Raw genomic sequence first — 288,358 nt, 5'->3', positions numbered from 1 at the left:
TCAATAGCAAGGCTATACAGGGTGATGCAACACCAAACAAATTCTAACAATATGGATTTTTGTACCGGTGGCACGCAAAAAACTGATCCAAGGTGTCGATTTTCAGCAAATTTATAAAAGTGTCAATATCTCGAAAATTATCGAGTTTTTACTAAGGTCATATTGTGATATTCTGGCCTCTTATGAGCTGACCTATCAGCCCTGTAAGGGATGACGTTGACTTTTGGGACATCCTGTATATTTGTGCAATAATGGATTAAATAAATAAAATTGTCTTGTATATGGCGATATTTTTTTCTTGAAAGCAGAAAGTGCGTTATACGAGTACCTATGTAGACATAGTAGGTATGTATCGTCACCGTTATAAAGGGTGATTCACTAAGCTTAACAAACATGGCGCCTCCGCTAAACACACCTTATCAATCGTCCCCCGAACAGCTCAGCTGGTCTCACGCCTTATTAGGTTAAGCCAATGATGTATTTCACCCAAATACGGTAGATGGTAGCGTTATATTAAGTAGAACAGTATATTAAGTAGTATACAATTTTCCAACATATTCAAGACATATTTGTACATTTCATATTTGTACAGTTGCGCACAAAAGTGAGAAAGGGCAACATTACATAAATTATACATAGGTACGAAAGTATACTATCAGACAACCAAAAAGCGGAGGAAGAGTTTTTTTTTTCTATTATGGTAGTTAGCGGTCTGGAGCGCAATAGGCTACTTTATACCCGGATTGCGAAGCAACATAGATTGTGAATCAAAAAAAAAATTACCAATTGCGTGTGTGTTTTATGCCTAACGGGTACTAAAAATCTGGGTAATACATAATATTCATGAAGTTTCATCACATATCCGGTCTTCGTAGCAGCCTGTAGCAGCCTACTACGAACCGGCTACGAATACATGCTACGCCCACGCGCTACGCATCACCACCTACGCGAATGCTACGAACTACGAAGTTTTTGCTACGAATTTACTAGTCGAGTCGTCCCTACACGTGTATCAAGATGTGGTAAGTAAATAAATTAAACTTTATAAATTAATTATTGGATCAGCTATTTGATAGATCAAAGTAAGTAGCATAAACTGAATTATTATATTTCATACATAAAACCGTTCCATACTTTCCGCACAAGAAAAGCCATTGGCACTATTGGCAGGTTCATTTAAATTAGTCAACGTACAATAAACCTGATATCATAAATTATAAGCCATACACATGGAAGTAATAAGTACTTTAAGTACTTTAAGTACTTTAAGTACTTTAAGTACTTATTACTGTTGCGCACTAATGCAGCTCTGCCTACCCAGAAAACGAGGAAATTTGTGAAAACCTGAATATTTTTGTTACGGTAAACTGTAACTGTAATCATTTCAGCTTCCATATTTACACAACCTCGTACTTTATTAGCCCTCATTACATTTTAATGTATATTTATTTTCCAGGCGGTAAAAATAACTTATCTACCTCCATAAAGTTGATATATCGGTGGTAAAGGCTCGGTCGCATGGGCCCAGCCTTCATTCAATTTGAGGGCTCGTGAAAAATTGCTTGTCCGGCTGACCACGTCGGTATAATACGACCACTTTAAGTAGCCATGTCCAAAAATTGGTCACGTCTGGCGTTAGCTGAGGGCGCCGTAAACGGTAAATGAGTTAGGTAGATATGTAATTTGATGGGGTTGCCTTAGTTTCTGCGACGCTGTCGTGGAGTGATATTTTGTCGCACGATTTATGTGACAGTTTATACCACTCGTAAACTTGATACTAGAGAAAGAGGCTACTGCGGAAGTTGAATAACTGTAAACAATATTCACTGAAGGAAAGAAAGCGGGTCATTGTAGCTGCTCTTTTAAAAATGTTAATTAAATGGGAAAAATATGATACAGTTTACTTGTTTTCCTATTTTACTGTGTTTGGTTATTATAATTTTAAATAGTTATGAAGTTAGTGTGACAAAAATAAGCATTCTTTTTTTGTCAAATAACTTAAATAGTATTCTAATGTTTTATTTATTCAACAACTTCTTATCCTATTTTTTATACTTTATCACACTACCACCTTACTATGGCTATAACCTACATACACCACTATATCTCTTCTGCATTCAATAGCCGACTGAATACAACATTTACGAATGAATTTCACGAGTGGTTCTTCGCAAAATTAATCGTCCGGAAAAATGATAACCCCTGTGAGGGCGAACCTATTGAATGGAAAACAAATTCCAACAACATTGTCGCTCCTACTTCAATACGGTGGTATGATGACTTTCTTTTCGCTTTATGTTTATTTCGTAATATATTAAAACTACTTTTTATAAATATAATGTCAGAAACAGTTCCTTTATAAGCAAATATACTTTGTTCGAACGATGTACAAGAATCTAATTTATAATCTACAGTGATCTTGGTAAGACAATCTACAAAACATGTACGTACACTTTTGTAAACCGGTCGCAGTTTAAAGTGCCTTTAGACTTTTAGGCGAGTTTACATTGTTTTTTAGATTTTTTGGATTCTAAGCTCGTGAGACTCGCGACACGACACCATTCGTGCCTCGAGTGCGAGTTTTTTCACCTATCGAGAAGTGAAATCAAAACACAAATTTGTATGGCGTGGCGCGGGAGACACGCCACCTAGCGGTAAGTAGCTGTACTAGCTCCACTCCATACAAATTTGCTTTTTCGATATCACTTCTCGATAGGTGAAAAAACTCGCACTCTAGCTGCCGATCTCAGCGTACACGCCGAAGTATGTCGAGTCCCGTTTTTTGAAGCGCGTAATGACGTTCGCGTGTGCTTAAACGACCGTTTACGCGCCGAAATATACGCTTGTTTGAAACCAATCTTAGGGCCTGTTTCGCAATGGCTGGATAATAGCTAACTGTGAGATAAGGCATGCTGTCACTCATCACATCACATCATGTCGCTTTATTAGGCCTGGGTCTCCTATTTACGCCGTAGGTCGCGTCCAGCGTCACGCCGTAGGTCGCGTCACGATGCTCACTATAGAAATGTACTGATGCGGTCTCCCTCACACGCCGACGTTGGCGAGTAGACGCCGTAGGTAGGCCGTAGGACGTTGATCGAAACGTTTACGCCAAAGTCGGACGCCGCATATATAGCATAAAATAGGAGACCCAGGCCTTAGCTAATGATAGTGAAAGTGTAAAATTAGACACTTACACACAAGGCTATATTATACTTTTAAAAAACTTGTATTCAAAGGTTTTCTAAACTAAGTAGCAATAGCAATCCGTACTTCTTACCTTCGTACCGCCTTCGGTAGAATCCTTTGAACGCATTTACTACGGCAGCCAGTAAAGCGTGAAATATCTAGCCAATGCCATTTTGCAGTCTTCTCGACTTCTTAGAAACCGAACGATTCCTATTGCTGTAAGCTTATAAAGTGTAGGTTTTATATTTCTTAGAAAAATATTATTTCACGCCACTCACTCATCTTCCTTTGACACGCATATAGGTTTAACATACCCTGGTGGTTTCCGAGTAGGCAACTTTTTATTTATTAATTAAGTATATTTATGTACTTTTATAATTATTTTTTATGCAATTTTAATACTGTCATACGCATTAAGATACTATTATTCATATAAATTATGGATCCATTACTTTATGATAAAAAACAATCATAATTAACCACGTATTTAAACGTTGTATTAACCAACTTAAGCATTAACAAACTTAATAATTCCGACAAATGCTTCCAATCAGTGCAAATTCAGTGATGCGAACATTGCAGTTTAACATCAGCTTGATCAACTACAAATAATGTATAATTTTATATCTATATACAATTATACATGCAAACGCAGCATGTGACGCCCTCCTGCCAGCTGGATCGACGAACTTAACCGGGTAGCCCCTAGTGGCTGGATGAGGAAGGCCGAGGACCGAGTATGTATGCGCTCCTTGGGAGAGGCCAATGTCAAGCAGTGGATGATTATTGGCTGATGATGACAATGATGATATACAGGTGTTGTAAAAGAGGTAGGTATAGTAAGCTGAAAATGAAGCACAAGATGTCCTGAACAAATGAACAACTTTGGTTCAACTTTTGCTATATTATTTATAATATTATTTATTATTATTTATATTATTTATTATTATTTATTAATATTATTTATTATTATTTTTTAATTGTGTACTGTGTGTTTTATTTGTTTAGAATATAGATACTAACATAGGCTAAGTACATTGTAACTAATATACCTAGACCTTTAGTTGTCTGTTGAATAAAATAAATTAAATTATATCAATAATTCATTGTTTTTTTATCACTGTATCATTGAAATGGAAACTGGTAACATAATACATACACTCGTGAGCAAAGTGGACGCACTTGTGTGAATTTATATACAAAGAATACTGAATGCGATGCGCCGCGTGCGATGCCGAAAGGTGGACGCTTACCTTAAGTAAGTACGTACTATCTATTTTATTGAAAGAAAGAAAGAAAGAAACATTAATTTGACACAATAAAACAGAAACAGGAAAGATAAAGAATACTACATTAAAATAATCATTGAATATTACAATAAGTACAAACAAATAAGGTTGCTGTCCACAGCGTCAAAAAGGCACCAGCTCAGCATGTGCTGTGGCCAGAGAGGCCACAGCGCTGGTTTTCATAGCTGGCCCTTGTCCTGTCCTGATGTCCTGTGTGCCTCCCACCCACTCACTACAGCAGGTGGGCGGTCGCGGCAATAACAAGTTGGACCTTCGTTTAAATACAGTTTATTAGTCCCTACCTTAAACTTTAGTAATTAATGAATTCCTTTCTTAGGAACATTCTGTACTGTAGGTACTTTATAAATATTTACATACAATGGCAGCGCAGGTAGAGAAATAATTAAATAACTTCAATTTCAAATACTGAAATATGCCAAAAAACAATCGTTACTGAAGTTCAGAGCTCGTCACAAATATTAATCCCATAAAAATGTTATACTTAGTCGTTTTTTTAGATAACTCCACTTCCCTTCCTTCTTTGAATTGTAATAATTTTAATTAATTTGTTACAATATCTACAGAGAGTTATACCCTGATTACACCTATCGAAAGTGGAAAGTGGCGAGACAATATCCTCAGACGGGCACTAACTTACTATACCTACTAGCAATTAAACGAGTGCTTGCTCGCTACTCTACTCGGTAGGTGAACTTGTAATCAGCGCTTCGGCTCACAATCGGGGTCATATTCAGTGTTCTTCACTCCTTCTTTTACACTATCACGAATCCATGGCCCGCCTCTTTCTTGTTGCATAATTTACGTTTCACCCAAAGGTGTAGCCTATAAAGATTACAGTTCGCGATAAAACCACATACGTAGTGTGCTATTCACGTTATTTATGTCTTGCTTGAAAGGTCCCTCCAAGAGATACAAAACTGTATCTTATAAATGGGTAAACGTTCTTTTACCACCACTAGAGCGTGTCTATATAGGATTTGTCACCAAAACGCTGAGTAAAACATTAACATACATAATCGTATTCCCGTTATAACGTGAATAAGTTTAAACAAAAAAAACTAAGAATATCATAGTTTTATACTTTACTCATTACATTAAATTATGTACCTCTTAGGTATATAATATTATATCTGTTTTTAAATAACTCGTAGACGAGACAAAGCTACGTTTTACAAACTCTAACTATTCCAACTGCTCTCGGAGAACTGACGATAAAAGAACAGGTTTAAAATAAACGAAAGAATTAATTTAAGTCGTTTGACAAAAGATTGCGAATAAAACATTGCACATTTCTGTTGTCACCGAGTGCCTTTGAGAACGAATGCGTTTTTTGTGCAAAGTTTACTTTGTGTTGCGTTCTGCGAACACTTTAAGTTTCCGTGTTTTTTATTTGTTTTCATAAGTGTTCCTAACTCTGAAGCAGCAAAGATTTAACAAGCCATTTTTATTTCTGTATTCCAAAAGTATTTTTTTACACTATTGCTATGACAAAAAATAGTTATGGTAGTGTCGTAATGATGAGCAAAACATTCAGTGTTAGTCACTGAAAAAAATTTGCAGGTTCGCCATCCTCCATTTATTTACGATTACAATATCAGTCATAACTGACGCATAAATCAGCAGACGTGTAAATACGTACTACTCGTAACATCATCTCTTTGCCGGTGAAGAGTTAACAATATTAATGAATCAAGAACGAACGTAGTCTGCCTAAAACAGTCAGTTCATGTATGTAACCAGAACAGCAGCGAAATAATAAGCGTACACTAACTACGGAATGCATGAATTCTCCAACCAGCAATTCTAATACTCATTCTCTGCATAATACCCATAATTCGGCGCTCCGAAACGGCCATCCTAGCATGTACACATGCCATTTTCCTACCCATCCGTGTATTCATGTGGAGATTAAACTAATAAGAGAAGAACTAACAATATACGGAGAAAATTAGTGGTTACTTTCCTGTATCATTGTATTGTAGCACCACGTGCGGCCAAGAATATCACACTTTATGGCGGTTAGTCGCTGAATTTGCTCAGTTTAATAATAACATTGCTTTGTATGAAGGTAAAAGGAAAGTCTAATTACTACATAGATCATCAGTCTAGAACTAGCTCTAGCTTTGACAAATACTTCACATTCAAATTGTATTGTATTTGACACTTACTATGAAATGAGATATGGATCAATTTAGTTCGCTCTCACCGGAACAGATAAGTTTGTCGCACTGTACTCCGTTTTGACTTCGCCATACCGCTTCGGTAGTACATAGACAAACCTAGAGGCTAGAATATTTTTGTATTTTGCAAGCCAACACAGCTGATATTTTTTCCTATATTTATCTGGGTTTATATGAACACTATCGCTGGCAACAATTCCCCACAACTAGATGAATTTCGTATGCGACTGCGCTTTAATCCCGAGTAGGCTTAAAGGGGATTTGTTTCTATTTTGTTAGTCGGATTTTGGTCTTCTCCGTTGTTGTACCCGGTGTTACTTGTTTTTTTTTGTTTTAATTTTACGTTAATTCTGTATTCAATTAGTTAGATCCATATTTAAAAACCCCTAATACTACTTATTCAAAATCTTAATAAGTAAGGTTTATTAGAATCTCACCTTTTGTATATAATAATTGTAAGAATATAATTAACCATTCTATGTATTTTTAATTAATTTTCACCCTATGTATAATATTTTAATGTGTATTATGTCTATATTATGGTTCCCGTGAGAATTGAGAGTTGACTTTACTTAGTTTACAGTACATCATTGAGTATAATGTTCTGATATAAGTATGTATTATGGATGTAGTTAAGAGAAACATAAAGGTTAATAGAATCGCTTTTATTACGGTGGGTCACTCAGTGGCTAGCCCAAACTGCGACCACAACATTTATATTGCATTTAAAACAATTATATCATAAATATTTCACGCAACTAACATCACGACATAGACCATAAATAATACTAATATTCATTAATACGGAACTATTAGTTCCCATTAGCGAAACACCTCGTACCGACAGCAAATAATAATAATAAACATTTTTATTTTCAGACATTTAGGTCCATAGCGTATTAGTAACAATTTTTCTTAGTCTAGCAAAACAAATAAAGAGCTATTTTACCTTTAACATTATTATAACAAAGTCCCTTCAAGGTATGCTCAGTCTGGCATACAATTCTAGGTAGTCTTTTTAAATATACATATTTTCATTCAAAGTTTTGAATTATTCCTTATAACCTCTTTTGTTGACGGTACATATGTTGAAAAGGAGGGGAGCATAATGGCTGTATAGAACACCTGGCTGTAGGGTGAATATATTAGGGGTTGAACAAAAGTTAAGGAGGCAAGAAGATACTAAGTTGTTAGGGTATCAATAAGGTTTGATGGTTATCGGACAAATTATTCGGATGTTAGGGGCTTTTATGAACCTTCGTTACAGGTATATATTGTACTACCTCTTTTTATTTCCGATTCTGGTTTCTGAATATTCTTATTTTCAGCATTTCGGTGACAAACATATCGACGGTGGAAAGGCAAAATGTATTATCCGCCACTTTTGGCGAATATGACTTATATATACCGTTGGAATCGCCTGATTTTTCTCTTTCGAATGGTGCGGGTCTCGTTTCGATCTGAGCACTTTTTGGCGCTTAAGACAACGGTGATTTTGGAAATCTTAATACTTTTTTCTTGTATTAAGAGCCACTTTTTTAGTCATTTGTATGTTCAAACATACTTGATCAAAACTAAAGTTATATAAAACATTGTACCCTCACTAAAACAGTAAAACATTGTGACTTAATTCATTTTGAACTAATGTGAATTTGTATCATTAGTTACTTAAGCGACCTACCTGATTGCGTAATTGATATAAAACAAAATGCCTTCTGGTCAAAAATAACATAAAATCACTTAATACATTTTACAATTTTGTAATTTGAAGCCATACTGGCACTTAAACCATTTTACCAGTCAGCCTTACTCGCGGCGTTTGGCGGTTAATACAACTTTACCTAAATCTGTTTAGTGGTACAATTGGCACTTAAGCAGCTTTTTGCGATTTGTAGATAATTGATATAAGTGATATAAAACAATTCAAAAGAATCGCAATGAAGCGGTCTATGGTGTTTAAGCTGTTATATCCAGAAGGATATTGTGTGAAAACGCCAATAATATAAATAGGACCGGTTGGAAAGGTGTCGCTTCAGCACCCCGCCGGGACGTTCATTGGGAGAGGACGTGCGTCTATGCGACAGTTGGCGCCGCGTGCGCAGCGTAATTACGTAGGTACAAACTCAGATTCGTTCGCCAGTATAAAACTGTAAATATTTTTTGATTATATCACCGATAACTACATTAAATTATGATATCTATTATATTACTCTTTACACAGGTTCTAAATAATAGTGTTGCTATAATTAATATTTATTGAGTTATAAATATGCACTTGGATCCTTTCGCCTAAATTGCTGTTTCTATGCAAGTAGGGAATTTTAACGTTTCTCTAAAAGGATCCAACCAAATATTTATTTTTTATAAAATATTTTTTCTATGACAATATGGTTCTTAATGTAAAATATTTGTATTGTATTAACATGACATTACTTTTTATACAAAATAATAATTATATATCATAAATAAACTTATTCATAAATAATTTATATCGAAATCTAGTCAGAAACAGGATTTCTTATCTATATAAAAATCTAACCGAAAATGTGTTCCCAAGCGCAAATCTCTGGATCAACTTAACCGATTTTGATAATTGTTAGGTAATTATACGAAATAGAAGACCAGTGACCACGAGTACCACGACCTGTTTGTATCCCATAATTTTCAGATTAAAGTATTTCAACGAAAAGCAAACCTTATAGGAAAAAGTTGGACATGAATTAAATTAACTTTTCTCTAACTTCACTTCATCATCCTCCATCGCTGAAGAGTGCAATATCTGGTATATTCCATCTATCCTGCTTTTTATGCCACCGTAGGAAATCCATCGTTCCCTGGTACTTTGCCACTCTTCAGCGATCGTATGGTCCGTATCAATTCGTCTTATTAGGGGGTTGGATATTTAAATTTCTGTCAAGATGCAGGATAGTCATAAATCTCATCACGAACCATTACGTCCCCACTCCTGGGGCACGGGTCTCCTTCCAATGAAGGAATGGTTTAGGCCTAGTCTACCACGTTGGCCTAGCGCGGGTTATTGGGCCCCAACACAAGCAATCTTGTGCTGAGAGAGTTTTCGGGTAAGTGGGCTACCCAACTGTCAGACGTTTTCAAGCCACCCGAAGGCCTCTGACTAGCCTGTAAGACCTGCCGATTTTATTAATCATAATGATTACGATTATGCATCAAGATACAAGATGCTCCTGGTATATTTGCTTAAGTATATTTGTAATATTTTAGTTAGTGTGTAGTATATTAAATAATCTACATTCCTTTTTAACATGTACACTGCACCCAATCTTAATCTCTGTTTCCCTCTATCCAAAGGTTGTCTGGCAGAGATCGCTTTTAGTGATAAGACCGCCTTTTGTACCCTAATTAAGTTACATTTTGTTAATTTTATTATTCTGTTTTGGTGTACAAATAAAGTGTATTCTATCTATCTATCTATTTGCATCTGCATCCAACTCCCCAGATGGTGGTTAGGATCATTAAAAACTTCGGCAATGTGGCCATACCATCTTGAAAGTCAATCTTTCATAGTAACAAGGAGATATCCTGGGTTTTGTTGCAATGTTCTTCAAGATGCTTTGTATAGATCCTTCATGTTTCCTATGGCAGCCGATGAGACCATCGCTGGATATAGGGTTACCCCTAGCAGCGTTTGTCCTTTTATAAATTTCGTTTGATATTAAGTTCACAAAGAAAATACTCGTACGCAAGTGCTTCTTTAGAATGGTCGTCTAGTTCGACGTTAAGTCTTCCTTGATGGTTGATCATATCCCATGTTTCTTTAGACATCCATTCATTCTTTAAGTGTTCCTTGTGCCTTATTATTTCTTCGCAAATTTTTAACAACACGTCTTTGATGCCAGTTGTTGCCGATCTGGATACTAAGTTTTCTTCTAACTTGTGGGTCCTGCAGCTTATTTACACGACACCTTTGGCAGATCTTGTGGCCTGCTCCTAAACTCCCGCTATCTTCAAGCACATTTTTCCATCGACTAAGTGGTGATCACTATTGACATCAGCAACCCTCTTATTCCTAACATCCAGAAGTGTCTCCATTTTCGACTAATCTCGGTCGATTTGGTTCTCGGTCCGGCTGTCGGGTGAGACCCAACTCACATTGTGATAGTCCTTTGGGGTTACCACCACTAAAACTTAGCCATTAACAATCCTAAAGCATCGTCGCTTGCTTATCAAATCTAGCGTATCTTGTATGAATCTGACAGATAGTTTAAAGCGAGCGACGCTGCTTATGGATTGATAATTGCTTATGTGTCTTGCCCACACTAACATACGGTGCCGATACATGGACGCTGACCAAGGAAACTGTGCACCGAATCAGAGTTGCACAGAGAGCTATGGAGCGATCCATGTTAAGAATTTCGCTTACAGACCGTATTCCCAGCGTGGTAAATCACCAAAAGACAAAAGTCTTCGACGTCGGTATGCAGGTCACGGAACTGAAATGGGAGTCGGCAGGAAACTTGGCTCGAAGGCAGGACGGAAGGTGGACAAAGGCGGTGACAGAATGGTGGCATAGAGACGGACGAAGAAAAGTCGGTTGGATTATGATTATTAATTAATGAATAAGTAAACCTGCTGATCACTTGGATCTCAATCTCAAAGTGATTTCGCGGTGAACAATATGTTAATAAAGTTTATAATAAAATAATGCTTCGAGAAAAGGTACGGCCATGCCGCTTCTTTGCTCGACTTGGTGAGATATTATGAATTTTTTGTTTTCAATCTAGCTGGCCCGCAGGTACCGCTTCTTACCCTACCCTACCCTATCCTATCCTACCCTACCCTACCCTACCCTACCCTACCCTTCTTACCTTTTATACCTTCCCTGGACTTCCACAAATGTTTCTAGACCAAAATCAGTTCAACCGTTCTCGAGTTCTGAGGTCCAATTATAAGTTCATTTATTCTTTAAGTCATTCATCTAAGATATAAATTGCCTTAGTCTGGCGGTTAATTCATTCTTATGGAATGTTTAAAGTAACATAAATTATTATAAAACATTATGCTGGTGTGATGGTTAAATCTCCTTGGTGTTTAAATTGTTTTTACTTGTATTTAATTAAAATGTTAATGTCGTTTAAGCCAATTTTACCTGACTGAGATTTCAGATGCCTATGTCTTATGTCCCTTATTTCAGTAAATAGAATATGTACATTCATTTTATATACAGAATAACATAGAAAACTATTTCAATTTAACGTATTTTAATTTTCAAAGCCATAGCTAGAATAATTACAGAGATATGATTTTTTATCGAAAATTTCAAACTTTAAATCGCTCTGGTGAACATTTTATGTCATGGCGCTTAAACCATTTTGCCTTTCCACCGTCGATTATGTAAACTTCCGTTTGTAGTGAGAGGATTACCAAGATTTGTAGAATTTACAAAATAATTCAGCAAAGCCATACAAATAATAACATTTTAATTGCTCCTTTGCCCTTAGAAAGTCTGAGGCAAAACTCGCTAAATTGCATGATAAAGTACTTGGTAATTACCGTCACCGAGGGGCCAGGAGGGTTACTCTATACTGACGAAAAACGAACGAACGAGATCTATCATCCAATTTGCACGCTTCATACAACGTGATAGAGTCGTGACTCGTGCAGCAGCGTTCCGAAGCTTAGTTTTTCGTGATATAGAGTGACCCCCCTCTCCTCGGGCGCAGTCAACTCCCATACGGAATCAATCGCTGTCACAGTAAACTGATAAAAACTCTTTTTTTTCGGATAAAATTAGCGCGAGCCGGCGCCACCTGCGATCATTTCACAACAAATTGGTCATTTGTCACATTCGTATTTTATCAGTTTAAAAAACAAAGTTTTAATAACTTTTCCGACGTCTGCTGTGCAGGTATTATTTCGGATTGACTGTTTTGATTGGGTGATGGTTTCATTGTTAACACTATCAACAGTATTTTCATTGTAATTATCTCTGTTTGATGACTAAATTCAATTTAGCCACTGATGAAATTGGACATGGGTGAAATAACTAAAACGTTTTACGGTGGATAGATAGACATTTCTCACAGAAGTCGATACAGCGATCTAGAAGGTGTCTTAACACATATTTTTCCTATCGAGTTTCTACTCACAACTGGTTAATGATAAAGTTACACTTATGTAAGGCATTGTGCAATGGACTGTAAAGAAACCTGACCCCCCTCTCAGTAGCAAAGTCACTCTTCCTATGAGGGTTCAGGTGCCTTGGCAGGCTACTGTACATAATCTAAATCAATCAAACATCCTTCAGCCCTCTTTTAAGTGGCCGATTTCTTCCCCACATCGGCTAACATTCACATCACGTCACACATTTGTAACTGAGAGCGACTGAACTGATCCACTGACTCGGACTCGGAGTCAATCAATCTAGATCTTAGATAGGGTCATCAGTTCATCAGTGATAGTGCCACGCGTGCTGAACGCTCCATGCAGAGTGCCAAGTGTTAATTAATGGTTTTTAACAGCTTTGTAATGGCTCTTTTCTGGAAATAGATAATGGGTTGTTTTGATCGGGGTGGAATATGATGTGATGTTTGTACGTTCAATTTATTTTTCACTTTAAATAGGTAAATGTTTGCACATAAATAATACACAGCCAATACTTACGGTTTTTCACTATTGTCGACTTATACAACTAATAGGTACACTACCAATAAACTTAACTTAAACTTAATGTTAGAAATCTTTCTGTGTAAACTGTGTATGTGTTGTGTTAAGTAAATAAATAACTTATCTATCTATCTATATAATAATGTGTCCTTAGCTACTGTATATTTTATCATTTCAAATCATTTCTCCTTAAGTTTATTTTAAAAAGCGTAAAAAATACGAAAAAACCGGTTCAATTTTTCCGAGAAACACAATATGATTATGACAAACAAATAAAGTTTTATTCTTTAACATAAAGAAACAAATGAAGACTTATAGCCTCACTCGAGATAAGGAAGTTGCAAGCATAACATTAAATGTACGACTATTTATCGTTTTCCTCAGGAAACATATTTCAGGAAATAGGTATTATGCTTGAAGGTGTGAAGAGGGCGGTAGACCACTACATAATATATTGTGACGATGGCAAATGCACTATGCAGTAAAATTATTGCATATACTTTTGTTGTGTGCGGATAGGATTATTAAGCTTAAAGACCTGAGTGTTTATGGAGCAATTATTATATACTTATTCTTACGTTTTAGTATTTTAAAACATACATAATAAAATATTTTGAAGTTTGGCAACTAGCAAATTATCGCTTGAAGGACAAGCGATACTTTTGGTGTTATTTTATTTATAAACCAAGATTGACATCTGAGTAGACATGGACGGTATTAAAAAAGGCAACAAGCTAAAAGGGGGACAGAAAGAGCCCCCCCTTATCCGAACGGAGAGTAATTTGTAAAAATTGACGTTCATCAGAAAATTTTATATTTGTACGATGAATAAAAAAATTTGAGTTTGAGTTTTTGAGTTTGGGGTGACTCAGGGTTTTTGCAAAACCCTAAATTGCAACTTTTATAAATTAACCTAGGTGCACTTTTAAATCGCTCAGCAATATTACATCGTACGCACAAGCAACACTCTTCAATATACTAGAGAAAACACCTCGCCCTTCCGTCAGCTACTTCATTAGCCAACACAAACACTCGCTAGTCGCATCGCTAGCTCGTGTTCTAAAAAAAACACCTCAAACAAACGCCGCCGCAAAATTGTTGTGAAATTCTTCAGCGCTGCATCTCGCTACGGTGAAGCGCTGCAAGAATGCAAAAGTTCAATAAAAAACGAACACTATGCAAATTGGGTCTGAAATGAGAATGGGAAACCTTGGTTAACTTTACACCCTGTAAAATGACTGTATTAGAAAAATTCAAAAGAAGTTAAATATGATGGTGCTTTTGAAGTGAATATAAATTTTATGCGTAAGGATTTACGATTATACTTAGTATGAATTGATTATTTAGGATGCTTTAAGCTAGAATATTACCTACCTTTGTGATGATAATATTTCATTTGCGGGTAATAATCTGTAATTTATCATGTCGTTAAACGTGTTCTGAATTTTATAAAGTGAAAATTTATCATAAACCATTCTGAACATTTTATCTACTTTAGACTGTAATAAAACAAAAACAGACAGAAGCACTACTATACCCACTCCTTAAAACTAAATTCAAAAACATAACGTTGTATAAGCGGTTTGTTTTAGAATTCTAAATGCATTTCTCAGGTAGACCTAAATTCTCTTAGAGCGGGCAGGTTTAAAACTAGTCCTTGGAGCGTGACAAGTGTGTGCACTTGCCTTCAACACAATGCCGACTTCCACGTTGAAATGACGTGAGGTTCACGCGAGCGGACGCCATACCGTGAGGTTTTAATGCGATCCTGATTTTATATGCATACATGTGTATGTGGGTACAATGTATTATGTGCGTGCCTTTACGGTAACCTATGTTTTAGTATCAAGAAACATACAACTTTCTTAACGAGAAGGTCAGGACCGTCATTGAGTACATTTCAGTCAAAGTCTGAGGGCAGAAAAGTGTAGATTTCACTTTTGTCATCAGAAAATAATATGTTATATTCCTCTATATATCTATGTGCACGATCGAATGCTCCAATGCGCACGACCAAAAATACAAGACTAAACTAGTGAACAGTTCTGTCACTTTTTACAGACAAGAGCAATTCGGACTTTAGATAAAAACAAGTACATAGAATATTACACTTTTATCAACGCACTCTAAAACCTAGATTTCACAATTTTTACTATGGTAGAGATCCGGTTACTTAAGTTATTCAAATACTTACATAATACTTTAAATTCCTCATGGAAATGAGCTAGCTGGACAGTGAAAAGTATGCGAGTTCCAACTCTCTGCTTATACGTGATCACGCAAACTTACTAATTATTTAGTTAATGCTTCACCGTCGGTCCGTATTCTTTCACTGCAAGAAGCGCCACAACACTCTATCCTAGGCATTCATCATCCAGCCACTACCCCCTACTTATCTTAGAACATCGGCCTAGCGGGCCACAGACAGAATTATCACTAAAGTTACCTAAAAATTGTAAAGTGCCAACATAAATTTCATTTTATTTTCCATAGAAAGCACCTTCTTGTTAATGTCCTAAACCTTACACAGTTAAATGAGTGCAATATTTTATTCTTTGTGTGATGATGAGAGCGATAATGAATCTTTTACTTTAAGACAATGGTCAATAAAAGTGGGTCCGTTGCATTTTGTGCCGGGACAAAACCCAAGTCACCGATTCGTCTTAATGTTTCAATTAGGGCTGAGAGGGTGCAAATTGCCCAATAAAAGGAACAGTTTCTTAGTGACGAGAGAAAATTGGTCTCTGTAAGATATGTTTTAGTACGACATAAGCTCTCAAAACCGAGGGTATATGACCTACAAACAGTATGACTAAAATCCCATGGGAAAATCTTTTCAATAATAATAATACAGGGTGATTCTTTCGTAGGTGCACATCCGGATGTATGTATCCTTGGGATTTATCCTCCTGACCCCGAGAGGTATAAATGTATACATTGTTAATAAATTTTTAAAAAATAAAAAAAAAATACTACTGAACTGTTTTGTCGCTTTGTCAAAGAACAAATTGTTTTAGGGATAGGTACTTTATAAAACTTTAAAGGAATAACAGGGATACTCCATAAAACTTTTAATATAGGTATTTTTAAACTATATATTATATTTTTTTTCAATGTCCTACTCATAGCACGCCAGGTGTCAGGAGGATAACGAAAAAAATTATGCTTCCCCATACTTACAAAAATTGGTTATTTACGTGACACTGTGTATGGGGAGTAGATATTTTTTTTCGAGAATATCCCAAGGTTATTACAACAAAAGTTGTTCAGAATGAAGAGCTCTGTAACATACTTCCGGATATGCACCTACGAAAGAATCACCCTGTATTATTATTATTGTAAAGATTTTCCCATGGGATTTTAGTCATACTGTATAATATACAGGTATTATGTACTGTACAATGATAGAAAAACAAAAAAAGACTGTTCCAGCTTCGTTTCATTCGCTTTACTTACTTTATAATACCATTTAGTAAAACATTACGCTCGATACAGTGATGATCGTATCAATTGTTTTATTAAACAACGCGCACTCGCTGAGTAAATAACAATATTGCTCTCTTTTGAAATTTGAACCAATGAACCGCAAACAATGTTTTAATTTAAACACTTCAAATTAATTGGTTGCGATGCAAAAAAAAACACATGGGTTTTAACTTGAATAATAAAATATAAGAATTAAAGGAATTCAGAGAAGTATATCGCCCAAATTATTAAACATTTTGTACAACAATTTTGTATAAATTCAGGTATTTCTTATTATAATCGCAGTTTACGAAAAATTTAAGTCAGATTTACTTTATAAACTTTTCTTTAGCTTTTGGCATCCACGGTGTGGGAGCAATTAAAAATTCTCGGCATTAATCTCCTGGCAGAGAATCAAACCTGGGACTTTCAGCCTCTCTCATGCCGCGTTGTAGAAAGGAACTTTAGCTAATGTCAGCATTCAATATATGTCTGTCTCTTTCTGTCCATATACTGCCAAAGCAAGGCAGCAATACATTATCATAAATTCCCTTTCTGTTACTCAGCGTCGAGTCGCTATGAACTATATACTCTAGTAAACTACTCGTACAATGGACTACAATCACTAAATGCACACAAAGCAAAAAAAAATAACCGTCAGTAAAAGTAAATCAACAAAAACAATTCCCACGCAATATCGACTCCACACACTCGTGTGAACGCACCCTGCGCTCATATTTGCCAAGATATATGTGTGGAATACAAACAAAGGAAGGTATGGCTGCGGCATATTTATTTAGAGTCATGCATCAAAACATATGTCGTAACGGTCTCATTTGTATCTGCCTTGCTCCCGCACTCGGTCGGTTCGACTTGCTGTTTCTGTTTTTGTGCCACCACGTTTCGAGATAAATCGTTTAAGTTATGTTTATTTCGGTATTTGGTCAAATTGCTTTTACTTGGCAAACACGTACAGCTAAATCAAAGCGTAGCCGCGTAGCGCGTAGCACTGCCGTAGTAATTTCGTAGCAAGCTCGTAGCAAATTTAAGTTTGCTTTATTTTATACTGGCGATTTTCGCTGTCAAATGTCAATATTAACAATATCGATAAAGTTATTTATTGATATTACACATATTGGTACGCGTGATGGCGGGATTTAATAAGTAATTGTAGTAATTATTAATCATTATTTTATTTGCATAGTGCTGGTGTAGTTGCATTTTAGTATAGTTTAAAAAAATAATGTTTTTCTGTTTTTGATATAAATATTTTACTCGTAGCAGCACAATAGTATTTCGATAATTTCGCATTTTTTTAAGTACTACTAACTGTTTAGAATGACGTGTTACATCACCTCCTGCTAGCATGACGTTGACTAAAGACACCCTGTATATATTGTTATAATAAGTATAGCAAATATGTGAGAGAAAACATCCGTTAATAATATTATGCCTTATAGCTGTTTGAAATTACTCTCATAGCAGTTTCGGAAGCAATAACAAATATTTCATACAAAAAATATTAATAAAATCTTCACATATATATCGATTTAACTTATTACTCTATAAGGTGGTGTATTTTGACGATGTGACTGTAAAATAGATAGAATAGACATCAATCTTCCTTTATTTACTCAATTAATTGAAATATTATAACTTTACATATTGGAGCTAGTAAATAAAATAATCTTAATGTGTATATGACTTTCCACTTCCCAGCGCCTTCAAAGTCTAATGAAAAAAAAACACTGCACAGTTCAGAGCAAGTTTTGGAATATTTTGTGTGTAGCTGGTTTTTGTGACCACTCATCGGATAGTTCAGTCGGTGGTTCGCATCACTGACTTCTCTCTGCGGAACGTCCCCGGCTACTGGACTTTTGTTTAGAAAGTCAACACTTAGATTAACAATATACAAACACGATGGAGTGTCAAATATAAAAAAAATAAAGCAAAAAACTATCCGCATCTCAGGTCCGCATTTGGTTTTCTGTCAAACTGTTTTATGTTCAACCTAATGAAAACCATCGTACCAATGAATAAAGTCACAAATGTTCTAGCATTTCAAAAAGGCTTCAATTAGCTCAGTATGGTACTCCACTACTGATACTTCATCTCGTTAGTATATTGTTAATCTAAGAGTTAACATGAATATACTCTAGAATACTCTAGATATTTTTTATTTTATTTTATTGAACAATATGGTACACAAAACAGCAATTAATCGTAACATGAGAAGAGGTATTCATATATATAATTAAGAACTAGATTAACTACCTAGGTATGTATACACATCATGAAAATCTTAAGCTAACACAAGTTTATAAGTATACAGCAGCAATGCTTATACAAAATTAAATAATAGTAAATCTATATTATACAAGTAATTATTCAAGTTTTAAGCTTCGAACTAGCGTTTTAAATTTATATACTCTTGGATCGAAGACATCAACATCACAATCTTTAGAGCAGGCAAACTCATTATACAGACGGCACATTCTTACAATTGACTATATTGCCCCAGCTCTTTCGGCACAGAGCCACACAGCAAAAAAAAGGTTGCTAGTTTCACCATAGCATGTGACTATAGCTCAATTTGACCATTAGAAATATTTATAGTGATTCCTAATTTCCTTATGACTGGCCAACTGTTGGTTGCAAAAGTTTGTTTCTGTCATGTAGCAATTTCTCGCATACAAAGTGGTGATGTGATATCGGAAATGGCGATGATGAAACTTTGACCGAAAATGTATAGAAATAGATAAGAAAAACTACCAAATCTATAGACAATATCTAGTGTTTAAATAGAACGTGCCCAGTGCCACTGATTCTATCCTACTTACTATATAATAATATACCTATTTTATGTATATATTGAATACATAGAAGTCTCTTGTTACATGAGATGCTGCAAGGACGATTGATCCACTCCGTCTACGTGACCAGCCAAATCCCTTGTGTACCCATTTGCACGGGATCATGTCATGAGCATTAGATACGAAGTAGCCAAGTGGCGCTTGATATAATATACACTCACGGGCAATAAAAAAGTTCAATTGAGGAAATCACTCCTAAACTTAATGACGCCTTCTGCAATATTTAAGTACATTTAACGGCGCATCAGAATATTACCAACTAAAAACATAAATAAACATACACTCACGCCTTGTACTAATGTACTCCCTTGCGGGGTAGGCAGAGGTGCATTGCTGCACCCACTTTTCGCCAGAGCGTTATGTTAGTCCCAATGTAATAGGGGGCGGGCCTATTGCCATTTTAGGGGCACATCCAAGACCCGAGAACAAATATCTGTGTTTAAACAAATATCTGCCCCAGCCGGGAATCGAACCCGGGACCATCGGCTCAGTAGCCAGGGTCACTAACCACTACGCCATTCGGTCGTCTTATACATACATACATAAATATTTTGTTTTTATTTCATTTTAAATGTTTAAAAACATTAGGTCCATTTGGTGTTTGCATTTTGTAAGTGGAACTGTTTCTTTGCACGTGAGTGCATAACGTAATAAATAATGACCAATGATTTCAAAAGGAAGGATACGCCCTTCAGAACATTTTACTCAAACCTTCTTCATACAAGCAAAATAACTGCCATCTGTCATAATTTGTTGGAATGGAACTATGTCAGAGCCGAGCTACTTATCCTGACGACGCAACCTTGTACGTGCGTTCATATTTTACCGTCACCGGACAGTAGGTACATAATTATATGAGTGAGTTGCATGCGGACGTCCGTACAAGTTTACATCGTGCGGCCATTGTAGACTTTGGTAGTAAAATAATTATCGCTTTAAAATGTGTTTATTTATTAATTTAAGGATGATACGATATTCCATATTCCTTTTTGACCTTCGTATCATAGTTTTTGTAGCCTTTCACAACAAAAATAGGCATATTATCACAAGAAACAAAGACTATCTCTCCGTCACAGACAACTGTCGACTGAGGACCGTTGGCCCTAAAATGAATATTTTAGGGCCAACGCGCGGGTGCCATTTTCTTGAGTGGATTGGCCTGTCCTTACGCAGTAATATATATGTCAATGATAATGACATTTTATTTAACACGGCGACCTATTGTTTTGAAATGCAGTGCGGTTGCCACCACCAAACATTAGAAATTAAAAATTCTGCGAGCCAGCGTCGGTCGTTAGTCAAATCTGACGTTACTTGTATGGACCTGACAGATGTTTGTCAATTGCCAAAATTTCGGTGGTGGTACGGTAGCAGATCTAAGAAAGAGGCCAAGTACGAGTCGGACTATGTTTCTAATGTGTGGAAGTGGCTCATTATGTATGCTCCATTGTCCTTTCGTTGACGAGAAGTTTATTGATAAAAAACCCACCTAATCACCCTGTAATTTAGAATCTGGGAATTTTGGTCAATAAAATTTTGGGAATAATGGCGCAATCAGAATTAATTTTGATCAAAAGCAACTATTCAGGCTGTAGGAATGGCAAGAGATTTTTTGGGGATTAATTTCAACAAAATTAATCTAATTATGAGGGCTCGCAGCCTAGGGGCAGGCCCAGGAGTGGTCGGGTCTCTACAATTATATCTTCTTAGTTTGAAAAGCCAAGGTTAGGTACTAGGTAGATGTATTTCTAACCTTATTAAAACATTCTTTTGTTATTTTCTTGTAGTTATTTCATTATTTCGGTACTTACATAAATAGTTATTTTATTTATTTATTTATTTATTTATTTTATTCAGGAAACAAACAGTCACTTACTAATAATTTAACAAACATTTTTGTAAATAGACCTGGAGTTCCATAAAAAGATACACTAATATTACATTAATTCACACTAGGTACATAGCTACGTTTACACTTAAAGAATAATAATAAAGTTTAATTTAGTTTAAGGTTAACAATAAATTTAGTAAATATAGGTAGCTATATTATAATAATATATATTATGTTTAACGAAACTTATCACATTTTTTTAAATCTTTCTAAAACTTTTTTTTTGTATTGGCTTAAGGATAAATCAAAAATGTCAACATCAGTGAGGTGCTTGTTGTAACTATCTGCAGTTCGTCTAAAAAAAGTATTTTTTGCATAATTAGTGCTGCAACAGCTTGAAAAAAAGATAAATTTTGTACGAGAAGCGATTCGTGGTACTTTAAATTCTACTTTGTTTAGTAATGGAATTGAATCTACATGGTTGTTTATTAATTTATATAAGAAAATTGAATCTAAGTAAGATCGTCTGATTTCGAGGGAAATTATATTGTGTCGCTCAGCTGAGATTTTGTAGTCTTGAAACCAGTTACCTAATCGGTAGTCTAATGATTTTAAAAATTTGTTTTGTATTTTTTCTAATCTGTCAATGTGAATCCTGTACTGAGGATTCCATACCACGCTAGCAAACTCCAAAATGCTTCTGACGTATGAGTTATACAGCCTTATAAGTGTAGAAGCACGATTGAACGGTTTTGATACTCTAAGAATAAATCCAAGACTCCTATATGCTCTTAGAACAATGTTGTCAATGTGAATATTAAAATGCAATTTAGAGTTATAAAATATATGTCTAAAGTGATTTCATTGTGTGGATCAATGAGGAAAATTTTACTTCGATGTGGGTGTACATCGAAGTAAAATTAAAAAATATATACGAGTATAACCGTTTTTCAAAGAACAAATTGTTCTCTGACAGAGAGTGACAAAACAGTTCAATAGCTAAAACGTCCTCTAACTTTTCTATGAATAAGGGGGCGAGAATTGCACTTCTCACTCAGAGCACACTGTCTAAAGCAAAGTCAGTAACGTCTCCCACTCCCTCCCGCATAAAATATATAGAAAAGGCGGTTTCGAAATAAGTTGAATTCTTTTTCAATATTGTATCGTCAAAAGACTCCGTTAGAAAGTGGCTTTTAACTGATTTCCGTAATACAGGATTGTTCGTATGTACCGAATTTCTGTGACAGCTACGATCATTGAATTTCCATAAATATAAGAGAGCATTCATGTCTCATGTCAATTTGAGATCTTTCCCATGAAAGTGACGTTAATTTGACAGTACCGTGTTGTTATTATTTTATCAATTCCGGGAGGCTCGAAAACATATTAACAAATAAGGTACAGTGCCACAAACTTATCTGTTCCGGTGACAGCTCACGTAAATGTGTAATATTTATTAATTCTATAAGATTTTAAGTTTGCCAGTAGTGGTAATTCGCTTTTGTGGTTTCAATAAACCCATTTAATCTATATCAATATATAATTCATTAGTAAATAATGAGATATGGATCAATTTAGTTCGCTCTCACCGGAACAGATAAGTTTGTCGCACTATAAGTTATCTGTATGGGCCATTTGGAATTGACACCAGCAGCATGCAGTAATCGTGCGATATTTTCTGTTGAACGTCAAAAACTTACATAACCACTGGAAGGGTCTGGATATAATTATATTATCAAGGTATATATTTACCCTCTAATGCATAGACCGGATTTTTAATTTACAACAAGGTTAAAGTGTTTCGACTCTTCATATCAGTCAAAAACATGAAATTCGTATACTTATCACATCGTCAATTTCAAATCTATTTTAAAGTGTCTTTATGCCATGCTCAGAAATTTGGTAGTTAATCCTGTTTGTGTTAATTCTCTGGGATAACTTAATTCTCTGGGAAGTTATCTCAGAAACTTAACACAAACAGCTGATCAAAAAAATAAGCAACAGTTTATTTATTTTAATGTGTTTAAACATTTTATTAGTTAATTTTAAATCTACAATCAAATAAAAAAACTTTAACGATCGGTCCATACAAGATTGGGTTCAAAAAGACTGCCAACGATGAAAGGGGAATCCTTAAATAACATTCTCAGTCCAATTCATTCCGAATGGCGGTGAATCGGTAAATCTCAATTTAAGTTTGTCAGACTTGGAGCCTGACTGTCACACGGGGAACTAAGTTACAGCACAGTGTACGGAACTACTACTGTAGTAATTTTTAGTTAAATTTAACTATAGTACTAGCTTTGGCTAAATACATTATTATAAAGTTAATATTTTCTATAATTATATCTACAAATCAAGCTGTACTTCGTTTTAAAAAAATACTAAAATATAAACAGATATCAGTGTTAGTTAGATTAAAGGGTATGTGAACTTGAATTATTTCATAATTATGCAGCAGACACTGACCTTACGAAAACCATAATATATAGTAATGGTACTTATAATCAAAACCATGATAATAGTACTTACATAAAATATGATAGCTATGTCATCCAATTTTCTACTTTAACTTAGCGCAATATAGTCTACCTATACTAGGCTTAGGCTTTGGACCCCTTTGTATCACGCGCTGGCTGCGGTTTCAGCTGGGAAAATGAAACAAAATGAGTTACAACCACAGGTTCGGAGCTTTATTTACTTACATACACAGAAAGAATAACCATGATCAATGACCTGTTATTGTATACTATTCATTGAGATAATATGATAAGGTTATCCTCATATGAAACTTCATATAATGGTGTGTAAAATTCAGCGTATAATCATCATAAAAAATGAAATATGATATTTTCAGATAACCCTACGATAAGTAGACACTTTAAGAGGAAGCCTCAGAATCAAAAAAGTTCACAAAACTGTATTCACGAAATTGTTGAAGATAAAGTAAATTTTCCTTCAAACTATATCCGGGCATTTTTAAATTGGGAACCTTTATACGGTTTTTCTGGCTTCCACACATTTTGCACGCGTGTTTTAGCGTGCCTAATTGTAGTGCATAAATTGGCGAGTTAGCAATTTCTAATATAGCGTAGGTTTGCGCTTTGTTAACACTAGCTTTTGTTCTGCACACTAATAATTACACCGTCAAGTTAGAAAACTATTTTCGCTATTCAATTTCCATATAGTGTTTATCCTTTGAAATTGAAGTACAGTTTGCAGTATGAAAATTGGTTTGCTTTTCGTGCATACCTACACACGTAGGTACTTGGATACCCGCTTGGCAAAATATTGCTTTAGTAACTAGCTACCTTGCCAGACTTCAATTTCTATATGAATTTAACAGAACTGCTTCATTTTCATTGTTTTTTTTTAGTTTTCAGTTATATTTCTCAGACTCAGACTCAGTCTTAAGATCACTATTACCAATATATTAAACGGTAAAATTTCTATTTAAATCAAATTTTAAATACATTTTGTCCTTGCTGATAGACGTTTGACAGCCTTTAAGTAGTATCAATAATTATCATACAACAATTACAAATTTTTAAACTTCTACTCCTCTTTTCCGACGGGAGTTAAACATTAAACCGAGACTGTTCTTCGCTTTCCTTTACACACTAACAACAAACAAACGGAACTCTCTTAGAATAAAAATGCAATCGAGGGATGTTATAAAAGGTTGCACGATCTCCGTGGGGGCGTCTTCCGCTAAACCCGGTCAAGTGCTATTGTACTGTACGCTTCAAACACTCAATGGGTTTACTTGTATTTAAAATAGACACTATAGGCTTGTTTTAGTAGAATTATGTTCATACGGTTACGTAAAATGTACTTGTGTGAAAGAAAAAGGTTTAAAATAAGTAGTTGAAAGCAGTTATTATACAGACCGGTTTGGTCAAGTCCGCGTTGTTATAATATAACGGTCAGCTTCATAAGTAAATAATTCACTTTTGTACTTTTCCATGTAAAACCGTAAATTTCTGAATGATCAATGATAAGCGGTATGGTGATTTATCACTGTTGCGGCTACTGAAGCTGGCAACATCGGTGCAAGAGGAGGAGTGCGGGGAGCGGCGACACTACGTATAAATGCGTCATCTTCGGTTGTCCGGACCCTCTTACCCTCTTACCTTTCGGACGCACGATCTTTTCATACATACATATTTGTCATACAACCATTGTAAACCAGACATTAAATTATTCATACCATAAAATACAGTCCACTCATTTATTAGCTTAGGGCTTATCCTATCATCATCATAGTCAGGACCCTAGGCCCCATCAGTTTGGTCCTTTCGCCGTCTTTACGAAGAATCGACGCACGCGCACGCAGTGGACTTCGGACCCCCAGTTCGCCGGCATTTTGGAGGACACGTGGAGGACTAAGGACACTGACAAAAGGAGTGAGTCGTTCCAATTTCCTATCTTTCCTTATCTCATCTTGCTTTCCAAATCCTGCATAATTCCAGTGATTTAATTTAGCGCTAATCGGATCGGGCATTGCGATCTCTTTATAGTGTGATTTACTTCATTCATAAATAGCTATAGCTACTTCTATTACGCATTTCAGCTGTTTCAGAGGCAATAAACTCATAAACTTCACCCATTCATAAAATCGTGCGTTGCTTATCAGTAGCCGCATTCTTTCTATTGTCCGCCGGCTGACCTTGGCCGTCAATGTGCTTCGCATAACCTTAACTATACATTAGTCGTATTTTAGCTACATTCATTGAAGTACGTATTTATCGCCTTGCTTAATTAAAACTTATAACATAATATAATCTAATAATGGCTAATAACAGTGACAAAATTGATAATAGTGAATTAAAGCTTCTAATTAAAAAACGTGGTTCGTGTAAGGCCCAACTCACGCAGTTTGAAACCTTTTTGAGTCGCTTAGATGGTTGTGATGGGCTAAGTGAGCTTCTAAAAACGGAGTTAGGGATACGTATGAAGAAAATCGAGTTGCTACAAAGTGATTTTGATAAATTACAGTGTGAAATCGAGTTGCTGTCGGACAACGTGGACGAGGCTTATGCGGACCGCGATCAGTTCGAGTCCAAGTTGTTCCGCCTGCTGTCCGTGGCTCACGGGCTGCTCGCGGCGGCGGCGCGCTACCCGGCGGCCGGGGGTCCCGGGGGAGACGGGACGAGCGACGCTGCCGAGGAATGCCGTGGAGGAGGTTTCGTCAGGCTGCCCAAAATTGACCTTCCTCACTTCGATGGCGATTATCAGCACTGGCTTTCATTCAGAGATACGTATATTTCACTTATACACGACAACACCAGCATTAATAACGTAAATAAATTTCATTATTTACGTGCTGCACTTACAGGCAGCGCGTCTTTGATCATTCAAAGCTTGGATCTAACCTCTGAAAATTATTCTATTGCTTGGCAATTACTTTCTGATAGGTACGACAATCCGAGATTGCTTATCAACAATCACATTAGTGCCTTATTTTCTGTGGACCCCATTCAAAGGGAGTCTAGCTCAGCATTACGTAACATTGTTGACGTAACTAACAAAAACTTACGTGCCCTCGCGTCTTTAGGCGAACCAACCGATCATTGGGACAGTTTAATTGTTTTTCTTATGTCCAAAAAGCTAGACTCGTCCTCTTACAGACAATGGGAAGAACATAGAAACAATCTTGATTCTTCGCCCACATTACAGCAATTTATTAAATTCTTAATTAACAGAGCGGATCTCTTAGAAACCTTAACTGATACATTTAAATATAAACAAAATAACAAACCTAATAATAACAATGAAGCATTCAAAACAAAAAACTTTTTAGTGTCCACTGATAACACTAGAGCCTATTCATGCCCAATGTGCTCACAATCTCACGGCTTATTTAATTGCCCATCATTCAAAGCTTTGGACATTGATTCACGCATTAAAAAAGCAAAAGAAAGTCGTGTTTGCATGAATTGTTTACGATTAGGTCATGTAGAAAACGCTTGTACGTTGACACATTGTAAGTACTGTAAGTACAGACACAACACATTGTTACATAAAGACGTAAACAAAAACACATACACCAACAAATCTGCTTCAGTACCTACAACCAGTGGTTTAGCGAACAATGTAGCCCTTTCGTCGGACATTTCACCAAGTACATTAAATAACCATGGCTCTGTACTGCTTTCCACAGCGCTCGTGAAGGTGGCAGACAAGCACGGGAGCCTGCACACAGCGCGGCTGCTCCTCGATAACGGCAGCACTTCTAATTTCGTCACCCAGTCCCTCTGCGAGAAACTTGATCTGAAGAGGTATAACGCGAGCTCCACAGTGTCAGGTATAAATAATCATGCGCTCCGCCTCAATGTCGTCGCTCGCGCACTTATCACTTTGTTTCACTTGTGTTTGTAATTCTTTCGTTTTTTGGTTGTTTATTTAATGTTATTGTGCGTCACTATTAAAGAGGCCTCCACTGAAACACCAGCGCAGTGTCCTTGGCTGTGGCCAAGGGCGCTGCAATAGCTGAGTGGACGCCTTTTTGGCGGACAGCAAATTTATACGTAAGTTCTGTATTATTGTGTATATAATTAGGTATGATTGCTGTCATTGTCAAATAAAGTTTTATCTTTCTTTCTTTCTTTCTTTCTTTCTTTCATGCGACCTCCACTACAGAGTCTTGTGACCTTGCTATACAGTCTTACACCGGTGATTATAGGACTAACGTGCGCTGTCATGTGTTGCCCCACATTACTAAATGTCTGCCCTCGTCTTATATAGATACAACAAACATACCTATACCTACCGGAATACTACTGGCTGATCCTTCCTTCAATGAGCCTGCGGCCATAGATATTCTCGTAGGTGCTGAATTCTTTTGGGACGTATTAGGTAAAAAAACCATAGACTTAGGTAAACGTCAACCTAAGTTACATCATTCTAAATTAGGCTGGCTCTTATCCGGGTGTGTTTATAATAATAATATTCCCCATAGCCAATCTTATCTTTGCCATTTCACCGACACATCACGCACTGAACCCAGTCTTACGCGTTTTTGGGAACTTGATTCAGTGTCTTCTAAACATTGCTTATCTTTTGAAAAAAACAAATGCGAGGAACATTTTAAAAATAACACTTGTCGTGACGTTGATGGTAGGTTTATTGTTACCATGCCGCTGAAGGAATCTCCTGAAGTCTTAGGCAATTCTTACACAATAGCCAAGCGTCGTCTCTTATCTTTAGAACGCAAATTAGACAAAGACCATAATCTTAAACATAGATACCATGAATTTATGCGTGAATATCTTGACTTAGGACACATGACTGAGAATAATAATACTTATGTACCTAATGAAACTAATTATTTCCTTCCGCATCACGGAGTCATTCGCGAGTCATTCGCGAGTTTGTCTTCTAACCTCGAAAAACAAGGTGGCTCCCATCAAACCCACCACCATCCCTCGACTCGAGCTTTGCGGAGCCCTGTTAGGCACAAGACTCTGTAAAAAGGTACTTGATTCACTCACCGTCAAGATCGATCAGTGCTATTATTGGTCGGACTCGACAATAGTACTGGGCTGGCTTAACACAGCCACTTCTCGTCTTGAGCGCTTCGTTCGCAACCGAGTCAACGAAATACAGGAGAGTACTGCCGGAGACACGTGGAGCTACGTTCCCTCTAAACAGAATCCTGCGGATCTTGTTTCTCGCGGGGTGAAGGCTGACTTAATCAGTGCATCGGCGTTATGGTGGAGCGGGCCCACTTTCTTACATAATTCTAACTCAGAATTTCCCTCAACCCCTAACTTAAAAAACATAAATCAGCTTCCAGACCTAGTATTACATACAAGTATAGTGGAAACTAACGAAATAAATACATTAATTAATAAAATTTCTAATTACAGTAAATTAATAAGAATATTTGCATATGTACAGCGGTTCATTTATAATTGTAAAAATAGTAATAAAAAATATGGTAACTTATCTTTTTCAGAATTAAAATCATCAAAAATCGCCTTGCTACAAATCGCTCAACAAGAAATGTTCACCGACGAATATCATATTCTCAAATCGGGAAATACTTTAAACAAGAAAAATAGATTGATTTCCCTTTTCCCTTTTTATGATACAGATAATAATCTGATCAGAGTTGGAGGTCGTCTTCACAACAGTTGTTACAGTTATAATGTAAAGCACCCTATACTCTTGTGTAGTAAACACCCTTTAACCAAACTTATATTTGAGTTTCATCATATAACCTTGTTACATGCAGGTCCTCTTTTGATGCTTTCATGCATAAGGCAAAATTACTGGCCACTCTCGGGACGTAACCTTGCTAAACGAATAGTTCGCACTTGTGTACGTTGTTTTAGAGTGAAACCTAAAACAATACAGCCAGTTATGGGTAATCTGCCAAGCCATAGAACTAAATTAGAGTTTCCCTTTTTAAATACTGGGGTGGATTACGCTGGGCCAGTGCTTATAGCCGATCGTAGCGGAAGAGGTGCAAGACTGACGAAATCTTACCTATGCATTTTTATTTGTCTTGCAGTGAAGGCGGTGCACATCGAGCTCGTCTCGTCTCTCACGAAGGAGGCATACCTGGCTGCGTTAAATCGCTTCATGGCTCGCCGGGGAAGGCCCCAGACCATTTATTCGGACCACGGTTCCAACTTTATTGGTGGTTTTAACGAGCTCTCAGATCTTTTTAGAAACTCACTTAGCGACATTCCAACCATTCTATCACATGACGAAATTGATTTTAAATTTTTAATTATCTTGCTATGAAAACAATAATTGTAAGAATGATATGTAATTAAATCATAGGCAATGTTAACTTAAAATGTTAATTGTGGTTATTTAAATTGTTATTTCTATTCTCATGCAATGTAATGTTAAATTATAATGTTAATGCAAGGCAATGTTAATTTATAATGTTAATTGTGGATACTTAAATTGTTATTTATATTCTCATGCATGCTGTGTTATTTTGTGCTACACCCAAAGCGGTAAAATTACATTGATACTTTTATTATTGTACCTAAGACTAACAATATACATGTAATTTAAGGCAATAAAGAACTGAACTGAACTGAACTGAAATTTATTCCTCCATATAGCCCCCATTTCGGCGGAATTTGGGAGGCGGCTGTCAAATCTGTCAAACACCACTTGCGGCGTGTTCTTGCCCTAGCTCATCTCACTTATGAAGAAATGATCACTTGCCTGAATCAGATAGAGGCCATTTTAAATTCACGTCCCTTAACACCTCTATCTTCTGATCCTTCCGATCTTTCATTTCTTTCCCCCTCCCACTTCCTCATTGGACGACCGCTCACGTCGGTTCCTTATCCTCAGGTGTCGGACTGCAACGTGCATCGCCTGGACCGCTTCCAACGCATCGAATTCCTGCGGCAGCACTTCTGGAAGCGATACTGCGCAGAGTACGTGACCTTGCTCCAGCAGAAGACGAAGTGGCTCACGTCGACGGGACACCTACAAGTCGGATCCCTTGTCTTGGTCAAGGACAAGACGCAACCCCCCTTGATGTGGCTCATGGGACGGATCGTCCAGCTACATCCCGGCAAAGACGGAGTCAGCAGAGTGGCAGACATAGAGACCAAACGAGGCATAATTCAACGGGCCTACAACAATATCTGTCCTCTACCTTTGGACTGTTGAATACCTCAACGGCGGGGAGCTTGTTGCGGCTACTGAAGCTGGCAACATCGGTGCAAGAGGAGGAGTGCGGGGAGCGGCGACACTACGTATAAATGCGTCATCTTCGGTTGTCCGGACCCTCTTACCCTCTTACCTTTCGGACGCACGATCTTTTCATACATACATATTTGTCATACAACCATTGTAAACCAGACATTAAATTATTCATACCATAAAATACAGTCCACTCATTTATTAGCTTAGGGCTTATCCTATCATCATCATAGTCAGGACCCTAGGCCCCATCAATCACCAAGAATTTAAGCGTGATTGCGAAGCAAAATCTTAGACAGACTCAGATTCTCTCAAAGACTCTGGACTTGGAACCTGAAATATGGCCATAGTCACACCTGCAATAATGTAAAACATTATTAGTACGGTCAAGTCCGCGTTGTTCTATGACCTCCGGCTTCATAAGTTTATAGATAAGTAGTTCACTTTTGTACTTTTTCTAACAAAATAACAATGTTCAGCGGTTCGTTATTTTGTCAAAAGACAACACTCCCAAGTGTACTTTTTAATATCGTTTTGTCGAAATCGCCGAAACGCTACAATTTTGTGCATTTTAACATATAATCATAATAAATGTTTTGTATTCAGATGCTCAGCTACATTATAACATATCCTTTGGTGATTTATCACCAATAATTTAAGCACTATTGAGTTAAGGATGTCTAGAAATAGAAAGTATAAAGTAACCTGCTACCTAGCATAAATACTCTCATGATTTAGAATTCTGTCACAGTTTATTAGTTCCAAGAATTTCAGAAAGCTATTTTTATTTAAATCCGTTCCTTTTACTATTTAATTAGATAAGTTACAAATAAAATCAATACCCATCTCAAGAAAGTTATTTTTAAACGTAACTAAACAACCAATTAGCTGCAGTTTCTAAAATATACGAGAACTTAGAATGTCCAGACACAGTTTGGATATCATTCAAACAGGAGTCAATTTTTTAATCTCTGCATAAGCACAACTTAATTAGGTACACCGTAAACTTAGAAGACCCTTCGTTTATGTATAGGAGGTTAAACGGTGTTTACTCAACGGAACGTCTGTGCAATGCCAACATCGAAATCTCGACCGAGGGATAACGTAACATAACTTCTTATAGTTCCCAACGTGATCTGTTTTGCATAATAGGGGCCCAACGGTGGTCCAAAACTGATCTCTTCTATGTAAATCGAAAGGATTCCGGCATCAACCCCAGAATAGGCCAGCGAGGTATCCGATGATTGATATGAACTATAAGACGTGGGTGGACAGGAAAAATTGAATTTCAATAAGATTAATTTAGTTCGTTTTTTGTATGCAAAACTATTGTGAGGGTAGGTTTAGGGTTGTGGGAGCAGGGGTGGTTTTATAACACGTCATATTTTTGTATAACACGTCATATTACAGAAAAAAAAACTTTAACTATTTAATAAATCACCTTTCAATGTATCATCGCTATAACTAATCCACCTGTTTACATAGCCTAAGCATAACCAGCACGTACCTCTGTAATATTTATCTGACATGTGATGTTATCAGTTATAAAAATACAGGTAATATTTATCTTGCTCAGTAAATATTCCCTGCTAAGTAACGTCATTATACGTCCACGACCTTTCACATCAACATCATTACGAGGATAATCTCGGCGGCTTTTAGGTCACCGCGGGATTTAGTTCCCATTTCAAAGCTACTTTATTATAAGACAAATTTCTGTGTTTCTTTTATAGCTCACAAGAGACTTGCTACCTATCTTCTTTCTGCTATTCGTCGGGATATAATTCTATTTGTTTCAGTCGAAAACTTTGAAGCGTTATTAACTTACTGCTCCTATTCAGTTATACATTTCGCGACAGACTTACATATATTTATCGTCGTATGTACATTATATTTTAGGAACATGGTACATACACGTAGCGGTTCGTCGTGAATTTATTAACAAATAACCAGCTCAAACAGTCTTTAATTAAATGATAATAAATCTAATATTTCTTGGGCTCCCGACGACGGCGTCGGTTGACATAATTTGAAGGGTTGAGATATTTGAAATTAATTTCGTATCCGCTGATACTACGGTGAAGTTAGGTAATTAAAGCTGGTATATAGGGTGGGAGATTACCTATGGCTGCATTATGGTACTGCCACACGGAAACTCTGTGGAACTGCGTTTGATCCCTATTAATATGGTGGTAAAGCTTTTAGTTGATTGGTCGTTGCCAGAGTGTAGTTCGTAAACTGATGTTGAATAATTTCACTCTGAGAAAATAGAAACAAGTTTGAGTTCGTCGATTTCCGATATAGTTATTAGGTTCACAGCTTATTTGTATAAAGTAGATTATGTCATCATAGCAAGTAATTAGTAACTTTGTGTAATATACGGAGTTTTCCACAACAACCCTATATAGTTTTAATATAAATGTATTTTATATTTTTATATGTGAGAAAAACAAAGACGACCGAATGGCGTAGTGGTTAGTGACCTTGACTACTGAGGCGAAGGTCCTGGGTTCGATTCCCGACTGGGGCAGATATTTGTTTAAACACAGATATTTATTCTCGGGTCTTGAATGTGCCCGTAAAATGGCAATAGGCCCGCCCCCTATTACATTGGGACTAACGTAACACTCTGGCGAAAAGTGGGTGCAGCAATGCACCTCTGCCTACCCCGCAAGGGAGTACATTAGTACAAGGCGTGAGTGTGTGTGTGTGAGAAAAACAAAATCATTTGTCACATACCTAAATCATATTTTAATGTTTGAACAATGTGAAACCTAACATGAAAATCGTTTCAAGATAACACCTAATGGTGAGAAAAATACTATGTAAGTACATTGAAAAACGCCGAAACGTTATATTATTATGCGAGGAAATATAAATTTCTTATAAAATCTTTTTCATGTTGAAAATTTATGTCAGTAGGCACTCATAAAATTTTGGTTCGGGCAAACAAATTAAATTTAGGTTTTCCGCGTATTAAGTTCGTGATAATTTTTTATGAAACTTTATTTCACTTATACCAACAGTTTTAATTTAATTTTACAGTCTTCGGACTCTGTTGCCACCTAGCTCCGCTTAGGGATTAATTTTTTAATCCCGTTCCTTCAAGATGAGGCTTAAAGCCAGCTACAAAAATATTATATCTCATTTTGCTCGTAAGAGATTAGCAAGGTGCTTCACACTCTGTAATAAAAGTTTTATTCGAATTGTTAAGTTGACAAAACTAAATTGAGTTTCGACGTTTAATTAGCAGTGCTATATTTACTTTATGAAATAAGTTTAAATTGACTTCCAAGGGTCCTTGAATAACATTAGTTTGTGAGAGTTAATATTTTAGACGATTGATAAGTTTTGTTGTAGATTTTCAATTTAATTAGATGACGCATACAAATTTACCACATCAAAGATAGTACTTTATGATACGGGTGAGAAAGTTAGTCTTTACAGTCCAGTTAAATATTCTCAGGTTTTACTACTTGCAGTGTAGTACACTCAAGGCAACACTAACGGAGGGTTACGAGACGTAGTACCACAAGACGTTTTTTACATTTGTTATAATAAATAAAAAGCATTTTTTTGGTATCGTTTGTTTGTAATATTTCTGCCTTTTTTATTAATGGTGTGGGTTAATTTAAAATATATTTTCTATTTTAAATAAAAAGTACCTACAGGCAAAAAATATTTTTTTCGGAAATATGCATAAGTATTGAAAAAATATTTATGTGGTACAAATTATTGGTGTCATAACATTTTCTACACATTTTTCCAATCAAAACCACATACATTCGGTTATGCTCAAAGATGTTCCACTGAGCACCAGTAAGTAGTAAGTACACCTATCATCACTTGACATAACAAAGTATCGCCGGGCCGCTGAAAACTGTTGTAAAGCTATAGGACCGCTGTGAAATTTATGCCGCGTCACAAGAATCGCTTGAATATTCATAACACAGCGTTGGTAATACGGCGAGCGGCGTTCTCGTGTGTTATTCAAGCTACAAATATAATATTGATGCTGCATTAAGCAGTGGGGGATGCAAGCTGAAATTTTAATGAGGAGTATCGAAAGAGATCTATTGCCGGGAGGTTTGATTTGCGACGGGAGAACGTTGTGGTTGCTTGCATCATTAAAACATATATTTTTTTAATTGCAAACGTTATATACTAGTGTAAGCGTAACTAAAGTCGGCAAATGTTTTTTTTTATTTGATTTATTTATGCGCAATATGAACTTTCATGGCTCGTAAGAAGTGAGTGTTATGCCTTCAAGGAATCGGCCGGTACCTTAGCTGACCAAGCGTATAGGGCCTTATGGGTTTGACTACAAGCAGACTATAGCAATAAGAACGATAATTTTCTCTTTTTCTTTTCTAATAGCAAAAATTATAATTTCCGGTTTTTCTTTACCTACCTAGGATTCAAAGCTTTGTGGAGCACGAAACCCTACTGACGTTTTTTTATTATATACGTCCGGCGCACCTTGGGTAGTCGGCGACTGCCGAAGTTTCGGCGACCTCGCTGTATAAAACGTGCCGATTGCTCGTTTTTCGTAAGTATAGAGTAACCCTCATGACGCTAATTTGACTGGCCAATCTTTTCGCCTGTAATGAACCATAATGAGTGTTACTGACACAGACTTTTCTATAGTCAGATAAATATTAGGTATCTGAAGTATTATGTTGGTGCTGTCACTGCGTCCAATACGCACATTCAGGCGCGACACCATCAGAATAATTCCTGAGATAACTTTGATCTGACCACTGAAAAATCAGCCCTAATAAGAAGACACTAATATGATGGTCATAGCTAGAGTAAAAGTAGGTACTTTTGAATTAGAAATGTTGAAAGCGTCTTAAAAATTATCTTTTTAACTTAGCAACTTGTATAACCGTCATGCATGGCACGTAATTTCCTTCAAACTTGCCGACCGCGTTACTAATGCCTCGATGAACCCAACAGAAGTATGCCAACGCGGGAAAACGATCTCTATAAAGTTATCTTTAAGGTGTCAAATAATTCGGCACAATCAATGCCTTTTCAGTGAGAAGTAAAAACTGAAAAGCTTTCACAGCGTTTTTAATTTAAACTTTACAGAAACGTTACACTTGGACATTGGACACTCGACTTGTGCTTATTGTGACGATGAGCTGTGGTAAAGCTCATGTGTTCTATCTCACTTCATTTATTTCAAATTAAACTTTATGATTGGCTACACTATTTTTGTTAAAGTTTTAATTTTTTTGTTACTAAGCGCGGCAAAACAAATAAAACTTAGTAACAAGAACTTACAGCAATTTTGTCAGATATATGTATATGTCGCAGTATATACTTACACATTTATGGTGCTAAAAATTAAAAATGAAGTATAAATTACTGCAACAGCTCATGTAGAGCAGCAATGGTAGGAACGCTCGACTCAATGCAAACTCAAATGAACAATCACCCTATAAATGAACGTTTACACGATATTAAACAGCACATTCACACTTACTGAACCGAACAACTGCGGCGTACCGCGGCAGATACATTACAGTCCGAACAAGACAAAATGAAACGACACGACTCAAATGCGAAACAAAGGACCCACACCACCGCACGTATTGTAAACACCACCAGTAAATGCACTCACTTACAAATAAAACATTTAATTAAAAATATTAACATAATATTTACGTTTTTAGTTGGTAATATTTTGATATAATTACCTACATACTTACTAGTAATGCAGAAATCAAATCAAATCGGCATCATTAAGCTAGCCCTTTCCATTCAGGAATAATTCACATAATTGATGTCACTGGAACTTTTTCATTGCTCGTGAGTAAAATGCCTACTCTCTTAACTACTCAACTTTCGTAGAAATGGTAAATAGATAATTTTGAAAGCAAAGCATAGTCGTATAATATTTCAGAACGCAATTGACAGTGATGTTAGGTCATTTAATTATTTTAATTATTTTATAATAACTATTGTAGGAAGATATTTTGCTGCTTCGATAAGATTATATTTTTCCCTGTAACTGTAGTGTAAGCAGAAGCTGCAGAACCATTCACCGAGCCTAGAGCGGTCAGCATACGACGCGGGCTGTGTAATGTACAATCTAATCAGGGTATGAAATCATTGTTCAGCTGTTTTAAAAAGTGTTATAGCCCGAAGGAAATGTTACAAAAACAACGCAACACGACACAATATAAAATAATGCTTGTTTTTCTTTCCGCAGCTGTGAAAATGAGTAGGAATGCTAACGAAACATTGCAGAAAAACACAGCCGTTCTTTGCTGATTCAGGACTGAATTGAAAAGGGAGGGACTGTTCTAATCCGTTTTTTGTGTGTAAAAAAACTCGTAGTCGCATTATTCCTTTCTTTAGGGCAATAGATCTTGTGTTGCTGTCTGTGCACAGCTTTATTACTCGGTCCGAGGGACATTTTTCAACCGCTTAACACCCCGGCGCTTCGCAAAACTTAAGCAAATTTATTCGCGCTTAGACAACGCCGGCTCCGGCCGCCCTGTTTGATCGCCGAACGTATTTAAGGAGAATGTCAATATTATCGGGGATTTCCTTGCGCTTAAAAGAAAACACCCCGTTTTTGTTAAAGATTCTGTCAGTGATGTGTCTCTAGTAGACTAAACGAAAGCGTATTTTCTGCTACTTTTCTGTAAAGATAGACATTTTTAGCCCCTAACGAACTTCGTAAATGAAAAAAGGCTTTTAGAAATCTGGGAAATCTCGAGATGATTTATGCAAATTCTTGTTTTGTGAAGAATCAGACAAAATATTTCATGAGCAGACAGCTTCATAAATATTCGGCTTTCCCATTACAAAAGGTTGGGTTGGAGGTAATTTTGATGTTAGAACGCAAAATGAATATAACAGCAAAATTTACTTTAGCCAAAGAATCCGTTGAAGGCCCAAGTTTGAGGCGCATAAATTCCGGGCCTCAGTGAGACGTGCGAAGTGTAAACGCGCCGCGCCATACATCACAAAGATTTCAAACCTTCAGGTAAGTAAGCCAACTCCTCCGGTTATTTAAATTAAAATTACTAACTTCGGTCGCGCCGCGAAAACGACGATGTTTATTTTCACAACTTTTCCCACAGATTTTGCCTAAAGGGGCTATTAGACGCAAAGGCGAGTCTTTAAATTTAATTCTCTTGATGTTTGCCGTAGTATAATTTTATTAGGGAAGACTGTTTCGCGCCGCTGTTCAAGATGACAAATATACGGCGCGGTAGCAGCGGCTGACGAAACGAAAATGGCGGAATACCGCGGAGTTGCCGCCGCTTGTTGTTTCAATTTTAGGAAGCCATTTTCCTCGGTTTAGGGATGATTTTAGACATTCTGCCTGGATGTACCTACCTATATACAAAAAAACGCGACTTCAGATAATGAATTTAATATTCTGCCATTTTGTTAACACGTATACTACGTAATGGTAGTAATTATGATTATCTATTAATGTTTTACTCACAGATCTTACAACTCATACATTTCATTTTCAATATCGGGCCCCTCTATCATATCACGCGCGGCACATCGGCGCGGACCATTAAAGGCTACTCAAGATTTGGTCGAAAAGTAATTCTGGCTCATGTGAAAATGAAATCCCGCATATAATATTGTAGGGGATCCAATAACAGCCGCGGGGAACATCTGCGCGAATAGAATATGATTATATTTCAAACACGCCGAGGAAAAGTCGTCCTAAAACGATTATTACATGAGAACACACTCTCGATAATCCCGCTTACCATATACGGGTGCTAATCTCTCGAATACGCTGACAGCCACTTTAGCATTTCTAAACGACCTTTAAAAAGTTTTAGCACTAAACTGTTTGGTAACCTGGGAATTAATAATTTTAGCTATTGGTAAAACAAAGGTCAATTTACACATTGATGTAGATTATTTTTTTATGTACATTCAAACCAAAAGTATTGTAGGTATATAACCTATGATAAGATTGATAAGTATACACAGGGCATTTATTTATTTATTTATTCTTCATTGCACAATATAAAAAAGTAATTATGTACAATTAGGTGGACTTAATGCTAAAAGCATTTTCTACCAGTCAACCTACAGGAGGTACAGGGAGTAAATTGTATGGGAGTGCAAAAAAAAAAAAGAACTTATTTAAGACAATTTCAGCGAAGAAAACTAAATATGTACTACTTAAATATAATATCCTACAACAATTTATACTTATACAATATACTAATAGATAATATATAAACCTATACCTATAAAATAAAATATATACAATACATAAATACCTAATATAAATATATATATACTATAATATTATTATTATATAAACACACAACAACTGCCATCTGCCATCCTGTATTAATAAAAAAACCATTAGTTACACAAGTTTAATTATGACACTTCACTGTCGTTTTCCACGAGTCTGCTAATTAGGGGAGACCGAACTATGCGTAATCATGTTGTCCCTATTGGAGCCGGAAGATTGATTAAATGTAAACAGTCAATTATTAATTAAGAGCACACTTTGCATATATATGTTTGCGCATGGCTAGGGTCGCTCGTTTATTAGTTACTAAATCAATTTACCAAGTTTTTTATCGGCCGTTTAGGTTGAAGTTTCGATACGAAAGCCATTTCGAACACGTATAAACCCAACATTGATATTTGACTCGCATACCCTTCAGCGGACCTTATTGTATAACTTTTTACATTATTCGAATTTTATTGCTGTGTGTTGAAAATTCCACTAGAAACTCTTTTTTGTGCTTATTAAAAATTCCGTTTGGATGTAGAGATTTGTTGCGAATTGGACAGTTTTAATTAGAGTAAACGAGGGAAGGCCGCCTGACCGGAAAGCGACTTAATCTTTTTAAGGGTTGTTAAAAAGATTAATCGGAGGGATGGAAGCGGCATTGAGGGGTATTTAGTAGTCTCCGGAGTTGTATAAGGGGATGTCTTCATTCGAATCGGCTGGAAAGTTAACAGGTTCGCGCGATTAGCTCGCCATTGGCCGGCTTAATGGATATTGGATGCGGAAACTCCTTTATGAGTTTATGACTGTTCTTTCCTTAAGAGTCTTTTTACTTTTACGGAAGCTCTAAAGAGTTCCGTCCGATTTTTATGCACTTATTTACGAGTTTACTCAATCTTGAAGTCAAGTTTAATTTAAGTATGCATTTATTATAATTTTATTGCCGTTGCCTGTCTCTGTCTCATTATTAAGCGTTCTTTGAAAACTGTGTGTGCATATTATGGATGTCGCAATATAACATGCATAAATCACAACGCTCAAACACCACGTCCACTGCTTTATTATTGACACATGACGAATTCCCAATACTTTTACTTTTACGGAAGCTCTAAAGAGTTCCGTCCGATTTTTATGCACTTATTTACGAGTTTACTCAATCTTGAAGTCAAGTTTCAATTAAGTATGCATTTATTATAATTTTATTGCCGTTGCCTGTCTCTGTCTCATCATTAAGCGTTCTTTGAAAACTGTGTGTGCATATTCTGGATGTCGCAATAAATGCATAAATCACAACGCTCAAACACCACGTCCACTGCTTTATTATTTACACATGACGAATTCCCAATCCAAAACCGGCGCAAGCTATAAAAGTTCCTTACTACTTATTTCGCAGAGGGATTTCTCTATCTGCAATCATATAAATATAACCAATGCATATCACAAGCACGTTCGCAAAACTGACAGAATAAGATACATTTGTAGTATTCTTCACGAGTGAAAGACACGAAATACAAAACTTACACTCATCAAGTCTTGATACACGTATACTGCAGGGCAGTACATTTGGGGCATCTTTGGACACAAAGCCCGGGGTCAGTTAAAGGCCATATTAACGTGGCGTCCGTTGTTGTATCACCCTCTGAGGGATACTGCTTGCCTAGCTACTCGCTACAACACAAAATGCAATACTTGACAGGAAAATTACAACACTATTTTACTGTTACTATTTTCTATTTTCTGATAGAAATATAATAAAAACCCGTAGATTATTATACAATTTATTTCAAATTTTATGCAACTGTACTGTAGCAGAAAAACTGCTTTGCAAGTGATATTTATATGCTGTTTGTCATCATAAGCCTATGAATTAATTAAGGAACTACGAATACTAAAACTCTCTATATACAGCAAGTACATGATTGACAGCCAACGATAGGCATGATCTAGTTTTACCTGCATAAGCAAGTGTCCTCAATTATTCGCACGCACTGTAATGTTGTATCACCGAAATGAATGTCGCCTGTGGGGCCGAGGGGCCATAAATCCTTAAATATTAAAACTGGGACACTGACCGTAGTCGCTTCACGTGAAATAATAAAGAAGACAATTCGCTTGGTCAGTGAAAATGCTATTTAATTATAATTTATGGTGCAACTATGGGAATTAGCATAAACGCGTCTATTATATTATAATCAATCCATGTTGTTTAACGTCGAGTAGGTCTATTAGGGGTAAGCCCTTATATTGAACCTTATTACTAAAACCTTATATTGTACTGTTTATAATGTATAAATATGTCCCCGTTCATGTTATCTTTGTTCAGTAATATTTGTAATCAAAGTACTATACTGGCTTATAAGTTGTCATTTATTCCACGTATTGGCGAAGAGTAGGTATTACTTATTATCGCATACTTAATTAACACAGGAAAAATTTGTCTTGTCTTGTTTGGGAATTCAATTTTAATAACTTTATAATTAATCTAAAATTATTCCTCTCACACGCTGCACAATTTAATATCTCAAATTCTCAACTCAACAAAGACTAATTATATTCGGTACAAAAATCTGTCACATTTCCAGTAAGTACCTACTAAGATATTCTTATATCATTTATCTTTAACGTTATTAAAAAATAAAGTTTCCGACATTCACCGCGATTCTACCAACAATTAACAAGTTTAAATTTAAAATTAAACATATCGGTTATTCTTTAGCAATTATTTGCATATTTAAATGAGTAAACTATCAAGTTTACACCTTTACCCATTTCATCGTGCCGTGTGTATTTTACTTTTTCGCATAAACGAGGAGAGAAATTGATTAATGAACTAAATAAATAACCGGTTACATAATGAACCACTCTCAGAAGCAATAATATGAGAATATGAGAGGCAGACTACGGTAGCGTTCACCTCGCTACATGCAGACATTAGTCATGTTCATGTTGGATTGATGACGTGTTGAGAGAGCGAAGCAGCCAGCTTTACTAATAATATCTATAATATTATCTCGTACAACATACAGATTCCGTCTTTTGTATGAATGACGTTGGAGAACCTTAGAAAACAATAACAATAGTCAACTCGAAATACCTAATGTTTAACGATAATATACCACATTGATTCAAAACGGATTCTCTTAGTGTTTTTAGCTCGCAATTATATTTGATTAATTATAATTTGTTGTAGAAATTAAAATTTACATTCAAAGTACAGCGGATTCTTGGGAAAACTGTCGATGGTGATAAAAGCGTAAATTTTGAAAACAATAAAGCTACTAACACTATATGAAATTGAACAAAACACATAATCTAGTTAGGTACTACACCGAGACAAGTAACCTTATTCAATCGGAAAACACTTTGAACTAGTAGCAGTTGTATAAAAGAGCCTACCCAGTCTACCCACTAATCTGTACCTTAATGGGATTAATGTTTATTATTAGCTCGGTGATTAAGCTTTACAACATTTTAATACAAAGGTTAAGTCCATTAGAAGGTTCATTTAACCTTACATTGGATATAAACCCAATCTATTTCCGGGGTAAGACTGGTGAACTTCGTTTTCTGTTAATGATTTTACGTACACCTACGTCCAAAATCTTCTGTTTAAATTGAATTAAATCTGTGACTGTCTCCTTGTATTCGTTTACAATCATTAAGTTTACTGTGGTGGGACGCAATCGTAGCGTACATTTTATCCCTGCGCTTAAACAATATTGGTAGCGACTCTCAAGGCACAAATTAAGATTATAGTTATATCAAAACGTAAATAAATTTTAAAGCCGTTGATCATGAAATCTAATTCCGAACAAACAATTTTATATAGATCTACAATACATGGTGCCATCTTTAACACGAATTTTAGTTAATATTATTGGTCGTTAGAACTTCCCACATAGTTCAGTTTCTACCAAATACTTACTCACCATTACCCGTTATGAGGGCATGCCCTTTGTTCATTTTCGCACGAGTAAACAGTACCTTTGTGTTTGCTGTCTGCGAGTGCATGTGTGGGTATTATAAACTTCAATCCTCCATATTGTTATTATCATCGGTATCCGAACCACAATCGGGACCCGATAACTGAACTATAAAAACATACTGTAATTAATGTTGGGAAACAATGCAGCTACCACTCGCTCGCTGCACCGAATGTATTCTGCAGCAAAACATAGAATCTAAAGTAATACTTACTTTAGAACTTTCCGAACAACCCACATAAACATTAGAATCTGAAGTTGTGTTTATGTATAACTGTATTATTTTTCAGAAAGTTTGATTAATAGGTGATACTTTAAAATTTCACTCCACCTTAATAAGTAAGTACCCGTGGGAATTCTGTGATAATATAATAACCTATGTGTAAATACAAGGTCCTAATTCCATCCAAATACGTTCAGCCGTTTTCCCCTGAAACAATAACAAATCGCGTTTAAGTATAATTTTAGTAGAATAAAATTTATGCGCACAAAATATTCGGTCAAACAAGTATATGCCTCTCAAGCTGGCAAGTGACGAAATAAAAATAAGAGAGAAAAATTCTAACAAACCACAATCACAGAAAGAAGATAAACAAGGATTGCGTCGCTTCAAATTGAATGAAACCCTATTCAAGCCTCCGACTCTCACGTGAAGAAGGAACTTAACTGGATGTCCTTGCCAGCTCCTTTATTTACACAAACATGTGGAAACTACAACACATCTAGATGTAAGAAGTTGGCCGAAAGTTCAATTGTTTTTTGATTGAATTATATTCTGTTTTGTTATAAAAAAATTACCTTGCTTAATGGGTGCTTAAGTTAAAATTTGACACATTTATAAGGTGTTTGACAGCCATCTGACAGCGTTTAGAATGTATTTACGTTATAATGGTAAGGCTCTTGCAGTCTTGCCACAAAAACATAACTGCTTGTGGCAACATTTTTACGATGATGTGAAGTAAAAAATATACATCTTACTTTTGAATTAGCGGTTATTTCTTGTATGGGTTATGATTAGTGTTTTGTGATGCTCTAAAAAGAAGAAAACAACTGACGAAAGTTATGACAATCGCAAAATATACGGTACATCAGTGCAGGGCCAAATTTTATTTTGCTTTATTTGCCACAGCTGTCCACGTCCATAGATGAACTGCCTGCCTTGCCTACACTAGGTTGGTACTTCTGTGTACTGAGGCATAAAAACGAACTGTTAAATTGTTTACCCGACCGCTTATGTATCGACGAACACTCGTCTAAATAATAGAGACAGTAAGATTAGAGCACATCTTCACATCTCGGCTCGCTACTATTCATTACGACAGCGGCTATCCATCAGTGCTAAGCGACCGACGGCGGTGGCGGCCACTACAGGGGTTTGCTCCAGCTTCAGCAGAAACGAACGAGAGCTGTCATGTCAGTCCCCGCTGCATGAATCCGTTATCGACGTTGGTAAACTGAAAATCAGCGCTGAGGCGCCAATTCGATTTACTTGTCATTGGTCGATTTTCAAGTCTGTTGAGTTTTTGTTTAAACCACAGAAGCCAATAAATTGGTTTCAACGTACCTATAAGCCGTATGCGTTATTTTGCAGTATAAACGACGATGTATATAGTATGCGCCACTCACTAATACACTCATACAAAACGTTCCAGCTCCAGTGTCATTTGGCACGGCAATGGAAAGTGGAACTTTTTCATTGCTTGTGAGTGTATATATTCGTTAAGACGCATTCTGTAAAAAACTTTCTGTACACATCCTTGGTTCACTAGACTTTGTGTGAACTAAGTCTAGACTAACCTAGAGTGACCCTCAGAATAATGGCGCTGCATTTAGTGCTCCCTACTTGCGTGCACGAGATAACGTGAAAACTATTACAGCCGATGACATGATGGATACTTGTATTAGTGGAGTGTGCCGGAGCAAAAACTGGCCTTTGATACGGATAGAGCGATGTATCTTGCTTCGAGTAATGTTGAGAAACAACCGGTTGTGGCGATTAATAGCGAGTGAGGATGTTCAAAATAATTTACTAAGTTTTGTGTTGTTAGTTAAGTTGATTAAATACCATTGTGGCTAAAATTAAATAATAACCGCCACAAGAAGTGATGGTTGAATTATTCATCTGTATATTCTGTTATTACTCTATGAGAAGTTTTTATTGTTTCAGAGTAGGTACGTGAAATCTTTTCACAAAAAATTATCTGCATAAACTTATTATATGTAAGATAAGGTAGTTTCGACCATCTAATCTTCCTAGAACTGTCTGTAAACTCAGTCCTAGTTATTAAGCTTCTCTGGAAACTGCCTTTAGAATGTCGTCTTCTATTTCTACTAGTATGTGTACAGTTCCATGTGCCGCCGATCCATTTCAAGGATTTCATATTTCCTGAGAGTAGGTGATCCTACTGACCCGGAAATTTTTCACGTTTTATGAACGAAGAGGGATTTGAGAATTTACGCTAGTGTCATAAGGAATATTACGGCGAAGAAATCATTTGGTGAAATTTCTGCAATGTAAACACTCTGTAACAGAATTTTGGAACGGTTTTTTATAGTTTGGTGTCAATTTTGATAATCCATTATGTCGGGATGTTCAGTGAGCATAGGTGTGTGAAGTTAGCAGCCTAAAGTTAGCAGCCTTTGAATACCCGACCAAATTAAGATGGTCACTTCAGTCATTGCATACTTTATCAATTAAAACACGTAAAAAAGCCCCAAAAACATTGGAATAATAATGCTAGGTATTTATATAAACACTAAAATATGTTCTAAAATAAATAAATTCTAAAAAATACGACGTTTACTTACTGACGCTCTTGTTGGTTACTGGATATTTTGTATGGGGGCACCAAGATGCTATAGACCTGCCCGCATCTCACCTGGTTTATTATGTGTGTTGTGTCATTAGAAAACACTGACAGAAGTTTCATCAACATTGAAACGGGATAGCAGGTGTCCAGGAGCCACTTTCTGTCGGATTTTGGGTGAAAAATTTACAATATTTCACGAATATTCAAGTTTGCAGGTGGAGCCTAAACAGGTACAGCTGCAAGTGATAGTTCATATGAAAGGTATTATTAATACCTAGAAATGGTTTTCAGCAATTTCAGATTAAATGACTTTTGGTGACTCTTCAAGGTGAAAATCAAAAAATAAAACTTAGCAGCCCAAGATTAACATTTTGTATGGCGGCACCAAGATGCTATAGACCTGCCCGCATCTCACCTGGTTAATTATGTGTGTTGTGTCATTAGAAAACACTGACAGAAGTTTCATCAACATTGAAACGGTATAGCAGGTGTCCAGGAGCCACTTTCTGACAGATTTTGGGTGAAAAATTGACAATATTTCACGAATATTCAAGTTTGCAGGTGGAACCTGAAGAGATTCAGCTGGAAATGATAGTTCATATAAAAGGTATTATTAATACCTAGAAACGATTTACAGAAATTTCAGATTAAATGACTTTTGGTGAATATTCAAGGTGAAAACCAAAAAATAAAACTTAGCAGCCCAAGATTAACATTTTGTATGGGGGCACCAAGATGCTATAGACCTGCCCGCATCTCACCTGGTTTATTATGTGTGTTGTGTCATTAGAAAACACTGACAGAAGTTTCATCAACATTGAAACGGTATAGCAGGTGTCCAGGAGCCACTTTCTGACGGATTTTGGGTGAAAAATTTACAATATTTCACGAATATTCAAGTTTGCAGGTGGAACCTGAAGAGATTCAGCTGCAAATGATAGTTCATTTGAAAGGTATTATTAATACCTAGAAATGGTTTTCAGCAATTTCATATTAAATGACTTTTGGTGAATATTCAAGGTGAAAACCAAAAAATAAAACTTAGCAGCCCAAGATTAACATTTTGTATTATTAAAACCGTTTCTAGGTATTAATAATACCTTTCATATGAACTATCATTTTCAGCTGAATCTCTTCAGGTTCCACCTGCAAACTTGAATATTCGTGAAATATTGTCAATTTTTCACCCAAAATCTGTCAGAAAGTGGCTCCTGGACACCTGCTATACCGTTTCAATGTTGATGAAACTTCTGTCAATGTTTTCTAATGACACAACCCATATAATAAACCAGGTGAGATGCGGGCAGGTCTATAGCATCTTGGTGCCGCCATACAAAATGTTAATCTTGGGCTGCTAAGTTTTATTTTTTGATTTTCACCTTGAAGAGTCACCAAAAGTAATTTAATCTGAAATTGCTGAAAACCGTTTCTAGGTATTAATAATACCTTTCATATGAACTATCATTTGCAGCTGAATCTCTTCAGGTTCCACCTGCAAACTTGAATATTCGTGAAATATTGGCAATTTTTCACCCAAAATCTGTCAGAAAGTGGCTCCTGGACACCTGCTATACCGTTTCAATGTTGATGAAACTTCTGTCAGTGTTTTCTAATGACACAACACACATAATAAACCAGGTGAGATGCGGGCAGGTCTATAGCATCTTGGTGCCCCCATACAAAATGTTAATCTTGGGCTGCTAAGTTTTATTTTTTGGTTTTCACCTTGAATATTCACCAAAAGTCATTTAATCTGAAATTGCTGAAAACCGTTTCTAGGTATTAATAATACCTTTCATATAAACTATCATTTGCAGCTGAATCTCTTCAGGTTCCACCTGCAAACTTGAATATTCGTTAAATATTGTAAATTTTTCACCCAAAATCCGTCAGAAAGTGGCTCCTGGACACCTGCTATACCGTTTCAATGTTGATAAAACTTCTGTCAGTGTTTTATAATGACACAACACATATAATTAACCAGGTGTGATGCGGGCAGGTCTATAGCATCTTGGTGCCCCCATACAAAATGTTAATCTTGGGCTGCTAAGTTTTATTTTTTAACCGACTTCAAAAAAAGGAGGAGGTTCTCAATTCGTCGGGATCTTTTTTTTTTTTTTTTCTTTTTTTTTATGTTTGTTCACCGATTACTCCTCCGTTTATGGATCGATTTTGAAAATTCTTTTTTTGTTGTAGTGCATTGAGCTCTTAGGTGGTCCCATTTTTTTTTCAGAATTTTAGTTCACCCCCAAGGGTGGGTAAAGGGGTAAAAACAGGGTATGAATTTCCATTTTGGGCACATATTAAGCGATTCTAATGAAATTAAGAACGTAAATATAGTTCTTATAACAAAAAAATATGATGGTGACCTTGAGCTGATCTGATGATGGAAACGGAAGGCAGTCAAGGGAACTCCTCAACGGTATATAGCAACTACCTCGTGTTTAGGCTTGAATGATTCGTATTGATTAGTAGGACTTTTTGGAATCATTTGCATCTTACTTTTGATTAAAAATTATTGCAAATAAACTAAAAACTATAAAATAAAATAATAATTAAAAAAATTAAAAAACCGACTTCAAAAAACCACTAAAATGTAAGAAATAATTTAAGGTTTACACAAATTATATGTGACAGTACAAATATACCTAAGCAGGAACTGTTCTTTTTTGAAGTTGGTGCCATATTTCTTCAGATTACTTTGTCACCGCACCAACATCAAAAAAGAACAGTTCCTGCTTAGGTATATTTGTACTGTCACATATAATTTGTGTAAACCTTAAATTATTTCTTACATTTTAGTGGTTTTTTGAAGTCGGTTTTTTAATTTTTTGGTTTTCACCTTGAATATTCACCAAAAGTCATTTAATCTGAAATTGCTGAAAACCGTTTCTAGGTATTAATAATACCTTTCATATGAACTATCATTTGCAGCTGAATCTCTTCAGGTACCACCTGCAAACTTGAATATTCGTGAAATATTGTAAATTTTTCACCCAAAATCCGTCAGAAAGTGGCTCCTGGACACCTGCTATACCGTTTCAATGATGATGAAACTTCTGTCAGTAATTTCTAATGACGCAACACACATAATAAACCAGGTGAGATGCGGGCAGGTCTATAGCATCTTGGTGCCCCCATACAAAATGTTAATCTTGGGCTGCTAAGTTTTATTTTTTGGTTTTCACCTTGAATATTCACCAAAAGTCATTTAATCTGAAATTGCTGAAAACTATTTCTAGGTATTAATAATACCTTTCATATGAACTATCATTTGCAGCTGAATCTCTTCAGGTTCCACCTGCAAACTTGAATATTCGTTAAATATTGTCAATTTTTCACCCAAAATCCATCAGAAAGTGGCTCCTGGACACCTGCTATACCGTTTCAATGTTGATGAAACTTCTGTCAGTGTTTTATAATGACACAACACACATAATAAACCAGGTGAGATGCGGGCAGGTCTATAGCATCTTGATGCCCCCATACAAAATGTTAATCTTGGGCTGCTAAGTTTTATTTTTTGGTTTTCACCTTGAATATTCACCAAAAGTCATTTAATCTGAAATTGCTGAAAACCATTTCTAGGTATCAATAATACCTTTCATGTGAACTATCATTTCCAGCTGAATCTCTTCAGGTTCCACCTGCAAACTTGAATATTCGTGAAATATTGTCAATTTTTCACCCAAAATCTGTCAGAAAGTGGCTCCTGGACACCTGCTATACCGTTTCAATGTTGATGAAACTTCTGTCAGTGTTTTCTAATGACACAACACACATAATAAACCAGGTGAGATGCGGGCAGGTCTATAGCATCTTGGTGCCCCCATACAAAATGTTAATCTTGGGCTGCTAAGTTTTATTTTTTGGTTTTCACCTTGAATATTCACCAAAAGTCATTTAATCTGAAATTGCTGAAAACCGTTTCTAGGTATTAATAATACCTTTCATATGAACTATCATTTGCAGCTGAATCTCTTCAGGTTCCACCTGCAAACTTGAATATTCGTTAAATATTGTAAATTTTTCACCCAAAATCCGTCAGAAAGTGGCTCCTGGACACCTGCTATACCGTTTCAATGTTGATGAAACTTCTGTCAGTGTTTTATAATGACACAACACATATAATAAACTAGGTGAGATGCGGGCAGGTCTATAGCATCTTGGTGCCCCCATACAAAATGTTAATCTTGGGCTGCTAAGTTTTATTTTTTGGTTTTCACCTTGAATATTCACCAAAAGTCATTTAATCTGAAATTGCTGGAAACCATTTCTAGGTATTAATAATACCTTTCATATGAACTATCATTTGCAGCTAAATCTCTTCAGGTTCCACCTGCAAACTTGAATATTCGTTAAATATTGTCAATTTTTCACCCAAAATCCGTCAGAAAGTGGCTCCTGGACACCTGCTATACCGTTTCAATGTTGATAAAACTTCTGTCAGTGTTTTCTAATGACACAACACATATAATAAACCAGGTGAGATGCGGGCAGGTCTATAGCATCTTGGTGCCCCCATACAAAATGTTAATCTTGGGCTGCTAAGTTTTATTTTTTGGTTTTCACCTTGAATATTCACCAAAAGTCATTTAATCTGAAATTGCTGAAAACTATTTCTAGGTATTAATAATACCTTTCATATGAACTATCATATGCAGCTGAATCTCTTCAGGTTCCACCTGCAAACTTGAATATTCGTTAAATATTGTCAATTTTTCACCCAAAATCCGTCAGAAAGTGGCTCCTGGACACCTGCTATACCGTTTCAATGTTGATGAAACTTCTGTCAGTGTTTCATAATGACACAACACACATAATAAACCAGGTGAGATGCGGGCAGGTCTATAGCATCTTGGTGCCCCCATACAAAATGTTAATCTTGGGCTGCTAAGTTTTATTTTTTGGTTTTCACCTTGAATATTCACCAAAAGTCATTTAATCTGAAATTGCTGAAAACCGTTTCTAGGTATTAATAATACCTTTCATATAAACTATCATTTGCAGCTGAATCTCTTCAGGTTCCACCTGCAAACTTGAATATTCGTTAAATATTGTAAATTTTTCACCCAAAATCCGTCAGAAAGTGGCTCCTGGACACCTGCTATACCGTTTCAATGTTGATGAAACTTCTGTCAGTGTTTTATAATGACACAACACATATAATAAACCAGGTGAGTTGCGGGCAGGTCTATAGCATCTTGGTGCCCCCATACAAAATGTTAATCTTGGGCTGCTAAGTTTTATTTTTTGGTTTTCACCTTGAATATTCACCAAAAGTCATTTAATCTGAAATTGCTGGAAACCATTTCTAGGTATTAATAATACCTTTCATATGAACTATCATTTGCAGCTAAATCTCTTCAGGTTCCACCTGCAAACTTGAATATTCGTTAAATATTGTCAATTTTTCACCCAAAATCCGTCAGAAAGTGGCTCCTGGACACCTGCTATACCGTTTCAATGTTGATGAAACTTCTGTCAGTGTTTTATAATGACACAACACACATAATAAACCAGGTGAGATGCGGGCAGGTCTATAGCATCTTGGTGCCCCCATACAAAATGTTAATCTTGGGCTGCTAAGTTTTATTTTTTGGTTTTCACCTTGAATATTCACCAAAAGTCATTTAATCTGAAATTGCTGAAAACCGTTTCTAGGTATTAATAATACCTTTCATATAAACTATCATTTGCAGCTGAATCTCTTCAGGTTCCACCTGCAAACTTGAATATTCGTTAAATATTGTCAATTTTTCACCCAAAATCCGTCAGAAAGTGGCTCCTGGACACCTGCTATACCGTTTCAATGTTGATGAAACTTCTGTCAGTGTTTTATAATGACACAACACACATAATAAACCAGGTGAGATGCGGGCAGGTCTATAGCATCTTGGTGCCCCCATACAAAATGTTAATCTTGGGCTGCTAAGTTTTATTTTTTGGTTTTCACCTTGAATATTCACCAAAAGTCATTTAATCTGAAATTGCTGAAAACCGTTTCTAGGTATTAATAATACCTTTCATATAAACTATCATTTGCAGCTGAATCTCTTCAGGTTCCACCTGCAAACTTGAATATTCGTTAAATATTGTAAATTTTTCACCCAAAATCCGTCAGAAAGTGGCTCCTGGACACCTGCTATACCGTTTCAATGTTGATAAAACTTCTGTCAGTGTTTTATAATGACACATCACATATAATTAACCAGGTGTGATGCGGGCAGGTCTATAGCATCTTGGTGCCCCCATACAAAATGTTAATCTTGGGCTGCTAAGTTTTATTTTTTGGTTTTCACCTTGAATATTCACCAAAAGTCATTTAATCTGAAATTGCTGAAAATCATTTCTAGGTATTTATAATACCTTTCATATGAACTATCATTTGCAGCTGCATCTCTTCAGATTCCACCTGCAAACTTGAATATTCGATAAATATTGTCAATTTTTCACCCAAAATCCATCAGAAAGTGGCTCCTGGACACCTGCTATACCGTTTCAATGTTGATGAAACTTCTGTCAGTGTTTTCTAATGACACAACACACATAATAAACCAGGTGAGATGCGGGCAGGTCTATAGCATCTTGGCGCCCCCATACAAAATATCCATTAACCAACAAGGGCGTCAGTAAGTAAACGTCGTATTTTTTAGAATTTATTTATTTTAGAACATATTTTAGTGTTTATATAAATACCTAGCATTATTATTCCAATGTTTTTGGGGCTTTTTACGTGTTTTAATGGATAAAGTATGCAATGACTGAAGTGACCATCTTAATTTGGTCGGGTATTCAAAGGCTGCTAACTTTAGGCTGCTAACTTCACGCAGGTAGTGAGCATCAGTCCAATTCCTAAATATGTATAATATGCAGTGAATTAAATCTATTTTTCAACTCCGCATACATAGTAAAAGCTAAAAAAGATTTAAGAATTTCTGCACATAATATTCACATACTCGTTTTAGGAGTCAAAGCCCTCGCTCTCAGACCCAAGTGTTTTATATCTTGTTTATGAGCTTCGAACTGTATACATACGACTGTTTGTGTGAATTTAAATCCTTCTTTATTACTCTTTTTATTGTCTCTGGTAAAATACTGAACACCATTTGTAATAGTCTAAGAAGTCGAATTCTTCTTACGTGTCGATAGGATTAAAAACGTAGAACACATCCTAAAAGTGTATTTCAATAAAAAATGTGTTGGTATATAAAACATTAAACAGGCAATTAAGAACTGTGACTACGACCATTCTGAAGATACCGCCTTGCAGTTACTTTTAATTCCATGTATAATGTCAATTTCTTTATCGAAATTAAATTAACTTCCCCTCCAGGATCCTCCCAAGTTTAGTTCATGATTGGGAAAACACCTACTTTTTCTGGCTCACTTGAAGTCAGAGTCACATTTCGTCGAGTTACGGGTGTGTTGGTGGGCGCCGGCTCTTCAGAGTCGTTCGGCGAGCAATATACGACCGCGGTATCTGGTATTGGCAATTTGCGTATTGCCATTTGAAGTATTTCCTGTATTTTCGGCTATTTTCACATAAAATATTATACAGAATTCACAGAAACAGACGCCGGTATCGACAGCTTCACCTTTACACGCAGTGGCGGATTTACCTATAGGCCAAAAAGGCCAGTGCCTAGGGCGGCAGATTTAGAGGGGCGGCAAATTTAGCATTTTTTATTTTACAGATTTTTTAAATATAAATTTACGTGTACACAATCTACATATAAATAAACGCACTGTCATATAATCAGTATGTACCTATATTCTTTGAATTTAGTGGCAACTGTGGCTGCTGAATCATGCTCAGAAGGGCTAGTACGGGGCGCATTTAAGTCGTGACAAAAGTTCTACGTCGTCGCGCTCGCTCTTGAGGCTGCGCGATGTGAGTGAGCGCGATGCATAACTTATGTCACGTCAACTAGCCAAGATTGACGCTTTTTCATGCTGCCACAGGAATTTTTTGTAAACTCGACACAACGCTGGCTTAAATAAATGAGTGAAATCGGGAAAGGCAAAACCCGGAATAGAGTGAATTTGAGACGATGGTCAGCCAGAAAAGAAGCATGTAATAGTTAAAGAGATTCTTGGCATGCATATTCTTTGAAATCAATCAAATATTATATTACTAAAAAGCCTGTAACGCGACAAGAAGCGGCGGGAATACTTTCGAATTTGGAGAAACTGGAAACGGCTGCAATGGTTATATGTGTATAATGTGGAATTTTGTCATATATATGTACTAAGTACATCAGTGATATTTTTGGACCAAACAGTCACTTGAGTCTACCAAGAATTCGCAGTTTGAAGCTTAATATTTCGCAAACCAGTCACTGAATAAAAAAATGGTTTGAGAAGACCTTTGATATTTTTGAAAGACCTGTACAATACCTTACACCAACGAAAAAAATCATCCCCATTTTACATGTATGGAAGGTAACAATCATTAATTTATTTTACCAGTTTGTCGATGCCGTACATTTGTACAAGGTGGATCAAAAGAAGTCATCCTATCTTGATTGGCTCAAATTTTTTTCTAAATGAAAAACTTCGATTCTTTTTTTTATTAACTATGTTCATTTGAACATTTAAAATTGTATTGGTAAAGTCTAGAAGATGATATTGGCCAAATGGGCGCCGTCACAATTGATTGCCCTACGGGCTCCTTTTATGGCATTTCTCATCAATTCAGCGACACTTCGGGCGAGAGATTCTCGCACTCGTGACGAATGTTGTCCTTAAGGGCTTCCAGAGACACGGGCTTATTCACATTAACACGGGTCTTTAAAAAAACACCCACAAAAACTGTCTGAAACGGTTAAATCGGGCGATATTGCGGGGAAAAATGACATATAAAACGAAAAAAAAGGCGACCCGAAAACTGAATATACAAAATTATTTGGCGTTCTTGGGAAGTGTGGCTTCCATGGCTTGTCAACTTGTATTCTGCATTTGTCTAGTCCACCAATATCAAAACAAATTTGAAATTGGTGGCCATTTGTACAAATGAGAGCAATTTCCAATAGGGTGATTACTTTTGGCCCACCTTGTATATCTTTGCGAAATGTCAGCTTTGATATTTTTACCCGTTTCTGAGAAAAAGACAGCCGGACAACAAAGTGATACCTATAAGGGTTTCTTTTTTCATTTTGAGGTACGGAACCTTAAATAAAATTTGATGAAACATTTGAAGTTGGTGACAGATAGACATAGAAATATCCACATCATTAAGTTCACAATCATACTAATAACGGGATTAAACTAACAAATTGAATTTCAGAAGTCAGTAGGGGCGGCAAAAATTGAATGGCCTACGGGCGGCAAATTTGTAAATCCGCCACTGTTTACACGTTAAAAGTGTAGTACTTATATGGAAAAGTTTCGTAAAAACACCTGTAATATGAGCGCAAACAAAACTCGAGCCACGAAGATTAAAGAGTCATCCATTAAGCGGGTTTCATTTAAGCTTACAAGAAAAAAACCAGCATAAAATCTGGCTTATTTTCAAACAGGCTGGCACACTCGCGCTCTGAATAACATTTTCAAAATAAAATCCTCCTTGAGTGCAGTTAAGTGCCCTGCAGCTATCAAGATTCAAGGCACGCGAGCGGCGTATTGCAAAATACTTGAAAGTGCACCACATTCTTTAAAACAAATGCTTTCACAGATATCGATCCTCAGGCCGCTTTTAATTACTTTGCAGCAATGAGATCGTTTACTTTCAGGCCAATTACTACTGTACAAATAAGTTAGTAAGAAAGAAACGTAGGTACCTACCTATATTAGGAATTATAAAACGTTTCTAATCATGATCAAAATGTAGCAACCCAAACTCCAACATTTTACTATAAAATATAACTTACAAACAAACTAAAAGCAAACATGACCAATCAAAAGCGCATGACAAATGACAACTAGCAAACAAGCTAACAATGCGAAAACAGTTACAAAATGTGCAAACCTACAATACAGTGACCACTGACCAGTGCCATGGTACCGTATAATACAGTGACCAGTAATATGAATAGAAATAACAGTCGGCCGGGCTGGCAAAACGAGGGGCGGCGCCGCACGGTTCGTTAAAGTGGTCGAACGTGACATCAAAAATGTCGGGCCGTTCCCTTCCACTGCACGGTTTGGACACTCCACTGAAACAGAGGCAGTACTACTTAGGTGAAACTGTAGTGAATGGTGTGAATGGTGTGTGCGATGGCCTGCTTGCAGCTAGCTTAACTGTTTTGAAGCTGTTTTATTTAAGTATACAAGGAGCAAATATTCCTAAAATGTTCATCAGGCATGTGTCTTGCGTCATACCTACCTACCTATCTTCACGAAAATTCAGTCTGCTGTCAAAAAAAGTGACTTCTACAACCCCAGCTATTTGTAAGTAAAATAAAATAAATAATATTCTTAGGGGTAGATAAAACATAACTAGTCAGTAGTCATTGCAAATAACACATTGCGCTGTACCTTATTAACTGAGTGACAAACACAACTTCAGGGTTGACCGCACACTGATATCTCGCAGCCAGCGTCGTTCGCGTCTATCGTAAAATTGGGAGTAATAATATTGAAATATCTGAGTCGAGAGTGAGCGGCGGATGTGTCACAGCGCAGCGCCCGAGTGTCCAGCGACATGCCACGACGCGAGGGAGCCAAGTGGCTTTTGTCCCGAAGAATTTTCGTCCAAATGTATTTCTAGCTCAGGAAATAAACTGCGAAGGAAACACGGAGCTCCTTGAAATCTCTCTAAGGTTTTATATGTTTTACTTATGCCACGGGATGTCGTATTTGCGGTTATTTTTGTGTCGCAACGAAATATTTCAAGACTTCTGTATTCCATTTTATTTGGTTTAAAAAGTCCCAACAATGTTATCGGACTGTGTGAATTCAATTGTCTTTTGAAACTTAATTTAAATTAATTTATGCAACAAAAGGTCGGATCGTTGTTGAGGGCTCAGCCCTTGTATACCTACAGCCTACATCGACCCCAAACAAAAACTATTTGATTAACGTTCCACACGAAGCCACAGTAGATTAATTTCAAGCGGTTGTCTCAGTCAATGCTTAATTAAAACTTTAACAAACACTCCGGCAATTCCCAAAACTCACCAAGATATTTAAATCTATACTTAATAATTTATTCATAATTGTAAGTAAAAAGTATCGAAACGCTATCAAAAAGAATTAGTCTCAAAATTTATTGATTTTTTACTATTAGGTGATTTTTTAAGCCAAAACAGGAGGAGTACCCTTTGACTGCCTTCCGTTTCTATCATCAGATCAGCTCCAGGTCACCATCATATTTTTTTCATTACAATCGGTTAATAGGTGGGCAAAATGTAAATTCATATGTACTATATTTATATATTCATGTCATGATGAGCCGGATTTTGCATAAATTAATAATTTTCAAAAATCTGAGCTTATCTAATTCTGAAATACCTAAATAATATTTTAACAATAACTCTCACTTTCTCATTTGCATAAATCCTCCAAAGCTTTGTGCAATGGCAATTCAACCAATCATAGGGCTGCATATATACTTATATAGGTAAGTGGGTACATTCTCAGTATCTTAACTGAAAGAAAGTAGCTGAAATAAAACACCATAATTATTTTGGCTTTTCAAAGCAAACTGTTTTATTTATGAATACTTTAATATGTAGGTATGGTTTCATGGGAAGTGTAATTATTACTAATTAAATATAAAATTGCCATCTTAAATTTATAAATTTTAATAGTAGGTATATTTAGAGTCTTTTTAGTTTAATTTTGTTATAAGTAGAAACCATTTAATCAAGGTCATAATATAAATTTGTTATTGTTCATTTTGTAACCCGTGCTGGTAGTGGGGCGGAGTACCCAGTAATACAACACAGGGGCTTTGGCTATTTTATTGTACTGTAATGTTTTTAAACAATAAACTATTTTCATTTTCATGATTATGACACTAATAAATGTTGCAAAAAAAGTAAGTTCTATCTATGTTATTTTTTTTTAAATATAAGAAAATGTATTCATACAATCTCTTTTATTACAGTAAAGTGTAGCCATTCGTATGATCCCGCTTGTTCCGCGAGTACAAACTGAAAATAACACACATAAAACTTAAAACCGCCTCTTTACTTTGAAACAAATTATATTCTTGCCTCGTACGTACTTTTTATTTGTGTTCACATTCCGCGCTGGGCTCGAGGTGATCTTTTCACGGAGAGCACATTTTGTTTTTACTGAAAACGTTATGAAAAAATAAGGTTCAAAAGTGGTGGCGCCTAATTCTGCAATCTGTATTACCAGGGGCCGTAACACCGGTGTTATTCGGCGAAGGCTTTAGTCATCAGTACTGTTTTGTGTTCATGCAAATTTTCATATTCGCAGCAGTAAATGTTATTAAGCTGACGTGTCTCCGCTTATAACAAATGTTTTCAAGGGGAACGTGCTATGCCTCCCGTATATTGGCAATTTATGTGTTGCAAACAGTAAATGTTGAGCCACTTTATTGTGTGCCGATCTCGGGTTATGGCTTCCTTATGTGCTGCTTTATCTTCTTTGGTGTTGTGTTTATGAATATTTTTTCAATATTAAGCTGTTAGGTAGGTATACTTGTAATTTGTTTAGCGTTTCGCTTCGTAAAAAAAAGAATCCGTACTAATATTTAAGTACAATTTATAAATATGGACACGAAACCTTTCTTTCGCGAGTCCGATCTGCACTTTCAAGTTTTTTTTAACTTTTATTCATTAATAGGATATAATAAAAATCGGAGATACTGCTCAAATAATTATTTAGCTACATCATCATTCATCCATTATACTTCAAACTTTGTGGATAGTACAGTTTTATTCTCTTTTGCACAGTAGGTAGTACCAAATACGTGACGTGATCATTTTTGTCTCAATCAGAAGGGTTAGCACGGACGTGACAAAAGTTTTACATCGCGCTCACTCACATCGCGCAGACTCAAGAGCGAGCGCGACGGAGAACTTTTGTCACGTCTTAATAACGCCCCGTGCTACAGGGGCAGCTCAGTATTACTCACTCGTATATCCCATTCACAGAATATCAGAAACTTGTCCGTTTTGTAGCGGAGATTCAGCGTTGAATCTACAAAGTTGGCACCCCAAGGCCTAGAGGCTAACTCTAGCATACGAAAAACATAATTTCGGATCGGTGATGCACTGCGACTATTTTATCTGTTGCCATTAAACGGAACGATTGCAACTAGCTATCGTTTGTTCGTTTTGTGTAAAGCTGGAGTAGTCCTCCTGCTACGTAGTTTGCCTCTGCGATCCTTGATTTCGCTCAACTTTTATATTCCAAATATGCAGCCTTTGATGGAGTAAACCAATCATGGCTGTAAATTGAGTTTGGACATTATTCTCGGAAATCAAAAACCATACTCGTACGTATGTGATTGAGGACAAAGGGATTAATAGTTTCCGGTTGTAGCCCGAAAAAGGGGGGGTATCTGAGAGCCTAGCGGAAGTTTGTTTGAACCGTTTGAGCAGTGAAAATTGATGCGAATTTGTATAGTGCGGAGGTATATTTTTGATGCATGGCATGCCGTATATTTTTCAGCCTCAACCAGAAGTCTACTGGGTGGCATTATTTTAACAGTTTTTACTTGATGATGTGAGATGTGAACTAATATTAATAATTTATTTATTTAAATTGACAACTTAGGCCTAATGTGTTAGTAACAATGTTCTTATTCTATGTTAGTATCCTAATTCTACACACATTTACAGGTACAACTTATAATATTAACAATTTATAGAAATTACAACTACAACCAGGGTATTGGTAAATGACTATCTGTGTTCGACCAATACCCCAGCCAGATGGCACATGATGGGCGAGTCGTACCTCCCACCTATTGTCCTCAGAATGGAGTTGGAGCTGGCCCGCACCCTGCAGAGCAATGAGGCCGCCCTCTTTCGCATAATGGCATAAAAGTCATCAGTGCGCGCCTCCGCGAACATGCCCGACGCACTGCAGAAACGGGGCAGCCCCACCAGCATCCTGAAGCCATTATTATATTGGACTCGCAGGGCGCTCATCATCTTCTGCGTGACACTGGTCCACAGGCTGCTCGTGTAGAATACTTGGCAGTATGCTTTAAAAAGCGAAATTTTGACTTCCTTGCCACAACGAGCAAACCTGCGAGCCAGCATGTTGCATCTGATGGCCAGCGCCCTGCGTTCCCTTTCAACGTCAGCATGGTCCTTGAGGTCGTCAGTCACAAGGTGTCCGAGGTACTTGAACTCATGTACCCGCTTCAACTGTGCACCATTGAGGGTAATAGCGGACACACTATCAAGGCAGGTGCTGACGGCTCCAAACACCATGCACTCGCTCTTCTTGGCATTGTATACCAGGCCGTGAGACAGAGCATACGATTCACACGCACGGAGAAGTTCCCTCAGCGCTCTGACTGTAGGGCTCAGCAGCACCATATCATCAGCATAGCTGATATTGTTAATACTAACATCGTCAATGCGACAACCGATCCTCTTGCTGCTGAGCCCCACAATCAGATCATTTATGTACAGATTGAAGAGCATGGGAGAGGTGATCCCCCCTGATGACTAATGATTGCTATTTTTTACCAATGGTTGAGTTAACTACGAACCAAACAATCGGCACTTATACTCTGTAAATCAATAAAAGTTAAAAAAACGGTTTGATTATCTTTTTTGATAAAAAAAAAGTACTCTTCTTACCTGTATCGTATCAGGCACCAATTCGGGTGGCCTCAAATGAAGATTTGTGACCCTCATCTAGAGGAAAAATGTGTGCAATTAATTCTTATTTCTCAAATGTAGTAGTCTCTACTCGTTGACATGTTTGCTACATTTCGTTTATTTCGGAAAGAAAATGTTAGCCGTATTCATGACATTATTATGAGAAAATGTTCATAATTATAGGTATAATAATTATAGGGGAAAATACAGGAAGAAGTAAATCTATGTCCGCAGATCATAATAATAATATTTATAAAATGTAAACAGTGATTGTTTGTGAATAAATGTGTAAAGTCTGGACAAATTCTGATATACCTAAGTAGAGACCTACGTACCTAAGCAAGTACTTACCATAAAAGTGTTTTTTTTTAAATAAAGTATTATTATTATTTACTTTAGAAATCTTTTACAAAGGTAGTAATATTTGCGATAAATGATAGTACAATACTTAATCAAACACAAAAATAAAACAAAAAAACTTAACATTTATCGGTTAGGTACACTGACCTAACGACGACGCGACGTGAATTACACTGATAAAATGTCACCCTTTTTAAGTATATATGAATAACTTACTTAAAGCTCAGCTTATTTAATTAGATCGATATAAAATTGTTAAGTGCTGAGTTTATTGACGCTAATGTACCAGGAGTAGAAGACTATTTTATTCACTTAAAACTTTTAACGAGAAAAGTCGACAAAAGTTAAAATGTAAACTTTTTGGCCTAAAACTCTAGCACCGGTCGAAAATTCGGTCAATTTTAAATTTACTTTACCAAGTAAAGTTCGTAGCTAATATTACTTAGGTACATATTTCGAAGAAATGCGTAATCAATAACAGTGTCACACAAAAAAAAGTTGCTATTGAGAACTTCAAAGGATAGAATTAAGATTTTTTATTATACACCCTTGAATCCAAGAACTAATTCTACTCACAGGCAATAAAAATCATTGGAAAATCACCATATTACTCCTATACGGAAAAACTAACTTAAATACGCCTTCTGCAACATTTAAGTACATTTTACGGCACATTTATCGGTTAGGTTATATTAGCAACTAAAAACGTAAACATTTTGTTCAAATATCCCATGAAATGTAAACAAAAAGGATATTTGGTGTCTGCATTTTGCAAGTGGAACTATTTCTTTGCCCGTGAGTGTATCCTAACTAATATTATAAATGCGAAAGTAACTGTGTCTGTCTGTCTGTCTGTCTGTCTGTTACTCTTTCACACCAAAACTACTGAACGGATTTGAATGAAATTTGGTATACATACGGTCCAGACCCTAGGAAAGAACATAGGCTACTTTTTATCCCGGAATTCTCACGGGAAAACTTTTTAAGGCGAAGCGAAGCGCGCGGGAACAGCTAGTTAATTATATTTTTATTGCATACTAGCTGTTCCCGCGAGCTTCGCTTCGCCTTAAAAAGTTTTCCCGTGGGAATTCCGGGATAAAAAGTAGCCTATGTTCTTTCTCAGGGTCTAGCTAGACCATATATATACCAAATTTCATGCAAATCCGTTCAGTAGTTTTGGCGTGAAAGAGTAACAGACAGACAGACAGACAGACAGACAGACACAGTTACTTTCGCATTTATAATATTAGTTAGGATGTGCTTTAGTGCTGCTTATGAGCAGCGAACTTAATGCCACATGCTAATCTTGTGTGTAATGGAGAACATGATAGGTGCCTGGAGAGTAATGCGTTATCTGTCAATTAAGTTTGATCCATTCGCAGCGAGACACCCTGTATATGCTATGCAGAATGTAACGCGCGCAACAAATGCTTCACAATTAAGTTAGAGTGTAGCTCGCAGCTGGTATCCGGGATAACGGCCGGATGCCCGGGAACGGAAATTGTATGTAATCGAGAACCCATTCAATCTCTGTTCCTACTGAGAACTATCACCCTGTATGTTTGAGTCCAGTTTAGGATTCAACCACTGTGCTCTTTATAGCCAGCCTGTTATTCCTGTTACAATAATTATGTTAGTCACTCTAATGTGTGTAAACAATTAAGCATACTTTTCAAATTTAAAATATTCTACATTCGTCACCAATAAAAAGTTACTCTAACAAAATCTTCCCAATTTATAAAACTTTTTAATTTTTTAATTAAATTAAATATTTACGTTTTTTGGTAATATTTTGATGCGCTGTTTTATGTAGGTACGTTAATACTGCAGACGGCGTAATTAAGCTAGCTTTTTCCGTTTAGGCTCTGGTGTTATTGTCACTGTCACTTTTTCATTGCTCGTGAGTGTAGTAGCGTAGGACTAGCCACTATCTTCGTCAGAGATAGATGCCAAAATTAAATGGTAGGTAAGTACATTGACCTCCCTTCAATTCATTAACTGATGTTCTCGTAATTCCACCCCGTATCCTAACTTATTATTATAAATGCGAAAGTAATTGTGTCTGTCTGTTACTCTTTCACGCCAAAACTACTGAACGGATTTGAATGAAATTTGGTATACAGATAGTCTAGACCCTGAGAAAGAACATAGGCTACTTTTTATCCCGGAATTCGAACGGGAAAACTTTTTATCCCGAAGCGAAGCTCACGGGAACAGCTAGTAATTTATAAACTGCACGTAAACACAGGTAAGCACCTAAAGGTTTAGTTCGCCGATGAAAGGAAGATAAGATTTATATTTCCTGGCTGACTGACGCGGTCTGTTATTACCACGTAACGTTTCGCATTAAGCGTTAATTTATTAAAGCGGCATAAAGTTCACGTTTTATGATCTCACTTACCGCTCGGTTTTAAATAAAATAGTTAACCGATGAACGTACTATAAACTACTTTCAACTGTCTTACCATTTAATAGGTAATTAGACGAAAGTAGGTAAGTAGTTACAATAATTATTAATGTGAAAGATAGGAAGAAAATTACTCCGCTATCAATCAAATTATTGACTAATAGAGACAAGACTTTATTTTTATGTTTAGTGGGAGTAAACTACCACATAAGGTAGAGTGGATGGTGGACTTTTATCAGTGAAAGCACCGTTAAAAAACTGTCAAAGAACTGCATTGCGATTCTGTAAAATCAGACTTCACTTCATTCTCCCTTCACCTTTCACTTCACGTTCGAACAGTTATGACATTATATGTCATCTCATACATTATTTGTCAAAATCTCGAAATTCGATGTGTCTATGGAAATTACAGAATGCCAATTTGAAAACTCACTCCGGATTCAGAATCGAGTTTTGACAATTAGCTTTATAGAATCGCAATGCTGTCCGCATTGTCTTTCGCACTACGATACCTATCACTTTTTCCACAACGCCCAAGGTTAACTGGAAGAGAAAGCTTTTAGCATTAAGTTCGCCTATGTACAAATTAATTAATGTGCAATAAATAATTGAATAATAATAAAGAACCCGACATAATCAATATTCACGAAAATACCGCCGTTATATACTTTATGATTGAGTAGCTGAATTTGGTCTAATAATGAAAGTGGTACTCGTACATTAACCTTGCGCTGGGGAGATCACTGATAAAATTCCACCCTGTATACACATTTCATTAAAACTTTAAATTTGAATTAAAATCATATTACCAGACCATTCTACTTCTTCTATATAACTATTCGGCGTGTTCCCATTCGACCTCTTATAGCTTTGCCCTAAACGGCAGGTTAGCTGCTGATTTCAGTTTTTATTGGGTCAGAGGTCATTAAAGCCGGTCGAACACGGAATGGGCGGGCGGCTCAAAACCTCATACTGCAAGTAATGCACTGGCTAAGTTGAATTTGGAAGCGAATTGAATAGTTTTTTAACGACTTCGGAGTTGTTTTGAATGTGCGGACTCATAATGAGTTTGTTTAACTTTTTGGGGTGTTAACCTCTGCTTCGTCAGTGCAGGTATGCGCTAGGCATGCGAATTGTTCGCACCCCTGGGTAAGTGTTAAAGTTATAAGGAATTAGCTGTTCCCGCGCGCTTCGCTTCGCCTTAAAAAGTTTTCCCGCGGGAATTCCGGGATAAAAAGTAGTCTATGTTCTTTCTCAGGGTCTAGACCATATGTATAAAAAAATTCATTCAAATCCGTTTAGTAGTTTTGGCGTGAAAGAGTAACAGACAGACAGATAGACAGACAGACACAGTTACTTTCGCATTTATAATATTAGTTAGGATTAGGATTATTTTCCCCGGCCGTTTTAGAACTGTAGCGGGGTAAAATACCTGAAGTAAGAAAAAAGGCGTTAGATTCAACTTTATAATCCTGATATTCTATAAATGATAGTATAACATTTTGGATTGATTAACTTAGCTGTTTTCACAAAATTTATGAGTGGTAATTTTTATGAAGATAAGTATTTAGAACTTGAAGTGTTTATAAAAGGCAGATTCAGTAGAAAGCGTAGCCTCTTCACTAAGAGCGATCTTTTCATGGCAGCCTTAATTAATGATGGGTAGAAATAAATCTTCAAATCAATCATAAAATCCTTCTAAATACAATTTGGGGCAAATAATCCTGACCTTACCGCTTTTAGCGATACATAATTAGATATTGTATTGTAAACACAATTTGTGTTTTAGTTATTAGTCTGAATGTTACCTTAAGTAACAATATAGTTATACTGCTGTAACTTATACTACTTATAGCACTACAGTTTACTCTCAGATAACACTGTCACTCAGAGAGGCTTCAGTTTGCCTTACAACACTTCAGAGATATTTTAATAATAAAAAGTAGATAATATTAAAAGGAAAAAAGAAACCTGTGAATAAAAAATAAAAGTAGCGTGAAACATGTAATTGTCAAATGTAAAATGTAACTAGACAACGGGCGAGATTTAACTTTCAACAAAGTTGGGAGCCAGCGGGCCGCATAATTACTTTCGCATTTCAATGAAAAAGTGGCTTACTGCCATTTTTCACCTAAAACAGATTTCAATTTGAATTCCAGTCAGAAATGTCGACTGCTAGCCCGGAATGAGTTATTGCTTTGGTTTTCTTGTGGATACTTCGTATATTAGTTGCACGTACCTTTACTACTACTTCAATACCCTTCTATTCTATTATTTGTGTTGGTGTTTGATTCTGCATGTAGAACTGAAGAATGGTTAGGTAAGTCACCCTCAATTTCTATTTCATACATTGTCAGGGGGCTTTAAATAAATATAAAACGCTACAATATCTGCCTGACACATAAAATGGAGGGAAAATTAAAGTTATTATAGATTATAAATTGAAATAAACAATTTGTATTGTAAAATAACCTGATTTCACAGTTTACCATCCTTTTAAGTAGCATTATTTCTCAGGCTCAGGCCTATAATAAAGTGTTTTCTAATTTAAAATTAATCTTCGCCTTTTAATATTTCAGAAACTTAATTAACGTAAAATATGTTATTACCTTATTACTGACACTTCAATTTCCTTTCACTCTTTGAAATATAAATTATTTTATATTGTTTCTGAGAGCTTCCTTATTTACGGCAACTGTTGGGTCTTATAAAATTACTGTAGCTTATTCCCGCGAGCATCTTTTTACTTTAAATTATTTTATAAGCCTTTTCTGTATTATTTCTAGGATAAAAAGTATTCTTGATCCATATCAAAAATTATACCATCACTGCATTTGCTACACGGGTTCTTTCCCGACGTCATTAAACTTGTTTAATGCGCGTTCCACCTAACAGCGCCGTATTTATGGTGAATGACGATAAGTTATGTTTATCTACGTGGATAACGAAACCTTGTAGCGGCAGCACGACAAGATAAAAAAATACTTAACACACTTTGACATTTATCTGCAAAACATGAAAGAGCTGTTTCAAATCGTTGAAATACTTCATCACAGTTAAAGAGTGAGATGTTTGACTGTAATCTACGAAAGTAATCTAAGTTCGTGATAGTTTGAACACTTTGAACAAGACAAAGGCTGAGGCCAAGAATTTCATCTGACAGGTGTCAGCGTTGGGTCAGACAACTTAATTTTGTGTGATATCTGTAATTATTAGTACCTACTGTCTGTAATAGACGATTACATTCTGTGATAATATACAGGATGTTCATTGGAAAGGGCAATGTTTCACGGTAGATAAAACATTTTTATGTATCGGCAACAAAAGTTGTATGTAGGTTTCATTACTTACAAAATAATTGAACATATTCATCACTTCTATAATTCAGGTAAGTAATCGAAATAGATAATACAAGTTCGCAGAAATATAAGTTCGGTATATATATATCATGCATTGTCCTATTTCAGTTGGATATACCCGAGTCCGCGTTGTTCTATGGATGTCACTAATCAAATTTACCCTACCAATCTGAACAATAAGTCACACCACCTCTTAGCATTTAAGCAGGTGCATGATCCATGCCACAATGACTGGTGACATCTCATCTCTTAAATGGTGTTAAGTAATGAACGCGGGTCAAACTGATTAACCGGTCGTGGCAGATGTCTAATCTGGCTCAATTAGCCCAGGCCTTTGTACTGCGGAGGTTGGGAGCAAACAGTCGTTGTTGGCGATAGTGACAGGCTCCCTTTGAAAAGTTCACCCGAACGAGGCGGCTATTTACTGGAGTTTCGCGATAGATTTACTATGGTCATTGTGAGAGCCAACGGGCTAGTTTTAGATCGCGTTAAGGTTAAATTGACATGCAATAGAAGTAAGCGCGATCGGTGGAAAGTTAAGAAAAATATTTAGTTATGGAAAATCGAAATAAGCCAGACAACCAATGCTGCTTTAAACCTTTTTTTTAATTAGTTATTATTAATTTAGTTATTATTTTGGTCTGCCCTTTGCCCCACTGGGGGGTCATAGGACGCCAAGAAGAAGAATATTTTTTTTTGTAGATTTCCTACAACGTTGTTTTATTCACGATTTTGAAAATTCAAAGCCGTTCGATTACATAAGATTTCGTCCTGTATATCGACAAAAAATTATAGCATTTATATATTGTAACCAAATAGGTAAATTATCTCGATCCCAACGCTCCTTCCCATTCACCTTTGTGCGTGAGGAAATTCTTTACACCTCCTCCGGAGTGAATTTTAATTGGAAAAGTTCGACAATTAGCTGTTTTACACTGTAAGTTGTGTATTTCACGAAGACCTCCGAATAATGCGCGAGCTTGGAGCCAAGTGTTCGGTCAGCAGTGGTGCACTGACGTGAGGAAAATGCAATTCAACTAAAATATTATTTCATAAACCCTTCTTCGAGACGCTTTCGCATTCAAGAGATAATTTTGTACTAATAGCTACGTAATTATGTGGCTACACTGTTCTATACCATCAGGACTGGTGTTGGGTGCTATAATATGTTTGTGTTGTGTGATCAGTTTCGGATTTACAATAAATTTTCAAGGTATAGGCTGTGAAGCTTTTTCCGCGCTTGCCCCTACAATTATAAAATTGTCATGTTCTAGATTATTTGATTTCGCACTGCACTCATTTGTTGCATCTATCTATCTGTAAAACATCAGAAAACCAAAATACAGAAAACCGTCATCCAAAAATCAGTAACAAAAAACCGGCCAAGTGCGAGTCGGGCTCGCGCACAAAGGGTTCCGTTTACAGTTAAATCAACCTATCTCAAAAACTATAAGAGATACTTTAATCAAACCAAAAATCGTTGAAAGAGTTAATTAGCATGCATCACCTCTATTTTTTTTAGAATTTTATACCCCGTAGTTATAAAAATAGAGGGGGGGGACATACTTTTTACGACTTTGAGAGCTGATATCTCAAAAACCGTTCACTTTAAGAAAAATGTTTTTTAGAAAACTTTATATCATTTTAAAAGACCTTTCCATTGATACCCCACACGGGTATGTACATCGAAAAAAAAAATTCATCCCTCAGTTACATGTATGGGGGGCCCCACCCCCAATTCTTTTTTTTACTATTTAGTGTCATATTTTTGTAGCGGTTCATACAACACATATTCCCATCAAATTTCATCACTGTAGTACTTATAGTTTCCGAGTAAATCGGCTGTGACAGACGGACAGACGGACAGACGGACAGACGGACATGACGAAACTATAAGGGTTCCGTTTTTGCCATTTTGGCTACGGAACCCTAAAAAAACGGTTATCAGCTGCTCCAAAAATCTGCCGCCTAGCCTACTCAGCCTGCTGGTAAATCCACCACTGTGTGTGATACATATCTCCAACATACCAGCTCAGATTGGAGAATATGGCAATAATTATTATTATTATTATTATTTAATTCTTTATTGCACAAATATATAATAAATGCACAAAAGGTGGGCTTAATGCTAAGAGCATTTTCTACCAGCCGACCTACAGGAGGTACAGGAAAACTGGTACAAAGATGTGCAAAAAAAATAAAATAATGAATGAACTAAAAACGTCACTTAATAATTATTTAATTATATATAATAAAAATACATAATAATACTTATATAAATTTATATAAAGGATACATAGGTATAGAATGAAAATAATATAATATATAATAATACATAATAATAATATAATATCCAGACAGGTACACGAAAATGCTATCTATTTAAGTTGCTCAGATAATGGGCGCGGGTTAATCGCTTGAAGATATTGCGAGAAGGGGCTTTTCTAATGTTCTCGGGAAGATTATTCCATAGGCGAACGAAAGAGGGGAGTGCTAAAAGATTATTATGGGAGGAACGGAGATGACGTGTGTGAGTGTCAGAAAGAAAATCGAACATGGATTTAAGGTAGGGAGGAGTATTTAATAATAATCTCCAGACTTGGAATATATGTGTACATATATCTACTGAAGCCATTTTGACGATAAACTAATCAAATAGGTACACCTGTCAAAATACGTCGATTTAGCACTTTGTGGCTTGATGTCCAGATATTTATATTATAGTATTCATGGCAAGAAAGCTTTTCTGAAGACAGAGAAAAGACGCTGGCATAACATTACACACATGCCATAAGGAAGACACATAACATATTAAATAACAATTCAATCAGCGTTACTCACGGGGTAGGTGTTCACGACGAAATACCTAGGCTAAGAACAATAGAATAAGTCTAGTTTAGGAATAACATGTATCATAGAATAGTCTCGTAATCATAGTTTGTAAGTTGTAAATACTTTGATATTATTGGTTGAGTTAGGTATCTCACCTAGTCAGCTATCGGTTGCGTGACTAATTCTGAGTACTTAAGTAGGGCTATTTTGGTACCCAAATTGTCATTCAGGAAACAGAAGAGGAACAATAAAGAACAACTGGAAAACCTGAAGGAGACTTTCAAATACAGTCCACCCCTAACATTGGACCTTCGAGGAGCCGGATCAGAAGAAAGAAAATTGGCAGACCTACTGAACAGTGGTCTATCGAAGAGCCGAAAAGGGAATAAAGAAGAACGACCATGCCGGTTACTAGAAGCCACAGTAGCCGGAAGGAAGAGTCCAGTACCGCCGAATCAAGCACGGTCTGCACAAGCAACACCGCGACGACGACTACGACTACGGGAAGCGGTGCGACTGAGACATCCGCCACGACCACGTCGGCAGCGAACGCAAGCGCTACCGGATCAGAGCGCCCTGCGACGCCGCCACCTCAGGAAACGAGCGTGGTCACTGTGGTGCGTCAAGTCACATCGCAGCCAGCTACCTTACGGCCCCGGTCACATCACTCCAAAGCCTCCCGCAAGAGATTTCTCGCGGAATTGGAGGCTAAGGAGCGGTTGGCCGAGGCGCAACAGAAGGAAGCACAAGCCGCCGCCGAACTAGCGAAGGTGAAGCTCATGCGGATACAAGCGGAGGACTCGTCCGACGAGGAAGACGAAGACATCGTCGACAAGAGCGAGCGCATCGAGCAGTGGGTGCAGGAGCAATCCTCTAAGCCCCCGCCCCCTGCTCTCGCTCTCACAGCGGGCCATGCAAGAGGCTCGTCCCCCGTGAGGGGCCAGACACAGGCCCCTCCCACCCCGTGGATACCTACGGAACCGCCACGGGTCGTCGAGGCGCCGCAGCATGAAGAGCGCGCGCCTCCCGAGCGCCAACAAGAAAAGTCGTCGAGTGAAGACGTCACGCAGCTCGCCGCACTATTCAAGAGTGTGCTGAGCGGTGGCGGCTACAGAGAGCCGCCACGGTACATTCAAGATCTACCTACGTTCAACGGAAACAGCAGCGAGTGGCTACCGTTTCGTGCGGCCTACCATGAAACCGAGAAGTACTTCACGAAGATAGAAAACGTCGCCCGCCTGAGAAAAAGCCTGCGTGGGGCCGCCCTCGACGCCGTCAGCTGTCTACTTATCAGCGATCCGAACCCTGTCGTCATTATACAGGGCTTGGAACGACGGTTCGGGCGGCCAGAAGCACTCATACTCAACGAGCTCGACAAAGTGAAGAAACTACCGAAGCTAGCTGAGAGCCCACGTGACCTGTGCATCTTCGCAAGCAAGCTGGCCAACATCGTAGCTACGATCGAAGCACTGAAGAAACCGCACTTCCTCTACAACCCGGAGATCGAGCGCACTGCAATAGAGAAGCTCACACCGATTCTTCGTGACAAATGGTACGAGTACAACTTCACGCAACATGGAGAAGAAGCGAACTTGAAGAAGCTGTCCTCCTACCTGAACCACGAAGCGGACAAGTGCGGCCCATACGCCGCGCTCGAGCAGATCGACTACAGCGCACCTAAACCTGTGAGTGCGAGGGAGAAAGCTGCGAAGAAGACGACGGAACGTACCTACGCCGCCGAGAACACGCACAAGCAAGAAGAGGACGGCTGCCCTATGTGCAAACAGGCTCACAAGTTACCTGAATGCACTAGGTTCACCGAGAAGACGACTGACGAGCGCTGGGAAATAGCGAAACAGAACAAGCTGTGCTTCCGCTGCCTACGTAGCACACATCGCCGCTTCTCATGTAAAGCGAAGCCCTGCGGTGACTCCGGCTGCAAACTGAGTCACCACAAGCTCCTGCATCATGAAGCCGCGAAGAAAGAAGAGAAAAATGAAGAGGTTACCGCGTCCGCGACGGAGAAGCCGACTGTCGCAGCGAACAATAGCGAACGTCGCCGCGCTTACCTGAAAATAGCGCCCGTGGTACTTACTGGCCTTCACTCCAGCATAGATACCTACGCACTATTCGACGAGGGAAGCACCATCACGATGATCGACGCGGACGTGGCCAACTCTCTCGGCCTCGACGGCCCCACTGATCCGATGTGGGTGCAAGGAGTCAGCGGCAAAGAAGTTCGACACTCGAAGAGCAAGAAAGTCGACTTCACCATACGGGGCAAGCACGCACAAGAAGAGTTCAAGCTTGAAGACGCACGCACAGTCGAGAAGCTCGACTTCATCACTCAGACGGTGAAGAAAGAAGAAGTCGACGACTGCAGCCACCTGAGTGACATTCAAGAGGAACTTGCCTACGAGGGGGCATCGCCGAAAATACTCATCGGCCAGGACAACTGGGACTTAATTGTCTCGAGGGAAGTCCGAGAAGGCCGCCGTGACCAGCCTGTTGCATCTCGCACACAGCTCGGCTGGGTACTGCACGGCTGCCGCACCACACAGAGCAAACCTGTGAACTTCTGCGGGTACGTCACGAGCGTAGAAGAATCAATAGAGAAAATGATGAAACACTGCTTCGAACTGGAGTCCCTGAGCATCGAAGCGAGAAAACCGACGACAGATCCAGAAGAGCAAGCCACGAGAAAACTGGAAGAGGAAAGTCGCCGGCTGCCCGATGGTCGCTTCGAAACTCGGTTGTTATGGAAACGAGAAAATGAGAAAATACCTAACAACCGTCAAGACGCACTGAAACGACTCTGCAGCCTCGAACGCAAGCTCGACCGTGACCCAGAACTCAAGAACAAATATGAAGAGTGCATGGAGAATATGCTGAAGTCCGGATACGCCGAGCCCGCCACCACGCTCCTGACGCAAGACAGATCGTGGTACTGCAACCCCGAGAAGAAGAAGATAAGACTGATGCACGACGCCGAAGTGAAGTCACATGGACGCAGCCTGAACGACATGCTGCTGACCGGCCCCGACCTGCTTCAGTCGCTTCCTGGGGTGGTCATGCGTTTCAGGCAGCATCCCTACGCTGTCAGCGCAGACATCAAGGTGATTTTCATGCAGATACGCATCAAGGAGTGCGACCGAGACGCGCTGCGCTTCCTCTGGCACGGCGACCGGCGGGAGGGTACACCAGACGAGTACCGCATGACGTCCGGCATCTTCGGCGCATCATCGTCACCGTGCACGGCACTCTGCATCAAGAACAGAAACGCCAGAGACTTCGCCGACACGCACCCCGAAGTCGTCCGAGCAATTGAGAAGAAGCACTTCATGGACGACTACCTGCAAAGTTTCACGTCAGTGGAGGAGGCCCAGCATGTCACGAAGACAGTCGACGAGATATATCGACGAGCGGGCTTCGAACTACGCGGATGGGCATCGAACGAGCGACGAGTACTACGCGATCTCATCACTGACGCCGAGACAACTACGAACGACATCGGCGGGAGCGAAATAAAGAAGACACTCGGCCTCATGTGGCACGTACATGAAGACAATGTCGGCTTTCGTCTTAACACTCATAAGACGCCGGCTGAGGAGCTACGAGTGAACCGTCCGCCGTCGAAACCGCCGCCCGCGGCTGCCTACTGGAGAAACGAGCAGACGGCAGCGTGAAGGTCACACTGGCCATGGCGAAGAGCAGAGTCGCACCATTCAAGCCTACGTCAATACCACGGCTAGGACTACAGGCTGCGGTACTCGAAACTCGCATCTCGAACACACCTCGATCGGAACACGATTATGAAGACATCACGAGAAGAGTGTTCTGGAGCAACTCACAGACGGTGCTGGCGTGGATACGAGCTGAGCCACGCATACTCAAGACCTTCTTCGCTCACAGGTTCGCTGAAATCGAAGAATCTACGAAGAAAAACGAGTGGGGATGGGTACCTACAGTCGAAAATGTCACCGATGACGCAACTCGAGCCACGCCGCACGACTTCGACCGGCCCGAGTTCCTGCGGCATTCTGAAGAACACTGGCCCACGGAACCAGTACCCAAGACCGGCGAGGAAAAGGAGATCTGCGTCGTGTCGCTCGGACACACGTGGAAGAATGCACTACAGCAGGATAGCACGACAGCACTGGAGGCAAGCTCAACAGGGGGCAGAGGTGGATGCAGGAGTACCTACCGCTACTCCAACACCGGCGGGAGCCACACAGCACCGGCAGCCAACCGAAGATCGGCGACCTGGTCATCGTGTGCGACTCCAACAACCCGCGCAACACCTGGCCCCGAGGACGAGTCACAGCTGTCTACAAGGAAGGAAGGACAACATCGTGCGAGTCGTCGACATCACTACGAGCAACGGGCTCGTGCTGCGTCGACCAACGAAGAGGATCGTCGTGCTGCCAGTAGAATCGCAAGATAGCGACGGCGGGAGAATGTTCACGACGAAATACCTAGGCTAAGAACAATAGAATAAGTCTAGTTTAGGAATAACATGTATCATAGAATAGTCTCGTAATCATAGTTTGTAAGTTGTAAATACTTTGATATTATTGGTTGAGTTAGGTATCTCACCTAGTCAGCTATCGGTTGCGTGACTAATTCTGAGTACTTAAGTAGGGCTATTTTGGTACCCAAATTGTCATTCAGGAAACAGAAGAGGAACAATAAAGAACAACTGGAAAACCTGAAGGAGACTTTCAAATACAGTCTACCCCTAACAGTAGGTATGTGTATTAACTTTTTAATTTTAAAAAAAACCTTATAATAGTGACGTGCAATGACTACACTCGGCTCCTCCAGTTCGGTATCCGTTTAATCAGATACCTAAATTGGAATTGTTTAATTCTTATCGCCTGCATCTTTTTGTCGTAAATCTTTTCGTGTAGTAAACTCGCTCGCATTAATGAACGGCCGTCATGCTACCGCTTGAGATTTATTTATTGCTGCTGGTTAACTCAAATTTATAATGCGGAATGGTAAAAGATAAAGATAAGATAAGATAAGATAAGATAACTGACACAACTACAGCCTGTTGATCCTATAAATTCAGACTTCTCACTTCGATCTTCACTCTCGCTTCACTTATCACTTCACGTTCGAACAGTAATGTGGTAATGACATTTAGTTTTTAGTAAGTAATCTTCTGATGCGCTGTTATGTTATTTCATTTGGTGTCATTAAGCTCTAGCCTTTTCCGTTTAGAAGTAATTTACTACTATACTGTACTATGTCACAGTTAAACGCGTGAATAGCGATACTACTGTTACTTCTATGCATAGAACGACGCGAGTGTTCTATGCCGAACAAAGATAGAAAACGGAACAAAACCAAAGCTCACTTCCAGCGCGCTCAACCATTGCGCCACAAGATTTATCTTGACAGTTCCCAATTTTGTTATTCAAGAGCATTATACATATTTAAGTAACAACACCGAAATGTCAGTCAAATGGCCGCATCTCCTCAAGATATGTTTCTTAGAACCGTCTTCAACATGTGAAGTCACTTAGGCTTTCCCCTCGAGGGATTTTCGCGATATACGTGAATTTGGCGCGACAAAATGAGGGAGTGTTTGTCAATGCAAATGCTCTTTGTCACTACCCGTTTCGGCGTTTAGAAATACGCCGCTGGTGTTAACGCGAAATCGAAGGAGTGAAACGAAGTTAACGAACTTGTAGTGTTCTGGGTGCCTAGTGTAGGTTTTTCTGAAACGATCGTGCAGTGAAAATCGACGCAAATTCGTATGGCGTGGTCCAGATTTTAATAATATTTAGTCTATCCTAGTTCAACAAAAAGTTTTTTTTTTATTTTTTTTTATTAGGCTATTTAAAAAGAATGACGAGTTAATTCACCTCTTTATATTTAGCAAAACCTAGTAGGTACCAATAGTTTATAAATGAATTTGATAAGAAAAAATATCTTGTCTAAACTGAACTACTAGAGTATTAACCGCTTTAGTTCGGAAATCAGACACACTTCACACACTCGGATCTCCTTGTTCCAAGCTGCCAAGGATAAAAACGCTGCTTTCATGTAAGTGAAGGTGGTAACCTTGTTGTCATAATAAATCATTGATATCGTTTAGCTGTTAAATAGACTTTACTAAAGTACCAATTAAAGGAATAATGCTAAACTCGTGTTTAATGATAATCAAACGTGATAAATTGAACACGTAATTTAAATAGACCCGGCGGTTAGAATACGTCTTTATAACTTCTACGAGTATAGTTAAATTGATATTCTACTGCCGCTTCTTATACCTTCTTAACACGCAACACTATTTCATTGGTATTTAGTCACTTTGTTTATAAGTAGGTGTTAATTTGTCTGATCATTATTTATAATCAGTGGCTTATAAATATTATTTATTTAAACACTTTATTGTACACAGAAACATAAATACATAACAATGGAAAAACACAGTAAAAGCATACAATGGAATCGCTTATCGAAGAATAGTACTGAAAGGATCCAACTTCACGGGAAAATAATTTTGTATGTAGGAAGCTGATAAATTAACACATTAGAAACTTTTTATTCGGGAAATCGCACAGGAAAATCTATACAGGGCATCACAGGGTGTTGCAAAAGTGGCAGACGAAGCTGAAAGGGAGTGACTCAGGGAGTCATTCTGATCAACTTTAGTTCTTATCACTTTGGAAATTCGTAAAAAAAACTACTTATAGGTAAACTTTCGGATTAGTATACCAATTTTGCAACATTCTCTATACATTCTAACATTTTCTCTCTATGTAGTCAGTCAGCGCGGCGACTGTTGTTGTTGTTGTTGTAAACTTTAAAGTTATATTATAATATCCTATTAAGTAAAGTAATTAATATTAATAATCATAATAATATTTTCCACTTAAGATGAAGGTTGATGAAGGCGAGACAATTTCGTGGAATCATTACTAGATGAGATTCTGTGAAAAGATGTTCCTAATTGGCCAAAATATGCGCGCCTACCTAGAATATATTTTGATATGTCTGTGTATTTTTCATTCCTATAGTAAATATTAGTATACGTACTAGGTATACTGTATGTATAACTAATTAGATATTTGATTGGACGCTGAGAGTCCGAAAGAGATGTATTATCATTTTTTCTCTAGGTTTTATTTATCTAACACTTTTTTGTATCAGGGTTTAATGACTTCCAATAATTGTTTACAGGTTTCACTAGTATACGGCCCGGTTCAAGTCGAGGTTAATTCGAAATTAAATCAATGTAGCGTGAAATGACAATAACTTTTTGTGGTATTCCACCTCTGGGATTCGGTTTGAATTAAAATTTAAATCTGGCTCATCGATAAACAAACAGGGCTTAATAAACAAATCCCATTTCCAATCTTTTCTACAATATTTCAGTGATTGGAAAATCCGATTTGATTGCAGTCTATGTGATCAGTTCATCACTCAGGTTTATTCAATACAATTTAAAAGCTCCTATGTTTTGGGTGTAACTCTGTGTTTTTAGATGTAGGTCTGTAATATATGTTCGTTAGTGCCTTAAGACAAATATTTCATAAAGTTTCGAGGTAAGTACATTTTCCTTTTTACGAGTACGTCATCAAACAGTTATTTATCGAATCCCAGGACCGTTTAAATAACTAGAATATATAAAACAGAGTACTATTTGCACGTGTCTAGGCTTGAATGCCACCTGCTCCTGTAAACTACACAGTGTATTTTTTCATAATCATCATCATCATTATCAGCCCGTATCTGCCCACTGCTGGGTATAAGCCTTTTTTTCTAAATGATATACATTAATAGGTAGGTATATATGTATATGACACGTTCAGCTTCAATCAGAACCCACTGACTACTACATACCTATACAATAAATATTAAAAAAATCACATGATTTTGTCTTCTCTCCCTTCACACTTTCATCTTACTCACTGCCGTGCCCCCAGATAAATAGCTATGCAGTCACTGTAAATAGTCGCTAATTTAATGTAACTGTAGGTTTACATATACTTTTGCTTATAAATGTAAATATTCCACTACTAAAACACAACATTACGAACCTCTGACAACTATTACCCCGGGCCCGAGGGCAAATATCTGTGTTTGTGAACTAAAGTTTATGCTGCTCCGGACTGTTAGAGTGTTTAGTCTTTTAATTTATACACATAAATGTGCACAACATTTTCGACACATGAGGACGACACGTGGATATAACACCCCTATTACATCCATGCGTTGCAGGGGGTAACGGGCAAAGATCAATAATGCAGAGATATCCTTCCTTTCAACACTTAACTTCTGCTTCTTTTACATACTATCCCATTATGTTTTGGCACAGAGAGAGAATCTATACTGAAAGAGATACCTAATTGTTTGAAAATATATTTTTTCTTAACTCTCTCTCTCAGCCTTCCGTAGTCCACTGTTGGACATAGGCCTCTCCTAACGATCGCCACCCCAAACGGTCACCCGCCATCTGCATCCAGCGGCTTCCCGCTACCTTCCGCAGATCATCAGACCAACGGGTTGGGGGGCGACCGACACGCCGTTTGCCGACACGGGGTCTCCACTCCAGAACCTTTCTACTCCAGCGGTCGTCGGCTCTGCGGGCTACGTGGCCAGCCCATTGCCACTTCAGCGTGCTAATCCTTTTGGCTATGTCGGTAACTTTAGTTCTCCTGCGGATTTCTTCATTACGAATCCTATCTCGCAGGGACACGCCTAACATAGCCCTTTCCATAGCACGCTGAGCAACTCTGAGCTTGTGGATAAGCCCTTTGGTGAAGCACCACGTCTCGGCTCCGTAAGTCATCACTGGCAACACGCACTGATTGAAAACTTTTGTTTTCAGACACTGAGGTATGTTTTCAGTGAAGATGTGTCGTAATTTCCCGAACGCTGCCCATCCGAGTTGGATTCTACGAGCTACCTCTTTATCGAAGTTGGATTTACCTAATCGGATCACTTGTCCTAGGTAGGGATACTGATCAACAACTTCGATGGTGACACCTCCTACAGTTACGGGCGATGATGAAACATGTTCGTTCGACATGACCTTTGTCTTGTCCATGTTCATTTTCAGCCCAACTTGTTTAGAGGCATCATTGAGGTCTGTGAGCATTTCGCCTAACTCCTCCAGCGTTTCCGCCATAATAACTATGTCATCAGCAAATCGTAGATGAGAGATATATTCGCCATTGACGTTAATGCCCAGTCTTTTCCACTCTACAAGCTTAAAAACATCTTCCAGTGCACAGGTGAACAGTTTCGGAGAAATAACATCTCCCTGTCTCACGCCCCTTTGCAACTGGATCGGTTTTGTGCTATGTTCGTGTAATCGAACTGACATTGTGGCAGCATTGTACATACATCTCAACACCTCGATATAGCGATAGTCTATATGGCACCGCTGAAGGGATTGAAGCATCGCCCAGAGCTCAATAGAATCAAAGGCTTTCTCATAGTCCACAAACGCTAGACATAAAGGTAAATTATACTCCTCGGTCTTCTGTATAACCTGCCGAAGCGTGTGTATGTGATCTATGGTACTATAGCCTTTTCGGAACCCGGCTTGTTCGGGTGGCTGGAAGTCGTCGAGTCTTTGCTCGAGACGATTCGTAATAACTCTCGAAAACAGCTTGTACACATGGCTCAGAAGTGCAATGGGTCTATAATTCTTCAATAGGGCTTTGTTGCCTTTCTTGTAGAACAAAGTCACTACACTTCTGCTCCATGCCTCCGGGCTTGTGCCTTCGAGTATGACGGAATTAAACAGCCTCCGAAGTGCTATTAAAATCGGTCTACCGCCGGCTTTCAGAAGTTCTGTCGTTATTCCATCATCTCCCGGAGCTTTGTTGTTTTTTAGCTGTTTGAGAGCTATACTAATCTCGTCTAGACTGACGTCCGGAATATCTTCGGTATAGTGTCGGGTGAGTGGCGCTCGGCTGTCGTGAGCACCGCTGGTAATAGGGTTTTGTGTTGTGGTGTATAACTGTCCGTAGAATCTCTCAATTTCTCCCAGAATTTCGGGCACTGATGAAACGGTGTTGCCAGTGTCGGTCTTCAGTTGGGTCAACAGAGTCTGCCGAACAGATCGATCTCTAGCAAAGACTTTGGAGCCCTTGTTTTGCTCTATTGCGTCTTGAATGCGCTTGCAATTGTAGCGTCTCATATCGCAACGTCTTGCTTTGGCGATCTGTCTGTTTAGACGTCTGTATTCGACCATATCAACTGAAGACTGCAACCTCATTTCTCTCCGTTCTCTTATGAGACTCAGAGTCCCATCTGAGAGTTTTTGAGGTCCTCGGTTGGTTCGGGACGAAAAATATTTCGATCCTACCTCTCGGACAGTTTCCACAAACCTATTATTTAAATCGTCAACTGTAACGCAATTCTCTAAACATATCAGGCGGTCGCAAAGCTCAGACTGAAAGCTTTCGGGATCCTGGATTTGAGCAGGAGTAGGACGGAGCGTGGACTTCATTAGACGGGAGCGTTCTATTTTGCAGTTTATATTCAAAGTGCCTCTTACGAGTCGGTGATCGCTGCCGGTCTTAACCCTACTGATCACTGAGACATCATTGAATATGTGCTTCTTATCCGTCAATATGAAGTCGATCTCGTTTTTAGTCTTCCCATCGGGGCTAATCCACGTCCACTTCCTTTGTGGCTTCTTCTTGTAGAAGGAGTTCATCATATAGAGGCCCTCCTTCTCCAAGAAGTCAGCCAGCATTTGCCCACGATGGTTCCTGACTCCAAATCCATGTGACCCCACTTTCGTCTCGCCGCCTTCTTGTTTTCCGAGTTTCGCGTTAAAGTCTCCCATCACCACCGTGAAATGAGTAGTGAACTTACGCAGGGCAGACGATACGTCTTCATACGCAAGTTCGACCTCATCATCGGTGTGCTTAGATGTGGGTGCGTAAACCTGTATGACCTTCATTGAGTATCGTTTAGATATTCTCAGGATGAGGTACGCAACCCGTGTCGACACACTTCCGATTTCAACGATGTTGTTGACGAGGGACTTGTTGACGATGAACCCGACACCCCCTTGGGACAGTTGGTCGCCCTCCCGGTGGTACAGCAAGTTTCCGGACTGGAGAATTTCCGTATCCTCTCCCTCTCGTCGGACTTCGGATAACCCTATAATGTCCCATTTTAACTTGCTGATTTCCTCTTCCAGCTCCTCTATCTTCACGTCTTCCCTCAGTGTCCGTGCGTTATATGTTGCCAGGTGCAAGGGTCGGTTGGGCTGGTAGCCGACTCTCTGCCGGAGATTCTTCGCACCCCCTGCCCCGCCGTTACCGTGACCGCTACCGGAGTCCGGGATAGCGGGGCTGCCGGGGACTGGGGGCCGGGGCTTTGTTTTTTCCATCATTAGGAGGTGTATTTGCCATAATCACCGCGCTTGGCAGGCGTGTTGGTGATTCTCCTTTTTTACGGCGGGAGATCGCCGCCTCTGCTAGGAGAGGAGGTCGGGTCGATTTACCGCCGCCCGACATTCGGCGTTGTCACTCGTTAGCACCACCCAGGGGGCACGTGTAGGGTAACTAGGGTTTGTACCTACGGACGTGAGCGACAAGCCCCCCTTTTTCTTAACTATCCATTGTTAATTTTGTATAACGGCTGTAAATATTCGTTACCTAGTTGTGTTTCAACTGGTCCTAAATAAAAAAAAAATATGCTTTTGTATCAATAATTATTAGTTAACTACTTTTTATCCCAGACTCGCACGGGACAGGCGATGCAAATTTCACGAGAAAAGCTAACCTGTATTTTGTTAACACCAAGAATGCTGGTTTTATACTGGTGTACACATATATTCGGCCATATGCCGCCATATGTCGCGACCAACTTTCCAAATATTGGACCAGCTCTAATGCCCCTTTCTTAATATCCACCGCACAGTTTGTGGCAAGAAACTGCGAAGTTAACGCATCAGTTACGTTCTATACTCGTGTTATATCTCTGTTTAAGCTTGTTACATTTGGCCTGTGTAATATAAAGTTTGTTGCACGGGTTACTTGATATAGCTGCGGTTGTTCTTCATTAGGTAATACAGATTCAGTCTAGAGTTTTAATGAAAAGCAATATCTTATTTCTTAGATACTAGAATGAAGTTTGAGTTCGCATTTTCTATCAACGTCATGTAACTTTCTGCTCACATAGATTATACGTAAACCCGTTTTCGTAGAACTTACAAAGATACAATATAACGAAAAGATTCGATTCCTTGTAAAATACCCAAAAAGTCAAGTTCCTGTTTATCATGTTAATGCTTTACAGTCCTCTTGTACACTGAAAGATTTTGCTATGAATACGGATTGGAGGGGGAAGTAACAAAACTCTAAAAGACAATTTATACACGTTATAATAACTTTGATCTTAACCATCTGTAAGTCATCATTCTAAATAGTATCGTAATAACTATGTATATAACTATTTATTTTTATTTATTATTAAGTATGTACCTACCAGATGTAATCTCATCAGATCTAAAGTATATCCCTAATTAGCAAGATAGCATCTAACTTTTGTAATTTATATATGCTTCTAATAGGCACTTTTAAATTAGATAAATAATCAACGACGGGTCCTGGTCCTCATAGCACAGGGAATCCTAGTTTGAGGACCAAGGTTTCAACAATTTGTATGTGTCTTTGTTGGTTTTCAAATAAACGAATTTTTATTTATTTTATTTATTTATTATGTCTCATTAGTTAAAAATCATTATTTGCCACTCTTTTAGTAATTTCCTGTAAAACTGCGTACAGACCGGCCAAACGAACGCCAACGAACGGGTTTCGTTGACCTTCGTTGCTGCAATTTGCCTTGTAATACGTATGAAAAATATCCATCGTTGGGCGTTCGTTGGGCCGGTCTGTACGCAGCTTAAGGGACATTCTTATCTTTCCTTGTCTTTCTCCTCTATCAGGTATAATGCTCCGGAAGAAGGGTGAAGTCCAACTTCTTCTCGTGCACGAAGTCGATGCAGGTCCAGTGTCCGCGCGGCATGCTGAAACTCCTGGTCACCTCCTGAAAGTAATCGCACGTAGATTAGGCCGACCACACATTAAATTTACTTATTTTTTAACGTATTTTCTTTTGAGGCAAGAAACTTCTAAATTACCGATGACGTGGTGACGAGACAAGCGTAGCGTGCGATGCTCTCCGGTCCGTTTAGTACCTAGCTTGACATGTAGCTGGTAGTAGAGTTCCTTGTTTATTGTCTAGCAATAAACTATAACTGGATAATACACTCTCATATAGCAATGAAAAAGTTCCAGTCGCGTATTGCTCGTGAGTATCCACTGCTATTTATCATGTGAATCATAATAGGTAATTATTTTAACAACTAACCTGTATAAGCGCCATATCAGGGCACTCTCCTTGCACATTGGTCATCAGCACCACCCCGACATCACACATGAGGAGGAACAGGAACTGCACTCTCTTGCAGCGGTCACTAGACGTGTGCAGCACTTGAAGGCGAAGGTCCACCGTGGGGGTGTGGGCTGACTCCGGAGTACCTGATGGATGATATTTGGTATGGTTCAGTAGAAATCGTATATCTACGACAAAATTACGACCATCTGCGCATGGTAAGAGACCATTCGAGCGTTCTTTCGGAATAGACGAATAGCGGTCGAGCGGCATAGCGCGCGCACCAATGGCGTCCCGCAGATTTGACACACTCTCCCCGCCCCTCGCCCCGCACGCATCCTACATCGTACAAGAGGAGGAACAGGAACTGCACTCGCTGGCAGCGGTCACTGGACGTGTGCAGCACTTGCTTGCCTGACTCGGGGTTGCTTGGTGGAATACATATTAATAGACCTAACAATAGTAAATTAAAGTAGTTTGGTTCACTAGAATTCGTATGTCTACACCAAAATGGCGGCCATCTGCCATCTGCGCATGGTAAGAGACGATTCGAGCGTTCTTGTGGAATAGACGAATAGCGGTCGAGCGGCATAGCGCGCGCCAATGGCGCCCCGCAGATTTGACACACTCTCCCCGCCCCTCGCCCCGCACGCATCCTACATCGTACAAGAGGAGGAACAGGAACTGCACTCGCTGGCAGCGGTCACTGGACGTGTGCAGCACTTGCTTGCCTGACTCGGGGTTGCTTGGTGGAATACATATTAATAGACCTAACAATAGTAAATTAAAGTAGTTTGGTTCACTAGAATTCGTATGTCTACACCAAAAACCGACTTCAAAAAACCACTAAAACGTAAGAAATAATTTAAGGTTTAGACCAATCCTAGGTCACAGTATAAATATACCTAAGCAGGTACTGTTCTTTTTTGATGTTGGTGCAGTGACAAAGTAGTTAATCTGAAGAAATATGGCACCAACTTCAAAAAAGAACAGTACCTGCTTAGGTATATTTATACTGTGACCTAGGATTGGTCTAAACCTTAAATTATTTCTTACGTTTTAGTGGTTTTTTGAAGTCGGTTTTTAATTTTTTTAAAATTATTATTTTATTTTGTTATTTTTAGTTTATTTGCAATAATTATCAATCAAAAGTAAGATGCAAATGATACCAATATGTCCTACTCGTTAATACGAATCATTCGAGCCCAAACACGAGGTAGTTGCTATATACCGTTGAGGAGTTCCCTTGACTGCCTTCCGTTTCCATCATCAGATCAGCTCAAGGTCACCATCATATCTTTTTGTTATAATAACAATATTTACGTTATAAATTTCATAAGAATCGGTTGATAAGTGCCCAAAATGGAAATTTATACCCCTGTTTTTACCCCTTTACCCACCCTTGGGGGTGGAATAAAATTCTGAAAAAAAAATGGGACCACCCCTGAGCTCAACCCAATACATCAAAAAAAGAATTTTCAAAATCGGTCCATAAATGGCTGAGTAATCGATGAACATACATAAAAAAAAAAAAAAAACATACATACAGACGAATTGAGAACCTCCTCCTTTTTCGAAGTCGGTTAAAAATGGCGGCCATCTGCCATCTGCGCATGGTAAGAGACGATTCGAGCGTTCTTGTGGAATAGACGAATAGCGGTCGAGCGGCATAGCGCGCGCACCAATGGCGTCCCGCAGATTTGACACACTCTCCCCGCCCCTCGCCCCGCACGCATCCTACATCGTACAAGAGGAGGAACAGGAACTGCACTCGCTGGCAGCGGTCACTGGACGTGTGCAGCACTTGCTTGCCTGACTCGGGGTTGCTTGGTGGAATACATATTAATAGACCTAACAATAGTAAATTAAAGTAGTTTGGTTCACTAGAATTCGTATGTCTACACCAAAATGGCGGCCATCTGCCATCTGCGCATGGTAAGAGACGATTCGAGCGTTCTTGTGGAATAGACGAATAGCGGTCGAGCGGCATAGCGCGCGCACCAATGGCGTCCCGCAGATTTGACACACTCTCCCCGCCCCTCGCCCCGCACGCATCCTACATCGTACAAGAGGAGGAACAGGAACCGCGCTCGCTGGCAGCGGTCACTGGACGTGTGCAGCACTTGCAGACGCAGTTCCACCGTGGGGGTGTGGGCTGACTCGGGGGTACCTGATGGTATATATTTGGTATGTATTTTAAGTAATTTAATCCTTACTATATATTAATATTATAAATGCGAAAGTAACTGTGTCTGTCTGTCTGTTATTTTTTCACGCCTAAACTACTGAACGGATTTGAATGAAATTTGGTATACATACGGTCTAGACCCTGGAAAAAATCATAGGCTACTTTTTATCCCGGAATTCCCACGGGAAAACTTTTTAAGGCGAAGCGAAGCGCGTGGGAACAGTTATTTCAGTATAAATCATGGATTTACACCAAAATGGCGGCCATCTACGTAATAAGCATATCTTAAGGAACGTTTTGAGTTTCGTTTCACGACTCACAATAGAAATCTGCGTTCCAATGAAAACCTGCGAATAAATATTCCGTCCCATACAACCAGTTTTTACTCAAACTCTTTTACTGTCCAAGCCATCCATCTTTGGAACGCTCTCCCCTTGAACATAAGGCAAGCCCCATCACCTGCATATTTCAAACGCATGGTAAAAAACCATTATCTTCAAGAATAAATATAGTTATTATTTTATTAATCTATGTTAAATTCTATTTATCTAAGTAATATATTTTTTGTTGTATTAAGCGTACTTTGAGCTGATATAGGTATATTGTATATTTATCCATACTATATATGTATATAATATATATATATAATATATTTATTTATTTATGTATTTATTGTATGTATTTATATGAGTATTTAATTAATAATAGTTAGTAAGTATCAATGTTATTTGAATATGTATTTTTCTTTTTAAAATATTATTTGTAAATACACCTTGTAAATGCCCTTTTCTATGTTTAGTTCTTTTCTTACAACGGTTGTCTGGAAGAGATCGCTTTTAGCGATAAGACCGCCATTTGTGCATCTCTGTTATTTAAGTTAGATTTAAGTTTTTTTTATGGTGTGCAAATAAAGATTATTGTATTGTATTGTATTGTATAAGCGACGCCGACGATTCGAGCGTTCTTGTGGAATAGACGAAAAACGGTCGCGTGGTTTTGCTGTACCAGATGAAATGTAGGTACTTATTGAATTTGTAGGACAAGCATTTCTCACGTGCGTAGCGTGGGAAGCAGACTTCCTCCTGGCCGATGCTGCATCCAAGGAAGACGACATAGTGTAGTGCACCTCGGAAGAATCCATAGGCAAGCACCGTACCATTACAGAAAGCTGATAATGCTAAGTAACTGAAAAATTATAATTATGTACTTCTAAGATAATTACTTAGCTTGAAGATCATACTGAGAAACTGAAAGATAATAATTATGTAAGGCAGTAAGGTGCAGATAAACCTGACCCCCCTCAGAAGCATTGTTACTATGAGAGGGGGGTCAGGTTTCTCTGCCCCTGACCGTACATTTAAGATAACCACTTACCATCGACAGGTTGAAACTTGTATCGCGGGACTGCGTCAAATTGCCCGCGCCGCTTCTCCGGGTTAGTGTAGAGAATCATCTCGTTGGTGTTGTATTTGTCTTTGAAGATCATGTGCAGCTCCGCCACGTTCCAGTCCATCGGCGGAGACTCGAGCTGGTCGTGCATCTCGAAGTATGTGTCTTGTAACACCTGCGAAGTGCGAATTGGTGCGAATAAGACACCGTTCGAGTAGTGGCGAGTAAGCGTGAATTTTTTATGGCGCGGTAGAATCGCCACCTAATACAGCTTTTCGTTGATTCTCACTACTCCAAAAGTTAAGAAAAACCTACACTAGGCCTTCTGGAGGCAGCAGTTGTGAAGTAATTGAAAAAGTAACACGGTTATGTACTTACTTAGCTACTTTAACATTTTGGTAACTTGTGTAATTACCTTCTTAACACATCGTATTTTTTAAAATGACATAAAAATACAGTTTGTAAGGCAGATGCAAATTGTATAGCTACTTATGAAGCTGTGTAATATGAGTGGAGTAACATAATAAACAGTTTGCAGTAGTATACACCCACAAAAAAATATATGCAAATAACCCACCTGTGCCGAAGGTACTATAAACTTAACGTTAAAACACTTGTACTGCATGATGTCTCCCCAATAGTAAACTCCAGTCCAGATAATGTCCTTCACGAACTGTCTATCATAGAACAACGCATTCGACAACTGCAAACAGACATGCCTAAGCCGAGCCGATATTTCTGCCTCAAGAGTAGAGTTGAACAGACCCTCATACTCCACAACTTTTGAAGTTCCGAAAACGATAAAATTACACGTAATAAAAATATAAATCAGTCTACCCAGTGAAATCATTGCTGTACTTGTGAATTTAATGGTGATGAAGTGGATTGTTATATTAACTCGTTGTAGGGGCCGGAAGCAAATCTTTTGAAACCATTTAGGTACATCAACTCCATTAATGTGATGATCTTTTTATTTAATTGGCAGGTACGTGATATGTGTAACTAATGGTATGAAAATAGTTTCATTTCTAAAACAAATTTAATATCCAATAAAAATGTGTTTATGTGGATTCCACTTATGTTGAGGATGATGTTGATAGAGTTAGACTGAAAAGCAATTATAATTGATCAAACGCGGTTACTCGGGGAATCCCTGTGCCTCGCTTAGATCTACTAATAACAATCTCATCACAACACACAGGTATGCGACTTGATGAGAACTGGCGCAGATGTAACTAGCAAGAGAGCTACAGGTAACAACCACGATTGAGGCAATAATTTAACTTTAATGCAAAACTTGTTATTTTCACATCCAAAATATTCATGTGTATCATTCATTCCATATCTGATACTGAGAAACGTACCTAGGTACTTACTGATTTGGTGAGGCTATTCACATGATATTGCAACTTTGCAAGTAAATGTATATGTAACTATTAATAGATACCTATTCTCGTACACCAACAGGATATGTATGGAGGCTATATATGGCTATATTGTAATATCCTGCTTTATAAACAAAAGTACCTTCAATCTACCTACTCATTCGGAACCAAAATTTCAGGAAAAGCAATGACAATAATATAATTATTATCATTATGGTGTTCAAATTATCATGTTACATTATTGTTTGTTAAAGTTTCCGGTGAACTTGTGAATGCGCTCTGCATTGTATACTCGGATTTTGTATCAAAGCAATAAAATATTTGAATGGGAATGAGACTGTGTGAAATTAAACAATGTTTTTATCATGTTTGTATTGGTGAAATCAACCACATGCCACTCTGTATCGCAACACGTAGTTAACACTAAATTTAAAGTATTTATGATTTTCTCTACCATTAGAAAGAAATGTCTACCATCTCCTTTCTTTATTTTAAATGCTACTTGACTCTCAAGAGTCTCTAGAGGTTTACGCCTAAGATCGAACTTCAGTGAAAACACTATCATGAAAAGTCAATATCGTTATTTGAACAAGTTGAAGCTAACTGGAGCTTGAAACTAAGCGAGTCTGTTATAAACTAGTGACTTTAATTTTTATGAAATAGCATTATATGGTTGAGCAAAGAGCAATCCAATTATTGAGAAGGCGCTGGCCGGAAGGGGGTGTTGGGGCGACAGCTATGATACTTCCGGCTAGATGGGTATCCAAATGTGTTACATTGATGCCTATTATTACTACGTGCATAACTGTTTTAGACCATGCTCATCATTGCAAGAGTTATAGGTACATATGTTATAAGTATATATATATGAAGTAAAGTAAAAAATTACAAAATCAAATGCAGATAAGTACATCAACCCACCAACAGATTTTTTGGGCGTTGTCCACAATACATGCATATATAGCATATTTTTATTGTACAATATGATCCGATTCATCTTTTCAGCAAACAAAAGGAAACAAATAGAACAAAATTGAATTTCCCCTATCTCGCAAAATACAGTAGTTTGTCCGACATCTTATTTACACAAAAAACTAATTCCCGCAGACCAATTCTGGACGAGAATTGCAATCACATGTTATATTGAACTGATGTCGTTCGAATCAACTCTGCATCGGTTGCCTAGAATCGCATTAATGGGTCTACTACGAGGATTTTTGTATCTTTTTGCTCTCGGATATGAAAAAAAAAATCTTTAAGCATATTGTTTATTACAACATTATCCAAAGGTATTCTTTGATAACCAGATGTGCCAGGAAAGCACTATTGTAGTAGCACTATTAGTTTTTAATGGAAAATGTAACCAGTATCAGCCAAAACACTAGGCTTGTTTGAATGGGTATTTGACAAATGCGATGCGTAAGGCGTAAGGTATTTAACGGTTCTTAACGTCTGTTTAACAGTTGTCTAGTTTGTGTTCACGGTAGCCCCTCCGCGCGGTCGATAAACACTATCGCGCTCCACCGAGCGGTTCGATGGTTGGCAACCATAATTATGTTAACTTGAACGAATCGCAACTTACAACGTCTTCTACCTACATGTATCCTTGTACATTTTAATTTAGTGTGCATTTAAAACAGGCAATGTTTAATTTTAAGAGACCATTAAACCAGTTAGTATTAATGGCAATTTTAGTGTTCTTCTTCTTCTTAGCGTGACCGTGACAAATAATAGAGCTGTTGTTGAATCACCTTTAGAGAAAAATTATAAGCAACCTGCACAGAAATTTAGAATCTAGATGTGCAGATTTCTTTACGATGTTTTCCTTCAACGTAATGTAAAACCTATGGTATATATTGTACTTAAATTCCAAAGAACTCATTGGCACATGTGAGCGCCGGGATTCGAGCCCGCATCTATTTCGTGAGAAGCGGGCGCTTACCCGTCTGAGCTACCACCGCTCTAATACGCGACTCTAATAAAGCTAAACAGGAGCGTTCGTTGGTTTACCAGTTTACAAGGTAGCTGGTGCCGTCAATAATCTGGCAGTTATATAGGAACCCAATTACAAAACCCGCGTAGTGGCACATTAGCGTAACCCACTCTACAGAGTGTTGTAAAAAGCAGAAAGGGGGTGAAAAAGTATCCTTATCCATAGAAACTTTGTTGGTCACGTGACTTTTTACTATAGAGAAAGAAGTTGTTCAGAAAGACCCCCTTTCGGCTTAGTATAATAACCTTTTTACAAAACCCTGTATAACACCGCATTAAAGAGGTTTTCGAACCTACCTACCTATGTTATCTTTACAAACGAAAAACGGCACAGATTTTAAAATTTGCTCTCTAAAACGCAACCTTATCGCGTTAGATTAGGGGAAAAAGCACCAAACTGCGGTGGGGTACCTATGGATGTTTATGTGTTAATTGGTAGTCACCAACATGCTACCCGAAGTATTGCACAGTAAACCTGCGGAGAGTAACGTACTCCGTAAGCGTAAGTTGAACTATGTTTAGATTTCTGTATAACTTATCAGTTATTTTACTGTATCGCATCAACTTTACCAATATGTGAATTGAGAATCTTTCGAAACCACGGGGGGATATATTCTTAGCAGTAGTCAACTAGTCAGGTAGACAGAAGCCAATAGAGGACCTCCAGTTTCACACTCAGGGGCTTGCTTGTGTAAGTTCACACTTAGTTTACAAAACATATTATTATGTGTACTACTACAACGAGACAGAACATAATCATCATGCATCCCCTGAAGGTACGACGACGCTTGGAAAAGCAATATATTTGAACTTAGGTACATAATACGTTGCAACTTGCGACGATAGTAATAAAATATAATTATTTGTTAAGTTATTTTTTACGTTGGCGGTATTTATTATCTACAAACCCGAACTCTACAGTTTCAGTGCCCATGTTCGGTTGAGTAGCGTGTAGCAATTTCACGCGAAGTTCGTCCGATCGCGGCGGCCGACTCGACTACGCTACGACTACGCTACGCTCGCCTGTAATTACGTTCGCAAACATAGCGTCAATTGCGCGAACTTCACACTCTAACTACGTAATAACCTAATGAGGACGGCTTGCATGCTCTTTGCGTGGAAGAAATGCTCTAGAAATATAGTTACCAACGTTAACGTTAGGCCTACTAACAGGTAAAATTGAGATATTCATTAAATACCTATCCCTGATAAACGGTACGTTCGGTAAGTGGGTCGAAAATATAATATAGTGAAACCAGTCAAATGGTACCTTAAGGGACCAACAATTTTGCCCCACTAGCAGAGGTGGAGGATGGAGTGGTAAAGTGACGAGACAGAGTACAGAGTAAAACTAATGATATACCAATTTTGAATCGGGCAGGGTTGATGGCCCACACTATCCGGTCCTTGTTTCAGACGAGTGGTGAATAAATGTTTAGTGGTGTGGTAGTTATTTTCGTTTCAGACGTGGCCGTAGACTAAACGCTGGTTTATACGGACATTTTGAGAAAGCTTCTCAATTATTGACGTTGGAAAACTCGTTTCCCGGAAAGCTACAAAATACTTGTCTAGGTCTATTTATGTAGTCTGGACGTGCCACGTTACGGGCAAGCTGCAACAGATTGCAAGTTGTTATTTACAACAAGTTCATAAAATTTGTTCAACCACAAAGAAGAGATCAAAGAGCTGAAAATAAAATCAACGGAATATTTCATATTATCATAATGTCGCGCTGTGGCACGGGTATGTATCTGCTCTAAAGGATGCTTACAATCACAAGTGCACGTGAGTTTAAGGTAGGTACCTAAAGCTCGAAAGCTCTTCTACCTTTACCGAACAATCGTTTTTTAGTTTTTAAATCGAATATAAGTTTGAATTACATCTTACAAACGTAAGAATATTACAAAGAGAAACCAGGTTACCGGCAGCAGTGCCCGGTGTGAGTCACGAACTCACTTTCGTTTTAGAAACGCTGTCATAAAATGTGTTGGCAGCTTCTCGATAGACTCATTATTTTCATGACTTTATAGATGGACTGTAGAAAAGTAAGGAATACCTGCAGATTTCTTCTTACAAGGCTACAAGGTTACGATCTCTACATTGTAAAAGCGTAATATTTTCCTTGGAGATGAGTAGGTACTATACAAAATGCCATCGTCATCTAATTACCTTCGTTGCTGTTCTTTGAAATCTGTCGGTCCATTGCAGGATCAATTAGCTACAGCCATTATCCACCGTCTCGTGAGAGTACTGAAAGCAATGGCGCTTGATTGAAAACCTGTTTGTTTATAAGCATATACATAACAGGTAAATTACAGGTAGTTAATTTACTTTAGTACATTTTTCTGCGCAATGCTATAATTAATGTAAATTAAATAGATCTTAGTATGGCGGTTGTAATTGCAATCGTCACATATTGTTTACAATCATAGACCAGCTTGGTACCTAACTTGGTTCTAAATTATTTATTATATTATGTTTGAAAGGGGTATTATTGGCAAGTTTTCTTCTAATACATATTTTACATCTTCGCTGCTCTATTATTTCTTCGCTATGTCCTAGTCTTGTCTAGTGTTATAAAGGTTAACAAACTCAAAACACATTTGTCATAATAAATTTGATGGAAAATATGCATTAGCTGATCTGTTTTACATATGTGTAACGCCACCGTCTCTTCAGCCACAATCTCGCTTTGCTGACAGAAACTGGCATTTAATGTGGGCAGGATAAAGTTCAAAGTCAAACGGTTAAATGGAATTAAAGTGATGCAATGGAGTTGGTACGGTCGGCCAGTATGTGACTTAATCATACACAGCTATATCTGAATGCAGTCACGTGGCAACTTCAGTTTAATTTCGGCGTGAATAGGGAATATGCAAGTGGTTCAAATAAAGGTCAAATATTATTTATAATAAACTTTGTTGTTTCATAACTACGACTCCATCATTATTTTTGATTATAATTTATATTTGAGCAAGTAAATGAAGTTGAAAAGTACAAAAAAACTTCGGTAAATTCTAACTTCCGAGAAACGTCACCCATTTTCTTAGGGCGGATGTGACGTCATAATTCTTTAGATATCAATCTCAGAATAATAACTTCTTTGCGTTTGCGTATAGTTAAATAAATGTCAAGTGTAAACAAAGAAATGTTAATGTCACCGAGTATTTGTGATGCTCGTTGTGATCAGATACGATGGATCACATAATAATTCTTTCAATACGAGTAGATCCTAGCCTCCTATAACCTCTCCACTTCTTGTTTGATATGCTTGTATGTTTGCAAAGTTTAGGACTTTTTATATTTTTTGTTGGTAGTGTATGGGCTGCCACTAGTTGTTCTATTGTAATGAGGCGTAAACAGCCATTCGCTAGTCAACGAGCCACTCAAATATGCTCCATATTGCAACACAATTAAATTAAATTTGTATTGTAAGTATTATGACATGAACATGACACAAGTTGCTCTTTCTACTTTTAGGTTATAATGGCAGTCGTTAGTATATTTCAAAAGTTGTTATTTTTTTCTAAATTAAGTTATGGAAGAATTCTCCTAATCAGAAGAACTGGACACATTAAATTTATTACGCAGTATGAACGAGTAAACTGTGGCCAGCTGCGGAAAAGGACAGCAAAGACTATTGAAAAGTCGAGAGCCGTGTGCCCAAATATTAGCGAATATGCATTTTTATACTCTTATTTGATAGTTTACATAAGGGGGTTTAGACCTTTGAGATATGCACAATGGTTCCATTCAAGAGAGCCAGGTGCAGGTTCTTACTACTTAAGTAGATTTAAATTAGATTCTCAGACAACGGGAGAGCATCATAGCGTTGATATAAAGATTGATTCAGTTCACTGCTCTCTCGGCTCAAAACTATTAAAGGACAAGACATTTAAGAATGAATTTAAATTAGTACATCAGAATATTCAGAGTCTTTCTTCTAAATTGTTAGAAATAGAACTATTTTCGGAAAAATTTAACATTGATTGTTTATGTATCACAGAACATTGGTTAGACGAGAATAAAATGATGTTCCAATTGAAAAATTACAAACTTATAAGCTGTTTTAACAGAAAGTGCAACGAGCATGGCGGGTCACTTATATTTCTTAAAGAAAATTGTAAATGTAAAGAATGAAAGGACATAGTTGCTCTTTCTGTTAAACACCATATAGAAATTTCATGTGCAGAGCTAAACAAGTATATAATAGTATGTACCTACAGGCCACCTACTGGTGATTTCATTACCTTTGAGACTGTCATGGAGGATGTTCTAAGGTTAGCTTCCAATAGTAAAAAGGAAGTAATAGTGTGTGGTGACTTTAATGTTGACCTATTAGGTGACTCTCCTAATAGGTCGAAATTACTGTTACTTTTTAAATCATTTAATCTTTTTAATGTCTTTCTGGAACCAACTAGAATTACATCCACGTCGGCCACTTGTCTAGATAACATATTCTGTAACTGTGAGTTTAAAGACAGTAGTGTGATAAATTGTCTGAGGTCAGACCACAGTGGGCAGACCATTACCTTAGTAAACACTGACAAGACAAATAAAACTAAGGTGAGATGCAGACCGATTACTACAAAGAAAATTGACAATTACTTGAAGAAACTAGACGAAAAACTTCCGAATGTTAAATTAGATTGCAATTCTAATGAGATGTATAGTAACTTGTTTAAGATAATAGCTGATGAGTTTGAGAGTAATTTTGAAACGAAGGAAGTTTTGATAGACAATAAAATTAAATTTTGTGACTGGGCTACAGATGGTATTCGCAAAAGCAGGGCGACATTATATGATCTGTATGAGATGAAAACATTCATACTCCGCCCTGACTTTCAATCTTATGTGAAGAAATATAGCAAAATGTACAAATGTGTCTGTCACTGTGCGAAGACAATTTTTATTAATAACAAGATTAAAGACTCGGCTAACAAATCTAAGGCCATTTGGAATATTATTAATAACGAAACGGGGAAGAATCGAACACGCGAGACTAATTTATCTTTAAAGGTAGGCAATGACATAATAACATCAAATGACGAGGTGGCGAGAGTCTTTGAAGAGTTTTTTACGAACATTCCTTTAGAAACTACTTGCAACCTAGATTCTTCAGCTACATTAGCTGAAACCCTGATGAAGGAGAACGCACCTTCAACCGATAAGGAATTTAAATTCAGATATATTAATACATTAACTATTATAAAAACATTTAAGTCCTTAAATATGAAGAAAACTGAAGACTTGTGGGGAATGTCAGTTAAATTTGTTCTTTCTATTATTAATAAAATCGCCCCAATTTTGGCTAACATTTTTAATAAATGTATCGCTGAAGGTGTGTTCCCAGATCTTATGAAATTGAGTAAAATTATACCTCTGTTCAAGAGTGGGGATATGGAGGACCCTGCAAATTTCAGACCTGTCTCGGTTCTTCCAGTTTTGAGTAAAATATTTGAGAGGGTCATACTCAATCAGATGCTTTTGCATTTCAATGAAGCTCGATTGTTTCATAGCCAGCAGTATGGTTTTACAAAAGGCAAATCAACAACCGATGCCGGTACTGCGTTAATTAAGCACATATTTGACGCCTGGGAAGACCATCACGATGCTATTGGAGTCTTCTGTGATCTGTCGAAGGCGGTTGATTGTGTAGACCATCAGACTTTAATTTCGAAACTGAGATACTATGGAATAGGAGGAAAGGCTTTAGATTTGATAGCTTCATATTTAGACAAGAGGCAACAAAGGGTCGATATTAACAATACTAAATCACAGGGGGCTCATGTAAAGATAGGCGTCCCTCAAGGATCTATTCTAGGACCATTTTTATTCCTCATTTATATTAATGACTTGCCTTTTATGGTTGAAAAATTGACTAATATAGTTTTATTTGCTGACGATACTTCTTTGCTTTTTAAAGTTAAAAGAAGTGAAAATAATTTTTATGAAATTAATTCTATTCTATCTGACATACACGATTGGTTTACCGTAAATAATCTTTTATTGAATTCTAAGAAAACGAAATGTATTAAATTTACACTGCCGAATGTTAGACAATGCGATACTAACATTATTCTAGATGGGAATAAATTGGACCTAGTTAATGATACTGTCTTTCTTGGTATGACTATAGATTCAAAGTTGCAGTGGGGACCTCACATTGCCAAATTGGCTGGAAGGTTGAGCTCCGCAGCTTTTGCTGTACGGAAAATTAGACAACTGACCGACGTTGAAACCGCCAGATTAGTTTACTTTAGTTATTTCCACAGCTTATTGTCGTATGGCATTTTGCTTTGGGGTAGAGCCGCTGATATTGAAACTATATTTGTATTACAGAAAAGAGCCATCCGCTCTATATACAAACTTGGTTCCAGGGATTCATTGAGAGAACTATTTAAAGAAATTAACATCCTTACAGTTCCATGTCAGTTCATTTTTGCCAATTTAATGTATGTACGAAAGAATATTTCCACTTTTGATACAATTGGCAGTAATCATGACATTAATACTAGGAACAAGCATAAGCTGGCTTTTCCAGCGATGCGTCTGGCGAAAGTTAATAAATCGTTTTTAGGGTACTGTATTAGATTTTATAATAAGCTTCCAACAGAAGTTGCTCAGATGCCAGAGAATAAGTTTAAGTGTTACATTAAAGAGAAACTCAGTAAAAAAGCTTATTATAAAATTGATGATTACTTAGAGGACGTTAATGCATGGCTGTGATAAGTAGTTAGCTCTGCTCATATTATTATAATAATTATTATTAAGCTTATATGTATTGTATACCAACTAGTTTTAAGTATTTTTTTGAAAAGATGGCTCAGGAGTTTCTTGCCTCCGTTCTTCTTCTTAGACAGAAAGAGCCCCCCCTTATCCGAACGGAGAGTAATTTGTAAAAATTGACGTTCATCAGAAAATTTTATATTTGTACGATGAATAAAAAATTTTGACTTTGACTTTGACTTTGACTTTGACTTTACACCCCCACAGATAATAGAATAGAATGACCCACTAACCCTAGTCTCTCTTACTGAGAACCAAAGTTACAGTAAGTACTTACATACAATACAAATATTACTTTATATTGATATTGCCATAATAGCGTAATATTGTGTACAAAGGTCCTCTGGTTTGCGCGCTCCCATTTCAAAAGAGCTACTAGCAGCTATTTACGAGCTCCCATTACAAAACAGCCACTGGTCACACTTTATTACCATTACAAAACAGCCACTGATCACACTTTATACACTTCCTTTTTCGTTCGTTACCATGACAACATTGGTTTGTTGTTAATACAAAAGTACTCTGTGATTACTTGATTAGGTAAAAAATCTATGCCGACTGACGGGACTCATTATTCTGAGCCGTGAAGTTAAACGATTATGACGTCACGACAGCCCGCCATCCTGACGGGAATTTCAAAGTGGTCGTGATGGTTGTAATTTTTTAACTTTCTTTAAAATACCTTAAATTACTTATTTTGGCGTTGAATTTTTTTTTTACTATAATAAAGTGATGTAAAACTATCCAATAAAAGTATAAAAAAAAATTACGCATATTCCCTATTCCGAATGACGATGTGCTACGGATTTCGTTCCATTTTCGAAAAGTTCGTCCGTAGAGGTCATCTCTTCGCGCAGTAATGGATTCAGGGCGTTAAAAAACTTGGAAAAGATAAGTAGCGATACGTAAAGGATCATGCAGTGAATATTAGGCGAAACGACCTCATTCGAAGTGTACAGCCAGCGAGGTGTACAAGATTCATCGTAGGCCCATTGCTGAATTTCAAAAATTAGTAAGTATCATACTTCAGTTTAATGTCATGAAGATCATAATATAGCCGCTAGACCGTCGACTTCGTTTAATTCAATATTGTAACATTGGATTATAATGTATTACACCGAAGTACCCAGTACTTACCAACCACTCTAACTGGAATTTTAACAAAGGTTGACCGCACTCAATAAATTTATTTAGCTTTATATTGGCCTTCAAGTCATTAATAAATGATGTCTGAAAATACTCAACTTGAAAATCCTAATTTTATTAATCTAAACAATCTAAAGTTACTGTTTCCATTGTACTACCGATAATTTTATTACAAAACGTAATTGAATCCGCCCATTTTCTTATTACATTAATTTAGTACACAAAGTGATAGAGCAATTACTTTTACAGCGTAATAAAACTTTTCATAACTCTGTTAACGGCTAAAGTATAAAATATTTTAATTCATTGATATTTCATCAACCATCGAAGAGTTTATTATCACCGCCGTTTACTTGGAACTTGTACTATATTACTTTAATGGTATTTGAACGGTTAAGTTGTAATAAAATTTTAGAAGCATCATCGCTTTCAACACTTCCTGTTTTATAGCAGGCATACCTTCACATTGGAGGAGAAAAACGTTCCGTAGACATGAATTTTATACAGTCATGTTTTTTAAAATTTTGGTTTTCATTCATGAAAATTAATTATGAAATTTACTTATAATCGTTTTATAGCGACGTGTGATGTATTATATCTAATACTGTAAGTATAATTTTATGAATGTACCTAGGTACATACAAGTAGGCAATGTAGGATCATCAAACAAGTAAGTATTAGGTATGTGAGTATTATTTTCGAATTCTACTTAATAATATGTGGTCTCTAAAACTTATCAAATTTTTTATTTTATTTAAAACTCAAAGATACCTCTCTACATTTATCAAGCTAAGCTAATTTGGTGCAAATCACAAGGTAAGTAGCTTTGCTATCCGAAATATTTTAGGCATACCACCAAAAAATTTGCCCGCGAAACTTAGTTAGGTACCTACACTATTAATAAAGAAACCTAGAAAATTTACAATCAAATGACGACTGACACAAACGAAGAATAAAACAGTGTTGTGAAAAGCCACAACAGACGCCAGTGAGGTTTCCCATGATAGATCAGATGTTTGCTAGCAACATCTATTGTTCAAAGTCTTTGTGCTTCGTTCTCCACAAAGGAATTTAAACAAAAAGTTTTTAAATCAGAGCTGTTTAATTATTGCTGCCCTCAGTGTTGGCTGGTGGCACTTTTCTTTTTAATTCAGCTATTTGATGCTTATCGGTTCGCTTTGCAGGCGCGGATCCAGACCTCAAAATTGGTGATGGGCAAGTCTAAACTAACCGAAAATCGGCCAAGTGCGAGTTGAATTAAGGAAAAATTCTGACTGGCCACGGACGGAAAGTTATAATCCGAGGGGTGTTATAAGATTTAGGTGTTTGTGTATCAGTGTGTGTCTATCTGTCTGTGGTAGCATAGCTCTGAACCGGCTGAACAGATTTTTGTTCGGAAAAGCGCATGTGTCTACGAATTTTATAAAAATGTTTTTAGTTTCCCTGAGGAACATTATACATTGGGACTAACATAACACTCTGGCGAAAAGTGGGTGCAGCAATGCACCTCTGCCTACCCCGCAAGGGAGTACATAGTAGAAGGCGTGAGTGCGTGCGTGTTTTGTTTTCCCTGAGGATATTTTATTCTGAAATTTGTGTCCTTGAAAACTTGTACTCCAATGGTACCCGAAAAACGGTTAGATGTTGGCTCTTGTTTCAGTAAGGCCTGGGTCTCCTATTTTATGCTATATGCGGCGTCCGACTTTGGCGTAAACGACTTTGACGCCGTGGGTAGGCCGTAGGACGTTGATCGAAACGTTTACGTCAAAGTCGGACGCCGCATATAGCATAAAATAGGAGACCCAGGCCTAAGAATTAAGTGCACCTTTTAAGAATCGTTTTACAGGTAAAAATTATAACGCAACTAACTTTCCTACAATTTGAGTCAAAAATTAGCTAGTTAGGTCTAGTTAGGGCTGATTTCACAATAGTCAGATAATTGTTATCTGTGACCCGAGCATAGGATTCGATACTATTTTCGAATCTACACGAAGGGTCACTTTTACCAAACGCTAAACGTATTTAAATCAAATTTTAAATACATTTTGTACTAACTGACAGACGTATGACAGGCTACTAAATTTTAGTTTAGCGTTTAGTGAAATTCCACCTAACATATGGAAAAAACAAATGTCACTTTTGGAACTAACTTTGCCCATTGACAAAAGAATAAAGAGAGGACATGCCATATCAACGAAAAAAATGCGCTTACCTAAACTTTGGTGTCAATTAAAATGGCGGCTTTTTTCTTGAAAAATGTAAACAAACAAATTGTTTGACAGCTGAAGTACCTTGTGTTTGGATGTCAATCTTGGTCAATCAACATGGCGACCGATCGCAATGTTGTAATTTTAGGTAAAGACAAAACTACTGTTGTCCTTTTTTACGTACGATAACACCAATAAGTTAAAAAGAGACGACGATATATTTTTAAGTACCGATTTTTATGCCAAGTCCTCTTTATTCTTTTGTCAATGACTTTGCCTTACATTTTGACAGTGACAGTTGACGATACGCAACGTTAACGGAGGTTCGAAACTTGTGCTCGCGACTCTGAAGAATAAAATTATAGCTGTCACTGTCTTATTCAAATATTGAGACATATAACACTTACCTGACTATTGAAAAATTACGTTGCGGAGATAAGGCCAGTCAAAGTTGTTTTTTTTTCGTAAAAAGTGTATATGTATAATTTATTCAATTTATCATAATTAAATTTTGCAGGCAAAAAAACGTAATAGGAAACCATGGTGGAAGAATTTATTGTTTTTTTTATTATACACAGACTGTTATTCATATTAAATGAATTGCCTGACAATCTCAATAACATTAGTCCGTTCGGAATATAGGTCTTGAAAAAAAAAAACTATGATTTCCTCTACCACTTAAAAAAAAGTCGACCCATATGCCAAACAACCTGTATAAATGACCTGAAACACACCCTTGACATATTTTGAAGAAAAATTCGCTCATTTCGAACTATTTTCCGTAAATACTAAGCCAATTTTTGGCTTAAATTATCCCTATTTAGATTGTAACGCTCGATAACAATCATGACCTGTGAATGCTTCCTAGTTCATAAACCAAGAAAACTAAAACAAGAGGCAGAATATTGCATGTTTTCGAGTACCATGGGAACAAGGTTTTCACGGTTGCAAGTTTCAGAATAAACTAACTGCTCTCAGGCGACATAACAACAACTTATGCAGGGTGTTGCAAAAAGGGTCGGTATACTAAGCCGAAACCTACATGTGCAGCATGGCATGGTATATGTAAGCCCGAAACTGAAATCAGTATATAAAAATTCGCGAAAAAAAACATTTGCCATAGAAACTTTGTTCTCACGTGACTTTTTACTAATGGTGGCGCAGGTATCTACTCAATGAGAACTAGGTTGGAGATCCGTTTTACAAGAAATATATTGACTTTATCAGATTTTCAAAATCTAAGAAATATTTGTTATGTTGATCGAATGGCTTGCAGTCTCAGAATGGCGGCGCGTAGTCTGCGTCTGCGCCTGCGAGGGTGCGGGGCGCGGGGGGGCGCCGTCACTCGTCTAGTGATGGGGCGCACACGTAGTGTTGTGCTTCAACAAGCTGGGCCCCTTGGAGCTGGAGTATCCTGGTCCAACGTCATGGGTAGAGGGCAGAGCCGGTTGTAAGCCCGTCTCAAGGTCCCCGAAGTGGAGAGGACGTCTGCCACGCGGTTGATGCCGTCGGTGCCAGGGTAGACGGCTGTGATGCGACCGAGCAGCCATCTGTTGGGTGGGAGCCGGTCATCTTTGATGAGGACCATCTGCCCAAGCTGTAGTTGACCTCGATTGGTGTGCCACTTGCTGCGAATCTGTAATGCTGAAATATACTCCTTATAATAGCGATTCCAGAAGTGTGCTTTCAATGCTTGGACTCGTTTGTATCGAGAGAGTGTGTTGATTGGAGCGTTGTCGACCTGAGGTGCAGGTAGCATTGTGAGCGTTCGTCCAATCAGAAAATGTGCAGGAGTGAGAGCTACTAGATCAGATGGATCAGATGAAATAGGGGTTATGGGTCTGGAATTAAGAATTGCCTCTATTTGAACCAAGACAGTGTACATTTCTTCATAATCTAGGTGAGTCATTGATAAAACTCGTTTTAGGTGATGTTTGACTGACTTCACTGACGCTTCTGCTAACCCATTCTGAGACTGCAAGCCATTCGATCAACATAACAAATATTTCTTTGATTTTGAAAATCTGATAAAGTCAATATATTTCTTGTAAAACGGATCTCCAACCTAGTTCTCATTGAGTAGATACCTGCGCCAACGGTGATTCTTTTAATGGTATTGTAACAATGAAATTGCCATCTGGGTGGCGTGTGGTTGTTTGTGTAAATATTTCTTCACACTCACTCTCACCTTTAGTTCGGGATTGTTGAGTGGTGGAAACTGATTCAAATTCAAAGAATTTATCGAGTTTTTCCTCAAGCTCAATGTTATTTAGAAAATGACAGTGGACTGTATTATAGGATTGCATTTTGTTGTGTTTAGAATAAGGAACTTGTATAGATCCTGAAACTATCCACCCTAGTGTTGTTTCAACTAAGGTTGGTTTATTTTTGCCTAGATTGATGCGGTTGTTAGATAGGACCGCCCAAAACAAATCCGCGCCTAACAGCATATGCACTTCCGCAGGAACTGAGAACGTCGGATCTGCTAGTTTGATATGCGAAGGAATATTGAGAGCCTCGCAATTTATTCTTGTAGTAGGTATCAACTGGGTGATTTGTGGAACAACGAAACAATTGACGTTTGTTGTATAACCACTATTGGTGAGTGACGATATAGTCACGTCACATCTTTGTGTTATTTTTGAAGACTGTTTATTTAGCCCTTGTACTGAAATTGAAGTTGAATAACTGGGTATTTGCAACTGTTTTTGTATTTTTTCTGTAATAAAACTAGACGTGCTGCCGTTATCTAGAAGTGCACGAATTTTGTGATTGTTACCGTAGTGATCGGTTATGTTTATGATTGCAGTTGAAAGTAGAACTTGACTGTTATGAGTGGAAGACAATGTAATGTTGTCTGACTGTACTACCATACTGTTCTGACTACTCTGTGGTATTTGTGATTGATTTTGCCCTGCTATGGACGGTAAGACAACACAGTCACTTGACCCATGGCAGGGGGACTGCGAGCTACTTGATTTTGTTTGTGTTTGTGATTGTGTAGATGCAGAATCCGTTTTATGTAACATTGTATTGTGTCGTTTTGTGCAATACCTACATGAACTCAATCTACAACGTTGTTCGTCATGACCACTCCGTAAACAATTAGTGCAAAGGTTTAATTTATTTACCTTTTCAATGCGTGCCTCGATAGGCATTGATTTGAATTTTAGACATTGGTAAATGGAATGATTATTTTTACAAACAGGGCAATTATATTGTGATTGTTTTTGTGTTTGGTTATGATTTACGACAAAAGTTTTTGGACGATTGTGAGAGATGTCGCTGTGTCTGCGTGTGTGTTTTTGTGATTGTGCTTCCTCCATGGTCTCTAGTAAGTCTGCGCGGTTTTTGAGAAATGAGTTGAATTCTTCTAAAGTAGGTATAGACTTTATATGATGGCGTTCTGTTTCCCAGTCACGCATTGTGTGTGAATCCAGCTTACTAGTCACCATGTGGATGATGAAAATGTCCCAGTGTTCTGTAGGTAAATTAAGTGTTTTCAAGGCTCTTAGATTTTTATTAATGCTATCTATTGTGTTACGTAACGCCTTTGAGGATTCTTGAACAACTGGTTGTATGTTAAACAAAGCTTGTATGTGATTGTTTACTAGAATTCTATCATTATTGTATCGATCACACAGCAAATCCCATGCAACATCATAGTTTTCTGCTGAAAACTCTAATGATTTTATGATTATAGAAGCACTTTCCTTTAAAGTGTTCCGCAAATAGTGAAATTTATGGATTTTTGGTATTGAAGTGTTTGTGTGTATTAGTGACTTGTATGTGTCATGGTATTCTAACCAGTCCTGATAGCGACCAGAAAATGTCGGTAAATTAATTGTAGGTAATTTAAGGTTTGGCCCACCTGAGAATGCACTAGAACCCGTTACCGACTGATTGTCCCGCGCCGCAGAAGCCGCCGTGTGCTTATCGAGCGCCTCCTGCGCGGCAGCTACTGTGCTGAAGTAGCTGGTTTCGAAGCTCTCCCGTTCTAAATGTTCGTCACCTGGAATTTCAGATAAATCTTCTATTTCAGTTTGAGTTGAATCATATTCATTGTACATTTCTTGTATTTTACTAGCTCTAATAGTTAATTCTCGAATTTGCAAGTTATTTAGCTCTTTACAAGGCAAAAGCGTTTCTAAATAAGTTTTAAATATTGTAAGCTTTGATTTAAATGATGCTCTTGACGTTTTTAATGATTTAATATCCATGTTTAATGAGTTGCGACTTAATGGAGTAGGCTAAGAAATGAAGTTAAGCTAAGATAACTGGTGCCCAAGTCTCTCAGATGATTCTGAGACTGCAATCCATTCGATCAATGTTTATAGCTGTTTTACACTTTGTTTATAAAGTAAAATTTGTGAAAATAGTGAAACAAGCTCGAAGTGTATGAAGCGATACTTAAATTTTAACAGGCAGCTACTATGGGTCAGCAGAAGAGCTCACGCAAGCAATGCAAACATCGAAGCCACCTCAGCTTGCGTAACCGGTTAGAGGCGGTTCGGCGCACGCACCACCCGCGCGACAGCGATGCTGACGGATTCACTGGAATGTATGAGATAAAAACAATATGTTAAAAAACGAGAAAAAATATGCAATTTGTTAAAAATATACACTGTGTTGGGGAAAACAGCTGTTCATTGAAACAAATATGGCCTTTGAATTGAATAAACTTGAATGGATTGAAAGATGCAAATGGATTTCAATAATTTAATGACGTGGGTACGCAAACACGTAGGTTAAAATTGGGAATAGATTCGATTATTTATGAATAATATGCGCTTTCGATTGTGTAAAAATAGACAGGTGACGGGAGAAATGGGAGATAATTAGGTTATGACACCCAAAATGGTAATTTTAACAAAATGAATTGATGATTAAAACGGGTAATTATTATTGTTGCGTGATTTTTACTAGGAAAAAAGATAGTGAATTGAATTGTGCACACAGGGGATAATTGAAATTGGAACGAACTCACAGCAATACCACACTGTAACCTCTTTTCCTGGTTTTTCGATTCTGGTCGTGGTTTCTGGTTTTTCTTGTGATTCTTGAGATTCGAGACTGGCCGTAGAATGTTGTATCTTGATTATTTTCGTGGAGTTCGCGGCGAATAGCAGATTGGTGCCGCGTGGATCTTCTACCTTGCCCTTGAACGACCTCGCCGATACGTGCCTCGGGATTCCGATTTTCGTCTCGCCTGGTCTTCAGATCTTCCAAAAAGCCCGTATCCGGCTCGAAAACTTGGTGGCGCAGGTATCTACTCAATGAAAACTAGGTTGGAGATCCGTTTTACAAGAAATATATTGACTTTATCAGATTTTCAAAATCAAAGAAATATTTGTTATGTTGATCGAATGGCTTGCAGTCTCAGAATGGCGGCGCGTAGTCTGCGTCTGCGCCTGCGAGGGTGCGGGGCGCGGGGGGGCGCCGTCACTCGTCTAGTGATGGGGCGCACACGTAGTGTTGTGCTTCAACAACTAATAATAATAATAAAAAATAATAAGAATGTTTTTATTTCGTGAATTTTTAAATTCTGATTTCGGTTTCGGGCTTAGATATACCATGCTGCACATGTAGGTTTCGCCTTAGTAACTATCCCTTTATGCAACACCCTGTAAAAATGGTGAAACCTAAATGCGCTTTAGCGATTTTTTTATTTTCAAGCGTGTAACTAAAATTACCGTACTTAACGTCAATCTTCAACTTTGTATGGAAATAAATGCACAATTTTAACCGTCCTTATCTCCGCAACTAATAGACTAAGAAAGTTTACTTTTTGATTTTGTTGCATTACAACGCTCCATTCAGTAGACATACCTGCCCCTCTACTCTTGAAAGGCAATGTATTGCGTCTGTCTTGCGTCTTCAACATTAAAACAATCATAACTTCTCTTCAAAATCGATTTTACAAAAAGTAAAAATACATAAATGTTCAACAAGATAACGCCTTTTTTTAAAACCTATCACTATGAATGAAGTATCCAAAATGAAGAATTTATTTTAGATTTAAGTAGGCCGAAAAAGCCTTTTTTGGCCTTTTTGTAAAGTAATTTCTAAATTGTAAGCATTATATTATTGTTTCTACGGTCTCAAAATAGACATTACCTAGCAAAATAGGCATTACTTTTTGGAAAAATGCCTCTGAAGAGAAGTTATGATTTTTAAATGTTGAGAACGCAAGACAGACGCAATACATTGCCTTTTAAGAGTAGGGGGGCAGGAAAAGGCTTCGTAAATGGCACATTTAAAAATAAATGAAATAAGAACCAAAATTTTCGGATAGGTACCATGGGTTAAAAGTTTTCAGGGTTGCAAATTTCAGAATAGATTGCTCTCAGGGATCCTAAAAAAATATATGATAATCGTAGTGTATGTATGTTTAAATTGATTGGAGTATTTATTTAATTTAAAGTGATAAAATAACTAAATTATAATATTTTCTTCGTATGATATCGCAAGCCATTTAGGTGATGGGCATGCCCACCTTGCCCATATGGGTGGATCCGCGCCTGTCGCTTTGTTCACAAAACTGCGAGAGGCTGACATGCAGATCGCAGATTTTGGGCTAGAATTAAGAAGGTAAGTAGAATAAGCTATAACGAGGGATCTTACCCAACATAAGAATCACCCTTCCTTCGCCCTTTGCTATCCCTTACACAGGGATCTCTGTAAGTGATGTTAAAAACTAAACTAATAGGATTAGAAACATGTTGTATCTTTCCATCCAAAATAAAATCTTATTAGTTTGTTTATAACTAACTCAGCCATACGTTGTGTTGTGTTTTTGTTCACATAAATAGATGCTCAAAGTTGACAGCTGTCTGGCTGGCGAAACAGTGAAGATGCACTGTGCGGAATGCACTTCAAATGGACTATTGCTTTGGAAACACTAGGAAAGCTGGAATAGGGTTCCAACGGAATCGTGTATTTTATAATATTGAAGTTAAAATAGCAGCGCTTGATACAACAAACAATTAATTTACTTGTATATCGTTAATTACCTAAAGGAAATTCTTAGCGAGTTCAATGAATAGCTACAGTTTTCTGTCTAATCTCGCTTCTTTTGTAATCTTAGTTGCTTTTGTTTATTCTATCGGAGAAAATAGGGTTCTATTTTAGTGACAAAAGCAGAATGCTTTAATGCTGTATGCAAATATAATTATAAATGACTCTTTAAGTAAGTAGGTATTTAGTTTTCGAATAAACAAATACAGAGTTTATAATTTCATTTGATAAATCCACAATATATTTACATGTTTGGTCAAATAAAAGTTACGTATATTCATATTTGCCCATTCATAAAATTTCAATGCCAACATGCTTCATCAAATCAAATACTTAAATAATAATTAAATGTTTTGGTAATAAATAATTATTCAAAAGTTAAGCACACTCTAACTCTAAAAAAACAGGTCAGGTATAGTTACTTATTTACAATAAAAAAATATTCTGAAAATCAGGTCCATGGTAACAGAACTCTAAAGTGTATGTAATAGATATATCAATAAATTATGCACATCAATTATCACTAGGGCTAATTAAAACTAAACTTACCAAGTATACTTTCATTATAAATCATACAACATGATAGGTATGACAATTTTAAAGTTGAATAGTACCAGAGGCGTCAAAAACGATCTCTTCCATCCAGGCAACCAAAAGTATAAATTTTGAAATTTCACTGACCGCTGGATATCATTTTAGTGTAGTCACAACTTTTGCAACACACTGTATCACAGTCGAGTCGTAGAAAAGAAAACCAGCCTTTTGGCATTTTATCCTGTAAAATTGAAAGATAAGGCTATTGTCCACGAAGTGCGAAAGTATGGTAATGCGAGTGAACCTGCAGATAACCTACGAATCCTTACTGCAGGTGTAAAAAAGTTGTAAAATGTTATCTTAAGACCAACGTAATGATGAAACTCGGGCCGCTGCAAGGAGAGTGAAATGAAACTTTATAGTACTAATACAATCTCTGAAATTGCCTGGCTTTTCATGGCTAGACCTTTTCTACAAACATGAAATTTCTTAAAGAAACACTTAAGTACGCACCTTACGTAGTGACATAGGTTTTTTTTTTCAGACAAATTCAAGACATTAGAAAAAAATCAAGGTTGTCTAAGAATCTAACCTAGGCCGGAATGGGGTGTGTAATGTTTAGTATATTATATATTATAATTGATAATACCTAATTACAACAAACGAATAATCATCGAAATAATGCTCTTGTTCTAGCACAAGCTTTTGAATACGACTTTACGACCTACACTAAAAGATAACCAAACCACGCTGCCGCTGGCCGCTAGCCCAATGTTCGCATGTAAACCGACCTTTACAGCACCGAACAGAGAAGAACGAAGAACAAAAAATGAAAGTTCTACTAACACGAGGACAACGGTTGGTGAAATGCAGGAAGTAATATCGTTCTCGCAATACCGCTACAGTCGTCAAGTGCATGCAAAATGGCTCGCGGCGAGTTGGGGCCAAGAAAAACTTGGTGAATAATAAACATGTATTTTTGTTGTTCGCTTCTCTTTTATTTCAGATCTACTTGGTGTGCGAAAAGGTTGTTGTAATCTGAAAGGGGTATGTCAATGGCCTTTCATTAGTCACTAACACTAAAATCATAATTATGTGTTATATAAATATTAATAAGTAATTGAATAATACGTAGGTACCTACGAGTATAAGGTGTATACATAAGTGAAAATGGTCTCCACCAATAAATTCACTAAAATCCGAAGGTTATTAAAACGATTTACTCACATATGTATTTTAATTTTCTGAATATTATAAATCTTCGTATCTGAAACTTTTAAAAGTATTCTTCTCAATATGTACCTACCCAACTAAACTATATACCTAGCCGCAATGCTTCCTATAGACTCTTAGATATAGTCTAGGGTGCCTACACAGAATTTCGTATAAAATCGCTCCACTTAAAGCCCCAACATAAAACTTCATTCAATTTTCGAATTGGCCGTTATTCAGGAGCGTTCAGCCTTAATATTGGATTTCGGAATCCTGTGGAGGTGCGCGGCTTCACTCGGTCGCACATTTCACTCCACTACTGTTCGATCAACCCTTTATTATTAGCTCTATTTCGAATTCCACAGCTATTTTTGACACTTTTATTTTGTTTAGTGCGAGTTTTTTTATAGAAGTGTTAACACGAATTTGTGTGGCTCAGCAACGTCGTCAACCGGCACACACTAGCTCCAAGACATACTTTGCGTTGATTTTCATATAGATAGATAGATAGATAGATAGATAAAACTTTATTTGACATATACAGCAATACTGATAAAATCAACCACACAAATCACAGTCATCGTCAAAAAGGTGTCCACTCAGCTAATGCAGTGCCCTTGGCTAGGTCAAGGACACTGCGCTGGTATTTCAGCGGAAGCCTTTCTGTTGACACACTACATGTAGGTAGTTATACAAAAAAAAGTACTTTCACTGCTTGAAGGGTTAAGAAAAATCTACGCTAAGCCCTTAGGATAATTTGTGTCACTTTTATGCTGTCTTACTGCGTACTGAGTGCGAGTTTCCACACCATTCGAGTATAGTAAACGCTCCGTTTACAGTTTTGTACTTTGTCGAACTATTTAACTGTCAAACTTTGAAAGAATAAATAGGCGGTTTGTTACTTTTACGAGGTATTAAAGTGCATTTGCCGCCAACTTCAGAACTCCCAAGTTGTTTGATGGATACAAACAACTTGGGACAAACAACTTACAACTCACATTGTCACTGTGAGAGGGGTAAGGTTGTACTACTAATACAATCGCAACATTATGATGAGTCGAACCCAGGGGTTAATAGATGGATGGGGGTAATCCCAAGGTAATTAGTCGTGTGGCTACTAATAGATTACAGCAAGACTAATTTGGATTAACGTAATATCTAAATGAAATTGATATTATATCGCACACTGAATAGATTATTATAACATGAAATTATTAGGATAATAACAGATTCATCGTATTGGTAGACAACTGTAGTATTAAATATGGCTTTGATTTATTATCAGCTGCCTCCTGAACAATTTTTACTTATTGGAATTTATGGGTCTAGTTTTTATACAGTGGTGAAAACTAAAATGCTACTAAAAATTTGATTGTACGAGCAAATACCAAAAGCTGCGTGAGATAGGGCGGTAGGTACATCAGGTAAGTAATTCACAAACATTCAAACTATAAGCATCTGCAAACAGAACAACTTGTTAATTTCAGTTGGATGTAGAGATTCACTAACTTAGATTAGGTATCTACCTAGGTCGAGGTGTGCGGTGCCAGAATGTGAGTGTGTGATTATAGTAATATTATACTGAAATTGTATGCACGCTACATAACGTTTTATGGTACTCAAAGGAACCTATTGTGAAATCCAACGTAACAGTCAAGGTGTAGTCAAGATTTAATTTCGTACCTTTTCGTATTTCCTTCGTTCTTATTCCCCGTGAATCATGTAGTTGATCATGATCCAACTAGTTTTTGATACTGGTACAAGCTCCAGCTGGGTACCTATCAATCTATGTCCTGTATTTCCTGAAGCAGCACTATCCATGAAATCAATTTAAAGCATACGCGACGGCAACGTTAAATGGTTGGCAGGGCACACTAACGCAGGTAGTGTATGTGTGTGTCGGCGACGTCGAAGTAATTATTTAGTTCTGGGCAAGCCACACACGGATATTGTAAGCATGTAGTTGTGCCAGTGACAATGATTCATTGTTTTTATGATATGAAGCAAAATTTTGCAAGGCATTGTAATAGATTGAATGGCTCAGTTGGTATGATACAAGACTTACATGAATCGGTATGGTGGTTCAAATCTCACTGAACTTAAATAACAACAATATTCCTTTTTTGTTTTTTTAATAAATTAAATTTATTTTTTAAGATGGTTAATAATAGTATTGTAGTATATACGAATAAAAGCAACACAGAAAGTAAATGAAACAAGTTATTAAGTGGTAAAATTACTAAATTTATTCTTGCCGTAACATAAACATTAAGGATGTTACGTTTTTGTTGTTTTTCGTTTTAAAACATAGTTGTAGTTTATATTAATAAGGAAAAATTTCAATTTGCAGTTTTAAATCATAATAAACATCAGACAAGGATGGACTGGCTGTTTTACTAAAGTAAATAGGCAAGTCATTAGTTATATGAATCAACATGTTAATTAGCTAGAAATAAGATAACTTATTCTCACCTCAGTAACAATAACATCATTAACACATTGGCTTACCCATAATTGTAAATAATGATAAGTATTTAACAAAATAACAAAAATCTTATACAAATGGAAAAATAAAAATTACTGAGCTAACCCCTCACTATAACTTTCACCACTTTTTCGCCATAATATCTTACGTCCATCCTTGTCTGACTTTTCATCACTAAATATCACAACATTGTTGCACCAATCAAAGTTTAAAATAGTCAGTCGCAAAACGCACTCTGTTTCGACGATGCTGATCGGTTAGAGCAATTTTCTTCGCCGGCCTCCGACACCGCAACCCAGCAGCACGCAAGTGAACCCGTACGGATTGTAGGGATAGAGGATAGATTATGTGTTGTGGCCGTAGAACGGGTGCTGCAGAACGGATCAGCGCTATGTGCAGCTACGATTTCTCGATGGCGTGGTGATGCATCCGTATAGACGACTACTGTCTACATGTCCCGAATCTGCGTATTTGTGAACCCATATAAAATTTAACAGTTCTCCTCTGCAAACAAAAAAAACAAATACTTAGCATATACAAATACAAATATTCTAACAGTCAAATAAAATATTTGCAATTCTATGTGACTTACCGTTAAACGTCTTGCAATTTCACTAATTGTAATATTTTGTTCATATAAATACAATTATCTCCGCCTTTTTGAACATGGTTTAGTTTAAGTTAAGACTTTCCATAGTGACTGCGAAGAGTAATTTATTAAATTGACAAATCACAAAGTGAATCACTATGCAGACGCAGAGGTGAATTGTCACTAAAACTAAAAACAAATTTCGTTTATTCATATTGTATGAGGGTAGAATGGTTTTAATTCTCAAATGAAGAACAAATCATATATTTTTGCCGAAGAGAAATAGTTAACAGCTATGCAGCTTGTAGTCATTTGTCAGATTCAAATAAATTAATTTTACGTGACGTGACGTTCGGACCCGTTTAAAATAACGCAAAATTTGAATTAAGTAAAATAAAAATATCCATCAGTGGACTCGAACTCACGACCTATGTTTCGTGAGTCTAACATTCTACCATTGAGCTACGAAGTATATAGACACAAGCAGTGAAATTTTGCTACACTTCAATTTTATAACTATTTAACTAACACTACCGATTGATATTTTTATGTCACAGCTGGTATACGTTTGCCTACGCGCAAACTCGTTTGTTTGTGTGTGTGGTTTGTTACTGGTGTGTAAACCGATTTCTGCGTTTATGCACACATAGACAACGTTAGTGTGCACACATACACTACGTTAGTGTGCCCTGCCAACCATTTGACGTTGCCGTGTGTACATTATTACAAATGAATTATATGAGAGACACGCACGTTAGCTGCAATGGCCTTCTACTAAAAAGTTAAAATACCAACCAACTCGATACGGCATACCAGGGTACCCGAGTAAGTAAACTACGTTAGGGTGCCTAGAATGCTAGAACCTGCGTCTGAATAAAAGCAGTTTGTACAACAGCAATTCAACAATCGGCAAAACTCCTCGGCTCTGAAACAGCACGGCTACTCTATACTGACGAAAAACGAACGAACGAGAGCTGTCATGCAATCGGCACGTTTAATTTCACGAGATAGAGTCGTAGCTCGCGCAGCAGCGCATGGAAACTTAGTTTTTCGTGATATAGAGTGACCCCCCTGAAACAGAACTAATTCCGGAATGCGTGAGTGTTGCCCGGATCCCCCACGAGAGGCGCCACTTGATCTATCCGCACTCCGCCGTGCTCGCGACCACTTCACATCGGGACTTTCGCCTTTGATTCTCGCTCGCTATCGGAATATCGTTTATGAGCTGGTATCTCTGAAGGAATATCTGACGTCTAATACTGAAGTATTGGAGGGTCAGCTTTGTCATGTCACTGTCCTCATGGATCGTAACCGATCGTAACTAGATTATGATGGTCTTGTATATTTAATTCTTATGGTGTGATTCGCCTGTTGTTTCAGGTTTACCTTTCAGTATCTACGTTCATTTACCTACCGTAATCTAAACTACTTTACTAAAGATTTACCCCCTTATTCATAGAGAAGTTACAGAACGTTTTAACTAATAAACTGTTTTGTCCCTCTCCGACAAAGTACATTTTGTTCTTTGACAGAGAGGGACAAAACAGTTTATTAGTTAAAACGTATTGTAACTTTTCTATGAATAAGGGGGTAAATATTTGATCGTTTGTTTGCTTATTATATTATTCAAGATTATGAGAATTATTAACAAAATAAAACAAAATAAAAAATAATTAAAATTTTGGACATGGCGATAACACCACCGACTCGTACCTAACTAGGTATTGCATTATGATTAGTAATTACCACTCTTGGACAATTGAGACTTTCTTTTTTTACTCTAACTCTCTACTTTATAACTTAGGCACCTTTTAGGCACACCGTTCCTAACACCTAGCTACCCAACTGTTTCTGTTGGTTTGTGGGCATAAAATCAATTACACTCACGAGCAATTAAAGAGTCCCGCCTGCCTGCCAGTCACTGGAACTTTTTCTTTACTCGTGAGTGTAGTAATAATTAATATCTCATACGTGTATCGAGGCAAGGATTAGCTCGGATGAGCCCCGGCACTCGCGTCCGCTCCAGCGCGGTACATTATCTGCAGAGGTGCGCCAACTAATGCGCTAATTTATTAACAACCGAAGCGGGAGAACGCCGCTAATTCCTTATTTAAATATTGAAGGGCTCTACAGCCCACTTGGACTAATGAGGAGGCTCCAAATTGTTATATTATTATATAGGAATAACACTTTGTATAGAGAGGGAAATTAATCGCAGAATTATGGCAATGGAGTGTAAATATAAATATATCTCTATTACCTAACTACTTCATATTTACAAAGTCATTCATCTTTATGTAAGTGCAGATCACGTTCTCTGTACAATCTGAAGCGCAATGCCATGCAAAGACATTCTGAAAGAACTTATACCAAATTTTTTACGCTTAGCAAAGTACTACGAGGTAAGTGGCTACGAGCTGCTACGAATTTCGTAGCACAACCTACAAAGATCTAAAGTAGATGGCGCTGTTTGTAATTTAACTTACGATTTACAATATATTTATTTAAGTGAAAAAACGCGCGCGGCGAAGAAACAAGCAGCAAGTCAATCGCTCCCATAAAATTTACGATTTCTATTGCTAAAAGTAACTCTAAAATCTTGAGACAAATATTAAACTATTGCGTAACATATGTGCAGTGCAAGTGTGTAATTTGTTATTACCAGAGAACTTTATCTAAGCGAATAAATCCAAAGAAAACAAAAGTTGAATTAAAAAACTACCTACAGTGAGTGATATCGAGTGCGTCTTACAAAAACGCGTAAGCGACGCGTATTGCATGGCGCTTACGACGTTTTTCCCACAGCTTCTTTGAGCCGATATTTGTGGGCCTTTATTGGTGTGCAATTCCATTATTTTTCTTATAAATACTGTACTTATTGCTCCATACTAACGACTCCGACGCCAACCGTTAACCGGTACAAAACTAAGGGGCCTTTATTGCGGTGCGTATTTAATATTGAGATTTTATTCAAATGAGCGTTCAAAGATCCCCTCCGAAGGGCGCTTCAAGCCCAGAGAAACGGAAGCCAATGGAAACTAGAAGCTCTGCATCAACGCAGCGTAAACGAAAGCAACCCGAGGCCGACTATGATGTTGCATCTACCTTAAATGATTTTCGAGCTGAGATGTTAAACTCCTTCAAAGATTTGATCAAGGCACAGAATGACAATTTTGAAAAGCTAAACCAAGATGTGAAATCTATAAAAGATCAAATAACTGATATTAAGCAATCTAACGAGTTACTTGTTTTAGAACACAATGAACTCAAAAAAGAAATTACTGAATTAAAAATAGTAAATGAAAATCTAGAACAGAAGGTCAGCAAGTTGCAACTAGATATAAATACTATACAAAACGAAACAGTCAAAAAAGATACACCTACAAACAACAATACCTGCGAAGAAATGTTATTAGAGCTACAGGAACGGCAGTTAAGGCAAAAAAATATCATTATATTAGGTGTCTCAGAGCCCAACAATAGTATAACAATGGAACGAAGAGAACATGATAAAATGGCTGCTTTAAATATTTTGAAAACGATAAACCCAAACTGCCCGGAGCCCCGGAAGTTCATCCGTATTGGAAGATATAACAAAGAGAGAAGTCGTCCATTAAAAGTTATATTTTCTACCAAAGAAGAAGCTATAAGCATCCTAAAAGATAAATCTAAGCTACCTGAAAATATAAAAATTATCTGCGACGAAACACCAATGCAAAAACAATATATGTATAAAATAAGAGAGACTTTTCAGCAACGACAAGAAAATGGAGAAGAAAATTTACGAATCAAGTATGTAAAAGGAGTACCTACGATCATTATTGAAAATCAAAAAAACTAACAACATTGAACTTGCCAAAGCTATCCCACACCTCTCAAGATATCACACATCAAGTAGTATTAAAACATGAAGATATAGATGTATCATCGACATCACTAAAGTTATTTTACGCTAATGCTCGAAGTCTAGTTAAAGATGGTAAACTTGATGAAATTAAGTGCATACTACATGCCATGCGCCATAAAATACATATAGTGGTTATCACAGAAACATGGATTAAAACAGAAGAAGAAGCAAATATGCTAAAATTACCAAACTTTTTTCACTATTACAACTACAGACAAGATAAAATAGGAGGAGGCATTTCCATCTACATACACAATAGTTTAAAACATAATCTAACTGAAACAAAATACATTGATGGTAACCAGTACTTGTGGATTTTTATCGAGAAATTTGCCATCCATATTGGCGCTGTATATAAACCAGATGACAAACATATACCGCAATTTATTGAAGAGTTTGAATCTCAGATCAATAGCAGAAAAAGGGCGTTGATTCTCGGTGATTTTAATTTAGACCTACTTTCCAGAAGAAACACCCATATTAAATCATACAAAAATATGCTGAAAGAAAATGGATATAGAATTTTAAACAAGATTGACGTAAGATATTGCACACGAGAAACCACAACAAGTAAAACTATTTTGGACCATGTATACACAAATGTAAAAGGAAATGACTTTAATGTGTCTATTATTGAGTCAACGATGTCCGATCATAAACAAATATATTGCGAAATACTCAAAATGAGACATAAGCCAATTAAAAAATCTGAATATAATGCCATTGACTATGAAAAACTGTACAAAATTGCACAAGAAACTGACATTAATAATATAGAAGATGAATATGAAGCACTAGAAACTATCATAAAAGATTTAGTAAGAGCAAGCACTATTAAGAAAATAAAGGTACTCAATTCACCCCAAGACGACTGGATTAATAAAGCAGTTATAATGGAAATATCAGAAAGAGATCATCTGTGGAGAAAAGCAAAGATAGAACCAAATAATGAATGTCTAAAGTCTAAATTAAGAATACAAAGAAATCGTGTAACTACAACTATTAAAAAAACAAAAAGACATTTTTATAAAAAAGAATTCAGTAAATGCATGCAAAAACCTAAGAAAATGTGGAAGTTGATAAAGCAACTGTGTAATAATAAAGTTAAAGACAATTGTGTTAATGTAAAACTTGAAACTGAAACTGAAACTATAACGGATGGTGATGAGGTATGCGAGTGTTTCAATACGTTTTTCTCAACAATAGGACCTAAATTAGCAAACGAAATACCATCTAACTATCATTCAGACGACAGACACGTAAAAATAAGAAAAAATTCAAATTATACAACATTGAATGAAATCACTCAATGTACACCTAGCGAAGTAGATAAAATAATAGATGAGTTAGATCCTAACACAAGCTCTGGTATAGATGGCATATCCACCAAGTGTATTAAATGTTTAAAGGGTATTATTTTGAACAAATTGACAAATATATTAAACAAGTCGGCTGTCCCATTTTAAAACACAGTAACAGCCATGAGACAAAATGTTCAGGAGAGCCAAAAAACATTTTTGTCCCTTCATTTCAATGCCCTGGTAAAACTATGACAGATATCTGAACAAATGTAAGCTTAAAAGAAGCGGCAGAACCTAGGCTTTACATACAATACTATTTCATTTAAATATAACTAAAATTGTTGCTGTAATGCACAAAAGAAAACACTTACTAGGTTTTATATGGTTTTCTCACCCTAAAACCGCCCTCACTGACCATTTCAAAACCTAGTAAGAGCCATTATTGTGTAATTTAAGACAAGTTAAGTATATTGAAATTGCAATAATTGCGTAATAATTTCATTTTTTATATGTTTGGGACTTTTACACGACGGCACTATAAGTAATAGCTGAAATACGGGCATATTTTTATGTTTTTTTTTTGTTTTATGTAAATGAATTAAATAGCCATATTAAGAAGGCTCTAACATGAAAATTATTTATGGCTGCCTTCAATTAGACAATATTTCCTAAATTTTTATCTAAAAATCAGTTTTCTCTTATTTATAACTTGTTTTTTTTTTGGTTTATGCAAAATAGGGCTAGTAGAAAGGTTCTGACGAGAAAGGTCTCTATGGCTTTTATAAAGAAGACAAAATTTACTTATGTTCTAAACTGTAATTCAACTCTCTAGGTCTCATTGGTGCAAAGATACAGGTTCTGAAATGTCTGATATTTTGTTCGAAAAAAGTGTTAGTAATAATGTATGCCATTTGTGACTTACTAAAATTAACGGACGAAAATTGTCCTTTGCTGACCATTTCAAAACCTAGTAAGCGCCATTGACCATTTTAAAACCTAGTAAGTCATTTTCACTTACTGTGTTTTAAAATGGTTGGTGGCTCTTACTATGTTTTGAAATGGTTTTCGTGGCATTTTTGATTTCGCAGGGTGGAGTTACTAGGTTTTTAGAAATTTTATTTTCGTTTCTAAGCGGTTTTTTGATATTCTGACAATGCAGTTTTGTGCGGAATCGCCTAAAATAATATAAAAATCAAAGACCCGTTTTTTTAAAAGTTGGCGGTTACTGTGTTTTGAAATGGGACAGCCGAAGTGTCTAAAAGACGGTATTGTTCCGAGTAGTATGAAAATAGCTAAAGTAACGCCAATATTCAAATCCGGGAGTAGAACAAATACTGGAGATTATCGTCCCGTATCAGTTTTAGCTGTCACTTCAAAAATACTGGAAAAAATTATCTACACGCGCTTAGAAAAACACCTCACAGATAACAACTTTCTATCTCAAAGTCAATACGGATTCCGCCCACATTCTAATACTCTCTGTGCTACTGTGGATCTAGTTACTGATATAAAAACCAATATTGACAAAAAAAACATAACACTCGGAATTTTCATTGATCTAAGAAAAGCATTTGATACCGTTAGCCATAAAAAACTGTTACTTAAACTGATGGACATAGGCATAGAGGGACAAGCATACGATATTATGGAATCATACCTTACTGACAGGACTCAAATGGTAAAAATAGGAGAATTCAAGAGTAAACCTCAAAAAATCCAATGCGGTGTACCGCAAGGATCAATTTTGGGTCCACTACTGTTTCTTATTTACGTTAACAACATATGTGAGTTGGGTTTGCGGGGTAAAATAACATTGTATGCTGATGACACGTGCTTATTTTACTATGGTCGTGATATTCATACCTTATGTAAGCACGCACAAGAAGACTTAAATAGTCTATCTGATTGGCTAAAAGGAAATCTTTTAACGATAAATGCCACCAAGACGTGTTACATGATAATATCTGCGAAAAACAAAATAATACCGGAACATCCACCACTTACAATAGATGGAACAACTTTAAAAAAGACAACACATGAGAGGTACCTTGGTCTAATCATTGATTCAAAACTTACGTGGAAAGTACAGATAGAAAAAACGATTTCCAAAATTAGATCCCTTACAGGTATGATTCGTAGCATTGCCGGTTCATTACCACTTAGTGTAAAGTATGTCATTTACAATAGCTTAGTCAGACCTCATATTGAATATTTGATAGAAGTGTGGGGTTCAGCAGCCAAAGCACATCTAAAAAAATTGCAAGTGGCCCAAAATAAGTCAATTAAATCATTATTTGGATATGACTATCTCACACCGACGAAAAAAATCTACGCTGACACCAATATCATGCACATATCTCAGATATATACCTTCCAAACGTGTATTCTTATTTATAAAATTACAAATAAATTAGTAAATTCTAATATATCGTTTAAAGCAAGAGAACACAAATATCAGACGCGTACGAAAAATCACCTGCAACTACCCTCACCAAGAACAGAGTTCGGGAAAAAAAATATACTATTTGAAGGAGCACAGATGTATAATAAACTTCCACAAGAAATAAAAAAATCAGCTTCACTTTCAATATTTAAGAGCCGTTTAAAAGAATATGTGACTAATAATATAGGTGTACTTTAATTCTACTACTAACCTTAAATTTAATATAATAGGTAATTTTGTGGGGTCTCCTGGCTTGTTGTATTGTTTAAATATAGATTTACGTTAACTAGATTTTAAGAATGCATGATAAGTTAAGTTAGAATAGTTTTTCTCGTTTTAAGTGAATTATAAATTAGTTCTTATGAGAAATAAATATCTAAAACCTAAAAACCTTTATTGTATTGTAAAGCGTTAAGATAGAACTCATGATAGATCTTACATAAAAAACACACGGATCATACGCGGAAGGTATAAACTATTTATCATCAATATACATATTTATATTTTAATAAATATACAAATTATTGTTTGTGTTCCTTATTCTAAGAAATCTAAACAGATTATACTAAATTTGTTTGACGTGTCTTTCACAGAATAACTGTCAATTTTTTTTCTCCTGCCGGCCTGGGACGTACAGTGTTTACAACTTATACCTATTTATTTTCTTTAAAACTAGTAATAATTTAATGTAGAGTGGTTTATTTATAGATAAAAATGGATCTATTATTGTTACTATGGACATTGCTACTTTATGGACTCCTTTTAGGTGTAATTCTTCTATTATTGGTTAGTCCTTCATCAACACATCTTCATTTTAAATTGTACTGCTCATTACCCAATAAGATTTCTGTTATAATTTGTAATAATTATAGTTTTATTACCTTGTTTCAGCTTTCCATTGTCCTTCTGCTAGTAACAAACCCGTACCCAATGATAGAGCGTTCCAAAGAGGAGGAAAGTTTTGTAGATGCCAAAACTGGGAAACACCAGAAGTTTCCTACATTGAGTGATAAACACAGTGTTAACTTGAGTGTTGTCGTCCCAGCTTATAATGAAGAACAAAGATGTAAGTGTGATATACTATTTTCTCTGCCTCCTTCGCCATAAAGTTTCATGAAGTAATTTTTCTCACTTATCCATATAAAATTTTCTGTGTATTGTTTAATTTCAGTGCCACCAATGCTAGATGAGACACTTGAATTTCTTGAGGCAAGATTGAAAGAATATCCAGATTACAAATATGAAATAATTGTTGTGAGCGATGGAAGTAAAGACAAAACTGTTGAAGTAACTCAGTCATATGCTCAACAATATGGATCTGACAAAGTTCGGTGCCTCAACTTAGTAACAAATCGAGGGAAAGGTGGAGCTGTAAGATTAGTAAGTAATTAAAAAAGATATTAGCCAGTTTTATTTACTTTTTACACTGTATTTGACAACTATATCACACGCTACAACAGTACTAAACATAATCTGTATTTGCTGTGCTGACTGTGTGTAGTTTTTGTGATAAGACCAAGGTCTAACATTATGGGCATTGGGTATCTTCAAAACACTGACCTCTGCAGTCTGTACTACCCATCTAAGGTTATCATTGGAATAAACTATCAAAAAGTCCCTGAAATTAAGGGCTTAAGTTGAGGAGTTTGTAAGAGGTTTCAGCCTCATATTTAATCATCAGCCAATAATTGTACACCTATTTTGTTTGTTAGACATACATAGCTTTTTGTTATTCCAGGGTGTCCAAAGTGCAAGAGGTGCCCTGATCCTATTTGCTGATGCTGATGGTGCTTCAAAATTTGAGGATCTAACAAAGTTAGAGGAAAGTCTCAAAGAGACTGTGAATGTCAATCCACTGACCCAACCAGGAGATGTAGCTAACAGCATAGCGCTTGTTATAGGATCTAGAGCTCATCTCGAGAAGGAATCATTGGCTACACGAAGCTTGTTTAGGTAATGTTCCCATAGATACTTATTAGCCATAATACCTATTATTTTTCAATAGTCAGATAAATCTGTGCCATTAGCATAATATGTAAAATTTTATATGTACTGTTCTAAAGGACTTACTATTCCTTGGACAGTTATTGCAGCTGCTAATATATGTCCCACTTGCTAACCTCACACAAGCAATACTTTTATTATGTTCATTTTTGTCATAATAATATTCATCTCGCTAGCCAAGCTACATGTCCTGAATTTTTAAAATATTAGCATTTTCTTTACTTAGTAAGGTTATATGTATAGTTAAGTTATATTTGTATAGTAGTATACCTTGTACTGATATAAATTGTTATTACTTTTTCAGAAATATATTAATGTATGGCTTCCACTTTCTCGTTTGGATTTTCACTGTGAAGGGAATAAAGGACACCCAGTGTGGATTCAAACTGTTTACCAGAAAATCTGCTGATATTTGCTTCCAAAGCCTTCATGTAAATAGATGGTAAGCTACTTTTGAAGCATAATATTTTAATATGGTGTTTATGCAAAGTGTGATATTACTTCATTTTGATTTATTTTTTATGAGTATTATATTGACCCCTTCTTATTTTCCAGGGCATTTGACGTTGAACTCCTGTACATAGCACAAAAACTTAACATTCCAATTAAAGAGATTCCAGTGAGATGGACTGAAATTGAGGGCTCAAAGGTGACTCCAATACTGTCATGGGTGCAGATGGGATGTGATCTCGGCCTCATATGGCTAAAATACAAGATTGGCGCATGGAAAATTAAATGTAACAAAACAGATTAGGTGCATTTATCTATTTAAGCATAATCTTATTTACTTACTTACAATTTTACTATTAAATGCTGCCTTTTATGTCTTAATTTGGTAGTACTTCATAAAATAAAAACCCCATTTATTTACACTTAATAATTTATTGAATAGACACTCATATACCAACCAAGGTAGTACCTACCCAGAATTCAGAAGACAGACATACAAATGCGCGAGGCCGTTATATTTATTCTTACATATTTTACTTACATAATAAGTGATAAGCTATCCCTTTGTATGACAAGATAATACATATACAACACATTTACAATGTTAGACGGTGATCGAGATACAATAAATTCACCAGTAAAATCAGCATAATTCAATAATTTTAACCTTGTTAACATATGCCTTTAAAGTTTAAAAAAAACACAATATTGGAGATTCTAGGCTCACTAAAAATATTACCAATCGTATCTCATCTTTGAGCAGAATGCAATTTTGAATAAATTTTGCAAGATCTAAGAAAAATTTGGCAATATGAGCAAGACCATTTCAGCTTTGTAATATAATTACTTATAATAAATGCTATTTTTTTTACAGATATAATAAATTCACAGCAACAATTAATATTTATGAAAAAATATAAAACATCAAGATATTTGTAACAGTTGTAACTAAAATCTGTATTCCTGAATATTAACATATTAAAATTAAGCTATTTAAACCAATGGTATAGCATTTGCTTATCTGGATCTTTCTTCCGACTATTCATGGCCAACACTGTACAAACAGAAAAATATAACAAGTCAAAACAAATAATTTAGAATAATACGTTTTAACATCCACATGCATACCCAATGACTATAATTCTAATATAATGGTTACAAAAGTGAAAAGGTAAAGTTTCAGTTATTCCTGCTTATTTTATTCAGAATTTGATAAAAATATCAGAAATTCTAAGCTCAATAGCATTACTCTTAGAACTAAATAATGTAATTATAAAGTTGTGCTTTACATGTTAACTAAGCACTTATCTACAATAGGTAAAACTACAGTTAAACATTTATAAAAAATAATATGGACATCTTTTAACAACATGAAAATTTTATTTTCAGTATTTTTTGTGAAGAGTTTGACTGATGCTGAATTGCAGAAAGGGACTTTAAGCTAATGTTGACCTTAAATGTTTAGCTGCCTTCATTAGGCAGTGGACAGGAAGAGATATACATAGATTTAATGTAGACATTAGCTTAATGATCCTTTCTGCAACTCCAGGAGAATTATGGTAAATATTTATCATTAAATTAATGCTAGGTATGTTGCACTCAAAAGTTTTTCACATGCAGGTCTTTTTTTGGCACAACATAGAAAAGAGATTTTAAAAAGGCAACTTTTCAGACAAAGCATAATTACCTATAGGTATTAGGTATCCACCAAGTGCCATAATAAAATTATTCTAAAATACATTTTGTAAATAATTAAAACAAATAGATGTAGGTACTGAAAAAAGTGCAGAGTTTATACCTTAAGTCCAAACACCATAGTAAGGAATTGCTCATAATGAATGGTAATCACACCATCTTGGTCTGTGTCATATTGCCGGAATGCTGAAGTTAAGGTCTGAAATAGAAAAAAAATACATTTCATACAGTAACTCAAATTTGGCTAAACATATCAAGATTAATTTTTCATATTCATGTGTCATAAACAACACACATACACTGAATGCTAAAGATCCAATAAGTATTTTTAAGCAAATGTCTGCCCTAGCAAGGAATCAAACCTGGGAATCTCAACACTGAACTCATACATAGCAGTTGGAGTCACTAACAAACAAACAGAGCCATCTGGCCATGTAGCACAGGGTGCTATTAAGACGTGAAAAAAGTTCTCCATCATGCTCACTCTTGAGGCTCGCGATGTGAGTGAAAGCGATGCAAAACTCTTGTCACGTCTTAAATGCGCCCCGTACTAGCCCTTCTGATCATCCTAGTAAGTGACAAAAATATGATGTGTATAATTTACATGCTACTATAATAAATCATTTGTGTATAGTGCTTTTAGCTCAGTGATATCTCTCCTCAGATAAGGGTAGATATGCAATGTAATTTAACTGAAGCTCAAATGTTTGATAAAGAGAATAAAAATACTTACATACAAAGTGACACAACACTGGATGAAGTCATCAAAGAGAATGGTCCCTTGTCCAAACCGATCAAATTTGTTGACCATCATATTCACAACACTGTCGCTTAGCCGGTATCCAAACGCAGTCAGTGCATTCTTAAGCTCAGCCTTATCAATATTTCCAGAGCTGTCCCGATCAAAAGATCTGAAACAATTCTGCCAGTCCGTGACATACTTCCATAGTGCTCCAAAGTCCTCAAAGTTGATCACACCTCGGCTTTGCTTGTCAAACATTCCTGCAAGAGATGAAAATTATTATGAAATATTGCTGTCTTACCACTTTCTAGAACTTATGATTCATTTATAAACGGTCATCTCACCTATCATTAGACGCACAGTTTCTGGGTTAAATGGGTTCCATGTACCATTTGATAGTGCTTGTTGCAATTCATCCGCTGAAATGTAGCCACTACGGTCCTTGTCCACTCTACAAAAAGAAAGTTGTGAGCTAGATTAGAAACCTATGTGTTTATGACTTTTACATTATAAATAAGTCTGAATAAGGAATTATTACCTTCGGAATATATCCCATAGAAACTCTCGGCTTGGCATGGGTGACTGGAAAGCCATGATCCTGTAAAATATGTTATTTAACTAAAAAAATAAGTATATCCGTGTGATCGTTAACCCACAGTGGATAGTTGAGTAAGTACACGCACGTTGATAGAAGTCGTTTAGCCTCACTTTGATTTCCAGATAGTGCAGAAACTATTACGTAGATTATTGTAATTTGTCGTTGTAAGTACCCAAGTTTACTATAAAAATACTTCTTTCGAAATCAAATTTAATAAAAATTGCTTGCGGAGTTGCTGCTTTTGAAATTTGACATTGACAAGTGAAGTGAAGTGAGTCAGAGAAATACAGATTATGTAGATAATACAAACATGCTTTTGTTCTATGTACAAACTACATCATATGCTTATTTTGAGGAAACCTAGGTATTTGTGCAATGAATGGACGAGTAGACAGTACAGTGAAACTATAAAGTCCTGAAATTAAATGAGGGCGCAGCTATCTTTCAAGTAGCAACCCTATATAGCGAAACCAAACTGACTTTGATACTTGAAATTTTGCCTGTGACTACCTACCTTATTTCTGTATTTAAAAACAACTTACCATCCACAAAAAAGCTCATTATTCAAGCTAGAAGGTATTAATATGAAGGCTAATAGTGAAACCAATAAATATTTATTAAGATAACGTTATTACAACTGTATAAAATATACGGATTTGTTGACAAATGGCACACATAGTAAAAACATCAATTTCTCTTTTTAGAGGGCCTGTTCTGTTTCTTCCAGGAGTTAGAAATATTCCATTATAGAGCCCTCTTTTGCAATATGCCAGACGGTACTGTCCGATACTCCTATAAAATAAAATAAAAAATGCTTATTTGAAACTACCCTTAAATTAAGAAAAACAGAGTTACAGAATGAGAATTTAGTAAGTAAACAACAAATATAACTTCAAGTATCAAAATGTTATAGTTTGACTCAACTTAAACCAGCTCAAACCTACAACCAGCGGTATGTAAACAATGTTCGACTTGGGCTCTAAACCTAGGTTTATTGATAAATGAAGCGTTGGTACTAATAAAATATGAATTATTACAATTAATACAATGTTACATACCCTTCATAGACGCTGTACGAGCGTAAACATCCTCCGAATTCGACAAAATGTGTCCAGCTTCATGTTCCGCTAAACATTGTATATTAACTCGATGAATAACTTCCCTAGCTTGACTACGAATATTTTTCTTCTTCTTCCTAATTGCAAACAAGCGTAAATAGTTGTTTTTATCTATATTATGCTAATAATTAATAAGAAAATTGAAAAAAACTGCCAACCGCCAATTGCCATAAACAATTGTTATGACTTTTATGTTTCTTTTCTAATGGTGCCAGGCTCCTGAAAATTTTAGTTCCTCAAACATTAATTTCATGAATTAATAGTTTCACTGTAGATAATAATATGGTGTACGATAGTATCACTGACTGCTGATGTAGTCTCGAGGCTTGGAGTTCGATTTCAGACTGGGCAGATATTATTTCTCGGTCTTCTCGTTAGATAAATAGGTATACTTACATAATTTATGTTCTTGGATGGTCTTCTTTCTTGGTCTTGGATGTTCAATGTTTGTGTTTTCGTGTACGTAGGTACTGCCTATGAATAAGTTTAGTGTTCTTGAAGTCCATATCTACACAATAATACAATCATGAAATCTCGTAATTATTATAATGTTCAACAATAGGACCTACTTTATAGAACACGTCGATTAGTGGCATTGGCATTGGCATCAGTGGTGGTGTGGTGCATAGACTAGAATATTATAACTAAACGTAGTGAAACGTAGTGTTCTTTTCTCTATGACTAGAGGTGTGGTGGTGGCGGAGCAATCTGGTGGCGGGTGGCGTATCCAAATCATACGGATTGCAGACAATATTTACAGTACGGGCGATAGTACGGTTGCTAAAGGTAGTAGGGGAACAATATGAAGGGTTTATAGAGGCTATCTAGGTAGAATATAATATAGGTAATACATTGACATATATATTACTGCGTAAGGACAGGGCAAACCACTCAAGAAAATGGCACCCGCGTGTTGGCCCTAAAATAGACATTTTAGGGCCAACGGTCCTCAGTCGACAGTTGTCTGTGACGGAGAGATAGTCTTTGTTTCTTGTGATAAATATGCCTATTTTTGTTGTGAGAGGCTACAAAAACTATGATACGAAGGTCAAAAAATGTTCCTTTTTGACATATCATCTCGTATGATTTGGAATATCGTATCGTCCTTAATTAATTAATAAACACATTTTAAAGCGATAATTATTTTACTACCAAAGTCTACAATGGCCGCACGATGTAACCTTGTACGGACGTCATTTTTTGTTGGATTTCCTCCGAGAACATTTTAGAGTGATTTTTCATTAGAATTTTATTATACCCTTAAATTCAATGGATGCAGTTCATTTTTATTTGTCACCTGTTTAATATCATAGCAAAGCAACCGCATGTAACTCACTCATATTATTATGTATGTACGTACTGTCCGGTGACGATGACGGTAAAATATGAACGCACGTATAGTGCCACAAACTTATCTGTTCCGGTGACAGCTCACATGTATGTATAATATTTCATAATTCTATAAGATTTTATGTTTGCTCGTATTGTTAATTCGCTCTTGCCGTGTTGATAAACCCATCTAATCTTTTATAATATACAATTCATTAGTAAGTAATGAGATATGGATCAATTTAGTTCGCTCTCACCGGAACAGATAAGTTTGTGGCACTGTACAAGGTTGCGTCGTCAGGATAAGTGGCTCGGCTCTAACCATGCTCTAACATAGTTCAAAAAAATTATGACAGATGACAGTTATTTTGCTTGTATGAAGAAGGTTTGAGCATGGAAGTAATAATACAACAGGAATGCGCACTGCACCAAAAAAACGAGCCGACAGAGATAGTCAGCACGGAGCCCTCCATCTCTTTCTATTTTTGGTGACCATAATTTTAGGTAATTCATGAGACATCACTTCTAATCTATCATGTCGCGAATAGGTGTCGATGGTCTCAAAGTCACCTATTATTCGAACAATTCGATGTACAGGTAAGTAAATGACTGACAATGATAAAAAGTCTTAGCAAAATCGCACTCTTTATTGTCAGGACTTTATAGTTCGACTGTAACGATAATAAACACTTGCGATGAATCGGGATTTATCATCGTGTTTAAAATGATGAAAACTTGTGGGAATTACTTGGAACCACCTTTGCTATGTTTCTTCATTGGAAGGAAAGCTGAAATTTGGGAAAATATAATTTTAAGTAAATAAAATTAAGTTGGGTGTAGTGTTGACAAGAAAGTGTCAAAACAGGTTAACATTAAACGCAACTATGTATGTACCTAAAACGTGTTTACTCTGTGGGTGTTCCGTTTACATAGTCTAGTTCAGTGTTTTTCAACCTTTTTCATGACGCGACCCCCCTGGTATTAAAAAATATTTCGCGACCCCCTTGACCCTTCGGTTTTTTTAACATTTAGGTATGTATAAAAGGGCCAAAAAAAAATTGGGTTTTGTTTTATTGTCGACCATTTAAAAGGTCCTAAATATAGTCAAAGTATCTTATTAGTTATGTTAAATACAGGATGTTGCAATAAGGGTATACTAAGCCGAAACCTACATGTCCATGTGCATCATGGTATATCTAAGTCGGAAAATGAAATCAGAATTTAAAAACTCGAAAATCGCGGTGAAAATCTTTCTAGTTTTTTTTTCCACACATCTGGCCTTCTTTGTCCAATTTGCTGTATTAAATTCCACATAACCCGCAAATAATATTCTTTTCCTACCGTTTGACTTTCTGGCAAGAATTCCGAGTGCATAACACCACGATAGTCAAAGAAAACAGTCAACATGACTTTGACTAACAATCGATGGAAGACAAAAAGGAAAAATCGCCGCGAGTACTAAATACAACTCTGGAAACAGCGTTTAAAAAAATGTTGTGATGATTGGATAATTCGTTGGCGTATTGTGTATCGTTTCTGAAGGAGCATACTTTGAAGGTGATTAAATAAATTTGGATGAATAACAATCATTTTTTGTTTTATTGATCCAGTCCCGATACTTTTTACACAGAGTAGTATTTTATTAAAGTTAATATTATTTTCTGCATTCATTGAAAGCAAACATGACCTGAATCAATCAAAAAACCTTCTCTAATTTAATAATTTACTGTGGAAGGCAAGATAAAGTAAGAGTAGACTCGAGCTAATTGTAGGTATCAACAATAAAAGATTTCTCGAGAAAACTACAGATTTTGGCCAGATTTAGTAGTAGTTTGCTATAAAAATCTATGCTCGCAAGGATTGAGTAAAATGCCTATAAATTATCGCTGATCTATCATAATTATATACAATATCAAGAAATATATATTATATTAAATTAATTGTCTTTATGGTTTTTTTTTCACTGTAATACCCAGTTATTTCGATCTCTGGCGACCCCCCTACAGAAGCTTCGCGACCCCCCAGGGGGTCGCGACCCACAGGTTGAAAAACACTGGTCTAGTTGATGAAAATCATAAGATTTAAAAAAAAATATCTCAACCTAAGTGCTTCCGCCGGTTTTAAGCTTGATAAATTATCTTATAAATAATACTCATATCTATCACCAAAAAAATCAACAGCTCATAACTCTTTACCAGCCTTATAAGATAACAGCCACAATAATACCTAATGATACTTAGGTATAAAATAAAACAAAAAGTTGAATGAAACAGGTCCTAATTAATGGAAAGAGCTTCAAAAGTACGAATGAATGGTCACCCTAACCATAACGTCTCTCACAACAGTATATAAACGTCATTCGTCATCTTGACAACTTCGGTCTTGTCTAAAGTATTTAGAAAAACTACCAATATTTTTTATGAAATTATTATTCATACAAATACCAAATATTTCATTAAAATTACATGTTTATAATGATTTATTATAAATTTGTTTTTGAAAATGATATGATATACAGTAGTCTATGCGTTAATTTAAATTTTTTTTTGCATAGCTCTCTTCGTACAAAATCTACTAAAGTTTACACAACTAAATCCTGGCAATTGTTAGAAAGAGAGGAAGGGCTCTGTGATAACCCTCTCTATCGGCTCGCGGCCTCTTTCACTTCAAATATAAATCTTAAGGTGAATTCGTTAGGTCTATTTTTGTTTGCATCATTTTGGTGAGTGCGCATTCCTGTTGTATTATTACTTCCATGGGTTTGAGTCATTTGAGTAAAATGTTCAGAAGGGCGTATCCTTACTTTTGAAATCATTGAGGTAATAGTTGCGTTTCTACACTAGCTTGCCAGACTGTATACCAAATAGCGCAGTGTCATCGAGTGGTTCTGTCTGTCTGCTACACTGACACTATCCTGCCCTGCTCTGCACTAAATCTGCAGTATTTGGCAGACACCAAATACTGCGGCGTGCGTATAAATGAAACTAACAATCCCCCGTTTCAACGTTCAGTCGTATTACAAATTAATGACAACCAGCCTGCACTTGCTCTAATGTGGCATAATAAAAAATTAATCTGTGCCATCATTCCAATAAAAAAAAAACTACCGTTTGACGTTTGTTTTTTTTTATTTGCTATCTCTTTTCTTCTTGTAAATTTGAAGTCGAAGACTGAAATATGGTTGGTGCTTATTTTTGTGTTTTATCTTTAAAATTCAGTGCAATCATTCCATAAAATCGTTAATTTAATTGTGTCCCGAGTGAATTGAGTGGATAACTTTGTGACAAGAAGACGATTTTTCAGATTTCTTGTGATTTTTTCGACCTAACATAATTGTTCACTATTCGTTCTGCAGGCCACCTCAAAGAAGAAGACCAGGAAGCTCCGAGGACACGTGAGCCACGGTCATGGACGTATCGGTAAGTTAGGATGTGATTCCAGCAAAGGTCTGGCCAGTTATCACTTAAAGTGTTGATGTTTTTGTTACCAATATTTTCTAACCTCAAAGTTATATCGGAGGTTACTTTGGCCTTTATTTACTTATAATCTTCTTTATTCTTAATAAGGTAAGCACCGTAAGCATCCTGGAGGTCGCGGTAACGCCGGTGGGGAGCACCACCACAGAATTAACATGGACAAATACCACCCCGGTTACTTCGGCAAGGTAAGAGATATTTTATGTTTTTACGCTTTCAAAGTACTTGTACGGTTAGTATCTTACTCAATCCAGATATTTTTAAATCTTATTACCTAAATTATCTTACACTATTATACTTGAAATATAAGTTTTAGTCATTTGGATCTTACCATATTCCTACTCGTTTTTCTATTTCTCCACTTCATCAATATTCTCTTATTTTTTCTAGTTCTCTATCATTTACTGACATCAGTTGCAATTTTAATTCCAGCTGGGTATGAGGAATTTCCACTTGAGGAAGAACAAGGAGTTCTGCCCCGTCCTGAACCTCGACAAGCTGTGGACCCTCGTCTCCGAGCAGTCCCGCCTGCGGTACGCCAACGCCACCGACGGCAAGGTGCCAGTCATCAACATTGTTAAGGCTGTAAGTAACTATTTATTTACCAAATAACCTAACCTAATCAATGTTAGAAAAAACCGAGATTCCACATGATAAGTCACATAACTCTTGAATGGTAAAGCTAAAATATGGCTCCCTATGAAAAAAAAAAACGATTTGAAAATCAGTTCAGCCATTTTGGACCTACACTGCCAAAGACAGATACACAGACATGTTAAATCATCATGAATTTAAAACAAAACTCATGTTTATTTACCATTAAAACAATCTCTGTTATCACAAGTTAAAGTTAGTACAAGCTACAGATACCATATTATCTGTATAAAATACTACCACTTATGCTGGATTGTTGATTGCTAATGTGCAATGGTGGTAGTACAAGATCTATAGAAACATTAGTAAATAGATTCAAATGATCATTTACCTGTTATATTGTTAAAGCTTGACTTATTCTACTATGTATATTATCCATTGAACTATTAAATCTTCTAGTTTACACCTAAATTTTTTTAAATTTTATTGGTTAAGGTCTTCCAATATTTCAAAGGTCCTAAAATACTCCAATGACAATCTTTTGAAATTGATTGAATTTATTCACATATTCTATCCACAGTTACGTCCTATTCACTGTCTACGGCTAGGATAGTGTAGTGTATGTAAATTATCCTTATACATACTATGATTATGTGTATGTATCACATGACAATAGGGTAACAACTAACTAACATTATGGACATCAGTAAACGTTCATGAGCATAGTTTCTAAAGTATAGGTTGAATAAAACATCAAAATTAGGTACCCATAATAAGCTGAACGGAGCCGAGACGTGGTGCTTCACCAAAGGGCTTATCCACAAGCTCAGAGTTGCTCAGCGTGCTATGGAAAGGGCTATGTTAGGCGTGTCCCTGCGAGATAGGATTCGTAATGAAGAAATCCGCAGGAGAACTAAAGTTACCGACATAGCCAAAAGGATTAGCACGCTGAAGTGGCAATGGGCTGGCCACGTAGCCCGCAGAGCCGACGACCGCTGGAGTAGAAAGGTTCTGGAGTGGAGACCCCGTGTCGGCAAACGGCGTGTCGGTCGCCCCCCAACCCGTTGGTCTGATGATCTGCGGAAGGTAGCGGGAAGCCGCTGGATGCAGATGGCGGGTGACCGTTTGGGGTGGCGATCGTTAGGAGAGGCCTATGTCCAACAGTGGACTACGGAAGGCTGAGAGAGAGAGAGAGAGAGAATAAGCTGAACTACATGGCTTGAATTGAAATAACAAAGATGGAAAGATCAGCTGTTGAATATACTTACGAGAGCTAGCTGTTAGCATAGTGCATTTGTTTTGGAGGAAGACTGACAATACATATGCTATAGTATCCAGTAGCATACTTAGGCTGAGTAAATAGGTACCCAGCCAAGTATTGACTGGTGCCATTTCCCAGCAACAGAATAAGTTAGCTAATGGACTTATTACTCATCTAAGCTATTATTACTTCCAGGGTTACTACAAGCTGTTGGGAAAAGGCAAGCTCCCCAAGCAGCCCGTCATTGTCAAAGCCAAGTTCTTCTCAAAAACAGCTGAGAAGAAGATCAAGGACGTTGGCGGTGTGTGCGTGCTATCCGCGTAATTTAAGTTTACAATAAAAATCTATAAAATCTTACATCTCATTTTATTTTATTCTTACCATTTGGAAAGTAAAAACAGACTTAGGAAGAGTTAGCACAGTAGGGCGAACTGAAAAATACTAGTGGGTAGTAGTGGGTACAGCGTCGGGGTTAGTTATTTGTCTCTCAGTGGTGCAAGCTCACATTTCAACAACCAGGAAATAATGGTATCAACGGATGTCAAACGTAAAATCCATCCAACAGACGGGTAGGTAAAGCAGCCCTGTCGAGCCACCCCAGCTATATCATCTATAAAACTATCGAAGGGTGCTCTGCTCTCCTATGTAGTTAGTGTTCACATACCTTAGGAGTAGGCACATAGTCGACTCCCGTAAAAATAGTAAAATACCATCGGCTAAGATTAAGAACATTATTATATACTAGCTTTTCCCGTGGGAATTCCGGGATAAAAGGTACTTATAAACCTTGTCAAAATCCGTTGTGTAGTTATAGCACTATGTAGTAAAGTGTGTAAGTACAAAGGAAACTACACTAATTTTTGTAAGCACTTTATTTATTTGAAATGAAATGCTGATTCATTATAATTACTTAAATATTAATGAATGATGGGAGAATATAATGTATATGTAGCCCTATCATCCATTCAATTTCTAAAACTAACTCTTACAATAATTATCACCATTAAATTAATTTCAATATAAAGTGTATGTACCTAAACTAAATAAGAACACAAGTTCATGAATATGTCTCAGATTACAAGATTGATTTCAATTATCTCTCACAGAGAGCTAAAAAATAAAATGTGATGAATATATAATGTAATAATTATGATCTCAGGTCAAGCAGACAGGGGCTTCTAGCAAGAAGTTCCACAAGGCTCTGTCCTTGGCCCTCTTCCTTTAGCCAGAGCTGAATTTACATTACATGGTTGTAATTATTAAAGACAATAATTAAAATTATGTTTCTATATAGGGTCATTCATGATTAGATTGATTAGTTATAACTAGTGTTAGGTATAAATAGTAACTGTGTGAGTTGGAGTAATTTGTTGTTGCTGAGGAGGCACTTGTGTCTGTGTCTGAACTGTTTCTGACTTCACTTGTTTGGCCTTTTTCCTGGCAGCATCACTTTCTGCATAATACATTCCTAGCCTTGTTTTAATAGCACACAGGGCCGCGCCATTTATCTCATCATGGAAAATATTGGCATATCTCCATTGTTTTACAGTAGGACCCCTTTTTCTCTCTTTTTTAACTTTAGACTTTTTCTCTTTTTTTATTTCAAACTCTTCTTCTTCAATAATTTCTGGTGCTTGAGCAATAGGTGCCATAGCCATGGTGATGCCTTGTTGTGGCTCAGTTTTTGCTTGGAGTACAATGTATGCTGTGGTGGGCTGAGCAGATCTTCCCGAGGTTGACTGCAGTAGTATGGGCCCAGTTTGTGTTTGATAATAGTTTCCAGGTGTGGCAGTTGTTGCTAATGTTGTCTGATATTGATTTTGGAAGTAGTTTTCAGCAATATTAACAAGATGCCCATTCCCTTGGTAGATAGGGGCATAGCTTGGTTCTTGTGGTTGAGGCATAGGCTGAATTGTTGCTTCATTGGCCACCACTACTTCCATGTTTCGTTTAGATTTAGGCATTGTTGCTGTGATGTTGTCAGGATCATAGGTTTTTATGTAATCTTTCCACATCTTGGAGATGTTAATTTCAAGACCAGCAATCTTATCAAGCCTTATGAAGTCTTTGAGGCGATGAGTGTGAACAATAGAATAGATGTGATTCTTGATTTCGTCACAAACTCCCGGTGGTAATCTAATTTCTCCAGATCTCTTGTGACTGTTCTTGCCACGGTTGTCACTGGGAAACATAATGCCATCATCCATTTTCTTACACAATACTCTTACTTTTCTTTCAGTGATTGCATGAATATTCTTGAATGCTGTTTGACAGATTTGAGTTTCTCTTCCCTTTACTCTAACAAAATATTCAAAGGTGCAAGTGCGACGACTGCTAGACTTCACTCTTTTTCTCTTTACATCTACTTGTCTCATTAGGCCAAATAAATATGCATTTTGTTCATCATGACTTTTCATAGAATAAAATCCTTGAAATGTTTTGAGTCTTATGTCTTCAGGAACTCTTTCAAAACATTTTCTTCTGCAATTACAGTCGGGTCCAGGTTGTTTCTGGGGAACCACCTTTCCATTTGCATTTATGTACTCTAAACCTGCTATTCTTAGGCGTTTCTGCTTTTGTTTGTGCCATTCTGAAAGAAAATTTATTGTTATTTATTTATAACTTAGGGGGTTGGACTGTGAGATTGTATACCTACCTATTACCTATAGTAAAGTGTGGAGTTAGCACAATGTAAAGATGTTAGAGATAAATTTAAGCATTAGATTTTATTTACTATGTCGCTGTAAGTTATAAAAATATTTTCAAACTTATAGTTTGCACATAACAAAAATGTAATAAGAGTCAAATACTCAACAAAGTCGGGAATGCTATACGGACGCATTTACATACTGAATAAAAGAGGAAAGTTTAAAATGTACAAAAGAAATATAAAATAGTTGATTTAAAACTTGCCTTCTGGATTTCGCGCTCTTTTTTTCACAACTTTTCCATTTTTAGAGAGTTTAATTTTTCGTTCATTTCTTGAGACATCCGCCATTTTAGTATCAAAGCGAAATATTTAACCATAGACAAACAAGATTCTACAGATTGTTTACCTTGTTCTGTCATTTTCGACACACAGATAACAGTCAACCCTTATAATAAGGAGTCTAGTACTGTGAGCAAATCGTACAGTGTGGCAAATAAAAGTAGGTAGATGATTTTTACCTTTGGTTTGATAATGTAAAAATATTAATAACATCAGTTTAATACTCGTTTTCATTTCCGTTTTAATAAATAAATATCAATCGTGATCTTTGACAAGCCTACTAAATATAATATCTCGATTGTGTTTGCGGCAGCGGCATGGTGGTGACAGAGTGACTGACCTAAAATGACGTTTGTGATTTATCCCATCACTAGTTTTCAGTACCTTTCCAGAAAATGGTGGGATTGCGTTTCGTGGTGAACATTGACACGTATTTTTATAAAAGTAGTGAATAATTTGAGAAAAAGCAGTAATGATCACCCATTTTTGATAAATTATACTTGCTGTGGATACAAAATCAATAGAAATGGAGTTCCGGGAGACCCTGTTGGCCGCCCAAAGAAATCAACAACAAAAATCATCTGTGAGTCCCCAACCTTCTCATTTGGTTTGAAGACATTTTATTTACATTACGAAGATAATAATTATTTCTAAAAACCTGTAGTATGTTTAAATTGATTATATTGTTTCCATTCAATCAGATGTACTAGTACATATTTTATTTTACTATTTTATCAGGCCATAACATATTTGTGTGTGACCCTTTTGTACTAACATCTCTTTAATGGTTTTAGGAAAACTTATACTACAAGGCTAGGTTTGACCCGCCGAAAAAGGAATCAAAGCCAAGAGATAAGCTGTCTGCCAACATTCAGAAATTCTTGGCTAAAAAGGAGGAGGAAGAACGGCAAAAGAAGTTGGATGCTATAAAAAAACGAGATGAATTACTGGCTATGAGAGATCCGAAGGCGATGAGGAAGATTCAAAAATCTTTGAAGGTGTTCAGATCTGCCAACAAGTCAGTCCTTGAGGATGCAGTGGACCATGAGCACACCGCTGTCACCAGGGAAGGGCCTTCGCAACCAGATCAAGACGACTACGGGTATGAGTCTCAAGAAGCCGCTGCCATATATGCCAAGATGATGGAGAAATACAGTAAAATACCTGATGAGCCAAAATTTCCTACTACAAGTAAGTGTTAATAAGGCTCCTAACAGGTTTGGTGGTTGGACTCTTCTGAAATGTACTACAAAAAATATGTACCATCCTCCACAATAAACATTTACAAAGGCTTGTATGTATGTATAAATAATTTAAAAATATATATTAATTTATCTTCCACCTGTGACTCTTTGAATCAAACTTTTACAGTGGAGGTGAATTATAAAATCCAGTACTTATCTCAATTGATGAGTGTACATTTCATTACATGCCATATTTTGTGTCTTACAGCCCCTTCTTACAGGACATTTTTTTGATCTGACTATGTCATTGTCAGTATTGTCACTAACTTTATTCATATGTAAAACATCTAAATTTTCAGGCAGTAAAAGCAAAAAAGACCTTGACGGGACCAGAGAGAGAGTGAAGCAAGCACTGCAGCATGAAGACGACCCGGTGCCTCACAAGAGAAGGAGAAGAAATGATAAAGGAGAATTAGTTGAAGGTATGTTATGTTCTGTATGAATATTGTAGTTATATGTATTACCTGATGGGCAACATAACTAGACCAAAATGACAGCCATGGGGCACTATTTACTTGTTAACTAATAATTTCTATTGATAAAATAGTAGCAAATTCACTAGCAATATAAATCTTACTATTTTTGTCTTGTAGAAAAAGATCCATCTCCACCACCACAAGAGAAAAAAAAAGATGAGAAGCCAAAAATCAGGAGACCTGCACCACCTCCCATGGACTTCAACCAGTTGTTGAAACTCGCTGAACAAAAAAAGGCTGAGCCGGTGTTAGGAATCGCTCCTATCCCTAAGAAGTCATCAGAGCCAGAGCCAGAAAGGCTTATGACCAAGAAACAGAAACGGGAATATGAAGAGGAAATGGCACGCCGTATGAGAAGACAGGAGAGATTGGATGCTGAAAAGAGTGGGCGAAAAGGTGAATGCTATATTATTTCTTCCATTGATATGTGCTATAAATGTATCCTTCTACTCCTTAGTCTTTGTGTCTGCCCTTTGCCCCATGGGGGGGTCATAGGACGCCAAGAAGAAGAAGAAGAAGACTTCTTAGTACAATATGTTAAGTACTGTATAAAATGCTAACTTTTTTGAAAATATGTCATTTTATATTCCATCCATCACATTTGATTTAATATTTTCAGTGCCAAAAGAAGAGCCGAGGGCGACAGAAAGGGAGAGAAAACCTGAAGGTACCCCAGGAAGTGGATTTGGCAGAATTCCTAAACTAAGTGACAAAAACTCCAATAACAGAAACGATAGTCCCAAGTCTTCCAGTAATTCCAGTAGTAGAACAGATAAAGATAAAATTGCTTATGAAAAAGAGAGAATCGAAAGGTTGCAAAAAGAGAGGGAGAGAGCCAGATCTGATAAGGAGAGAGCAGAAAGGGATAAAGAAAGGACAGAAAGGGAGAGGACAGACAGGGATAAGCTAGACAAATTGAAAGCAGAGAGGGAAAGAATTGAACGAGACATAGAACGATTGAACAAAGACAGAGACAGGTTAGTGAAGTCAAAGTTAAAACTTGAATCTAATAGCAAGAATCCAGACAAACCAGTAGATAAAAGAGTAGGTAGTAAAGATCAAGAATTAAAAAAGAACATAGATCTTAAAAGCCAGAACACTTATAGAATAGATAAAAATTCTAATGAGCGAAAGAACACACTACCAAGTAGAAGTAGTGTAAACGGACATAGTTCACAGGGTAAACCAGTGCCAAAGGATAAATATCCTATGAAAGATCAAAGATCGAATGGAAATAGGCCGGAAAATGGCAAGAAAATGATGGAGCAAAGCAAAGCTAAAGCTCGGCCTGATGACAGAAAACCACTGCCAAGTAGTGCTAAAGGTCAGCCTCCAAGCAAACCTAAAATCGCTAGTACATTTGATTTTGACAAGCATGTCAGTTCGTTGAAGAATGGCCCAAGCGGTGGGCCGAAACGGCCAAACGGGACTGGCGATGTCAAACGGAAAATGACTCCTGAAGAAATCAAGAGGAAGCAAATGATGATGAAACGTAAGTTTAATGTCTGCTAAATTATTTATCTACTACTACTATAACTGTCAGATGCTTACTTAGCCATATTTTGGGTGGATGTGCATAAGTCTTATTTTATTATACGTATTTTTTTTATTAATATGCTTGAGGGAATCGGGATCGTATCTGGCTCAAAGAGTCTCCCTGACCATTCAGAGAGGTAATACAGCCAGCATTATGGGTACCTTTGAGTCAGGTACGATGAGAGGAGGTCTCTTTGATATAATTTAAGTTAATTAGTTCTTATAACGCATATTTTTTTTTTAATAATTATGCTTGTAAAATACCTATTTTTTTGATATCAATACTAAATGAAGTTTACTAAAATAATTATTTACTTACAGGCCGCGTGGTGGATTCCGATTCTGAATACGATTCGGAAATGGACGATTTCATCGATGACGGCGACGCCGAGGAAGACTATTCCAAGCACATCAAGGAAATATTTGGTTACGACAAATCTAAGTAAGCCTCTTGTGTTGTATGGAATGGAATATTTTTGTATGCAATGTCTGCTTCTATGGTTGACCATGACCAGACCATCATAATATGTAGTATGTAGGCTATTAACCGGTGCCAAATAAATTACCGTTGTTTATGATAGGCCCCCAACGGACACTCCGCGTAATTTCGAATAACATTTGCGTTTCCTATAAAATTATAAGTTAACTATTTTTTCCAGATATCGGAATATTGATGATGATGATGACCCTACCATGGAGTCCAGTTTTAGTCGGCAAATGCATGAAGAATATGTTAGCAAAAAAATTGGTAAGTATAGTTTTATGTGTTTGGTTGAGCCAGGAAGCGAGGACAATATTCTGAGGTTTGGACCTCAGTTTCTGAAGGAAAATTCTATGCAAACCAGTAGTGACTTGCGACAGGTCATCTGTTGCGATCATGTATTTTATACTTGAAGGCTTGTACGAAGGGAGCCTTCTCAAGTGGGTTATCCATTTTTTATCTCTCTGTCTGACTAGATTTGGTTAAACCTTTCACTACGGTGACAAACCCTGGTCCCTACTGTTTTTACTATTTAGTTACTATCCAAAAACTAAACAGCTGATAAGGGGCTTTTAAGATGTAAAATGTGGTGTGGTGATAGAAATACAGTTTAAATACTTTTTATCGCTAGGATTATAACCGCCATAAATAACTCGTTGATTGTATTTCAGGAATACTGGAGGATCTGGAAGACATGAGATTGGAAAAACAGATGAATATGAAAAAGAAAAAACGTCGAATCGAAGATTGATCGCTTTATTATGGCATCACTGCTAATTGTTATTAGGTTGTTTTTGCACTGATTCAGATTTTTCAAAACAAAAAAGGACTGATTGAATAAAAAATGTCGCAGATTTTTGTTTGTACTTTTTAACTCTTGAAATGTGATGTTTAGAATTTAATTACAAGAAATAATTTTTGTTTTTGTACAGTGTTCTATTTTATGAAAATGTCATTATGTAGTAGGTTATGTTGAAAGTGTTGTAATTAATCATATTTTCTCTTATTTCTATTATTATACCTGGTTGCGGGTTCTCTACAGTGATTAAATATTAATTTACAAAGTACTATTACGGATCCTGGTAAAATTAATAATTTAGCTTTTTGATTTAGAAATTAGAACCAGGTTACCGTATTTATAGCTTTATTTTCTTTATAATGAACATAACATAAATCTTATACAATTCAGTTTTATTAATGTGTTTATCTTTCTGTGGCGTTAACGTAGTGTTGTTTAGTACTCAAAATTATATAAATTTTGCAAAAAAGATTCACTCCACTTTATTTAACTTTGGTCCAACTAAAGTCGTGGATCTAAATGTGTTCAGAATGTCGAGTTGTCTGACAATTTTGATCTCACAGTAAAGTTTTCGGTACCCATACTAATGGTATAAATTATAAAAAAAAACAATTGTGCCTTGATGTTTCAAAATAAATGCTGAAAATTAAGTTATATAAATAAAAGTAGGTATTTAGGTACAGTAAAATTTTGTACATGAATTGGTTTTCTATTGCTAAAACAACCAGCAGGTAAAACGATTATGACATCAATGCGCTTTTGTGAAAAATATAAAGACAAGAAAGAAGTATTTATCAATGTAATAATAGAAGGAAAATAAAAATATTTGTATCGCATATAAATGACATTTTATTTTCTTTATCCCAAGCAAATCCCAAGTTGAAATTTCGGAATACTTTTTTTAACTATGCAATAAGTTTTCGAAAGTTTGTACTTGTACATGATACCATTATGCTAACTAAATGATTTAATTAGCGTTTTACACAAAGTTTCGGTTCTATCTAGCAGAAAGTATAAGTTCAATTTAAGCACTAAGCACTTGTACTGTATGTAAATAGCACAATAAAACTGAAACTACCGTACTACAGATTGCTGAAGGGCTAAACTATTTTTATCCATCTTTTTACCTAGTATATGGCCATGCACGACTCCAGCGAGAGTTGAGCGCGGGATTCATACAAAAAATACGTTGCCCGCACCACTCTCATCACAACAGCTTCAGAACAGATTCTATTACATTTTTCAAGTCGCGCGTGCCGCCGGTCGTAATCGCTGGCGGCATGCAAATCAAGTGGCCTGCACTTCTATATTTGATGTGGATGTCTGTGATTGTAATGCCGTTTCCAAGGAACTACCCTCAACGAGAGAGGTCTCTAAAATTCCACTATCTTCAAAATGCTCTTGTGTCATTCCAGCTACTCTTAGTGCAGTCACTATTTTCTTCAGTGTGCCTTTGTCTTTTCTCTCTTTTCTTCCCGTTGCTTTTGTTTTTCTTTTAGGAGGTAAGCTACATTTGGATCCTTCGTGAAGCTTTATGTGACTGTTCAGTTTAGACTGAAACAAATATAATATTTTATTAGCATATACATATTTTCCTCACAACATTAAATAAATAGGAATAGACCACATACCTTTGTAGAAAGTTGAGCACCGCAAATGTGACAATCATGCTTGATTTTATCATGAAAAATTTTAATGTGTTGGGTCATGTTGCTTTTTCGAGTGTATTCCCTGAAAATGGAATATAAAGCTTTACCACAAATTCAATTTAAAATCTAGGGACATAATCCTAGTATACAAAGTATTATAGAGGTACATGGTAATTTTTGTTATAACATTACCTAGAGCACCCCTCAATGGGACACGTAAATACAGTAAGTATTGTTGGTGTCCTGTAGTGGACCTTCATATGATGTAGTATGTGGCCTCGCTTCTTGAACTTTCTATTGCAAATATCACATATGTACTCTGAAAAATATGGCATATTTAAATATACATATTCTATGTAGATTCACAAGTTTAGTAACAATCATGGTGAAAAAAAAACAATATTAAATATCTGAGGATATCTAAATTATTTTAATTTACAAAACACACTATTCAATACTTTTCCATGAAAAAACATTGTATACCCACGGTGTTAGAATTTAAATCATGACTATTCCTAAGGTATTTTTTGAAATGGTTGGGTCAGTAAGATTGAGAGATTCAAAAAGATGCTGTGTGTTATGTGTATTTTAATAATTAATAATTTTTGATGTTCAAGTACACAAATAATAAAAAAAGAGTATACCTTTGGCTGCATGTTCACTCTTTTTGTGTTTCTGGTACGTGGACCAATGGTCGAACACCAGGAAGCAATCTTGACAACTGTAAGTTTTATGACATCTCATGTGTTTTCTTTTTTCTAGGGGAGTTACGAAATATTTTTCACATAGGTCACAGCTGTACAGAAATTTTGCATTTTAATAACCAATTCATTGGGTGTACAGTACAGTAACATATTTTTATAAAGTAATGTTTGTATATGTTTTGTGACAAATTTTATTTTGTTGCAAGCAAGTATTGCAAATGTATTAGATTAGTATAGGTAGTTTTTTATGGATAAAAAATGATTTAAAGTAAATTACTAGTCCCAGTCTTACCTAAATGACTTCACTCCTGTATGTTTGAACATGTGTGAATTCAGCTGATGTTTCTTGTTAAACTTTTCATTGCAATGGGCACAAGAAAAAGTGGATCTATCTGGATCATGTATAACTTTAATATGTTTTTTCAAATTCTGACGATTTGAAAATGTTTTCTGGCAGGTTGGGCAGCTGTGTAAAAAGTTAGAATAATTTTAATCTGAACATAATAATTTTGTATAAGTTATCATACAAATAAAACAACCTGGGCCTTACCACAAAAACTTAAGACATTATTTAACAGATGTTTAGCACTGTCAAACGCCTACAAAATATATCAAATTTAGTTATAAACACATGCTAAACAATGTTTAAAGTTTTTTGTGGTAGTACAGCCTATGTTTAAGTACAGCACTTAGGGCCTGTTTCACAATAATAGACAATGTAGCCTGTAGAAAATATCCAGACATTGTAAAACAGGCCCCTATTGCATTAGATATGTACACAAATCAGTTAATAAGAAGACAATACTTAGGTACTTATTAAAAACTTACATACCTATAAATCATATTATCCCCAACATTGCGATGTGCTGTATTAATGTGTCTATCTAAATGAGATCTACTTGTGTATGACTTGGAACAATTTTCTTCAGGACAATCAAATGGTTTCTGCAACATAAAATTTTACGAAATATCATAGGTTGTCTGATTGAAAATTCTCATCCAATGTTTGTACCGTTATTTCAGAACAGTGCAGATCATAAATTATGCAACGACTAAACTTAACCACTTGACCCCTCGAAATCAGACGCAATAGAAATCTATCTATACGATCACGACTTCGGGACGCAAAATGTTAACCCATGTTTAGGTTTCACCTGTTTTCAACATAGAATTCTTACGATAGTAATCTTACAGCTGCAGGTAAAAGGAATACGTACATGGGTGGAGAAAATAAATGGAGTTGGGATACTTACAACATTAGCATGAGTGAGAAGATGTAAGGTTAGTTTGTGTGGTCTATCAAACGCTGAAGAACAATTTTCATATGGACACGCATTTCTTAACTTGGCCGGACTTAACATTGTTTCATTCCGTGTAGATAATCTATCAATGGACTCAATCAATTTATGAAAATAAAATTAGTAAGGTACATGCTTGCTTCCTTCCAACAAAGTTGAAGTTTTTAGGGATGTCGAAAAAATATCGATGTATCGATATATCGATATATTTTTATAAATCTATCGATATTTTCCGACGATATATTGTAAACCGATATATCGATGTATCGATATAAATAATTAAGTATCGAAAACATATCAAAATCGATATATTTTTCATTAACAATACCCTTTTGTTTGCGTCACAACGCAATGCGGCGATGCTAGCTCGCAACCGTGTACCGAGCGAGAGTGTAAAGGGGTCATCACACATGTTAATACACGACACTGGCACAAAGTGAAAATAGTATTTTTTAATAATAAAGGAATTTGATTTCGTAAGGATTTATTCCTATTAAGCTACCGATATATCGATATATCGATATTTTTTATTCGATATATCGATTTCAGTAACGATATAAAAGAAAATATCGATATATCGAAATATCGATATTTTTTTGCACTTTCGACATCCCTAGAAGTTTTCAACACAGAGTAGGTAATATAGTAGCTCATATAGTAGTTTTCAAATTCCTTTTCAAAATCCTATCTCTAATCTGTGATTCCTATCTGTCAAATTTCTCTTCAGAACAGAATAAATTCGCCGACACACTAGCGGACGCGGCTGTCAGCCTTGACTGATAGTGTGCACGGTCTTTTGGGACAGTTCTGAAAGCTGAAGGTCAGTCCAAGGTTACGTCCGCGGCTTACGTCCGATAGTTTCAACAGCGTAGTGTACGGTAGCCTGCGCCTAAAAGCATACAGGCGGAGTTTTTAAAATAGCGATCTCAAGCTCACATGCTGCTCAAGCACATCCACATGAACACCACTGCTACACACATCACACACAACACGTCCCCGGATTTATAACAGATGTACAGTGAAACTATAAAGTCCTGAAATTAAATGAGGGCACTGCTATCTTTCATGTAGCAACCCTATATAGTGAAACATAACTGACTTTGATACTTGAAATTTTGCCTGTTAACTTCCTACCTATTTATGTATTTTAAAAACAACTAATCATCCACAAAAAAGCTCTTATACAAGATAGAAGGTGTTAATATGAAGGCTAATAGTGAAACCAATAAATATTTATTTAGATAACGTTATTACAACTGTATAAAAAAACTGGATCTGTTGACGAAGGGCACACATAGTAAAGACATCAATTTCTCTTTTTGGACGGCCAGTTCTGTTTCTTCCAGGAGTTAGAAATATTCCATATTTTGCCCTCTTTGGCACGCTGGTCCGATATAACTATAAAATAAAATAAAAAAATCTTTTTGAGTTACACAATGCCCCCCAAATTCACACAATGTGAATTTAGTAAGTAAACAAAAAATATATCTTCAAGTATCAAAATGTTAAGGTTTGACTCAACTGAAACCAGATGAAACCTACAATCAGTGGTATGTAAACAATGTTCGACTTGGGCTCTAAACCAAGGTTTATCGATAAATGAAGCGTTGGTACTAATAAAAAATGAGTTATTACAATTTGTACAATGCTACATACCCGTCATAGACGCTGTACGAGCGTAAACATCCTCCAAATTCGACAAAATGTGTCGAGCTTGATGTTCCGCTAAACATTGTATTAAAACTCGATAAATAACTTCACTAGCTTGACTACGAATATTTTTCTTCATCTTCCTAATTGCAACCAAGCGTAAATTGTTGCTTTTATCTAGATTATCCTTATAATTAATAAGAAAATTCAAAAAAACAGCCAACCGCCTATTGACATAAACAATTGTTATGACTTTTATGTTTCTTTTCTAATGGTGCCAGGCTCCTGAAAATTTTAGTTCCTCAAACATTAATTTCAGGACTTTATAGTTTCACTGTAGCTGGTCCCTTCATCATCAGGATCGCTATTTTAAAACTCCGCCTGTATACTTTTAGGCGCAGGCGCAGGCCACCGTACATTCCTTATCTAGATACCTTCAACTCGCGGCTGACTGCCACGTCCACTAGTGTGTCGGCGCCATACAGTGTTCCTTGAATGCAGGTACAGCCTGGGAAATATGAGTAGTATACGGAAAAGCTATTATCGATTAAGATAAATTATTCACATCACTAAGTTAATCTGTATTTCGACTAAGTTTTTCTTATCTGTGATGACAAAAGACAAAAATATTAATATTCTCTTCTTTCTCTTTGATTGATCTTTTTTCTACGACGACTGTGATGTGATAAAAATATTTTTTGTATCACCGAGAGATTTAATCTAATATTTACTTAATTGATATTTATAGTAAGACGTAATACTTCGTTAAACATAAATGGTTTTAGCGCACCATCAGCGATCTTGATCTGGAACTGTCAGCTGACGAATGGTCGAACGTAAACAAAGGCCATGTCAAGAACCTTCAAAGTGGTGAAATATATTATTACTTTGTGATTCACGATCTATCTTAACAAAACACAATGGATGTTGATGGTACGTCTTGCCCTAACCCAACCAGTGTTGGGGAAATCGATCAAAACCTACTTTTGCAATTCAGCTGTATGAATACATCAGATAGAGAAGAACTTATAGGTCAAATGCAAAGACTATTAGGTGCCAGCCTGACCTATAACACTGCTACCTTCTTCTTGGACATGAGCAACTGGTGAGTATAGCAATACTGCCACGGAGAGTACAACATTTAATGTAATTATAAAGACAGATTTTAATGTAAAAATCATATTTTACAGGAACTTACAGGCAGCTATCTGTTCATACCTGGATTACACATTGCCACCTAAGCTGCCATCCATGGCACTCAAAGCAGCTCAGAGCCAAGAGACAGCTGTTGGGCCAGGCACTTGGTAAGATTAAAAAAGTAGCATTATAAAGAGAATGAATAATTTAGCAGTGGACCCATTTACATAATTGAAAACTATTTTGTCCAAATATCGACCTAACTACATAATTAATAAGAAACATACAATAAAATAGAGCTTGTAATAATTAAAATGTTATATTGAAATATATGGCCTATGACCTACAAAAAATTATACACCTCTATACTAAATCTGGAAAATATTGTCATAGTTTTGAGCAGACATGGAGCATTGCCAACACGGGGGCGGATCAATGGCCGGGAAGCTGCAGGCTGGTCCAGGCAGGGGGTGAGCAGCTCGGGGCAACCCCGGTGTACGTGCCACCGCTCCCGTCCGGCCACTCTACCACCATCACATTGAAACTGGTGGCACCTATCAACCCGGGCAAACACAGGGGGTTCTTCCATCTTGTCAATGAAAAAGGAGAGCAAATAGGAGGTATAGTCTGTTTTCTAATGTAGTAATAAAAAGCCAAGGCATTCATTGATATTGTCAAGTGCTGAGTTTATTGCAGAGTTGCAGAAAGAAACTTTAATCTAATCTCGACTAAATTTAATCTAGGTGTCTCTTTTAGTTCATTTACTGTCAAAGCAAGGCAACAATATAGTTATTTAAGGTCTACAGGCCTAGTTATTATTATTTATATTAATTATTATGTTCTGTTTATCCAATACATCTTTATGGTAGATACAGCAAGTAAAGAATGTTAAATTCAAACTCATGTTTTCCATTACAGATACATTATGGGTGGAAGTCACAGTTGAGTCTGAAACAACGATGGCGTTGGTCCAACAACTAGCTGCCTTGCCTGTTCCTAGCAGTCGGTTGGAGGACACTGTAGGTCCAAGTCAGGGTCCAGTTAACCAGGTTTGTAACCTGATTTTACTAGAAAATAGAATGTAAGTAGTAATCAGTTGTGGTTTGTGGATAGGTTGTTGGCTCTGGTCATATCCACATTATATTAAAAGGAGTTTTAAGTCCTATTTTGAAAAGATGGCTCAGCAGTTTCTTGCTTCCATTCTTCTCCAAAGACAATAAGAGCTCCTTTTTCGAACAGAGAAAAGAATGTAAAAAAATTATTACATCCATCAGAAATTTTTATATTTTTACGATATTACATTAGAATTTGAATCATTAACGATTAACAAGTTGTGCATTTTGTTAATGAAGTAATAAAGTCTAACAGTATTTTAATTACTTTCATTAAGTCGGTACATTGAAATGTAATTGTTATACTTTTTCAGATGCCGTCTCCTGATGACCAGATGTGTTGACAAATCCAGATTTATGTTTGTGCTCAAACTATCCTTAATATAACTTATTATTTTTAAATATTGTGTTTAATCAGGAACTGACATAAAATATAAGAATCATGGTTTTAAGATGGATGATTATTGATAAGAACTGAAAATTGGTTATATTACATTTGGTTATTAATGTGTACCTTATGAGCACAAGACGACAGAGCTACCTTTATGTAGTAAAATGCTCAATACACATTCTGATAACATTATTGGTAAAGAAAAGTAATGCTTAGTGCCTCTATTACCTGTTATCCCCAGAATATTGTTTAAATAAAGTAATGCTCTCAGGTCCAATAATATGTTTGCACTCATGTACAAAATTAAAATGTAGGTATGTTCTATTGTACCTATCTAATGCATATGCAACTACACTGTTATTAGTAATCTTACGGAATTCTGACAGTTATCAATTTTAGACAAATCAGAGATCACAAACCTTTTTGGGCTGGGCACTTTTTCAATACGAGTCTGGACATCTGAGACTATAATATATTTTTTTTAGTCCCTGTATCCATTTTATTAAGTGCGGCGCTCCAAATTAAAAGGGGATTTACCTACGGTGAGAAATAATTACCGTACCTACCTAAATATATTACAAACAGTGAAAAATACAATTAAAGATAATCTCAATTATCTTATATAATTATCGCTGTCGTAGAAAATATATCTAAAAACAACTAGTAATTATTTTTGAAACGGTAGCCGCGCCGATGTCAGGGCGATGTTGCGTTCGTATTTGAATAGAGGTAAAAAAAGAGATGTCGCTCTATAAAATTGTATTGTGTGCACTGACTGGCTTGCGTGTCGTCACAGCAAACTGTGCGTCTAAAATGTGCGGTGGTGGTACCAAATTAGCGATACAGGTGAAATTGTGTCAGCGACTCATCGCTGGGAGTAAGACAGCAGAACACGTTTACCCCATCGGTCATCGGTTCTTCGACAGATGTGACCAGCCCATTGCCACTTAAGCTTACTAACTCGGTGAGCTATGTCGGTGACTTTAGTTCTCTGTCAGATTACTTCGTTCCGGATGCGATCTTTCAAGCATAGCTCCAAGCATAGCTCTTTCCATAGCTCGCTGAGTGACCTTCAGTTTGTGAACCAGTCCCACAGTAAGTGTCCACGTTTTAGCCCCATAGGTCATAACCGGTAGGACACACTGATCAAAGACTTTCGTCTTGAGACTTTGTGGTATGGGCGACGAGAAGACTTGACGAAGTTTGCCAAATGCTGCCCAGCCCAATTGTATTCTTCTATTGACCTCTGATTGGAAGTTGTTTCTACCCAGCTGCAGAGTCTGTCCAATCCAGTGGCGTGCTTTGGGAGGGAATACGTCCAGCAGTGAACTGCTATAGGTATGACGATGGATGGATGATGATGGATTTGTTTATTAAAATCTCTACCTAATCATCACTATTATCATCATCATCATCAGTATCTTCATCATCAGCATCGCTGACATTAATGTATGGTGGTGGGCGATGGTATACATTGTACTTAAATTCAAAGAACTCATTGTTACCTACATGTCAGCGCCGAGATTCGAACCCGCATCTCTTGCTTGAGAAGCGGGCGCTTACCCGACTGAGCCAGTTGGACTCGCGCAGTGAGTGTTCCGTACAAGTATACTTAATTACCTGAGGTAGTTTTCCTTTTAATTTCATCATAATTATGTACATCTATACGAAATATCAGCTTGATATCTTTACCCGTTTCCGAGAAAAAAGGTGGTGACAACAAAGTGTGATCTTATAAGGGTTCCGTACCTCAAAAGGAAAAAAAGGAATAGTGACAATCGGATCAATCGTTTCGGAGATATGCGTGGACAAACATACATACCAACAAGCATATAAACGTACATAGGTACATAAACATTTATAAAATTTTGAATATTTGTTTATTAGCCCGAATACTTGTATATTGTCATATGTCAATACTCGTATGGTGCAGTTCCAATAATCTTACTTACATACCGAACATATTATATGTACTTACCGAATAGACAATCTTTTTTTGAAATTGATTAAAAAGGTTTATTATCCCTGAATTTAGTAGGAAGTGATGCCATGCTAAAGAATAAAATAAAGCAATTAAAATTAATTCGATACATGGGTCGTGAGTCGTGATCCTACTTCATATTATAAATGCGAAAGTTTGTAAGTGTATATGTGTATGTATGTATGTATGTATGTGTGTATGTTTGTTATTTCTTCACGTCAAAACGGCTGAACCGATTTTAATGAAATTTGGAATGAAGTTAGCTGACACCCTGGATTAACACATATGTTACTTTTTATCGCGGAATTCCCATGGGAAAACTTATTAAGGCGAAGCGAAGCTCGCGGGAACAGCTATTATATTGAAATATTTGTTATTTTTGTATTAGTTTACTTGAGCAAGTAAATATTTAGATTTATCTTTTTGTATAAAAATATTAAGAAAAAATTATTGCCCAGAAATGGATCGCAATTTTTCATTTTTTCGGTAAAGAACTTTTTTAGTAGCATCACTTATAAAATGTCAGAATTCTTTTCAATTAAAAATCAGAGAGTAGTATAATGTAATGAAGTTTCATATGTAAAAATTATAGTGTTAAAGTGTGTACATATTAATGGACCACCATGTAGAAGATAGTAAAGAGTGCTAGAATAAAGAGTGATGAACTTGAATGTACAAATAAAATGTAATACTGACCTTTTTACATGTTAAAATAGTTTTAAGAGACAAGACAATTATAGATTTGTTAATTAATTGTTAGCAATTTACAACGTCGTCAACATCACTATGTTACTTAAAAATATTATGATTATCAGTTTTACAATATACATAAGTTAATTATGTTAGTTGTACCCTTGTATTAGTACACAGATATTCAACACTATTACGTTAGCATCTCATTCCATAATAGGTACACTTCATAATAGATATTATGTTGTAAATTTGAAGGTCCATGAATGATCATCATACATCTCATCACTGAGTCACTGTTGCATATTTTGGGGAAGTTTAAATCAAAGGGTCTATAATTTTATACTGTATATATTTACGAACATCAATAAAGGTTGTAATACTGAATTCAGTTTTTATTACAAATCTTAAACTCAGCACAAAAACAGGGGAGTCACAATAGATCTTTTTGGTTACAGTGGTGAATGGGCACTGGTTGCTCTCCCCTTTTTAAAAACTATAACTATACAGCCATTTCCATATCAATTTTAGGATGAGGGTTGTATCCTTTGATTATAAAATCTTCATATTTGAAGTCATCAATGGAGTCTATTTTTCTAGCAAACTCCAGGGTAGGGAACGGTCTTGGCTCTCTCTCTAGCTGTTTCTTAAGAGGCTCAATGTGATTTAGGTACACATGAGTATCACCCGTTGTATGAACAAACTCACCTGCCTAGAAAGAAGATAAATAAATATTATTATAGACAGCAGGTACAGATAAGTAAGTATGGAGACATTTATGTTTGTAAGTATAGATGGTATCCAATTCTTAGTTCTTACCTCAAGTCCAGTAATATGTGCTATCATATGGGTGAGCAGAGCGTAGCTGGCTATGTTGAATGGCACACCCAGGCCCATGTCTGCACTCCGCTGGTACAGTAGACAGGAGAGCTTGCCACTGGCCACGTGGAACTGCGCAAGGCAATGACATGGTGGCAATGCCATTTGTCCAAGATCTGATGGGTTCCATGCACACATTAACATTCTGCGATCAGCTGGGTTTTTCCTTGAAACAGAAAGTGTAGATGAAATTTAATACTCATGCCATTATATTATTTAGAAAAGCAATAATTTTATTGAAGCCATATCATGACTAAAAAAATGAGTAAAAAACTTACTTCAAAGTATCAATAACATTTTGAAGCTGATCTATGCCTTGCCCTGTGTAATCAGTGGTGGCGTCCACATACTTTGCACCACTATGTCTCCACTGGAAACCATAAACTGGCCCAAGATCACCTGCAAGTATGAGAAGTAGGTAAAGTTTATCATGAGGTTTTGTTGTTGTATAAAACAACTCAATTTGATATCACATCACAAACAGCTGAGTGTAAAAACATCTCTTGATATCTCACCTCCACATAAGTAGAAGCATGGTGATGGGACATACTAGCATTACCACAACTGTTACAAAAAATTAACCTACCTTCCTTTCTATCAGTAAATCCTAGGTTGTCTAGAAACTCTCTAGAACCATTAGCATCCCAGATATGTACACCTTTAGCAGCCAAAGCCTTAGCATCTGTGGAACCTGATATCATCCATAACAACTCTTCTATAACGCCTCGAGTGAAGACGCGTTTGGTGGTCAGAAGTGGCAGTGTGTTGTCTTTTAGGGAGTATCGCTGCATAGCACCAAATGTAGACAAGGTGCCCACACCTGTGCGGTCTACTCGTTTATCCCCTGAAAGAAATTCAATTGATGGTTAATTCAAGTAAAGTACAAAAATAACACTCATGTTTTTGTTTATGTATAGCGTAACGGTTACCTGATTTAATGACTTGTTCGACAAGCTTTAAGTACTGGTACTCGTCGTGTTCTTTTCCATGGCCATTGGTTTCCATTTTTTATGCTAATATTAAGGGCTGCGTAGGTTTTCTGTAGATTTATGCATGTAAAACTTTCTCAAATCAAGACTGAAACCAAAGAAAACAAGCAAAGCAAGTTTAGCAAGTGTCAAAATTGTCAAATTAAGGCGCGAAATCCTTATAAAAAAGCTACGACGGCGCCCACAGAACAGACTGAGACGTTAAGGCTGCGTTCATAGAAAATTGATTAAACAACGTAACCAATAGCAACGATAACGAAAGTTGAAAAGAGGGAAAGTGAAGTAAAATAATAAACAGAAACTAAAAAAAACATATTTAGGTATTTCGCATCAAAAACTTTACTATATTTATTGGTTAAACATAATTTTACAGGCATTTCTCATTTCCCTTGTATATTTTAAATAGTTAATAACGTTATTATTATCAATTAACTTAGGTACCTACCTTTAAGTATGCCTTCTTGGGAAGCACCATGTGTAGATCTAGGGAGTGCACCAGAGATGGCAAGTATTGGAGCATCACCGTCACCATCAGATATCTCTAGCAACAGTTCTTCAGAGCCACAAAACATAAGGCCACCTCCTTTGTTTCGGTGAGTATTTGAAGCACAAGGTCGATAGGTACTAAACATAGACCTACTACAGTACTAAAGGTAGAAGCTTCATATTTACCAGCAGTAACAGTGAAATGTGTAAAAGAGAGATGAACGGAACCTTCTTTAGTGATCTACCGCAATAGCCGGTTATACTATGATAGGTAGTCCTATAGAGTCAGGCAATAGCTGAAGTATCGAGACTCTAAAAGAACGCATTGATACCTGTGTAATGTGTTCCCTTCCCTCTCACCTGCCTCCCAATCAATGGTTATGTTCCTATTATAAAAGTATAAACCTAGTACGTGTAGGTAGGTACCTAATCTGGCTAAATATTTCAGTGTCCTAGCAATGACGCCACCTGACCCGGAGCAGCCTCCGGGACAAGACGAGCTAGAGCGACGCCTGCCCGGGTACCGGCGAATCGTAATACCGCGGGAACTAACTCTGATTGAACTGTTGGTAAGGAAATACTTTAGGTACTTAATAAGTATTTTATTGACTGCTTCGTGAAAATAGCCCATTTACCTAGTGGCTGATTACGGCCATTTACAGGTGATAGAACTAAACTTACCGTTCTATTAAAAAAAACATAAGCACTTAATGATTTTTAAAATCTTACAATGTTTCAAAATACCTAACTACGTAAGTACCTATAAATTATTATGCTTGTTGAGGTTGGTTGGTTTGGTTTTTCCGGCTATGGCCAGCATGTAAACGCCCCATTATCTATGGTACTGGCCACTGGCTGGTAATCAGCATTTATTTTTTACATTCAGAAAGAATACAGCGGCTTCACCAACGACGAGGACGTGTTGTCGATCCGCGAGGTGAAGCTGCGCGTGGTGGCGGACCGCGTCGGTTTGCGCAGACTGCACGTGCTGGTGCCGCGGCTGCGCTCTCTGACGCTAGATGGCAGCGCTGTTGCGTCTCTGCGGGATCTGGGAATTGGGCTGGTTCATCTGAAGGTAAGAGACTTTTAAAATGAGGTTTAACGGCTACGATTCCCGCATTCTGGGAGGTCTCCCGAATCATCAGGATGCTAAAACAAAGTTAAGATGATGTTTAGGTAGGTTAGGTACCTATTTATGATGATAATGATCGCTTGAGGATTCGTGGTCTGGGATCTCGTTCCGGGGCACACCTGATGCAGAGGCTATCTCTGGCTGTGCAGCGTGGTAATGCTGCCAGTGTCAGGTACCTTTGGGTCGGGTGTGTCTCAGAGTGGTATTTTTGATTAAAATAGTGTTTTTGGTTGTAACCTATTAAATAATATATACCTAATAAATAATATCATGTTACTGCTCTGACATTAGCAATCTACCTCTACCATTGAATCTTTCCTCACACTTGTATACACTCTCACATTAACATTCCATCCACCCATTTCACCAGTTCCTGAGCGTGAACCGCTGCGGCCTGACCAGCCTGGACGGCATATGGGGGGTCCCCGCGCTGCGGGAGCTGCGCGCCGCCGGCAACCGCGTTCAGGACCCGCAGCCGCTGGCAGTGCTGCAGAAGTTACATACGCTGGACTTGGCTGAGTGAGTGGACTATTCGTAGTTTGTAATGAAGAGAGGTAATGAGGTAGAAGATGGTGAATTATTGGATTGCAAGTAATATTGATCGTTTTGGCCACCTATATTGGGTACTCTGGGTTTACATTTACAAGTTTGAGTTTAAGTATAGGTATTTTATTTATGATGCTGAATTACTAGTAACTAACCTACCATTTCCTGGGCCATTTCTAAGGATCACGTTGGTTTATTGAACCATAATGTCGGAAGCACGCAGTCATGCCTGCAATATTTCCTGTCGCATATTATGTACCTCTAGATAGACACTCACTTTCGCTTATTTACGCTTCAGCTCTTACAAACATACCCACATTTCAAAAATCATTGTCATCTAAAGTCATCTTAATCAGCCGAAGACCGGACACACAGCCACATTACCCCAATGGGGTAACCGCCATGGGGTCTTCGGTCATTACCCTTCAGTTATTTGAGCATTCTCCTATATTAAGGTAGGAATCTACTATACCTAGAAAAAATATGGATTCGCAAAATTAATTCTCCTTGTTTCAGCAACCCTATATCAGACACAAATCGTATATGGACTTTGGGGGTGTGCGGTGCGCTGCGCAGCTTGACTCTGCGCGGGTCGCCGGCCTCAGAGGCTCCAGATTACAGGAGCCGCATCGCTTCCCTGCTGCACATGCTGGTGTATCTCGACGATAGACCTCTGCAGAATGACGTGGACTGTAAGTTCCATAATACCTTACTCACACTAACCTAAATTACTTGTAATCTTTAGAAATACCTACTACAGGACATTAGTTATCCTTACCAATGTTTTATTTTAGTTGGGATGTCTGAAAATTTGTTTGGCGACATGTCGTCGAGCTCAGACTCGGAAGAAGAAAATATTTCAGAAGATGTTCCTCGGAATCCACCCGCCGAACCAGAACCTCTTCCTTCCACCTCTACGGCGAATGAAGAGGTTTGTAAAATCTTTCTTACACTTTAGAGACGTAGTAACTATATTTTATGTGTTCAATAGGTACCTACTTTGCTTGTGCTTTGCTTATCAACCTGTTTAACACAAAAATCCAATAACTACTTTAACTTCCACATGCTAAAAATATGACTGTATATTTACGCATCTAACAACAATGTACGTAAATAATGTTACATGTATTCTGCCGATTTCTCGCTGAAAAGTGACTCTTAATTCCTTATTCATCCAATACAGCCCAAGCCACAGCAAGGGCCAGTCGGTGACAGTCCACCACCCGCCACTGGCAGGCCTGCCACAAGGCGTCGTCCCTTCACCACGGAGTGCGTGGGCCTCCGCCCCCGGCCGCGCCTGCCGCCGAGACCCCACACGGCTCACGCCAGCGGCAGGCGCGTGAAGCCACTCACGAGGCTTGAGATCATGAATACTTTGTTGGGTAGGTGGTTTTTTATGATGAATGTGCGTGGAAGGTACTAAGACTATTGAGGATCGACGTACTACCTATTATGTCATGTGTAGCGTAGTCGCTTTCGAAATTGAAAAATATAAAATGAGACTTACTTTGCTATGTCATGATTCTTCAACCCTCAATATTCTCAGTACCTACCATGTCCCTACATCATTAGACTGATCAGTGATTAGGTACTCTCTGATATGATTTCAGAACTAGAAATTATACCCAAAATACAAAATAGGCTTCTAACTTTCCGATCTACAGGCCGCCGCGTTTTGTTAGTAAATTCTAACTAACGGGTTTTTGCTTTTGCAAAATATTTTGGAAAGTCTGTCTGGGCTGGTTTTTCAAGAAAGTAATTTAATTAACGGTAACTAAACACAAATGTTTAGAACGTACGGTTAGAACCTAAACATTTGTAGTCATTATGCCTAGATCATAGACAGAAGATAAATACAGTTTTATTCATGTACTTTAGCTGTAAGTGTTGAAATGGCGAAATGGATTTTTATGATTATAATACTAACACAAAAAATCCATAAAACTTGTAGGTTGGCTGACTGTGAGCAATCGCGGTCATCCATAATACCTAAAATATTGCTATCAGATACAAGGGCAGCACAACACCGAAATAGTTGGTGTACACAAAGGAGGCCTATACCTAACAGTGTACCATAGAGGTCGACGAGAGATCTGATGATGATGATGATTGCTATCACAGAGGAGGAGTGGCGCTGCAGCGGCAGCTCGCTGACGTCGGGCGGCGCGGTGTGCGGCAACCTTGCGCAGGCGTTGCGGCGACCCTCGCATAGGAACCATCCAGGTAACGTTAAAGAGAAATACTACTCATGCGAATTAACTGTGCACCTGGCCAGCAAGAACCAGGGGTCACGCCGGGTACGCCAAAGCTAGTTAATATGACCTCTCGTTTTTGTCAGTCAGAGTAGTTAGTAAGTAATGACTTGACGTAAAAATCCCGACGTCGGGATATCGCGCGAGTCACGATAGATTGTCTATTGTTTCTGGTATTACGGAATTCAACCGGTTAAAAGAGTGGGACATCATCTTATACACTCGATTCCTTCGTCTTGCTTCAAATGTTGCAATAGTAACTGTAATAATAAAGGTCTTCCCCTTCCCAGCCAATTTTCGACCACGGTTTCTCCCGATCTACCGAAGTAAAATATATCCTTTGTAGGTAGGCAAGAACATTATCTCTCTGAAACTCGGTAGGTATATGAGATGAAACTTTAATTACATAATGAAAGAAATTTAAACGCATGTGTTAGCAGGATGTGCCAGTTCGTTTGTTTTGCGTTTCTTTGAATATTACGATGAATAAATGTTCTGTAATCCGATAAATAGAAACACGCAGGTATTATGTATAAGATTTTTACATAATATACCAACGGAATTAATTTACCCTGTTTTCATAAGTAAAACGGACATAGGTACAAGTTCGATAGTGGAAATTATTTTTAGGCTGTCTGAAACTGTAGAGTAAATAATTTAAAAACGAATGGAGATAATTGTACCATATATATAACCTACATAATATTTATAACTCTATCAAGCGAAAATTATAGCGAAATTCACGAGAAAAAGTTATTTAAAACATTTTAGAGCTTCATAAATGTTTCAAATTCAAAACTTTCCGCCTGCGTTGAATTCTTTTGTATGAAAAAATATATTTATTGAGTGGTTTTTTATTATACGTACTGCGCTTGAGTTTCTTAACGACATTAAATATTTCTGACTACTTACACCCGATAGTCTTCTGTACTCTCTTGGAGCTATATTATGGTCCTACGTCCAACACCCGGCGGCCATTGCTTGCAGGTCTACCACCAGCTCAGCTGGATCTGGCTCAGATGACGTTGGACGGCGCCTCCCGCGCGCTCGCTGATGAGATACCACACGCCCCCACACTCGCTGACTGGACTAAGTTTAGAGAGGACACCGGGTATGATTCCTAATACTTAATTATTAATCATCGACAGCTACAAAAATCCACGTATTACTAAGTAACCACACGTCAAAGGACAACAGTCAAGCACCCTGACCTAGGTTGAAATGACACCTTTACCGACGTACATACATTACAGTATTAGAGTACATAATTATGTTTATCGCAAATCGCGATACGGCCTCTCGCACTATAAGCAAGTACATCGGTAGTGTCCACACTTTTCCACCCTAAGGCGGATCAAACACTTGTCCGCGCACCGCCGAAATATACTTGGTACCTGACTCGATTTCGATTCTACTCAATTTTGGTACGCTATCATTGGTAATTAGTTTTGGTACCTACTTTTGATTTATACGCAAAAATAATGCTGTTATTGAAACAACCAATGAAGGCCTCAGAGAAATTTATTTCCGCTGTTTTTACGTAGTTTTCTGTAAGAGGATACGCGTACTAGAATGGCTGGGTAATAAAGGTTATGCTGTTTCGCAACCGACCAATATCCTTCTTACTACCGACACTATTGCGAAATTGGCTATTACTGCCATATACCTATGCACTGTGTTTACAATACGTAATTTGGATGGACATAAATCTTGTTCACTTGCTGCGGTTGCTACATTAGAAATGAGAGTTTTTCATTTTTGTTTTCGTATTTCCTATAGTTGTACCTGCCATTCTACTTGGCCATTCCACTAGGTATCTAAAGGCGTTACTACCTGAGTCCACGTTGTTCTATGGGCGTTACGTATATTTCCCTAGCACTTTGATTGGCAGAAACATTACATCATTGTCATTATTATCATTTCTTACATAAATTCATTTGATTTGAATACTTGGGTCAAGAAGCTATAGGCAGTATGTATGTATTGTCAAACATCTGAATCCTACTCGTATACTCATGTCGGATTATGTAATAATAAAAGCATGAATAGCATTTAAGGCTTCAGATTATGAATTCTATTATCATTGGAATAGGGTAGTTTCTAACATTTTCTATGAAGTGCTAACAAATGTTAAACTTTCCAGAGCCATTAAGGTTAAGCCAACACTTAACCGAACAATGTTGTTTAAACGGAACCCTATTTAGTTATTGTTAGGTATGTTATACAATATACAGACAAGTATGGTGTTTAACTAAGATAGGTGTCTGAATATTCGGAATAAACTATAAACTAACTTGTATAAAATAAGTACCATTTTGACTTAGAAAGTGTTTATATTTAGGTAAAAAACTTCACAGATGTTGGTAACTAATCTAGCAGTAACACTAGCAAAAACTAATTTTGTCATACTTAATGCAAATCTCCCTAGATGATTCAACTGAAAAGTATTATGTAGTAACCCTGAATTTCCTTTACATTCACAGGATCGAAATCGACATAGACTTCAGCGAAAGGCCCAAAGACGTGGACCCAACTCTTGCCATACAGCGGCTAGAGAAGATTGAGTTAGAAACCAAAGAGCGACTAGAAAGAGAAAGCCTTGAGCAAACGGATGGTGATGCGGCAAACCTTGCGACATCGCATGACAGTGCTAAAGAAACCGACGTAATGAATACAAACACTTGTATGGAAGATGTGCTGTCATACAGTAATGATATGTGGCAGGAGATTGAAGATTTAGCGCCCACTGTAGCCCCTTCGGCCGATGGAAGTTATAATGAGGCTGCTATTCAATGGAGGGTCAATGGACGTGGACGCGTTCGTACGGCTGTGTCCAATCAAAGAAATGTAACTGATTAAATTAATGTAGTGCTGTCTACACCGCATTGGTCAGTGGTTGCTAAAATGTGAGTAGCGAGCAATAACCTGATGTGAGTCATTGACATTGAGAAAGCCTACTAGAACGGGCCATTTCAAAGTCCAGGTGTGGAACCACCTATATGTACAAAAGATTTTAATATATTTCGCACTATCATCGTGTTTTACTGTTGTTAGTCGTTGTGTTATATTCGTGATAGAGGATTAAATTTATATCTGATAATGATAAACTGTTTCTTTTCCTGTCTACTATTAAAATAGCTGGTACCTACCTATCCTATCTAATATAGTGGTTAGTTTTTTTATCAAATGCCGCAACAGATTAGGATCAGATGGTAGCTGTGCTAACTGCAAAGTACAAATTCCAATGTGTGAAGTTTAGATACCGTTCTAATTTGCATAATCATTAATATTATAAGTAATCATATAAATGTAGGTAAGTATTTATCCAGAGTAGGTACTTCCTTTTAAATCTCTTTATTTATTTAGATAGTCTAACAAAACAGTTGTAGGCTTTCAAATTACAGTTTTAATTGGAAAGAAATGGAATGCAGAACGACAAGAGCACAAGAATGCGATTTGGCTCATTTATCGTTCGAACTTCGCAAGGCCACTTTTTCGTGAATGGGTGGTTTCGTGAGTAGCGGCTCCGTAGCAACCAGCAACCTGCACGTGGAGTAGGTCAGGTTTGCCCATCCCTCCACTGCCATGTCCATCAGGCCTCTGGGGGATCACTCTATATGAGGAGAAACGAAGTTTCAGAGAGCTGCTGCGCGAGATACGCCTCTATCTCGTTGTATTAAACGTGCCGATAGCACGTCAGCTCTCGTTCGTTCGTTTTTCGTCAGTATAGAGTAACCCTCTTGAACCGGTCACCGCTACATCTCGTGCCGAGTCTTGCGCGTGCGCATAATCAGTGGAGCGAACACACCGCCCGCGCTCAGACGGTTTCAAGCCACCGTAACGCGCACCGTTTTCTCTCGCGTAACCCAATGTGCTAAAATGAGTGTGTCTACGTACTTGCACCACTTTTTTGTGTCGAATCTGTTGACGCTGTACTACAGTGGGCTGGTTCTGCTGGGCTTCCTGTGGAGCTATGTGAAGAACCCCTTTGCGGACCCGTGGGCGCAGAAGCTGAGGTTGGAGCCGCCGCCCTGCCTCACCGACACCAAGTATGGCGTTCACAAATACATCAAAGTCAATGTAAGTATTCAGTACACATATTTTTACGGGTACATACAATATACACCCTATCGGTTTATTAAACACTAGCTGTCCCCGCGCGCTTCGCTTCACCTTAAAAAGTTTTCCCGTGGGAATTCTGGGATAAAAAGTAGCCTATGTTCTTTCCCAGGGTCTAGACCGTATGTATACCAAATTTCATTCAAATACGTTCAGTAGTTTTGGCGTGAAAAAGTAACAGACAGACAGACAGACAGACAGACACAGTTACTTTCGCATTTATAATATTAGTTAGGATACTTACTCATTTTGGGGCGTCTTGTACCAATGTCTTTTAGGGTGGTACATCCTTACCAGAGACCTAATAAAGGTAAATAGGTATTATGATATACATACTTACTGAAGTCATAATAAGAACCTATATCTGTCTATCATCATTTGTCTGGAACCGTTTTAGGTATACCTACATTACTCTTATCATTAGGTATGAATCAGTATGTCTAGACACAATAGAGATATTATGTTATACTGGCTGATTAATGGATTATCATACAGTTTGGGGCGATCTTTCAAACTATAATTCTGTATTTGGACTTAGAAAAAAAAGTTGAGCCATACTTACATTTCTTTGTAATGTATGTACTCTCTTGCAGGGTAGGAAGCCATAGACGCACATAGACCCTTCGGGTCGGTCACATCTAAGTACCGGTCGAGGATCCTGCTGATAAATTTGCATCCCTTACCTAAATTCAGGACTGTGCTGTATGGCCTAGGACTAGGACTATTAGATTGATATACAATTATACAAACTATTAGATTGATATAGAATTACATTATTATAAAACAAGAACTTATTACTTAAAGCGATCTTTGCCAGACAACCTTTGGATAGATGTTGAGAGTACCTACGTAAGATTTTTTTTTTCATTTTATTTCAAATTTATCTAAGCGTTAGTGTACGTTACTTTTCGTTCGTCATAACCGAGCATAAGAATCTTATTAGAATTATTGCATTTTATGACCTCACTTAAGTTACTTACTATTTATCTGCTACATGTAGAGCAAGTTGTAAGAAGAACCATTTACTATCTGCTACACATTATTCTCGATATTTTCCTCAACATGCCGCCGACTATGTGGAGTAATAAGTCTGGATTAATGCTTCGATTTTCAGCAATGTGAATCGTTTTTACTACGTACCAATTTAATTACGTACATCGGTATTAAGTTACCTATGTACCTACATACTACATAATATTATATCAGGATTGAAATTAATAATATCAAGTTACAAAACATATAAGCAAGTGCGAGAGCAGGTAGGAAAGATAAATAAGACGTACCAAGTTTTCCCCAACATTTAATGAAATATTATCGTATCAGATAATTTAGTTTATTATGTAAAATCTTATTACTCTCTCACTAGTTCCTGATAACTTCCGTGATGGTAATACTGCCAGCATTTCCTTGAAATACTTCATTTATCTCTGATCGAAGATTGACGTTACGGATGAAATACGTTGAAAGTTGAAAACTCTATCTACCTGCTTATTTATAAGCAGATATTTATAGATTCTAGACTCAGTTGTTATGTTAGCTTTAAACATTGCCTTGAGGCTATTTTGCTATTGGGTTTCCAACTTTCCACTGATAATTTCAATATTCTGTTAGAGGTTTATCACTTCCGTGTGTTTCTTAAAATATACTGAACTTCTTTTGTAAATATTAAAGCTTTGTCAGATTCAATTTCAATACGTTATACTGTTCTTACTACTACAACTATACCTACTATGGATACGCTATTAGGTAATAAGTACGTATTTATCTACTACGGAAACAAAGCTTAGTAGTTTGGTCACGATCATGGCTCGCTACACCTGATGATTAGGAGGCGTAGATGGCTACAGGGTGTTTTAAAAACTGTTTCGAAATTAAGTATCTATTAAACTTCTGCAGCATTTTTTGCCAGAAAATGCCAGTACCAAAACTATTACATTATTCCTTCTGCATCCACCCAATATCAGCACCAGCACCTTCCTATAGGTCCATGGGGCTACTTTAGGTCCACAAGACACTTTCTCCTTACTGAAACAGACAGAAGGGGTAATAAGTATTTATTTTTCTTTATTTATTTATACTACACAACGCAGGTTTACAAACAGACTTAAATTAGGTACTCGCATAACTACAAGAGCTTATTGCCAAAAATAAATGTCTTCCAGCCAACCTTCGTACGGTTCTTTAATATTTGTATCGTAATTTCCAGAACACAAAGCTGCATTACGTGGAGAGCGGCGACCCCTCGAAGCCCCTGATGGTGTTCCTGCACGGCTTCCCCGAGTTCTGGTACTCCTGGCGCCACCAGATCACGGAGTTCAATAAGGACTACTGGTAAATAACGACTATTTATAAATTATGTCATAAGAATGTGCCAGTGCTCTCGTTGCTGCTAAAACAAAAAAATACGTATGTTACTGATAGGTAGGTACATCTAATAATAAGTCACTGTACACACGGCAACTCCAAATGGTTGGCAGGGCACACAAACGTAGTGTATGTGTGCACACTGCACACTAACGTGGTCTATGTGTGCAATAAAGCAGAAATCGGTAAATACACCAGTAACAAACCACACACACACACACAACAGCACAAACGAGTTTGCGCGTAGGCAAACGCCCTTATACCAGCTGTGACATAAAAATATCAACCGGTCGAGTAAGTCAAATAGTTATAAAATTGACTTGAAGCAAAATTTCACAGCCTGTAGCTATACTCTTCGTAGCTCATTGGTAGTATGTTAGACTTATGAGACATAGGTCGTGAGTTCGAGTCCACTGATCGGTATTTTTATTTTACTTTATTTAAATTTGGCGTTAATTTAAACGCTTTTGAGTATAAAATAAATTAATTTGAAATTGACAAATGACTACAAGCTGCATAGCTGTCGACTATTTCTCTTCGCTAAAAATATATGATTCGTTCTTCATTTGAGAAGTAAAACCATTCTACCCTCATACAATATGAATAAACGAAATTAGTTTTTAGTTTTAGTGACAATTCACCTCTGCGTCTGCATAGTGATTCACTTTGTGATTTGTCAATTTATAATTAATTTATCTTCGCAATCACTATGGAAAGTCATTTAACCATGTTCAAAAAGGCGGAGATAATCGTATTTATATGAACAAAACATTACAATTAGTGAAATCGCAAGACGTTTAACGGTAAGTAAGATAGAATTGAAAATATTTTATTTGACTGTTAGAATATTTGTATTTGTATAAGCTAAGTATTTGTTTTTTTTTGTTTGCAGAGGAGAACTGTTCAATTATGGGTTCACCGATACGCAGATTCGGGACATGTAGACAGTAGTCGTCTATACGGATGCATCACCACGCCATCGAGAAATCGTAGCTGCACATAGCGCTGATCCGTTCTGCAGCACCCGTTCTACGGCCACAACACATAATCTATCCCTACAAACCGTACGGGTTCACTTGCGTGCTGCTGGGTTGCGGTGTCGGAGGCCGACGAAGAAAATTGCTCTAACCGATCAGCATCGTCGAAACAGAGTGCGTTTTGCGACTGACTATTTTAAACTTTGATTGGTGCAATAATGTGGTGAAATTTAGTGATGAAAAGTCCTTTAAGTCAGACAAGGATGGATGGTAAGATATTATGGCGAAAAAGTGGTGAAAATTATAGTTATTGGGGTTAGCTCAGTAATTTTTATTTTTCCATTTGTATAAGATTTTAGTTATTTTGTTAAATACTTATTATTATTTACAATTATGGGTAAGCCAATGTGTTAATGATGTTATTGTTACTGAGGTTGGAATAAGTTATCTTATTTCTAGCTAATTAACATGTTGATTCATATAACTAATGACTTGCCTATTTACTTTAGTAAAACAGCCAGTCCATCCTTTTCTGATGTTTATAATGATTTAAAACTGCTAATTGAAAATTTTCCTTATTAATATAAACTACAACTATGTTTTAAAACCAAAAACAACAAAAACGTAACATCCTTAATGTTTATGTTACGGCAAGAATAAATATTGTAATTTTAACACTTAATAACTTGTTTCATTTACTTTCTGTGTTGCTTTTATTCGTATATACTACAATACTATTATTAGCCATATTAAAAAATAAATTAAATCTATAAAAAAAAACAAAAAAGGATTTTTTTAAGTTCAGAGGGATTTGAACCACCATACCGATTATTGTAAGTCTTGTATCATACCAACTGAGCCATTCAATCTATTACAATGCATTGCAAAATTTTGCTTCATATTATAAAAACAATGAATCATTGTCACTGGCACAACTACATGCTTACAATATCCGTGTGTGGGTTGCCCAGAACTAAATAATTACGTCGACGTCGCTGACACACACATACACTACCTACGTTAGTGTGCCCTGCCAACCATTTAACGTTGCCGTGTGTACTTTTACTCTACATCATGTTTTAATTTTAACAGCCATTGTGTTACTTCTACGTTTAAAGACTACCTACATAATACCAATTGATTATAATCATTGAATTACAACGATCATTATTTGATATCAGTAATACCTAGTATCGACACATAGATATTAATGCGCTTACCACAAAACTAAAAACTATCGATAGTTAATTCAGCACTTTTTACGATAACATTATACAATGATATAATACTCGTATTACCTATGACAAAGGATAAGAGATTATAGAGCGGCAATACAATAAAAAATACCTACTTTGTGCACAGTTATATCCGTTAAGTACTGACTGTATAGGTATTTTAATTATCCTGATAAAATGAGAAATATGTGACTCTACACGACTCTACAGGTACGTTGTCAGTAAGAAAGTTATCTTTCTAACTCATCATAATTACGTCATTACCATTACAAATCCATCTATGCGTACCAATTTATAAATACCCGTTATTACAGCTCGGTAGGTACTCGAATGTACCTATATTAAATATTAAAGAACATCTACAGTAGCCTATACTATTACTAAATTCGTAAATTCGAAAAACCTTGACCATGGCCGATGTAAATACGACTTTGGTTAGGTTGATGCCGTAGCTATTACATAATAAATATAATTTGGTAACGTAACTACTTATATACTTAATTGCAAAGTTTACAAGGTTTAAGTATGCAACCAGGAAAACATAACATTTATTCGAGATGTTGTTTGTTTGATTCCTAAATAACAGTCCCAACTCCATCCTGCATGATTTTGTATTATTTGTATCAATGGGACAACATAGACTCAAGTGTACAGTGCTCCAAAATTGATAATGCGCATAGAAATCTTTGACAGATCGGTGGTTTTCGATTATGTGACACATGATATTGACTCCTATTTCTTTCGAACAAGGTGCAAAATGCAAGTGTTTTTTTAAGGCTCTTACGATTTAATGATTTGGGTGTGAAGATCTGCATGTGCATTATTAATTTTGGACAAGTGTACAAGTTTGGGACAAAGAAACCTGACTTCCCCAGGATAGTCCCCGCAGTTAGCATCTTCGCCCTAAACTGTACCACCCTCTGTGTGATGTTGTCTCTTTTGCCCGAAGATAAAGCTGAATGACTCATGTTTTTTCCAGGTGTGTAGCCATAGACATGCGAGGCTACGGAGACTCCGAGAGGCCGGACGGACTGGAGGCCTACGACTTGAAACAGCTGGTTGAGGACGTTAGAGATCTCATCAGACAACTAGGTAAGATATAACTTCAGCAGGGAATCGGTAATCCGGATCTCAGCGGAGCAGTGTTTGCGGTAAACCAGACGACCCGATACTAAAAGTGACATAGGTATCTTTAGAACGGCTGCATCGATTTTTATAAAACATAGCGATTGTTCGGGGTAACATTAGTTACGCATGACCCAAAAGAAATGTGATAAGGAATTGGTTCAGCCGTTTGGGAGCTACGCTGCCACAGACAGCATTCAATTTATAGAACCCCTCTTTTTCCGTCGGGGGTAAAAAAAGGTATTGCAAATACCTCTAATTTGCGAAGAAATTGAAGGCTATACTTGCTGCTACCGCCATGATACTTACTGTCTGAATCGAATTGCGAGACCTATACCTCTGCTAAAACCTAAAAAATGCCATGTATGAGAAAAATTGCAGACGACAGGGTCTGTGTTTTGCCTTCAATTGCCTATGGGTGGAACACTTAACAACTTACTCAAGTGACCAATTAAATAACGAATGTAATCGTACATAATTGATATTATTGTACCTAAACGGTCGCTTTTTATACGAGCTTTATAATGGCACTTTGATATTAGGTATAATTATCTACTGTCACGGTGGAGGAAACCTAGGTAATCTAAATAGTAACTAGGTATCTATTTACTGCTAATTATACAAAAGAATTTACAAGCATTAGATAAAAGTATAATATCTATATGTATTTATCTACCTAGGTACTTTGCTCTGTTACTAAGCAGAGGGTTCGATAGCATTAAGGTTAAATTAAATACTGTAGTTTCAGGCTAACAATTGTGGACCTACAATATCTACTTACTAGTATCAACTACATTATTCATAACTAACTGCGATTATGTACCTGATATGTTATGTATTATGCGCAATTGCGCATGTTGTACTATGTAGTTACGTATAAGGCAAATCATGAAATCATATATCTCATCACATGACCTAGGTATGACCAACTTTACAATTAGCCTAGTCAGTCTAGATCTGTTTAAAAGGTACTTAATTCATTATGTAAGAAAATTATAGTGAAATACTTAAACAGAAAGTGAAAAGCTCGGGCACATAACTAGTTCTTGGTTCAAGCCAGCATTTTGTTCGCTGGAGAAAGTTGTTTTAAGTCCTACTGCCTAGTTAGCATGACTCCGAGAAAGGCCTAGGTGTCATTATTTGGAGCAGGAAGGCTTTTTTATGAGATTTATATTTATCGTGAATCGTGTACGACCGAAGGTTCCTATAATAATGTGAGTGTACAGATATAAGTATTATAGTAAGGTTATTTATGCTTTATACAGATAACAGATCAAACAAAATGTCTTCTTATAGTTATTAAAATCTTATCAGTGAACTTCCTAAGTTCGTAGTTAAAATAAGTAACCCAAGTAGGTACTTATTTATTACCATCTACTAGACTGAAATGTACCTACATTTACATCTATTTACATCTTCACGCGTAAAATGTTACTTATGCGTGAAGATTTGTTTTCTGATCACATTGAAGATACCATGAAGATATGGATCTAACCATGACTTCGGGTCATCTCAGTATAGGTATCTGTATTTTGTATAATAAGATTAATAAGTAAGTACCTAGGTAAACAGGACTAAGCGATAACAGTTGCTTATGCTAATCGCTTACATCCATTTACATCAGTCACCTACATCTTGTTTACTTCAGCAGGAATAAAGTGAAGCGTGAATAAGTACTTGTGACTTGTGGCACAGAATAATAACTAGTCACTCTTGTGGAAACTTTGGTAGGTACTATACTAATACATAAATAAATACTTACCCATTAGGTATTACATACTATTAATTAGGTAGCTGTACTCTCATTGTGAGTTCTATAAAATATTTGTAGGAAGTCTACAGATTTGGACCCTCGAATCTTTCATTGGAAGGAGACCAGTGCCTCACAACGGACGTGATGGGTCGTGATGATGATGACTAACATGCACCCCCGTGACCCCCCAGGACGCGAGAAGTGCGTGCTAGTGGCGCACGACTGGGGCGGCCTGATCGCGTGCCGCTTCCGCGACGTGCACCCCGACGCGCTGAGCGCGCTGGTCGTGCTCGCCAGCACGTCCCAGGAGGCCTGGTACCACGAGCTGTGGGGCAGCGACGAGCAGAGGAAGAAGTCTTGGTAAGAGTTTTCTGTTTGTCAGAAACATATTCTGATCAATTATTCCTCAATTCTACATGAAAACAATAGATTAATGGTGGTTCAGAAACGAGACTCTGAAGTTTTTACTGATCCACCGGTATACCTACTAAATGTTGGTCAGAGGGCTAAGTATAGAAAGAGCTAGGTAACCATATACCTAATGTACCTACTTGGCGTTTGTCTGAGGGATCTTTCTGAAGCTGGCAGCGAGCAGCCTGCTAATTTACGTTGCCAATGTAAAGAAATCCAAAGACCAACACACAAAAACCATTTGAGCAACCTATACTTCAAGACCTGAATTTTATGTTTCGCCTCTCTGAACTCTTACTCTTCCACCACCAGGTACGTGTTCTTCTACCGGATGCCGGGCCTGGCGGAGAAGCTGCTCCGGATGAACGACATGGCGGCGTTCGACACGGTGATGCGGGTGCCGGGCAAGGACACCATCACGGCGCAGGACATCGAGTGCTTCAAGTACTGGTTCGGGAAGCCGAGTGAGTTACACTGATCTTAGGGTGCTCATGGAAATACCCATGACCCCACTCAAAGGGCTCGGGTCTCCTTCCAATAAAGGAAAAGTTTTAGGCCTAGTGCGGGTTGGTGGACCCCAACACAAGAAAGCTTGTGCTGAGAGTTGTCGGGAGTGGGCAACCCGACTGTCAGATATTTTCAATCTGCCCGAAGGCCTAGGTATACTAGGCATTACGACCGTCCGAAGCACGGAAGTGGCTAGAAAACAATCACTTTAAATGGTAGTTAGAATCTTTTTGGCATTTCCTAAAATCATTTTTTTTCTTTCCTCAGCCGCCCTGACACCCCCGATCAACTACTACCGAAGCAACTTTGCGTACACATTGGCAGACAAACCCCGTTGCGAGCGACCAGTCCCCTTCCTCTATGCTTTGGCCCAGAATGATGCCTATCTATCCACCACCCTCATCGACAAAATGAAGAACTACTACGCACATATCGAACCAACAATCATTGAGAACTGCGGACATTTTGCACAGCAAGAAGAACCGGCCAAAGTTAACTCTCTCATTAGAAATTTCCTGTCGAAACACAAAGTTTAGGGTACCTAAAGCATTTCCAAAGTAGGCCATCTATCTAAATCTTAGATTAGGTGTTTTTTTTACTAAGTATTTTCGAATATCTAATTGATTTATTATCTAATAAATTTTATTATAGTTAACTAAGTATGTTTTTTTTTTAATTTTACTGTTTATTGTACCTAACTACGTACGGTAGTAGAAGATTAAACGCAGAAAATAAATATGCGTTATAAAATATTACTCCGTGTTTAATTTTTATTTGAAACTACCCACGCAAAGCAGTACGGCCACTAAATAATAACTAGTCACTAGTACAGCTAAGGATGTATTGATGACCGCGTAGTAAAACAGCCGCTACCGCAGCAGTTTCGCGGCGATTCGCTGCCGCTGGCGAACGCGTTGGTGGACCAACAGGGGAAAATGCACAGATGGAAAATGGCATGGCTGAACTGCATCGAGACCATTTTGCTTGACTAGGCGGGGGCACTCCAAGATAAAGGAGAATGGCCATTTCTCTATGGCGCCATGACCCAGAGCGGCCATTGATGAAACATACACTGATGTGTAGTCCGTGACTACAGCATATACTGGTATTAATTTTATTATTATGAGACATGGGAGAACGAAGATATAGGTGCTGAAAGATCAAGTCTTTCTACTGTACTAGATGTTACCATCGAGCTAAAAATTGATTTTAAAAGTGTTTCCGTGGGAATTCCTGGCTAAAAAGTATTTTATGTTACTTCGGGATAACGGAAACTTGAATAGAATTAAATAATTTTTGAAATTGGTCTCTTTATAAAAATAGGTTTCTGAGTGTGAAATGTGCAAAAATAATAATGATATTATTTGCATAAATAAAATCATGTAATACATTTTGTGATGCGCTATGAATTGGGAATCCCATGATTTAGATTATAAAACTTATTTGTGCGTGTACCATTCAGCAAAATCTTATTTAACGAAAAAAAATATTTAATTAATTTACTTTTGAACCTTAATATCTCAAGAACCCCATGGTTTAGATTTTTTTAAATATTTTTCCCTGATAATAGACATTTTTATCAACAACTTAAAATAGGTTTGGTGAGTGGCTGCTAACTTATGCAAAGCGGGTCAGGTTTCGCCATTCTTCTTTGTAAGTTCAACGAACGGACCCCTCGTCCTTAGAAGAACGACTTAGTGTAGAGTGTAGATCTTCCTTCAAAACGACTAATCTTGAACGCATTTTATCTATGGGTGTATTATGCGACCAAAAATGATAGTACGGTGAATACAACGGAACAAAATCAAAACTTTCGAAAAAGTACTTATATTTCAGCGATGCCAGCGCCATTGTCAAAAGCTGTAAGCCTACTGAATATGATAGGATTATTGCTTAGAAATTCTAGATAATGGCCGCCAATTCTTTAGATTTCATGGAAACAGCTGATGTGCGTCTTTTCGTTTGATTGAGGATTTAAATTGCTATTTGGATGTTTTAATACGAGAGAAGATTTCATTAGATGATTCTATTTTTGAGACAATATTGTGTGTGGATATCAGGGTTTGTTCAGTGACGTTCTTCCGTAGCTTTAACTGTACATTTGTGAGTTTCCTACATTGCAAGATTTTTCAGATGTCACTGACTATTCAGCAAATAATTTTGGATGCTAAAAGGCTCGCAGGCCGCCTCAAAGAGAGGGAAACGGAGGCAGATGCTTTGTTGACAGAAACACAAACAGCATACAGGCAAATTCATACAATGAAACAGGTATGTACATAAAAAGCTTAGCACGATTGGAATGTAGATTATGATTTTCTAAGTTAACCAAACAGCAAATACGTGATTATTTTAGTCAGCCAACATTTCAGGGCTTTGTTTAACAGTTTATACCGAAATTTTCCTATCGTGGGTAAATAAATACACATGACCTTGGGCTTTTGTCTTGTACATTACGCCTTGTAGGCATATTAAAATAAACATTTTTGGTAGCAATGACATAATGAATATGTTATGCTTAGTTACTATAGTAGTTTGCAATAGAATCCAACAATCATGTAAACAAACCAAATTGTCACGATTACTCCGTAATCACATACATTTTCGATCAATTTATGAACATAGTCTGATTTCAACGAACGCACCATTGTTTTCACATTATCTTCAACACGATTTAACTTGTATTTATAAGTTAAATTTGTTAAAATATTTGCAACGTAAAAATTTCGAAGTATTTGACAAGCTGTCATCTTAGTTTTTTACTCATCGAACTCTATAAGTCATTGAAAAGTTAGTGTTGTTCGTAATCTGAAGTTATCTTTTATTTTTAATTTAATAAATTATATTTATTTAATATTATTTGAATACAATAAAAAAAAATTTTCAAGACCTTAATATAATTAACCAAAACGAAAAAAGGAAGAGGAAGAAATGAAAAAGCTCGACGGCATTTTAGACACAGTGGTTCCATTTATAATTACGGTCACTTCTGATAGTGATGATGACGAAGACGAAGATTTAAATTTGTTTTAATTAACACTTTTTTTTATATATAATCAGTTTTATTTTATAGTCTATGGCTTATATATTTAATCTAATTAGAACACTATGACATCACTATGGGCATAAACAATACGCTGTCAGTGTCAGTCCACCATATTTGTTTACATGATTGTTGGATTCTATTGCAAACGACTATAGGTACTTAATCTTACATAGGCATGCCATAGATAGTAAAAGTACTAATTAACTCCCTTGTAGGCTGTGCAGAGGTCCATTGCTGCATACATTTTTCTCCAGTGTTTAATAGTCACTATGTTATAACCCCACACTTACTTACCAAATAATATACAGATAAAAGTTTAGCATTAAGTCCACCTTTTGTACACTTATGTTATATTTGTGCAATAAAGTATAAAATAAATAAAATAAAAAAAAACCATTATGATAATATTCCAATATTGCAGTACAAAGAAGAAGTGGATACTTTAAATGAAGCTACCCGAGAACGGCCAAGAGGAGCTCTCATTGCCAGCATTGAGAGAGAGTCTCGTCTCATGCGGGATGTGCAAAGGGAGAACGGAGAACTCAGAGCAGCCCTCGAGGACCACAGGCGAGCCCTTGAACTCATCATGTCCAAGTACAGACAACACACGGAGAAAAGAATATGGGAGTCCAAGATAGATTTTACATCTGCAATGAATGATAAACAATCAGAGGTATGATTTAAGTAAAAAAATAACAAATTTTTATACTTTTTTCCCATTTGGTCATCATATATCTGTTCCATGGGTTATTATTTGTAATTGAAAAGGACAATCTATTCATTATCAAGAAAGTATTATATGTATAAATTTGCTTTCAATACTTGTCTTACATTTCAGCAAAACTCAATGAAAAGTTTAACTTACATTGAGACTGCAAAGTATTTTACATTGTTCACAAGAATACATAATAATAGTATTAAAATTACTATTTGCTATTTCAGCTGATTCGGCAGCAAGCGGAGAGGATCAATGAGATGACAAGTGTCATGTGTAAGGCTGTGACTATGGATGAGAATGGGGACACCAGAAAAGAAGAGGAAACATACCACAGGCTCATTACAGAGAATAAGGTACAATATAATACTTAATATAAATATCAAGTAGTGACCTGTTTCTGGACATTATGAGCAGGGAAATATAGCCAGCTATTAGACTACATAGTAATGACATTAGTCCAGCTAGCTGTTATAGTGGTTAGATGCGAATGATGATGAAGCTTGAGGAAAGAGTGGTACTTGACAAGACGACCATGTCTATCAGTGGGAGTGGATGATAATAGGCTGATTCTAATAGTGTAATTCGTATTTTTTTTGTATATCTGCATAATTATACATATACTAAACATTCCATTAGAAAAGAAATGAAAAAAAAGATCTCTATCATCTTTCAGGGTCTGAGAGAGATGCTGGATCTGTCGAGGACATACGGCTCGGATAAGCCAGCGCCGCCACCGATGGAGGACAAGGACGTCCAGACTGACGGGCCCCCGGTGACGACCGCGTGACGCCCAGTGCGGGACCCGTGCACCCTATGAGCGGACCCACACCCCGCGCCCCGCCCCCGCCCCCGCAACCCCTCACGTCTAGCGACCACAGGATACACAGGTCTTGATCTGAGCGTCACCATTCCAATTTTAAATACTATCAGAATCTGATTAATCTTAACGTAACTTTCATATTGATAGCGCCAAGCCGATGGTACAAACTTGTGGATATTATTATAACTACATTTTATAGCATAATGCACCAATTTATAAGCCTTTATAGGAGTGTTGAAGAGATTTAATAGTAAGATTCATTCATTAAAATAGATTAAATAATGTCAGTCAGTATTACATAGTACTTAAATTTTGTACCATTGTCTTGGTGTAGGTTATCGAACTTGCATACATTTTTTATAGCGAGGGAAATGGAAAATGAAGCATATAACTATTGAGCTATTGGGAAATGATGCTGATGCTGTAGATTTCTCATTTGGTTGTATTTGATGTTTAATAGTATGAAATAATTAGCGCTCGTGTTATACCTATTGTACGTAGTGTTGAAATGAAACATAGTTTCTCTTGTAGATTCAGAAATCATCTTGGTTAATAATGTCACTTAGAGATGCCAAACACTCATTGTGGCAAAATCTGTGATGTTTAGTGTTTACACTTGTTTTAGACATGTCTGAATTAAAGTTTATAATAATTTGTCAACAAACTAATAAAATTGGAGGAAGTATTTCACCACAATCAAAATATGAATGCAATTTATACCGTAATATGATTTTATAACTTATAACATACTTACTACGATGTATTTAGATATTAGTTATGCGTTAATAAGACGTTATGTTTAGTTTCGACTTGATTATTCGGTGGTTTTGTTTAGGTTATCCAGTAAAAATATATTGCATTCTTGCAAATGTAGCGTTTAGATATTTTAAAATTTATTCATGATAAATTAAGTTTATAGATAATTATTTCAGTTTTTGACGATCATTGTATTTTTATTGTAAGATCGGTCGATCGTGAAGCTCTTTGAAGATTTAGAAAATAAGGCCATTAACGATAATATTATAACTCACTAAATTAATGCTGTTGAAGAATGCTATCCCATTTTATATATACATACTTAGATCAAATCATGCGCCCTGAGACTTGCCGCAGTATACCTTACCTAGCCAATATTTTTAGTTAATTTTTGTGTACCTTCAGTAAATATTGGGACCCATGAACGTGACAAAGTATGTAAACGATAAAAGTTTTGAATACAGCTTATAATAATACTGCGTTTTCTCCTAACGGGTACTAGCAGTAACTAAATAAATTATCATTCAATTAATATACTTATGAATACTAGTTATATTTAAAACACCGACCTCATTACCTGATTTGTTGTTATTTCGCAGATTCATTCATGTAGGCTAGACAAAATTTGTGTACTCTGTTTTAAAATAAGGCCTTGGCACATGTTTGTATTGTGTGAAAGCCTGAATGGCTGTGCTGTGACCATAGAAGAAATAATACTACGTTTACCCTTGCCTGGAGCCAGGTGCGATCAGTTGATTAGCGAAGTATCAGTAATTGAATGAATTGTCCATCCCCCTCTAACAGAAGAGGTCTTTTACTTCTTATTATTGGTGAGACTCAAAAAAGAATATGTACTACCTATATTAAAATGTGTCAATGCCTTATTGTACCCTAACCCTACTTATTATATCTTGTTAATATAGAGTTACTTATAGCGATAACGAAGAAACGTTCACTGCTAAGTGGTTTTGTGCTCTAGTAATAAAAATTTAAGGAATATGATACTATGCAATATTTTTCCATGAGAATATACTTAGTGGGATTGGCTTTGAATGTTAGAAGCGTAAAATTATGAATAGAACAAAAAACTAAGTAAATTCAGTCTTGCTGTAGGTGATTTTTCAGCACATGTGCAAAGTACCTACTATAAATTGTTAGTAAATTACATAGACATTTAGGCTGCCTTTCCACCAGAGATGTGCTATGCAGCTATGCTGCGAAGATGTGATATCTACGCTACGAAAATATGTGACCGTTTCCACCAATACTACGCTAGGTAGCTGTGCGAGGAAGATGCGCTACGAAGATGCGCCGCCGCAAAGTAGCTGTGCGAGAAAGATGCGCATCTCGAGCTATGCTATGTATCGATAGTATGGAAACGACGGGCATACTGTAGGTCTGCTCTGCACATACATAGCTACACCACTCGCGATGGTCCATAGCACATATCCATAGCACGCATCCATAGCACGCATCATTCCATACAAAAAACATATCTTAGTTGAATCCGTTTCCACCAGTGCTAAGCTATGTGCACCAATAATTATGATTGGTGGATATCAAACGCATCCATAGCATCGTAGCATAGCACATCTCTGGTGGAAAAGCACCCTTATAACCGTCCTGTATGCTGCGCGTGGGACTTTAATAGAAGTTATAATTATCCAGGGCCATGTATGAAATCTCTCGAATCTGAATGTTAACTAAGATCCTGTTTTATGATTACATTAGTAGGTAAATAGTATTTTGAAATAAGTTCATTTAACTTTTTTTTTACTTAATAGAGTTTAAATAAATTCTTAGATTTTACTAATTGACAAAGTTTATTAGTCTAAATACCACATAAAATTTTCAATAACTAGGAGAAAAGAATTATTGAAAATTTCCCTTACCAAGTTACAAATTTTCATAGCTCTGCCTGAAAAAGTGGCCATTAAATATTGAACAGCATAAGTACATGAAATCTAAATCATTGGCTCTTAAAAATATGTAAATTGTACTCTCTAAGTACGTTTTTGATCTTATGGGATTTTTTTAAAAATAAATTACTTTTTTTCTTTTCCAGTTAATTCAAATAATTAAAATATTGAATCATGTTATCAGCTATAGGTACCTCATACACAGACTAAATTACAAGTCAATCTTCTTAAAATGGATTATTTTTCTCATAAGAATTAGGTATAATTAAATAAAAGAAATATAATTATAATCCATTCAAAATAAATTTTAGTTTTAAGTTGCATTATATAAGTAATGGAATAATTAGATATACAGGGTTAATTTTGCAAATTTAAATGACAGTAGAGTTTAATTAAAGCCACCTGTACATTAACTAGAAACAAGCACAACACACCTCCATTTTTGATCTATTGTGTGGTTGATTTGTAAATTAAAGTGAATATGATATTCGACCAGAAGCATATGGTAGAAGTCAAGTGATTAGAATATTTTTCTTTAGTAGAGAAACACACAAGTAGTGGAAAACAATAATAAATGTACCTATCTATAAACTTAAACTAATAAAGTATCAAAATATGCAAGACATTTTGTTTCATTGAGAATCATTTATTCTCATTTGGTAAGGTTTACTTGAGCAGTTCATTAGTTATTACATACCTACAATGCTATTCAAAAATATACAGACAGAATTGAAATAAAACAATTCTATTCTATTCTGAGAGGGGGTTAAGTTCCTGTACATGGCTCTCTCAAGTGGAACCTTTGTACATATCCCCTTAATTTCAGCTTAGCCAGCCTAGCTACCTGGATGTTGCAAAAGCTGAAATAGGCGTAGAATAAAACAATTAAATACAGTACTTTATGTGTAATTAAAAGTGACAACATACAACTATAATATTTAGCTTTTATCTTAATAACTATAGTTGATTCCCATTGACACCGGTGACTGGAACAATCCCACTAATCATACCCTGGTCTGGGTGTAGTCTGAGGGGAACTTGAAGGAGTGCTGGCCAATAGCGGGAATGTTGGGCAGTAAGCCCGCATTCGGGATGATGTTCCATGACAGAGTCAGTGTTACGTTGTTGTGAGCCCTGAAATTTACAAATGTGTATGAAGAGGTGGGTATTGTATTATTAAAAACTGAAAATATTGTTAAGAACTGCAAGTTTTATAGATGGAATTCAATTCAGCCAAATATGTAAGTTTTTGATCACTATTGAACAGGACAATGAAATGTGCTGAAACAATGCATAGTTTTGACTTATTATTAAAGAATGATTAGTTAAATTATACTCACTTAAGACCGTTGCCATCATCCCAGAAATAGTACTTTGTGTTCATGTTCTTGAAGTCAAGCAGGGCATTTTCACCTCTGAGTATGATTTTGTCCCATAAAACTACTTGGTTCAGCTCATTGCTGGGCGTGATGTATTCAGCGGTCAGATACAAGAAGAGTTGCTTCACATTCCAGTTGAAAAGGTGGGACAAGTCAGTCTTCAAGTCAAAAGTCAGGAAGCCCAGATCATTTCGCTCTTTGGATGCTCCATAGTCTGGGACGTTTTTCCTGTGGAAATATAATTAAACAAGGCATTATGAGATTGCATGTGTTTAGCAGTAGATTATTTATAAAGCGGTCTAATACTTACACGACTACTTTAACTGTGTTCATGTGTGCAGCGGTTCTGTAGTCTACCGTTAGTGTAGATAGGAAACATAGAAAGGTTAAACATGCTAGCACACTTAACGTATAGGTTAAAATAGCATTTCCTCTAGTCAAAACCGAATACATTTCTAATAAAGTAATAAATTATTCTACAGTGGAGAGTAAAATAGATTTTCGCCACGAAACCGAAAATCGAAAACCTAGGTATGTTTGGCTTTTTTGACAGTTGACGCAGACAGACACGTCACAGTCACACGTAATGTCATGTCAATGTCAAAACCACAGATTAATATTTTACCTGCATTAATTATTATTCTGCTGATTCAACATTTTGTCTTTCTGTGCTGTTGAGGAGTGTTACTTTAAAGCGCCATTTCGACTGTGCATTGCACAGTGTGCAAGTTAATTGCCTCTTACATACAATTAAATTGAATCAATACAATATTTGTATGGTTTAAAACAAACAAGACTCTGGTTTAGACCATACATCCATACAACTCATACAAGTCATATATTGCTTCATGCAAGAGGCAAGAAACTTGCACAGTCTAAATGGCGCTTTATGTTTCTTTTCTAAAAGTGCCAGGCTCCATGGCTGTTATGAATTAATAGTTTGATTGTAGTTATGTTCCTTGGTGCTGAGTATAGGGAAGTGGACCCAGAGCCGAGATGTAGTAGTAGGTACTACTAAGTGGTAGGTAGGTTATATATGTCGCAGGCATCTGGTTTAATCTCCTATTTGATTGAACCGCTAGCCCGTTCATTGGATGACGCTACTCAGTTGAATGACTAAAGAACAACTCGTCAAGTGGTTGACTGTAACGTCCAACGTCTTGACTGAACGTTATTCAGCGAAGTCGTTAAATGGGATATAGTATAGCAACTTTGTAATGTCTGGTTAGGATGAACATGACCAGACAAGAGTCAACAAAAAGACTATGTTACAAAGCTCCATCTCACAAATTTACTAAACAATAACAATAAACGTACCTTCATATTGTTGTTCATAATTATCCAGTTTCAGCACATTTTTTTCTTTGAAAGTATCCGCCGGCGGCGGTGTAATAATAGGTAAATCCATGTTGTCACACATATATACAGGTTGGCCATTATGCTCGATTATGTTTCCTTCATTTGCAAATATGGGGCGATGGGTAAATACTTGCAGATTACAGTAGACATGACACTGACAATGACAGCAGACTACTACTTAACTCAACTTAACTGTACATCCTACTCATCTAAAGCCCCATCCATACGCTTGCTGTTTGTCATACCCCATCCACACGCTCGGCGAACAATGGCAAACAGCAAACAGCAAACACTGACGTGTGGATGGGTGTTTGTCGTTGTTTGCCTGTTTGTGTTTGTGTTCGCCAGTGTTCGGCATCGGTGTCGGTTTTTCTTGCCAGATCAAAGGATGTTCGGCAAACAGTTCGCTACGTATCCACACGTCTGGCAGCGGTCAGTATGCGCGCTAGCATTGCGGGAGGCGGACGTATCAACTTGCTACACTTTTTCGTTGGCGCGCATTTTTTTTATGTATGTTCACCGATTACTCCGCCGTTTATGAACCAATTTTGAAAATTCTTTTTTTTTGTATTGGTTTGAGCTCCCAGGTGGTCCCATTATTTTTTCAGAATTTTATCTCACCCCTAAGGGTGGGTAAAGGGGTAAAAACAGGGTATGAATTTCCATTTTGGACACATATTAACCGATTCTAATGAAATTAAAAACATAAATATAGTTCTTGTAACAAAAAAATATGATGGTGACCTTGAGCTGATCTGATGATGGAAACGGAAGGCAGTCAAGGGAACTCCTCAACGGTATACAGGGTGTAGCAAAATTGGTATACTAAGCCGAAACCTACATGTGCAGCATGGTATATCTAAGCCCGAATCTGAAATTATAATTTGGAAATTCGCGAAAAAAATAATTATTTTCCCATACTAAAAAGTCACGTGACCAACAAAGTTTCTATGGAAAATGAATTTTTTTTTTCGTGAATTTTCTAATTCTGATTTCAGTTTCAGGCTTAGATATAACATGCTGCACATGTAGGTTTCGGCTTAGTATACCCTTTTTGCAACACCCTGTATAGCAACTACCTCGTGTTTAGGCTTGAATGATTCGTATTGATTAGTAGGACTTTTTGGTATCATTTGCATCTTACTTTTGATTAAAAATTATTGCAAATAAACTAAAAACTATAAAATAAAATAATAATTAAAAAGAAGAAGTCAGTTTTTTTTTAATTATTATTATTATCCCACCATCGTCTTTGCTTTCTTCTTATTTTCCTTTTTTCTTTCTCTTGCTTTAATTTATATAATAAAAATATGTCAACCCGAAAGTAATAGCTCGTCGTCCGCCGTGTTTGCCGGTTCGGAATGTTATGAGCGTTCGCCAAGCATGTGGATGGCTGTTCGTGTTCGGTGATTGTGGTAGGTGTTTGCGACTTTGTTTGCTGTTTGCCGTGTTTGTGACAAACAGCAAGCGTATGGATGGGGCTTTAAAGATTAGAATCGACCTATCTAAACTGGATACTTTATACCCCATCCACACGCTCGGCGAACAATGGCAAACAGCAAACAGCAAACAGCAAACACTGACGTGTGGATGGGTGTTTGTCGTTGTTTGCCTGTTTGTGTTTGTGTTCGCCAGTGTTCGGCATCGGTGTCGGTTTTTCGTGCCAGATCAAAGGATGTTCGGCAAACAGTTTCCTACGTATCCACACGTCTGGCAGCGGTCAGTATGCGCGCTAGCATTGCAGGAGGCGGACGTATCAACTTGCTACACTTTTTCGTTGGCGCGCAAAGCGTAAAAATGCGCTACGATTCTGTAATTTTTGGAGGCTTATCAAAATAAAAATATAAAACAAATTAAAGCCCAAATAAAGCAGTACATTGTACGATTTCTATGTATTTTTTAACGGCTTAAAAAAAGGAGGAGGTTCTCAATTCGTCGGGTTTTTTTTTATGTATGTTCACCGATTACTCCGCCGTTTATGAACCGATTTTGAAAATTCTTTTTTTGTTGTATTGGGTTAGGCTCCCAGGTGGTCCCATTTTTTTCAGAATTTTATCTCACCCCTAAGGGTGGGTAAAGGGGTAAAAACAAGGTATGAATTTCCATTTTGGACACATATTAACCGATTCTAATGAAATCACACACACACACACTGTCACACTCACGCCTTGTACTAATGCATTGCTGCACCCACTTTTCGCCAGAGTGTTATGTTAGTCCCAATGTAATAGGGGGCGGGCCTATTGCCATTTTACGGGCACATCCAAGACCCGAGAACAAATATCTGTGTTTAAACAAATATCTGCCCCAGCCGGGAATCGAACCCGGGACCATCGGCTCAGTAGTCAGGGTCACTAACCACTACGCCATTCGGTCGTCTAATGATATTAAGAACGTAAATATAGTTCTTATAACAAAAAAATATGATGGTGACCTTGAGCTGATCTGATGATGGAAACGGAAGGCAGTCAAGGGAACTCCTCAACGGTATATAGCAACTACCTCGTGTTTAGGCTTGAATGATTCGTATTGATTAGTAGGACGTTTTGGTATCATTTGCATCTTACTTTTGATTAAAAATTATTGCAAATAAACTAAAAACTATAAAATAATAATTAAAAAGAAGAAGTCGGTTTTTATTTTTTTTTAATTATTGTTATTATCCCACCATCGTCTTTGCTTTCTTCTTATTTTCCTTTTTTCTTTCTCTTGCTTTAATTTATATAATAGAAATATGTCAACCCGAAAGTAATAGCTCGTCGTCCGCCGTGTTTGCCGGTTCGGATTTTTATGAGCGTTCGCCGAGCATGTGGATGGCTGTTTGTGTTCGGTGTTTGTGTTTGGTGTTTGTGACTTTGTTTGCTGTTTGCCGTGTTTGTAACATTCCGAACCGGCAAACACGGCGGACGACGAGCTATTACTTTCGGGTTCACATATTTTTATTATATAAATTAAAGCAAGAGAAAGAAAAAAGGAAAATAAGAAGAAAGCAAAGACGATGGTGGGATAATAATAATAATAAAAAAAAAACTGACTTCTTCTTTTTAATTATTATTTTATTTTATAGTTTTTAGTTTATTTGCAATAATTTTTAATCAAAAGTAAGATGCAAATGATACCAAAAAGTCCTACTAATCAATACGAATCATTCAAGCCTAAACACGAGGTAGTTGCTATATACCGTTGAGGAGTTCCCTTGACTGCCTTCCGTTTCCATCATCAGATCAGCTCAAGGTCACCATCATTATTTTTTTGTTACAAGAACTACTTATATTTATGTTTTTAATTTCATTAGAATCGGTTAATATGTGTCCAAATTGGAAATTCATACACTGTTTTTACCCCTTTACCCACCCTTAGGGGTGAGATAAAATTCTGAAAAAAAATGGGACCACCTGGGAGCTCAACCCAATACAAAAAAAAAAGAATTTTCAAAATCGGTTCATAAACGGCGGAGTAATCGGTGAACATACATAAAAAAAAATGCGCGCCAACGAAAAAGTGTAGCAAGTTGATACTTCCGCCTCCCGCAATGCTAGCGCGCATACTGACCGCTGCCAGACGTGTGGATACGTAGCGAACTGTTTGCCGAACATCCTTTGATCTGGCAAGAAAAACCGACACCGATGCCGAACACTGGCGAACACAAACACAAACAGGCAAACAACGACAAACACCCATCCACACGTCAGTGTTTGCTGTTTGCTGTTTGCTGTTTGCCATTGTTCGCCGAGCGTGTGGATGGGGTATATAAAATAAAAGATAGATTAGGTAGGTAGGTACTTGAAATCTTGAAATATTTATTTAAATTACAAGTTTTTATTTAAAATCACAATGGCTGCCGTCGTCACTAGCCCCATAGTGACTAGGGTTGTTGCAGATGTAGGGTTGGCGCGGTTACACGGCATTCCTCCAGCGATGGGCACACACAAGCACACACGCTTCTTGAAACTGCCGATGGTCTGTGTGTAGCAGCCCGGGGACACCACTGTATTGTTGCTGGTCAACGCCTTCGTACACATGTAGGTTGAGTTTAACGCTGAAATATATAAAATGGTTCTATTGAGGTAGCTACAGTCAGATGGCTATTTTTAAATAAGGGACTGGTTGCTATACCTCCCTTAATTACAATATCCCTATGGAAGCTACAATAATAGATTGAAATTGTGATGGACAATAGCTAAAACATCAGTTGAGAAACTCAAGGGCAGTTAAGGGCCACCTTCTACCCTGCTGAACTGGCCCGAGTCAGTTGACCATATAACACATTATGACGAACATGGAATAGTACATGCACTTTTAAGCTTGCTTGTGTTGGGGTCCACCAATCCGCAGTGGGCCCGCGAGGTGGACTAGGCCATAAAACCCTACCCTAGAAGGTCACGTTTCCCAGTAGTGAGGACGTGATTGGTTGTGATGATGATGATGATGAGCAGGAGCATAATTATTGGTTCTCATTAACACAAGGATTTAAGTATACTTACGGGTTCCGTTGAAATAAAATGTGTATTGTGCGCAATATTCACTGTCTCCTAATACACAAGTAGCTTGCTCCTTGTGGTTGTCCCAGATGTAGCTTACATTTGGCCAAGTTCCATCCACTGAAAGAAATCGAAATCAAACATTTAGAAGAATCATAAAAAACAGTAAGTATGCCTCTATACCTGCATATGAAGTATCGGATCATAAATAAGTGGTTAAGGGTGGAGGCACCAATGAACCGATGACCGGTACGTGAGGTTAACGTGTTTTCGAGTGGAGATCAAGAACAGACAAGCGTAGGGCGGTAAGCGGTCCACCCGCCTGACCGATTACCGAGAGGTTGCTGGTGGTGGCTGGATGAGGAAGGCTGAGGGCAGAGTGTTGTGCTCCCTGGTAGAGGCCTGGAGGGTTACTCTACACTGACAAAAACGAACTAACGAGAGAGCTGTCGTACAATCGGCACGTTTAATACAACGAGATAGAATCGTGGGTAATCGCAGCCAACTTCAGGAACTATCAATTTGTTTGAACGGAACTGTAACATAATTATAATCTTATCTAACATCGGTGTGTAAGGTTCAATCTGCACTAACTGGACACAACCAAGGGTTCCATGCAGGGCTCCTTGTCAGACAGCTTGGTGACGTCATTGCAGGTCGCGTTCAGATACACGCTGCCGTTGTTGTAGTCCGGCCCGAGCCACGTGAACCTGTAGCAGTGCCGGGGTGATGACTGCTGAGCGGTCACTATGGCGACCAATGCCACTGAAATGAAAATTTAATTTGACGTAACGAAGTACCAGTTTCATAATGATCTCGCTTGCCATTCGAACCAGGTACGATCAAAAGATGATACTTACTTAAATATAAAGAATTCGTTTTTATTTTGGTTTAAGAATTAAGTACCGAATAGCTAAATCAAATTGTCTTGTTATAATGTAAGTTATATTATATATGGACTCAAGACTTTTTGAATAAAATTATTTTATCAACTTCGGAAATCGTGTCCTGTATCAAAAAAGTTCGGCATTAAATTATACTCAAGGATGTCAAGGACATATTATGGAGTGGAGCATGCGGTAATAAATATAATAAAGGTACTTACATGATACAAACACAACAATAAAAAATGCGTATCGGTTCATTATTAAATCATTTCTAATTTAAATTAAGTTACTTGACTTTTGTGTAAATACACAACATCCAATCTATCACAAATAATAATGAGTGACTGATAAAATTTCAGTGTTATCTCTACCATATCCTTTGATTACTATCAGGAAGTTGATTATAATTTTATTGCTCAAAACAATACAAAGAAGTTACTCACAAATCAAAGAGATCTGCTGCACGGGTTTGTTATCGACCTAGATAAATACGTCACTACATCGCGATTCGTCATAATTGTGCGCTGTCATTGGTGGATCGCGCATTAAACGAGTTAATTTTCTTACGTTTTGATTTGACCAAATATAATATTACAAAAAAATACTTACCTCTAAAAATCGCCACCTAAAAGATAGATTCAAATACGAGTAGTACCGACACCGATAGCCATGCATTGGAAAACGAAGTTATTGCCGATGCTCTAACGAAGACTGCTAAGCCGATTTCATCCAACCTCATTCAATCAGTGCATGCAGTGCTGTTAGATTCTCATAGAGCTGTTCAGTTTATGCTTTGCGATTTAGTTTAGATAAGTACGAGTAAATACTAGATAGGTAGTTTGTTTATTTGTTCGTTTTCACGGATTTCAAAGTTTTATAAAACATGTCTAGAAAGACGAGTTGAGACGCCAGCTTTCGGCCCAAATTACCTGCCACTTTTGCAAAAACTAATACCTATAGTACCTATAGTACTAATACTATTAAGTAGTTTAGAATAAATCCTAACTAATCCTAATCCTAACTAATATTTTAAATGCGAAGGTAACTGTGTCTCTCTGTCTGTTACTCTTTCAAGCCAAAACTACTGAACGAATTTGAATGAAATTTGGTATACATACGGTCTAGCTAGACCCTGGGAAAGAACATAGGCTACTTTTTATCCCGGAATTCCCACGGAAAAACTTTTTAAGGCGAAGCGAAGCGCGCGGGAACAGCTAGTAGGGATATAAAAAGTGTAGTAAAGCAAGAAGGTATACTTATCTATTTAGCAGCCCAGTGCCATGCAGTTTTTTGCCGCGCTGAACACGCATCTGCCTCTTTTATTTCCATTAACTCGGCGATTTATTTCCAGATAAGATTTCAATTCCATCACTTCTACGCTCGCACATTTTTCCATTGGAAACTAGAACGCAGTTCGACATCGACAGTTCTAGATCTCTAATCAGGACATATCGCAATCTGAAACCACTCCCTCGGGCAAGGAAAATATGGAGGCACCCAGTTTTAGCCAGATGAATCAATTAGCTGCCAGCGGATCAGATTTGCCGCTTCCGTCTCAAATCTGCGAGTATTATACCGATTTTCAATCGCAACGCTCTACTACTTTTGAGCTGATGACGAAATTCGGGTTCGATTCTTCGGTATTAAAAGTACGAAAAGTATAAAAGAATATAACTTAGGTACCTACCTACTTGAGTGCAACATAAAATTGTAATTAAGTTGATACTAACTTTAAGTTTACAATTGTTTTAAATTATATAATTTCAATTATTTTACTCATTTAATAAAATTTATTTGTGTTATTTTTGTTATGTTAGTACATATCCCAAGTCAAAAACACCCTGTATGGTATACACGCCCTCTCATAAAATTAATTAATAAAAAATTAAAAGCTCACAAAAAGTGGAAAATTTATGATAGACTTCAGGACTATGAAACGATTTGTTCACTCCGTCGAGATCAAAAACGTCTTGAAGTTTCATGCTATAATACCTACATTTGCAATGCTGAAAATAATATTTGTCGTAACTCTCGTCATTTTTGGTCCTTTGTTAAATCCAAAAAAAGCTGTAATGATATACCGGATACGATAAACCTAGATAAACGCACAGCGTCGGACGGCCAAGGAATATGTACTTAACTTGTTTAATGAATTTTTCACATCTGTTTTTGAACCCAGTCAATATCAAATTAATGTCACGGGTAACACAGAAGAAAGTAACACTGTCCTCATAAGTACCACTAATATAACCATCGACTTAGTATTGAAGTATCTGAAGAATATTGATGTAAACAAGGGTTGTGGTCCTGATGACATACATCCTTTGTTTGTAAAGCAGTGTTGTGAGCAACTTGCCACTCCTCTAAGGCTCAATTCAGACGTACCACAACCACACCACAGCCACAACCACACCACAACCACGCCGTGTGGTCGGGCGTATATTTTGTATTGACAATGAATAATCCAATTCACACGTGCCACATTTTGCCGTCGTTATCGACCACCTGTGTAATACGACCACATCGCAACCACATCGCAACCACATCGCAACGGCAACCTGTTCTCCGTATAAGCGTCAATTCACACGTACCACAACCACACCACGTCGCAGCGACAAAATGTGGTCAAGCTGTGGTTACGTGTGAATAGTGTGACAGCGGCTTTTTGCAGTTGCGTTGTGGCAGCGACAAAATGTCGATGTGGTTGCGTTGTCGCTGTCATTGCGATGTGGTAACCTCGTCGTCGTGTGCAGTTAATACGGAAAACAGGTTGCCGCGGTGCCGCCGCCGCGTGGCGGCGTTGCCGTTGCGATGTGGTTGCGTTGTGGTTGCGATGTGGTTGCGATGTGGTCGTATTACACAGGTGGTCGATAACAACGGCAAAATGTGGCACGTGTGAATTGGATTATTCATTGTCAATACAAAATATACGCCCGACCACACCGCGTGGTTGTGGTGTGGTTGTGGCTGTGGTGTGGTTGTGGTACGTCTGAATTAACCCTAAAACTGCACACGACGACGTGGTTACCACATCGCAATGACAGCGACAACGCAACCACATCGATATTTTGTCGCTGCCACAACGCAACTGCAAAAAGCCGCTGTCACACAATTCACACGTAACCACAGCTTGACCACATTATGTCGCTGCGACGTGGTGTGGTTGTGGTACGTGTGAATTGACGCTAACAGTATTGTTCCGTATGTCACTAGACACTGGTAATCTTCCAGCTAGGTGGAAGCAATCTTTAATAACACCAATTTTCAAAAGCGGCAATAAGCATAATGCGAAAGATTATCGAGGTATATCTAAACTATGTATAATACCTAAAATCTTTGAAAAGATTATTTACGACGCGCTTTTTCCTGCTGTCAGACATTATTTAATAATAAAACAACATGGTTTCATTGACAAACGGTCCACGGAGAGTAACCTTTGCGAATATATAGATATTGTTCTCGATGCTATGGACAAAGGCCACCAAGTAGATGCAGTGTACACCGACTATTCCAAAGCCTTTGATAAAATATGTCATAATACTTTAATAAAAAAACTGGAATTGTTCGGTGTGCACGGCGATCTGCTACGGTGGCTGGAGTCTTATCTTCGCGACAGGACTCAAGCAGTAGCTGTCAAGGGTTACGTCTCTAGTTTTGTACCTATCACTTCCGGAGTTCCTCAAGGATCCCACCTTGGTCCTCTATTGTTTAACATTTTTATTAATGATGTCATTAAATGTTTCAATAGTTCTTTTCCACTTCTTTATGCCGATGATACTAAAATATTTGTTAAAATCACTTCTATTCACGATTGTCTCAAACTGCAAAGTGACCTAGACCGGGTATCAGAGTATTGCGTACAAAACAAACTATATCTTAACGTAAAAAAATGCTGCATTATTACTTTTTCAATAAAACTAAACATAATTGATTATACTTATAAAATATCTGATCAACCGTTACTTAGAGTTTTTGAAGTGAGAGACCTAGGTGTGCTCCTGGACCATAAGTTGTCTTTTGTAAATCATGTCAATAATGTAACAGCCAGAGCTTATAAGATGCTAGGTTTTATATTTAGAATTGGTCACGACTTTAATAATCCACTAACACTAATAACACTTTATAATTGCTTTGTAAGATCCATATTAGAATACGCTTCAACTGTTTGGAATCCCCAGTATCAATGTCACATTGATTCAATTGAACGAATTCAGAATAAATTTATTAAACGTATACATTACAAGTTTACAGAATATAATGCCAGTTGCATATCCTTAGAAACTCGAAGGGAGCACCGTGACCAATTATTTTTGTTTAAGCTGCTTAACAATCATATTGACTCGCCCTACCTGGTGAGCAGGCTGTCCCTCCGGTGCCCGCGCTTCTTGTCTCGGTCCGCGGGCAGACTGTTCTCCACGCCTGTGTGTAAACGGAACTACACCGAAAACCGTTTCATAATAAGAGCGTGCAACAAATATAATACCACATATAATAAACTGGACTTGTTTAATACAAGCCTAAACTGTTTTAAGAGATTGCTTTCAAAACAAGAGGGTAATAACATTAACATTAACAGGTAAAATTAAAATTAATATTTTATAGTATTACTGTACCTATATATATATATTATATATATATATATATATATTATTATTTATGTATGTATTCATAAATACTATACTAAGGTATATATGTAAGTATATAAATTATATATTATGTTATTCAAATCTATAAAACAAATTAATAACTTACAACTAAGTAGATTAATATAACTGAGATATTTAAGTTCTAATAACATGTTAAAATGTATTAAGTAATCATAGCTTTTTCTCTGTAACAACGAAAGTACCAAATTATTGTTTGTGAAAACTTTACTGGCCTATGTACTATTCATTTGATAAGTAACATTATGTATTAAGCATGCTGTTTGTTTTCCAAGAAATAAATAAAAAAAAAAAAAATGTTCAAAATTATCTAAATTCCGCGATACAGGTTCACCTAGTGCGGAATTTGCAGATGAAACCACTGTAAACATGTTTTATGGAAATAAATACCTTTTACTTTACTTTACTACTTTACTTAAACTTGACTGATGAAAATCCATGCTGCATAAGGTATAGATGATACGTTACATAGAAGTAAAGATACTTAATTGGAACTTTCAGGCTGAAACAGGTAGTAGTCAAGTAATGTATACCTTCTATATAATCGGGGAAAATATTATCCAAAATTTAATAATAACGACTATACTTAGTATGTGTTTCAACATGCAAGTAGGTTTCATCGCCTGTGTTTATCGAGGCCCAGGCGCGGTCAGCTCCCGTAAATGATCTAATTAATAGATTATGCTTACATAAACCAATAATACTGTGCGTTATCATTACATACCACACGCACGTTATAGTTTCAGTGGAAGGATAATAAGGTGGTTAAGACATTGCATTATTTGTGATTAAACTACTTACTATTGTTAAATGCAGTAATAATGCGCCGGATACTGAGAATTTAAATAAGCATTCTTATTATTTCTTACAATTCATAACAATTTAATCTGGAACGCAGATTAAGAAGTAAATCAGAGACAAAAAACGTCAAACTAATCTCGTCTTAACTGGGGCATTAGCGACTCGCGCGCAAATGACTCGTTTTAATTCAGAAGAAAATAAAAGAAAATTCAAAGAATAACTTACATTTATTAAGTTAGCAAAACAGCTTACATTAATCTTAGTTTCATAACTCGGCCTCTTTGTTTCTCGCCTCTTGCCGCTACGAAACAGGTTTAATTAAGATATCATGGGAAATAAACCTGGAGTCTATGAAATATTACACCCCGGAATAAATTTGATATTTTTACTTGGAATAATTTGATTGCTTTACTTTCGTAAGTCTACAGTGATTGTTAGGATTTGTGAAAAAGTTGTTGTCTGTGCCTTACTTGCTGAGTATATAATTATACATTTTTTATTATAGGTATGATCGTGTAGATATCGGACACAGGTATTATGTAAGTATAGTATTGATTTATCCCGAATATTACGAACATGATGAACGTAATTACGCATACGTACGTATTGACAAAAGAAGGTATTCTTTCCGATTAAAAATTCTTTGGAAAATTCACGTAAATTATATTTTTTTTGGCTTTTCCATAGACTTTATATAGGTACATATATATCTCCTTAATTTTACATAAGTAATAATTTTCGCTCCCAATATCATTCAGCTTGTCTCCAATTGAATAGGTAAATAGGGTCAGCAATATTAAACGGAACAATTAGTAGCTGAGTGAAACTATAATTTATATTGAAGATTACCGGGGAATCCTGGTTAAAAGCATTTTAATACAAAATGGTTTAGCTTAACTAAATTATACTGTTGGTTGAACTGTTTAGTGAACACTCAATCAAACTCCAATGTTGATGTTGATGTCCATGATCTGACTAACAACACTACTCACCAATTCTAATTTTATTGAGAAGAAGTTTTTGGAAACATACATAATATATACCACGAATCGTCCTATTAGACTGGACTTTTTTTTTAAGTTTTCTTTGTGGAACATTTACATTGCCCGTGAGTGTATTAATATTCATTGGTATGAGACGAAAACACCTTGCTTTTGCCAGAGATGAGTAAGTTCCTAAGTATTCTTTTTCATTTCAGTTACATTCCGTATATTTATGGAAAGACAAATGCTGTATTTAAACTTTAGATTTCAAATCATAGTTTATCCTCGGGCTGCGTTCACCATTTTCCCCACACCGCCACGCCACGGATAAAAGACAGAAACAGCTATTTTCAGTAGAATTTGCGGCGGACCTAATTCAATTTACAGCCAACAAAATATGAAACGAAATGTTGAGTTCCATTGCATCGTAGTCTGCAGTTCCTTGGCTTGGAAACTATTTCCGTAGCGTGAATCAATGAGCGTGACCCCCAAGTTTATAGGTAGGACTAGATAGTTAGGTATATGTATAGAGTAATGACCAATACACACTGGTTTATTTTATTATACAACTTTTATTACATTAAATCAATTATTTAGAGGATTTACAAAATGTATAAAAAAGAGTATTCAATTCCATTACAATGCTAACTACACATTAGAAAAATATTTTTACAACTAATTTTATTCGTAACTTTGACACTAACTTAAATTATTTTATGATTTTGTTTTAAAATATTTACAACGAACATGAAAAGTATAAATAACGATATTTACAACGAAGGCAGTGTAGAATTATTGCAGATCTGATATATTTTAGCAACTACTTGGCGTATTCATAACTCACATCGCCTGGCTAAGCTTAGGGAAAACTTTATAAGAAATACAAGTTTAGAGTTTTCGAGTTTCACAAAAGCTATAAATCGCAACATTGTGTTGTTGTTCACCACTAGCAATATAGTTTATCACGTGCACTGTACAACAACCGAGAACGCACTCTCGTTTACAAAGTTTCGCTCACAAGGAAAACTTTTGTGTTTCCATCACAAAAATTCACAACACTGGAGTTCTATGCGATTCGCGAAAGTGTTCTATCACAAATTTCCTGACAGTGATGCACTTATCCTACGTAGGGGAACGGCGGGAAGGGCTGCGGGAAGTACCCGGGGAAGCCGGGCGCGGCACTGGGCTGCACGGCCACGGATGAGGTCACGTATGACGTCAGCACCGTCGGCACCACGCGGGTACTGAACAACGTGGTATACACTGTCTTCGCGCCGAAAGTTAATTTCAAAACTTGACTCTCAGTCGCTGTAACTTCTGTGTTCAACACGACTGGCGTTGAAGTTAGCGAGAATTGTTGCGGGAAGAGCGGATTTAGAGGCTGCGGCAAAGCGGGTAAGCTGCTTGTCCCGATTTCGTATTCTGTTTTCGTTAGCGTTGCGACGGGCCGAGATATAGTGCTGCTGACAGTGTTCTTGCCGTCAAAGAACGGTATGACGTGCGATTCGTAAACAGTTTCGTAGGTGAGGATGGGTTTGGAGGTGGTGACGACGTTGGGGATCTGCGCGGCGGCGGCGGGGTTCAATAGCCGCAGCAGGGCCAGCTGCTGGGCCTGCTCGGGGGTCAGCGCCGGCGTGGACGCCGCGGGCGCCTCCGTCACGTGGTTCGACTTCAAGTTCTGCCCGTGAGCTTTCTTCAGCCTCAAGTGATTGTCAGGAACGCGGTACTTGTCCACTTCCGAAAGGTCAAAGTCCGTCCCGATATTGGCCAAGTCTAGATCCGGAGGGAAGACTCTTCGCGGAGATCCCTCCTCGTCTTCGTTGCTATCTCCGAAATCTAACTCCAAGTGTAGCTCGGAGCCGGCTTCGTCAAGACGGCTGTTGAATTCTTTCAAAGTTTTGCTGGGAATGAACTGGTATAGTTCCATGGGAGGTAGAGTTTTCGTGGCTGTCACTAATCTTGTTACCACATACGTTTGTATGAAAGTTAAACTGCTGGTCATATTCATATCTCTGACTACTGGTAATATGTGCGTTTTCAACATCGTCTGTGTGGTGCTGAATGTTTCAGTGTAGGTCTCTAGAGGTGGTGTTTCCATGTCTGATCCTAGTGTCAAGGCAGGTAGTGTAGCTATGCTGGAATCAAGGAGGTAATGGTCTTTGTCATATGGAGATGCAGTCGCTAAAATATTTTCTGTCAACGGCTCGTTGAGAGAACTTTGCGTCGGCGTTACAGTAGGTTCTATACTCTTTTTAATAGTTGAAGTGACTGTGATGATACGGGTGTTTTTGACTCGTCCAACCTGAAATTAAACAAAAAGATTTCAATAAGCAAGATATATTACTACTATTTTTACATCTTTAGGTAACGATTTAAAGCGATCATAAAAAAAACATAGTGTTACCTGGAAAGTGTAAGGAGACCGAATGGTAGCAATTTCATAGTATACATCTTTGAAGTCAGCTGGCGTAGAAATTTCCACTCTTAGCGTTTCTACTGGAGGTGATTTTTCGATTGAGTTTTCATCTGTATCATTCTCGAGGAGAGAGCCTGGTCCACTATGCGAGCCCGACAGTTCTAGGTCATTGTCAGATCGAGATTGCAGCGTGATGTCATTCGATTGCGGGTCGTCAAGGAGCGGGTTGATGCTAGGAGTGGTCGAGGTTTCATCATCGTCTTTCATTTTTCGAATGGTAACTTTTGGTTTCGGGCTCGTTTTGTATTGCCAGCGTCCTGAGCCGGGCGCTCTGTTTAGCTTAAACTTGTATACGCTGGTGGAGGCACTGGGGGTGACTTGCTCTACGGCAGACGGCTGGATGCGCGGCTTGAAGCCACGGCGCGACTGATTCTCACTGTTGGTTGGAGCAACAGAAGACTTCTGGATGGAGTTGCGATTGTTACTCTTCCGTCTGTTTGAGAACGATGCAGATGGTTCACTGAAAACAGAGACGGTAGCCAATTGAGCGGGGTTTGCTGGTCGGCCATATCGAGTACTGGAAATAAACAAAACAATATTTTTGAAAAAAATATTAAAGAGTTTTGCCACCTACTGTTACATTAATGATACTACATAATTATATTTTATTTCTAAACATTTTACCTACTACTACTTTAATAAAATAATTAAAGTTTAAAATAAAATATAACATTCTGCTTCTTAATAAATCCCGTTAGTATACTTACTCATATAGTATTATAATTACTGTTAGTAATCCGCATGCAATTTTTTAACGGAGATTAAGCTAAGTGATATGTTACCTTTGAGTTCGCTGAGATTGCGAAGAAACCCTGTTTTTAAACTTTTTGTTTGAACCGGGATTACTATCATGATCATTTTTAGCGTTGCTGTTAACCTGACTTCTATCGCGGTTTTTGTAAGAGCTGCCGCTGCTTACTGCCCTTCGAGTATTCTTGTTATTTTCAAATCCTGAATCATCAATTGAGGGTGTTGGTTCCAAATGTCTATCTCGATTCTTAGATATACCCGGAGCTGGTGTCTTAAGAATCCTGTGCGTTGGTGTCGGCGAAATCTTTGCTTTATGTCCAGAAGGCTGAAGAACTCGTGAATTGCTATTCAGAACCTGAGCATATTTCCCAGAAATGTAAGTTCCGATTACGCTTGTTTCATGAACTGTTGTGAGTCCATCTCTTACAATAGTTCCACCCAACGTAGTCACCAGTCCTATCGGATGTTCGTCATCATCTTCAGGTGGCGGTGTTGGAGGTCGATTCTTATGTTTAGGTTTTTGCTGATGGGCTTTTGACGGGCGTAGGTTGATAACTTTGTATGTTTCTTCAACAAACTCGGAGGGTTGCCTGGATAGAAAGTCATATTCTGGTTCTCCAATGTTATTGTTGGTGATTAAAATGGCCGGTTCCTCATCAGCTGGTTCACTGGACTTGATTTCAACAACACTGTGAAGTTTGGGAGTGGCTGACGGTGGTGGTCCTTCTTTGACTTCAACTTTACTGCTCACAATATTTGTCACACTTTTGATGGGTTGCTCTTTCTTTTTGCTTGATTGTGGGCTCGGCTTGTTTGATTTAGGTGCATTTTGTTTCGGAGGGTTTTCTACGATTTTGGAAGGACTGGCAACCACTTCAACTTTTGAAATGACTTGTTTTATTTCTTTGATGACAGGTTTTGGTTTCTCTTCTTTTTTCGGAGGAGATGTTACGACAGATACGGCACTTGACAAAACCACCGGGGAGGCAGGTTTCTTTGTGTTATCTTTTGTGTCTGATAGTTTACTTGGTTTAATATTTTCTGGTTTTGCATTTACAATAGGCGGTGGTTTCGTTTCGATAATGTTTTCTTGCACGACTTTTTCAGTTGTTGGTGGTTCTGGAAACGAATTAAAAAAACTTATTTATTAATTGGTTACTAAAAAAAACATCATGGAAATTGTAACAACTTTAATCAATAAAGAGAAGAGTAAAAAAAATATGGTGTACCTAACATATTCCAAGATTTTGCTTTTCAAATCTATAGCTATATATTATTTATTTATATATTATATATTATATATTTTTTGTTAATAAATAAAATAAAATAGAAATAAAATAGCTACGCTAGTCTGGCTATTGATTATCTTATTGTGGACCTATACTACTTCACATAGGCAGCAGTAAAGCTTTTGGCTTTTGCAGTTCTAATGGCGATTTTATGGTTCATAGAATAGAATACGCTTTAGTTGGCACCATGAAAGTTTTTATTTTTCAATAAATTCTACTTATATGTTAGTAAAACAGCACAAAATGGCGGCCTTATTGCTTAAAGCAATCGCTACAGCAGTCGACGATCAGCTATCAAATGATGTTAACCCTACTATTGGATCCGATTATACGACCATTAGCCTAGTCACATCCAACAGTGGACTAATAACTGATGACGATGTCTCTACTATTGGACCCGAGTATACGACCTGGTGCGGGCGCGGAGGCGGGCGAGAACACCATGACGGTGTTACCGATGGTGGTGGTGAAGTCCAGGAAACCGTACACCGTCTGTGTGAGCAGGGCGCCATCGCTCGACGCTACGCTGCCTGGAATTCATAATGTTTTGTATGTTAGTAGATGACTTGTTACGACTCTTAAGGGGTCTCTAAATCGACAAACGAGATTTCGCGCAATCGGCACGCTAATATAACGAGATAGAGTCATGGTCAGTGTTGCAGTTTTGTTTTTCCGAAGCTTCGGAGCGCGAACCATGGCTCTATCTCGTTGTATGGAGCGTGACGATTGCGTGAAAATTTTAGTTCGCTCATTCGTCTATTCAGAGAGTGACCCCCAGAATCACATGCGTTATACGTTATACGTTTATATTATGAGTGCAAGATAGTATTAGTTTCCTCTCAGAGCGAAGAAACAAATATACTTTCCTATGAGAATTTAACGGGTACATTGTACTAAAATGTCTGGCAAAATCTGCATATTTATTTAATAGAGATTACAGTTTGTTGCTATTTGACTGCAACAGGCTACTTGGCGCTTTAAATTTTTATTGGTAGAGCAGTCTTGAGTTTATAGCTGACACTGTTGTGTATTTCATAGTAAAATATAATATTATAAAGTCAAGAAATGAGCAACACGTCTAAACACATAAAAAGAGACGAGGGGAATAAAGTGATAAAAAAGACATTACTTCAGTGCCATTTGTTGTTAAATGTCTTGTAAAGATGTAAGGAGTCCATATCGTCGTGTGGACTAGATGGATAGAATAGAAATGGGAATGAAAACAAATATAGTGCTATTTGAACAGCAAAACCTAAATATTTTATGGTAATGTCTTGGAATAATGGTCTCGAGAAACAATTGTGTGTGTTTCAGCACAAACATCGTAAATTTTTTCCATGTGACTAATCTCACCTTTTGAACCTTGAAAGAAATATGTTCGGAACTAGCGTCCAAAGAACAACTTCTAAGCAATTGTCGGTGGAAATTCTCTCTAAAGACTTTCATGCAAAGTTTGGAATAAAAATGCATTTTCACATTCGGAAGTAGATCTGAAATTCACCCGGGCGTGTTACTATATCCCTGTTAGTTCCAGCCCATTTGCCAGCAAGTGGGCTGCGATAGTCCACCTAAGATATGGATCAAGGACCTCGGGCAAGACCTCTACTCCTACTTACACTATGAGTTTTTTTCAATTACCTACCTATATAATAAGTAGGATGTAGGAAATTCCAATATTTTTGATCAATCGTAGTTCGATTTGATAAAATTTATTATATTATGTCCTATATTATTTTTTATGCCTGAAAAACTTACACAAATGCGCTGATACCGCAAACAGAAGTAGGATTCTGCAATCCATGGCTCAAGGTGTTTCAACTCGACTCGGGATTAATTTGTCAGTACAATAGTTGGCGTCGCTGATGGCACATCGTTCTTCACCAGTTTATGCTTCGTCCAACCTGCAACAACGAAAAAATAATATATACCTAAATAAAATTATTAAAAAAAAATAATTTCGTAGCACGTATGGCGTATGGATAATGAATTCATGCGGAAAGCATCAAGTACTCCATTTCCGTGCGGCTGCACCGAGGACTCATTTCAGAGGGAGCCATAGTCGCGACGCATCGACGCCCAAAATAACCGGCCGATATGCAAAACAGCGGGATCGATTCTCATTTAGGCGGTGAACCAATTCATTGTAGAAAACCAATACCCTATTTAAACTTGCATAATAAACCCAGTCGATGTTAACCAGGCATTAACGGGTTTCAGTTGGTTTTTGTCCGAACTAGAACTAAAGATTGATCAAAACATGTTGTTGTGATGGCGTAAATTGCGATAATTGGGACGTGAAGAGAGAAAACAGTCGAGTAAACCTGATAGTCTTTATCTATGTAATTTATTAACATCACGATAATTTCCCTGCCAAGTTCGACAGTCTGATTATTCCCCGGAATTCGCAAAGATATTCCCGCAGACGGGAAAGTTGTGTAAGAAGTTGGTTTAATGTGTAATTTTGTTGTTATCGTAGTCGGCAGACGATGGCTGTGGTAAATCACGATTGGCATCCTTTGTGGCTCCGAGATGAGGCGGCGGCGCGGCGTCGCTATGATCTCGCATTCACCAACGAACGATTACGTTTAGGCTAAGATACTTACATCTAACTAAGGTATAAGACTTGCAGCCTTACCATAAAATTAACACTGTTCTAAAGATATTTTGATCTGTAAAATTCAGAATGTTACAATATGTGCTAAACCTCCGACTCTGATAATTATTTTGTGTTAAAACATGATCGTTGATAACTTCGGTTACTAGCATTTAAAATGTATATTGTAAGGTTTTACCGTTAAATTTTATTAATGATTGATATAATGATGTGAGAATATTTTTTTTTGTGACATAAGTAATTATTACTGTAACCTACGTTATTTCTGAGTAAGATTTTGAGGCTCTTTCAGAACATAAAATATCTTAATAGGAGGTAGGCTGTTATACATACAAAACTGGCCGAGTAAATATCAATGTAGACAGCTATAATATTAGCAGAAGGAGCGTAAACATCCCACGGAGCGCGGACCGTGTCTGGAATCTCTAATGGATTGGTGCGAATGTGCAGATGTCCATAAATGCATGCGTCCATTCCGTGTAGATTGGCATCTATTGTATTGCGTCTGTTCGGCCGGTCCGGTGCGGCCGACTGTATAGAAATGGCTCCAATTGTAGTCACTGGAACTGCGCTACATGTCAACCGAATTTAGACGGTTATAGCTAGAATGGAGCCTCTTGATATGATACTAGGTATTTTTATAAGGAACACTGGCAGTGAAACATAGGAAGATACTGAATGTAAGTAACTACATACTTAAGTACATTTTATTACTTCTTGAACATTTGTGACAAATAATATTAACGATATTTTTGCATGTTAAATTACAAAAATAGCAACGTGAATCTACACCATTTCAGATTACACTAATGTTGTATAATATTTTTTAAAATGTTGGTTCGTTTGTGTAAGGGCATCATCAATAAACCCCACATCATTATAGGCACAAAAGACGTTCATTCTAGCTCTCTTTACCCTTTCTCTTTGGGGTTTGGATGAAATGAATGATGTTGTAGGCGTAGGGATGTGCTGCAGACAATTTAAACAAACAATCCTGTCTTTCTGAAGTTTCAGCATTTTTACACGGTACTAATGCTTATTTATTATTTTTGTGTAACGCTTTCGTGTCTATAATTATTATGTGTTTATCTATAAGTACTTATCATAAATAAACTTATTTGTGTTCTTCACTCATTATAGAGGTATTTTCAATCAATAAGAGGGGCGTTTAAATTTTATATGAGATCCAATGAGTTAGGTCCGTTATAGGTAGAACAAATGCATTTACTAGTGGTGAATCGCACGTATATTTTTTTATCGACAACATTTTTCTAGATAGGGAATTTGTGTGTTATGGTTTGATTTGCATTAAATTAAGCATTTACATACATACTTAAGGAAATTGGTTTTACGCCACACTGCTTTGAACTATATTTATGACACCACATTACTACTGAGTTGTCGTAAAGTTGTAAGCAACCCTAGTGCCATTCCCGTGGTATGTGCAATATTTGCTCACGAGATGGCGCTAGCGGCGGCGGGAGACCTGCTGATGTTTGTCAGACTATACTCTTGCGCCTGCCTGCCGCTATTCAAACCTTCCCATATTATTGTACGGATAGAAGAAAAGTTTTGCACCTACCCCGCCCGCCTTAGTGCTTTGCGGCTTTTGTGAAAAGTAGAGCCGTTATTACTCGCTTTGTTCTGGGATTTCATGACCGAGTACTGAATATTTTCAGAAAACTTCAGCAAGGCAAAGATGAATTTACGAAGCCTGAATTGTAGGTAAGCATGCGGGGTAAAAAGTTTTTTATGCGGGTTTTGTGTGCGAAAAATAAATGATGTTCTGACCTGACTCTACCGCGGAGGGGCTCCGTTCATCCCTCTTTTCAAACAAAATTTAATGAGGCGTACGGGAACGTAAGCCTGTACAAGTGCGCTCTCCAGCGCCGATGCTCTGCTTATACATCACTTTTCAGTGATCCGTAAGATTTGCCACTAACCGGATTACGTACGTGTAACGGTTATGAAAAATATAATTAAATGTAATGGTATAATATAAAATATTTTATTATTATATTTATTTAAATTTCAATATGGCAAAGAAAATACTTACCTACTCACTCATTATCATGACATGATTTTGTTTAAACTATATAGTACGCATTTGGCACTATACTATGTATCTAAGTAGAATGGAATCTAAGCAGGGAAAGTACATATTCATTCAGATCTGTTACATGTTGAAATGAATTCACCTCCCTATAAAATATTACGTGATACATGGTTCCCTCTTGGCTGTTTTTATCCCATTTTTATGAAGTTGTTGAAAGCACACTCCATTTGCCAATTTTTCACGGAATAGAGACGCTAAATCGGCCCTTGCAGCAAACATGAAATGAAATAACAGAATTAAAAGTGAACTACCCATACCCATACCCACAAAACAGAAATAAATGAACGTGGTAGGTAGTTTTGCTTATTTATTGTAATAGCAAAAGTGTTGGTCAGCATCGAGTAAATGTTTGGTCAGATCGGAACATGGTACACTATTTAAATATTGGTGGAGCGTAGTTGGGAGTTCGGAACTCGAGACGAATGTTGTCCAGTAATTTATGTTGGCGAGCGGCGTTGTTGTCAGACAAACAACGCCGACCCGGCCGTATGTCGAAATTTATATCCCAAGTTTTGGATAACAGGGGCAGCCCGCAGAATGCCTTTCTGACCGAAACCGATAAAGAACTCACGGCCACAATTGATACAAATGAGTGTAAATAACACAAACCTCTCTCTAGACTCTGTTTCAGTTTTACTGTTTACTGAAAGTTACACTGTTTGCGTATCGATCCGTTAATGCTTTGTTTGTTTGCATGGAAAAAGGAATGGCTTTCGTAATAGCTGAGGGAAACACCCACATAAGCTACATTCTAGCTTGGGGCTCATAAGCATGTACCTTAGTCGTAAGCTTCACATGAATAAAATATTTTTGAATTGAAAAAAAAAAAAAAAAAACAAAAGAAAAACGAATTATCTTGGTGTCTGTCGCGGTGGCTGCATTTCTGGCGGTGCATTGTCTTTGCCGCGCAAAATATTGCTACAGAATCGAACAGTAGATAATATTTCGCAAGACATGCAATAGTAAATATTTCATTTATTTCTTACGTTTGCTTAAACCATTGTGTTTAAGTTTATGGCATTAGCTGTCAATGTGAGAACGCAGTTATTCTAAGCCTTTCGGCGGTGCAATGCAAATCAAACCCCGCACCAACGTAAGTGAGTTGCAGAAACAGCGGCGCCCAATCTGCGTCTGCAGGCGCTCGCGGTTCCAGATTGTGGATGCACCTAGATGCACTAAGACGTCTAGAGTCTAGACCCGAGGACGCGAGGCACGTCCCGCACTTTATTCAGAACGTTGAGTTGAAGGATAAACTTTTATTATTTTACTACGGCCACGTGACCTGAATGCACCTGAGTCACATGTCGGGGCACTGATACGTCTTATTCAAATTTCTACTGAGATGGATTGAAATGTTCGCTACAAGGTTTTGCCGCGTACCTACAGAGTAGAATCTAACTAAGCTCCACCACTTTTTAGTTCGAATCGAAAAGGCGAGGAAAGAACAGAAACCAAGTGCCAAAGCGTAAGATATATGGAAAAACTTTAAAGAAATGTTTGTTAGGTAGGTTTGATGTAAAGCGTTTGTTCTATAACACTCACTTGCAATGAAAATTTCCAGTGACATATGGAATTGCAATGTTAGGTGGCACCTTTTTGTTGCTCGTGAGTGTAGATCAATTGAATTCTCCTCTACATGTCAGTATATTGTTTGGTAAACGTATAACCAAATGGAGCTTTTAAAAGACTTCGCAAACATGAAACTTGAAAGCAGAATTGTTTATTTTCGCGAGGCTTTTTACATATTATTGTCCAGGCACATCGGGTGTCAGTCAATTTGGATTCCACAAGCACCCCACAGGAGGGGGGTCTACTCAAAGAATTTTAAACAGCGAGAGAGTGGTGACGACCAAAGCGGATTTTCATTTTGTTTATTTGATCGTGTCTCGTTTGAATGCAAATTTACTATGTCGAAAGATTAAATATTTTGATAGAAACGTTATGAATTACTCACTTGTACATGTTCTTGGCATAGTACGCATTATTTTATACCCATGTAATGGTAAAACGCGGGTAATATAGAAAACAATATAATATATAATAATATTTCAATTCGGTCACCCATCCAATAATAATTGAGGTAAAGCATTTTACAAATATTACAATTTATTATGAAATGCCACTGAACAGGTAAATGTAAAGTGTGTACTTACATATTACCCTTTATTATAGTCGAACGATACATTGTTCAGTCCGTGTCTATAGCATATCGCATCTGATATACTATTTGAAAGGCTTGGCAAGAGCATAAAGCAACGCCCATGTTACAACACGAGTAATGAATATTAAAAACAAAAATGTTACTCAGCAAAACTTTGATAAACAATATACGAACAAGATGTCACATATAAAACTAAAGCTAAATACTGCATTTTGTTTACTGTCAAACTGAGATAAACGTTTTAAGTTCAACCTAATGACAACCATTGTACAAATTGTACCAATGGATAAAGTAACTGAAGTACTTAACTGGACTAATTCAAAATAAGAGCTCACATGGGAAGTGAGGCATTATTTGTCAGGATGTATTTTTCCACTGACTCTCCATCTACTCCGTAATATTGTTTATCAAAACGACATAAAGTCAATCAAAAAGGGCGTGAAAAAGCATGTTTAATCAGCGATCTGGGGTCGAAATGAATTCACGCTGACATTTTGTTTACATATTCCTCTTTGTAAATCTTTTTGAAACATTTTATTTCATTGATTGCTTGTTGGTTTTTGCAAAGTTAAAACGACGTCATTCAGATAGAGATAGGTACAATAAAATGTTGATGAAAAACTATCAACTCAAAAATGGAAAACTGCGAACGTTGATTGCAAAATAAACCCAACAAATCTATTTCACATCCTGAGAAATTACGTGTCGGCGTAAGTCTATGGTTATAGAATAAGCTAAACCTAAGTTATACCTAATGGCTGCAAAAGGTTATCAGCAATCATTATTATTGTAAAGTTTCCCAAGAAAGCTCTCCGCTAGTTAGATGAAGAAGACATGGGGTTAATTCAGGTGGTACAGAGGGCCTTCACGAGAGTGCCTATTAGGTATTATGTAAAATATATTTTTGCACAGTCTACACTACATAGAAAAAGAAAAACTGACGTAACCGCTAACCATGCGCATTATAAATGGCACTCGAAATAAATGAGGTACTTATTTTTTAGTACGTACAGTCCCACATAATTGTTTAATAGCGGGCTAATAAACTGCATAATATTTTCCCTGAGCCGTACTGTTCCACCAACACACTCATTAACCATCACGATAAGAACAATGAGGTCCCTACCACGAGCACGCAGACTTAGCCTTAGCAGAACACCCACACCCGACGGTACAATGTAAAGAATTCTAACTTAAACACACCTATAAGTTACTAGTGCTATTCCGCCATTGCTTTTGAATAGAGGTTACGCTTATGAAAACCAAAGAAAGGCTTTTGAAGGTGTTATTTGTATTTACGTTCAATAATTATATATAACTATCACATAGAAAGGTCTGGAGTTATATAGGTGTGTCATAGAGTCATGGAACAAACTGAATACACAAGGGAAATGGGTTGAAATGTCATCATAGTCACCCCTGCCTACCCTGCTAGGGATTCACAAGCGTTCGTGTGTCATACCGTCAGACGCTATATAGTCTGGCAGTGCGTGATACTGGCTGAGGTAATAATAGTTCTACAGTCACTGCGATTGCATGAAATTAAGATATCACTTTAGCGGATCGGGTGCAGCGGGCAGCACGTGAGCAGATTGTTGCACGAACATGGCAAGAGATTTATTTTGATTACGTCTTAACCAGAAAATATGTGGGTTGGGAACGTTGTTCAAAACTACATTTTACAAAGGGAGAATGAAGCGGGTCACTATTGTTGCAACTTTATGAAAACAATTGTCTCTAGGGGGTAGAGTTTTTAAGAAATGTGTAAGCTTGAAGCTACAGTTCTCTGTGGTGCTGTAGTAGAGAATCGATGCGAGCCGCCGCCGCCGCCGCCGCCGCCGTCGCGGTCCGACAAAGGACCCGGGAATATTGTTTGTTTGTCACAAAATTTATTACGGCGGGGACGTAACTGTGGCCGCCCAAGAAAATTTCCAATATATCAGCGGAGGTAACGCTATTCCCGCCGCAGACGACGACACAAACATATTTACGTCGGGCTCGGCTTGTGCTCTCTATGAGCAGTATCGGGAGGCGCGGGCCAACTGTAACACGAGCGTTCACCCGCCCCGTGCAAACACACGCCACTCGATGTTTACTATATGCTGTTAGTCAAACTGCTATATCGCAACCTGTTTGCTTATCCCACTATTACTGTTTATGTGCACCTCCATGCACTTTGGCTCGTTGCATTTAAAAAGTCGGTTTAATTAAAGCACTGAGACGACGCGGGCGGGATCTTTTCGCGTTGCATTATGCATTACGATTGTTTGCATTTTTAGTTATTCATCAGTACGTTTTTTTTCTTTTCTTTAAAAGTCATTAGTCAGTGTCCGCGGTAAATTACATACTTTGGTAAAGAAAAAAGTTTGGTTTTTCAATAATGTGTTTGAACGAAATTTCTGAATTTGAGACGGAATTCCAGCGGAGCGGTGCGCTGAAACGACCGTTAATGGATGAATAATATCCACTCTCCTCCAAGGGAGAGTTGTAATGGGCGCTGAAATAAATCCCCATGCTCCGCGGCGCGATGACAAAGTGCTACAATCGTACAAAAAGTTACTTTTATTCTGTACGAGCTTTCAGCGATCCGCCTGTCATCTTGACGAGTTTTGGTCTTGAATTATTGCGGTGTAATCTTAGTTACTTAGAAGAATTGCTTACATAACAAGATGAGTAGGTAGATACTTAGGAATATATTAGCAAATTATATGAATGTTGTTTATTTACCATTAGTCGTAAAAAGTTACTAATCCTTAACTTACATACCACGTTACCCTTCTACCATAATATATATTTAATACTCCTTAAAATATTTGTCCTAGCTACTTATACAATAAATTCAACACTCCGGACGCCTGTACCAAATACCGACACAACAAAGATCTATGGAACAGCCGTGACTTGTGACCGTATAGCACTCAGCCACCCCGCATTGTCCGTGGAGCATATTACTTACAGACAGCTGCATACCGCCTATTAACCCTTTGACCCGATAGATACAGTGATTTGAGTTGTGGCAGCCATAATAATAATGTACAGGTGTAAGTAATACGTTTTACCTTCGGGTTGTGGGAACTGTATTAAAGTTTAACTTACGAAAGGGACTGAAAAAGCTCATAAAGCTCGGAGAAACTTCATCTTGTCTCTGCATATCTAGATAATGAAGTTAGGGGAAGATTCGATTACCTTTACATTGTATTTAGTAATTTAGGAACCTACTACAATGTACAAACACATTGTGCAATGTCATTCTGAACCGAAAATAATGATGAAAGCAGCGTTCCTTTCACAGAAAAATTTCAAGAGCCCTACGCGGTTAGTTCGGTTCATTTCACTGTAGTGGGACCTCTCCCTGACCCTCTCAGCGCAAATTTTTATTCTTCCACTTCACAAACAAGGCATCTACCTCAATCAATCCGGGGGGCTTACACTGAGACTGGAAGTGGCGACTCTGCCAAACAACTGTCTAGTGAATTGTTGGTCCAGAAATCAAAGAAACTTTTTTCAGGCCTAGACGCAAAAAGAGGAGTGCTATTCAATAAATTGGGTGTCTTTGTTTGTAGTAAAGGGCGATTGAGTAGCTTATTATGAGTGTATTATATTTGCTTCATATTAATCTTTCACACTATAAATTTGAGAATACCCCTTCTACTACTACTTCTACAGCTATCTCCTAAAAAAAATTAAATAAAAATAAAACTTATTATGATCATTCAGCGTGGGACGCCCTCTTGCCCGCTGGACTGACGACCTTAGGCGGGTGGCGGGTAGTGGTTGGGTGAGGAAGGCCGAGGACCGAGTGTTGTGGCGCTCCTTGGGAGAGGCCTATGTCCAGCAGTGGATGATTATTGGCTGATGATGATGATCATTCAATAAATTCCGTTACAATTATATCTAAGATATAATTGTGTAAAAATTTCGAGGATTGCTTTCCTACACCCCCCATTTAATCGCGCACTTTTCCAGTCGCAGGAGTCTAGACTCCGGAGTAGTCCACCAGGTTTTCAGTCACGTACATAGGACTGCGCGTACGCACGGCGCAGCCGAGTGGGCTCGTTAGCGCTCGAGCGCTCCCCGTTCGGCAGTTTGTATCTTCAAGTGCGGGTAGTTATTGAATCCACTCCCCGGAGCGGTACTCTAGCTTGGCAAAAAACGACAGCATGCAATCGGTACGTTTAACACAGCGAGAAAGAGTTGTGGTCGATTTTCGTTAGCTAGAGTGACCGCATCGGTGTAGTGGCTCTGCTCGAATACCATTTATGAACGGTTTTTTGCGGGTTCATTCCGATTCCTGAAGGTGAAATGTTTTCGTGTATCACGATAACGTTTATGGTAAAGTGTTTATATTTGTTTGATGTAATATCCAGATAGTCATAAACTGTATGAACACTGGTAAGGAATGTAATTTTCAGCTACTGCGGTGTCCGAAAACTGAAAATGTTTACTATGTATCAGATACTTAATTATTCAAAACCAATCAGAAATACTAAATGGTACCAACAAAACATGCGTGTGTCGTCATAGCTAATTCACGTCCAAAAGTTAAACATTAATTAAACTCGTATCTCATTTTAAAAGTGATAGAAGTTGCTGTACACAACAGATTCCAGCTCAGCCCTATATTAACTGGCAATTCATCAAAAACCTAATTAAGTTGGATCGTGCACACTCCTCCTACAGTGACAGCAGATTAAATTCAACTTTAATTACTGCCAGCCGGGACGGTTAACGCGCTTCACTATATCCCGCGACCTATGCGGATAATGCAACCCTCGCTACCTGGCTGGTTATATGTGTGACAAAGAAGCTTTGATTAAAACTGAATCCAGTTCCATTTTCAAATCTTGTCTAGAAATTGCTTAGTCATGACGTCGCGAATGCACTCGAATTCAAATGTGGAAATGGAAAACAATGCCAGACAGTGGATTGCGGATAGTCAAATTCGAATCTGAATTTCGGTGACGTCACGAGTATATGCGTCACATTTTATTGCAACGTTTATTTTTCATCAAACTGTCCCAGATTTTTATTGGCCGTTCCCGATCCATCAAACTGAATACTAAAATGGCATATTAAATTTGACTCTATCCATAAAAACTTTTTTTCCGTTATAAAAAAATAAAAAAATACTATGGAATGGAATCCTCATTGAGTTACTCAATGTCTCTCACTCTCAATAAGCAACTATCCGGCCCTCCGTGTTACAACGTGGCAGCTCAATTACAACGTTCATCCGCGGATTAATATCCCATTATACTGATGAGACGTGTTCGCTCTTCATTAAACTTCACTATGCTAATGACTGAAATTTTATACTTACTGACTTTGAGTATTCCGCAAACTTTAGTTTAGTTGGGATGTAAACGTAGGTACGGCAAGGCTGTGTGATGTAAATTGTAGCAAATTTTACGCCTTAAGATGCAGGAATTAGGGGCTTGGTAAATTCTATGCGGTCTGATACAGTATGTAAGATTTAATACAAATTATTTATTACTCTGCTTATTATGTCAGCACAAATCTTAAGTTTCTCTATGGAAGTGTCAGTAGTTTGCCATAAAGAGATTTACGTAGGTACTTAAGTCTTATTTTCAACATAGCTACCTGTTTATTTAATAAGAACAAATAAAACGGTCCACTGTTTAAGCCACGCATGCACTCAGCCTGTGTTTAAAATCGACATAAATAACATGAACCCACCGCCCGTAGCCTGCAGCATTAAAAGTTTCCCAACAAACATCAGAGGGGAGGCTTTTATAAGGCCATCAGTGAAAAAAATATCTCTCTATAAAAAAGTGAACATAAAAAGTTTGACGTACATAATTAGGCCCGCCGCCCGGGGGTTGCAGCGGCGTCAGATAAACAAAGATGTCAGTGGAATGTTAATTCGAATCCGATTAGTATTCCAGACAAAACAAGAACTAATAAAAAGGAGCCGCCGAAGGGAAAATTGAAAATATCCGCAGTCGTCAGGAAAATGAGGCCTCTCCGTCACTCCGTAAAATTAGGGGTTCCGTAGGCGCTGCACGGAGGGGCTTAATGGGCTTCTGCATTTGTTAATCTGCTGCGGCCGTGTGTGGGGGGAAGACGCTACTTCAGCTGCAGTGATGAGCCGGCTTATTTTTAGCCCAGTGTTATTTTACCGGATTTTAACTGTGTTCATAAAACGGCCGAATGGCGTAGTGGTTAGTGACCCTGACTACTGAGCCGAAGGTCCCGGGTTCGATTCCCGGCTGGGGAAAATATTTGTTTAAACACAGATATTTGTTCTCGGGTCTTGGATGTGCCCGTAAAATGGCAATAGGCCCGTCCCCTATTACATTGGGACTAACATAAGCAAGGGAGTACATTAGTACAAGGTGTGAGTGTTTATATTATATATATTTATTCATAAAACGAATGGTAACCTAAACATTATAATATTGTTAGGATGTTAGATGGGAACGTCGCAGACAATAATACCAAGTTGTTATTGAAGTAAATAACCCATTGGGGATTATATCAACCGTGCATAAAGTGCAAACGTACATATTTTACCTCACTGTATTTACGTCTATTTAAATATGGTCAGGTTAATAAAAGGTCAATGCTCTAAAATTCTAAAGTTAATTTAAAATACATTTTAGGTGCCATATTGTATTTAAGTCGGATAGATCAGCGCAGCAGCATGACATTCTGTGGTCGTGATCCGGATAAGGAATAACCCGATGCGATGGGTCACGGCCGTGACACTTCAGCTATTTGGAATTTGAAGCTACTTGTGGCACTACTTATGATACTATTGAGACTGTATTTGGTACACTCCTAATTAGTAGATATGATAAGAAACTGCTTTAATTCATATGATTCACTACGATTTTTCTGTATTGTTTACATTACAGGTTATTGAGGTACATGATTTAATATGAAAAGAAAGAAAAATTAAGATAAATTTTCATTCATAATTATGCTAAGGTCAACATCGGCACCAAACATTATCGTAAAGATACTAAAACTAAGTTCTCAAATAATTATTAACCCGTGGTCATATTTTAATATACGCATTGGGAGTAACCCAAATACTTTGATATTGTTACACAGAGCCAACGGAAAATGGTACATTTGCTGACCTTTCTAGTTCAATATTTTGATTCAAATAGTTAACATGACAAGGTCGCGATTAGTATACCTATTTAATAATAATAATAGTTTTTAAACCAGACTGTGTCTAGTAAGTAGATTATGAATTATGAGTTGTTGTGTAGCCTGAATAAACAAACGAATGATTTATTAGTCTACGTATCCTTATTTTGTCAAAAAATATTCTGTAAAAATTTTAAGCGAACACCCTAGTTCGTTAAAAATACATGGATTGTTCACACATTGTTTCTTATAGCATTCGATCAAAAACAAAAATACAGTTCAATTTTACGCCGCGCCACTTTTTCACTGAAAATTTCAAATAAATTCGCAAGCGATTTTGAAATAAGTTTCCCCTGAAAAGTATTAGTAAATCGTCTGCGGGGGACGCCTTTGTGTCTATTCAAAGGGTTCTTTTGAGGACTCTCCATCAAACTGTTCACGCGAGAGCGCTTTGAAGCTTCACCAACTAACGCTATATACAAAATTTATTATGCGTTTTTATTACACGTTTATGTGACAGCTGAGTCCAACTTGGATTTATTCTCAGGATATATATTTTAAAGTACCTAGCTAATATTAATTTTAATATCTCCAACTGAAGTTGGAAATGAGAAAGAGATGTTTATTAAAAGTTTTGCGTTATCGCGTCATAGTTGTTGATGCATACGGCACTGTAAGTTCAGGACGAATAAATAAAAATCCATTAGTAATATTTCTAAGAAGTTGATCTTCTAAGAAAAATATTCTCGACAAGTAGTTTTCCGATGAAAGAAATTACTGTTACCAAGCTGGTATATTCATTTTGTTACATTACGATTATCATTACAACATTACATTCAAAGAAGGCGTAATTTTCATTTAGGTTCAGAGATTGGGCTGTATATCCAGATAAGGCATTCTACAGCGGAGTGCGACATGACCCTAAGGCTCCTTCGGGCTAATACAATATGTCAAATTATTCACAGCTTTCTTTGTACATAACGAACGAACGTCCATACAACGTACAGCGTACACCAACCGACTGAAAAAGATATTTTTTCATGTAATCCAGCATACCTAAAACCTAGACTTACTATGAAACCATGTAAATACCTCTCGGTCATAAAATACGGTATTCTATGACGAAATTTTAAAGTTTTACACACGCGTTTTAGAGGTACTAACATACATATTTTGGATATAGCCATGTAGTAAAGTCGGTTTGGGATAGAAAAACTTCCCAAATGTGCTCACAGATTGGCTAGCGAAAAATATGGAATTTCCTACCGAAATAATAAAAAAAAAATGTCCCAACTAAGGTCTCCCGCACGCATAGACAGGCGTCGACACTCCACTCAAGTCCTCGGGTGCACATTTTATGCTGACTCACGCTCATGCCTCAACTCACTGGCTAAAATTAAAAACCTAGAGAAAGCCCTCTGTTTTTAACCGACTTCAAAAAAAGGAGGAGGTTCTCATTTCTTCGGGATATATATATATATATATATATATATATTTAATGTATGTTCACCGATTACTCCGCCGTTTATGAACCGATTTTGAAAATTCTTTTTTTGTTGTATTGGGTTGAGCTCCCAGGTGGTCCCATTTTTTTTTCAGAATATTATCTTAGTTAAAGCGAGCGGTCGTGGTAGCAGGGGAACAATAGTTTTGGTCTAAGTATGCGGACTATAAATATGGGATAGGTACTTATAATTATGACGTTATGAAAACTTTTTCAATGTAAATTCTATTATTTTATTTATCCATATTCCATATACGACGAATATTGGTAATTATAATTCATATGGATCACATATTTTGGTCATAATAATATATCCGACCATGGATAGTTATTATCAATCCATACAAATCATACAATAAACACCTTTAAATTTAATAGATCCTAACCTAGAAATGCCAATAAAACCTAAGTCCGTGGGAAGACAGTTTGTTATGTAGGTCTTTCATATGAATATTCGGTATGTTTTGTAACATTTACTTTTAAACGTTTATCCTTTCATGAGCCATTAATAAATAATTCATTCATTCATCATTGTACCGTTCAAACAATAGACCTCCTCTTGCAGATTCAAAAATAGAACAGTGTAGAGTTCTATCGAATTTATCAAACTAGTAAAAGGCACATTAAATTACATCCATTCCTATAGTCCACGATTGTACTCATACGAGTATAACTGAACAGAAGACGTTAGTCATAAGTCCATTATTGAAGAAATATCCCATATATTTGACATAAAAATACTGAAAACGAGGCATCTCATATAACTCGAAGATAAAAACGCTTGACCAGTTTCAGACACATATTAAACTAATAAAATTATAACACTCACACGCTGAGTTGCAGAAAGGAACTTTAAGCTAATGCTGACCTTAAATGTATACCTGCCTTGCTTTGACAGTATACGGACAGAAAGAGACAGACATAGATTCCCTGAACTCTAACCTATAGCTACATATAATAGCTATATGTATACCTTCACCCCTAGTGGGGGTACTTTAGTGTATGGCAGTGGTTTGGGAAAACATGCAAATGTGAGGATGTGGTTCGCAGCCCGTATTGACGCTCGCACTGACTAGATCTCGGTTTTATAGTTTTATGGCTCTGCATAATAAATGGACGCGTTCGCTTTAGTTTCCGTTGGCTTTACAGTTTTCAGGCGCACGCTAATACGGTTTAGGTAGAATGTACATAATATGGCACCTAATTTGCATAAAGTTGTAGGATGAAACTAGTGATAAGTACGCCCAACTCTGTATTTTATTGGGATGAATTTACAGCAACGATGACATGACAAAACAGTCAAAAATTTTGTTTTCATAGAAATATAAAAAAAAACTTTTACTACAGGAACAGAGAGTCATGTTTTACTTGGGCACAATAATATCAGCACTTGCTGGCTGCTAGAGGTTCCTAACTCTTCAGTTATACTTCGAAATAAAAAAGGGGCTCTACCACCACTATATTTACACAACGCATACACCTAAAACTGCATGCCTCCACTACATTCATACCTACGCGTGTTGATGCACTCGGGAGGGTATCTATACCTGTATACCCCCTTATTCCCCGTAATGACGATGCGATCGCACCGAGGGCTGAGCACATAAGGGCGCGCGCACATGCAGATCCCGATTTGCCCAGAGCACACAACTCGATCCACACAGTATCGAGTGCGCATTGTGCATTCAGCCTTATTTCAATCACTAGATAAGACTTTTGTTCGTGCGCGGACTGTACAATATTGTGAAACAATTATTGTTAAAGCAATGGAGGATCTGGAATTGCTTTTATATTCGAACTGTAATTCGATAACAAACGAACTTACCTTTGTTTCTGTTTATATGTTTGAACTGTTATAGCTCGTAATGTTAACGTAATAAAGTTGATTGAGAATACAATATAGATAAATAATTTTGGAAACAATTGCAATAAACTCGCTTCACCTTTCAAATGCCTGTTTTGTTTTTGAAACTAGCTAAACCCCGTTTTGCGCCGATGTCTAATACTTGTAATATAATAATGCTTTTAGATTAACAACGCATAGGCTATTTTTTGTCCCGTATTTCTCGTTGAAGCAGGCGATGCTATGCGAAGCTCATGAAAAAAGTTGTATAAGACGTGAATATCTGACACAGGGGGGTCACTCTACATTTATTTATTTATTTATTTACATGACGATAAACATAGTTTCGGAGCATTCCTGCAATAACCAAGACTCTATCTCGTTATATTTAACTTGCCGATTGCACGGTAGCTTCGGCTCGTTCGCTCATAGTCAGTATAAAGGTGTTGCAAAATTCTCTAAAAAAAGGATGTCTTTGTTTGCGAATTTTGGCTTTCTGATTTCATTTCTGAGCTGAGATATAACATGCTGCACACGTAGGTTTCGGCTTAGTATACCATTTTTGCAACACCCTGTAGAATAACCCTCCAGCTTCACACCACCGCCGCCGCCGCCGCCGCCGCCACGGGCCGTGGGGGAAGCGTCGCGGTGTTGCAGTGACTTCCTCTAGGGGTGTCACTTGCACCAGCTAAGAAAGGTCGAAAGAACAAAAGCACGGAAGTTGATATGTTAATCTCTGTGTTGGTGGCCGCTTTGATAAATTATCCTTGTGAATATTCAAGTTTCTCACCTACATAAGTTTGCACCATACACTACCTCTAAAAAACAGATATTCAATAGTTTTTATTGGGTAGCATGGCTTTCATTTGATTGAATCTTCGAGAATCTTAGCTACACTCTCTTCAATTTTGTGTACAAGACTTATCTCCCCTACCATTACTTGTAATTTAGCACTCGTAACTACTAGCACCCTGTACTATTGCTGAGTCAGGGCTGGTCAAGTCCGTATCACATGACTCCTGCGGGTCTCGGGCGCGGAAGAGGCGGCGGATCCTCGTTAACTACAACACCACGCCCAGGTAGAGTTGTAGAGAATGTGCAGTATTGCTGTGGTTATTACTGTTAACAAATTTAATGGTTAAGTACAGCCTGAATACGATATTCGATTCAGAAGATCAGGGGTTTCATCTTCTGTACCTATATGCTGTATGCATACAAGATTATGAATGCCCGTTAAAATAACATAGGAATAAATAAAACTACTTATATGAGTATCACGCACAAGTGGCTAGATGAGAGAGGTATAGGTATTTTTAACCGACTTCAAAAAAAGGAGGAGGTTCTCAATTCGTCGGGATCTTTTTTTTTTTTTTTTTTTTTTATATTTTTTTTTATGTATGTTCACCGATTACTCCGCCGTTTATGAACCGATTTTGAAAATTCTTTTTTTGTTGTATTGGGTTGAGCTTCCAGGTGGTCCCATTTTTTTTTCAGAATTTTATCTCACCCCCAAGGGTGGGTAAAGGGGTAAAAACAGGGTATGAATTTCCATTTTGGGCACATATTAACCGATTCTAATGAAATTAAGAACATAAATATAGTTCTTATAACAAAAAAATATGATGGTGACCTTGAGCTGATCTGATGATGGAAACGGAAGGCAGTCAGGGGAACTCCTCAACGGTATATAGCAACTACTTCGTGTTTAGGCTTGAATGATTCGTATTGATTAGTAGGACATTTTGGTATCATTTGCACCTTACTTTTGATTGAAAATTATTACAAATAAACTAAAAACTATTAAATAAAATAATAATTAAAAAAATTAAAAAACCGACTTCAAAAAACCACTAAAATGTAAGAAATAATTTAAGGTTTACACAAATTCTACTCGTATGAGACAGTACAAATATACCTAAGCAGGAACTGTTCTTTTTTGAAGTTGGTGCCATATTTCTTCAGATTACTTTGTCACCGCACCAACATAAAAAAAGAACAGTTCCTGCTTAGGTATATTTGTACTGTCTCATACGAGTAGAATTTGTGTAAACCTTAAATTATTTCTTACATTTTAGTGGTTTTTTGAAGTCGGTTTTTTAATTTTTTTAATAGTCCATTCAGTAAGTTTTCAGTAGAAGACACCGGCATCCTTCACAAATACACTAGTTTGCAAATAATATTGCAGCCGCTGTAGGTAGTCCCGGTACTGTAAGTTTTTCAGTTAGTAAGCAACTAGCCTATTTGTGGCGCCATTTGCAATTTGCATTCGCTGAAGACGGACAGCGGTAGATACGAGAGCGGAAATGCGGTCAAGTGATACAAACTACGAATAATTACAACCGAATCCGACTTTCAAATGAAGGAAGCTAAAACTTAACGGGAAATTTTAATAGAAATTTTCTATGTAAATGTTAATTTGCTCAGTAAAAATCTCCCTTTCTTCGTAGCGGCGACTTCTGTGAAAAAATCTATTAGCTGGTGCGACGTTTAAAATCTAGTCGAGAATGGCGAGGAACTTTACTATGAGGGTTCTGCTGTTCGTTAAATATGTGTTTAAAATCTAGTCGAGAATGGCGAGGAACTTTACTATGAGGGTTCTGCTGTTCGTTAAATATAGTTTAAGTTTGTCTTGAGGTATTTTTTTAACATGATTATTTTTAGTTATTTAGACTACGTTTACGTAACATTAGTCTGAGAAACTACAAGACCAATTTGAAATATTAGGTATTCCACCATTTCAATTGTAACATTAGGTATCATTGAGTGCTATAGTGTGCATTTTTTATTGCAGACGGTTTTAAACGCGATGCAAATCTCCGCGAAAAAGCATAATGTATTGTACGATCAGCTGCATAAGTTGTTATACACTTCTGTACCTTGTCAAACTGACGAACCGTCAATGCTTCAATGTTTAGATAGGCATTTTGTTAGATTGACAAGATTCGAAAGTGTATAGCTACTTATGCAGCTGACTGTACATAGAAGCCTATGTCCAGTAGTGGAGGAAACAAAAAAATTACATTTAACTTTTCATTAGGAAGGAACTTTAATGTTAAACTTCAAACACAGTATACCTAAGCTCTAAGAGCAAAATGTCTTCTTCTTGAACAAAATAGTCTACACGACAAAGGGTTTATGACTACGCCAAGGAATCCTATAAACTGAGCTACGTCCTTTTGTTTCCTTTGAGAGCGGTGGCGAGACAGCCTGGTGTTACAGCGTCACTTTTTATGCTGGAAAAGTATCGCCACTCTTTGTTATTTTTCTTTGTACTAAAATCATTAACGTAGTAAACTATCCTTTGATAAATGATAGTATCAGTGCAGAAATGACACCAAAAATCCTCATCCCGTGAAATGTTGCCAAGGGTTCCAAGAAGCGCTATTTAAGTTGCCTGTCAATAATGTTTCATTAAAGCCATATCTATTTTGCTACTTGAACCAAGCAAGGGCTCTCGGTTCAATGGAAAACTGATGCATTCATTAACGTGATTCACGATTCCACTCAGCCATGGCATCGGGCCCTATTGAAGTTGCTAAATTGACAATGAAGGTCTCTCTTTATATACAACTGTCAAAATAATACCTCTTCAAAGTAATAAACAATTTAAATTTAAAGCCTACGGATCCAACCTACACCGTTTGACCTAATAACTCTGAAGATGCCAATTAGCATCGCTGAGATGATTGATAAAAAAAACAGCGCACGAGAAATAAAGATAAAAGCCTTTGCAACGTTTTGAAAACAATAAAAAATGTACTCTGCATACCCTTGACTTCTTCTTCAGTACGTAGGTATAATACTCGAGGTTACTATTGATTGTTATATTATGCTCACCTATTACAAGTCATTTGTTTAAATTTGATTTTGAATGAAAGATAATGATGTCATCCATTTGATTTGAAAACCAAAAATATCACAGTTATGGGTAGAATTAATCAAAGGCAACATTGGTGTACCTACCTATACGACGAGTTCCCACAAAACCAATTTTGTAATTTACACGCGACGCGTAGGTACAACAATTAAACGGCCCCCTGTGACCCGTGCGGAGTTAGCCGAGGACACACCAATCACACTTAATTATTGGTTTACCAGCACACCAGGGGGTCAATCTATACATGACGAAAAACGTTTCGGTGTTGTTCGAGCCACGAATCTATCTCGTGGTAAAACGTGCTGATTTCGCGATAGCCCTCTTTCGTTCGTTTTTGGTCAGTATAGAGTGACCCCCCTGCACCCTTCCACGTCGTCGCACCGTCCGTCGTGACGCGACCGCGAAAACCACACAAAGGTCACATTCATCTCTGTCTCTCAAACCTAAAATACAGAACGTAGAACCAAATATAAATGGTAATAATAATTATTGACTAGACTATTATGTATGAATATGGAACCACAAACGTCTTTTGAGGTCGTGAGCCATAGCATTGGTGAGTGTGTTTGAAGACATATTACCTGAAACAAATGAATAATCTAATTAGGATTACGTATGTAAAAAAAAAGCTTGTAAGATAGTGTTTTTTTTTTGGCTATTAGTTACCACTCTCATCCTACGCCTAAATCGCAAAACAGGGAACCATTTTGGGGGTATTTAGGTATTTGTCTTTGGGCTTATAAAGTATGTAAAGACACGTAAATGGCTTAGTGGGTTTAATTTATCATCAGAAAGCTCACTTGTTCTCACGAGGAATCCCGTCGGGGCCTTATTTCGACGACCCTTCAGGTATTTCTAGGTTTGTCTGAGAATTGAAAAAACGACCCTTTGTCCAGTATATTTTAAATTCGTTGTTATTTTATTTTATTTAATTGTTACAATACAGCGAGTTTATTATCAACTATTACTATTAGATAACAAAATGTTCTTAGTATTTATACAAGGTAACACACCAAATTTATGATAAATTTCATAACAGTAAAAAAACTGGACCCTGGCCATTATCTCCCGAATCACCGGAATTGCCCCCCTAATTCCATCTCTGTTTTTGGTATTTCACGATTCATCTCCCATAAACGTGTGATTGGCGGAAAATCGAAAATACTCCCCTGATATAGCGAGATCACAATCACCACGCTAATGCTAATGTCTCTGTTGCGAGTCTATTAAAGTCGCTAATGCGAATCGTTTGTTTTGTCTATGACATACTGACTAGAATTATGACGTACATTGCTCAAATTATAAACCTATTCAACGAGATAATGGCAAAAAGCCTAGTTTTTAAATAAACGCAATTAAACATACACACAGTTGGTTTACCTTTTATGAATAGCCTAAAATGATGCAGAATAGTTACAACCATTCGCTTGCTGAGAGATTTCTGACATACTTCAAACTAAAAAAACGCCCACACCTTTCCAAAGGTTATGTGAGAAAAAATGGCGACCATTACTCTTCAAAGCACTTCCATTGCAGCAGGCACGTTGTGGTGTACTCTTGTACCAGTCAGCTGACAGCCAGGACGGCCACACTAGCTTCACAAAAAACTAATGAACGAGACCTGTCATGCAATCAGTACGGTAAAAGGTAACTGCACTACCACAAAAAAACTTTAAACGCTGTTTAACAAGTGTTTATAACGAAATTTGTCAGATTTAGTAGGCGTTTGACAGCGCTAAACATCTGTTAAACACTGTCTATGTTTTTGTGGTAAGAACCTAGTCGTATTATTGATAAGTCATGTTCACAGAAGTGCGTCCAATTCAGCGGTATTGCCGACACGCCGTTTCTCCATATATTTATGAAAATCCGTTTGCTCCGATGCGTATGATACTAATAGGTGGACGCTTAGCTTAACGATATAATATAGTTGTGGTTAGGTTAGGTAGAGTGACCCGTATAAGGCTCACGCAGCGGAGTGACGCGCGATATTACCTGCCAATCCCCCATCGGGGAACTAAGCGCGGGTCGACGTCCGACGGCAAATTGTACGCACGGCATGTTGCTTGATTAGCTGGCTCAGGCGTCGGGAGGCGAGAGAAGTAAGTAAACAGTACAATGTGATATAATATAAGGCATTAATTATATGTATTATTAAAAGAAAAATCTAATCGAATTGGGAACCTCCTTTCTTTGAATTCGGTCAAAAAAAGTTGCTTTTCCCTTAATAGGCATGCCATATCAAGACGCGTTAGAAGATATACCTACTGCGAGAAATGAAAAAGTTAAAGTAACAATAGCTCCAAATTACTCCTAAACGCAAAAGTCTAGCTTAGTGACAACATCTGCATTAATGAAGTACCTATATTAAATTTAACAGCGCATGAAAATATTACCAACTAAAAACGCTAACATTGTGTTAAAAAAAAACATCATGTTAAAATAACTGATATCGGCATTTTGCATCTGGAACTTTCTCATTGCTCGCGAGTGTATAATTAATAATTAGCTATAGAATTTTTAAACCTTTTTATCTAATCAAATAAGCTCGCTGCATTGCTTGCTACCCACATATTATCCTACCAGCATCAATTCCATCTTCCGCCTTTCAAAGCACAGGCCTGTAACATATTAGTGTTCAGAAAACAAAACGTAGCGGCATCAAAAGCCAGTCAATCCGACGTTGAGGTCCACGCATTCAGCCTCCGTGACGCGACGTCGACGTTCGACAGAATGTTTATTCGGTACCAGTGATTATTCGTGGACACGAGGCCCTCTCTGCACTCACCCTGGAGACGTATTCTGGACAGTGAAGATGCCGTGAAATAAAATAACGTATGACTCCAGTGTGCTTCATGTTTGCTGTGCTATTTGTTGTTCCTAAAGACACAGAAATCTAAAGATAAAATTATAGCGATTGTAAAAAATTGGTTATTATAATGAAGCAGTCGGGATAGCAAATGACAAAAAGTAACAGCCAATTACAGGCAAGGATCTGTCTGCTCATGTAAATATATTATTATGTATATTTTGATCTTATTGTAGTACGCGTATTTATTGCTGTGATTGACTGTCAATTCACGCGTTGTTGACAAGGAAGGAAGCAAGCAAGCAATCAACGTATGGCGGCGGTAGGTACCGACTGTAAGTGTTCATGATGAAAAATGTAAAGGGATAACAAAATGTTAATATTTTGCGGGTTCATATGACTGGTCAGAATAGCGCGCCTGTTTGGTAGTCACAGCACGGAGCGAGTCGCGGTGTGTCTCCGCTACACTAATCTGGAAACAGCGACGGCCGAGTGGAAACAGTCGCCGAAATCACGACCAATGTCATTTTCTAGTAGTTTCGGAAACACGAAGAGCGGTTTTTGGATTTGACAAGCCCATGTCCGACACATTCGAGTAGACTGTAACAGCTGAAGAATGTTTGGGAACGTTTCAGACAGGAAATAAAAATAGAAAGAAAAACTATATTTTATTGGGTTCAATCAAAAATATTCCTTTGTAATCAGAATTCAGTTTAATAACTACCCTTGCTAGTACTGTGTGTACTGAAAACCAATTTTAGCTTTAGCCGGTCAGTCCGTGATATAAATTCTAGTCATATTCCCTGAGCTGTATTATGATTGCATATACGCTATTTGCATCGATGAAACATCAATCACATTTTACGATGTTTCTAGACCATCGTCGCATTGGTTGACGAGTTGTTATATGATTTATGAGTATTATCTGTGCGATCGTATCAAGAAAATTTTGTTTTTATAGCTTTAACGAAAACTCCATCTACGAATCTGAATAATCGTGTTATGTCGGCACATAATACTAAGTATACCTACTAGTAGTTTGCTTTTATAGCTTTAACGAAAATTTCACGTAGAAATCTGAATAATCCTATTATGTCGATACATAATATTTATACCTACTAGTATTACGCACAAGGCATCTCACAGCCTACAAAATTTCATCTCCCACTCTCATCATAAATGAAAACGGAATCATTTCAGTTTAGCGGTCTTTTCACGTATGCTGGGTTCATCTAATAATCGGGTCAACATCATTAGCCACACGCGGGGCGCACGCGGCCCGCTCCCCTAGGATTAGAACTGTCGTGTTACAGCACGGTCACCCGGCTTAGTGCACGCTCATTTTGAATTAAGAATTTTAAATCCTGGCTGGCGCGAAAAAGAAAAAATATTTTTTTTATATTTTCCGTTCGCTGGTTATGTTGGTAGTAGTAGTAGGTCTATTGGGTTACACTCATGTAGAGCCAGTTGCATAAATAGTATACACAATGCACAGCTGTGTTCCTTGTCACAACCAAACTTCACCATCAAGCACTGAAGCTATTGACGGTTTCCTAATTTATACTTTGACAAGGTCGAAGATCATAATGTGTTTACAGCGCTGACTGTACAGCACCCTTGGTACTAAGATATAGCAATATCTTATGTTTCGTGCTAATGGATACGTCACTAATGACTAATCGCACCGTCACAGATAATTAATACCGTGTGTTTCGTCAAACTTCTGAGACGTTCAGACGTGTAACTAATTGTTGCCACGCATGTGTAGGTTCTCGGCCTCTAGTTCGAGTTTTGCAATTTATGCAAACGAAAAAAGTTTTGGTTTTCTTCTGTCACCTGCATACATTATCTGTCAAAAGTTTCATGATAATTTCCGCTAGAAGCGCCACTTTGTATGTGAGAAAACTGAAACTTTTATAGTTTTCGATGAACTATCAAACCTGTACTAGACGTACTGGAGGCGAGAGTTGGAGACCTCAAGACAACAATTTTCAAATTTATATCGTCGAAATAAATTCTTTGTTCCGAATTTGACTTTAAGTTTTGACAGCTAAACTAAAAAATGGACTACAGAATCGGACTTTTTGTGTAAGTACCTAGTTATTATTTATATATTACAATACTAAGGGCTGATTTTTCAATGGTCAGATAAATGTTATCTGAGGAATAAAATTGTTGCTGTCACTGTCAAATACAAATAATTCACAGGGGACAGCAACACAATTATTCCTCAAATAAATTTTATATTCTGACTATTGCAAAATCAGCCCTAACATGATAATTTTAGTGATGCCTAATTTAGGTATGTGATCTTCTTACATTTTATATTTTACTATTATGTCATAAATCTGAAAAAGAACTGTCTTCTGAAAAACTGATTTTCATCTAGTTTGGAGAACAGTGCTCAATTTGATGATGTATGCCCTAATAATTTGGTGCCCCATATTTAGTTTAAATAAATAAGTTATTATTATTATTGTTAACCTGGCTGAAAACTGAGATCGTTACTTGGAAACGACTTCTAGGTACAATAAACTTGTTTATTGGTATAGTTTCATAGTAAAACAGCTCTTGTATAATTCTTAGCAACATACTAATACTTTGTAAAGTTTCAGTAGGAAAATTGGGCTTTAATAGCGTGGTTACTTGCTCAAGGCAATTAGGACCGTATCTTTATAGATCTATGGTAGTTTTTCACAATTATCGGTTGGCTATTGGCGAGTGGTTGAATTTATAACAGCATAAATTTTCCAGTCTAAAGGTTATCAGGCTTCGCCCAATTAAATAGTTTAGAAAGTACTCTAGTATCCCGATTAATATAATTTCTAACTGATAATTAGAAGAAAACAAATAAAGAATTCAGTCTTACAGGATAGTGATAAAAAGTGATAGCTGTACTTACTTACATTAAGTACGTTTTATTTTTATTTTTTTAGCTACGTTGTTAAGTACCTCTAATGTAAGCATCAACTATTCCGCCATATCCGTATTTAGTTTTATAGTAAGCTGAAATGTTTTTTTTTTAATTTAAAATTCCGTTGCAATACTTTAGAGAATATAAATTTTATTAATCCATAAATTTTCCATAGTTTTTGAAAATAGTTCTGCACCGATAAATATCAATTTTAATCTAAATCTGTCTCATCTATCTCGAATGTCGAATTTCGGAAATAGATAGATTTTTTTTTTTTTTTTTTTTTTAAATTGAGGTTGTATTTTTATATTAAAATACAATTTGTAAATAAAAACTTAATGGATGCAAAAAAACATAATTTGGTATTTTATTATTATACCTATATTAATTATAATTTATAAAAACATGGTAGGGACTTAAGCTTTTACAAAATGAGGTTATAACACCTCAAACTACGTTCGTTTGGGAGGCCAAAAACAATACAAAAGCATATATATAATATTTCTACCGTAGATTATACAAATACCTCTAGTACGGGCTTTGCAATTTACGTAAAGAAAAAAGTTTTGGTTTTCTTTTGTCCCCTATTACATTGGGACTAACATAACACTCTGGCGAAAAGTGGGTGTAGCAATGCATCTCTGCCTACCCCGCAAGGGAGTACATTAGTACAAGGCGTGAGTGTGTGTGTGTGTGTGTGTTCTTTTGTCACCTGTATAATCTGTCAAAAGTTTCATGATAGTTTCCGCTAGAGGCGCCAGTTTGTATGCGAGAAAACTGAAACTTTTATAGTTTTCGACAAACTGTCAAACCTATACTAGACATACTGTATTGATCCTTAGTAACCAAAATGCAATGAAGTATTCCGGGTACTCAGTAAGTGATGACGTAACTTCCGCGCCCTTTGGCTCACGTGAAAGGTTGTAGGTCGACAAATGCAGCCCACACAAAGGTTGTGAGCTTGTCAGTACCTACCAACTTGGATGATTCATATCGTACTTACCTTCAGACGTCAGTGGTAAATAATCTAAAGTTTATATTCTTATAAAAAATGTGTAAAAGAATAATGGGCTTTATTAGTTACATAGTACTAACTAATATAAAATTAAAATTAAACTAAAAAGAAGATGCTGGCCAGATCGCTACCACTGTCGGTTAGAATAATTGACTTTTTATCTAAAATAAATGTATTGATTTGGAAAAAAAAATCCTTGTAAGGTTACTTAATTACAGCTATGAAGGCATGTGATGCTACAGTTTATTGCATGGTGTACTGCATAATTCAACAGGAAGTGGATTCGTCTGTTCAACTAACACATTTGATTGAAATACATTTTCCATGACTCAAAGGTATTTCACGCGCTTTTATGTGAACATTAATCCTATCTACCTATTACCATTATCATCCTACCTGTATACAGTAAATGTGGTTGAAATCAAATTATTGCCCAAAATGATTAAATCCTTTAGTAACTGCCTACATCAATATTGTCTTTAATTGAATTTATAACACCGTATTGTTCATGGCAGCTGAACTCGTAACTACCATTATGGCTTATTATTACCTAAATAATTGTATACATTTAATACCCGTATCGCAATATATTTCAATATCGATAAAATTAAGAAACATAACGTAGGTACTCTATCACGGGATAATATTTCATTGAAATAAAACGAATAGCATAAATATTATTATTATAATTGAATCTGAATTGGTATCCGGTCGTAAATTAGGTATTTCATTTATCTGAGACGAAATATCCTGTTCAAATTCAAAACAGAAGAAAGAAGGAATAGCATAAAAGTACCTACAACGTTTATGTTATGTAAATAAGTATGTGAAAAATCCGGGAATGTTTGAGCAATTTTGCATATTTGCATATTTTAATTGCCAGCATAAGTGTATTACATGGAGACAGCGTCGCTTAAAACGGGAGCTTTATCACAGCAATGAAAAGCATTAAACAGAAAATTTCATTTACATCTTAATTAGTGAGAGGATAAAAAAGCCAATCACGATTTCGGAAAAGATCACTTGAAGATTTCCATAATTCGGCGAGAGCTACGGCCACAGGGTTCGACCTCGAGATTAAATGATAACAATCAAGTGTCGGATGAAGCTGTGATTAGTGTCGAATCAGCAGCACAAAGCCCGGGCGAACCCGTAGAAATTACTTTCAGCATTAACACCGACTCGATTGCTTTCTAAGCGGAGTTCCGGGGTGCGATCAAAAGGTGGTCGTGGCCACACCTCCGCGTATTACTCCCCACTCGTCCGCGCCCGCCGCGCCGATTAAACCGAACCAATTCGATTAGCAGCGTCAAACGCGAACTTCCCCGATCCACTTGTCTTCGTTCGGGAAATTGCACCCGGAAAATCTAAAGACGAGGGCTACGCAAAATAACAAGGTTCTTTCAATGAGAGAAAGACAGGTTTTGTTCGTTTCACATGAGTATTGTATCCGTATCCGTAGTCACCTATGTCTATGTCTCTGAAGTCATGGATTCCACACTGAAAAAAAAAAAAAAACAAAAGGGTATGACTTAATCGGATTGTCTCATTTGTATGGCTTTGATGTTATAAGATATATTTTTATCATCAGCATCATTTCGGTTATTAATTAAAGCACGTATTTACTTACTTGTAAAGCTTATAATTATTATTTTACAAATTGCTTTCTGCACTTATTGGTGCACACAACATTTTATTATGCCTTCACAAATTGAAAACACCAGCAATCAGATTGTATTACGCTCGGGTCATCGATTTTACGAAAATAAAATAAATAAAGTGGAAACCATGAATGCCGCTCTCATTGGTCTGAAATGTGAAATTGCAGCCCTAGACTAGTTGTACGTGTTGCATGAGATTACCTTAACTAAATTATACAATCAAGCTCGCATTCATCGCGTCCGTCGCCGCTTCACAAAAGATTTAAATCTACGTGCCCCGCAATACCCAGCCAACTTATTTCGTATGAGAAAATGCATTTGACGATGTTCGCTGTACGCTCGCTCCGCCAGTTGTATTGCGAGAGATAACCAAGGAATTACGCTACTTCGCATTAAGACTTCCAATCTTATAAACAGTTTGCTTATCTCGGAGAGCTGTGCACTTTTATGGGCGCACGAGCACTGCATTTAATGTGGCACCGAAAATGGCAAAATCTATCCGCGTCCAAAAACGGAATTTTCCAAACTCGACAGCAAAATGCTGCAAATTTGTCTGATCTGAGAGATGAACGAGTGTATTCAAATGCTGATAGTTTCGCCCAACCCGCAGATAAGGACATCCATTCGCCATTTTCTGAAGATGAGAACGGAAAGGGACGTGCGACGCGTGTTGAAATGTCAAATAGTCTATTGTGTAGCGGAACGGCTCCAGACGTTGTGTCAGATCAAAATTGGATTGCGTGTTATCTAATAACTCTTCGATGTGGAAAATTCACGTATTGGCGCGTTGACAGCTGTAGTCGCAATATGATTTAACAATGTACTCGGAATTGAGATCGTGAGCACAATGAATCAAGGCTTAATTTTATTAATTCTGCATGCTAATCAAGCTGTGTAGGCAGACTACAGTATGTGGGTAAGCAATTTACTGTCGGGAAAGCTCATGCACCTTTTGCCCGATTTACATAATTGCATATTTTGATGTTGTATGAGAAAATTCACATGATGTTATATAGTTTATTTAGCTCACTCTGTGTATTGGCAGCAGTATTTTGGAAGAATTTTAGTACTTATATAACTAACATACAAACTGTAGCTAATATTTGTGTTTATGTTGCAAAAGTAGTATGCACTGAACTTAACAAATTTTCTTGATACTTAATTATGATATTTTGCAACGAACCTGCCAACAATATTTTGTAAACAGTATAGTTAGTATGCCTTGCTTCGCTCGCGTCCCAAATGCATACCTACCGAGATCAGACAATGATAGTATTTGCATCTGTATGGCAACATGCCGCGCTACGAATAATTCATTAGTAAATGATATGGTACAAATTACAATGACAAATTGAGAAATTTGATACCTTGTCATAGTTGTCTGAATACATTACGAATATTTCAGACGCGAACTGTCACGCCCTTCGCACGAGCTTGTTCACTTGTTAGTTACTAAACCTCAGAGGTACACGCTCTGTGGCATGTTTATGAGCATTTCAAAACGAATTCTCACAAAGATAAAGTAGTCGATTAACTATAACTATAGTTCGTTCAACTTGTGCATTGGCGTAATCACATTTTAATAAATTGCCCAACCCCTAAAACAATCAACTAAAAACTTTGCTTGAGGCTGCAGGGTTACTCTATGCTGACGAAAAACGAACTAACGAGAGCTGTCGTGTAACCGGCACGTATAATACAACGAGATAGAGTCGTGGCTCGCGCAGCAGTGCTCCGAAACTTAGTTTTTCGTCATATAGAGTGACCCCCTGGCTTAATTTCTAATCTGTCACAAAGCGCGGATTGTTGGCCAAATGAGTAATTAGGCGGGAGTCCCGCGGGCCGTGAGATCCTCCCACGGCGCTGCACATTGCCGCTTTGTTCTGCTGATCCGGTGCACTTCTTGCTGATAACGCAGTAATGGCAACTCACCGGTCAGTGACGCAAGATCAGCGGGGTTACCACCACCGAGGATTAGCAAATAATATGTAATTTTCTTGTATTAATATAAATAATAATCCAATTGACATATGATTGACATCTATAACGTAATTTTGCAGACTTGCGCCCCTGCTGTTCCTCATCTGTTAACTATACCCCTACTATACACAGACCTACTAAGTACTACTACTATCTGCTGGCTACCTTTATTAGCAAAAATTTGAATCTCTACATTCAAGGTAAGATGAATTTAGTTACGCGTCGTATAACAGATTAAGGTACTGATTAGACTTGGGTAATTACGTTTGAGATTATATCGATAGTTTTATGAAGAAACGTAGGCAAGTTAAGAGTTATTTTAGTAGCACTTGTTGTGCAAAATAAGTGTGTTTCGTGGCTATCAACATACTATCAAAACGTTGTTAGCTATTTTATACGTCAACATTTCAACAAAGTAAATCGTGATATTGCACGAATTCATAAGTACGGTATTAACTTCATGAATCCAGGGGCTTACAGCGAACGGTGCCAAAATATAGAAATAAGTATTACGGGAGTATTTTCCCTTTAGCGAGAATTTACGCGAGGGTCAAAATATTCATTAAATATTCGGTATTGAGGTGGGATCACGTCGCTAAGTTCAATATTTACCGCCAGCTATTGGAGGCATTCCCGCCGCCGCCTGCATACCCACCACACATGGGCGTCGCTATATGATATTTTAAGGTTGTGCACACACCAAAGAACAAAAAGTGCAAAGCTTTTGTGAATTGAAATCAGACAATTTAACAAAAAAAATACATTGGAATCAAAATTGCATTCAAACCAAGCAAACTATGCGGTGTTATGAAATATCCTATTGAACGGATAAACAAATGCATTCGACTAACGATGCTCATTTTGCAAACTAAAAACAGCGGACAGAATACTCAAAATAAAAGACATGCATTGTTAGTGACACAACGTGTCGAACCTTGGTTCATTCGAGTCAAGGATCCGTCAAGTTGTCTTGTTACATCCTCAGATTGCCGGTGCCTATTTCCACAACTGCAGTCGTCTTCGTTTTGCCAGATTCACTACTCGATGCGCCGTGCATCGCTCGCACAATAAACAATGGGAGGATTGCAAAACCGCGCCATTTGAACACCGGGCATGCACGATCAGTGTATTTATGCCTTTAGGGACGAAGGATCCGCGCCTGCAATTACTAAGCACCTTGCGAAACGATACCGCAAGCGCAGGCAATGCGCCCTTCTGTTCTGCTGAATAAGTGTCCTTAATTGAAGCCCGCGTACGTGCAATCAGTTTCCACAGTCAATGCGGGATCATTCTAAATAACTGCGGGAAACAGTTTCAGTGAGATATTACAGCATGTCAACTTTAATGAGACGGAGCTTGCTTTGAGCCGCACACTGGGCAGGGGGGTCACTCTATATGACGAAAAACGGAGTCTGACTCTATCTCGTTGTAATAAACGTGCCGATTGCACGACAGCTCTCATTCGTTCGTTTTTCGTCAGTATAGAGTAACCCCCCTGGCTCGTAGTTTTGAGGACATAACTCCGGAGCGAGGAGTTTAATCAGGAAAGGCAAAGCCCGCATACAGGCGCGTCCAGAACAGAACAAGTGGCTGACAACAGATACATTCCTTCATATTGCAATATAAACGGAGTCTGCTCTTGACGAAAACAACGCTAAACAATTGCGAGTTTCATTTGCTAGTTGTTCGAGCGAGCTCAGTCGGACCTGCGACTGTGTTTCTGATGTTACAACAGTTCGCTGAATTAAACAACTGTTATGCCGGGCTTTAATTTGAAAATTGCTACTATGTATTCGTCGTACAAATCCTATCAAGCACACATGTGTTATTTCATGTACCATCTATGTAGCTCCGAAAAATCTTTTTAGGCTCGATTAAGGATGATCGACAGCATAATTTACATGACTCAAACGAGTAACTCATCTGTTATTCCATTATCTTGAAGGTTTTCCATCGAGTCTTGCGTTCAATTTATGTGTGTGAATTTTTAAAGGGTGTTATTTTTTGCTTTCTGGAAAACGCTTTCGGTGAAAATGTAATACGAGTACAATTCGATAGAAAGATAACAGGGAAAATAAAAATGATTCCAACAAAATATCGTAGCTGGCATATTAATGTATACGTACGGTGGCCTGCGCCTAAAAGTATACAGGCGGAGTTTTTAAAATAGCGATCTCAAGCTCACATGCTGCTCAAGCACATCCACATAAACACCACTGCTACACACATCACACACAACACGTCCCCGGATTTATAACAATTGTAGCTGGTCCCTTCATCATCAGGGAGCTATTTTAAAAACTCCGCCTGTATACTTTTAGGCGCAGGCCACCGTACATTATAATTAATTCATTTAATAAAATGTACATAATTTTGTTTTTGTACCAATAATAGTAGAAGATAACCCATAATATTAGGTATGTATATCATAGACGACCGAATGGCATAGTGGTTAGACGACCGAATGGCGTAGTGGTTAGTACTGGTTAGTGACCCTGACTACTGAGCCGATGGTCCCGGGTTCGATTCCCGGCTGGGGCAGATATTTGTTTAAACACAGATATTTGTTCTCGGGTCTTGGATGTGCCCGTAAAATGCCAATAGGCCCGCCCCCTATTACATTGGGACTAACATAACACTCTGGCGAAAAGTGGATGCAGCAATGCACCTCTGCCTACCCCGCAAGGGAGTACATTAGAACAAGGCGTGAGTGCGTGTTTTTTTTTATGTATATCATATTATGTATAATCATGTAACGAAACAATCCAGGAAAGTAAGCAAAAAAAACTTTTACACCATTTTCTTCCCGCTACAAAAAGTGTCAGCAAAACAAATAGGATTGAAGGGAAAAGTTTGATGGATGAGGCGGCGTGTGCACAATGGTACCGATGGCATCAGTAACTGAACTTTGACTTTGACAGGGTTCTTCAGGACAACGGCAGCGGCAGACGGGTAATACTTTGGAATTTTTATCGTATTTTTTTGCTGGAAGATCTGCAAATTACCTGAATTTACTTTATTTCTCTCAAATATGGACACGCAGATATTTCAAGTAATAAAAAAAACTGATATCATATTATTGTAAAGATATGTATTCAGCAGGATCGGAAACGGTGGTCAATTTATAAGGAGGCCTTTGCCCAGCAGTGGGACTCTACCCAGGCTACATAAAAAAAAGGTTTTTAGCATAGTAGTACTGAAAATATTATCATCAGCGACCAGAGCCCCAGCGCTCTATCCTGAGCTCTATCCATCATCTTACTCTTCCCCAGCAAACACTCACAAGTCACAGCAAAAAACAAAAAACACTCACTCTGTAAGCACTCACAACACTCACAGCTACGCTATCCACGTCTGGCTCACAATGACATGACTAATGGCTGCCGGTAATTGCGCGAGTAATGGACACTGACGAGACACGCCCCGACGTACTGATCAGTAATTAATATTGATGAAGTGCCCCGATTAATGCACACGACTTACTTTTTATTGCACAGCCGTAATTAATCAGGCTATTTGTTATGGTATGTGTTGGGTGTTTATTGACACCAAACTTTTGGTTTACTTACTTAAAGTTTAAGTAAACCAAAAGTTAAGTTTTAAGTCTTAAACTATTGGAACATATGATATCGCCAATTATTAGTTTACGTCTAGATATAATGAACAAGTAGGTATACATGTAAGTACGGGGTGGATTTTCTATCAGTTAGGTACCCTCCTGTAGCCAGGGTTAGGTACCAGACATGATAAGCAACTTTCATAATAAGACTTTAAAATCGTAAAAAAAACGTATGTCCTACAGATAATCCCAGCTACTTCTAAAGTATTTTTTGGCAAGAGCAGTTAGATTTTTACTTCAAAGACTTTTAAAACATATTTTTTATATTATTAATCTACCGAATACCGTGTCGATGTCGAGGTATTGCTCAGAAGAAGAATTTAATACTTAACTATCTGAAATTACCGATAATATCATAAATCTAGCTCGTAATAATACCTATATTATCCATTATGGCCCAACGTTTAATAACTGTATGGAATTGAAAATTTTATGGTCTAAATACTCCGTGTCATATTGCGTGGTGTCAGGTATCAAATTAGATCGCCTATAGGTTTTGTGGTAAACCTGGAATTTTGCAGCGCTATGTTAATTAAAAACTCTTCGCACTTTAGACTTATTATGATTATATTATGTTTCTTAAATTTATCAAATAATATATGATGTTCTTTCTCGAATCAGGACAAATGCAAAATTTGGGAAATTAGAACAAGTACAAGTGCCTTAACCCTTCAGTAAAGTTCCCTAGAAGTAAAATTGTATTGTATACGCACCTTAGCTATAAGTTTCTTGTAGGTGACCTCTTTCAGAAACAGCAATGAATCCTGAAATAAAACATAAAAATATTAAATGGCGGTCACAAACCCAGTTTTATAATTAAGCTACGAGTATACGTGTAGCAATTGAGAGAAACGAATTTAAATTAAGCAGTATAAGAGGGTAAAATGAATTTTATGAGCCATGTCCGTGGATGGTTAAGGGTGCGTTTACAAAAGGGTATAGAATATAGGTCTAGAATATACGATTAGGTATAACCCGTTCATTTTCGTTTTCCGAGAAAAATTATTGAGATACCTTCTAATGTTTGATTCTTTCAAATTAACCCCAAAGTTATTCTTAATTTTAAGGATATTGTAAGGTTGATACCGTTGATTGAGAGTTGTGAAGATCAACAAGGCCCAGTGTAGATTTTATATTATTTTGCCTTGCAAGTACAAACTTCCAAAAGAAGAGTATATATATATAACTTGTAAATTGAAAACACTATATTACCCACTTAGTTAACTATTAATTATTTTATCAAACACATTACATCATCTTATTGAGTCCAACATTACATACACGTACTGTGCAATGTAACATACAGCCTAATTTTAAGTGGATACGACATTTCTCTCATGATAAGGGCTCGTGTACGGATCACATAACACTTTTTATTCAAGTCAGTTTTCGCGATAAGTGAATGTGCGTTAAAACAAATGAAGCCGAAGAAGTGGGAGTCATAATAATTTATCGTCTTCGAGTGGTATTGATTATATATTTGAGCGTTGCCTTTTTAAATGTTTTTGCATGCATGTGTAAAACAATTTTATGATGAAATGTCCTTATGAGGTTGGAATTATTTTAGCAGTTAGTTATTTTTTAAAAATGGCTATAAAACCTTGTTATTAAAAGAGTACGAAATAATTAACAATGTTTTTATGCAAACTCAACAATACTCCATGTTTAAGGTCTGGTATAGATATGTTTTATTCGATGTTTACAACAAAATATTTTATATTTAGATTTTATTCGGCTTTGTTTTTATTTCTGTACTAAATACACGATTATACCGTTTTATATCGGAGATGCAAAGATAGTGATCCTATTTTCTGGCGACTTGGCAACTTGGCGAGTGGAGGCGTTTTCCACTAAAAGGCAATTTTTCTCGCCATTACGTATGGACAGGTCCTAATCTGTCGCAAATTGAGAATCCGCAAGTAGCAGTGCCGCGCCACACGTCTCAGGGCGTATCGTGGCGAAGCCTTCTTCACTCGACTACAGATTTTAAATTATCGCCCCTAGGGTCGAATTTGGAGAGACAAGGGTGAGAATGGGTAAGTTTGTCAAAATACATCGCAGCGTTAGAACCGTGTCACAATTTGGAATTATTCATGAGTTCGCCGCAAGAGGGCGGTAGTCTCCCCGTCGATTGCGAAGAGGTGTTACTCTTTCGCCTTATTTTGTAACATCGACTCACACCGTTCGCTTCTATTGTACCATTATTATGCAAAACCGGTGACTCCTGATCACTGAACTAAATTTTCAAAGGTTATTCGAATGTGGGTCTTGCTGTAACGCGTCAAGGTCACCGGGCGTGTTCGAATTTTGAAAATAAATTACTTTCTTTGTTATCTCCGATAACTGTTATTGATCTGGCTTGCAAGGTAAAGGCGTCTATACACTGTAGCTGCTAACAGTCTCAGTTCGGACCTGATGGCGCCACGGTAACAACATTTTATGTCCGACAAGAACAAATTATCTAAAGTAAAAGTACCTACTTATTTTTTCTCTGGTTTCGGATATAAAATGTTGGGTTGTGTGATATATAACCTACCTGCCATGTGCGGAGATTATAGAAAAAAAACCCTCTAGATTAGGAGGAGGCCCATGTTCCGAAGTTGTCTATATCTTAGCTTGTGTTTTGTTTCAAATGAGGCCGCTGGCCCGGCCCGGTGGGCTGTGCCTCTAAACGGGCGGCTTTAGTGTGTAGACACCTTTATACACCCACTAGGTGCATAGCAATTAAAAAACAAATAGTGTGTATACTCACAAAGGGTACATTAAATTTGTTGGCTAAATACTCGTGTGTGTTGCAACTTTTACTCAATTACTTATACCCATTATGTTCTAAAACGAATCTTTGTTATGATTGGTTTTATCGAAGTTTGAAAAGTTTCTTATAATAGGTAAGGCATTTTGTTCTAAACCTATAATAAAATGTATAATTAAAGTTTGTGGTAATGTTATCATCTTATCATTCAATTATTTTAACTCATAAGAGTCGTTTTATTTACCCATATTGTAAAATATTACTGATTATTTATTAAATTAGATTATTTATTAAGTAGGTAGGTACTACTTACTGTAAAAAGTTTAATGTTTCTTAATTGACAAAATTTTACTTTAGGTAGGTAATATTACCAAATAAAGACTAAAATAAGGAGAGTCGTTATTACTATCAATCCTTATATATGAAGCTATGGTACCGTAAATGTATGTCTTATAATGATTTATTTTTTTAAATCATATAGTATTATTATAAAATTATCCTGACTTATATTACTGTTTCTAACAAACCGATGTTTATGATTTTTTGCGGGCAATAACTGAGAGTGGACTTATTATTTTATCGATAGTTAAATTATTAGGATCGGCAAATTATTAGTTAGAAGTGCATAACATTAACAAAATATCTTGCGAATCCAAAAAATATGTTACAAGAGATACAAACATAAAATAATCAAAATTGAACTTGTAGTTCTAACGATGATGTTGACAATTTCATACTCGTAGCAACATTGGTATGCAAATTGATGCAAACACCCTGTCAACTTAGACTCATTTTACGTAATCAGTAAAAAAAACATACAAAAGATCCAACGCTAATTAATTTAAACTACTAGGGCGTCAGGGGATCAAGGAATCAATGCAAGCCAATCAGCGATCACGAGGCGTAGACTGATGTTTACCAACATCGTGGTGATAGATGCTTAAAACAAGACCTAGGTCGAGCTCCTAAAACCATTGTTAGTAACATAAATAATCGACACAATAATTATAATTGCACGGAAAAATTATATCTATTGCTAATTGATAAATGTAAAATATTCCCTTCGTAGTCCTTTATACACTCACGGGCAATGAAAAAGTTCCAGTGAGAAAAGCACCAAATTACTCCTAAACGGAAAAATGTTGCTTAATGACGCCTTCTGCAACATCGAAGTACATTTAACAGAGCATCAGGATGTTAACAACTAAAAACGTTAATATTCTGTTAATTTTTTTAATTAAAAGTTTGAAAAAAAAAATGGGTTTGTTTGGTGTCGGTATTTTGTGAGTTGAACTATTTCATTGCCCGTGTTTAACCTTCATTGCTCACACTGGCTTCAATGAAGTACCAGTGGAAAATGGGTGCAACGGATTTAGCAACATTACTTTGTTTTAGTATCTCCATTAAACCATTAAGCCCTCCATGGGAATACAATACATAAAAAGCTATCAAATTAAAACCATTATCGAAAGCCGATAAATAATGGAATCATGTTACTATTTTTTGTGCCTTATAGGGGAGTCCATCCATCTGTAAAAATTCAACAGATTTCTGCCACGCTAATCACTGCTTTATCGCTTTGTATTAGAGGCAATGGTGTTGAATTCACAATGTCTTACATTTGTAACGTGTAGGTAGACCTTCAGCGTCCTATATTCAGTTTTTGCACACACGGGATAATGATCATAAAGAAGTTATACCGAACATAAGACATTAAATTTCAATTTAGATCGCAATACTCGATGGAAAGGAAATAACAGGAAGCCGAACATTAGGAGCAAATTCATTACGTGTTTGTTCAACAATTTAGAATCGCATACCGCTGTTAATTATTGCTCCATTTTCAGGTAGGTATTATAATTTGTTTGTTGAAATTTACTGTTTCTGTAAATCTAGTTGCATAGATATTTATGTTAACAGAATTCAAGTTCGATCAATGAAAAAACAATAATTGCATAAATAAAACTGTCTAGCTAGATTATAGTGTTTAATTAATAACACGAGTTAAACAATAAAGGCCTTGCCACAAAAACTTGGGACATTATTCAACAGATGATTAGCACAGCATTATAAATCTATCAAATATAATTCGTAACACCCCTTAAACTTTGTTTAAACTTTTTAGTGGTAAAACTGCAAATTTACGTAAATTGTATTGAACCAACATAATTATTACTAGAGGGTTCTCACGGTTAAATAGCTTACATTAATATCTTCTCAAAGAGGCGCATGCTCATGACTAAGAAGAAACCATATCACAATAAGAATGGCACCAGGAATCTAGAGCATGCAGCGACGGTAGTTCTAAGACAAAGCGAGATACATGGAGCAGCCTTGGCATGACATGGTCCTATCAAGGTCATGTCAAATGTCACGACCGGTCGCAGCGGGGCGCCCATTCAATATCACCCTGTCATATTGTTTCAATCACAATTTTAAACTAGCACCAACAGATGATTTCGAAGCGTTGGTCTGACAGAATATTATGTGTTGAAATTATCTTGTTTTGGATAAAGGTATGTATAAGTACTTAAAAAGTACTCTCCGCTACGGTATATAGTAAACTCACGAACACAATTATCAGTGTTGATAATTCATTGATAAACCGATGATTGCTTTAAAACTCCTTCAAGAAAAAATTCGATAGATTCGATCATAAAAAGTAAAACCTAAGCTTCAGATATAGATTCCTATCGGTCTGTATTCCCATGATTGTGTCGACACTGTAGAATTGTTAACGTAGAGGCGGTCATATTTATTGTATAATTGTTGGAGAATAAAGAATGCAGTAAGACAATAAAGCTACTTATTCTGTGCCACTTTAGTAAGTGGGTCGCGAATGTGTTAGACGCGTGAGAAGCAAGCATTAGCCGGTTGTTAGAAAAAGTACCCTTTTAGACCTAGATTACTATGCAGCACAATTTGTGGAGCCACTAGAACTAGGCTATTATATTGCATAGTATATGTAGTTACTAGGAAGGGTCAGATGCGGTATGATGGTTATCAAGTGGTTATCATTATCACATCCATCCAGTATGTACTGTTGTAGTATATATGCACAATTTTGAAAGGCTTAGGTATTCAGACCTCAGCGATATCGCTGTCGCGGTTGTTAGCGAAACCGAGTATAATCCCTCATATTAGACAGTTCTGCCTTCACCTCCCCACTTGACCCATTGGTTGACAAAAAGTAATAGCTACTTAATGTAATATATGTAATAATCTAATAACAATATAAACTAACACAGGGTCGCGAACAACAACGCCTCGCACTAGGCACGTGAAATATGAAACATTAATCAAACATAGGCAATCGTAATTAACCACGCTTGCCGGCTTCTGTTGCGAAATATCAATTGTTTCAATGACAGCTCATTTGCTAATTCTCTAATGGCCCTATGAATGGAGCGGTTATCAAGATTCCAATTGCAGTGTTTTGTTTATTGACACTGAGTTCACAATGTGTTGATAATCAAGTCGAATGCAAATTGCTTTCTATTTTTATTAATGACATGTTGGTTCAAGTATATAGTTCAAATTAGGTGAGTATTATGTATATATTTTGTTTAGTGACCCTTAACATGGACGTAACAGATTAGATAAACTTATGTGATAAACCCGATGTGATATACCTATTATTGTCTAAAATATAGTGTATTCTAAGAAATTCACATACATACTTACACTTTCATTAATTTAAGATTGTTAAGCAGTAAGGTTTATTATATTATAGTAGTAATATTCTATTGTTAACCATTTTGCCTAATGAAGTTAAAGGTTAAGTCTTAATAGTCGAATCGTGATATTGTGAAGCAAAACTCGCACCTTCAGAAATTCAATAAAAGCTCCTATCAAAAGATCTAGATAATTGTTCGTAGCGATCATTATCGGTATCTCAACAAATCAATAAAGTTATCGCCTTGGGTGCCTGCTGGTCACGACAGCCGGTAAAAAAAAATATAATTGAATTATAAATGAGAGTTAATTGCGCTAAAAAGTTTTTTTTTCGATTCTCTTTTAAGATAGATAAAAAATAATAAAGTTACGGAATCCTTAGTATACCAACCCGTGGTCTGTGTTTGCCTCATATAATAAAACACACGCCGCTTGAATAAATAAATAATGAATAAAAAGTGCATTCAGATATAGAAAGGTAATATACATACTGCCTGTATGATAATTCTAGCATTAGTTGTGATCCTCTGGAATAAGCCAGTCTAAATGAGGTTGAGAATGATGAACAAATATACAAACTATTATTAACTAAAAGTACCTAAGACAGGATAATGTTAATTTCAATAAAAAGGAAGACATAAGTATAATTTCCATTGCTAAAACACGGATTCAACACGTAACATCCGACGCAAACATTAAAGTATCAGCTGCAAAATAACACAAAAACACTTCTAAAATTAAGATGCTTAGTATAATTAATTTAATTACGGAATTTTCTGAGTACAAACTGCATTTACCGACTGTAAAAGTTATTTAAACGTGTGTAATTTAACAGTCATTATTTTAAGACGAAACAGAATTTAGTTAACGCAATGCGCTTGCAGACAAGAATTAATTCTGTGATACACGTAATTAACCCATACGTAACATATTTATCCTTAACTTATCTCAATCTTAGTGGTCATTAATCGAAATCAGCGAACAAACACTATAATTTGCATGCCCCTGAAATGGTTTAATCTAAACTGTAATTAAAGTAATCAGACCTGTTTGTCCTGATCAGCTAATAAGTAATAGATCAATCATGAGGTGCCATAAGACAATGGATTGTGGTCAGCGTGTATCAATTAGGATAGAAATGTTTACGGTGTTATGTAAGCGCGGACCTTGGTGCTTGACCCTATTCGTGACTGACTTATCTCGCCCGCGACGCTTAAATCATAGCAGTTAGCGTTGTTATTTTTTTTTGATGTTTTAAGTTTACCTCAGGGGTATTTTAATTTCAAAAATACTTTCCACCCGTTAGGGGAGGGGGAAATTGAGTAAAAATAGGGTTTAATTTTCTAATTTGCGTCGAAATGTGACTATGTTTACATTAATTTATTGTTATAATAAGGAAGAGAGTCCATATTTCGCGGTATTCAAAATGGCGTCCTTATTTCGAGTTATATTTATTTTCATGATTATTACTCATTTTAATAGGTTTGGATACTCTAAAATTACATTTAATCGTTCATTATCTTTAACTGGAACTACTTGATGTAGTAAATATGTTTAAAATTGCCTAAAATTACTAAAAACTCATGTAATGTGCCGTGAGGGCGACGCCGCCATGTTTTTCATACAAACGCGACCCGGCTTACGTAAGGCCAGCCATATTTAATAATTGTGTTTTTTAATATTTATACGACGTTCAACTTTGTAAATAGTTTATATTTAGTTTATTATATTCTTATACTTACATTAAATTTAAATTTTAACTCTTTTTAAACTAATTTACCCCCTTTAAACTCAAAAACAAAATACCTCGGTATAATGGCCTGATTTTTAGGGTTCCGTAGCCAAAATGGCAAAAACGGAACCCTTATAGTTTCGTCATGTCCGTCTGTCCGTCTGTCCGTCTGTCACAGCCGATTTACTCGGAAACTATAAGTACTACAGTGATGAAATTTGATGGGAATATGTGTTGTATGAACCGCTACAAAAATATGACACTAAATAGTAAAAAAAAGAATTGGGGGTGGGGCCCCCCATACATGTAACTGAGGGATGAAATTTTTTTTTCGATGTACATACCCGTGTGGGGTATCAATGGAAAGGTCTTTTAAAATGATATAAAGTTTTCAAAAAACATTTTTCTTAAAGTGAACGGTTTTTGAGATATCAGCTCTCAAAGTCGTAAAAAGTATGTCCCCCCCCCTCTATTTTTATAACTACGGGGTATAAAATTCTAAAAAAAATAGAGGTGATGCATGCTAATTAACTCTTTCAACGATTTTTGGTTTGATCAAAGTATCTCTTATAGTTTTTGAGATAGGTTGATTTAACTGTAATTTTGCTGCTACGGAACCCTTTGTGCGCGAGCCCGACTCGCACTTGGCCAGTTTTTTATTATACGTTGTTCCTAACTCCGAGGTACCCTCGGTATAAGGAAAAATACTATGTCATGATTTTTAGCTTATAACTTTACAAATAATAACATTTGAAGTATATGCTTGATTACATAATAATAATGATGAACGTGACAAGCTTATAACCTAATTCGGCGGTACAAACTATCCTCTAGGAATCTTAATATGACACGATAATTGTTGACGCAAAAATCATGGTTACCTAGAAAACCTTAACTTAGTATGTATATTTGAAATGATAAAAAACAGTATTATTTTATCGCTATTTACGTAAGTGATACATATTTTTACCAATATTTTATGTAAGTATGATTTGAGTAACGTATCTATGTTGTTTCTAAATCGATAATTTGATAACTCGAAATATGGATTATTAAAATACTTGCTTAACCCCTAATATGGAGTATGACATTTTACATAGGTAGGTACCTCGGAAATCGGAATATGACTCTACATCACACCTTCGCAGTGTCATCCGATGCTGTCATCAAACCATAAAATCAAGATGAATTAGCGACTTTCTTCCTAAATTTAAAAGGGGTCTGGATAAATATGCCTGACTTTACGAAACTACTACTAGGTACTACTTATTACTCTTTTTAAAAGAAGAAAGAAAGAAATTTGTAGACGTAAAACTTTATTTGGGTGAATGAAATAACACACACGACGGTTGAGTTTTTATAACACTTATATACACAATTGCCTAATTTCATTTCTGTATTTTATTTCCATTATCCTTCTACTTCGTGGTTGGATGGCCGTTGTAATATTGTTATCCCAGAATTCCCCGATAAATGAATGTCCTGTAAGTATACTGCATTTCATGTTTGGTTTAGGGGTCTTGTTGATCTTTTCATTTTCTTGTTGTTGTCACTGAAAAATAAAGTAAGTAGGTAAATTGTATGGATAGTTGACAGAATTAAGCTTATCCTTATAACCCTTGGTACCCATTTTCACAAAACTTAGTGAGTTTAGAAACGAAAACGCTAGAACAAAAACCTAGGTTAGTAACTAAACTGATGCCAAATTACTGATAAAAACATAAAAATATTTCCATTTTACGTAATTTCCTAAAATAATTCGCACATAAGCTTACCTTATCGATTTTCCAATTGCATATTGCAAATACAAACATAATAATTTAATAAAAGATGTTTGTTTTCTAATGTAAAGACTTAGCAAAAATACTTTCAAAGAATAACGGCAAACTTTTCGGCGGAAAATTGAACATGGCGCCGGCGTGCCTCCAGTCCAGCGCGCATGCGCCATAGAGATGTACCTAGTGCAATGTTCCTTGCTTCCGACCTATGCTTGAATGAAAAAATAATCGATGCTGGATCGATTCCTGGGTAGATACTTTTATTATAATCATATTCGTTTATGGTAAATACATTAGGTGCTCATCGGAAATTAGTACTGATAAGGTATTTGTGCTTTTCTAAGTATTCGATACTTTTCCTCATCCCTTACACATCTACTTTTATTACGTATCATCAACTATTAAACATTTACAAAAAAAAAAAGCTTGATGTTCCGCTAAACATTGTATTAAAACTCGATAAATAACTTCACTAGCTTGACTACGAATATTTTTCTTCATCTTCCTAATTGCAACCAAGCGTAAATTGTTGCTTTTATCTAGATTATCCTAATAATTATTAAGAAATTCAAAAAAACAGCCAACCGCCTATTGACAAAAACAATTGTTATGACTTTTATGTTTCTTTTCTAATGGTGCCAGGCTCCTGAAAATTTTAGTTCCTCAAACATTAATTTCAGGACTTTATAGTTTCACTGTAGGTAAGAACATAAAATATCGTGGAAAAAATTTAAACCATACTTAGATAAAAACTATAGTAAAAAATGTTTAAATCATTCGAGTTCAATAATCGATTATATTCGATAATCACTATTTCATCAATTTACCCCATCTCTACTCTATTATTTTTTTTAATCGCTTGGAAACGTCCATCATAGAAGCATTATGAATATTTTTTCTAGCCAATGTTACCAGTTGCAATAATGAATTATGAAAATGTTACATAAATAATAGAAATCATCACGAAAACCAATATAAATGGAGAGTATTTAATTCTTTTCATTATTTTCAACTACTATTTAGAATAATTAAATTTATTTGGAGTACTTTAAGGTTAAAAAAGTATATCGATATTTTCGATTGTAATTTCCTTACGTTCATGGCCACACTCATGGAGCCTCTGACAGGACTAACTCGGAATATGGAACAGGCTACCTCGGTATATGGAAGAAACCATAATCCTACCTCGGTATTAGGGTAAATCGACATGTGTAATAAATTATATTATTTTAAGTATAATAAATGTGTTATCAATGAATCTGTGTTAAGAAATATAAAATTTAACGTATATTCTTACAGAAGACAATATTTCACATCAATATTGATGGTTACAAATGCTTATTTTTCTTACTTACTTTCAAATGTTGTGATTTACCTCGGAATATGGACGCGTTACCTTAATTAGGCTATTGCTTATGTACCTGTTGATTTTTTTTTATTTTATATCACGGAAACGACCAGAAAAATCGCTTGATTGCAGCAATATAAAGTAGATAAAAATATTTTTGCACACTGAAAATAATATCCTCATATCTCATCCTCTCATCTTGCCTGTTTCTAAAAAAATCATGTACCTACATTTATATATTTTTAAATAATGTTATTTGTTATCCCAAACCACAAAACTCTTTTGACTTGCACCTCAAACCATCGGTCAAGCATTTGATGCACGCGTGAGTTCATGGGTTTGAGGTGACCGCGCCGCATGCCGCCCTCTTTGTCGGTGACCACACCGCGCACGCCGTGACCGACCGTCGAACAATCGTTTAATGCTCTGTGAGCTTTATGACAGATTCTTACGGGAGAGATCACGAGCGCGCCAAAAGATAACTTGATCTTTCGTAATTGCTGTATTCAAATAAATCCGCCCAAAATAGAGACGTGTTATTCATAACGTCTTGTTAAAAAATATGACTCACATGATGTAGAAGATTTAATACTATAAAGGGTGCCCAGTAAAGAGTTGATCATCAGAAAACTGGAGATACAGCTGGACCCAAAACCAGCGCTATGGTGTGGTGTAGTATATCTGCCATAGCATCAAGCTGAGCTAGAACCCATTACGGCACCGAGCAACATTCATGGTAATTTTTTATAAAATTTTAACATTTTTTTCATTTTGTAAAGGTATGTATTGTTTCTGTGTGTGTGTGTTAGAAATAATTTTCTTTCTTCTTTCTTTCTATATATATATAAGGGCTTTTCAGGAAGCCCTTTTTTCTTAGGCGACGTAGTTGGTCCACTGGATATCCTGTATTTTATCATACACTACAGAGACTAAGGCACGTTTGCCATTTACTGTACAAACATAAGCTTAACAAATAACCCAACTTTACGGTCCTTCAAATGACGCACTAAATAAATAGGGAGGAAATGAAACGGACACCTGAACATGAACAAACGGATGCTACAGTCATAAATCTATTATTATTCTTTTCATATACAGGGTGTAAAATAAATGTTAGGGGAAAATGGAGTGACCAAGGGGGGCATCCTAAAATTAAGAAAAATATATTTGTCCTGACGTTTGTTTCATCACGTGATTTTTTACTATGGGGTTACCTATACTAGAGATTTTAAATCACGTATTTTCAAAAATCGTAGAATAAAAATTGCCAATACAACACAAGCTGAAAGCACGAGAGGTAGGAACTTTGCTCTTACCAACTTAACTACCTTACGAAAAATATTCACAATAATTATTCTGGACGACCGAATGGCGTAGTGGTTAGTGACCCTGACTACTGAGGCGATGGTCCCGGGTTCGATCCCCGGCTGGGGCAGATATTTGTTTAAACACAGATATTTGTTCTCGGGTCTTGGATGTGCCCGTAAAATGGCAATAGGCCCGCCCCCTATTACATTGGGACTAACATAATACTCTGGCGAAAAGTGGGTGCAGCAATGCACCTCTGCCTACCCCGCAAGGGAGTACATTAGTACAAGGCGTGAGTGCGTGTTTTTTTTATTTTTTTATTCTGGACTAGAACGTATTGATTGCTATTAAAATTGCTATATTTAAGCTTTATCTACGATTTCTCGTCATCGATATCCGTAAAAAAACTATGAATGCAATTTGCAATGCCCACTTTGTCGGTTAATCGGTTTGTTCTTGAAAAGTTTGACACGCGAAATTCGAAAATATTTAGAAACTCAAGGTTGGAATTGCAATGTTTCAGTTTTACAAATTAATACTGAACTATATGGGCATTGGCTTATATATACTTGTATTTTGGGCATTGAGTAGAGGGTACGAGTCCGCGTTGTTCTATGTATTTAGGTAATAATATTTATTTCACAACAGTCGCTTATATCACAATATTTACCTCAATCAATTTCACACAATCTTGGGTAAAAATAAAAATAAATTTTCAATAAAAGTTACAACCTGTCAGTTTTTTTTATTGAGTTTTAAGTTTCACTTATTTACTAAATGAGGCTTTTCTTTACAATCATGTTTTAAAAACTCAAAGAAACTGTCGTAAATAAATTACTTAAATCTGTGAAGATTGGTTTCACCAGCTATATTGAAATTTACAAGGAAATAAAATATAGTTGTTTTTTTTTTAAAAAAAACATGGTTTTCCTGTAAAATAATAAATATAATAATACAACTAATATATAAATACGTAGGTATAGCAGAAGAACTTTGACAAAGCAATATTTTTGAAATAGGTCACATAGTTTTGATAGAATTAACTGTTTTAGTTCTAGTTTTAGAATTAATCTATAAATTCCAAGTTTATAATTCCACAGCAAGTTCTAGCTAGATTATAATCTAAGATGAAACGTTGCATAATATATAATATATGTTTGCTAAACAACAATATGTTCTAATTGTGCATAATCTCAAGATCTGAGTCAGCACAGGATATGAGCAAGTTATCTTTGGAGTATGTATTATGTAAATTAATTATGTATGTTTATTGTTTAGGGTTGACTTTAGAGCTTTAATAAAAAAGAACAAAGTTTATAATAGAATTTCCTTACAAGATTTTATTTGTAGTTGGATTAAATCAAGTCATCTGGAGCTTGAAACTATTTCAATCCAATCAACTTTAAGTCGATATAATAGTACAATCATTATTGTTTTACTTTTCAATGTACTTATAAGTTTCATTTTTATAATTATGAGTCTCAAGTTATGTTCATGTGATAAACAAATAATACGAATACAAAAGCTTTAAAGCGATCGGCGGCCCTATACAATAATTTGATTCGGAGTACTTAAGTAAACTTATGACATGACATTCATAAATATGGATTGCTTGAACGTGCTATATTAGCGGAATGTAGGCACTTTGTTTGCAATTGAGTTGTCAAGAGACTCACTCAATCTCCTCGTGTAGTTTGCATACTAGAGACAGCATTCAATTAGATTTTTATGAATTCATAACATTGAAGATTTTATGCACATTTTGGTTGACATCTTGAATGTAACAGTTGAAGTTGAAATAAAAGATTCCCCGTTTTATATAGATATATTATACGTTTTATGTCTGTTGTTATTTATACTCACTGCTACATCATTGTCAGTTTAATGCGCAAGGTATCAAGCATCTTAACGAACCCGCAAGAACAATGGAAACATTAAAAATTACAAAATTTCACGCCACAGGTGGTAAATAATCTCGTTGTTTTGAATACGGGTAAGCGTTAATCGCGTACAGCCTTCACGTCTCCGGGAAATTAAATTGTTTCCTTGCTGACTCTTCCCCTAGGCCACTCCCAGTGTGACCCACGTGTGTGGACCTTGTGTTTCCGTGAGTACTTGGAGATCTTTATGAAACGGCGCACCATTGAAGAGGCTTTTGTGCAGTGGAAAATAAAATTACTGTATGGATGGATAACATTCTGTGGATGATGATAACAACAACTAGCCCGATGCTACACAACAGGACATTTACCCCTGTAAGTTTTAGGCGGTTTTAGCCATAGCCACCACACACAGCTCTGTTGGATTTGATATCGACGATAATATTATATCCGGCGGGAGGGTTGGTTACACTACACATGCATTAACATAGGCGTTTTTAACGAAATCGTGGGGAAATAATATAATACGAGTGGGTATATAATATTGTATTGGTGCGAACGCTAGTGAACCTTGGCCAGTTTTTGCCCGTGTTGAAGCTTACGCCAAAAATATGTAATTTTAAGTTATGTAATGTCATTCACTACTGACAAACTTTATTATTTACAGGGTCCAACACAACGGTCCTATCCGCCATTTTACCGTCGACTCAAAAGCGGCACCAACAAAAAACCGACACACATCGCCTTGAGCTGAAAAACGTCTCAACTAAAACAAAGCACTTCTCTTTCGTAACAGTCGGGTAAATATTTTGTTAACAGATTTTATTAATTAGATAGCGCCCGGAGCGGTGCGATCGATTCATAATTACTGTTTGATATGCTTCAGATGTCGGCTGTCTTGATAATAATATGCATCATTAATTATCTATTATACATTATACCCGCCATTAAAGTATGTCGACCGACATACTGGCAGATTATTAATTAACAAATGCTCCAAAAAGGCTATTACGAGTAATCAAGTGTATGAAAACATATAGATATAATAGGAATTTATAATTCATATTAAAATAATATATATCAGTGCATGAATTATAATTATAAATAGTGTGTCCAATAAAATTAGAAATTGGTATGGTGACCCCGTCGATATGTCAATGTTTCCAACATACATAGTAACTTTCATGGAACCAAATCTTAACTCGGGAAAAATAATCTAAATAATATTAAGAAAGACATTCTACATACAAAGAAGGGTAGAAAGCGTATGAGTATGTACAAAAATAGTAAGAGTCAGTATTTAAATCGAAAAATAATGTATGCACATAAATCTGAATTGGACCAAATATAGACATTACATCGTTAACTGTAGAAAGTTTCTGGAAGCATACAATTATATAGAGTTGGTCTATTACCTTACATATTCGACTACAGCCTTTATTGTGAAAGAAACAGTATACATCTACGTAAGACGTAGTCAAATATATTATTAAAGTCTCAAGATTTTTAGCACCTACCTAATTGCTTGGTATAATTTTCATTAATGTCGTAACTGGTCTTAACACTTTCATATTACGGGCATTTTAGATCAAACATAAATTGTATCCGCTCCAGCCGACTCATAATTTGTAGCTATCGATTCCCATTAACCGTATTTTACAGCCTAATCTAGAAGAATGGCCGGATAATGGCGCACTACATAATTATAAAGAAAATTTGATAGGCGACAGTCGAAAGTTTAGTTTTAAATCGCAAGTCATAAAGAAAGTTGAGAGTTTTATCGAACGGATAGTAAATTTATTTATCCTTTTTGTAAAGAATTATCGCCAACATCACAAATTTCACCTTGAACTCCACAATCAGCTGTGTAAGTTTTTATTTACTACTCGGGGGATTTGGCCGTGAATGGAATGCATCGGAAAGTTATTGACTTTTGATAATGAAACCAGTTTGCGCTGACCGAGAGCCTGTGGCCACGTTCAATACCAGACATAACTTGAAAACATTTAGAAAAGTTCAACAAAACGCTTTCCATTGCTTCTCGTACGACTGTTACACATAGTGTAAGCCTCACTGAATCGAAGTGAACGGCGAACCATTTCATATTGTCGCAAGTATTTATATTTGCGCTGCTGCTTGGTGACGGCCAAGCTCACCGGCCGTCAACAACCGGTGTAGGCTATCTTACAATCTTAGCAGTAAAAAGTGAAATATGCAAAACTGTATGAGTAGTTGAGCATCGAACAAATCACCAAGTTAATGCGATTCAATAACCGATAAACTGACGATGTAATGATAATGATGAATTGTTGTGACTTTCCGTTTATGTCTTTAAAATGTTTCCAGTGACAAGAATTGTTATTAGAGTCGATGCTTGTTGTAGGTAGGTCAGTGTCAAGTTATTTGTATGAATCATGGAGATGGCAGTTCATTCAGATTAACTGCAGATTAAGCTATAAATTATACTAGTTTGACGTGTAATAATAACAGACGCAATATCAATACTGGCGGTTGCTCGGACGCATATGGTCAGTGCCTATGACTGGTTTCCGAGTGGAGGAAGCCCGTGCGCTTTCAGGAAGCATAACTCGTGTGTGCCAACATAAAACAAATTTATTTTAGCATCCACACGACCGGTTTCGAAAGTTATCTTGAGAAATGTGACTTATAATGGCGGCGGCGGCGGCGGCTCACATCGCCCCATATCGCCCCATCGGCACGTAGCACTTGTAATATCTAATAACAACGAAACATTCGGAATACCCGACAACTAAGTGCTCCTGCAATAAAATGGCCGACCCGGAAAACCTGCGGTTTCTCGCGCACGATCAATTTCGCAAAGAACCCGCGCTATTTTCTTATAACAACGGATTTGATCTCTTAAGCAACGAGTTTTGAAATGTTTCAGCGCTTAGTTTTGATAATTTTCTCCTAAGTGTGCAATAGGTCGGGGATTAAACAGCTTTATCGATTCTCATTGTATCTTTACAAAGTGTTCTAGTACTTACGGCTGCCACAGACACGAATTTATGAGTCTAAACTTCTTCTTATCTTATAAAGTTGATAAAATATAGTTTAGTAGCATTTATTTATTTAATTATTTATCCAAAGAATACAAGAAAAAGTTATCAATAAAATTTCTGACTCACATAATGCAGGTGGTACAGTTACCTCGTGTAAAATTAAACTACTCGTTCAATTAAGCAGTATAGTAAAAAACGATATGTATGCAACCTTCCAGGCACATTGCATAAATTAAGCTGGTTATTACGAAGGGAAAAGTGAAAAGAAAACTTCGATGCGCATGACTAGTGCAACCCGATCGCTACATGCAGATAGACAGGTAATGACTCTCATTGCGTCAATATCTAGCATTAACCTCAGAAAATTGCCATTCCGGCGAACAATCTAACAATGTGGCGACAATCTATCAGTCGCTGACTTTCTAAGACAAGTGATCTCCATCGTTAATGTGACATTTAGCGTATGCGCATACAAAAGCTACGCATAGATAATCAGAGAGATAGCGATACACATGTCCCGCTCTAGTGCTTCACAGAACACCTTCCTCCGAGATCAAGGAAGGAACCTATTGTTGTGTCAGCTCGGGAGGCGTCGCCGGACCACATGATGCATCGCCGAGTGATCGCCGCGATACTTTTCATTTACATAATAGCTTTTTCTCTAACGAATGCATATCAATGATGTTATGTGGCGCAGTTCGGCTGATCTACATCCCGATCCCACATTTAACTGCCCCTATATCACTTTAATGTTGCGTTGCTTTTTCGCTAAGTTTGTTTATAGCTCAATTGCGATTCGGGTAAGAAACGAGCACCGTGTTATTTATGTGGATTTTTGAGTTGGCAATACACACCGGAACGATGATGTTACGTGTATTTTACTGTGAAAAATAAAATAGGAAGAGTCGCTTGAGTGATTAATACCCGTGCAAGTGATATCAAGATCGCAAGATCGTTTCCACTGACAGCGTATAATTTTCATTTCCCTCCCGGATAGATGGCTCGAGAGTAAACTTGTTTTGAACGAAGACGAACAGCTCAAAGAGCAATCAACGGTTGGCTCTCGGCAAATGAAACTACAGGCTGAGGTAGTTTACTTAAAATAGTTTAAAAAGCTGAGCGCAGTGTCCATTAGTGAATAGGACGGCGCCCGGCGGCTGATCTCGAATTCACTTCGAACGACGTTTTGTTTCATCAACGCTTTTCGATTTTAAGTCAACGTTTACTCTATAACTGCAGGTACAGTAGTAAAATGAAATATTATTTGGAATGCCGCGTGACACCCGCCGATCGTTAGCACGTTTCGTTTGTAGTTTGTTTTGCGAGTAAAGCGTGTTTTTTATGCAAAATGCGGGTGCATAAAAGTGGGCAGTAAACGGTGTAGTTAATGGTGTTTGCAGCGCGTCGCAGAGCCGGCCGGGCAGCTAACAGGCAGTTTCCTGGAAGACGCGACCGGCGTTGACTCGGCTGCCTTAACAAAGTTGGCCAAATAGATTTTACACGGGAAGTGTCCCTGTTTCCTTTTACCTAGCCCCGTGTGCAAAATGTTAATTCCGCAATTTCCACCGTCGCTAGTTGGGATAACTTCGTCTACAGGGGACTCCCTAAGCGTGCTCCCCTAATAAGTTTTCGTGTCGCAATCCTTTGGAAGAACGATAACGTTTAGCAAATTAAATACGTAAATCAAACTACGTGTTTGGTGCTCGCAAAAATTGAAGCCATGATAGAAGCCATTTGTATTCGCGTCGTATACGATTATAAGCACTTCATAATAATTTATTTTATTTCTTGGGTTTGGAGGCAGGAGGATCCGCGGCGCCCCCTGAATAGATCCCACCTGAAAAGGAAATTGAAGGGTCGTTACGAGCCCGCCTTTGAGGGAGGCTATAAATTTGGAAATACATTATTGGTATTCATGCAAAATGTCAGCGCTGATTCTCTGGAACTCCTTGCCATTGTTCGCTAATAACATTCCGGTTTGTGGAGCACTCTCCTTTAAACACGACAAAGTTCTGCAAATGACCTTCCCCTTAAATATTTTCTTTTCAATGTGCCAGTGGTAATAGAAATATTTTGTTTTAATTAAAGTTTGCTTAGATTAGACAGCCTTTGTGGCGTTCTTACATGTGAACATAATTTTCATCGATGTTAAGTACTGTTATTTTTATTTTACGGCATAAATATAACTTTAATGCTGCAGTAAAATAATTATAGTCACAAGTAAAAGGCAGTAGGTACACTACAATTTGTGTAACTTCACTATCTCTAAGCCAGGCGGTTGATTAAGTAATCCAACAAAAAAAACTTAATCAGTGACAGAGAAAGGCGAAATTAACAAATACTTTTTTTATTTTACACGTTGGGTCGCGTTCCAATTTTCTATTAAGTTTGTTACTTAATTTTATTACTACCATCATGGTTTATGTCATAGGAAATAACATTAAACATAATTTATGTAGGCGCTACTATATTTTACACCATACCTTAGAAATAAAAGGTGGCAAGCAATTATGACTAATGAATACGTAGGTAATTGCTGTTACCGTCTTTTGCTGAAAGCTTCAATTACTCGATCACTTATTAATCAGTATAAATGTTCTTGTTATCTTGAATGTATAATTTCCTTCGCATTGATCGTAGAATCGTAGTTTCTTCTTAGTTCTCTCCTATTGAAGACTATCAAAGCCAGTTCTAGCTAAAGAAGACCATGAAGTCAATGTGATGAAATAGGTAGTCGAAGGAATATATTTTTTTATAATATGCAGTCTACGTAATAATGAGTTAAGAGTAACATTTAAGTATATAAGTACTTTTATATATCCTGATGTGAATAAACATACTTCCCAGTTTTTGGCAGTATCAATTACTTTCACCAAATCACTAAAGGTTAACTGGTAGAGAATGAATTAAATTCGCCTTTGTACGCATTTATTTTTTGTGCAACATAGCAATAATAATAGTTTACGAAGTTACTAGAGCATTAACTTTATTTTGAGTTCCTAAGTCATAGTGCATATTCAATGATAGCTTATTACTACCTAATGCTAGTCATAAAATAGTAGTAATGCTTACTTCCCTTTCCTGCGTCTAGCTGGTTTGTTGTGATCAGTTAAATATAGATGAAATGCACAATCACAGTGATTACCGAGCATGAAGGCTGGCCTGGCAATACTTATTATTCAATGTCAGATCTTATAACTATCTTTTAGTATGCTTACGCTTAAAACTTAGTAACTACAACGTAAAATGTTTGATATTTAGAATGTACATATTTTTTGTCAAGTGCAATTATACTATAATCAATTAAAAACCCTTAACCTAACTTTATGACTCTATATAGGTATAATATTTGTAAAGGAATGTATATTTACGAGGGACATTATATAAAATGGTATCAATTGATAAAATATTAAAACAACAAAGTTACATATACTTGCAGTAAAACGCTTATCGATATGCACTTTAGTTTTTTGTATCCATCTTTGTAATAATCGACATTAACCTTGATCATTCATGGCTTGGCAAAACATACAGAAAAAACAACAAATAAGGAGCTTTCCGGTTAGCAAGAATGGTTACAATTTACTTAGTACCGATTATTTAACAATTAAAGTGTATTAAACATTACAATTATGTTGAAGAGATGCAAAGTATTTTTTACTTTCTGTTAACTCAAATATTTTTGCAGACACAAATTATACTATATTTTTTTGTCTTTTATAAGTGTAGCAGAGTATAGCTCAGCATAATGAACCTCCATGCAATGTAAACAGGTTACTGTCCATAAAGGTTATTGTCAACTCTATTACGTGGCCAGTGTGAGTGCGCGCCATAGATTAATTAACAAGATTAGAAAAACAAACTCGAAAAGCACATTACGGTTGTCAACACATTTTTAAAAAGGGAACGTTATTACGGTGGCCAGTTTTTTTTTATATTCAGCGTACAATTTGCTTTTCTACTGTTCTGTGTTTTTAGGTTTCTACAAAATGAGTAGCAACTACGACTGTATGATAATGTCATTCAACCCTTGATTAGGTTTTCAGCAGCTTATTGGAATACTTAAGTACTTCAACACCCAGTGCTACCGTGTTCTATTCTCAAGCGGGATCATTTCTAAGTGATTTTAAATTATTGTTTCCAAGTTTATGTACGACCAAAAGCCTAAGTAATTTCCTAAAATGTTGTCGTCGGCGGGGATGTAACAACAGTCGATCTTGGGGGATCACTCTATAGGACGAGCCACGACTCTATCTTGTTTTTCGTGGAGTAATCCTGCCGCAGATAAATTGTCTCAAAATAACTTTAGGACCACATTATAAGTGTACATAAAGCATAATTTGAACGAGCCTTGACCTTCCACGGTTTGCTACAATGTGGTGCTTCTTTAAAGTCAGCGGAGCGGACAGTGACGTAGCGGTTGCATTGACACACAATTTGCTTAGAATTTTAATTATTTCGTTTCGAAATTCACAGGAAACTAAACCAAGGGCCTTGTATTTTACGTGCGAAAGACTATTCTTCGCAACGCACCCAAAATATTATGATTACGCACTGTCGTAATGTTGTAGATGTGTATCATGATAACTCTATAAACTTATCGCAATTTTTATACAATTTAAACACGACCGTGTTAATTTGGACTACACAATTTATATAAATATTTATGAACTATAAAACGTGTGTTAATTTACTTTGATTAAGTCTTTACTTACAGTTTTGGTGTAATAAAATGAAATTATAAACTAAACTTGGCCACTGTAAATAAAAAGGGATCGGTTACTAATACTGTTTGTGTTGAATTGGTCATAAAATGCATTTCAACATAGAATTTAAGTTTTTCATACCTAAATAATATAATAAAAGTTAACGTAATCTCCTTTACTCCATAAATATTTTTGTCGAATAAATAACTGCATTTACTGTTAAAATAAAAGATCAAATCAAGCATTGCTTCACAATTTCTTTGTCTCAACTTTTACTTTTCAAATGTATAACTAACATTTGGAATGGGTCTCAGTGAAAGTGTCGTGGCAGTGTTTTGTTTTAACAACTCACAACTTGTCAATTTAGAAAAAGAATGTAGCTTTAGCAAAATTATATTAAACGGCGTGGCTTTAAGGTTCAATATCCAATGGATAAACGGACCATATTCCGCTTTGTCACTTTTTAAGCATGCTTGTGTGATTGTTTGAGCATGAACTTGTCATTTATAACAAGTTGCAATCATTTTTTTAAACCGCTCGTCTACACATTCTTATAATGATATTCCATAATGATATAGGTTGTTATGTTTGTGTACACTTTACAAGAACATTATCTTGATGAAAGTGAAATAACTTGCGATCAATTTTATTGAATTTGTTATTTCTAGGCAGTATTAAATAATATTTCCATTTCACTTTTAGAATCTTTTAAAAAGTAGGTACTATTTTTGAAATTTTATTTAGTTTTAGCTAAATTTAAGATAGATTCACTCTTTTAATCATTCGTAACCTGAATCTTTAAAGTTTTAGGCTTATGTATAATGTTACAAAATAGCTAAACAAGATTCGTCTAAGGGTATTATTCAATTCAGGACACAAAAGTATTTTGTAAATCGATAGTACGAATGTTGTGCATAAACAGGTTTGGCATCTATACTTGAATAGTGATATCTGATGTACCTTACATATTTGATTTGATACTGGGAACTTTAACAGGTAGGTAGGTACGGTACACATACAAAATAAGTTGAGGACAACAAAAAAAATATAAGTATAAAATTTGAAAACTATAAATACTTAATGAAGAAATTCATAATTATATTTCAAATATAATTAAGCTTTGGCTACAATTGGTAAACATTAACGATAAAACGAAATGTGTCTTCAGAAAATATATAATTTCATTAGCGTTCTACAATGAGACACTTAAATCTAGACTTGGGCTGCTTGTACTTTATTCGGTTTGCTAGTGTTGTGAATCGCAAATAGTTGACATTGGTCACAGCCATTGCCCTGTCACAGTCGGCTTGCAACCGCTCAGCGCATCATTGAGCCTCGTTGAATAACTTGTCTCATGCTTATATAATCTATCTACGACATCAGCATTTGTCAACGTCTTAGCGTATAAGACAAAGTAGACCTCTATTTTCACTGTGGACGACAAACGTGACACAATTCAGGTCTGAATTTAGTTACACTTATTATTTTGTTGTCAGGAAACTCTGTGCAAGCAGCAGTAAAGGCCAGAAGGTACGCGGAAATATTTGAAAAAATAAACATGACCGAACAAAACGCACAATAGTTCCGAGCGAGTTTTAATACGAAATATCATTCCGTGGTGCAGCCTGGCTGCTGCAGCACAAAAGCGCTTGACGGTATTACAGGAACAAAAAGCGTCCGCTGTACGCGCTAACTTTAGCAGTGACGCAGAAAAAGTTCCCGGAAAATATAGTCATTAGACTAAAACTAGCGCTGCAGCGCTGCCGTTGCCCACCACAAGCCAATGGAGCGCTACGCATAAAGTTTTGATAGCAAATAGGTTAAACACTGAGGTTTTGTTCCATTTATAAATGTATGTTTTTTATGGGTAACGTTCTATTATCTAAATAATAACGTAAATAATAACCTCTACATGGCTAACGAGATTTATGTTAATTCTCATTCTCTTTAATTATTAACTTCCGTTCACGAAAGGACGAACAGTACATTATAATTATGAAACATGTACAAAATGAATCTTCATTAAAGGATATGTGTGTATTAAAAACGGGATCGTAAATAGCATGATTAAATGATATTGGTATAACCTGGTACATTTAAAGGCTTTAATGGTTTCAAGAGTAAAATTATCAATCATGATGTATCGCTTAAAAATATTAGTAACATAAATTCTAAAAATTACTCACTTTACAAAATATCGTGAGAGTGTATACTTCAAAAGCCATTATTTAAAATTGTCTACACGAGCAAATAAAAAGTAAGGATAATAGAGTAAAAAGAAGTTAAAATAAAATTATAAATGATCCGTGATGTCGCGCCCCCGGCTGCTTGTGAAGATGACAACTCAAAAAACCTTCTGAAAGGCACAATATCCAACCGGCAAAGTTCCAAACAAAAAATAATTTCCCAAACATCTTTTGATGTTGACCTTTTCGAACATTGCCAAATTAATAATTACAACATATCCTGTTAAATTTTATTATAATTTTAAGGCAGAAATTCACGAAACAAGTATTTACGGGTACAAAAGACTCGCCTTTTTGCAAGTCCATTCTAGCGTATTGGATTTTCTCATCAACTGAAAATTGATTCAGCTTGCCAGCTCGTAAAGGTTTGGTGAACCTTACTTTCATGCCAGAAGTTGATCTTTCCGTTGTGGTGATAAGGGTGCATGTGCTGTGGCCGCTGCGCGCCGTGACGTGGTCATCGGGCCACCTCGCACAGTAATTTCCCGTGGGACGCCCACTTCTACAAATCGAAGTGACCCCGTAACGTACGCGTCATATTACGCGACATACAGGCACCGGGTCTCTTCTTACAAAATAACATTAATAGAACATCCATGTCGCATTATCTGAAGCGATGTAATGAGATTTGTCTCTTATGCCGGATAGCGAAATTACTTACTTGACCTCTATTCCTCCCGGGATCCGTGTGCTCTTGTACAATATTACTATTTTCCCTGTAGAATATTCCAACTCAACGTTTTCTTTACGCCGAGGTACAAAAAGATAACAAAAGTAAAAGTTGGAATAATTTGTAGAGAAATATATCTCTTATCGGCTCTATCAAGATTAAATCGCAATGGACTATTTATTCGGGGTTCGCGATTCCTGCTCTGCATCCACGTAGGCGGATCTATACGGCGGATGAAAGAAGAGAATTTCGAATTAACAGAATAAATAAGAAACTCGATTTCATATAAAGCTGCCGATCGCTTGAGATTTAATAAAAGCGCAGTCGATCAGCTGAAGGTTATTAAAAATTTCGCTTCATCGGGTTCAGAAACACGTGCCGGCGCGGGGGTAAGCGTTATCGGATCGATCCTCAAAGGATTTAATTTCCTGTCGTCGAAACGAGGATCGATTAGTTTGATTTCCACCCGGCGGCGGCGCTGGCGTCGCGGCACTCGATTAGCGGCTGTTGCAGGCTGGCTAGGTACCTATTGTAATCCGATTGTAAGTATATTAATTCTTTCAGCATAAGTTTTGGATGCAAAAGTTTCTTCTGCCATTGCCGTTCCATATGTCACTGTAACTTTTTCATTGCTCGTGGGTACTAACATATGTTTTATGTTTGGTACTAACAAATTAAATGCCAAAAAGTTAAATTTCACATGAAACCCTATTATGCCGAAGCGAAGCTCGCGGGTAGCAGCTAGTACATACTAAATAACTTAATTAATTATCCGACACAATCAATTTATCTTCATCAAACAAAGCCTTTTGAGTCGAACTATATTGATTTGATTAAAATCAGTCTGGGTTACTGAAATATTAAGGCAGATCCAAAACTATTGATTTAGTGATATTTTGTAGGTATATTATGTAGAAACAGATAATACTTATAATTTTATAAAAAGTGACCAAATTTCATATAGGAGTTAGGCTCCAGATTTTTGAGAAGCCGAACCGACTAGTTGGTTTAAAAATACATATTTCGTGATATTTAAACTTACCGTGAACACCGCAATAGCCTGTACCTAAAACAATAAGACTTGGTTATTTTAAATGAATTAAATGAGCATTATCAACTTACATTATGTTATGAAATATACAAAGGAATCTTATTATATAAAAAGTTTCGACAAAATATCACCTCACTTCTACCACTATGCTCTTATTTTGAATGAGGTCGATAAGAAGATTTGTGTTTTTATTAATTGGTACAGTGTTTGTGAAGTAATTTCTAATAGGTATGTATTCTATTCTATTCTATTCTCTGTGGGGGTGTAAGTACCTGCACCTGGCTCTCTCGAATGGAACCTTTGTGCATATCCCCAAGGTCTAAACTGCCTTCCTAAGCTTGGACCATTTCCCACCACGCTGGTCCAATGCGGGTTGGTGGGTTCACATATCTAGATTGATGTGCTAAATCTAGATATGCAGGTTTCCTCACGATGTTTTCCTTCACCGTAAGAGCGATGGTATAGATTGTACTTAAATTCAAAGAACTCATTGGTACATGTCAGCGCCGGGATTCGAACCCGCATCTCTTGATTGAGAAGCGGGCGCTCACCCGACTGAGCTACCACCGCTCTCCTATAGGTATGTAATAATCGTGTGTTTTTCACCTTGATTACATTATGTTATATTCCAAGTAACAGACAACACACTCGGCAGTACTCGCGAGGTGTTATTACACGAACAACCGCGGGCACACTCACGGTAAGTGAGATAATTTGTTAACAAAACAATTTCTTACAACTTGCGTTATAATGTTATGGAAATAATTTCTTAAAGGAGAAAGTACAGTGAGAAATAACAGGTCGTTATTTATATTTTTTGCTAATTATGGAATTTAATTTTAAGGCGCCGCACCCTAGGCAGTCAAAGATAGAGGCTAATCTGACTGGGCAATCCTTTCACTACGGTGATAAACCCTAGTTATAGCTCTGTCGTTTGTCACCAACAAGCCATGAAGATCAAACGTAATCTTCGGCTAATAGACAAATGCTTCTCCCAAGGAGCGCCCAAGACTATGTCCTCGGTCTTATCCCCCATCGGCTCTGTCCTATCTAAAGCCTTTTTGCTATCGGTACAAATTCCGTACCAGGCAAGAATGTAAATAAGTGATTATTTCAGTTACATACAGAAATGACTGACAGCTCTTACAAGATATAAAGATCAATTTTGACGAGAAAATTGTTCAAAATATACCGTTAGCTACATATTATAGCAAATAACCGTAAGCAGTTATTTAGTTTGAAATTTTTGAATTGATAGCTGTAGGTAAAGAGGTATAACTTAAATTTCGTGATGTGACGTGATTGTCAACGATTTAATATTAAATATAAAATTTTATAAAAAACACAATATGTTTCCCAATTTGTTTTCTAGTTTATAGAAGATGGTAGATTTCATTGCGGTGGTATTCCTCGCCATTAAATAATACGGTTGAATAGATTATAATTTATTGCTCTGAGCTCATCCAACGGCGCCAATTGCATAATGGGGGGTCACACGTCATAAGGTCACACTGCGTATCTGGGTGGGTCAGTGTATCTTTCCCACAGTAAAAAAGGAAGAAAATTTTCTTATAATAATATATACACTCACGGGCAATGAAAAGTTTCCACTGAGAAAAACACCAAATTACTTCTAAGCTGAAAAAGCTAGCTTAATGACGCCTTCTGCAAAATTGGAGTACATTTAACTGAGCATCAAGATATTACCAACAAAAATCGGTAATATTTTGTTTCAATTTTCAAAGAATCCTTGAAAAAATTGCGGTTGTTTGTTGTTGCCATTTTGTGAGTGGAACTTTGTCATTGCCCGGCAGTGTAATATATATCATAAAAACGTAAAATTGAATAGGTACTAACTGCCCTCTGAGTCACCAACTTTCAGTTTACTATATCCTTTTTTTAACACACTGTATATCTGTGTAGTACTATAGTACCTAAATTAACTTATTTTATTGAATAAAGATAATAATGACTTCTGGAAATATAACTTTCAAACGGTCACAGAAATTAGATTTCATTCCATTAGTAAAGTTGGGAAGTTGATTAACATAATACAAGCTAGAATGAAAACGAGAGAAACACCTGAAGTCAAATTTTCAGTGAAGAAATTATTATTGAATTATAATATCGAATTATCTTTAATTTCAGAGTTCATCGACTGAAACATGGTTGTTTATTGTAATCAGGCTTTTAAACAAACGGTCAAACGCAAATTAATTATTTATGGCACAATGACGTGGATTTAATACTAAAAGCATTTTCTATTTGTCAACTTGCTGGAGCTTCAGACAGTGCAAAGTGATGTTATACTAGTACCGTGTTTTAATAATTATAACCAAAACATTAACTCAAATAAAATTAGTACAGGACGCCGTCGCACTGGATATCCTAGACGCTATTTGGAAATGGAATATATTTATACATAGATATAGTTGGCCCTCTTGTTCACCACAACCCTAGAACAAGGGAATAGCCATTCCAAGATTTCATTTAAAAAAATCCTTAGTACCTTACTTTCTACGTATGTTCGGTCAAGCGAATATAGCACAGCTGTAGACTTAAACACCTTTAGACCTTTACTTTTAATTGAAATCGTCAACTTAATTCAATACCTTATTGTGAAAGTATTTCGTTATAACTTGTGATTTAGTTTCAAAAGGCGGGATTGAATGGAACACCGGGAATCCGACTTCTACTCGGCAGATTTTAATGAGAAATTCGTATCTCGTTGATTTTGAAACAGCGAGGGCGGCGATCTTCAACGTGAATTTATTTTGTTTCAACGAAACTTTCAGTTATTTGAATGGAATTTCGCCGGCGACGTCTTATTTGTCCGTGCGTCTGCTGAAATTAAAAGATAACGTCTCAAAGTTTGGCCGTTCTGGAGTTAGGCCATTCTGGAGTTGAGCCATTCTGGAGTTGGGCCGGCGGTTGCAGATTGAAATTATGGCCGGTCCGCCGCGGACTCTCCGCGACTTGCAACATTAAGTCGCCGATTTATTTTCGTGGCCAGATGTTGACAGCAATCTTGCTGACAAATTGTAATGGGACTCTTTTTATACTTTCTTTTAGCAGTAAATTAAGTAGCCGGTGCTGAGGGCGGATTTAATCAGTGGACATAAGTCTGGTTAATGTACCCGAGCAGTGTTTATGTAAGTATGGAACAATTTCATTTTTAATAGCTGTTTCCAGGATTAAAATTGTTCTATATATTTTTGGGTAAAACTGCCTTCGGAACATGTGTGGTCATTTTACATAAAAAATAAATACAGACGAATTGAGAACCTCCTCCTTTTTTAGAAGTCAGTAGTGACATAATAAGGTATCTATCTACTTTTGTATGTGTATGTAGATATCTGATGGCGCGCGTGACGCGACCTCACGTTGGGTCGTGTGTTAGTTTTTGTTTGTCTTGTAAATATTTTGTTCTCCACTCGCTCGGAATAAGTTTGACCGCACGATGTTATTAACACTTAATATAATTGACAGCTTAACATACTTCCGCGTATGTATGCTTAATATGCGTAATTAATTATGACTGACAGTTTTTTATACAATTTAACGGCTGTAGTAACAATGTTTCGATTAATGGAATGACAACACAGGATGAAAACGTGCTCATAGCTGGTACGGTCAAGTGCAGAGAAACCTGACCCCCCTCTCATAGTAACAATGATTCTGAGAGGGGTCAGGTTTATCTGCCTCTTACTGTACAAGCACTATGGAGTGAAGGTGGTATGGAGCGTGATTGCGGATACAACGCTTCCTTATTCACATAACGTCCCATATTGGACTCATCACGTCGGGCAATCATGCGAAATTGTGTTTCGTGATTGCTAGAAAATAATGCAGTTTCCATTCTAGGTAGATACTTAATTTCTCCCCTGTTGTGAGACCAGTTGATGCTCCGGGGGTTCAGGATACAGTGGTCGTGCTGACTCGCGGTAGAAAGTGGTGGGACGAGTCCGCATGTAACTAGTTTGATGAGAGACCGGGTATTGATTGGTTCAGAACGCGTCTGTAATGAATCGGTAACAAATAACTGCTTCTAAGAAAGCTTGGACAAGAGGAAACCAAATGGCGTAAGACACTAAGTAACGTAATATTGTATTGTAGGAAATTACAAAATAAAATATTAATTATTGCCAATAAATGTGATGCATGCATTCTGGTTCATACAAAGCTTGTCTTATTATATTTTATTATGTGTTTGTAAACTTAAGTACGTTACTACTACACGTAATTACTTAAGTACAATTTGTACAAATTACCAACTCATCAACGCTGCAAACCTATAGAAGTTGCCATATTTTATGAGATTAGTAACCAGTAAAACCAGTCGTAAATTTTAAAGTGTGTTAAACGTGTACTAACAATCACTATATTAACAATACATCATGATTATGAGACTTCAGTATGATACATAAATGAATATAATATACAAAAAATATGCATCTATTGAAGAGAATTATAAATATGTGACCTGAAGGAAAGCGTAAGAGAAAGACTTGGAAGACAGCGTGAAAGAAAATTTAATATTTAAGAATGTGAGAGAGTAAATTTAAGTGAAATGTGAGTGTAATAATTAAAAAAATTAAAAAACCGACTTCAAAAAACCACTAAAATGTAAGAAATAATTTAAGGTTTACACAAATTCTACTCGTATGTGACAGTACAAATATACCTAAGCAGGAACTGTTCTCTTTTGATGTTGGTGCGGTGACAAAGTAATCTGAAGAAATATGGCACCAACTTCAAAAAAGAACAGTTCCTGCTTAGGTATATTTGTACTGTCACATACGAGTAGAATTTGTGTAAACCTTAAATTATTTCTTACATTTTAGTGGTTTTTTGAAGTCGGTTTTTTAATTTTTTTAATTATTATTTTATTTTATAGTTTTTAGTTTATTTGCAATATTTTTCAATCAAAAGTAAGGTGCAAATGATACCAAAAAGTCCTACTAATCAATACGAATCATTCAAGCCTAAACACGAAGTAGTTGCTATATACCGTTGAGGAGTTCCCCTGACTGCCTTCCGTTTCCATCATCAGATCAGCTCAAGGTCACCATCATATTTTTTTGTTATAAGAACTATATTTACATTCTTAATTTCATTAGAATCGGTTAATATGTGCCCAAAATGGAAATTCATACCCTGTTTTTACCCCTTTACCCATCCTTGGGGGTGAGATAAAATTCTGAAAAAAAATGGGACCACCTGGGAGCTCAACCCAATACAACAAAAAAAGAATTTTCAAAATCGGTCCATAAACGGCGGAGTAATCGGTGAACATACATAAAAAAATATATAAAAAAAAAAAAAAAAAAAAAAAAAAGATCCCGACGAATTGAGAACCTCCTCCTTTTTTTGAAGTCGGTTAAAAAATGGTATAACATGACGCACAGAGCCAACCCTAAATAAGGATATGGCTAGGAAGGAGAAGAAAAGGAAGATACATATCATGATCATCAATCAGCCAATAATCATCGACTGCTGGACATAGGCCTCTCCCAAGGAGCGCCACAACACTCGGTCCTCGGCCATCGTCATCCAACCACTACCGGCTACCCACCTAAGGTCGTCGGTCTAGCGGGCAGGAGGGTGTCCCACGCTGCACGTCCCAAGATACATAACAAAAAATGACTATAAATATGCGCTTGCGCCGCGCCGTGCGCACGTTGAACTCTTTTGTATGGAGAATCGAAGATAAGATCGTAGCCGAGCGCCGTAGCGCTTTCTTTATGTCAATGTTTTTTCCTATATAGGGTAGAATTTTATCCGTATGCTTCTCGTTGGCGGGTCAATGTACCTGATATACTACAGAACTTAAATTATTGGACTAGCTCTGAAATCACGAAAAAATAGAGGTGTTCTTTGCATTTCGCATAAACCTGCTCAAACGAAAAATATACCGACAAATTTCCATGCTGTAATAATTTATTCAGTCAGTAAGTCAGTGTTTTATTATTATAGTGATTATTACCTATATGTTTTAACCGGAACATATTTGTATCAATACTGTCATCGATCAAAAATAATTAGTTATCTTAGCTGTTAACACCAAGTGCATTGGTGTTTATTTAAAAACCCAATCTAATTAAAATACACAATAAAATTAAACTAATTATGCTACAGTGATAATAATGTTTTATATAAAGACTAATTAAAACAGTAGTTTTAAAAGTTAACGATAAGTAGTCTAGTCTCGTAGAGACGTGCATACCTACTCTACTAAGTTTTTATGTACCAATGAAAAAGTATATAAAAGAACCCATTTAATTAACTCGAGTTTCTGTTTATAAGAATGTTTTACATCTTCTTAGTACTTTAACATTTTGGATGTTGTTTTTATTCATATATACGTTTTACGTGACAGATATTAAAATTTAATGAGTAATTCTGATGATATAAATCAAAGATATGAAAAAGAGTACATTTTCCTTGCACTGTCTAAAATCTATGAATAGTATTGTTCATTGCAAGTTAACAAAATACTATATCATATTTAACGCAAACGTGTCTCTAGATCAAACCACGAATTCATAAAACAAATACCAAAAAACAAAACACGATTCTAGCTTAAAAAAATAATGCAAAAGAAAAGCTAAGATTTCCCTAAAGATTGTATTACATTTACCGCCTAGGAGTTCCTATCAGCGGGGCTTAAAGACTAGCTGTTATTTACGAGAGCGGACGGCCGGCACCTCGGATTACATCGACTCTTGCGGCAAAACACAAAAGCAAAGGTTTCTTGTTCAACATTGAGTAAAAGCTAAGGTGTTATTTTGCTGTAGAATACAATATATTGAACGGTTATGTTTGACTTTAAATGTTATGATTTTCTCAGTTTAACATGTATAGATTACGTACGACGCATAGGAAAAGAAATGCGTGCGTCGGTATTTAAACCTGTTATTATTATGTGATTGTGTCTTTCCCATCTCGTGACCGTACAAATAAATACGTAATATAATATTGATCAGGTACACTGACCCGAGTTCAGGTGGACTGTTAAAAGTCCATTCTGTCTTACAATTTGTAATAAACAATTCCGTAAACGGAGATAACTCGCATGTGGCAAGTTGTAAATCGAGGCGCGGGTGCCGGTCTCGCTTTCATTGGAAAGTCCCGACTCGGCCGGAACTGGCGTCGCGTGCTCGGCCGCACATAGCTCACACATCTCACACATCTCACACTACTCACACATCTCACACTACTCACACACTCGCCCACTGCCCGCTAGCGTCACAAAATCTCCGCTCCACTTAACAACAAAAAAAACTAGACCATTCATAATCAATTCACAACATTGCATTCGACAGGTTAAATTAGGTCGAACTAATACGTAACCGGCAGCGATTATCGAAAGATGAGCAGAATAACTAAGTCGAACCGACTGTTGCAGCATAGTTGCCTACTAATAAGCAATTATAGTTGCAAAAAGAACCGTCAAAAGAATGCAGTGTTTAAAGTTGGGGGAAAGAAAATTGTGCAATAAAGTGCAAGAGTGAAAATATGCTCACGATATTAAACTATTAAATCCGCTGTTCACCTCATTTAAAAGTTATGGCTGCGAAGCTGTTCACTGTTGGCGCAGCTAAGACTGTGCCGAGAGACCGGAGTCGGGTCAAACTCGCCTCGGAAGGAAAGCGGAGTAATCTCAACTGAGATTAGGTCTCAAACTTACAGCGGATCCATTGAAGGTGCAGCATTATTTCGTTCCGGGACTACCAGCAGTATCGTTAGCGAAGAGTCCGAACTGAACTTGGTATTAACTAAGTTAAATAAAAGTGTGGCCTCGAGCCAGTTATCGGGTCCTTTGTCCCTATCTTTAGGAGCTTACGTTGGCTTCCTCAAAGTTAGATGAACTTCAATTCTCTTGTTCTGTATTTTTCGCTCCTCGTGGCTTACCAACTCCGCTCATTAAACTGCTCTCCAAGACTTTCAAATAACACTCTTATCAGTTAGTAAACAAATACTGTTTCTCATTACAGTATCATCTCAGTAAACGATAGTTACCTATTTAGATAATTGCATAATGTAGTTATCTTGAATACCGGTGATTAAATAACTTCCGGATTTAGTTATAAGACATGTTTTAAACCGTCAATTTGACCTTTTCAAGACGTAGTCAATTATTTTCTACTTTCTCAACATGGCTTTTAAGTGCTTAACGCATAATATAAATGTTGAAGCATTGGCAGGTCAATTAGGTTTTTTACCCACATAACAGACATGCGTTCGGAATGTATTAGGATCTGAAATTGCCGAGTACATAAATAAGTAAATAAGGACTGTGACTAACAAACATGGTTCGTACCTTGATCTTGACACAGTTTGGGTGCAAAATAAATCCTTTAGAAGCAAAACCTGTTTCGCCCGGTTCATTTGCAACCGTTTATAGATATTGATGGTTAGGAACCAACTACGGTATAAAGTAGCTCGATTATTTCTGCTTAAAGAGAAAATAATTATGGTTTTTGCTGTTCGCTGTTTCAGGGAAAGTTATAACTGGGCCGTCATAATTGATTCTACGAATTTAATAAGTTTGTATCAGTAAAGTTACGAATAATGCGAAAAGTAAAATGTCAATAACATGGCATAATATTTGAATTGAAAAATAGTATGTATGAAACAGCTTACGTCTAGGTATAGGACATAATATGAAGTGTAGACGCACCGCAAAATATCTGCAGCGTTTATTCATATTAATGCGACGTAAATAAAAATATGTAGTGGCTCCCGGCCGCGCCACTTTATCATGCAAACTTATTTTACACTGGTTTAAAGTGTACTGGAGTTCATTATTATAACGCAAAATCTGAAATATTTTTTATATCTTGAGTTGTAATCTTAAGTTTCACATTTAAAGGTTAAAAAAGGATTTACTGATGATGTTAAGCTTATCTTACCTCCTCAATTTTAATGTTGCAACGTTATCAAATAAATTACAGTCTTTCCCGGGCATTATCCAAAAAGGGCCTGTGATATTAAGGAACCTTTTACGTCAATGATCTTATTAGTGTCTGGGAGCGTCGTTGTGAGATATTTGGACAATTTAGTGAATCTTGTTATTTAAAGAGGATTTTAAATAGCGCTTTGGTAAGGTGTATAATCTCAAAACTAATTTAGTTTATAATATTATACCTAATGCAGTGTTTTGAAAAATACGTTGTTAAAATATGTACACAGCGAGTCCCAAGGAAATACAGGGAGTGAAAATACTTTAAACGATTACCTAGATCAATTTATTTCACCACATTTGGTATTAAATGAAATTAAGAGTTATTTTTATTCGTTTAATACCTTACCATAGACAATATTTAATATTTATAATTATAAAATTTATATAAATATTTACTTAAAGTTGCAATAGATAAATGCTCACGGTGGCAATGATTACTAAGGATTAGCTGCTATTTTTAGACAGACCTAGTTACAGTTTTCAAAAGGAATGTCAAGCTCAGTGGTGAATTAAATTACGCATCAGTATTCCTTGAGTCTTGACTCTTGACCGAGTTTCAATAATCATCATCATAGGGCCATATACGTCTGTGACATACGATTAAATTAAATTATTATTATTACTTTAACATGAAATGTTTCTAGTCACCTTGTCTAGGTTTAAAAAATACATTGTCGAAAAATATTTTTGTCTTTGCTACCTCTATTATAGTCTTAATGTTAGTGCACTATAAACATAGTTAGTTCTTCCCTTAACTGTAAAAGCTAACCGTTGTTAAATATATTTATATTCATGGTTAAAAATAAACTTTTTAAGGTCTCTTTAATCTCTTTTTATAAGCTGTAAACGTTACTTTAAGCTGCGCCAGAATGTTGACTTTGTTTACTTTGCTCTTAGCACTAATGTAACCTTGTCCTAAAGATGCCTACAAGATTGTACACGATATTATGTATTAAGTGACACTTAATGACATTACAGTCGTTAGCTGCGTAATATTCCGTTTTTACATACGCATCGGATATCGTTACGTAGATTGAGGTAATGTTATTGATGTTTAAGTATTGATGCAGGTAACTAAATGTATATTCTTATTTAAGTACATGAAAACATTTTAAGTTGAACTAATCATTGGCAAAATATTGGGGATAGACATTGCCTTAGAATCCAGGATAAAGTTTTTTTTATTGTACCGTTCTTATTTTATGTAAGTACCTAAGGAGTCTAATTTGTGTTTAGGGTTCACTACACTCTTGTTATTTTTAATGTGCACTTTCCATAATATTCCATACCAAGAATTCTCGAGAGTAAGTTCGCAATTTATTTCTCGAAAGCATAAAATGTATAAAAGTGTCATCCGTAAACAATATTCTGGTTTGCGAATACGTAGGTATTTATATTTATTATATGTATAAATAAAGTTGGCAAGTCGAAGGGTACGTGCGAAGCATGTTTGTGAGAGATCACTGAACCTCGCGAGTGCATTGACTTTAGACGATCCTTTAAAATGATAACAGGACTTTTTTCTGAGCTTTGCTTCTTTCTACAGAACTTATAATGTGAATTTTATTACACGTTGCCTGCATAATTAGGGTTCAAGGACGGAGGAAACTATATGTCCGATGCACCTTGAAGCTCATGTCACTGACTATCCCTTTTACCACACTACCCTACCCTAAAACAGTCACTCTAACGTCAACCTCGAATTTTCTGGCCACATTCTACAATATGTACATAGTTGTTATTTATTTGAACACAAAAACAGGACACAATTTAACTACTGTTACATATTTATACCTAATTTTCAATACATTTTGCTAAAAAACTGTCACTATTTGCGCTTTGTAGAAAAAATCTCTACTTAGTTTTGGTATCTTAAACTTATTTATTTATTTATTATTTATTTAATCCTTTATTGCACAAATATAAAAATAAGTGTACAAAGGGTGGACTTAATGCTACAAGCATTTTCTACCAGTCAACCCACAGGAGGTGCAAGAAAATTTTATTATAAGGTGTGCAAAAAGAAAACAACACTATTACTACAAAATTAAAACAAGTCACTTAATAATAATTACCAAATATAATATAAAATACGTAACTATGTATAAGTTATGAATATATAAATAAACATAATATAAATAATATATACTTATCCCTTAATCCATGTGATCAGTATCGCAGTATGGAACACATCGCACAATGACTATGATAGTTCAACTCCGTCGGAACTGTAAGTGGCATTACGTGTAACTTTCGCTCCTCGAGTCAATAGCTTTGTGATTCTGTTCTATTGAGCATTTGAACTCCGGGACAAAAATATGGTGAGAAGAGAACTTGTCGTATTTAACCTTTTCCCGTAGTCGCAATATCGCGGCGAAAAACAATAGATTTGTATTGTGTCTGGTTTCACGATATACGGCTAGCTAAAAAATACTGCCCAAGAAAGTTGGCCATTACTGTCAACTTAGCGTAGTCTGTTAGCAAAGGGAGACGTATCCGTTGATTAATAATAATAATTTAATAACATAGTAAAAAGTATTAATTATAGTTATGACCGGTATAAGTGGCATGCACAGAATTTGGCAAATAATAAACATAATATGCTTATATTTATTATAATATAGACAAATAATTTCTAATCACATTGAATGTTGTGTTTTGTCAAAAGCATTAGTAAAGTACGATTGCTTAACTATTGAATTTAGTACTAAATCCACAATTTCCACTTCTCCTGTTCCCAGTAGCCGTGAACGTTATGTATAATTAGTTGCGTCAGAGGACCGCTACGTCTGCCGTGCCGTACCGGACTCGTGATGTAGAGGAGGTACGGTGGCGGCACTGTTGCGAATACCAACCTATTGAGGCTAAATTCGTGTTTTGTTATTATGACTTTAGGATGATACGTTGCTTTGTAGCTTGACTGATCTTATTCTGTCTACTTATCATGTTTGCCAGGATTTAAATTGTGTAAATTTAATATTTCATTGTTGTGTAATTAGATCTAAAAAAAGGTCTTTCCTTTAGGTAATTTATTATTTTAAATAATTATGTAAGTTTCCGGTACAGTTGATACTGTAACTCGAAGTTAGTCTAATTATTTAAGTAAGTTAATGAACATAAATAGTTACGATTTTGTGTGTAAAACCGAACTTAATTATTATTAAATTTACGTACCTAGCTGTTAAAATAAATTAGTGAAGTCAAGTACTAGACCTACCATTACACCATATGAACTCGCGGTTAATACTCACATTCGCGTGTTTAGAATATTATATTATGATACATAGCTACTTTCACAAAAACGGCCGGCGGCCGTGGCGAATCCTTAGACATTTTTAAACGGTATCTTATATCATCACTATTGAAACCTAAACAACAATACAAATTAAAACAACAATAATTATAAAATTTAGTTTTTTAAAGTCAATTATGTACGCGTACCTACCACGAAATTGAATCATTTAAACCTGTTATCCATGTTATGAAAGACGTGTAAATTCGGTAGCATTATGTTTTAAAAATGATTATCATAAGAATAAATGCATGCCTTCTTTGATTGGTTAAATCAGTCTTTTTTGCTTTCGTTCTGCCTAGGTGTGTAAATTTCAGGTCTGGTCCAAGCAAGTCAAAAACTACCTACAAGAAAAACATTTAGAGCATAGTTTTCTTCATCACTAAAAAATAATGTTTTTGTTATAATACAACTAACTACAAATATATAATATAGTTGCTAAAATTTTCCAACTTTCCTTATTAAAACTTCCGGCTTGGTCATTACCGATACAGCTCCGACAAAGTCATTACTAACTACCTAGGCAATATTGATACAGTTTTGTTGTTCACTTTACCTGAAACATGCTTCATGAAAAACTTTACCCTCCAATTATTAGCAACGCTGTCTGCGAAACTGTTTCAGTCTATTTAGTTTACTTCGCCATCTTTTCAAAACACACTGTTAATAAAACACGTAATATCGACGTTTTTGGTATGTGTGTTCTTTGTTTTCTTTCTTGGTCAGTATATAGTGATAAAAATACACATCAGCTGATTTAGGTACTTTTATAAAAATAATCGTAAATTAGTTACCGTAAGAAAAGTATATAGTACAAAAGTATATAAGTACTAAGATAATATGCAAACATCTTGAATAGTCAAGTGAAATAGTTTACTTGGAATTTTATAAGAAAAAAATAACTCCTCGCTAGATTAACTTTCCACGCAAGCGGAGCCGCGACTAAAACAAGTAAATCCATTACACGTTTTGCGCCGCGCGGCCTCAGTGAGAGTATTTCTCCTTTTTCTAGGTCACGATGATCGCACCTCCAGCCCAGATGCAAACCGACTTATGTTTACCAAAAATGTAATAAAAAATAGCCCTTATACAGACCAAGTTAAGTGATGACCACAGAAAAAAAGTAACCTAAAGCCTGACTCAAGCGTGGGAGCCATTAGCAAGTGAGATCTACGAGTGTGTTTTAGTTTTTTTACTTCATTTAGGCACTGAAAATCCAAACAATGCCACATATTGTTTTTATTGTGTATGAACTTAGCACTTTCTAGCTAACGTTATGTATGTATGCTGTAATCCTTAAGTTTTTAATCATAACAAGATTAAATTATAATGAGCCGTTTTCCTTGACAGCTGTCAGTTGAGTAAAAACTCAAGCCAATAGTTCAAGCCGATAGATGTCGTGACAACATAGTGCAACTGAGTTGTACCAAACGTCAAATATTGCACACAGAGAGCAAAGAGGTTGAAGTATTAAACTCAGAATAAGAACTCACTACTTTTAATAGTACTTCTATTTAGTCTAATTTACAAGTTCAGAATGTGTATTTTTCAAGCGTCGTTGCTGTAGAGAACGCATGAGGGCAGATATAGAATTTCCTCTGTGGAAATAAGATGTGAGCTGACACAAAATCTGTGTGCTGAGGGTTTGACAGTTAGTACAACTCAGACAACGCCATCTGTTTCTCCAAATATGAAAACTTTTTTTTTATCAAACGGCTCATTTTAATATAAATGCAACTTATAGGAACAACAGTCGTTATTATGGCCATTTAAAATATGTAAAATTGTTTTTATTATTATTTATTGTTATGATGGAGGGTATAATGAATATTTTCATTAAATCAGTAAGCAAATATTGAGGCGTTAATTAATGTGTGCTCGTATGGGTATAATTAAAAGGTGTAAAGATCAAAAGAGTTTTAATTAATTGAATCGGTTACTAACAAATTGAGGTGATTAAAAATAAGTTAATCAATTAATTAATACATGTTCTCACGATTTTATTGATACACTCACGAGCAATGAAAAAGTTCCACCTGCCATTGCCGTTCTATAATATTTTACTGAAACTATTTTATTGCCCGCGTGTATTTTACCTCTACTTACCTCTATTTAGACAAAAAATAATGTTAAAATGGTGTCACCATAAACTGTAAAATCATTTTGTGAACTGCATCATAACTATAAATTCCTGTTAAAATATTTAAACATATACCAATTATACCAACACAACACATTATGCATTAACTAGTAGGTAGTAAATAAATATTTTATGTTTACCTCAAAAACAAACGGCAGGTTGAATTGGTCGCGAATCGACACTATTGGTATTAAATAGTACAGTAAATTACTAATTCAGAACATGCAAAAAGTAGGTATTCGGAGGTTTGCTTGCAAAATAATTATTATGCCTGGTGCTAATAGGCGTTTTGCCGTTATGGCCCAACGATGTTACTCGTTATGAACGGAGCGTATCGGCAGTTGCCAAATTTAAAAGTAAAAAATCCGGTCAAGTACGAAATCTGGTTGTTTACCCCGCGATGGAAATAGGGGTGCTATAAGTTATACCATTCAATGATCTAATGTAGGTGTATCTGTTCTGCATGTGGTTTCGGAAGGTTTTTGTGATTCAATCTTTTTTTTGTCAAGAATTTTCATGGAGATACTATAAAAGTTTTTTAGAATCAGTCGTTAATTCATCCTATTTGGTTTGACCCATATTTACGACGACAGTATGGACACCCTCAATTTATAAGTATTAGATCGATGACCTATTGTTTTATGTCACAGTCGCAAATAAAAAGAATGATATTATTTTTAAATATTTCTATATTTTTTCCATACGAAAACATCTGACTACTTACCTTGTTTATTTTATATTACTACTTATTATTATATTTTTGTGATGTTTAAATAAACGTAGTTAAAATTTAATAAATAATGATAGTATAGATATGAAATCATCGTCTTTTTGTAGTAAGTAGTTACGAATTAAAAACAAAAAAGTAAGTGTTTATTGATTATTGCAATCGTAGCCTGATGTTTCTTTTAGTAAATTTAACTTTTTTGTGATTTAAGTCCGGTACATGTGGTTTTTTGGTGTGCAAATGAAAATAATGATCTCGTCATGCATCACGATATTTTTATAGGGTCAGCGAAGCGTCTTTTTATAAGGAAAATTTTGGATGCTTAGTAAAATAGCAGGCTATTTTAAGTATTCATTTGCTTTAAATTTTACACTTATTATATATGTATTTCTTGAATTTTTAAGTTATGGTTTTTATGTAGTACCTGCCCCCCGAAGATATGAAAATTGCATATTTTTTTTTACTTCATAATTGTACTTTGTAACAAATATTTTTCATAATAATAGACTTTCTTATTTTCAGACCGACGTTATTTTATCACAAAATACGTAAGTATAAAGGATGTTGCAAGTGGTACATTAAGACCTGAGGGGGAGAGATGTCATCCCGAACAACTTTTTTTTACGTAGTCTACAAATTCATGGAAGTAAAAACTGCACGACATAGAAATATGTCACGTGACCAAGTAGCTTCTTTAACGCAAATTTTCAAAATGTGGAAAAAAAGTTGTTTACAAATTACACTTTCTATCCGCTTACTAAAACCCATATTGCAAAACCATGTAAGTACGTATATTTATTTTTATTTATTCATACGTTCATTATTATCATAATTTCACCTTTTTCCTACCATTAAATTAATTTAACAAACAACTCGCCATTAAAAACCGAGGCGCCGAGAGAGAGTATTAACGAAAGTTTTAAAACCACTCAATCATTTGTCAGTGTCGTCTCCTTTCTTAGAAACAACTTTACTTACCCCGGTCTTATATCCTGATAGCACTTTCACACACCAAAGAGTCTAAAAGTCCATGCGTCGAGGAAGAAAAAAAAAACACAAAAGATCGATAAGTCACCGGTGATCTAAGCACGTTGCTAAGTGGAGGCTACCTCGGCCACAGTCGATGCAGCACTGACGCCCGAGTCTTACGGCCGGCGCGCGCGCTCACCAAAACGCACCGCAGAAACAACGCACGCGCAGCCTGCCCAGAAAACACAAAAACCCTGGCTGGGTTAAACAATCTATTTCTAATAAGGTTAAGGATACAAGAAAGTAACTCATTAAAATATACACAGCCATTTGCGTGTCCGACACAAATAAATCCGCCACATTTCACATTCCGATATGATTGGTATCAAAACGCAGTACTTAATTATTATTTTTGATTTGTTACAATTTCGTTTCGTTTCAATAATTGCTGTGCCCGTGTTGTCGGGCGGTGTGAATGTTATCGTCAGGTTAATTATGAATAAACAGGGTTTAATATTTAATTTGGTGGACATTACACAGCACACAAGTAATGTAAACATTCTGTGATTGATTGCCTTTTGGTTAGTAGACAACTAGACATACTGGTAGCTATATTAATTATATAAAAGTCTGTATTTATACAATTTATATATTATAGTGCCTTATATAACGTATTATTTTTCTAAGTAAGTACCTAAAACACAAATGTATTAACATAAATCGGCTTTATATATCAAATTGATTGCTATTGATCGTAATACTCTATTACGCGCTGACGACGTACATAAAGTCGATAAAGACAAAGTAAAGTTGTCAACACACACATTTGCCAGAATCGGATCGTAAATTACATCTATCAAACTCTCAACTCTTGGGAAATTCATAGTGGCAATGTCGATACAATGCTCTACTTTTCTAACACATTCTTGTAGAGTTAATAAAAATTATTTCAAAACGCATTGTATTGTTGTCGATCAATCGCAACTGTCGATTTCTCACCAACATGGTTTGTAATTCATTACAAGATGTTTTGTGTACGCTAATAAAATACGAGTTACATAAAAACAACGGGATGTGAATGGTTTATTTTTATTTGTAACCTGCAAGAATAATTATGAAGTGGCTGCGTTGCCTTCTGGCTTATTCTTAATGTATAAATAAATAAAAATAAAATATTTTTAATTCAGATAATAAAATCCATAGAGTGACATTAAGATTAAAATTACAGTTAAATTATAAAAACACTCATTAAAATTAATGCACCAGATCAAAAATATAATAAAATACAACACAATCCACATTAAATGATTAAATTAATTATTAAATTATTACTGTCAATTAAATTAAATTAAATATCCAAAATCAAATTACTAAATTACTCTTCTTATTAAAGTTTTCCATAGTGGGGAGGCCATATCCACCACTGTATGCAGAATGCTGTTGGAACTGTTCCGCACTCTGTTTATCAGGGATGTTGATGTTGTTGATGTATAAAGATGCCGGATTTAAAAAAACAATTATTTATACATATGGTGTATCGGTGTCCACCGAATAAATAATCTTTATCAATTTTATTTACCGAGTGTTGTGCGACTGTCAGTCACTGATTGGCTTCCATTGGGTAACTTTCTTGGATCACCTGTCCGGCTGCATAACGGTATACTTACCCCGTACCCTATGTCACTGTCTCAAAAAGTCTCCAGTCAATACTGAACACCTCGTTCAAATTAAAAATATAAATAAATACTACATTTCCCATTTAATTTTAGGTATGAATTTCCATGCACCAACTCCCGAAGCTAACATTATCAAGAAAACTGATTACACCGTGTATTTTCCAAGAAGTACAATAAATATAATAATTTTAATATTTTAAAATTTATAGCTATGTTGCCAGAACATGTTGCGGCCAATCGTAGTCAGTTTCGTGAGGTCAGTGTGGACTCTAGGCTTTAACGGGACCGCGTATCCCTCGCCGACGCCGCAAACCCGTGGGGTCACTCTATGTGACGATAAACTAAGTTTATTAAACGACTATTAAACTAGGACATTGTGTTAAACGTGCCGATTGCACGATAGCTCTAGTTCGTTTGTTTTTCATCAGACCCCTTAGCATTAATTAGAACGGATGCTGTTCATATTTTCATAAAAAATTACTCGATGAATTCTACTTCACATTCACGATGAAAATTCATGCTAAGGGGTCTGTATAGAGTGACCCTCCTGGATGCCCTCGAGCATCGCCGTACCTCCGGAGTCTTCTTAAAGGGTTAACAACCTGTAATAAATTCATCCAAGTTCGATGATCTCTCTGATCGGAGTCTGTTTGTTATTATTCTAATGTGATTGTAATTCATTAATTTGTGAATATCGTTTACTGTTTTTAATATTTATTTATGTAATGTTAGTAAAGCAAATTTATCTGATTTAAAAAAATATTGAAATATATGTTTCACATAAGATATCGACAAAGTATTGTTAATTTGGTCAGATCAAAAATACATGACATGACTACTGAGCCGATGGTTCCGGGTTCGATTCCCGGCTGGGGCAGATATTTGTTTAAACACAGATATTTGTTCTCGGGTCTTGGATGTGCCCGTAAAATGGCAATAGGCCCGCCCCCTATTACATTGGGACTAACATAACACTCTGGCGAAAAGTGGGTGCAGCAATGCACCTCTGTCTACCCCGCAAGGGAGTACATTAGTACAAGGCGTGAGTGCGTGTTTTTTTTTTTTTTTTTTCAAAAATACAGTCAAAATGAGTACCTCCCTTTCTTTGGAAATAGGTTATTTAACCACTGATCAATCCATAACTTATCCAAAAAGTGTATCTTATACTCTTAATCTCATGCTGCATCTGTATTTGTTAAAACAGAAGCCATATTTTCACTAACAGCATTCGCGTGCCACCCAAAGTATTTGGCGTCGAACAAAGGACTTTTGAATTCTCTAAATAAATTTGTGTGCGTCAAAAAGCGTGTCACGACCGCGGTGGCTTATCGCGGAGTGAGTGGGTGCGATTTATCATTTCAAATTGATTTAATAACCCTCGCCGAAGCACGGCTTGGAGGGCCACTCTATACTAACAAAAAACTAACGAACGAGAGCTGTCGTGCAATCGGCACGTTTAATATAAGGATATACAGTCGTGGCTCGCGCAGAAGCGCTCCGAAAGTTTGTTTTTCATCATGTAGAGTGACCCCCTGTTACCGGCGTCGGTAACTTCCACCTCAATGTTATAAATGAGGGAAGTTTCGACAAAGACACCTTCTGCGTGAGTCAGCTGACGATCCCATTATTTATGAGCTTGCATCAAATGTAGGTCTATTGTTTTGGATTTAGGTATAATCTAGGATGCATTGAACATTGGGAATGTGTTGGTACTGCTATGAAAAACATACTATTTTTATTTTTTAATATGTAAACATGTATGAAAAAATATGGTTTTTTCCTATAAATAAAATTTTGTGAGAAAGTTAAACAAACTATGATTGATTATTTTGAAAACCAACTTCTACTCAGGGTTTAGACAGACGGACCGCATTTCAACTGCAATCCATCTGCAAATTGCAGTTCAGGTGCAGTTTGAATGCAGTTGACACGACTGCAATAGAACTGCAAACCAAACGCGAAGTCCGATTGCAGTTCAATTGCAGTCGGCGTGCAGTCGTGTGAACTAGTACTTAGTAGTTGGTTTGCAGTTCTCTTGCAGTCGTGTTAACTGCATTCAAACTGCACCTGAACTGCAATTTGCAGTTGGATTGCAGTTGAAATGCGGTCCGTCTGTGTAGACCCTTAGTATGGGAAATCCTATCCTACTAATATTATAAATGCGGAAGTTTGTGAGTGAGTATGTTTGTTACTTCTTCAGGTCAAAACGGACGAACCGATTTTAATGAAATTTTGTATGAAGTTAGCTGACAACCGAAAATCTTTCCCACAATTTGAGTAACCATAAAAAACTGTGATTTTCATTGAGTATGTATGAACATATAATTAAGTAATGTCTTTATAATTTCGATTTTAAAAATTAATGCACGCGTTCGAAAACTCAATAGCGTTTCAGAGCAAACTTTTAAACGGCATCATTATGTCGCGTTAAGGTTTAATGAATGTCGTGCTTCCCTCTTATTAATCTTTCGGTGGCGACAGTTTGCTAGCAAAAAGTCTTTAATAAGGTATATTTTGACTAACTTTGAAAATTAAACAAAAATAATGAAAATAGGTATTATGTATAATAAAGAATGCAGTTATAGTTCCTTCTATGTTTGTGTGTTCGTTTATAAATCAAAATTATTACGTTACTCAGGGAGACTCTTTTCGTTCATTTAGATGATGTCTCGACTACACTAGCTAGCTCAGAACACGAAATAAATTACATGGTGAACCTAAGAAGATCACAATTATGAGAAATAAGCTTGTTACTTTTGAACCTGAAATTATTCCATTAAGTAAAGTATAACAAAAAATACGAAACTTGTTTATGTAACATTGTGTAAATGTAGATCTACTATTTTTTTTTCAAAATGTGAAACATTTCGGAATATACAAGAAAGGCAAGTAACAAAAATATATCAGTTCTTTTCATTTGGATTGGAATTTCCTTAGTGATTTCATCGACTGATTGTTCATAAGAGATATTTAATTATTTAAAGTACTTACTCATACCATCTAAATAAATAGTAAATAACAATATTAGCAAGGCACAGGATAACAATTATACAATATAATCTAACAGCAAACTACCGAAGCGTGGGAGCGTGTTTCCACGACTGACTCGATACTCCTACTCTTATCATTATCACAGTTCGCAGTACAGATATCGCTCTATTTTCTCTAGGCACTAATTAAAATGAATTCGGTACGTTTGTTACGACGCTCACTCTACCTTGATAAATTATGTAATGACAAAACAATAGCCAATTTTCTGCCATTAAATTGCTCGTGTACACTTTGATACACATAATGTTCATGAAATGCTTTAGTGAATCCACTTTTCGGAGTGTAAACTAGGTTAGTGAATATTGACCTTAATTATATGTCTGTGTGTGAGCATCGCCGTGCCATTCGCAGGCATTGTTAATAATTACGGTTAATTCACTTTGGCATAGCAACAATAAACAAAGATATCGCATTTCAGGCGATGATTTTACAGGAAAACCTTCCAGTGTTTGCTATTTGAGAATTTCCAAGACAAGAAATAAGGAATTTAATTTTGTTGTTTATTTTATGCATAATTTTGTTGATTTCAATACCAATGGTATAATTTTCCGAGATTCTAATTTGTGTAAAGGGTTCATGTCTATGGGACCGAGTTGTCTGCTGGTTAATTGAATAAATTGTTAATTGTAAATGTTATGATAGGGATATCTTGAAATCTAGAGACGAAGATCCCTGGTTCGATTCCTGTCTGGGGCAGTATTTTGTTCTATTCTGGAATGTATAACGAAACATGATCAAAAACATTACAATTAAAAAGTGAAACGTAGAAAAGGTTCCTCCACTTCAGTCCACTACTTGTCCAGTCTAGTGAAATGCGTTCATTAATATCACTGATAAATGATATTACCGCAATACTACATTATGTATTATACATTGTGTAAGTATCTACTTAAAATAGTTTTCCCTGAATGATGCAAAGGGTTTTTGCTCACACAATTTCACAGATAAACTATGTGTCAAAAACTGTAAAGTCGCTCATGTAACACTTGCAGTTGAGTGAGCAATTATACAAAGTGATCGACAATAAGACAGCATGTTATTATGCAAATATCACAGGGACGCATACATTTTAATAACTTCAAATATCTATTCTGGTAACTGCTTTTGACTATTGAGATATACCTTCTGTTAACTTTTTCATTACTAGTTATATAATTGGATTAAATAAGTTTTCATAATTTGCAAAATCATTTTTAAGAATAAATTAATAAAGATAAAAGATAAAGATAAAAATTCTTTATTCGGTACACCACACAGCACACACCAAAAATCCACAACAAAATACACAAAAAAAGAAAATAACAAATAAAAAACCTTATGTAATATAAACTTATTAGAAATAGCGGTGTGTGTTGTCCAGCACCGAAAAGGCCCGCGCCTCAGCTTACACCGCTTCAAGTGAGGTGGCATCCACCCACCTGACGCGGCACTGATTTTCAGTCGCGTCCTTCCGTGACTATCTCCTATCAACGTGTACAATATAATAATACGGTAATATTATAACATTATGAAGTCCGTTTCTCTATTACCAGTCTGCACATAATACACTTGCGAGTAATAAAAAAGTTCCACTCCCAGAATTACGACCCCAAATTTAATATCCCCATAAAAAATTGATTTCTTTAACATACCTTTTTAATACCTCTACAGTCCAGAACGATCAACCTTTTTCGCATGTGCCTTCAACCAGGGACACGCTGCATGCAAATTATGAATAGTAGTTTCTTTTGATCCTTAGAATAATATTATACGGGTATTATTTTTAATGAGTAAGGTAAATTTAATGAGTGGAACAGTCCCCGTGACCCCTGAGTCTAGATCTTACACCAGAGTACGTGACAAAACGGACGCCACGTACGCAGCTATTACGATTGTTTTGACATGGAGCCATTCGCATGACCAACTAAGCATGCTTTTACTATTTTGCGTAACTTTTCATTATTTTATGACTTACAACTTACAACAAGAAGCTTAGCTAAGTTTAAAAGATACGTTGTTTCACGTAGGTTTAAAGATTATACATGTGTATAGATTGTGAAAATACACTTGTATTGTAATTGAGATAATGTAGGATAGAATAATAAAAAACGCGTCTTGTATTGATGAGCTCTCTTTATACATACATAAATATGTAAATGTGTCTCGTATAATCTTTATAAGTATTTTAAGTATGGCAGGTACTCAACGTAATCTTTAACTTTGAACTTGACTTCATTGACGCCATATGTACTTACCGGATGTGGTCATTGGATGATACTAATTATGATTGCATACGAGATACTGTGGCGCTTAATTAGAAATACATTAAAACTAATTTGCTATAAATAAACACCGGGTAGGTAATAAATGTCCAAAATATTAATTTACCTAATTTGGGAGTTTACACCTAAAGTTAAGAAACGGTAATTATCGTTCATTATTTATTATTAAGTTGTTAAGTATAGAATTATTGTTATTTTCTGCACTTACCTCTATATATGAATTATTACTGACAAATAAATTTATCATATAAAAAATACAATAAAAACCCATTATGCACTTGAGTAATCAACTGATTGTTTAGAAAAGTATTATTGAATGACACACTCTCAACGTGACCTCAGACATATCACAATGCTCTTACACGCGGAACCTCTGAACAAAGTGGCGATTAGGCAATATCAATAAGTGATTTGTCTAAAAGAAAACGACAGTAAATAATCTATGATCATTAAAGTATATAAGCCAAATGTAAGGTTATTTGTTCCGTGTTTTATTGTAGTCAGATAATTCTATACATAACCAATAACATCAAGGATGAAGGTTGATTCAAATCAAATGGTAAGTCTTAAGATTATAGGTTCTTTGGCAGTGCCAGCTACTTAACAACTACCTAATACAAGGCTGTTTTAGATTTTCAGTGTCAAAGATAAAGGATAGATAAAAAGCATTATTGACGAGGTTTTAACTGCGTCAAATTGCAACAATCGATAACCATAACATATTAAAGTGTCAGAGCCAAATTATGTCGTATACACCATCATTAGTTTCCGTAAACATTTTCTGTATAAAAGTGTGGAAATCTTTCGGAAAATGTACACTTCAAAATGAGCCAAGTATTGCAGTCGCTAGTTTTACTTTTCTTTATTTTTTACAGTAAAGGTAAGTTTTATCTCGAATTATTTTGTCTATTTCGTTTTATGATTCGTCTATCTCTCTTTATGTATAAAATGAAACCCTGTTCTTAGAACAAGTCTGAATAAAGTACTCTTCCACGAATACTCGTGATAACGATCCAAAGTCAAACAAGCGATTACCGAGACTTCCACTGTACAGTACTACTAGAAATAAGTGTAGGTACACCCCGAATGATTCTTAAAGTTGTTAAGAATAAACCCTGTAGCCAGCCCTTTTCAGCTTAATATACAGTTTTTGCAACACCCTATATACACGATTTGTATAGAAAGACATTTCAGCAGAAATTCCGAAGCATTCAGGCCCAGATAAATAGTCGTTGCTTAGCACTTGCTCAAACTAATGCTTAGCCAAGTACGACTTCACCTGAACTAAGTCGAGTTGCAATGAGTCTCTAAAATAGACACTACTTAGCGTTTGCTCGGCTAAGTCACTGTCTTTGAACCTGTTATGTCAAATCGGCGTCAAATATATATTTATTTATCTGTGGTCATGGTTTCATTCCGTAGTTTTTAGCAAATTTGGTATAAATGTGGTCTGTGGATAGCCTGAGAGCATAGAATAATAATTTCCTGAGAGTGTGGCAGATGTGACAACTTGGGTATGCTAAGCAAGGGCCAAGTCTTGACAAATGTGAACTCGAACTCGGCTAAGTCAGAGTGCGAACTTACTGGCATAGTCTGTGCTCAAGTAGTGTCTATTTTAGTGAATTCGTGTTCTTAGCATGTGCTTTAGCTAAGACTCCGTCTTAGTTTCGTCTATTTATCTTGGCCTCAGTGTTTTCAATAAAATTTATTAAAATATTTCATTTTCCTATTACTTATAATTAAAAGCATAAATTTTGCATCGAAAGTCATGAGCTTTCGCGTCTTCTATACCATTTTTGAAATACACTGTATACCTACCTAGGTCCTACATGTTTTATCTCATCCAGGGAATTCACGACAAGCACGACATAAGTTGACAAAAAAAGTTATTGAGATTGACCCCTAGAGTCATCTCCTTTCAGCTCACTACCCTTTTTGCAGCACCCTGTATACCTAAATATGTATGTGTTTTATCTGTTTCCCAGAAGCGGAATGCAAGAAGCACGACAAGGCTCACGGGGTGAGGGTGGACGGGGGTAAGATCGTCGGCGGGTATAACACCACCATCCAGAACATCCCGTACCAGGCGTACCTCATCCTGCAGAAGGGATCCGGCTACTACCAGTGTGGCGGCTCCATTATTAATGCCAGGAACATACTTACTGCCGCCCACTGCGTTAGGGGGTAAGGAAATGTTCATACTTTCTGTGTTACCAAACGGCGAGCCACTATCACGTGAGGACAAATGTACAGCGAAAAGCGGGTGGCTCGTTTGCGACTAATCTCTGACTACCCCTTCGGGGATTACAGTCCTGACTATCGTGAGCCTAATATGTATATTTGTGTTATAAAAAAGGTTGATGATTGTTTGGGAGGACAACAAAAACTTTAAAGTTAGCTTTCCTAAACCTAGTAAATTATTACACACATAGGTAAAATAGAGAGTTATCTTTGTCAGCTGATCTTCTTCTTCTTCTTCTAACACAATAGTTAGAGTAGGGGTTGTACCGTGTTGAAAGGATCGGAAATTTAGACTAGCATCAGTCGGTGATTTTCCAAGGTGTACCGAATAGTGAGTAGTTGGAGGAAGAAAACTAACAAAATAATTTTGTGATGATCCTTGACAAGGACCTATTTATACAGGTGGTAATTTTATTATGATAAACACATGACTCTATTATCACGGGTTTAGTAAATTATGTATTATAACATGTAGTGTAGAGAGGACGCTTACTCCGACAAGTATCCGAATTAAGTTATTACAATTCTGACTTAGCTAAGCTCGGACCCAACTGCCTAGATGATATAATATCTAAATTATCTCATATCCGAAAGCGTAGTAACGAGATTATCATTAGACGCTACCGGTATAACTGGTCTTATTCTAATTACGTTAGTGTAAATGACGCTAGCCGGTGACATAGAAAGTATTACATATTTTTTTCTCTGAGTTCTGCGTGCTAATTTATTACTGAGACGAAGTCTGAAATTTAATCTTAAATGATTTGAGTAGTTAATTCAATCTCCGTTGTTCCAGTGCTTAGATTAAAGATATAAGAAATATCGTTGCTCCAGTGAGCATATTGGAGACGTCAAACGTATTCTCAAATAATTTTGCGGCAACATCGACATCAACACTGTAAATAAATAAAAATATACCTGCAGACCACATGCAGACGGTTTGAGAATATCCTCCTTTTTTCTAAGACGTTTTAAAATATTAATGTTTCACGATCGCAACAGAAACAATTGACGTTAATTACTGTGATTAATGCTCCGTCCAACTTCAGTCGCTGCAGTTTTGTTACGAAACCGGGTTTTCTAGGTTTTCGTTTACCTGGAGTTGAATAATCCTAGTTCGCTGGCGTCTGCAAAGTCCCGCGTCTATAAAGTTTCGGATGAATGGTGATAGAGCAGCTGGCACCCTCAGCGCTTCGTTCAGATAACGTCATATAAAACACTGGATATTCTTCCATATCCATGCCTTAAGGTGTTACGATATGATCCAGCATAATCTTGGCTACTCGACGTTTTTTAAAGCAGGAATTTGCAGGCTGATAATAAACGTTTCATACATATTTCATAGAGACAGCGTTCGGACTGCAAAATAATTTCTAGCTTATTAAACTAAGTTCTAACCGGAAAACTAGCTCGCTCCGAGTTTAAAATTATTCCAAAAACCAATTACTAACCGGCGCACGTAGGTAGGTACGTAGGAACACATTCATTTTATTATACAGGTTTGTGTTAATCCGAAAACTCTATGATAGTTTTCCGTCGCAGGTTTACTCTGCAGTTTTAATTGAGATGGCTAATTTATGCAATTCAGAACTAAGAGGATTAAATGTATAAATACTTTACTCGTGCTATAAATGCATGTGGTAAGAATTTGGTTAAGTATTTTGAGGAAAGAGTACGAAGATGTTTGTCTACGACTCTTTATTTGTAAAAGAAACTTAGACAGAGCCTCGTACGTTACCAATAAAATATTCCCACATGGATAAACGGCTCACTACCTTCAAAGTCAATATACAGGGTGATTGGTAAGTCGATGTATTCCTTTAAATGGGTTATAGACGAAGGCATTTCCAGTCGATTGAACCCCATAATGCATAATCCGAAAGTCAACCATTTCTGTGTTATTTAAGTTTTCTTTTGTTTTTGCCAAAATTTATGTTTAAAAGCAAAATATTTAAAATAATAACCATTTTTTAAATACTTTTTTGATTGATTTGCATTAGTGACACCTTAGCCAACTAATTATAATAATTAAATGCGCAAAATTTAACTTAATTTAGACACAGTGCTTCAAAATAGGTGAAACATTATGAAAATGTTACGAAAGGTGAAAACAAAAATGCTGAATTTAAAAAGAATTTTATCTGAAAATTTTTCAGGCACTACAGCTTAAAAATATAGTCAATTTATAAGCTTTCAAATGACATATGCCAATCCAAAATCGATTAAAGTATGACCAAGATATACCCAAAACAACCACATAGGCGGACAAATCTCAGTAAAGAAACGAACAAGATTTGTTCAAATTTTAAGGTAAAAACTCTTATAACTAGACTGTGTAGAGCTCTGAACCGTTTACTAATTATTGTTCTCCGATAGCGCGGTTCCTCAAAAGCAAAGATCGACGACAAGGTTGCTTCACCGAAATAATGTTTGTCAGAAAACACGGTTAGCCGAAAGTACTTTTCAATTATTATGATTGGTAAAACTAAAGAATGCTTTAAAACCCGGTTCTCCAAAAGTTGTACTGTTCGACGACAGTTAATTCGCCGAAAACATAATTGGCCAGTAGCACGTTTAGACAATAGCACTGTTCGACAATAATTGTTCTAACTTCATCGTGTTCAAACACAACTGTGCCAAATGTTTTAGCTGAAAAGTTTCACCGAATAGTGTTATGGGTGATGCAATTTATCGGTTAAACAATTTGACAAACTGTGCAGTCGAAAAAGCATTCTATCGTTGAACCTATAGTCATCGAAAAGTACTTTCGGCTAACCATGTTATCGGACAAGCATTATTTTGGTGAAGCAACAGCAAGCAGTCTGTGCTTTTGAGGAACCGCGCTATCGGAGAACAATAATTAATAAACGGTTCAGAGCTCTACACAGTCTAGTTATAAGAGTTTTTACCTTAAAATTTGAACAAATCTTGTTCGTTTCTTTACTGAGATTTGTCCGCCTATGTGGTTGTTTTGGGTATATCTTGGTCATACCTTAATCGATTTTGGATTGGCATATGTCATTTGAAAGCTTATAAATTTACTATATTTTTAAGCTGTAGTGCTTGAAAAATTTTCAGATTAAATTCTTTTTAAATTCAGCATTTTTGTTTTCACCTTTCGTAACATTTTCATAATGTTTCACCTATTTTGAAGCACTGTGTCTAAATTAAGTTAAATATTGCGCATTTAATTATTATAATTAGTTGGCTAAGATGTCACTAATGCAAATCAATCAAAAAAGTGTTAAAAAAATGGTTATTATTTTAAATATTTTGCTTTTAAACATAAATTTTGGCAAAAACAAAAAATAAACTTAAAACTTAAATAACTCAGAAATGGTTGACTTTCGGATTATGCATTATGGGGTTCAATCGACTGGAAATGCCTTCGTCTATAACCCATTTAAAGGAATACATCGACTTACCAATCACCCGGTATACTATACATTAGGTATGCATTTTTTTTTAGAAAATCACTTGTGAAAATGCTATTACTGCTTTCTAACATTTTTACGTAATTTAGGTATTTCTTCTTATTCTTGTCCTGTCTATTGCAACTGTCTTAAACTAGCGCGGCCCAGTGTACTCATAATATGAGAAATAATTATAACGATTTCAACAGTACCCTCCAACTGGATACTTTGACAAAAAATTACAAAGCGAACCATTTCCAGAATGCAAGCTGTGTACATCCGGATTGGAAGCGGCGACTCCGAAAATGGCGGATACAATTACTACACGACTACTTACGTAGCGCACCCGCAGTACAATGCGCAGACCAGTGAATACGACGTGGCAGTTATCAAAGTGGGTCAGAACATGAGGTTGGATGGGACCAACACGAAGGCCGTGACTCTAGCGCGCGCGGGCAGCGACCCGCCGGCCGGGACGCAACTCCTGGTGTCTGGGTGGGGAGCTACTTCTGTGAGTATTATAATTATTATTTTATGTGTTTTTTTCAGCTGACAATTAATAAGTAGCCTTCGCGTTTGCCCTAGGCAGACAGGCCTTAAAGTTCGCCGAAACTAAGCAAACAGTGACCATATAATACACCCTACTATATGCTAACTCTCCAACTCTTTACAGGCGTTCACGTTACGGCCCGAGTCACCCTCTTTCTTACTTACTCCATACCACTTTAGCAACACCGTCTATAATTCCAGGAGAGTGGTTCAACCAGCCGCTTCCTGATGGCAGTGAAGGTGCCGGTGGTGGCGCGCGCGGACTGCGGCAGGTCCTACTCCGGCATCACGACGAGGATGATCTGCGCTGGCACCGCCGCCGGGGGGAGGGATTCTTGCCAGGTATAGTTGTTGTTTAATTCTATGTAAAGGCTGTTTTTTTTTATCTTAGGCATTAAATTTACAGATTCTGAACGGTTCATCAACTATCGGTTGTCCCGCGATTAAATGACGTATTTTTCTATTGGCGAGACCATCGACTGTTGATGAACCATATAAGTAGTATCTGAGTTTAAAAAACAGACTTTAAATTAGCATGATCAAGAAAAACTTGTCATTTCATTCTTTTGTTTGTTTGTGGCTACCAATGCTAGAGTATATAGAGCGTGTTTGAATCCAGGAGTAGCTAGTCAGAGCCCGGTGTAAGTTACATTTACTAGGCCTTAGGGTTTCAGCACATATAAGCGTAACGTCGTTAACCCATATATGCCCAGAGGGTCGCTAACGACCCACTTGAGTTTTTTGCATATTTGCACGTAGAATCTGAATCTTAATCATATCCCAAAGTAAAACAACTTGATATAAAAACTAGTTAAGGGCATATATGGGTTAAGGGATCGCCTGTGTTTTTCTTCAGTCAACCAGGCGTTCGCAAGCTTGCGTTCTACTGGTTGACAGAAGAAAAAGATGTGCTGTCTTATACTTTTTCATTGCACGTGAACACCTTGTAAATAAAGTGCATTGGTAAGAGCCAAATTATCTGCCTTTTATTAATAAGTTTAATAACACACTCTATCTTTCTAGGGTGATTCTGGTGGCCCAGCAGTTATGGACTCTAACAGGGTGCAAGTAGGTGTGGTTTCGTTTGGCATCGGCTGTGCTCGAGCGGGCTACCCTGGAGTTTACACGAACGTGGCCGCTGTAAGAAGGTTCATCGATGCTACCGCACTTCTCTAGCCGATAGATGGCGCTAATCGTGTTATTTAGTTTTATGTTTTGTGTGTGAAATTATTTAAATAAAGGCACTGTTTATACTTAAAATTTCAGGTTTATAAATGTTACA

The 288,358-nt window shown here is 36.8% G+C and overlaps 18 protein-coding genes and 1 long non-coding RNA gene across 33 annotated transcripts; 11 read left to right on the top strand and 8 right to left on the bottom strand.

The window, feature by feature from the left end:
• Positions 1-25,523: 25,523 nt before the first annotated feature.
• Positions 25,524-31,355, top strand: LOC105388792. 10 transcript variants are annotated; one of them, XM_048624986.1, is made up of 4 exons: positions 25,524-25,896; positions 26,489-27,771; positions 30,009-30,137; positions 30,815-31,355. In XM_048624986.1, exons 2-4 carry the CDS (start codon positions 27,089-27,091, stop codon positions 30,906-30,908), a joined length of 906 nt encoding a protein of 301 aa, XP_048480943.1. In that variant the 5' UTR covers positions 25,524-25,896; positions 26,489-27,088; the 3' UTR covers positions 30,909-31,355. The 10 variants fall into 10 exon arrangements, 6 of the variants coding, with proteins under 6 accessions (XP_048480943.1, XP_048480942.1, XP_048480944.1 ...); XM_048624985.1 differs by lacking the exon at positions 25,524-25,896 and adding an exon at positions 25,909-26,227; XM_048624987.1 differs by lacking the exon at positions 25,524-25,896 and having other exon boundaries at positions 26,355-26,747; positions 27,642-27,771.
• Positions 31,356-70,321: 38,966 nt separating this feature from the next.
• On the top strand, positions 70,322-73,606 carry LOC125489354. The gene has a single exon (XM_048625048.1). It carries the CDS (start codon positions 70,322-70,324, stop codon positions 73,604-73,606), a length of 3,285 nt encoding a protein of 1,094 aa, XP_048481005.1.
• Positions 73,607-82,622: 9,016 nt separating this feature from the next.
• Positions 82,623-88,445, bottom strand: LOC105385075. Its single transcript, XM_048624805.1, has 4 exons — positions 87,455-88,445; positions 86,863-87,052; positions 83,277-83,446; positions 82,623-82,952 (listed from the first exon to the last, which is right to left on the bottom strand). The coding sequence occupies exons 1-4, from the start codon at positions 87,725-87,727 to the stop codon at positions 82,848-82,850; spliced, it is 738 nt and encodes a 245-aa protein (XP_048480762.1). The 5' UTR covers positions 87,728-88,445; the 3' UTR covers positions 82,623-82,847.
• Positions 88,446-101,618: 13,173 nt separating this feature from the next.
• LOC105392233 lies at positions 101,619-105,886 on the bottom strand. The gene is made up of 2 exons (XM_011563835.3): positions 104,268-105,886; positions 101,619-102,040 (listed from the first exon to the last, which is right to left on the bottom strand). Exons 1-2 carry the CDS (start codon positions 104,614-104,616, stop codon positions 101,778-101,780), a joined length of 612 nt encoding a protein of 203 aa, XP_011562137.3. The 5' UTR covers positions 104,617-105,886; the 3' UTR covers positions 101,619-101,777.
• A 1,043-nt stretch (positions 105,887-106,929) lies between these two features.
• On the top strand, positions 106,930-108,934 carry LOC125489397. Its single transcript, XR_007266953.1, has 2 exons — positions 106,930-106,987; positions 108,644-108,934. It is a non-coding gene; the product is annotated as an uncharacterized LOC125489397 (long non-coding RNA).
• An 11,583-nt stretch (positions 108,935-120,517) lies between these two features.
• LOC105385076 (dolichyl-phosphate beta-glucosyltransferase) lies at positions 120,518-122,719 on the top strand. The gene is made up of 6 exons (XM_038112043.2): positions 120,518-120,670; positions 120,776-120,950; positions 121,056-121,264; positions 121,623-121,837; positions 122,193-122,330; positions 122,444-122,719. The coding sequence occupies exons 1-6, from the start codon at positions 120,599-120,601 to the stop codon at positions 122,640-122,642; spliced, it is 1,008 nt and encodes a 335-aa protein (XP_037967971.2). The 5' UTR covers positions 120,518-120,598; the 3' UTR covers positions 122,643-122,719.
• Positions 122,720-123,217: 498 nt separating this feature from the next.
• On the bottom strand, positions 123,218-125,639 carry LOC105387198 (programmed cell death protein 6). 2 transcript variants are annotated; one of them, XM_011557890.3, is made up of 6 exons: positions 125,459-125,639; positions 125,314-125,373; positions 125,120-125,226; positions 124,767-125,035; positions 124,137-124,232; positions 123,218-123,392 (listed from the first exon to the last, which is right to left on the bottom strand). In XM_011557890.3, exons 2-6 carry the CDS (start codon positions 125,367-125,369, stop codon positions 123,381-123,383), a joined length of 540 nt encoding a protein of 179 aa, XP_011556192.1. In that variant the 5' UTR covers positions 125,370-125,373; positions 125,459-125,639; the 3' UTR covers positions 123,218-123,380. The 2 variants fall into 2 exon arrangements, with proteins under 2 accessions (XP_011556192.1, XP_011556193.1); XM_011557891.3 differs by having other exon boundaries at positions 123,218-124,232.
• Positions 125,640-130,981: 5,342 nt separating this feature from the next.
• LOC105387197 (60S ribosomal protein L27a-like) lies at positions 130,982-133,508 on the top strand. The gene is given in 5 exon segments (NM_001305529.1): positions 130,982-131,000; positions 131,176-131,239; positions 131,387-131,484; positions 131,729-131,881; positions 133,347-133,508. Coding segments are annotated over 5 exon segments (447 nt in total). The 5' UTR covers positions 130,982-130,997; the 3' UTR covers positions 133,476-133,508.
• Positions 133,509-133,995: 487 nt separating this feature from the next.
• Positions 133,996-136,185, bottom strand: LOC105387196. Its single transcript, XM_011557888.3, has 2 exons — positions 136,065-136,185; positions 133,996-135,741 (listed from the first exon to the last, which is right to left on the bottom strand). Exons 1-2 carry the CDS (start codon positions 136,147-136,149, stop codon positions 134,483-134,485), a joined length of 1,344 nt encoding a protein of 447 aa, XP_011556190.1. The 5' UTR covers positions 136,150-136,185; the 3' UTR covers positions 133,996-134,482.
• Positions 136,186-136,504: 319 nt separating this feature from the next.
• On the top strand, positions 136,505-141,514 carry LOC105387195 (protein SPT2 homolog). The gene is made up of 8 exons (XM_038112258.2): positions 136,505-136,723; positions 136,935-137,331; positions 137,684-137,806; positions 137,978-138,256; positions 138,480-139,352; positions 139,718-139,838; positions 140,056-140,144; positions 140,549-141,514. The coding sequence occupies exons 1-8, from the start codon at positions 136,667-136,669 to the stop codon at positions 140,626-140,628; spliced, it is 2,019 nt and encodes a 672-aa protein (XP_037968186.2). The 5' UTR covers positions 136,505-136,666; the 3' UTR covers positions 140,629-141,514.
• On the bottom strand, positions 140,642-144,440 carry LOC105387193 (gastrula zinc finger protein XlCGF8.2DB). Of its 2 annotated transcripts, none has more exons than XM_011557884.3 (7): positions 144,283-144,440; positions 143,862-143,974; positions 143,322-143,495; positions 142,970-143,121; positions 142,518-142,644; positions 142,308-142,407; positions 140,642-142,230 (listed from the first exon to the last, which is right to left on the bottom strand). In XM_011557884.3, the coding sequence occupies exons 1-7, from the start codon at positions 144,388-144,390 to the stop codon at positions 141,964-141,966; spliced, it is 1,041 nt and encodes a 346-aa protein (XP_011556186.3). In that variant the 5' UTR covers positions 144,391-144,440; the 3' UTR covers positions 140,642-141,963. The 2 variants fall into 2 exon arrangements, with proteins under 2 accessions (XP_011556186.3, XP_011556187.3); XM_011557885.3 differs by having other exon boundaries at positions 142,970-143,046.
• Positions 144,441-146,602: 2,162 nt separating this feature from the next.
• Positions 146,603-148,785, top strand: LOC105387192 (protein ILRUN). Its single transcript, XM_038112257.2, has 5 exons — positions 146,603-147,082; positions 147,168-147,281; positions 147,508-147,734; positions 148,033-148,163; positions 148,541-148,785. The coding sequence occupies exons 1-5, from the start codon at positions 146,898-146,900 to the stop codon at positions 148,568-148,570; spliced, it is 687 nt and encodes a 228-aa protein (XP_037968185.1). The 5' UTR covers positions 146,603-146,897; the 3' UTR covers positions 148,571-148,785.
• A 2,838-nt stretch (positions 148,786-151,623) lies between these two features.
• LOC105387191 (thymidylate synthase) lies at positions 151,624-153,261 on the bottom strand. Its single transcript, XM_011557882.3, has 5 exons — positions 153,097-153,261; positions 152,754-153,011; positions 152,446-152,566; positions 152,108-152,333; positions 151,624-152,000 (listed from the first exon to the last, which is right to left on the bottom strand). Exons 1-5 carry the CDS (start codon positions 153,170-153,172, stop codon positions 151,791-151,793), a joined length of 891 nt encoding a protein of 296 aa, XP_011556184.3. The 5' UTR covers positions 153,173-153,261; the 3' UTR covers positions 151,624-151,790.
• A 178-nt stretch (positions 153,262-153,439) lies between these two features.
• Positions 153,440-160,679, top strand: LOC105387190. Its single transcript, XM_048625055.1, has 10 exons — positions 153,440-153,749; positions 154,091-154,211; positions 154,529-154,717; positions 155,145-155,293; positions 155,837-156,012; positions 156,115-156,251; positions 156,504-156,702; positions 157,442-157,543; positions 158,572-158,683; positions 160,056-160,679. Exons 1-10 carry the CDS (start codon positions 153,610-153,612, stop codon positions 160,429-160,431), a joined length of 1,701 nt encoding a protein of 566 aa, XP_048481012.1. The 5' UTR covers positions 153,440-153,609; the 3' UTR covers positions 160,432-160,679.
• A 671-nt stretch (positions 160,680-161,350) lies between these two features.
• Positions 161,351-170,718, top strand: LOC105387189 (epoxide hydrolase 3). Its single transcript, XM_038112249.2, has 6 exons — positions 161,351-161,652; positions 163,898-164,022; positions 167,247-167,359; positions 169,337-169,505; positions 169,869-170,020; positions 170,331-170,718. The coding sequence occupies exons 1-6, from the start codon at positions 161,452-161,454 to the stop codon at positions 170,597-170,599; spliced, it is 1,029 nt and encodes a 342-aa protein (XP_037968177.2). The 5' UTR covers positions 161,351-161,451; the 3' UTR covers positions 170,600-170,718.
• A 1,210-nt stretch (positions 170,719-171,928) lies between these two features.
• LOC105387188 (FGFR1 oncogene partner 2 homolog) lies at positions 171,929-176,408 on the top strand. Of its 2 annotated transcripts, none has more exons than XM_011557878.3 (5): positions 171,929-172,011; positions 172,197-172,331; positions 173,528-173,779; positions 174,049-174,177; positions 174,498-176,408. In XM_011557878.3, exons 1-5 carry the CDS (start codon positions 171,973-171,975, stop codon positions 174,609-174,611), a joined length of 669 nt encoding a protein of 222 aa, XP_011556180.3. In that variant the 5' UTR covers positions 171,929-171,972; the 3' UTR covers positions 174,612-176,408. The 2 variants fall into 2 exon arrangements, with proteins under 2 accessions (XP_011556180.3, XP_011556181.2); XM_011557879.3 differs by having other exon boundaries at positions 171,959-172,124.
• A 1,801-nt stretch (positions 176,409-178,209) lies between these two features.
• LOC105387209 lies at positions 178,210-185,804 on the bottom strand. The gene is made up of 7 exons (XM_038112101.2): positions 185,644-185,804; positions 185,133-185,303; positions 184,542-184,658; positions 183,870-184,096; positions 179,009-179,166; positions 178,660-178,926; positions 178,210-178,453 (listed from the first exon to the last, which is right to left on the bottom strand). The coding sequence occupies exons 1-7, from the start codon at positions 185,681-185,683 to the stop codon at positions 178,324-178,326; spliced, it is 1,110 nt and encodes a 369-aa protein (XP_037968029.2). The 5' UTR covers positions 185,684-185,804; the 3' UTR covers positions 178,210-178,323.
• Positions 185,805-192,431: 6,627 nt separating this feature from the next.
• LOC105387187 lies at positions 192,432-274,091 on the bottom strand. Of its 3 annotated transcripts, none has more exons than XM_038111985.2 (8): positions 273,895-274,091; positions 257,781-257,804; positions 232,334-232,384; positions 198,144-198,289; positions 196,799-196,918; positions 195,132-196,218; positions 194,278-194,866; positions 192,432-194,175 (listed from the first exon to the last, which is right to left on the bottom strand). In XM_038111985.2, exons 4-8 carry the CDS (start codon positions 198,187-198,189, stop codon positions 192,991-192,993), a joined length of 3,027 nt encoding a protein of 1,008 aa, XP_037967913.2. In that variant the 5' UTR covers positions 198,190-198,289; positions 232,334-232,384; positions 257,781-257,804; positions 273,895-274,091; the 3' UTR covers positions 192,432-192,990. The 3 variants fall into 3 exon arrangements, with proteins under 3 accessions (XP_037967913.2, XP_037967916.2, XP_037967914.2); XM_038111988.2 differs by having other exon boundaries at positions 194,278-194,809; positions 273,895-274,090; XM_038111986.2 differs by lacking the exon at positions 257,781-257,804.
• A 7,579-nt stretch (positions 274,092-281,670) lies between these two features.
• On the top strand, positions 281,671-288,326 carry LOC105387208 (trypsin). The gene is made up of 5 exons (XM_038111775.2): positions 281,671-281,753; positions 282,859-283,057; positions 286,789-287,038; positions 287,278-287,418; positions 288,100-288,326. Exons 1-5 carry the CDS (start codon positions 281,699-281,701, stop codon positions 288,250-288,252), a joined length of 798 nt encoding a protein of 265 aa, XP_037967703.2. The 5' UTR covers positions 281,671-281,698; the 3' UTR covers positions 288,253-288,326.
• Positions 288,327-288,358: the final 32 nt, after the last annotated feature.

This window comes from Plutella xylostella, chromosome 13, assembly GCF_932276165.1.
Source record: "Plutella xylostella chromosome 13, ilPluXylo3.1, whole genome shotgun sequence".
Lineage (NCBI taxonomy): Eukaryota > Metazoa > Arthropoda > Insecta > Lepidoptera > Plutellidae > Plutella > Plutella xylostella.
Note: the sequence above shows the minus strand (reverse complement) of the source record. Positions and strands in the feature narration are given on the sequence as shown.

Excerpts from the sequence above, each read along its gene's own strand:
- LOC105388792 (XM_048624982.1), top strand. The coding sequence starts at position 26,444 with ATGAAGAAAATCGAGTTGCTACAAAGTGATTTTGATAAATTACAGTGT. Across the intron at positions 27,772-30,008 it reads GAGAAACTTGATCTGAAGAG|TGAAGGCGGTGCACATCGAG; the intron begins GTATAACGCGAG and ends TTTGTCTTGCAG. Across the intron at positions 30,138-30,814 it reads CCACGGTTCCAACTTTATTG|GTGTCGGACTGCAACGTGCA; the intron begins GTGGTTTTAACG and ends CCTTATCCTCAG.
- LOC125489354 (XM_048625048.1), top strand. The coding sequence starts at position 70,322 with ATGCCGGTTACTAGAAGCCACAGTAGCCGGAAGGAAGAGTCCAGTACC.
- LOC105385075 (XM_048624805.1), bottom strand. The coding sequence starts at position 87,727 with ATGATTTCACTGGGTAGACTGATTTATATTTTTATTACGTGTAATTTT. Across the intron at positions 87,053-87,454 it reads TTATAGTACCTTCGGCACAG|GTGTTACAAGACACATACTT; the intron begins GTGGGTTATTTG and ends CGCACTTCGCAG. Across the intron at positions 82,953-83,276 it reads CTGATATGGCGCTTATACAG|GAGGTGACCAGGAGTTTCAG; the intron begins GTTAGTTGTTAA and ends GATTACTTTCAG.
- LOC105392233 (XM_011563835.3), bottom strand. The coding sequence starts at position 104,616 with ATGGATATTAAATCATTAAAAACGTCAAGAGCATCATTTAAATCAAAG. Across the intron at positions 102,041-104,267 it reads GGGTTCTAGTGCATTCTCAG|CATTACAGATTCGCAGCAAG; the intron begins GTGGGCCAAACC and ends AGTATATTTCAG.
- LOC105385076 (XM_038112043.2), top strand. The coding sequence starts at position 120,599 with ATGGATCTATTATTGTTACTATGGACATTGCTACTTTATGGACTCCTT. Across the intron at positions 120,951-121,055 it reads TTATAATGAAGAACAAAGAT|TGCCACCAATGCTAGATGAG; the intron begins GTAAGTGTGATA and ends GTTTAATTTCAG. Across the intron at positions 121,265-121,622 it reads AAGGTGGAGCTGTAAGATTA|GGTGTCCAAAGTGCAAGAGG; the intron begins GTAAGTAATTAA and ends TTGTTATTCCAG.
- LOC105387198 (XM_011557890.3), bottom strand. The coding sequence starts at position 125,369 with ATGGCTTTCCAGTCACCCATGCCAAGCCGAGAGTTTCTATGGGATATA. Across the intron at positions 125,036-125,119 it reads AACTGTGCGTCTAATGATAG|GAATGTTTGACAAGCAAAGC; the intron begins GTGAGATGACCG and ends CATCTCTTGCAG. Across the intron at positions 124,233-124,766 it reads AGTGTTGTGTCACTTTGTAT|ACCTTAACTTCAGCATTCCG; the intron begins GTAAGTATTTTT and ends TTTCTATTTCAG.
- LOC105387196 (XM_011557888.3), bottom strand. The coding sequence starts at position 136,149 with ATGGCGGATGTCTCAAGAAATGAACGAAAAATTAAACTCTCTAAAAAT. Across the intron at positions 135,742-136,064 it reads AAGAGCGCGAAATCCAGAAG|AATGGCACAAACAAAAGCAG; the intron begins GCAAGTTTTAAA and ends ATTTTCTTTCAG.
- LOC105387195 (XM_038112258.2), top strand. The coding sequence starts at position 136,667 with ATGGAGTTCCGGGAGACCCTGTTGGCCGCCCAAAGAAATCAACAACAA. Across the intron at positions 137,332-137,683 it reads GCCAAAATTTCCTACTACAA|GCAGTAAAAGCAAAAAAGAC; the intron begins GTAAGTGTTAAT and ends CTAAATTTTCAG. Across the intron at positions 139,353-139,717 it reads GAAGCAAATGATGATGAAAC|GCCGCGTGGTGGATTCCGAT; the intron begins GTAAGTTTAATG and ends ATTTACTTACAG.
- LOC105387193 (XM_011557884.3), bottom strand. The coding sequence starts at position 144,390 with ATGTTAAGTCCGGCCAAGTTAAGAAATGCGTGTCCATATGAAAATTGT. Across the intron at positions 142,645-142,969 it reads GAGTGAACATGCAGCCAAAG|AGTACATATGTGATATTTGC; the intron begins GTATACTCTTTT and ends CATATTTTTCAG. Across the intron at positions 142,408-142,517 it reads CCCATTGAGGGGTGCTCTAG|GGAATACACTCGAAAAAGCA; the intron begins GTAATGTTATAA and ends TTCCATTTTCAG.
- LOC105387192 (XM_038112257.2), top strand. The coding sequence starts at position 146,898 with ATGGATGTTGATGGTACGTCTTGCCCTAACCCAACCAGTGTTGGGGAA. Across the intron at positions 147,083-147,167 it reads TTCTTGGACATGAGCAACTG|GAACTTACAGGCAGCTATCT; the intron begins GTGAGTATAGCA and ends CATATTTTACAG. Across the intron at positions 147,282-147,507 it reads GCTGTTGGGCCAGGCACTTG|TTTTGAGCAGACATGGAGCA; the intron begins GTAAGATTAAAA and ends ATATTGTCATAG.
- LOC105387191 (XM_011557882.3), bottom strand. The coding sequence starts at position 153,172 with ATGGAAACCAATGGCCATGGAAAAGAACACGACGAGTACCAGTACTTA. Across the intron at positions 153,012-153,096 it reads CGAACAAGTCATTAAATCAG|GGGATAAACGAGTAGACCGC; the intron begins GTAACCGTTACG and ends AATTTCTTTCAG. Across the intron at positions 152,567-152,753 it reads ATTTACTGATAGAAAGGAAG|GTGATCTTGGGCCAGTTTAT; the intron begins GTAGGTTAATTT and ends TCATACTTGCAG.
- LOC105387190 (XM_048625055.1), top strand. The coding sequence starts at position 153,610 with ATGCCTTCTTGGGAAGCACCATGTGTAGATCTAGGGAGTGCACCAGAG. Across the intron at positions 154,212-154,528 it reads TAACTCTGATTGAACTGTTG|AAAGAATACAGCGGCTTCAC; the intron begins GTAAGGAAATAC and ends TTTTACATTCAG. Across the intron at positions 156,703-157,441 it reads GATCATGAATACTTTGTTGG|AGGAGGAGTGGCGCTGCAGC; the intron begins GTAGGTGGTTTT and ends TTGCTATCACAG.
- LOC105387189 (XM_038112249.2), top strand. The coding sequence starts at position 161,452 with ATGAGTGTGTCTACGTACTTGCACCACTTTTTTGTGTCGAATCTGTTG. Across the intron at positions 169,506-169,868 it reads GAGCAGAGGAAGAAGTCTTG|GTACGTGTTCTTCTACCGGA; the intron begins GTAAGAGTTTTC and ends TTCCACCACCAG. Across the intron at positions 170,021-170,330 it reads GTACTGGTTCGGGAAGCCGA|CCGCCCTGACACCCCCGATC; the intron begins GTGAGTTACACT and ends TTCTTTCCTCAG.
- LOC105387188 (XM_011557878.3), top strand. The coding sequence starts at position 171,973 with ATGGCCGCCAATTCTTTAGATTTCATGGAAACAGCTGAT. Across the intron at positions 172,012-172,196 it reads ATTTCATGGAAACAGCTGAT|ATGTCACTGACTATTCAGCA; the intron begins GTGCGTCTTTTC and ends AAGATTTTTCAG. Across the intron at positions 173,780-174,048 it reads TGAATGATAAACAATCAGAG|CTGATTCGGCAGCAAGCGGA; the intron begins GTATGATTTAAG and ends TTGCTATTTCAG.
- LOC105387209 (XM_038112101.2), bottom strand. The coding sequence starts at position 185,683 with ATGAACCGATACGCATTTTTTATTGTTGTGTTTGTATCAT. Across the intron at positions 184,659-185,132 it reads GGAACCCTTGGTTGTGTCCA|TGGATGGAACTTGGCCAAAT; the intron begins GTTAGTGCAGAT and ends GATTTCTTTCAG. Across the intron at positions 178,454-178,659 it reads GATGATGGCAACGGTCTTAA|GGCTCACAACAACGTAACAC; the intron begins GTGAGTATAATT and ends TGTAAATTTCAG.
- LOC105387187 (XM_038111985.2), bottom strand. The coding sequence starts at position 198,189 with ATGGATTGCAGAATCCTACTTCTGTTTGCGGTATCAGCGCATTTGT. Across the intron at positions 196,919-198,143 it reads TGCGGTATCAGCGCATTTGT|GCAGCGTAGCGTCGAGCGAT; the intron begins GTAAGTTTTTCA and ends TATGAATTCCAG. Across the intron at positions 194,176-194,277 it reads GGTCTCCTTACACTTTCCAG|GTTGGACGAGTCAAAAACAC; the intron begins GTAACACTATGT and ends GTTTAATTTCAG.
- LOC105387208 (XM_038111775.2), top strand. The coding sequence starts at position 281,699 with ATGAGCCAAGTATTGCAGTCGCTAGTTTTACTTTTCTTTATTTTTTAC. Across the intron at positions 283,058-286,788 it reads GCCGCCCACTGCGTTAGGGG|AATGCAAGCTGTGTACATCC; the intron begins GTAAGGAAATGT and ends AACCATTTCCAG. Across the intron at positions 287,419-288,099 it reads GGGGGAGGGATTCTTGCCAG|GGTGATTCTGGTGGCCCAGC; the intron begins GTATAGTTGTTG and ends CTATCTTTCTAG.